The 286,720-nt window shown below is 50.8% G+C and overlaps 1 protein-coding gene, 3 long non-coding RNA genes and 1 other non-coding gene across 5 annotated transcripts; 3 read left to right on the top strand and 2 right to left on the bottom strand.

Annotated features, from left to right (window-relative positions):
• The first annotated feature begins 59,242 nt into the window (after nt 1-59,242).
• Nucleotides 59,243-60,996, top strand: LOC143664354 (uncharacterized). Its single transcript, XR_013166404.1, has 3 exons — nt 59,243-59,798; nt 60,036-60,101; nt 60,685-60,996. It is a non-coding gene; the product is annotated as an uncharacterized LOC143664354 (long non-coding RNA).
• Nucleotides 60,997-80,396: 19,400 nt separating this feature from the next.
• On the top strand, nt 80,397-223,254 carry IGSF21 (immunoglobin superfamily member 21). The gene is made up of 10 exons (XM_077130696.1): nt 80,397-80,484; nt 80,564-80,676; nt 141,128-141,249; nt 182,762-182,880; nt 207,394-207,509; nt 210,105-210,579; nt 220,590-220,675; nt 221,043-221,235; nt 221,645-221,683; nt 223,027-223,254. The coding sequence occupies exons 1-10, from the start codon at nt 80,397-80,399 to the stop codon at nt 223,098-223,100; spliced, it is 1,425 nt and encodes a 474-aa protein (XP_076986811.1). The 3' UTR covers nt 223,101-223,254.
• On the bottom strand, nt 116,071-119,278 carry LOC143664346 (uncharacterized). Its single transcript, XR_013166403.1, has 3 exons — nt 118,856-119,278; nt 118,671-118,754; nt 116,071-116,881 (listed from the first exon to the last, which is right to left on the bottom strand). It is a non-coding gene; the product is annotated as an uncharacterized LOC143664346 (long non-coding RNA).
• On the top strand, nt 147,868-148,002 carry LOC143675124 (U4 spliceosomal RNA). The gene has a single exon (XR_013171368.1). It is a non-coding gene; the product is annotated as a U4 spliceosomal RNA (small nuclear RNA).
• LOC143664339 (uncharacterized) lies at nt 196,682-200,404 on the bottom strand. The gene is made up of 3 exons (XR_013166402.1): nt 200,394-200,404; nt 199,798-199,950; nt 196,682-196,758 (listed from the first exon to the last, which is right to left on the bottom strand). It is a non-coding gene; the product is annotated as an uncharacterized LOC143664339 (long non-coding RNA).
• Nucleotides 223,255-286,720: the final 63,466 nt, after the last annotated feature.

Raw genomic sequence — 286,720 nt, 5'->3', positions numbered from 1 at the left:
CTCCTTACATTCCATATGCAACTAGCCAGTGGCTACAGCTGCTGCAGGAAGGGCTGGGGAATGTAGGTCAGGGGTCGGGGGTGGGGAGCGGGGGGTGGCATGCTGTCACTTAGAGACAATTCCTTGGTTTGCGGGGCCAGGGGCGCATGAATTTTTGGTAGCCAGCTGCTGTCTGTGCTTCAATAAATGTCCCATTTACTTGCCTGCCTCACCCATTCTGTGAAATCCATGAGAACAGTATCCCTGTTTGTCTTATTTTTTCTGCCTCATTAATTTCTGTAGCCCTAGAACCTAGAACTATGCTGGGCACAGAGTGTATGCTTGTTAAATATTTGAATGGATGGATGGATGGATGGATGGATGGGTGGATGGATGGACAGGCGGACGCACGGATGGATGGATGGATGGTTGGGTGGGCAGTCGGATGGGCAGGTGGATAGATGGACAGATGGCTGGACATATGGACAGATGGTGAATGGATGAAATAATGGTGAACCAAACCACAATGACCTATGAATAGAAGAAACCATGGATTTCCCTTGGATTTATGGTCAGCGCTATAGGACGGGGACCCTGCCTGCCTCCTCAACTATTCCCGTCACGGAGCACAGTGCCTGGCACGTGGCAGAATTTTCAGTACTGGCTGAATGGAAACCTGAGAGGCCTTTGGGAAATGTCTGTATCTGAACCTGGACTGGACTTGGCAGCCCCATCCCGCAGGCAGAGAGAGGGATGGCCAGGATGGCCCAGGCTGGGCTAGCTCTCAGAACTGTGAAATGACCGCCGGTTTGTGCCCCACGAGTGGATCCTGAGCCCGCGGCTATAGGGAAGGAGAAAAAGGCCCCTTTCCATCCTCCTTTCCCACCCAGCGAGTTTGTGGAGCCAAACCCCAGAGTTGGAACCCTCACCCACAGGTACATACCCCCGACCCAACCCCTGTGCTCAGGGTCCTCTAGATGAGGCTGGGGCCAGGGACAGCTGCTGAGCTCTGCCCTCCCCAGCCGGCCTTAGTGCATCCACCAGTGAGCGTAGAGAATGCCTCGCGTTGCTCTGCTGTCACATTTCAACCTGGGAGCAAGAGGGGAACCCTGGCATCCAGATGTTTCTGGTGTAGAAGCAGCCCTCCCCTCCTTCTGCTGGGAGGGGTTGTGCCACATCAGGTGACAGGTGGGACATGCAGAAGACAGAGTGGGAATGTTTCATCTTGGGCAAGGCACAGTCCTGCCCTGAGCCTCAGCTTCTCATCTGCAAAATGGGGGCAATGGCGCCATCTTGTTTGTTGTTGGGGGATCACAGAGGCATCTGACACTTAAAGCACAAGTAGCAATGGTTTGCATGGGATCCCCCACTAAAGGAGGGAGAGGGTTGATCAGCTCTTCATCCAAGGGAAGAGGGAAGGGATTACTATTATTATGTTGTTATTATTAGCCCATAGAGCAGCTGTGTTCAGGGGATGCTGCAGATTTCACTAGAGCATCCTTCAGTCATACCCTGCCCTCACCCGAGTGGATGGCCAAGGTCCTGGCTTCCCATGCTTTCTTCCTGGCGGCGGCAGGGCCTGTGGGGCAGACAGGGAGAAGGGTGGGGGGTGACCACCAAGACGGAGTTAAATGGGTTCCTGTCTTCTTGCCAGACCAGTGAAAATTTGGCTTTAAATTTTTAACCTAAATAGAATTATATTCATTTTCTCTCTCTCTCTAGATGCAAAGCACTGTTTTGGAGCAATTAAGGAAAAGCATAAATCAGTCCATTTCTAAAAGCTTGGGCTGACTTTGTGGCTGGCTAAAATTAGCATCTCCATAAAGAAGGGGGAGGGAGGGGGAAAAAAGCTGGACTTGGCTTCAAACACCCCATTCACTGAGGCTGGAGGGGAAGCCAGCCCTCTGGCCTGATATGGTGGAGAGAGAGCAGGGTTGCAGAGAGACTGGATTTGAACTCTGCTCTCCCACTCACCTGCTGTGTGGGCTTGGGAGGGTTACTTCGTCTCTCGGAGCCCCCGATTCTGGGGCCGACAGATGGAGAAGGAATCCACCTGTCTCAGGGACTGTCCCATGGCATCGTGCAGGTGAAAGTTGTTTGTAAATCAAGAGGGACTCTGAGTGCTCCTTGTAGGTAAGGTAAGCCCTTCTTCCCTGCAGGGGCTGCACACCAGTGGCCTTTTCCACTTTAGACCTTCCCTCTCCCATCTGGCCACTTACCCAGGCTGGGACCCGCATGCAGCTGTGGGGACAGAGCAGCGGTGCTCCCCTCTGTGATCCTCTAATTCCACGTACTCGCTGTTGGGCCACTCTGACCTCCCCACTGGGCTGAAAGCACCATTCTGTGCCTGGCTCCTTAAGCTCCTGGGACATCGTAGATGCTCAATGAATATTTGTTGAATAAATGAATTCATAATTACCACATGGGCCTATCGCACCACCTCTCGGAGCCTTGGCTGCCTACCTATAAAATGGGACTAGTGAGAATATTTTCTTTATTTATGAGCTAAATCCCATAATTAGAGATTATGGAATTTAGCTCCACCCTCCAAGGAGCAGCAAATCAATAGGAGATAAGGTATGCTTAAGCACCTAAGGAAGTGCCTGGCCAGCCACTGTTAGTTGAAGAAGAATGAATGAATAAGCAAATGAATGAAGGATGAGAAGGAAACCCGTGTCCTGTCTTTGACTCCCCTTAGCCCTCACCTGTAGCATTCTCGCTATCAGAGGGAGTTGACTTTTGTGCTGACAGCTCCCCTCATGTTGTGCCACCCCTGCAGGTCTCTCACCCTCTCTGGGCCTCTTTTTCCCCTCTGTAAGGTGAGGGGATGTGGCTGTCATCTCAGACTCCCTGTGACCTGTGAGATGTTCTGGTCCCTTGTATATACAGCCTCAGAAAATTCCAGATCAGAAATCCTGTAACCATGCCTTCTCCGGGTCCAGCCTGAGGCCAGCTCAGCTCCCGGTGGGAGGGTTAATTACTTGCAGGGAGTATCTGCTCATCTCCTGGCCCGTTATCTGAGACATAAGCATTTAGGCAAACACATTAGAGCAAAGTGGGACAGGCCCGTGGGAACCAGAGCGTTTCCACAAATACCTCTGGGCTTCTCAGCCGTGGAGCTGTGGAAGTTGGCCCTGTCCAGCCCACACCTTCAGGATCCACCCCCAGATCCTGGAAACTCAAGTACCTGAGTCTAAGTCTCTACCCCAGGGACTCAGCTGGTGGCAGCTGCTTTCCTCCCCCACCCCCAGCCTGAGACACACTAGGGCAAGGCCTAAGCCAATCTCTGTGAGGCCGAGAAATCCCCCATCGAGTCCCGCGGCCATGCCTAGGAGATTAGAGGATTCTCTGTGATTTAGATTGATCAACAGATTTTTCCAGAAGGAAAGGGGCTGTCACTGAGCATATGCTCTCTCCCAGGCCAGTTCCATCCTCCCATCAGTGAACTGGTGTGTGGTGCTCCTGTTACGGGGGAGGAAACCGAGTCCCAAAGAAGGGAAGGGAAGGGACTGGTGCCTCCTGGGGGCGGACCCTGGCCAGCACCCCTCACCGGCCTGTTCTTCTCCAGTGCTTACTTCAACCCTGAGAGTAAGGTGCCATTATTATCCTTGATTCATAGACAAGGAAACTGAGGCTCTGAGGTGTGGTGTCAATTGTTCTTATTTCATACTTGGATCTGGAGAACTCCAGAATCTGTTCCTTGTACATAGCACCCCGAAGTCCATGGAGGGAAGCCACTTTGGGGAACTGGAGATAAAAGTGGAATTCATAACTATAATATATTTGCATGGATTTAAACCATGTATGAAGGATTTTCATGTGTTTATCATCCAGTGATCCTACCACAACCCTTCGAGGTTGGTGAGATAGGTATTTATTTAACAAATATTTATGTAGCACTTACCATGCGCCAGGCACAGTCCCAAGTGCTTTATAAATATTAATGTGCTTAATCTGCATTAAAAGCTCTATGAGTTAGGCGCTTTTGTTTTCCCTGTTTTATAAATGAGGAAACTGAGACACAGAGAGGTTAAGTAACTTGAATCAAGGCCACACAGCCAATGAGGGGCAGAGCTGGGATCCATCTTGGGCAGTGGCTCTTGTCATCTGATTAGAGGAGAGAGGTTAGGCTCAGAGCAAGGAAGTGACCCACCCAAGGGTACAGTAAGTCAGAGACAGGAGAGGTGCCTGGCCTGGAGGTGGGACCTGAGTGCCACTTCCTCTCCTCCTGCGCTAGGCCCATCAGGTCTCAGTGTCAGGGATGCTTTTTATCTTGACTCCCAGGCTGATGAGGTTGGATCCATTTCAGGGAAGCGATTATCTGCCCCACACTTGGGGCTGAAGGTAATGGGGCCAGAAATGACTGGGCTGGGATTAGCAGAGCCAGCGGCTGCCTGTGCTTGAGCCCCACTCCCGGCTGTGGACGCCAAGAGCTTTAAGATCCGATCTCACCCTGAACATACAATAATCCCTTCCAGGACGCGGGGCCTCGCTTTCTGCGGGCCCCTCCTGACAGCGGTGGGAGAAGGACGTGGGAACGAGGGGCGCAGCACTGTCCCACGTCCTCGGCTGCTTTGTGCTGGGCCCTTCTCACCGCCGCTGTGACCGCCCTACGCCCCCAAACGCAGAGCCCAAGATGAGGATCTGGGTGCCAGGAGCTGATTTGGGAGTGGCCTCAGGGGTCACCAGCAGGAGGGAGAAGCAGGAGGCTGGGGCAGGTAGCCACTCTCGCCCATCTCTCATTGACCGAGGGACGGGCTGGGTCACTCCCGGCCTGCCCTGGTGGCAGGGACTCCCCGCGGGAAGCCAGCCCAGCCCTTGTGCCGTCACTGCCTGTACTGAGCACCCACGAGGAGTCAGGCACTGTGCCAAGGACCGGCCCTGCCATCAACTCCCTTAAATCCCCTGGGTAGTAGATGTTTCATCCTTTACCTCCAGATGAGAAAAGTGAGGCACAGAGAGGGCCACACATAGCGTCTGTGGGAGAGTTGGGATTCGGACCCAGACACTTAGGCGACAGGTACTTAACTCAGCACCTAGTGCCTGCAGCTGGCGTGTTCCACCCTGAGGACACAGGGTGAGCCGTCACTGACAGTAAAACCCATTAAACTCGCCGCCTCTCCACGCAGGAGCTCTCGGCACCCCTGGGTACAGAGTCCGTATTTTCTAAATTCTCTGGGTTGGTCCCAGTAGCAAGTAATTTTTTATCTTTTTCAATAAAGACAATTTGTGGCATATAGAACCAAATGCATGCTGCTGTTTAAACCTTTGTAAGACTTTTCACATGAATAAATTCCCTCTTTGCTTCCCAGTGGGTAAGCTGTGTCTAACGGGGAATTCTGAGTGTGGGCTTAGAAAATATGGTCATTGTCCGCGAGGAAGGGGCCCAGTTCCGGCTCAGAACCAAGGGTAGGGGAGGCCCTGCTGTGCCTCATGGACCGGGTCAGCGGGGCTGCCGCGGTGGCGCCCACCTACCATCCCCCCGCCGGGCTGTGGGCTCAGTGGTGGAGATGCTGGCGGATTCTGGGTGGGTCGCTGGGTTTGAAGGGTGCTGACCACATGCTCTGGGCCCAGCTCATCTAGCTGCAGGTTCCTGATCTGTGAAATGGGGACAGATAATAACTGGCAGAGGCTGTTAGTGCCCACCATGCCCCCCTGGCACTTCTCTCTACCCACCAAAGACTGTGAACGCAGAGGCTCTTTTCCATGGGTCAGCACTTCCGGCCTGCGCCCAGCACTTCTGGTGCTCTCCACCAAGGGTGGTTGGGGCACTGGAGTGGGTCGTCCTCTCCACGCGGTCTCCCAGGCAGCCCCCGCGGGATGGAGCCCCCGTGGCCCACGTTGCTGGTTGGACCTGAAGCCCCTGCCCCGCCTACCTGCCCATCCCTTCATTGATGTTTTCTGGGATCACCTCCCAAATAGACTACCTGCACTTGAATTCTTGACTCAGAGCCTGCATCTGGGGGACCCCAAACCCAGGCCATCATTGCCCCCCCCCCCCCGCCCCGCTCCCATTTGGGCACATCTGTCCGGAGGAGAAAGGAAGCACTGGTGAAGCTGCAGAGAGGCATGCGCTCCCATCGTCACGAGGCCCAGCACACGTGCTGTCTGTTCCCACTCTTCCCCCCTCCTTGTCTGCCTCTCCCCTTCCTCTTCACCCAGCTCACGAAAAGACAGCATTCCGGATTCAGCTCAAAAAGTCACCTCTTCTTGGAAGCCCTCCCTGCCTACCCCCATGCCCTGGGCTGGGTCAGGTATCCCTCCTCCGGGCCCCCCAGCCTTCTTGCCCTGCCGTAGCCTTTCACCCAGCATTATGAACCTCTGCTGAGCCTCCCCTACTCCCCAGTCATTCTATAAAGGGGAAACTTTGATCCCCTCCAGTTCCCTGGGAGTAGTGAGCACGCATGCGTGTGCCCATGTATCTTGTGGCCCCTTGTCCCTGTGCTCCCCATGGCCCCTGACTGAGGGTCTGCACACACCAGGCACCAGCAGGTATGGGTGATGATGAGTTAGAGCCCGCAGGGGGACAGCAGGACTAGAGTGCAGGCCCCTGAGCCCCCAGCCCTTTTCCTACCCTTTCCTCTTTCCTCACCACTCCTGAGGTCACCGCCGCAGCACAGGACACTGGGAAACTATAGCGTGGAGAAAGGTGGGTGTTCACGGCGATGGGAATTAGCTTAGAGGAGAAGGGGTTAAAGGGTCTTCAAGTCCAGGGCTCGTGTGGTGAGGAGGACTGCAGAACAGTTCAAGGCTGTGAGACGTTGCTTTGTTTTGTTTCTGTTTATGATTATGATTAATTTTTAAGGGGGAGGTTGGTGAGCCATTGTTTTTCCCATCTGCCCGTGATGAAAAACAAGACTACAGGGTGACTTTAAAGCAAGAGAAACTGCAGTCAGACACAAGCAGGAACTTCCCATTCTTCGGTTGAGCAAGGTTGGCTGTCATCAGGCTCTCAGAGGCACTTGGCAGTATGGCAGATTTGTATGTGGGGGGAATGCTGAAACACAGAGTTTTGGGGGAGAGAATGGAGCCCTCATCAATGAGAGATTGGAGGGGAGAGGCTGGTGCATGGTGGCCAGGGAAGGCATTGTAAATATCTGGCAGCTGCTGTGGCTGGAAAGAGCACTTGACTGAGAGTGAGGGGCCAGGGACCTCATTCCTGCTCCACTCCCAACTTGCTGTGTAATGTTAGGTAGGTCGTTTTACCTCTCTGGGCCTCAATATCCTTGTCCATAAAATAGGAGCGATAACCTATCCCAGCCAACTCTACCAGCTGTTTCATGAGTTTTTGAGTGGGAATATGCTTTGCCCAAATTAAAATGCATGATGGAAAACAAACTAAACAAAAACCTTCACAAAGAGGAGAAGAGAGAATCAAGCACTTGCTTCTTGTTCTCACACAAATCGTGGCTGGAGGCAGAGTGAGTAGAATGCCATTTAAAGGGCAACTGTTCCATGCCTGACACTTTAGCTACAGACTCTTTTCGTCCTCACAACAGCCTATATGGGAAGCCTAGTCTCCATTTTATAAATGAGAATTCTGAGGCCCAGAGAAGTCAGTTAACTTGCCTGGAGTCACACAGCACAAGTGGTAGAGTCAGGAGTAGAACCCAGCCCCCTCTGACTCAAAACCCTGGCCTGTTCCCCTTTGTCACTTTATAGGAACTAAGTGATCAGATGTTCCTTTATCATCCAATGGCCAGACACCCCTTTTCTCCCTGACTAAAATAAAACAAAAGAGAAGGAGGTAAGACCTGGAAAATCTTTCTAGTCCCTCAGGCCTCAGATGACTGGCACAGGTTCCCATGCCCTCTGGAAGGGGACGTCTGGCCCAGTTTGGGACTTTATCCTGCACTCTACCTGGGCTCAGCTGAGAAGGAGCCAGGCTGAGCCCAGGTATGGATAAATCCTTGGGGTTGCAGCCAATCCTGGTGGCCCGGCCAGGCATTAAGGGATTCTAATTGCTCTGTAGGCAGTAGGGCCTTGTTTGCATTTATGCAAATAGGCGGGCTTACTAGCTCTTCTCCTTAATGGGTCAGTTCAGGCCTCGGTCTGCCCCCTGCACTACCGTGATGAATGCCCTGGCTAGCCAGTGGGACAAATGCCGACACCCGGAGTTGCTCTGAGCTGGGGGCCCAGAGCCTTCAGCGCCCCACCACCACCACCACAGCCCATGCAGCTGGGTCCTGCCCAGAGGTGGATGGCTCTCCGTGGCCTCTAGGCCCAATTGCCTGTGACTGAGGCAGCTGATTCGACTCCACTCCCAGACCCCAGGGGACTTGGCCCACCTTTCCTTCCACACCCGGGTCCTGCCTTTGCCCAAACTTGACTTGGCTTAGTGTGGGTCTGGAACCGTCTAAAGGCATCGAGGTCCAGCCCCTTAGACCCCTGAAAATATCACCAGGTCATTCCGGGTGACCGGGTCTGACCAGAGAAGTTCCCGGTGAACATGGCCACAAAAAAAGAATGCTCAGGACCCTCTGAAGAGAGAGCCGCTGCCACCCCATCTGAGGGTTGTCACCTACACCCCCCCAACTGTGAGCCGGCAGTGTACCCAGGCAGGAAAGGGTGAAGGAGGCTACAAGGAAGGGCAAAAGCTCTGCTTCTTCTCCGGGCCCTTTCTCTGCATGACCTTGAGAAAGACAGCTCAACTCTCCATGCCTCAGTTTCCCCCCCATTCAAACAGTCCCTGCTCGAGGGTTATGGTGAGGGCGGAAGAAAGAAGGGCGCTTCCCAAGATGGGTTATTATCATGGGTGAATTGTATCTTCCTTGGTAGACAGGCCTTCCTGCTGTTTTGAATTATCTGACTGTAAAAAAATAACTTTTTTCTTTTTCAATTACAAGGGTAATACGTCAGTGCTAGAGATAATCCGGAGCATCTGGAAAGGCACAAGAAAGCAAATACCGTGACTCAGAGATGACCGCCGTTAGCTCGTGATTGTCCCGCCTGCCTTTTCTGGGTGTGGGGATGGAGAATTTGGGGTGGGGTGGCGTGCAGAAACGAAAAGGAATCTGTGAGATATTTTTTAAAAGTATTATTGAAGTAGTTTTTGTGGCGAAATGGCTCCTCCTTGCCTTTGTCCCCTGCATGGGTACCTGAAAGCTGCCCGATACCCTGTTTTTGTCACCAATTTCCTGGATCTGTCCCCTCTATAAACCACCACAGGCAACTTTATAGGCCCACAAAGGCATTCAAAGTTAATGGCAAAACCAACCATGTGAAAACTCTGCCATAAAATCCAGCTTCCCTCTCTCCCCAGTGTCCCCAGCCCCTCCTGGCTCCTGCGAGGCAGCCCAGTCCTGCTGCCCCAGGGTGGCCCAACCCCTGAGACAGGGAGGATGGGATTGCAGGGAGACCCCTCCACCAGGCACGCAGGCACCCTGGGCTTGCCCTCACCACGGCACAGCGCAGGGGCACTAAACACGGAGATGGGGAGGGACTCATAAAATGACATCCTCATGTCCCTTTCTCTGGGCAGGTTCCTCACCTGCTCGCCTGAGGATGGAGGTTAGATAAGACCGATTGATGCCCTGGGCTCAGCTACTGCGGTTGAGGCCTTGTCAGTGGGTGGAACCCAGAGCTGAATTTAAGGGCTTCAGCCACTTCTCCATTCATCCTTCCAGGAGACACTGGCCAGCCCTGTTACATCTTTTGTCCTAATCTCCCAAGCAGAAAGGGACAGAAGCTTAGCTTGGGAGTAGAAATGTGTGACCACTGCCAGGGCAGTGAACAAAGTGTGGACTTGGCACAGGACCCAGCTCTGCTGTGTGATCTTGAACAAATCACTTGCCCTCTCTGACCCTGTTTAGACATCCATTGACTGGAGAAAAAGTGGGTGTCATGAGAATTGAGTGCCATACTGTAAGGATCCTGGCCAAGAAGGAGTATATAATTAATGTCAGATATTCACCAACCTCCATTAGTTTCCTGATTTCTTGCAAACTCTGTAATGGAGCACAGATATTTTGCCATTTTCATCCTGAACCCCTAGTGAGAAGCGCTGAGCTTGGCATGGAGAAGTCCTCAGTCAGGCTTGGGGACTGCTCCATTATTCTTTCTGACCAAGGGGATAGTGGACAGGGTGCGGTTTGGACAGGGGGCAACTCGGGTCTATTTTGGGCCATGCCACTAACTCAGTGGGTGACCTTGGCTGAGTCATTTCACCTCTGAGGAGATGAGGAGAGGCTGGATGGGAGCCAGTGCCATCTGTCCTTTTCTCCTGGGCCCTCCAGGGAACATTGCTTCGAGACAGCGACCAGTTGTGATGTGACAGAATCAGGCTGGTCCCACACTTGCCGAACCCCATCCCTGCCCACACCCCCGACTCCTGTGGGGGAGAAGTACCTCCTTTGGGTCCAGATGCAGGCAGAGGGAGCTAAGCTAGGACCATTCCATTCAGCCTCATTTGATGGATGAGGAAATTGGAACCTGATTTCTGTTTGAGGTTACAGAGCCAGGGAAGGGACCAGGTGGGCCCAGAATCCAGTCCTGACACCTTCTTCCAACCCTCTTTCTTCACTTATCCATTTACAGGTCTTAATGGATCCTCATAGCAAACTCTAATAGGGGCTAGATAACATTAGCCCTGGGTAATAAGTAAGGAAAGCAAAGCTCAGAGAGGTTAGGCGAGGTACTCAAGGTCACACAGCAAGTGAGTGGCAGGATCAGGAATGAAGCTTATGTTTCTAGCAGATGCTAAAAAAACAGGAGTCACCCTTGATTCCTCTTTCCCTCACTCTCCATGACCTGTCAAGGAGCAAGTCCCGGCAGCTCTGGCCCCAAAGACATCTTGAATCTGGCAGCTTCTCTCTGTTCCTAATGGCAACCCCCAGCCCAAGCTGCCATCAGTCCTGCCTGCTACAGCTCCCACTTGGTGGCCGGCTGCGGCCACCCTCTCTCCCTTCCTCCCTCTCCTCAAGGCATCCAGGGAGATGTTATTAAAATGTAAATCAGATAAGATCGTTTTCCAACTTAAAACCCTCCAAGGTTTGCCTTGGTACTTGAAGTCCAGTCCCGCTCCTTACTGGGACCACAGGCTCTGCCCTCTCTGCCCGCGGCACCCCTGGGCTGCACCTCACCCGCATCCTTGCGCCGCTGCTGCAGCCCTCTGGACTCCTGGTTTCCTTCCCAGCCTGCAGGGAGCTGGCCAGTCCGTGACTTTGAACTTGCCATTTCCTCTGCTTGGATCACCTTTTCAGGATCTTTCCAAGACAGGTTACAAGACCCTTCAAGGCTCTATGTAAATAAAATGGACTAGGAGATGCCTTCCCTGACCCTCTCCTCCCCATCATAATATTGTCTCCTGCCCCCATTTACTTTATATTAACACATCTGAGCTATCCTTTCGAGTGCTTGTGACTATCTTTAATAATCTGATTTGGTTATTTGTTCATCATATAATTTCCCACTACTATTATTATTTAACATTTAGCCCCTACTACATACCAGAATATTTATGTGTGCGTCTCATTTAAACTCACAACAGCTCTGTGAAGTGGGTACTGTTATTAACCCCATTTTATAGGTAAAAACACTGAAGCCCAGAGAGGTTGAGCCACTCGTCTGAGGTCACACACCGGCTAATGGTAAAGCTAGGATTTGAACCCACGCAGTCTGGCTCCAGAGTCAAGCTCTCAAACACAACACTAGAATGTAAACTCCACCAAAGGAGGGGCCAGTTTGTTTTGTTCACTGCCGCATCCCCCGTACATGACCCAGGGTCTGGTGCTAAGGAGGTGTCCACTAGATACTTTTCAGTTGAGGGCATGAGCACGCAGTGAGCTAACCACAGCCCATGCCATGCCTTCAGAGATTGCTCATTATAGCTTATTTTGTTGCTTGGAAGTAACAGGGAAATAAAAATAAGAAGTAGAAAAAAGAACAAGCCTGTATAATTTAAAGAATGAACATTTTATCCTTGAATGACTAAGGTTGTTTGTATTCAAGTACAGAGCAGCCCGCCCACCGCTGCACAACCAAGTTAATGTTTCGTACCCATTAAGAAAGCCAGCGCGTAAACCCAGTGCTTGAACTAAGTGTCCATGGGCTCTGCAAGCTTCAGCAAGGCTCACTCAGCAGTGGGTGGCTGGCGGCATCTCCAGGGCTCCTGGCAGGCTACACGCAGGGAGCAGGGCCCTGGGCTCTGCATTCCTTCTGATGCTCCTGCAGCCCCACCCCCTTGCCTGCACATACAGCCGGGCCCGCTGTGTGTGTTATGCCTGAGTGTCCGCAACTGTGCATCGGCCTTTGTCACCGCCCCTGCTGGTCAGCCCAGAGACAGGGCCAGCAGCACGGCGACCCTAGGGAGACCACAGGGGCCTCAGGGCAAGGGACAGACTTGAGTGGGCCTTGCATGACGGCGGGATGTGTTCCAGGGTGGGAGCAGGTTTCCCGGCCCAGTGCGAAGGGTTCAGCCACATTGCCGAGCTAATCACCAGTGTCAATACTGTGAATGCTTGCGAATCACGCAGCCAACGTTGCTAATAATAGGGGGTGATATATGCTGTCTCCACAGTCCTGGCTGGGTGCCCGGTCAGCCAAACCCATGTTGCCAGCCCTGCTCGGCTGATTGACTAGTGCTAGGCCAGCCTGACAGCTCGGCCCAGCAGGCCTCCCCTGACGTGGGTCGTGGAAATCGTCAGTGTCTTTCTGAGGTTTTCTCCAGGGTAGGATCCTGGCTCCATTTATCATCTCTGCATCCTGGCTCCTTCATTTCCCGGCTATGTGATCTTAGGCCAGTCATTTCCCCTCTTGGGTTCCTCATCTGTAAAATGGGGAATGTGATTCTACTGTAAAGTGTAGTCCTGAGACTTTTCTGAGCTAAAGTAAGTAAAGCACAGAACAGAACACCTGGCACATTATTGTTATGGTAATTCATGTTTTCATTTATTCGATAGCAGGAATGTAGGCTTTCGAGCCAGGTCCATCTCAGGTGGAATCCACCTTCTGCCATTCATGCTGAGGCCTGGGCCTCTCTGAGCCTCAGTTTCTTCATCGGGACAATGGGGGTAATGACTTCCCCCGGGGGAAGTTGGCAGGATTGGTGATGGTGTGTGCAACACCATCTGGCGCGAGGCTTGGCCCTAAGTGGAATCTCAGGACACTTAAGGTGGCTTAAAGGTTTTAGCTGACTTCCTACTGTATACCAGTCCCAGGATCTAATTGTGTCCCAGGATTCTGTTTTGGCTACAGGCTTTTGAGGCCAGGTTTCGCTTGTGGGGCCAGGTGAGAAGAGGCAGGCATATGCGCAGGTCAGGGCTGGCAGGCTATGGATGTCCAGGCCTCCCCACCTTCCTGCTTTCCAGAGGGATCTAAATCGCTCACTCTGAACCTCCAGTCATCTGAGATCGCTGAACCATGCCCACCAGGCACCCCCGCGCTCTAACTACCCCACCAGGCCCCCAGTGCGTACACCGTGGCAGCTGCCACCCTCGCCGTGGCTTCACCAAGCAGGATCGCAGAATGCCAATGCATTCTGGACTGTTCCAAGTGGAGAGTGTCTGTGCTGGCTCCAGCAAGAGTGGCCTTTGAGCTGATGGAGCATCCCTGCCCCCCCAGATCCTTTGTGTCTATTACCATATTAGCCTCCCCACTTTGGTGCCAGTGCAGAGAAAAGCAAGGGCAGTGCCTGTCCCAAACTGCACCAGTGGAAGCAAAGGCTTGGGGAGGTTATGTGATCTGAGCAAGTCACCCAGGGGGGTTAGGACAAGACCCAGGCTGGGATGCAGCCGTCATGAGTCAGGCCTCTGGATGTTTGCTGAATACCTGAGCTCCCCAGGTGAGCAGTGAGCTCCCTGACTTGGTTTAGGTCTTTGTTCACATGCTCCCTCTCTGTAGAGGCCTTCATTGGCCACTTGTAATAGTCAGAGTAATTAACATGAGCTGCTGTTACAAACATCTCCAAAAATCTTTGTGACTTGAACACCATAAAACTGAATTCGTCAGCTGTGCAAGGTCAGATGCATTCATTCCTGGCCAGACCATTCCTGGTCTGCTTATGTGACTCACCCCCAAGCAGTGGCTCAGGGATCTTAGCTGCCCACCCCCACCCCCCCATGTGTGACTCTGCCAGCCCTAGGGCTTCCTGGGGGCTCCCCACTGCCTCTCCTCTGTATTAAACCTGCTGAAGAGTGAAGAGAAAGAGCACACGGAGGGCTTCAGCTGGTGTTTCCAAGGCCAGGCCTAAAAGTGGCAGGCATCACTCATGCCCTCATTCCACAGGCCAGAGGGAGCCACTCGACCGAGCAGCCTCAGCAGGGAGAGGACATGCTTGCCTTGCTCTAGGTGGTAAGCAGAGAGGATATCTGCTGAGCATTAATTGACATCATTCCAGAAGGTTTCATGGGGTCTCTGGGGCCAGGCTAGAAGTGGCCCCTGACACGTCTGACCATATCCCATTGACCATAGTTCAACCACACTTCTTAACTGCAAAGGGGACTGGGAAGCATTGGGGAGCTCATGGATATGGGTGATAGTGAGCATTTCTGCCCTACCCTCTAAGGGAGTATATACATCATGGGACAATTTTGAGGTGAAGGCGGGCAGACCCACTGAGAAACAGGTGCACACCAGATGCTCCAGGTGTTCTGGAACAGGTGTCCTGCTCCCCACTCTCCATTCCCTCAGGCCACTTTAGTTTCCTTCTTCACCTTATCTGTCCCTGGCCGTTACTGTATATTTTTGCGTTTGCTAGTCTGTGGTCACTCTTCCCCGGAGGAGGTAGGCTCCATGACGGCATGGAGTTTTCTTTTTTCACGGCTCTATCTCCAGTGCCTAGAATCGATCCTGGCACATCCTAGGTCCTCGTTAACTGCTTGAGGGATGAATGCATTTACTTGAGCATCCTACACGTTAGTTGTGAGAACCCACTCTGCGTTGGCCCCCACATTGCCCCGGCCCTCCCAGAGTCCTCCCACAGGGAGAGCAGGCACCAAACCAGGACGAGTGAAATCCAGGGGCCCTAGAGCCTTATGCCTGAGGCTGGAGCGTGGGTGGGGGCAGGACGGAGTCCCCAAGGAGGTGATGTCTGTGCTGAGGACGTTTAGAAAACAGAGACCGTAGACTTGGATTTAAACAGCGTTGAGCTCAATTTGGCCTTTTAGAGGCTGGATGAGCTCGGGTGAGTTGCTTGAACTCTCTGAACCTTAGTTTCCCCACCTGGAAAGTGAGACCAAGCATCCATACCTCTGTGGAGCGGTGGTGATGCTTGCGTGCACTTGTGCTGGTGAATAGCCTGGCATGTGGGTGGGAACCCAGCAAATGGCATTGGTTGTCATCATCATTATTTCTCTTTATTTGGATTTGGATTTGAAGCTCCATCACTATGTATTTTGGCTTCTGGCCATGTAGGGGATGAGAATGCCTTGCTCATTAATGCATGTCCTTAAAGCCCACCAAGGAAAGTTCCTACATGCCCAGGGCCACTGAGCTCTCAAGTACAGCTGCTGCTTCCTGATGTGGTGGCCCAGGCTCTGCTCTCAGTTCTGACAATTAGTGGCTGTGTGAACCTGTGCAACTTACTTAACTTCTCTGAACCTCAGTCTCCTTGGATGAATGATATCAAAAGGTAGCTTACAAGGCTATGGTGAGGATTAACACAAATAATGCAATTAAAGATCCTGGCCCTTACTTCCCAGGCAATAGCACTGGCTCTGACATGTATTGCTCTTAGTGTGCAGCCAACAATGGGGACACCCCCAGGTTCGGAGGGCTTTGGAGTATGAGCTCCCAAGGGCTCAGAACCTGCCCAGCAGCAGCCACAGGGCCGCCTGGCCCCAAAAAGAGAAGATTGTCTTTAGGTTTTGCCCCTACTTTGCTCTGCTAGCTTAGAACAGTTGGTGGGGAGGCCTGGGGAGTGATGGAGATGTTTTGGGGTATCGCCTCAGCTTCAATGTAAACCGTGGGACAGTTATGGGTGGTTTTGTCCTCTCGGAGCTGTCTGTCCATTACCATCCGCAGATGGCCGTAATGGGCTTTGGAAGGCTGATGCCAATACTCTAGTCTTCACTCAGCACAGAGGCCCCCTGGAGAGTGATGGGGTGGGGCTCCGAGCTGCTCAGGCATCCACCAGGCAGCTCCAGGCAAATCAGCATCTCCAGCACAGGGCTGCACCCACCATCCCCACTCGCCTGAGCCCAGGTGACTTGGCTCAGTAATAGGGATGGAGGAACAGTGTCATGTGCAGTTACTCGGTACTCACCGTGAGCCCGTGCTGAAAGGTCATTTCCTCCTCTAAACCTCTTCATCCTATGGACTAAGTACTCTGATACCCATTTCACAGATGAGACAGCTGACGGTAGAGGAGGTGATCCTCAAGGCCGTGCAGCTAGGGAGCATGGTGCGGGTGGAGGTGGGGCAGACTTGAGTTTCCCCTGGTCTGAGCCCAGCATAGCGTCCTGCTACCCCCCATGGCGTCTGCGTAGCCTGTCACCACTTTCCCAACTGTCGGTGCTCTCTGTCATTTCATTGTTGCTGGCCTGGCAGCCCACACCTTCATCTAACGGATGGTGACACTGAGGCCCAGGGTCACAGAGTGAGTTAATTGTAGGTGCCTGACACCTGGGAGACACCCAGGTCACTGGCTAACATCCAACTAGTTGCCCATGTGTTTGTGTGTGCTTCCATACCTTTAGACGGGCATGTGGATCCCATTTCACCCCAGTCCCCACCGTTCCCTATCGCCTTCACATGGACCGATTCTCTCATTCGCATCACTTGCTTGATTCTATCCATCTTTGCTTCCCTGCCAGGGTTCCTCTCATGGCGACTTTGTTAGAATGTGATCTTGGTACTTTTCTCCCTCTGCCTTTTTTTGCGGGGTGGGGTAGGGTGCATGGGCTAGGAATCGAACCTGGGTCTCCTTCTTGGCAACCTAGCATTCTCCACCTGAACTACCTGTGCACCCTTCTCTCCCTTTTTTTGAGCACATCACTGACCCTTTTGGGGTCAGCCAGATCCAATTCTCCATGCTGTACCCTCTTTCAAACCTTCGCTTCCCCATTCAAAGCCCCACTCCCTTGGTTCCTCAGGCTCTGCTCTCAGTGGTAAAGAAAAATAAAGGGTTCTGAGCCTGCTCTTCTCTGATCTTAATGCCTGGCTTGGGGAGGCTGGGGCCAGCTCTCTCCCCGCCCTGACCCTGCACTGGGTCCTGCCTTGAGGGAAGGCATATGTACTCCTGGACAGGGTGAATCTGGTATTGACTGTGCAAGAAGGCCTAAGCCAGGACTGAGGGAGGAGGCTTTGTCTCTGGAGGGGCAGGTGATGGGCAGGAGCTGGGCAGGTGGGGGCCTCACTCAGGACTTCTGCAGGTGCCAGCTGAGGCTGAGAAGAGGCCAGGACTACTGCAGTCACTCTTCCTCCAGGCAGCCCTCCAGGGCCTTTTCAGATTCTAGTCTGTCTCAAGCTTCTCCGGGGAGCCCCTCCTCTAGGGAAGAGAGGAATAAAAGAAAGAAGAAAGGGAAGGGAGGAGAAGGGAAGATGGGAGAAGGGGAGAGGACAAACTTTGACTACACAAGGCACTTCCACTCTCTTTGTGCCTAAATCGATGAACTAATGTTGTTTCCCACCTGGCATGGGCCCCCAACCCATCCCCCCTTACACCTCCAAGCTTCAGCCCAGAAGTCAGGGTTCCGCCTCCTTACTCCCCTCCTCTCTGCTCCCAGCTAAGGGCTGCCCTGGGCCCTTAGCTCTCTACATGCATTCGGATGTTATCACTGACCTTTGTTTACCTGCAGCCCGGCCCCCACACTGTGATTCCTTGGGGGCAGAAGGACAGGGCTGGCCCCATGTCCCTGCATCCATTATACCCCAGCACCCAGCCCTGGGTGGTGCTCATTTCTGAGCAAAAGCTGGCCAACGAGTGATCTCACTCTGGGACCTGCCACTTTGGGGCTCGGGGACCCAACTCAGGCCCCAAATCCTCTCTGACCCTTTGTCTCTTCATCTTTAAACTGGAGATAATAATACCTTCTTTATACAATTGCTGTGAAATAGAAATTAGGCATCTGTTTACAAGAAGTTTGGCAATTATTAGGGATTCAACCAACAGTTGACCCAGATCAACTCACCCAGCCCCTGAAGGGCAGGTGCACTGAGCTCTGAAGGGGAGTGAGAGCACCAGGCATGCAAGAACTTGAGGATTCAAGGTATCCAAAGAGCTGAGGGTACCTAACAGAAGAACTTAGCACACCCACCCCCAGGCTCATTATAGGAACATAGAGATCATCCTGGAACCCTGAACCCTGAAATAAAAAAGACTGGTCTGGTGTGGGAGGCTGATGAGGGGTCAGCCCTGGGTGTGGAGGGCCAGGCCAGAGGAGGGAGGCAAGCAAGCCAGCGGCCCCCCAGCAGTGCTGCAGGCTCAGCCTCAACAGAGACCTGGGTGAAGCTCGTGCCCAGCCCCCTCCGGGGTGAGCCAAAGGAAGCTAATAACTGCGATCGGGAAAGCTGAGAGCTTAATTGATTAATGTTGGTACGTGTTTTGACGGGCCCAGATGCAGTGCTCGCAAAAGGTGAAGTATTAATACATATAATATATAATTATGATGTACCACCAGCCTGGCAGCCTGTGTAAATAGTTACCCAGCTGGGAACTAATCCGGGTAAGTGGGCCCAGCCCGCTTGCAGGCCCCTCTCAGGCTCAGGGGCCAGCTTCTACCCGCTTCAAACTAGGAACCATTTTGACTGGGTGAGGGGAGCCCAGGGTTCGTTCTTCTGTGCTGTGGGGGGATCAGGGACCCATATGGAACCATCCACCACTAAGGACATGCTGGTTAGGGAAGGAGGAAGCCTGGGGTAGACTGAGCACTCATTACACATCATCCCATTCCATGCTCTGTTTTCCCTCATCCTCCCTCTTTTGCAGATGAGGAAACAAGTTCAGAGAGGGTAAGTAACTTGCTTAAGGATGCACAGCAAGTGAGTGGCATTGCTGGGATTCCAATCCAGGCCCTCTTAGTTCTGAGTCTGAGTGCTATTTGGGAAGGGAAGGCCACTGCCCCTACCCCAACCGAGCTGAGCCCCTGGAGGAGCTGGTATTGATCCCCTCTGATGAGGGTGACTGAGGGAGGGCTCAAGCATCCTGGGTCTCTTTCCTTAATGTAACTAAAAAATTTGGAAACCAGGTTTCATAAAGAAAATTGAGAGGAGACCCCAATCAACTGTGGGTTTCCTTAAAGGCCAGCTACATGGTTTTCATCTCTGGGCTTGCGATGTTTGTGCAAACCAGAAAGCACAGGCTGGCCGGTAGGAAAGGTCAGAGTGGGAAGCAGCCGTGGGAGTGAGACTGAGCGGGGAGGAGGAAGGTGGGAGCCAGACTTTCTGGAGTCTGAAAATCAAAAAGGTTTTCAGATTCAAAGTAATTTTCAACAACCACACTGCCTGCCACGCCTTCCCTGAGCAGAAGCCCAGCCTCCTCAGCCCTCTTCCCATCTCCACCTCTGGTGTATTGCAGGGTGGGGAGAGGCAAAGGCGCTCCCAGCTGGTTCTTTGGTGCTCTAATACGGCCTTGCTGTCTGTCCCCTGGCACTCCCCTGCAGGGTGAGCCAGCCAAGTCCTGGATCTCTTCATCCTTGCAGCGTCCCCTGGACTTCACCCAGGGAACTGCCCTGTATGGAGGCTCCAGGAGTTCAGATTTAGGCTGCTCTACCATAACTGCACCAGGTGCAGGGGGCTGAGGTTCGCTCCCTGGATGGTGAACTGTGTCCCTAACCACCACCCCCCATCCGCCCCACAGCCCCCAACCTAGGGGACTCCGCAAGCAGGAGGTTCATTTCTGTTTTCCCACTGCATCTGCCCTAGCTTCCTATTCCCAGGCCAGGCCCTGTACACGCTTTAAGATTCATCTTTCGACATCCTCAGCCAGTCCCATCTTCCTCCTGAGCTACAAAGCTGCAGCTGCTAATGGGATGCTAAGTGCCTATTTTGCAGATGAGGAAATTGCAATTAAGAGAGGTTAAGTAACTTTCCCAGGGTCAGGTATTTGGTTTGCCTGATCCAGAGATCATGATTTTCCCACTTCATCAGATTGCCTGTTTGACTGATGGGTCTTCTAGGGTAAGGGCTGGTCTCCCCCACCATCCTGAGGCCCTCCCAAAGTAGGGCCTGTGGCTCCCTCATCAGACTGGGAGCACTCCCTGAGGGCAGGGGCTGAGTCTGAAGCCCCTTCGTGGTCTGTAGATGCCCTCCCATGCCCCAGCTCAGACCACCCTGCCTACACTACCCCTGACAGTGCCTGTCCTACAGTGGACTCACCCTCAGCTGCCAACAGGCCACAAACCCAGAGTGTACCCCGGGCATTAATTAGCATTGCCGCTGTTAAGTGTTTCTTCCCATTTATGCAAATCAGCGAGGTAAGAGGCATATAATGAAGTGTTTGTGGTTTAATACTGTGCGGTAGAAAGAAGATGAATTTTAATTACTGGCTCCTAATTGAATGGACGGCTTGCTAATATCCTCCAGACAGGGCATCTGAGCCCTCGCAGCCCACCCGCTCCAGCCTGGGCATCTGCTGACCTTTCCCAGGGCAGTGCTGGGGACAGCAGCTCTGGGAGACTTTCCTACCTGCCCTTGCTGAGGGTCACCCTGGAATCCCTCTGCCTTTGGTTTTGGGATTCCCGTGCCTTGTATTCACACTCACACACTCTCTCAGCCTTTTGCAGAGTCCTGGGGCTGGTGTTCAAATCCCTGTTGTGCCATTTACTTACTGTGTGGCCCTGGGCAAGTCACTTGCCTTCTCTGAGCCTCACGTTCTCCAGCCTAAGACAAAGCGTATGGATGAAGGGCAGTGGGAAATCAGTGAGTGAGGTTAGGTAGTCAGGCTTCTCTTCTTTTCCAGAGAAGGGGAAGCCCTGAAAGATATGTGGCATCAAGAGGGGAAGGAGTGCAGCATAGGAGCAGCCCAGGAGGACTGCCTGGAGGAGGGTCCGAGGCAGTGCAGTGCTGAGGACCACCCCCCCTCCTCCTCCTCCCTCAGGGCTTTGCTTGGGCAGCACTGCCTCCCAGAAGCCCCCATAATACCCCTCAACCCCTGGAGGCCTGGATTCGATGGTCTCTCTGCCCTTCATCCCGGTGTCTGTCCACTGAGCTGTCACTGCACATTTATCACATGCATCCCCCATCGGATCGTGAGCTCTGCCGGGGACAGGGCCCATCTGTTTTGTTCACATTGTCTTCTGGTGTCCAGCACGGCTCCAGGATCTACTATTCATCAGAACAAATTTGTTCAATGAACACATGAAAGAATGACCACCATGTGGGACCAGGTCCAAACTAGACTTGTCTGCTGAAGATGCTCTAAGCCAGGGTGCAGTTGGATTCTGGAGAAGGCAGGAATAGAAAGCCACGGAGGACTCTAAACAAGGGACAGATGAGATAATATAATAAATGGCGTCTTCGTCCGTCCCCTCTACCTCCACTCAGATCCTTCTCTCCTCTGTTCTTGGCGCCGTCCCAGGTCTCCAGATCACCAGTTCAGCAGAATTGATGGGTCCCCTGGGATGGGCAGAGAGTGGACTTTGGGAAGGGCACGGCGGTGGCAGGGTGAGGAGAGCAGGAGGCAGGAAGGCAGTCACTGCCCCCAGGAATTTCCCTGAAATGGGCTTGAGCAGAGCAGCGAGGAAAGCTGGCAGTGTGGCTTCCTTGTAGTGGAAAGAGCAGACTGTTTGGTAAAACACACTTGAGAATCTACCTTTGGGGCTTTACCAGCTTTGTGGTCTTTTGGGGCCTCAATAGGCCCATCTGTAAAAAGGGCTAAGCCTGTCTTACAGGGTGTGGTGGGAGGCTAAATGACGGGTGGATATTATTGTTATTATGTCTCCCACAAGGGGAGAGAGGAAGTCCCAGCAGGCCGGAGCCCAGTGGGGCTGCTCAGTGAAAGACACAGGTGTTTGACGTCAGACACACCTGATGCTGAACTTTCCAGCTGGGTGACTCTGGACAGAGTTTCCCTTTCTAAGTCATAATTTCTTTACCTGTAAGGTGGGTAAATAAATTGCCCAGGTGACGGAACTGGGCTTTGAACCCAGGTTTAACTGACGCCAGAGCACAAGTATTTCCATTCCTTCTTCCTTCCTTCCTTTACTCTCTTTCTTTCTTTCAATTGGATATTGCCAAATTGCCCACCGTAAAAGTTGCACAAATTTCTACTCTCACCAGCAATTCCAGAGTCTCTTTCTATTTTCCCACAGCCATGCCAAACGAGGTGTTAGCAAAGCTTTGGAAATTTTGTCCATGTAAAGTGAAAGAGGTTATCTCACTGTAGTTTTAATTTATCAGGAGTGCAAGTGAGCATCTTTTCATAATGTTTATAAGCCATTTGTATTTCCTTTCTGTGGCTATCTTTCATATTCTTTCCCATTTTTTAATGTTACTTTGCTGGTCTTCTTCATATTGATTTTTATGGATTAGGAATTTTATCTGTGATAAGCGTTCCATAAATTTTTTCTCAGTTTGCTTTTTCTTGACCTTGCTTTTGTGTTTTTCCTTCTTTATCACTATTAGTGCAGCCTCCCCCAGGTCCCCAGATTTGAATATTTGAAATCAGGTCTGCTCCAGAAAACTGCGTGTTTATCTTCGCCCCGCTGCCCTCATTTGTCTTCTGAGACAGTGGTCCAGAGGGCGGAGCCCTGCAGCAGCCAGAGCCGTGCCGACCTGACCTGAAGTCCTGGCGCTTACACGGCAGCAGGGTGACCTTGGACAAGTCACTCCATCTGAGTCTGAGTCCTGCTTCTCTAAATGAGGCTAATATTAGCCAGTTGGCAGGGCGGCCGTGAGGCTGGAATGAGATGAAGTCTATGAAACCAGTCACCCCGTGTCTTGGCCTGTGACAGGCCTCCATGAGCTGCAGCTGCTGTGGTTTTCTCTGGAATGACAGCCTGTGTTTACCAAGCCTCCAGGATATGTTGGGCCTGAGTGGAAGGATGATACCAAAGGGTGTGTGTCCAAGACTCTGCTCTCGGGGTCTCACTGCCTGGAGGGCTCCTCCGAACCCAAACAAGGAAGGGAGATATTTACAGACATTCTATTATTTACAGACGCCTGCAGAGGATTTCTTCAGGTGGAAAGGAGGGGTGAGCAGGGAGGGCATTGCTGGAGGAAGGCGAGCATGCTCAGGAGCTGGGAGGCAGGGTAGCTCTTTCTCCTGGGACACCCTGAGGGTGTCTGGAAATAACAGGGGTTAGAAGTGGGAGGTGCGGTGGAGAGTCTGTTGGGGAACCAGGAACCTGCTTCCCTTGAAGCAAGCAGACCACCCAAGCATTTGATGGAGTTGGTGAGTTGTACGTGCTTGTTGGGTGAGTGGACATACGGATAAGCTGGTGTGGTCCACGTTACCCATCGGTGCCCACTGGATCAAGCAGGGCTTCCCAGATGAGGCTGAGCTTGCAGGAAGGAGGGCCCAGCTTAGTCCAGATCACTGGGGGCCAGCAAAGCATCTCCTAAGCAGGAGCAAAGGACCAGAGACAACAATCTCAGCAAGATAGTCCCAGGGGCCATGTTGGATAGGGATGGCTTCACAAGGCCATGGGAGGGAGGGAACTGCAGGGCCTGGAACTTTGTCTCCTCTAATTCATGCTGCAAACCTGAGATGTGGCTGTTATTGGCCCTTATGGAACAAGGTGGAAACTGAAGCCCAAAAAGGTGAAGCAGTTTGCCCAAGTCAGGTTAGGGAACAGGTGGAGGAACTGGGCTTGGAACCCAAGGGGCCTATGCTCTCCCCATGGCGCCTGCTGATGGGGAAAGTCTCAGCTGGTGGTGATCCCCGTGTAAGGGCCCCACACCCCCTCCTATCTTATCACCTGCTGTGCTGACTGACGCTTCTTCCTCAGGGAGAGAGGGTTTGGCTAAGCAAGGAGGGGTTTGTGGTGTGCCCTCTCTGGCACCCTTAGGAGAAAGGGCACCTTCCTTTCTGACGGTTGCTGGCCTGGGTGCTGACCTGTGGTGCTCGAGACTCACTTTACACCCATACTTTCATGATCTGCTGCGGATGGGGGGGCAGATGCCCAATCTCACCTTTGCACCCCACCCCTGCTAACACAGAGGAGAGAAGGAGGGGCCTCCCAGAGACACTGTCTCCATTCCCCGAATCAAGAGAGGCAGGTGGCCAGGGAGCACCCACGGCCGTCGGGCTCAGGTACCAACCGGCTTTGTTTCGTTTGGCCGCTGCTCTTTGCAGATCCCAGGACCAGGTCTGCCCCGAGAAGGCACTAGTTCCCCGCCCAGCCCCAAGTCAACACTCCACATGGCGGGGGGACATCTGCTCCAGGATCACATTCCTGGGAAGAGACCACCCAGCTTGGCAGCAGGACTAAAACGTCTCCCGGGGGCTTGGGCGAGACTTTGAGAGCCCAGTGGCCACCCTGCTGCCTTGGGACGGGACGGGGGTGAAGATGTGTTAAATCCTCTCGACTCCAACGAGGGTCGTGGCTGTTGCTGCCAGAGCCCCTTCCAACTCTCTCTGCCATGGAAGAGCATCTGGCCGTTAACTTATATATAATAACCCTTAAACACTGCCATCAAGTCACCTCTCATTCTTTTAAACTACCCTGGAAGGGAATTCAGGGTGATATATGGAGGCTTTTACGGCCGGCACCGGGCAGCTTAAGGACTTAGCAGACGCTGAACACACACATTGTTGCGTAAATAAGAATCACTGTAATATCAAAGCATCACTCAGCTCCGTCTCCAAGCTTCTCAGTGGCCCAGAGCCCGTGTCCCTCCACCTGGAGGAGTGGCACTGAGGGTGGGTGAGTGGCCCATAGCTGAGCCACTGAGGACTGCACATCTGGGTCCCCCTGATGTCACCACAGCTGGATGCACCAGGAGACCCTGTTTCTATATCCCCACCCCCACCCCATCCTCCCTTCCTTCTCCCTTAAAGCAGCCTTTTTCTCAACTACCCTTTTATGCTGCATGAAGGACAGGCCATGGAAGGGGAAGGGAATGACATCTGAATTAACTCACTGTGTACCAAGCACTTTACAGGTACCCTCACATCAGCACCTCCATTTTCCACTTGCCACAAAGGGAAGCCTGCGACGTGCCTGAGGCCTCGCAGATTTCAGGTGACAAAGCTGGCGTCTGGACACTGCTGCACGCCTTGCATAGAGGTGGGATGGGGGTGGGTCCCGGTGCCCAGCTTGGGGAGCACCCAAGGAGCCCCTCAATGTCATGAGTACAATGACGGGAGCCCAGGAAAGGGAGAGCTCAGGGTCATTTCTCCAGGTGGCAAATAAGGGCTCAGTGCTTACTGGGCAGGGACCCTCAAATTTGCATGCACACCCAGGAAATGGACAATGTTACTGTTTAATGAGTAATGATAGCTATGGGGAATTGCTGTTTACTCAGTAATTCTCTCCATCCTCCCTCAGCAGAGGGCTCAGGGCCCAGGCAGGACCTCAGTGGACCTAGCAGAGTCTCTACCTGTCTCGCTCGCCCCCTCCCCCTAAGCAGGACTCATGGCTGCAGACCAGTGGTAAGCAGCTTGGGTGAGCCTTGTGGAGCTCGGGGGACAGCAAAGAACAGTAGAGTTACCATCGCCGTGCTTGGGGAAATCCATTTTTGCTTGGGAGTGGCTGAAGACAAAAACCAAACAACGGTTCTTCCTGTTTTTTTTGTGTGTGTGTGTCCTCTAATCCTCCTCTCTCCCCTTTTCTAATGCTGACTGATATGCCAGCCATTGTACCAGGGTCTCTGGCTGTTTCCGATTCACAAAGGCAGCCCAAGGGTTCGAGCTCTAATTCCATGTTATTCCTAAGCCCAAAGGGATTTCATGTGCGCCTCCCCGCCCCCTCTACCCAGCCTGAGGACTGTGGCACCAACGCTTCCCTTGGCAAGTGTCTTTGCTTGTGGCCAGAACCCCACCAGCCCAGTTAGGGAGTTCTCACTGACAGTTAGAGATGCCTGATTCATAAATACGGAAAGATAAGTTAATTGCCACTGAATATTTGCTGCTTGTTTGGAAGGGAGAGTGAGTTTTTCATACCAGAGTCTCGGGGAGGGAGGAAAGGAAAGAGTCTGGGGTTGCGGGGTGCATAGGGGATGAACTGCCTGTCCAGTGGGGGTGGCAGCCAAACCAGAGAATGTGCAGGATCGTAGAAGAGCAGATGGAGGTCTGTGCGAGCGGGTGAGGGATCTAACTCTGCTGGAGATGGGACCTGGGAGTCCAACAGGAGAAGTGCTGGCAGGGCATCTCAAGTCGCAGTTAAGGGCACAGGCCTTGGGATCAAATAGCGGAGCTCCAGCCCAGGTTCCGTCCCATCCACCGAGCACACAGCACACACCCGAGAAGTGGTGGCTGCTGCTGCTGTCAGGGTGAAGAATGCAGGGAAGGGCATTCTGGTGGGAGGGATCAGCGCAGGCAGAGGCATAACTGAGGGTTATGCTGCATGTTAAAGGATGCAACGGCATGGGACAGAGGTGAGGTGAGAAAAGGGAGGTTGGGGCCAAACATCTAGCTGAGGAAGAGAGCCCTAGGTCATTGGCAAAGGGAACCTGTGACCACTTCTAAGTAGGGATTCTAGAATCCTGTGAGGTGGAAGACAGATCAGTGCCTCCTGGATGGCCAGCCTTGAAAACCTTGCTGACCAGTTACAAAAGTCTCTGTCTGGGTGACTGAGAAATAGATTCCTTGGTCCCGCTTCCCGGAAGTCTGATTCAATAAGGAAAAAAAAAGCTAATATTTATTGAATGCCTTCTATTTGTTTTTATTCTATGTGCTTTACCTTTTAAACTTATATGTCCTCACAGTAATCCTATGGGGATAGTTATTGTTATTATCCCCATTTTACAGATGGGGAAACTGAAGCAGCGGGAGGTTAAGTAGTTTGCCCAAGGTTGCACAGCTGGCAGTTATCAGAACCAGAATTTAAACCCAGGCTGTCTGACTTTAAGCACACTGATAAACTGGCTTTTCTGAGGGCCGGGGCAATTTGTTACTCTACTGGGAACCCCCCACCCATCCTTCCCTTTCTCTGACAACCTAGAGATTTGGGGTACACTGCCACCATCCTCAAGTGCATTCAGAGAGGGGATATGGTGGAGGTTGGAGCCACCAAAAAGGGCTTCATGGAGGAGGTGGAAGTAAGGGGGTCAGGTTGGGGCAAATGCAAAGAATTGAGGAGCAGGGCATTCCAGGCCGGAGTATACAGCCTGAACAAAAGCCAGAAAAGAACAAACATGCAGGGGAGGTAAGGCTGGGTGCACAGAGCAGAACTTGGGAGACCCAGAAGAGATGTCTGTCTTCGTGTTGCTTGTCAAGGGGTCAGTGAGTCATAGGCTCTTGGGACCCCTTCTTTTCCAGAACCAGCTCAGGCTCAGTGAGAATCTACCCATGATAGAAAGACCAGCCCGGAAAGAGAGAGCCTCCAGCTTCCCTAAGAAATAATCCTCTCCACTAAAGACTCATCCATCGAGCTGTCTGGCATCCCTGCAATCAGGGGGCTGTGGGACAGGACACGCCAGGCAATGGGGCATGGCTCTCCTCTCTGCTCTGGGCATGGAAGTGCCCCGATGGCCCATGCAATCTGGCATTGTGCAGCGGGGGTGACAGGAAGGGGTGCCCCATAACGGTTAGAGCACAGGCCTCAGGGTCAGAAGGTTCTGGTTCTGGCTCTGGCACTGACAAGCTCTGAGACATGTTCAAGTGGCTTGTCCTCTCTAAGCCTCAGTTTCCTCAGCTGTGAAATGGAATTGCATCAGCAGCTCTGGTTGTCAGGCAGAATCTCTGAGAGGCTGCACTGCATTCATCATAGCACTCAGTAAGCACAAGCTGTCGTTGTGTCTTGTCCCAGACAATAAAACCATTCTCTTTTCTCCTTTCTCCTAAGACTCTAATTTTGTTCGAGGTCCACCTTCTTCCATGTGCACATGGCTTTGAGGACAGGCTGGCATCAGCACCAGCCCCTGGGACCGAGTCGTGGTTGGCCTAAGGCTCATTCCCTCTGAAATGATTGATTGAGGCATGAGTCAGTGGGAAGTCTGTGATGAGAAGGCTTCTGGGAAAGGGTTATCTCATTAACAAAGAGGCACTTGGGAAGAAATGGCCTCTCTTCTTCCCTGGACATGGTTCTGTCTTCATTTGATGCATGGAATTGCCGCAACCACTTTGCAGACATGAGGGTGACAGGTGGACAAGCTGAGGCGGGCAGGGAAGGGCAGAAAGAGAGGAGACCTGGGGCCTTAATGAAGGCCTGAGTTACTGAATTAACCCTAGAAACCCCCTTGCTCAAGACTTCTTATGTGTGATAATACATTTTAAACACTGTTTAGGAAGATGAATTAGGGCTGCTACCTGAGCCAGAAGCATTCTACCAATTCCCTGTATTGAATAATTACAGTGTATCATGCACCTGCTAATCTCACAACAGTACAGTGTTTTAGTACCCCTTTGTACATGCAAGAACATTTGGGCTCAGAGAGGTGAAGTGACTTGCCCAAAGTCACACAGCTTGTAGGGGACAGAGCTGGGATTTAAACATAAGTCTGTCTTAGCCCCAAGGTGTTTGTACTCAGTAACTGCCCTCTCTGGTGTGTGTGTGTGTGTGTGTGTGTGTGTGTGCTTGTGCACACATGCTACTAGTAAGTCTGCTGAACACAGAGCTGTTGGTCACACGTCCCAGCTTGCACTGGTGTGCCTGAAGGTGGGTGTCTGTTGGCTGATATGTGTTCTGTCTCATGCCACTTTTTCTCCAGGAAGGGGACAGTGGAAGCATCCCAGGATTGGCTTTAGGGTTCATGCTCCCCACCCCAGAGTATATATACCTGTTTTCTAACTTTGCATCCACAACCTATATCTTATACCCTGGGAGGGATTGGGGGGGGTGGCCTGAGTGGCCTTGAGAGGAACCAGCATTATAATGGAAGCCAGACACTGTCCTGAGAGCCTGGATCCCTGGCCAGCCACTCCCGGTCAGAGCCTTGGTTTCCCTGTTTGTAACCCAGGCAGCTCAATTGGATCTGGGCTTCCCTGACATGTCCACCCAAGGGCTCCTGGACAGGTGAGGGCACTACAGGGCCCCAGTTTCCTTGAAGTCCGATGATTTCACTTAAAAATTCACGTGGACCATGACATTCTAGTCTGAGATAAACTGGGTTTATTTATTTTATTATTTTAAAAATTCTGTTGAGGCAAAATTCACATATAATACAATTAACCATTTTAGGTGAATGATTCAGCAACATTTGGCACATTTGCAAGGTTCTGAACCCGCCACCTCTCTCTAGTCTCAAAATGTTCTCAGCATCCCCCAAAAAACACCCCCAGCTCACTGAGTAGCCTCTCCCCATGCTCTCTCTGCCAGCCCCTGATAATCACTGGCCTACTTTATGTCTCTCTAGGTTTACCTGCTCTGGACATTTCCTATAAAAGGAACCACACAATATATGATCTTTTGTCTGGCTTCCTTCATTTGGGCATAACATTTTCAAGGTTTGTCCAAGTATTTGCTTATTTTTAAAATCAGCTTTAGTTTGAGGTATAGTTTATACTGAAATAAAATTCACTGATTTTAACTATCCAATTAGATGAGTTTGCCAAATGCATGTAGTTGGGTAAGAACCACCATAACCAGGAGATCAAACACATCATCTCAGAAAGTCCCCTTAGGCCCTTTGTAATCAACCCTTGCCCCCACCTCTTGGCCCAGGCAGCCACTGATCTGCTTTCTGTCACTGTCATTTTACCTCTGCTAGAATTTCATACGGATGGCACTGCACAGTTGTGTTACTCAGGTCTGCCTTCTTTCACTTAGCACAGTGCCTTTATCCACCCCGGGTGGATACATGCAGCGATAGTTCGCTCCTTTTTATGGCCGCGTAGTGTTCCACTATAATGAACATAATGGAATATAAGGTATATTTGAAGATACGCTTTACATTCTTCAAATATGACTTCCACCCAGTGGATGTTTTGGGAAGCTCAGCCCTCTTTGTCCCCCTCACCACCATGTCTCTCTGGGGAAGGCATGCTGCAGTCAGAAATGCCTGGGTCCTGCTAGGTCTGTACTGCTCTCCAGCTGGGATGCTGGGATCCTAAATCCAAACACTTCTCATCCTCTATCATCAGAGAGCTTTCCCCTATGCCACCAAGACCCTCCAGGGAAGGAATTGCACATGTTCCCTGAGTCCCCATAGCCAGTGTTTAAGCATCTCCACAGATGGACAGTTCTTCTTTTATACGGTCCCAAACCTTCATGCTTCGTTATCATCTTTCCTACTGCTGCCAAAATGGAAGCTTTGAAGTGAGAGAAATGTACAGGTCTGAAGGCACAAGGCGAAGTGCTGACAAGAAGACCCAGGAGTCCCTCCCATGTCCGCAGTTATACAGAAAACTGTTTAATGGTGTAGCAGATGCTGTCGGTTCTTACTCACATCCCCTCACCTTCTGCACTTCAGAGCGCACCACGGACTTCCAGCTGCCAGCCTCTGCATTTCTTTGCCTAAGGGCTTTTCTTTGCCTGGCAGAGCCCATGTTTGCTACCCAACACCTTACTGGCTTTTCCCCTCTGGCAGGAGAACTCTGAGGTTCATGTTTGATACTGGCTCCTGGAGTTTCCCCAGGGGAACTGAGTCTCAGTTGCCTCTTGATAATGAGTCATGTCTTGGTTCTCCATTGCCCTACCAAGGTTTATGGAATTGCACAACACCCCCACCCACCCCACCCCCCACACACCAAATTAACTGCTTGCACTTGAATTCTTGTCTCAGAGTCGGCTCTGTGAGAACCACCCCTAAGCCAAATAGCACCATTTACTGAGCCCTTTCAGCCTGAGACACTTTGCTCGATGCTTTATGCATTATTCTCCTTACCGTCAAAATCTCTCGAGGTAGGACCCATCACTGCCATTTTGCAGATGAGATAACTGAGACCCAGAGAGGACAAGAAACTGTCCAAAGACACACACTCAGTATGTGGCCAAGCCAAGTTCCAAACTCCCAACCCCCTCCCCAAACACACAGGCTCAAAATATCCATGAGACCCTCGTCTAGAGTTAGAGTAAAGATCTCTGGCTTGGGAGTCTGAAATTTGGAATTCTGGCCCAGATTCGGCCACAGACCTGCTGTGTGGTCTCAGGTAAGTCACTTCCCCTCTCTGGACCTCTACTTCCTCATCACAAACCTGGAGGATTGGATTCATGATGTAAACAGTCCCTTCTAGTGCTGACATTTATAATATCTAAGGCTAAAGAAGGTGAGTTTAGGACCCAGTGGGAGTAAGTCTGTAGAGTCAGCTGCAGTAGCTGGTGGAGAGGGAGAAGAGAGAGAGCCATGGAAGGATTAGCAGGCGTTGGCCATGGAGTAGCAAGAGCAGCCCCTTGACGGGCCTTGGGGTATAGATTGTGACTGCTCGGCAGGAAGGCTCAGTCAGGAACGTCACCCCATGTTCCTCCCTCTTGGCTGAAAGTGCCCTGGGGAAAGCCTCTTTCCCCAGGCTTTGCCTACTGGCTCCCTTATCTGAAGGACTCCTGACCTCCTTCCCAAGACAGCCAACTAATGGGGATGTTGCCTCTCCCAAGCCCAAAGAATTGTGCGGGAACAAGATGGAGGGATGGCCTGATGAGCCAGTGCCATGCTCCTGCCACCTTGGAAAGCAAAGAGCAGTGCAGAGGGAAGCACCAGTGAATTATGCATGTGCCCGTTAATCACACCCTGATTAGAATGATTGTGCTGATATTAATTCTCCAAGCTCTCTCAGAGGGGGAGGCACTGGAGCCACTGGCCAAGACCAGCACCCACTCCCACTCATAGCTCATTCCCAGCTGACCTGCGCATTTGCAGGATGCTCGCCCTCTGCCAGCTCCGTGGGGGTGGGCTCATTGCACCCTCCACCTTGTGGACGAGGGACCTGGATGACTGCACCTGGTTTCTGAACCTACAGAACAAGGGTTCAGCCTGTCATGGGCCCTGACTGTGGACCCACAGCAGTGAACCTGGTTAGGAACCAGGCCTGCTGCTCCCCAGGCCAGGGTTTGTGCCTAGAGGTGGGGAGGGGGCAAGGAGGATTTCCAAGGCAGCGTCATAGGGGTGAGCTCCTTTAGAAGCAACAGAACCGCTCATTTGTTTGGATAACTGCATAACTACAGAGAGGAGGGGATGGACATCTCCAGCTTACAAAAACCAACACCTGGGGGGTGGGGTCCTCACTTCCTTCATTTTTTTAAACACCTAAAGGTGTCCTGGCAGAGTTAAAGAAAGAGAGCATGGGCTCTAGAGTCCATGGACCTGAATTCCAGTCCAGCTTCCACCAGGCTTTGGAAGGGGTGAGCATGAGAGAAACTGACTTTCTAAGCTTTAGTGTTCTGGTCTGTACGATGGGGCAGTGATGGCCACCTCCCAGAAGTGTTGTCAGGGTGCAGTGTAGCTGAGACTTAGTGGCACAAAGCAGATGCTCAGGAAGGATCCATTTTCTCAATGAGAAATCGTGTCTTATTGACTTCAAGAGTTGACATGCAACTGGTGTTTAAGAGTATCTACTCCCTCCGCTTCCTCTCTCCATCATCCCTGACATGCCAGGCTCTGGATGGCTTGTCCCCCTCTTCCTTGGCAAAGTGGGAGGAGTTCCTGGGACCCAACAGAGAATTTAGAATACAGGGCAATTCCCCAAGGAAACAATGTTACAAGCCATCAGTGACAGAGATACAAATAAACTGTGTCAGCTAACTTGGGGACTGAATGGGTGCTGGGGGCTAGCCAAGGGTCCTAATTACACATTAGTAATTAAGTCAATTATATCAATGAAATCAGTCACATCCACTGATCATTGAACAGTTTTTGCATATGAGGCACTTGACAAGCGTTATCTCATTCATGTTTTCTAGACTCATTAGAGGTTGGTAGGTATTTTCACTCCCCCCTTTTAAAGATGAGAAAGCAGAATGACTCAATTACTTGCTGAAGTTCAGCATCCTCAAGAGTTTAGCCAATGACCTTCTTTATTACCTACCTTAACCATTTCTCTGGGCAGATGTATTGCTTGATCTGAGAAGTTGACTTCTAAGGGAACTTTGGGGACAGACTTCCATAACTCTAGATTGCATGAATCCTGGAGCCTGCAGAATCTGGACCCAGTTATCATCCACCAGTGGGCACTTCCTGAAGGGCCCAGGCCGTGGGCCATGAGGTCCAAGGCTCGACGTTTTGCCTCTGCTCAGAAATATCCATATGGATCACTGAGCATGCACCCAGGGGTGGTTGCCAAGGACTGTGGGGCAAGTGTGTATGTGTGTGTGTGTGTATGCACGCGTGTGGTGGTACTACCCATGAATCTGTGTGGACTCATGTGCATAAAACATAAGCACAGTTCACTACCCAATCACGAGCTTTCTCTGACATATTTTTTTTCAACTGGTTAATTCATCACCTTGTATCATCATCTCTCATTCACGAGCACACTTATTAGCATGATCTGCACTGGGTTAAATTCCATGGGCTTGCATAGTGCCCCAGGAATGATTGAATGTCTTACTTCTCTCCCTCATCAAGCTGGAAATTCCCTGTTCAGAAAAATGACCCTGTGCAAGGGAAGATTTGTGTGTTTGGGGAGATTGGAGAAGGCTGGGAAATAGCACATGTACTTTGAAAAGCAATATTCAATAAGCCAATTGTCTTGAAAATATGTCCTATAGCAATTCAAGCTTCTTGATGGGTGGGAAAGACAATGGAAACCTGAGTTTGAACCTCCTGAGATTGGTGAGCTCATCTAAAATGGACAGGAGGTTAAAAAGGCTGAGATGCCTCCTGACACTCAATTGCAAGAATTGTGGGTTGGTGGGATGCAAAGGGAGCCATGGTGGGCCAAGTGTCCTTTGTTTTTCAAGTCCTCTTTGGCCAGTGCTTAAGTCATCACTTAGGTTCCAATCGGCTGCAACAGACACAACCTTGAAGTGGGAAAGAGAAGACAGGAAGTGGAGGGGAAGCAGGGGCTGAGTAGGAAGAAAGGAAAGAGAGAGAAGGATGGCAAACAAGCTAGAAAGAGATAGGAAAGGAGGTTGTTTCCAGAATTGCTTCTGTGTGTCAGACACTCTGGCAAGGGGCTTTCACCTCATTCATTCCCTTGTCCATCTTCCATCCACCCATCCATCCATCCATCCATCCATCCATCCATCCATCCACCCATCCATCCATCCATCCACCCATCTATCCATCCATCCATCCATCCATCCATCCATCCATCCATCCATCCACCCATCCATCCATCCATCCATCCATCCATCCATCCATCCATCCACCCATCCATCCACCCATCCATCCACCCATCCATCCACCCATCCATCCATCCATCCATCCACCCATCCATCCATCCATCCATCCATCCATCCATCCATCCACCCATCCATCTATCCATCTATCCGTCATTGGATGACCTGTCTCTGGGCCAGCCTGTGGATATGTCTAGTTAGGGTTTGCTAGGGTCATATTATCCTCTTAATAACCTTTGCAATTAAACTGGATTTTTTTTTTCTATTTTTGGGGGGTGGGGTGCATGGTCTGAGAATTGAACGTGGGTCTCCTGCATGGAAGGCGAGCATTTTACCACTGAACCACCCATGCACCCTTATTTTCTCCATTTTATAGGTGAAAAGCTAGAAGCTTAGAGAGGTTTCAAGGCCACCAAGCACAAGACTTGGGTTTCAGCCTCATGTGTGTTTTCCTGGTTCACATCCCAGCTCTGCTTCTTATGGGCATGTGATGTTGGACAAGTTACCTGACCTCATGTTGCCTCAATTTCCTCATCTGTGAAATGGGGATAATGTTTTGGAATTCCTTGGGTTTGTGTACGCACTAAATGGTTAATATATGTAAAATAAATAGAACAGTCATGGGTGCATATTAAATTCTATAGAAGTACTAACTATTTTTCTAATATTATTATTGTTCTATAAGTGTAGAATTTTCACCACCACCTCAAAGTCCTTTTCCTCCCTCTTTTTCCCCAATCCCCCTTCCTACCAGCTTCCCCTCCCTTTTAGAGTCCAGCCCTGGTATCAGCTTCTCCAGCCAGCCAGCATGTCAGCACCTCCTCCCCCATCCCTCACCCTGCCCCAGAGTTTGGCCTGGCCGGGGACAGACCATCCACGGAACCCAGATCCCCGCAGCAGACAGAACCACGTGTGGCAGTGGGGGCAGGATGTGCTTTCTGCCCCCACCCCTCCTGCAGAATCAGAGGGCATAAGTTAGATAACCGTGACACCTGTTTTAAATTAGCCTTCAGAAGCCTCCGACAGCTGAGAAATTATTTAACAGGGAAAGAATTGAGTACATGAATAAATATTAATATTAAATCACCACTTGCCTAGATTTAAGGGGAAGAGTGGGGGACTCACTGAGAATCGGAGGCAGCAGGTTCTCCTGCAGCAGCGTGGCTCCAAGAAGTGAAACACGGGCAGGAAGAGGAGGCAGCCGGCCTCGGGTCTCCCAGGCCTGCCCCAGTGAAGGGAGGGGGGCTCCGTCAGCCGGGGAGGCCAGGTAGGTGACAGAGGTGTCCATCCTTCTGGGCTCTTCTGGCCCACGGGCCTTGCAGGGGGCAGAGGGGGCAGCCCGAGGGCAGGGAGGCGAGCAAATCCCCCCACCGCCACCTGTCCCTGGAAGAGAGGAGCCTCTGGCCCTGATTTCCATAGGCACAAGCCCTTTTGCCTCTGTGCAAAAATATTTCAATTTATATTTATGACTGCATTGGTAGGAAAACAAATATAAACCAGATAGGAAAACATTATAATTTTCACCTCCTTGGGTCTCTCCTGCAATGCCACTAGCTCTGACCTTCCCTGATATTTCTATCTAAACAGCCCCTGCCACCCCGCTCACTCTGCCCCCAGGCTCTGCTTCGTTTCCCTACGATATCATAGGTGCCACCCATAGTATAGGTTACTTGCCCGGGGTGCACCAGGCAGTGAGCTGCCTGAGGGGTGAGCCTGTGTCTCATCCATGTGGCCACTTAGCACGGCCTGGGTACAGAAGGCGCTCAGTGACTACTTGTTGAAAGAATGAATGAGATGTGGCTGGCACACGGCAGATACCATTGTCCCCACGATGGGCTGTTCCGACCTCACCACTCCCTGTGAAGAGGTTGTTACCCATACCCCATCTTTGGGGATACAGAGACCTGCAAAGACGAACAAGTGTGCCCCTAAGCAATACAACCAATGATCAATAGCATCCCTCAATAAAACAAGCTGTAAGAAGGTCCAAGGTGGGAGTGAAGAAGGGGTCTGGGAGGTGCCAATAGAGAGGGCTGAGGGTACGAGGGGGCTGACATGTTCCCCACGTAACTCCAGGTCCAGCAGTTCAGGCATTGTCTGCCCCAGAGCCTTCTAGTTGTTTCTCAGAAGCTGGGGAGGCCACCATGCCTGGGAGTCAGGGGCTCTGCTTTATGTGCCTGCATCATAGGGCCTATGCTTAGCACACTTCCCCACCCGCCTTGGGCCTCAGTTTCCCCCTCTGTCATGGAGGGAATTGGACAGTGACCTGTGACCCCGTCTTGCTGCTGGATCTCAGGTTCCTCATGGAAGGGAACACGGCTTAGCACTTCTCCCTCCCCCACCTCCAAGTGCCCAGCTCGGAGCCTGGCACCTGCAGGGGCTGGTAGATCGTCTGAGCCAATGGATGCGTCCTGGCATCATTTAGCATCTGCCTGGTGTTTCAGAAGCTCCGTCCTACAGAAGGCAGTGAACACAATGCTCCACTGAGCGCAGAGAGACGTGAGCCCTTGCCCCGCTCAGCACCGTGTCTACCCGCGGCTGTGGCATCGATGTGACAGGGTGCATTTAATTAGAGGGCTGCATGTACTGACCCTGCTTGGGCCCAGGATTTTCCCGGCTTGAGCAGCCTGTACCCTGCATGAGATGGTCATAATAACGACCTTTAGATTGTGGTGAGAATCAAATGAGCTAGTCCACACGTCGAGCGTAGAGCAGGGCTTTGGCCAGCGACCTGACGTAGAAGCCCGCTCTGTCCCACTTTTCCCCGGAAAGATTCCCCTCCTATCTTAGCTGGGCAACTTTGACCCCCAACGGTTCTCGGGTGTGGAGGTGTGGGAGACCTTCTGAAGATACTGACCTTTCTCCAATCTCCCAGGGGTGTGTCTGTCCTGACAGCATTTTTGGGCCACTCAGAGCTGAGGTCCCAGGGGTCAGCCAGCATTTGGCTTAGTGTGAAGCCTTCATAAAGCACATGTTCCCATCTTGATGTCACTGCTGTCATTAGACAAGTAGCTGAGTGGGCAGTGGCTTATGTTCATTTTGTGTCTCATGAGCTCTTTTACAAATGAAGAAAACAGAGTCAGAGAGATTGAGGAACTTGCTCAAAGTTACCCATCTAGAAAGTTCCAGAGCTGGACTCAGATTCACATCTCTGCTGTTTGCTCCAAGCCAGGCATGCCCATTTATTATACTTAAAGCCAGATATGATCCCTTCCTTTATGGGGACTCTGTGGTGACTTCCTTTCTGGGGACTGGTTTTCCTGCAAAGTTAGTGGCTCATCTTTAGATTTACTCCTTCTGACAGACCAAGCTTCGTTTTCCATCAGTAAGTGGAAAGTTGGACTACAATTTCCAGAGAGTATCTTTGGAGGGTAACTTGCTCTTACTTTTCCTGAACCCTTGCCCTGGGGTCAAGTCCATCTGTCCCAGGTTCTCATGTCCCTGGTTGAAGCTACCAGAACTGTAATTAAGTAATTCGTTGTGAGTCTCATGCCATCACCGAGTCTCATGTCCTCATTGCTGAATGAATGAATGAATGAATGAAACATGAGCCTCGTTCCTAAGTTCCATTCTCACCCCCCCCACCAAGCTGCCCTCGCAGGCCAGGCCCCCTTGGTCACCGCCTGGGAAAGGGTCCTGAGAGCAGAGAAGTGGGAGGAGGGTCGTGGAGCTGAAAGGGGTCAGAGTCCTCTCCGCCTGCCGGAATTGCCTTTGGATTCCTGGCCTGTGTTTGTCCACTTGACCCGCGCCCTCGGGCCCCTGCTGCCCTCGTCTCCTGCTTCCTCCGATGAATCACACGAGTCCCAGTGACATAGCCGCCAGCGCTCTCCTTATCCAGCAGACACGGCATCATTGTCCTTCACCGGCTGCAAACCGGCAGCTCCAGCATTACGGGAAGCCCCAGCCCCACCCAGCCGGGCTGCCCCGGCCTCTGTAATATCTTCCTTCTAATACAGTGGCCTGGAGCCTGTGCCCTGCTCTGAAAACAGCCTCGAAGCTTCCCCAAGAGAGGCGGCCAGGTAACTCCCCTGGCCCAGGCGTGACCTTGCCTCAGCACCGACTGCTGATGACAGCGTCCCCCCTGGCTGTGTGAAGGACAGAGCACTGAGCTCCGAGTCAAGCCGCCTCCCTCTGCCACACATTTGCAGTGTGACCTTGGGCAAGGGTCACCCCCTCTCTGAGATTCAGTTTTCCCATTTATGATAGAAATAAAGGGGCTTCGTTTCATGCATGCTGAAGGATCATCCAGCTTTGAGATGTAGGTGGGAGGGGGTCTCCCTTCCCCCCCTCGGCCATACGTGCCATGAAGCAGCCCATGGGTGCTGTGTTCATTGAGGCTACATGTGCAGCAGCTAAGACAGCACCTGGCCCCAAGCCGACACCTGCCAAAGATCGTGAATGAATAAATAAATGAACGAGAGTGAGGGAGCTCTTTGGGGTGATGGAAATGTACTATATCATGTTTGTGGGGGCGGTGACGCAACGACATACATTCGTCAAAACTCATCAACCTGTAAGCTTAAAATTGGTGAATTTTATTTTATGTAAATTATACCTCAATAAAGCTGACAAAAAAATGAATGAGCGTGAACAAGATATATGACAGTCAAAAGAATGCTCTAGAAACAAAGAAGAGCTCATGCATCTTGTATCAAAGGGAATGAGGTCAGAGATGAACAGGAAAGCTGACCTGAGCCCGGGTCATGGACGGCCCGGAGGGCATTTGGATATCATGAAATACATGTCGCAGCTCTCACTGCATAGCATCCCACCTTAAACTCGGTGACTTAAAACACAACCACTTATTCTCATAACCGAGTCTACAGGCAGGGTCGGCTGCGCAGGGTTGAGCTCAGTCGGGCAGTTCCGTTTAAGCTGTGGGGCTGCGTAAAGAGATTAGGGGGAGTGGGCTCAAGTCAGACTCCATTCTGGGGTGCTGCCTGAGGGAGCAGCAGCTCCCTGGGGGAGCTCTTCTTACAGAAGGGAAAAATGCAAGAGAGCGAGTCCCCTGTGCAGGCCGAATTCAAGCTTTTGCCTGCTTCATGTCCACCAACGTCCCACTGGCCAAGCCAGTCCTACGGCCAAGCCCCCCACCTACCCCCAGAGGAAGGGAGAGGGGCTGGATATTTGCTCAGCCTCAGTCCCCCCAAACAATCACAAGGGTGGTTCAGTGAAGAGACGAGGTTACGAGCCTGGGTGCTGGAGCCAGGCAGATTTAGGTGTACATTCTGACTCGCATTAGTCATGTGACTTTGGGCAAGAAACTTTCCCTCTCTGTGCCTCATTTTCTCCATCTGCATATCAGATATCATCACACATAGCCCATTAAATTACATCATGTCCATCAAGCTTCTTAGCCTAGGGTTTCACACGGAATTAACATCTATATCAGCCATCATTTCGGAGATGATGAGATATTCGCGTTTCATCTCTATCATCATTTCTGGTCCCCCTCTTCCTTCTGCTGGGCAATCCACCCTCCCTCTGCCCCTCCCCGGGGTCCCCACGCTCTTCAAATATTTGGAAACGTCCCTGAGGTCCCCAAACTCGGTCATGGTTAAGCTAAGCTACACAGATTTAGTTCCTTTAATCTTTCCCTGTAAATTAATCCCTCTGAACCTTTAATCATTTTTCTCGAACAAGATTCAAATGAGACTCATTTCTGGGCTCCCACCGCACCCAGGCTGCAGTGGGGGGGGTAAAGGGGGAGGGGGCGTGGCTTCGTGCCGACAGGTTTCTTCTTGTCCTGTGGGATAAGAAGACTCTGGGCTTTGGAACCTCCAGCCGAAGGGCAACCCAAGCTTTAGTCGACATCTTGCACTCAGAGGCCGTGCCTGCCTGCAGACGGAGGACTGACTGTGCCTTGTTTGTGTGTCCTGCAGTGGGAATGGCGGGTGGGAACCTGGCCACTCCCTCCCCCAGCTCCCCGTCACCCCTTGCCATCATGGATCCCTTAGGTTGCACGTTTATCTTGTCTGTGCACACAATGTATCTAATCCCCAAAACCTCCCTGTGCGGTGGGAGGCAGCAGTAGCGTGGGTTCGAATCCAGTCCGGACATTTCCGAACGCTGACCTTCAACCAGTTTTCACACCTGTCAAACAGGTTAAGAAGACAGCCTACATCATAGGGTGGTCGGCAGGATTCAGTGACCTCATGCCATGAGGACGTCGAATAGGTTTTGGCACCTGGTGAGGCCACGATAAATGCTGGTTGTTCGCACCCTTCTTATCTACAGGTGGCAGATGAGGGCAGGGCCCTCGCAGAGGCCAGGCGAGCTGCCCAGGCTGTAGAGTGGGATTCAGACCCATCTTTTTGTGAGGCTCCCAAGCCAGGGATGGTCCCACCCCCTGGCTTATTCTTGCAAAAAGGGTGCAAGGAGCATCCCCCCCCCACCCCCACCCCCACCCCCCGGGCTGGGACAATGAGTGGGATTGACAGGCCCATGTAGGGGCTACGACTATGACCTGGGGCTGGCAGAAAACCAGGTCCACACCCAGTCCGTGCTGTCAGTCTCTGGGTTGTGGGTTTGGAAGCCAATGGCTTGTTTCTGACCTCTTCTAGGAAATACTCCAAGCTTGGAAGTGGTTTCCAAATATAAAAGACAATGGTCGAGAAGAAGTATTAAAATGACGCTTATTCCCTGCCAGAGTTCCTCCAGGCAGCATTGTGGGTGTGGATTTGTACCCCAACAGCATTGCTCCAGCATTGGGTCCACGGGCAGTGCAGCCGGCAGGCGGTTGTGGTGGCCGGCAGGGCAGACCAAAGCCAGACTCCTTCTTCCTAACTGTGAGGACATATAACCTGGTGGTTACAAATAGATCCCAGGGCATAGCTCCTTAGTCAGAATTCCAGCTCTGCCACTCCCTAGCTGTGTGTGGTAAGCAGCTTCACCTCTCTCTGCCTCGGTTTCCCCCTCTGAAAAATGGGGATAGTAACAGGAGCTAATTCATAGGGCTGTTGTACGCCTGATTAAATCAAGATGTTTAAGGCTCTTGAGGAGAGCCCAACAAAGAACGAGGGCTCGGCGTGCATCTGCTCCTGTTACAGCCTCCACGATTGGGCACGTCCTTTCCCCTCTCTGAGCCTCTCCCAGGGGCGGCTGTGAGAATTGAGTGAAATAAAGTGGGCGAAAGTGCTTTGCAAAATGGCAAAGCATTAAGCATTTCGAAGGATTATTAGAGAGTCGGCAGTGGAAATGTACTGGCAGTGAGGTGAGTGACGAGCTGTGATGTTTAAATGAGAATTTCTAAGCTACCAGGAAGGCTTTATTCCCTGTCCCCAAACACTTACTGTGTTGGAACATCTTGTAGCTTTCCTTGCTCCACCTGGGAGACTGATTTGTGCAAAATTGGCTTGGGAGAGGCAAAGCTATGAGGGACAGGTCATGAAAGAGAGGGGGTTTATAAATAGTTACCCCAATGGTGAGTTTCTAGATGACTGGGGAAAAGATTGCAGACCCTCTCTTGCCCCCTCGCCATCTCTCCTTCCCTTCCCTAGAGCTACTGAGGAATAAGGTGGGTCATCTTCCTCCAAGTGGCACCTACAGTCACTTTCCAAACCTCCCTCCCTTCCCCCTCCAAGGCCTGCCATTCACCCAGGCTTATAAAGACCCCTCCAAAATACCCCTGGGACCTCCCCTTCTGGCTTCCTCCACTGCCAGAGTCCAGCACCTCTCCCCTGAATGTCTACAGTAGCATCCTGGCTGGCCCCTTGCTTCCCTCGTGTCCCCTAGAAATCATTCTCGGAACAGCAAATAGCGGGATTTTTTTTTTTTTAATGCTAATCGGATCCTTCTCAGAATTCTTTGGTGGCCTCCATTTGTTCATGGAAAATAGTTCATGATCCTATAAAGTAGGTCCTATTTTGCAGGTGAGGAAATGTAAGCCCAATCCAGTAACGGTGGCCCAAGATCACAGCTTAGAAGTGTCAGGACTGAGACTGTGACCCCAGCAGCCCGAGTCCCGGCCACCTCTGCAGCCTTGTCTCAATTCACTCTGGTCTCCAATCTGTCCCTCTGACTGTGCGGATTCCATCCAACTTCAGAGCCTTTGCATTGCCCTTCCATGCATGGGGAACGCTCTTTTCTCCTCTCATTGTCTCCTCATCCCACCTCGCTTCGTCTGGGGAGCTCCCGCATCCCTAGATTGCCATCCTCCAGGCAGCTGTCTGGGTCTGGGACCTGCACTCTCGTAGCTCCTCTGCTTTTTGCCGGTGGACTTGCGCCGCTTACAACCCACATTCCTCGTGTGATTATTTGTTTAATGTCTGCCTCTCTTGGTAGAGTAAAACCAGGGTGGCAAGGGCAGTATGCATCCTGCTCAACACTGGATCACTGATTCCAAGCCCAGTTCTTGACCCTAAACAGGCACTCAGAACGTTTGTTGAATGGATGGATGAATGAATGAATGAATGAATGAATGAAAAGGAATTAGGTATAGTCTGGAGGTCCCTCCTGGACTGAGAGGAGCCCTGCAAACCCGTTTCCATCCTAAGAGGTCTCTGTGACATCAGAGAGGCAGGGCTGCTCACCATCCAGCAAAGACACTACTTTTTATTAGAAGCAACCTAACTAGGAGCAAAGTTAAGGCTAGCAAGGATCCTTTTACTTTTTCTGAAACCTGGAAAACAACAAATAGAAAAAAGGAAAAGAAGTCACGTAGAATTGCTCTGATCTCTGAGTCATGAAATATGCCCCTGGGATTAGATCCCAGCTATGAAATATTGCCCTGTGATTAGATCTTGAGCCATGAAATATAACCATGAATTTAGATCCCCACCTTGGAAATACAGTTTGCTGATTAGATCGCCCCTGTGAAATATGGCCTTTGGGTTAGTGCATGCCAGTAAAATATGGCCTTTGATTAGATCACCGCAGGGAAGGCTGAGTTGTTAGCTGGAAGTGGGGACTTTTACTACCCGCTCACAAAGTGAAATATAAATATAGAGAGAGGAAGAGAAAGCAGAGGAGGTAAATTAATAACGGTGACATTTTGGAACTTGGACTTCCTTGGAGGTTTTCAGCACGAGGGAAGAGAACTGGGACTCTACAGAGCTACGCTGGGTTGCGAGGGCGATGGTGACAGGCATGTCCTGTGTGCCGGCCACTGCTGAGTGCTTTGGGGTTGTCATCTGCTTTCCTTCCTGTGCGGAAGGTGGCATCATGGCCATCCTCATTGACGGGGGGTGGGGGACCGAAGCAGAGGCATGAGGTCACTTGCTCAAGGCCTGTCAGTTAGAGAGCGTCAGAGCTGACATTTGAACCTGGGTCGTCTGCCGCTTGAGCCTGTGCCCTTAACCACTGCTTTTGGGCTTGCTGAGTGGATGACACCCCCGGCCGGTGTGAGGACCGGAACAGAGAATTCCAGAGTCGGGGCCTAGAGAGGCCTGGGGTCAGCCGTGCAGTCCCCACATCCAACAGGAAATGGAGAGCCAGGCTGCCTGGGGCAGGCCCAAGGTCACAGCGGGTTAGTGGCAGAACAGGCCTACAAGCCTCAGTTACCTACCTTTTAGGCAAATGTCTCCTACTTGCAACGTGAAATCAATCTCTGTCTCTCAAAGGAGCAGGAATCTAAATCTGCATCCTGAGTTTCTTCCAAAAGGGCTTAAAATAATAGTCCAGAGTCTGGGCTGGGGTTGGTCACTCCTGGGTTCATTGCCCAGCTGGCCCTTAGCCATCGGTGAGCTTGGGACTGTGTGGACACTGTGGTGTGCCCACACACCTTCAGGTGGGAGGCGTGTGCTTCCCAGGGTGCTGGGGGTGTTGGCTGCTCCCAGCTATGGCCTAATGTCCCCCCAATCCCAGTTATGCCCCTGCCCCAGAGCCAGCCCCTTCCAGGGGCTGCCTGCTGGGAGGCAAACTCTGCCTGTGCTGAGCTGCTCTCTCAGCTCCAGGGCTCCCCGTGGGGCCGGCGAGCTCTCCGCTGCAGCTCTCTCCCTGCCCCTCCTGCCTCCCTGGCTCCTCCATGGGGTTGTCCTAAGAGCCGCCCCCAGGAAAATTGCTCGCTGCTTTCTGGCCCGCGGTCCACTTCCTGGAGCCCGACCTAAGGCGCACACTTCCTCTCCTCTCCAGACCTTGGTTTTTCATCTGTAGAATGGACACTTAACACACCGGCATCAGGGGCGGTTTGAAAGCCCGGGATCCCTGGGCGGTGCTGACTGGGGAGTCTGGCACACGTGAGGAGTTCAGGGAACATTGGATGGGAGCACTGTGGGTGATCTAGAGCTGAGGAAGTCACCCAGCGGCCATCCCTTAGCCTCTCTTCACCTGCAGAGTGGAACCAAGAAGCACGTTTTGCAGGTTTAGTAAATGTCCATCTGGGGCAGGGATGGGGCCGTGGGGGCCAGAGTAGGTTCTCGCCGAGTGCTAGCCCTGGTTCCCATTGTTCTGCCTTGGCATGGGGGCTCAGCAAGAGCCTGGGCATTCCCTTATCTCTCCGGAGCCAGCTGCCTGGCCAGCACTTATCAGGGATTTGTGAGCTTGTAAAACATGGCCAGCAATCAAGTCATCTCCCTGGGTGGGCCTTATCATCCGGTGATCGTGGCCTGTGATTGAGGGGAGAGCTGTGTGATCCTGGGCTGGCAGGAGCTGCGTCCGCTGGGGAAGGTGGGGGGCCGTCTGGAGCCAGGAGTGTGGAGGCTGAAGCCTCTTCAGAGCGGACAATGGTAGAGTGCAGACAGTGGGTTAACCCTGGGGTGAGTTTCCAGGAGCCCAGAAGGAGAAAATTCTGGCCAAAAATATAAGATTGCACCAACCCCAGTGACTCCCTTCATTCAATCGTTTCTTCAGGTGTTTGGTGCTTATTAAGCACCTACTGTGTGCCAGGCACTCTGCTAAATGGGCCAGAACACTGGGCTTAGAGTGTGAGGTCCCAAGCTCTAGTTGTACCTTTTGTGGTTTCTCACTGTGTGACCTTGGGTCAGTCACTTAACCTCTCTGAGCCTCCATTTCCTCATGTATTGAATGAGAATAACAGCACCATCTCACCACATTGTTGTGAGGCCACCTTGAGACAGTGGATGTAAAGAGCTGCCTTATATACTGTGAAGGCCTGTGCCCATAGAAACATGCGGCCTTTGCTCCCTGGAGTTGCCATAACAAAGCACCATCAGCCAGGTGGCTCCAAACAACAGAAACATGTCCTCTCACAGTTCTGGAGTCTAATGGGCTGAGGTGTCAGCAGGACCACACTTCCTCCGAAAGCTCTGGGGGAGAATCCTTCCTTGACTCTTCTAGCTTCTGGTGGTGCTGGCAAGTCTTGGCTTTCCTTGGCTTGTGGCCACCTCCCTCCACCTCGGCCTCCCCTTCAGCATAGACTTCTCCCTTGCTTCTGTCTGTCTGTGTCTAAATGTCCTCTTCTTACGAAGACACCAGTCATCGGACTAGGGCCCACCCTAATCCAGTGTGGCCTCAACTTGACTTATCACATCTTCGAGGAGCATGTTGGCAAAGGAGGCCGTGTTCAGGTTCAGGGGTTAGGACTAGAGCATGGGACACAATTCCATCCATAACAGCTGTGATCAAAGAACAAACTTGCCTATGGGGTACACACCAAGAGGCATGACACAGGAACCAGAGCAGAATTTGCTAAAGACTCGGGGAGAAAGGGGCATAAACAAAGAGAGAGGGGGCCTTCCAGGCAATGCAAGTGGGGCCCACAAAGGCCAAGCAGGGCAGTGGGCAACGGGGCAGACCCTGCTGGCCAGGGAGGCTGGGCCATCTGGCTCTGTTTATCTGCTGTCATGTTGGATGCCTCTGTGCCAAATTCCTGTTTGTCATTGCTTCCCAGTGATCCCCTTTTGAACTTGGCATCTGCTCCATCTGGTCCCCACCCTCTGTGATCCTGATGTTCAGATTTGTTTGCAACCTGGGTGTGCTGGTTTGAAAGGAAGTATGTCCCCTAAGAAAAGCCATGTTTTAATATAAATCCCAGTTCATAAAGGTAGAATAATCTCTATTCAATACTGTATGTTTGAAACTGTAATGAGATCATCTCCCTGGTTGATGTGATTTAGTTAAGAATGGTTGTTAAACTGGATTAGGGGATGACATGTCTCCACCCATTTGAGTGGGTCTTGATTAGTTTCTGAAGTCCTATAAAAGAGGAAACATTTTGGAGAATGAGAGATTCAGAGAGATAGAGAGAGAGTGACACTATGAAGCAGAGAGTCCATCAGCCAGCGATCTTTGGAGATAAAGAAGGAAGATGCCTCCCGGGGAGCTTCATGAAATAGGAAGCCAGGAGAGAAAGCTAGCAGATGACACCGTATTTGCCATGTGCCCTTCCAACTGAGAGAGAAGCCCTGACTGTGTTTGCCATGTGCCTTCTCACTTGAGAGAGAAACCCTGAATTTCTTCGGCCTTCTTGAACCAAGGTATCTTTCCCTGGATGCCTTTGATTGGACATTTCTATAGACTTGTTTTAATTGGGACATTTTCTCGCCCTTAGAACTATAAACTTGCAACTTATTAAATTCCCCTTGTTAAAAGCCATTCCGTTTTTGGTATATTGCATTCCGGCAGCTAGCAAACTAGAACACTGGGCATCTGGTTCTAGAGTGGTGGGTGACCCCGGCTCCCTCAGCACATCTTGTAGTGGGACAGAGATGGGTGAGGTGAGGGTAGAGGCCTGCCTGGCCCAGACATGTGGCACTTGCCTCTCCTGAAAGCCCAGTGCACAGCTGCCCATCCTCCCCAGCATCCCCCAGGCTGGCTGTGGGTCCCCATTCTCCATCCTGCACATCTGCCCTTCCCCACCAGGCTTCAGGCAGGGAAAGAGCTCAGCAACTACAAACACTCGCTTTGGAGCCGGGCAGGACTGGGTTTAGCCTTTGGCTCTGACACTTACTAGCTGAGAGTTTTTGGCTAAGTCTCTATAAGGCTCCACTTTCTACCTCTATGAAATGGGGTTAATCCCAACTATGCCATGCTACTGAGGGGTGCAACAGGACCAGGCTGGCCCGTGCTTACCTGCCTGGGGTAAGCATACAGCGTCCTGGGGCCGGGAGCTGGAGTCTGCACCCTGGGGCTGCCACTTACTAGCTGGGTGGTTCTGGGCATGTTTTCATGCCTCGGTTTCCTCATCTGCCATATGGGAACCAGGACCATGCTAGAGTTGATGGGAGTAATAAGTGGGTTTAATTATCTATAAAAGTGCCTAGAACTGTGCCATCAGCACCATCAGCAGGATAGAACTGCCAGCACCGTCAGTGTCACCACCCACTCAGGAGCCTTGTCCTGAGGCCAGCCTGGTGCCACGGAGAAGACAGAGGTCCTTGTCCCCAGTCAGGGCAGTGTACACCAAGGACCAGCAAAGTTCAGCCTCAGGGCTAAGATTGTACAGCTGCGATGGGTTTCAAAGTGTTGGATTGCTGGGAAGGCTCTGAAGACCTGTGTTCAAATCTGCCCCCTGCCATCAGTTGTCTGGACCGTCTCCAGCTGGTCACTTCCCCACTGAGTTCAAGCTCTGTTTTCTCCTGCTGGAAAATTGGAATCATCTCCTGCCTGAAGTGTTTATGAAAATTAAACAAGCAAATAAACGGGAGCATCTTTTGAGACATACAAGCTGCAGTGGACTGACTCGGTTCATCCATCAACACGTGCTCATCGAGCATCTGCTGAGGGGGCAGCAATGTCCCTGGGTGGCTGGTGGCAAGTGACGCAGAGCAAATCCCTGTCCTCACGGAGCCTTTATCCTAGAGGAGATGGCAGGCAGTAACCCCCTTACAGACAAACAAACCCTGCAGGCACGTATGGCTGGAGCCAGCAGAGAGAACACCCCTGCAGGGCAGAGGACAGGAGCTGTCAGGGGATGCTGTGGGAGAAGGTGGCCTTTGATAGGATGCTGGCTGAAGGGGGGCAAGCCTGCAAGCACGTGGGGCAAGGGGACAGAGGGGCGTGCAAACCTAAAGCTTCGCAGGGGGAGAGTTCAGCCTATGAAAGGAACAAGGGGAAGGTGGGGGTGGGGGAGGGAGCTGTGGTCGAGGGTTGGGCCCTAGGCCAAAGGAGATGGGACCGTGGGAGGTTTTGAATACAGGAGAGGAATGGCCTGGTGGGAGGTTTGTTTATTATGTGATGTGCTATACAAATATTATTTAGCCTACAATGGAACAAGTCGGTGGGACGCTAATTTTTCTGTGAATGTGTGTTCATGAGTTACAAGTGCCAGCGCTTAGAAGACATTTTGGAATCAGCAAAGGGTTGGACAAGTTGGCCTCTAGGATTCCTTGAGAATAGAAGGTGTAGAAGGCTCAGAGATTTCGGGCGGGCGCGAGGGTTCAGAGCCTTCAGGCACTGCAAGTGGTGGTGAGGCTGGGCAGTGAGTCCAGCGGGAGGCGGGAAGGGGAGCTGTTGATGGAGAAGTCCAGGTGAAGAGGCCCCAGGGCTCTATCCTGGGATCACCCTTCCCTTGCGACAGCGATTAGCTGGGAAATGGTGTTGAAGAGTTGTCAGCAGCGAACTGAACTGAACGTGGCCAGGTGTCTGGGTGAGGCCCCTCTTCCTGGTAGCAGGGTACTGTGAGGCAGGAAGTAGGAGGAAGTTGGGGGCAGGAGGGACTGAAGCAGTGGTAAGGGGAGGAGAAGGGAAAGGCTCAGGCATAACTAAATATTCGTTGACTCGAATTCTGTATTGACTTGCAAGGCTTGGTTTGCCTGCATGGCAGGGAAAAATGGGCCGTGCGTTGGAAACCAACTTGGTCCTTGCAGCATGTAGGAGGGAACTTGCTGGTAGGGGCAAGGGGGCAGGTGTCTGCCACACCTTAGGAACAGAGCTGGACCATCCCTGTGGGCTTAGGTTCTCTCCCCTGCCTGCAGAGGACAGGGGCTGGGTATGTGTGCAGAAGCTGTAGCTCAGAGTTTCACAGCCCAGTGCATTTAGATGCCAGCAGAAGAGCCCAGTGTCTGTCTTCACAGCCGAAGTTGAGCTGGGGGCTCCCCGCTGCAACCTGAAGGGGCATCAGGGCTGAGTCCATGGGCCACTTGCTCTTTGGCGGACTGTGATGCACACAGTCTCTGCACCATCTCCCCTGAGCTGCCCAGCAGTCTCAGGAAGTGGGCACCCTGATTATGCCCATTTCACAGAGGAAGACATTGAGGCTCCGAGAGGTGGAAAGACTTTTGCCCAAGGTCACACAGCTTGAAAGTGCCGGAGTTGGCGTTTGAACACATGTGCTCGTGACTCCCAAGCCCAGGCTAGGAAGAGAGCTGAGTAGGAGAGCCGCCCCATGCCCCATCCAAAAGAATGAGGGAAGACTGACGGGCTGCCTGCCTCTCTTTTCCCCGCTTCCCGGTACCAGGTATATATTTTTTCTAACCGGCCCGGCTGCTGATGGTTATCTGGCTTCGCAAGAGAGCGAAAGAGACTTTGTGTCAAATGCTGAAAAATGACTTCTCAGGCAGCCTCTCTGTCTCCTGAAAGGAGGTGACGTGCTCAGAGCATACAAATCACTCAGCGCTCGGGCGGCTCGATGCGAAGAAGGAGTACGTGTAGATTGCTAAAACTACTCCTGTCCCTTCCCAAGGTCACGGGCGGGCTACCTGGCCTTGTCAGTGCCTGGAGGGCAGAGAGGCCCGAAGCAGAGAGGAGGTTATAGCCCCTGGAAGGCAATCCTGGGGGACTCCATGCCCAAGAGGGGCTCCTCTGATGCAGAAGATGCTGGAGCTCAGGGGAAAGATTGGCCTCAGATTCTAGGTCTCAGCAGGCCTGCAGTCAGCTATGTGACCTTGGACAAGTTATTTAACCTTTCTGGAATTAGAGAGTTCCTCTCCACGATGATAGACACACGACTGTTTTCAGCCATGCCGACCATTCAGCCAGATGTTCTAATAGCTGACTTTCCTTGGTGCCAACTGATGCTCAGAAATTTGGAAGCTGCAGAAGTTTGCCCAGTCCCAAAGGTAGGGGAAGAGGGTAGGTTCTGGAACATGCCAAAAAATGTCCTGACTCTAGACCCTGGAGGCAGCCTGTTGGGGTTCAAATCCTGGCTCTGCCACTCAATGGCTGTGTGACCTTGGGTGTGTGCACTAACCACTCTGAGCCTCAGTATCCTCATCTATCAAGCGGAGAAATAGTCAAGCCTTCCTCAGGGGGGGCTGAGATAAAGACAAAGAGCTTAGAGCAATACCTGGCACTCAGGTATACCCTCAGTAAGTTCCGGCCATTATTCCTAAGACTGTCTCTTGCTTGTAAGACATCGGCAGGTGATCTCAGCTCTCCAAACCTTGGCTTCTTCATCTGTAAAAAGGTACAAAGGGAATGGAGATTTAAAAATTCAAAATACTTAAAATGCCAGGCACATAGTAGGCTCTTAATCACTCATAGACATTATTCTGGCTCTTTGCAGAAAGATATTTTTAAATAAAATGTCAGTTTTTAAGTGCATTTGATGGTTTGCAATCCTTGGTAATGGAATAATGAAGATGTGTCTACATGAACTCTATCTGAATATGAACATCGGATTAACTAGATTATTCCATTTTCTGAGCAGCCATGACGGGGATACTCTAGGGTGTCTCTTTACCAGAGTAGGACCCCCTTGTAGAGTAAGACCAGGGAAAATGCCCAAAGCTTGGTCTCCCGGAATAAGGTCTCAGAGGCCTGCTCTCTTGCCTGCCTGCCCTCTTTCTTCCTGGGCTGCCCGAGACTGCAGGTGGGCCCTGGTGGGTCCCTGGGGCCTAGGGCCTGGGAGGGTGGCCCCTGCCTGTGCAGAGAGGGCAGCGGCTGCGGGAGAAAGCACTGGCGCCAGGTGCCCAGGCTGCTGGGGAAGAGGCATCATTTGCCTCCCTTATTTTTATTTCCCTGGCCTTAAAACCCAGAGAAACCACAGAGCCAGACCTTTTAAAATGAGATAGTTCCGAATCACTTTGTGGTGTTAGGCAAGGCTTACCAGGAACTTGCTTCAGGCTGTAACAAAATAAAACAGCCCTTCCTGAAGGGGGAAGATTCTCAAATGAAGGAGGAGGCCGACTGGACAAAATGCCCAGGGCAGAGAGCAAGCGAGCAGAGTCCTGCAGGACGAGCCCTGGACTCGGTATCAGCTGCTGCGCAGGCCTGGGCCACGTGGCTTGATAGCTGGTGGCCCTGGGCCAGGCACCTCCCTCCTATCCCCCCTTAGCTCCCAGGGTCCAGAGGGTCCAGTGGAAATCTTGGAGATAAAGGTTCCTCTACTTACAAAGAATTAGCTTAAAAAGACTATGTGAAGCCCCCTGCCCACCCCCCAGGCCTAACTAACCCACTGAGAGCAGAAGCCTGTGCTGGTGGCAGAGGGAACTGGCCTGAGGCTGGGGTGCCATCTCCCAGGCCTGCTGCTGGTGGCCTGGGTGTGGGGATGCAAGAAGGGCACCAAGAGAGAAGCATCCCAGAAAAGTAGAAGTTACCACCCAGCTGGACATCCCAAGGGGCTGAGCAGACAGGGCGGAAGATAGAACAGACAGTGGGCAGCCAAAGACGGCAGTGCCGGCACCCAGGAGAGGGGCTCAAGGGCAGCGTCCTTGGGGTGCCTGTCACCTCCATGGGGGAGGAGGGGGCCTGGGTCCTGGGTGACCACTCTGTGCCTCACGGCCCCTCCCTCTAAATGAGGGCTAGTGACCTCAACGGATGTTCTTCAAAGGCAAACTTATTAATACACAGTCTTTTGAGGCACCCCAAATGAATGAAACACATAAAAGAGGAGCTTCTCAGGTTAAAAAAGTGGGTTGAGTATCTTGCACCCAGTGCCTGCCCAGCCACCCAGCAGCTTTACACTATTAAAGCATGTTTAAGCTATTAACCTCCCCAAGCCTCTGTTTCATCGTCTATAAAAGGGGGATAATGCTAGAACACGTGGTGAAGACTAAATCAGACTCAGAGTATGGCCCGACACATGTTGCCATGACAACAATATTAGTTTTAAATAGACTCCCTCATGCCCAAGCCCACCACCCCCTTGGGTCCCTGGGAGCTGCTGAGCAGAGCTTGGAGACCACACCTTGGGACCATCTCCAGGAGGTCCTTTCCCTTGGAGAACCCTTTGACTCCATAGTTCTCAGCATTGCAGATCTGGTGATTCCAGGGGTCTCTTATTTGGCAATTCTGCATTTCCTTGATGGGAAAATTGTGCCTTGTGCCAACCCCCCTGTGGTTGTGGAAATAGAGCCCAGGGGGAGAAGGCGGCAGCTCCCTATCCCCCCACCTCTTCCCCCTCCCTCCCAGGTCTCCCTCCTTCACTCTCTCACCTCCTGCAGTCGCAGCTGCAAGGCTCCAGACTTTATTTAATCGCCTCCATTGTCTGCTCCACGCCGGATAATCTCAGCTTGGAACACATGTTAACAAATGAGCAAAGTTTTATCGGGAGCCGGGTTCCCCTCCCTGCTTTGTCAGATAAGGCGTTCACGCTTCCCGGGCTCAAGCCTACGAAGCTGCTCCCCAGCCCCGCAGGAATCGATTCGTGGACGATTGCATTGTCCAAAGCCAGATAAGGGGCAGGATGGGTACAAGGTAGGACAAGGGGCTCCAAGCACCCCATGAAGTTCCCAAGCCCCCTGCTCCTTGCCCACCCTTGGGTTCTGCCCCTGCCAGCTCGGGAACCCCTGAGACTGTCAATTGCGGAGCAGTAGAAAGGCTTGCAGTGAGCTGGGGGTTCGAATCCTGCTTCTGCTGCTTCCTAACCATGTGATTGTTTAAGTCCCTCCTCTTCACCTAATTTAAGAAGAATAAAACCATCTGCCTCTCAGATGAAGTGAGGCCAAATGAGGTTACATATGTGGCATTACCTAGGAGGAGGCCTGGCACTCACGATGTGGGCTGCCATCCCCCTTTCCTTCCTACCCTTCCTGCACATGACTTGAAAAACAGCAGGAGTCCCCATGGCCCTTGGAAGTGGCGTCTGTCACGAAGCTGACCCTGCTCGGAACTTCACATGCATGCATGGCCTCATCCACTTTACCGTGGCCCAGCGAGGGCTGCGCTGTGGCAGGGCCCCTGCCCGCTGCTTCCTGTCCCAGCCTCAGGAAGGGTCTGTAAACAGATAGTGTTTACCTGAGACAGGAGCCCCGCAAGAGAGAGGAACCCTTATGGAAGCAAAGATACAGGTTTTTTTTGAACAGTAAGGGGAAGAGACTTTAGGAAATTTCTAGAAGGACTGATTGAACCGAGCCTTGAAGGACAGAGAAGATTAGGAAGGTCATTCTGAGCAGGCGTGGCGGCGTGAGCAAAGGGCTGGAGAAGGAATGCTCTTGAGCCATCTCAGGGACCGAGCTGAGCTAACTCTGGAAGGGTCTCTTAGGACCACAGGCCCTCTTTAATCCTGCAGGCACTGGGGAGCCAGTGAAGGTGGTGGAGCAATAAAACTGGTGGCGTCAGAACTGTGGCTCAGATGCCTAATCCAGTAGCAAGCACATTTGAAGGTTTTTGTGGAAGGAAAGAGTTTGCTACCTAGGGACATGATTATTGCTGGAAATTCAGAGAGCCTGAGAAGTCTGTCAACCAGAAATTTCCCAAAGGGGTCTTCAGCCTAGCTGGGCGGACAGGAGCCACATTTACTCAGCCTGCTGGAACCGATTCCTTTTCAAGTTGGTGACAGACACCAGGCTTGGCCCCAAGAGTACCCGCTGGAACCTCAGCTCTTCTCCCTCCTCGGAAAAACAGAGGATGAGTCAGGTTTCCCTGGAGTTTTACCTCCTTTGCCCCTGTTTGGGGGATGGGGGGATCTGCCCTTCTCAAACGGCGCTCCTACCCCATCCCACCCCCAAGATGTGAACTTTGCTACTCAAGTCTAAGCTTTCCTGATAAAACCTACTAAAAATCAGCTGGTGAGGGGACTCCAAAAGGCCAGGCATCCATTTCTCTGCTCTGTAAGTGGAATCATTTATTTCTGTCCTCCAATCTTGATCAATCCCACCTGCAAATGAGCCAGATATTAAATCTGTGACCTCGGTCCTCCCTCTCCCTTACCCTCCTCGCCCTCCCTCCACCCCTCGGAGTGGCCGACTCAGTCTAAGAGAACACCACGCAATCAGAAAATTCCATTCCGGGCCTTTCCAGCTCATTTCCCACCTCTGTGCACCCTGTCACCTCCTGACAGTTTCACTTTTAACTCTATTTACATTCTGGAAAGTACATGAGATTTTTATCATGTACTTTCCTAATGTCAATTTTCCCGTGATGAAAATAAGGCTGTAAACACCCATATTTTCATAAACCTATTACAGTCCTCCATGTATTCAAAACAGATGAGCGATGCACTCTCATACCCGGCAGGGCTGCCTGGGAATAGGCCTGGGAAGTTGGCTCCAGGGTGAATGCTGGGAGTTGACACTCCTGGTGCCTTATTTCTCTTTCATTGGGTGACCACTTTCACCACTTTTTGGTGGCTCTTTTTCTGCACCTGAATTATTGTATCTATGTCCTGCTGGAATGTTCTAGCAAGGTTTCGAGTAGCGAGTTCATGAGCTGCATAGGAAATGATTTCCTAAGTGCCAGTATTTTCCTTGGAGATGACATGACCATCGCTTTGTTTGAAAGCCCTTCACATTTTGTTTAAAACAAACTGAGGTTGGAGATTCAGGCTCTGAGAGGGCTTCCAATTTGGTATTTAAGCCAAGAGAACGGATAAATACCAAAATGGTAGGCAAGGAGGGTATAGGGCAGGCTACCCCTCCCCACCACTTCCACACCCCACACGCTCAGCTCTCACCACCCCAAGGAGAGGTGAGCTGGGCCTCGCCTGCTGGACCCCTGGTTTGAACTCTGGGACAGGGATTCCACTTCTGACCTCTGAGGCATTTTAAGGAAGTTGGGAGGGAACCGCGGGCATTGGACTAACAGTGTAACGGTGGGATTTGGAAACCCCTGCGCTTCTGGGTGGGTGACTGGGTCTAGAGGGCACCAGAGGTCCATTTTCCTATCCACCCAGTTTTACAGGAGACCTTGTGGCCCCTCTGAGCAAATCCATGGCTGTGAAGCTAACTCGGCCAGGGTACGGCAGGGGGTGGGGGGAGGAGGAGGCATGGGGAGCATTGTGACCCCAAGACATCCAACAACCAGCAGACCTGTAACTCTGGGAGATCAGAGACATGCTGGTCCCACCTTCGGTCGTCAGTATGGGTTGAATGAATGAATGAATGAATGAATGTTTGCATACCCTTGAATCTGGGATGAAGGAAATGCACTCACCAGAACTAGAGCAGCGGAGTCTGTATGCAAGAGAACAGACTATAGCGTCAGCATCCCACCTCCAGGACTGAGCCCTCAAGCCTGAGTCCAGGCACTTTTTTTTTTAAAAGGCCAGTTGGTAAATATTGGGCGCTCTGCAAATGAAGAAGCAAAATTGAATCTAGGATGCAGATACTTATACAACCATTTAAAATGTAACCCGTTAAAAATATATAAGAGTCAGAATTGACCCTGGGGCCAGAGTTGGTTGACTGGTTCCCCCGGGCTGTGTTTCCTTCATTCATCAAGTGTGACTGTCATGGCATCGGGCTGCCATAACCAAGAACCACCAGCTAGAGGGCTGAAAACAACTGGCATTTATTGTCTCACAGTTCTGGAGGCCAGAAATCTGAAATCAAGATGAAAACATCCAGTTACCAGCAGGCTATATGCTTCCTCTGAGGTCTGTAGAGAGGAACGCTTCCTTGCCTCTTCCCAGTTTCCGGAAGTAGCCAGCAACCCTTGGCATTCCTTGGCATTCCTTGGCATTCCTTGGTTGTAGCTGCGTCACTCCAACCTCTGCCTCCGTCTTCACCACTACGTCACCCCTCTGTGCTTGTGTCTCTGTGTCTCTTCTCATCTTATAAGGATGCCAGCCATGTTGGAATAAGAGCTCACTCTACTCCAGCATGTCCTTATCTTAACTCCTCTTATCGACAACAGCCCCATCGACACAAGGCCACTTTCTGAGGTGCTGGGAGTTAGGACTCCAACATATCTCTTTGGGGAGGCACAACACAATCCATAACAGTGGCCATCTCTGACTTGGGTAGTTGTGGCAACTCCATACACCAGTTATAAGATGTATATAGCTGTTCCCAGTGCTATCATCTGCTGCTCTTAATTCTCATTCTCAATTATCTAGATGCATCTAAAGTGAGCCAGAGCACAGGTCATCTCCAAACCAAGGGTGATACCAACAGCATCCCTAGCTGCACATGGCATGCATTCATTGGTTTTACCTGGCCATAGATTTACCTCCTGGGTTAACAGTGTTGTGGGTTTAATACTCAGTACATGATGGAAGATGGATTAGAGAAGGCCCAGGGATGGTTGAGTAGGAGGCCGTCCAGTTTACAAGCACACAGACAAAATAGTCCATGTCTGATCATGCACTTGGAAATGTCAGCTGGCTTCTTTGGTCCCCAGAAGAGCGATCAGGCTGGGCAGCAGTAGGAACTAGAGGGAAATTGTAAAAGAATGCAATTCACACTCAACTCATGGCCTGGTTTCCAGGGGACGGGGCGGGACATGATCAAGTTGACCTCTCAGGGCTGCGTCCGCCTCCCACTTGAGCCAGGGAGTTCATGAGCTGCATGGGAAATGATTTCCTAAGTGCCAGTGTTTTCCTTGGAGATGACATGACCATCTCTTTGTTTGAAAGCCCTTTGCATTTTGTTTAAAATAAACTGAGGTTGGAGACTCAGGCTCGGAGAGGGCTTCCAAAGCTCTTTCCCTGCGAATCTAGAAAAGTTTTAGATTGCTACTGTGTTGGGCAATGATGGGTTGCATTTGCATGTTAAGTGAAACTCGGATCATAGGGTCCTGCTAAAAAGTTGAGACAGAGTGTTCCAAAATATTGATCCTAATTTTCTCTGCATGGTGGTTCACAAGAGGGGATTTTGTTTTCTTTACAATTACTAGTATTTTTTTTAAATTTCTGCAATAAATGCATATTACTCTTAAAAATCATTAAAGGGAAAGTCATTCAACATAAAAACATTGATAAGGATAGGGCTGTGTGTCTTCTCCAGAGCCAAGTGGGAAGACTCATCCTGCTGTTACAGGCAAGGTTTGCCAACCAAGTCTTTCCTTTCCTCCTTATCTTGTTGTCAAGGAGAGAGATGGAAAATGGGGCTCCGAGACAGTGAAGCTGAGGCGAGTATGACTCAAACAGCCAATTGTGAAGGAAGGTAATTGCAAGAATTGGCTTTGGAAATAAAATACCGTGTCTTATAACCAGGGGACACTCCCCAAGCATTTGAATTCCAAGCTCGGCGGAAAGCCTGAGTCCCATTTGAACCTGGGAAAGAGCTGATTCAAGGAAGGCCTCTTGTGGACAGGTCGTGGTAGTGAGCAGAGATCAAAATGAAGAGAGTGGGCAAGCCAGGGGCACAGCTGGGGCAGGAGTGTTCCAGGAGGAGCAAACAGTAAATGCAAAGGTCCTGAGGTGGGAAAGAATTTAGGATGCTCAGGGAACAGTCACTGTGGCTGGAACGGAGTGAGCCAGGGGGAGTAGAAAGAAGCAAGGGTGGAGTGAGACCGTGCCAGCCCTGGACCACCGCAAAGACTTTGTTTCTCACTGTTGGATGTGATGGGAGCTACTGGGGGATTTGGAGCCAGCAGCACATGATCTGACAGATGCTTCAAAAGGACCCCCCAGCTGCTGCAATCTCAGATAAACACATTATATTCATTCTCTAAAGCCCCGTTACAAATTACCACACATTTAGCAGTTTAAGACAACACCCTTGCATTATCTCACAGTTCCTAGGTCAGAAGTCTAAGTGAACTCTGGTTTCTCTGCTCTGGGTGCCACAAGGTCAAAATCAAGGTGTTGTTTGATTGGTCTCTTGGCTGGAGAGGAATCCACTCCCAAGCTCATTCAGGTTGTTGGCAGAATTCAGTTCCTCTCAGAGGGCTGAGGTCCCTGCTCCCTTGTTGGTTGTAGGGGCTGCAGTCTGAGCCTGGGGGCTTCCCACATGGCCCCTCCCATCTTCGAAATCCTCAGCCATGTAGAATCCTTCCTGTGGGTCGGCTCTCTCTGATTTCCTCTTGTGCCCCCAGAGGGAGGACTCGCCCCTCTTTTAAGGGTTCATATAATTGGGTTAGGCACACCGGGACACTCTCCCTCTCCTAAGGCCAACTCTGTCCTATTGCATAGCATAATCGCGGAGTGACAGTTCACCATATTCATAAAGTGTGGGATCTCGGGCGTGTGCATTTTTAGACCTCTGTCAACCACACGCAAACAGATGGTTTAGGTCTACTTGCAGGAACGGTGTTTGCATTTATGGAGGCAGGGAGACTCTCCTATGTGGAACTTGAAAGGTCAGAGTGACAAAGTTAAGGCAATGCTCCAGTCTTCCAAAGAGCATTTATTTAGCACTTCTGCATTCCTCAGAGTCGGCTGTACATCATGGAAGTATTAAAAACAATAACAACAACAGAAGAGCTCAGCTCAGTGGGGAGCTGAGCTAACGATGCATAAAGCAAGCATTGGATTTGGTAAAAGACAAGGGAGTTTGATGCTAAAGGATGCAGAGGTGGGAAAATCTGGCAGTGGGGGAGTGGGGTGATTATCTGTTTGCACCTCTCCCAGTAGACAAATCCATGGCTCTTCTCCAGTGTTCAGCAACTAGCGGCTGTTTCATAGTTATTTGTCAAATAAGTTATAATTGAATGGACTAACGATCCTCAGGTTTCCTACCTGTAAGATAGGGCCATTGGCCTCCCCCACAGGTTTGTGGGAAGATCAGCTGCAGCGGTACAAAAAAGCAAAACAGGGTCAGATGTCAGTATCACTGTTTTGGGAAGGGCAAGGAGTGACTTTGATATGCCCTTGGGAGAGAGGTGGGACAAATAACTGCCCAACAGTGGAGGTTTCCCTAAAGGAAGACTGAGTGGAGAAAGGAGGTGTGTAAACAGAACAGAGGCACTGCATGCCCCTGGGAGGCAAGGCGTGTCCAGGGGCACAGGTGGGCATGCTGAAGGCAACCTTTGCCTTCACAACCAAGCTATACCTGTTTAGTTTCCCAGCTGCTAAAACAATCCCATGCAATAGGTTGACTTAACAATAGGAACGTATTGGCTCACAGAGGCTGGGCTCACTTCCTCCCCTGGTCAGTATCTTCTGGCTGGCCAACAATCTTGAGGTTTCTGGGCTTTTGGTGGCATCTTCTTTCTCCTCTAGGTTCCACTGACTTCCCGGATCTGGCTGCTCCCCTTGGATTCTTTCTTTTTGGGTCCAATTTCCTTTGCTTATAAGGACTTCAGCCTTTGTTCAGTTGGGTACACCTTAACTAATAACATCTTCAAAGGTCCTATTTGCAAATGGGCTCACACCCACAGAAGTAGGGGTTGGGACCTGAATGTGCCATTTGTGGAGGACAGGAGTCGATCCCCAAGAGGCCCCCTACCTGGAGGAGAGGTCAAGAGCAGAAGTCAGCTCCCCTGGGAATGAAGGAGCTGACTAAAGGGATGAGCTCTGGCCGGTTGTCCCTTGGTTTAGGGATAATATTTCAATGACAACAATAGGTTTTATTCATAATAGCCCCGAATTGAAAACGACCTAAATGTCTGTCAACAGTACAAGGGATCAACGAATTGTGGTATTCATGCAACTGGATATACTGCCCAGCAATGTCGAATTCAAAACACAAGCTACTGATGAATGCAACCCATAGACAGAGGCCAAAAACATCATTTTGAGAAAAAGTAAGCCAGACACAAAGGGGTACATATTGTTTGCTTTAATTTATGAGGGTCAAGAGCAGGTATGGCCCATCTGTGATAGCAAAAGCCAAAGCAGAGGTTGTCTTGGGGTTGGGGTAGTGACTGGTGAGGGGGGGCATGGGGAGACTTTCTGGGGTGCTGACAAGGTGCTCTATTTGGATCTGGATGGTGGCTTTATGTATTGAGTTGTTCACTTAAAATTTGTGCATTTTACTACAGATTCTACCTCAATAAAGAAGAACAAATGATCACAACAGTGTAACATCAAAACACATTGACCAAGGGGTTAGTACTATATATTTATCATCTCCAACCCTGGAAGGTGGGTGCCTTGGTTCTTATCGAATTGATAAAAAGACTGAAGCTTCACATGCCCAAGAGCATAGGTGTAGGAAGTGGCAGAGTGAGATTCCCATCTGTTTCCTGGACCTGCCTCAAGCTCTTTCCCATCAGAAAAGCCCGATGCTCTAGGGCTGGCCCTGCCCAGTTTTGCACACAATAGGCTCACATTTGAACTGGGCAATTTTTGGAGCATGCCCTGTCCTCTTCCTCAACTTCTTGTCCTGGTGACAAACTGGTCCCAAACATGGGCCATGAAACCCCCTGCTTTAAGGCATCAGGCTTCTCTGTCTCACTGGCAAGCAGGCAGCTTTGAACCCCGAGGGATGGAAATTAAATGTCTGCTGCTCACCCTGCCCCAGCCCACTTGCTCCTACCCAACCCCTGCATTCAATAAGATGTCTACAGTCTGTACCTTGGCCTCAGCAGGAGAGTAAGATGGGGAGCAAATTGGGCCCGAATAGCCTTTGGGTGACAAGCAGGCACTCTATATCTGAACAGCTGTAATAGGCTGATGTTTATCTTGCAGGATGTGTGCGTTTAATAAAGTATTAATATGAAGACCAGATTGCTTCTCCTGTCAAGCAGGCAGCACGAGATTAGCAAGGAGGGAGAAGCTGTGTGCTCCCCTGGGAGGAGGGAGCCCTGTGACTCTCTTTTCTGAGCCAGGTCTCCTTTGCTTTGCAGAATAAATGCATTCTGCTAAAGGTGACGGTAAAGGCATTTTCTTTAGAGTCAATTCTTTGTCCACACAGGATTCTTGCATTGCAAAATCAAACTGTGTGCTGGAGGACAAGAAAGATCCTCTGATGGAATGAGTTGATGCATTCTGTCGGTAAGGAGGGTTGGGTAAAAGTCAGGTGTTAGGCTCAGCTGGTGCCAAGATAATGTTTTGGGAGATTTATGTCTCCAGCTTCAGATGGCTGGTCCTGGTGTTTGAAGACTCTCTCTGCCATGCCAGGGAACTCCTGACTCCACATTCATACCTTCCAGAAGTTTACTTTCTTCTTTTAATTTCAGGGTTTCTGGACCTTGTCATTACCGATGTTTTGGGGCCGGGTAATTCTTTGTCGTGGTGGGGGGCTGTCCTGTGCATTGCAGGATGTTTAGCAGAATTCCTGGCCTCCACCCTCTGGATGCCAGTAGCAACCGCCACCCCCACCCCCATTGCCCTGAGTTGCACCAACCAAAAATGTTTCCAGACATTGCCGAATATCTCCTGGAGGGCACAATCGAGCCCAGCCGAAAACTGCCACTTCATTGGACTGTTTCTAACGGCGGCTGGAGTATCGATGCAAAATCTCTCTGGACCAGTAAGGCAGCTACCCCGATAACTGAGCTGCCTGTTTCCCAGTCCATCAGTGCTTTCTGTCACAAGATTTTATTTAAGATTAATGCAGATTGGGGCGGGCCACGGTGGCTCAGCAGGTAGAGTTCTCACCTGCCGTGCCAGAGACCCGGGTTCGATTTCCGGTGCCTGCCCAGGAGAAAAAGAAAAAAAATTAATGCAGATCCAAGAGCAAAGCCGCCATTCATTCCAACCCATGTCTTAAAATAATAGTTTGGAAGACACGAAACTGTTACCGAGCAAATTCCCATTGCAAATTTCTGGTTCCTTTGGTACCAAAGTGAAGCAATCTAGTCTAACGCTGGTTCTCTTTTTGGGAGAGGAAGATGAAAGACGAAAGAAAAAAATTAAGAATTCCTTTATTGTGCCTTTAGCTTCTGAGCCCGGCAATTAATTCTTACATGTTAAAAGACTTCTGTGTTTATGAGACATTACTATTTAATGTAGGCCTATTTTAAATTGTAATTTTTTTTCATTGTTTCCTCATTTTACTTATTAAGACCAGTTTATAACCTAGCTTAGACTGCGTTCCTTGAGTAATAACTGTTTTTCTTTTTAAATATTCCTTAATCACCTATCATCCATATTTTAAATTTTGTTCTAAATCAGAGAAGCCTCCCTCTTGCTCAGGAGTCTGTCCTAGACTTCTGAGCGGTGTCTGAGGATGCTGGGTTGCCAGAATCTCTCCATGCTCTGTTCCAAATAGCTCAGAAGAGGAAGCAAAACAGCCTCAACCAGAGACTGTTTAGCATCTGTGCCCCTGAGGCTCACCTGAAACAGCCAAAATGGGCCACCGGCTCCAATGCTTTCTAGCAATATTCCCTAAAGCCGTCTTTCTGACAGCAAAGAACAGGGGCTCATAGAGGAGGGGACCAGCTGTAGCAGGTGGGTCATGGGCAGGGATGTGCCAGCAAGGCTCCTGGCCAGCACTGACCTACCGTGCCAGGCATCTGGCCTGGGCTGACTTCCTGCCCTCGCCCTCCAGCCCTAAGAAATAAACATTCAGAATCCGAGAGGGGCTGGCTGGTGGAAGACTCAAGCTGCCCCCAGGTCTATTCGATTCCCAGGCCCGAGTGCATAGCCTCCTGACTGTGAAATTGGTCCTGCCGACCAGTTTTTCCAGTGGTGCTTAACAGGAAATGTTCCTCTCTGTTTTCTCATCTCAGCATCATAACGTCCCCTGAGAATTGAGCCCTGTAAGCTGCTTTTTCAGATGAGGTGACTGAAGCCTAGAGAGAGGTGGGGTCTTGCCCTCTCTGTCCAGGGGTCTTGAAGCACGGCTACTGCTTCGCAGTCTTGGGCTGTTCCCTTTCCTTCCTGATACTGATTGTGGTTTCCCCCTTGCTGACTGCACCGCCAGCCCTGACCTGTGGGCCTGGTCCCCCGTGCCCACCGTCACCCTGGCCTGGGGAGGGCACTGCAGACACAGCAGGGGGTTATCAGGGCCTCTCTCGAGCATCCTGTGACACCTCAGTCTCTCGTGCTTCTTCCCCTCCAGCTGCTCCAGTCATTCCTTGGAAGCTGGTGTTTCTGTCACGGGGGTGGCTATTCTCTGCACTGCAGGACATGGTGGCCTCCCTCCCATGAATGCCAGCAGCGAAACACCGCCCATCCCCTGGGTTGTGACAACCAGTAATGTGAATAAGGAAATGGTGACTCCTCCCACCCACCTCAAGGGCACAGAGAAAGTTCTGGAAGGTGATTCAGGCCATCAAATGAGAGTTCGAGGGAAGGCAAAGGGGTGTGGCAGAAGGAGCGCAGGACTGGGCTTCGGGTTACCTGGGTCTGAGTCTTGAATTGCCTATTAATTAGCTCTGTGACCTCGGCAAAGGCACTTTTCTCTGGGCCTCAGTTTCCCCCATCTGTGTAACGAAAGCGTTTCAATTCCTGATTGTGAAGACACCGTCTCCCGCTGATGTTCCATGACTGAGGAACCTGGTTGGGACTCCAACGCAGTGACAGGGTAGCTAGACCCACTGATCTATTTTGCTGCTTATTCATTCATTCTTTTCCACCAAGAACCTATGGAGGGGTGGTGTGTAGGAGCTCTGTGTTTTGTGCATGATGTTTTTGTAAACCTACAACTTCTCTAATAAAGAAAAGCACGTGAAGACACATATATCCCTCACCAACCACCCCCCCTCCCACCTACGCTGTGCAATGCATTAGTAGAATAGATGAGCGGACTAGCTGCTACAGCAAATCACCCCAAGATCTCATGGCTTATTTCCCGCTCACGTCATTGTCCAGGCTTTTCTCCATGCAGTCACATATGCACCCAAGTTCCTTCACTATACGGCCTCTCCCTGCTGCAGATGCCCAGAGCCCTCTCCATTCAGTCAGCGCGGGAAGGGCAGGAGGCAGAGCACCTGGGAGGTTTCTGGGGGCCAGGCCTAGCAGCCATATTCTGCTGACCAGGACTTAGTCTCATGGCCCCTCCGAGCTACAGGCAAGGCTGGGATATATAGTGTCCGGGAGAAAGTTGTCAGGCTTTGGGAGCAAATCTCAGGCTTTCATGGAGCAGGCACCGTGTACAAGGAAACAGCTTCAGAGCCCAGCTTCCAGCAAAGGCGCCCAGGAAGAGCATGAGGTTCCGGGGGGAGATGGGGTGGACACGCTCAGCATAAGCTTCCATCAGGGATCCACGCCCTTGGCCCTGGGTGTCGAGCTAGGACATGCTGCCTAATGAGGCCTTTTCTTGGTCCCGTCACCTTCTCTGATGGACATCCCAGAGGCGATAAGACTGACTGAATCAGTCTTGACCTTCTCTGGCCTCAGTGTCTCCTATCCATAAAATGGGAAGACAAATGACCAACTCGGCTCTCCAAGGAATTGGAGGAGCATCAAATGTCTGCAAAAGTTGCAAAGGGCAACTTTCCCATGCTTTCTCATTAACAGTATAACCACATCATTATCAATAATGAAACACAAATTAATAATAAATAAACAAACTAATGATAAATAATACATACATCATGAATAATACATTAACACTACAAGGTTTTTGAGCATCTATTGCCTCTGACAGAGGGGAATTTGATTAGCTGGCTGGAGATCACAGAGGGAGAAAATTTCAGAAGAGCCTGGGAGGTCGGGGCAGGGGATGCATTCCAGGAAAGCAGCAGGCATGTTCCCCTGCAAGGGCTGCAACATGTTTGAGGTCCCTGGCGGTCCAGAACTAAGCTGACCTCCTAGGAGAGGTGAGAAACAGGAGTCTGAGAATGGAGTTTCCCTCTCTAGGTGTTCTTTCATGACCCAAATTCAGGGTGGGAAGTTCACACACCAATAAGACAAAGAGTGCCGGGTCCCAGTACCACTGGATTTTATGGTCAAGGCTAGACCAGTTGAAGATGTTCATAGAATTTATTTAATGATCCTTGTATTTATTCATTCATCTGCCATTCATTCATTTGGTTAATATGCCTTGAGTGCCAGCTGCATGCTCCTCAGCCTTTTAAGCACAAAGAATCCAATAACTAAAACATGTTTGTGACTCTTCCAGAGCTCAAAATCCACAAAAAGGCTGTTGCCATGCAATGCATTAAGGCTATCACAGATGCTTGGAGAAGAGTATTCGACTCAGATTTGGGGGTTCCTGGGTGTGAGGCAGTTTTGAGGTGGGTCAGAAGAGGTTTCTAAGGTAAATGATTTCTATGCTGAGACCTGAAGGACAGGTGGAAGTGATTGGGAAAAATCAATGGTAGGTGGTCTGGGCAGGTGTCCCAGCAGGTGTATAGATCCAGGAGCCAGACGAAGCCTGGCATATTTGGGGAGCTCTGGAAAATTCAGGAAGGCTGAGGTCTGTATGCAAGGGGAGGAAGCAAAAGACGCACTGAGGAGGACGTAGCCCACTGAGCGGCCTTGCATGGGAGAAGAGTTTGGACTCCATCTCCAAGGCCATGGAGGACTAAGAAGAATTTGGATCCTGTGCAGCAGTATCTGGCACCGTGGCACTGGGCCACGGCATGATCGTCCCTGGCTTAGAGACCCACGACTCACTGAGCTCCAGCACGGGCAGTTGTTCATGTGTTGGTTCATACATCACTTCATTCGTGCTACCTGCCAGCAGTATGTTGCTATGAAAGACAGACTTTCATATGTTCCCCCAGGAGCTGGAGATACCCAGCAGGGCTCTGACCTCGAGGAGCTCTCTGTCTGGTGGCAGAGACAGACGGACACAGGACTATGTGCTATAGGTACAATGGAGTGTGAATGGGCTACAACTGAGATGTCTACAAGGAGTTGTTAGCTCAGGAGAGAGCATCTGATTAATACACATCACAGAGGGGCTGACTTTTGCATCAAAACCAGAAGGGCATGTACAAATTTCCCTAGATGAACTCAGAGAAGAGCGTTCCTGGAAGAGGCAAGATGATATGCAAAAGGAAGAGCCTGAGGGGATTTGGAAGGACTGGTGATTGAGTTTTAAGGAGGCAAAAACACGACACAGGGCAAGATGGATTAAGTGGAGAGGCTGAGAGTGGCAAGGTCATAAGGGGCATGATTGGCCATGAAAGAGGCTGAACTCATCCTCAATTGGAAGCCGATGGGGCAGGAAAATTGAATGGCATTCACTTTATTTGCATTTTAGAAATATCATTGAGACTCCAGTGTGGTGAATGCATTTGAGGGGCAAGGTTGGAAGCTGCAGACCAGTGAGGCAGCTTTTACAGGGTCCTGGGGAGAGATTTTGAGGACCCAATCCAAGGCCAGTGTGGTGTGGGGCAGAGCAGAAAAGACAATTTTCCGAGCTATTTGAGAGCTAGAATTGATCCATTTTAGAGAGAGATGAGCTGTTAGCTTTCCCCTCTTTGCTCATTAGCTTTCTTTTCTTATGAACCACACCACCACTCCACCTCTCACCCCAGATTCTACTAATAAGGAGACTGATCATTGGGTGCACCTGTTAGCCCAGCATGGGCAGGTGTATTTCACAGAACCCTCTAAATCTGTCCAAAAGATATGGCCACAGTAATTGGTTAGCTGTAATAATATTTATTAGGATAGTAATTACATAGCATGGGGAGCCCAGGAAAGCTGTCATCAGTGCCACGATATGGTATTTATCTTCATGAGATGGGGTGACCTCTTTTCTTCATGAGTGGTAGTGCATGGAGCTCCTGTTATCACGTGCAGATAAATCCCAGACTCACAGTGAGGGGAAGGTGGCATGTGGAATGTATGTGGCTCTGATTCCCTTGGTCCATCCCAAGGCCTTAAATCCAGCAGACAGGTATCTGCCACCCCTTGACTGTCTGTCCCAGGTCAAGTCTTTGTGCTGTCCAAGCTGCTTCTCCCAAAAAGGGTCCTTTTTTCCTTGTGCCATTTCTGCACTCTCAGAAACAGAACATGGTTAAGACACTGTCTCTGCCCTCATGGAACTTCTAGTCTGATGACAAACATGGTCTCTGCCCTCCGATAGAAAGATAGATGGTCCATATTGCTTTTTATGTCTTCTCTAACTACTCTGCATCAATACATGATGGCTCACATGATGACACATATACTGCTGGGCCAAGTTAACTGCCCAGAGTTGGGTTCAGAGGACTGTAGATTAGGGATATGATGGAACAAACTGGCCACCCAGCCTCAAGTCCTTCACCATCTCAGCAAGGTCCTCAGACATACTTTTCTGGTCCTCATAACATCCTGCACCAGCCTTGAAGTTAGGATTGGCCTTGGCCACTGGTCATCCTCTTGCCCCCATGTGGGTCTGTTGTGTCCTACTGGTCTAACCTGGTATCCAAACCCAATCGTCCTAAATCTGCTTGTCCAAGCAAGTGTGTTTCTCATGTATTTCCTGACACTGAGCCCCCTACCAACCCCCTTTTCCAGTGTCTCCCCTTGGAACCATGGGCAGAAAGAGGAGTGTAGGAGTCAAAGGGCCTGCCCAGCCTGACTGTGTATGACTGTGAGAAGGCGTCCTGTGTCTCTGAGTCTCAGTGTCCTCACCTATAAAACGGGGCACTATCCCTCAGAGTTGCAATGAGATGATAATTATAGATGTCCTCCAAAAACTGCCAAGACTAATTACAAATTCCCACATTCATTTAAAAAAAATATATTGCATTCCTACAAAATGCCAGGCACTGTTCTAATTTTTGAGGATAAAATAGTGATTAAAACTTACAAAATCAAGGATTTCTGGTTCCAATTTGATAAAGAAAAAACCAGCGTTCTTTTATCCTCCACTAATTCAACTATAAAACCTGGGAGAAATGTATGGACACTTATTGGAAACTTAGAAAATAAATACTAGCAGACAGATTAAGTAAGAACATGAGAATTTGAAATGCCACCAAAAGAGTTCATATAAATCAGACCTAAAGTGTCATTAAGTAATACTCAAAATGTCCAGAATATAAACTAAAATCACTTGATGTTCGAAGAAACATAAAAATCTTAGCTCACAACTTCCAGGAAGATGGCAGAACAGGGCAGACTGAGCTCACCTCTACTCCATGGAACGACTATAAAAGTGACAGAAAAATGACCAGGACAGTGGTCCAGGGTACGAGTGACCAAAGAGGGTCTCCTACACTATGTAAAGATGAGGAAGCAGAGAAATTGGGATGGAGAGAAAGGGGTGATTTCCTTGGTTGTGACTCTGTCCAGGGCACGTGGTGGCACTAAGGACAGAACTGGGGGCTTCTGCACCCCTGCTTGTCCCCACAGCTGGCTTGGGAGTTCTTCCCTCTCAGCTGCATAGTGGGAGTTTCCATGGGGAACCCTGAAGCCAGCAGACTTGGTTTTCCTGTGCAGATCTCCCAGCGAGTGCGCAGTGCCTGCATCTGACCCCTGAGACAGGCCACTGTAGGCACTTGGTTTGTAACAGAGACTGGGAAAGACTCCTTTTGGGAGGAGGGGGAGACCCAGCATGGAGCCAGTCTGACAGTTGGCTTGCAAAGGGGTCTCTTTGGGTCCTGCTACTGCTTCCCTTTCCCCTTAGAGGTCCGGAGCCCTCAGCCATGCACGGGTGGACTGCTGGGCTTTTCCGGTTTGGCTGAGGGCAGGAGTAGCTGGAATGCTCAGTCCCGCAGTCCAAGGTCATCCCAAGCAGGTGCCTGGCGACCACCAGAACTAAGACTTCTTAATTTTAAAGCCTATTATAAAGCCACAGCGGTCAAAACAGCATGGCAGTAGCACAAAGATGGAAGTATCGATCAATGGAATCAAATTGAGATTGTGGAAATAGACCACCAAATCTGTGGTCACCTGATCTTTGGCAAGGCGCTGAAATCCACTGAAATGGGACAGAATAGTCTGTTCAACAAATGGGCCTGGGAAAACTGGGTATCAACAGCCAAGAGAATGAAAGAGGACCCCCACCTTCACCCTATACAAAAATTAACTCAAGGTGGATCAAACACCTATGGGGGTGCAAGGTTAGTTCAGTGGTAGACTTCTCACCTGCCAGGCAGGGGACCCAGGTTCGATTCCCAGTCCATGCCCTTCCCAAAACAAACAAACAAACAAAAATTGAACAAATATAGCTGCAATAACAGGATACTCACATGGAAAAAGAATGAAAAGTGACCCCCGCCATACAGCATACAAAAGAAATGGATCAGAGCAGGCCATGGTGGCTCAGCAGGCAGAGTTCTTGCCTGCCATGCCAGAGACCCAGGTTCGATTCCCAGTGCCTGCCCATGCAAAAAATAAAAAGAAATGGATCAAACAAACACCTAAATATAAGGGCCGGTACCATAAAACTCCCAGAAGAAAATGTAGGGAAACATCTTCAAAACCTATTAATAGGAGGTAGTTTCATAAACTTTACACCCAAAGCACAAGCAGCAAAAGGAAAAATAGATAAATGGGAACTCCTCAAAATCAAATGCTTCTGTGTCTCAAAAGACTTAAGGTGAAGAGGCAGCCAACTCACTGGAAGAAAATATTTGGAAACTACACACTGGATCAGGGTTTGATATCCAGTATATATAAAGAAAACATACAACTCAACAACGAAAGAACAAACAACCCAATTATATGATGTGCAAAAGATATGAATAAACATTTTTCCAAAGAGCAAATACAAATAGCTAAACAACACATGAAGAGATGCTCATCTTCATTAGCCATAAGGGAAATGCAATTCAAAACTACAACGAGATATCATCTCATACGTATAAGAATGGCTGCTACTAAACAAACAGAAAACTACAAATGTTGGAGAGGATGTGGAGAAATTGGGACACTTATTCACTGCTGGAGGGAATGTATAATGGTACAGCCACTGTGGAAGACAGTTTGGCGGTTCCTCAGCAAACCAAATATCAAGTTGTCCTATGACCTGGCAATACCACTCCTCTGTATATACCCAGAAGAGCTGAAAGCAGTGACATAGACATTTGCACACTAATATTCATAGCAGCATTATTCACAGTTGACAAAAGGTGGAAGCAATCCAGGTGCCCAGCACTAGACGAGTAGATAAACAAAATATGGTGTAAACATACGATAGACTATTATACAGCATAAGACAAGGCCCCCAAATCCACTGAACTGGGGCAGGACCTGAAATGAGGTCCTGAAGCATATGATAACATGAATGAACCTTGAGTACATAATGCTGAGTAAAACAAGCCAGATACCAAAGGGTAGATACTGTATGATTTTGCTTACATGACTCTGGTAAAGGTAAACTCAGAGTCTTTTAATGTAGAATATAGGGGATCTAAAGATAAACGGAAGCTAGAAATGGGTGAACGGTTACCTAACAAGGTTTAACTTAAATGTACAGAATGGATAGAAGCGATGGTAGTTCATTAGCAGGTTTATAAGTAATATTGCTATATTGAAGGTGAATGTGATTGAAAGGGGTTGTATAGAGCCATGTATCTCACTGATTAACACTGCAAATATAAATAAATCCTTGCATGAACTATCTCAAAGGTATGAATTTTGTACAGAGTCAATAGTAGAGGGATATAGGGGGAAAACTACTATTGCATGCTATGGTCTATATATAACAGGAAGATATCACCAGTACCACAGCAATACTAGGGGTAAATAACTGGGAGAGGGAGGAACAAGAGTTAAGGGGATTGGGGGAGTTTTTCTTTAGTGAGGACATGTGTCTCTGTTATTTTTCTCTTTGGAGCAATGAACGGTGTCTAAAATTGAGAGTGATGTTGATTGTACAACTAAGTGAGGCTACTGTGAGAAATGGACTGTTTATTTTGGACATTATCCATGCTGCCCAGTGGATGGAGGTGGCCACCGGGTGCAATGACTGAGAAGCAAGAAGGGAAACTGTGGTGTATACGTATGATGGAATATTGTGTAGTTACAGAAAGAAATGACGTTGTGAGGCATGCAATAAGGTGAACGAACCTTGAAGACATTATGGTGTGCAAAATAAGGCAGAAACAAAAGGACAAATGTGGTATGGTCTCTTTTAGAAAATACTTATAAGAAAATTGGGGCTGTGATTGTAAGCTTTCATAGCAGTCGCATTTATTCCTAAGTGTTAAATGTTACTTTTAGATTCTAAGATGCTGTGCTGTATGTGTATAACCTGGTGTTCTCCTGGAACACTGGATACCTGTGTGACACCTAAGACTCAGAGGTGGAGTTCTGCATCGCTACATACAACTGTTAAAAAAGAGAGAGATCAGGCATCATTTAGAGATAAGAATGAAGCCAATATTCTTGGAACTAAGGTAAATCAGAATACAGGGTAAAGGAGAACAGTGTATTTTAGAACTTCACCTACTGTATGAGACCAAAGGAAAAGAGCTTTATTCTGTCCAAAGCCTAAATTTCCTATAGCGTGCAATCTAACTCTACTTGTCTGCATGGTTCATTTAAACAACCCAAACACATTGAGGCCAGAATGGGAATGAGGGCTTGTCATTCTGTGTACCTTAATATAATATCCAGATACATCCCAGAATATGTTGAGCAGATCATTTAAAAGTACTGGCAAAGTCCCTTGAGGGACTGAAGAAAAAATATGGAGCTATTAAACTTTCCCACTTGGGAAATCCCTGATAGTCTCTCAAACACTAGGGACTCCCAAGTCAGTAGGCCAACCAATCTTGAGGTTTGCGCTTCTGAAACTTATTTCTGTAGTGGAGAAGCTGAGCCTACCTATAGTTATGCCTGAGAGTTACTTCCAGAGAACCTCTTTTGTTGCTCAGATGTGGCCTCTCTCTCTCACTAAGCCCAACTCTGCAAGAAAAATCATTACCCTGCCCCCTCCATCAGTGCCTAAAAGAGTTCAAATAGAGTTGAGAAGCTATTCTAGAGGGTACTCTTATGCAAGCTTCAGCTAGATATTGGTAATTGCCACAGTTTGTCAAACCCCAACCAACATCATTCGTGTTAACCCTAAAGAATACCCAGGACTCTATCAGAGATCCTACAAAAGTTGCATGTACCAAGTTTACTTTTAAGAAACCCAAAACCTTCGGGTGGTTCCTAGGCCAGATAAATCCTGAAACCCAGAGGTGCCAGTCTCTCCAAGAACATGAACCAGTTCCATCCCCCTATCCCATATGTTGACTCCCCTTTTCAACATGGAAAAAGTTAGAATGGTCTTAACCCAAATATCCCTAAAGAATGGGAGAAGGCTCAAAGGAGTAGGAGGAGTTATAACAGAGAAGTTAGGGTTTAGAGATGAGTATGACCACTGAATCATATCGATATTTCTTTTTTAGTCTTCAGTGTCTTGGAGCAGCTACAAGGAAAAACCTGAAATTGTGGAACTGTAACCCATATCAAACTTTGAAAGGTCTTCTGTAACTACTTGTTAAAATGTACTTTGAACTTTGTGGCATTTTTGTATCTATGCTATATTTCGCAATACAAAATGATGTCAGCTCAACATGGGGAAATACAGTCAATAGACTACAATGAAGAGATGGCACAGATGTTGGAATTATATGACAAGGACTTTTTAGAAAATTATAAAAATGCTTCAACCAACAATAATGAATTAATATTATTAAAATAAATATTGAAATAAATATTAAGATAGAAAGACTTGGCAAAGAAACAAAAGATATAAAGAAGAACCCAATGGGAATTTTCAGAACTGAAAAAAATGCAATAACTGAAATAAAAAACTCACTGAGTGGATTCACCAGGCTAAAGATGACAGAGGAAGGAGTCAGTGAACCTGAAGATAGATCAATAGAAAGTATCCAATCTGAACCACAGAGAGTAAAAAAGAAATATGCACACAAATGCAGGCTCTGCTCTCATGGAGCTTACACTCTAGATGGGAAGATGTCAGCAGACAGTAAACTAATAAATACATATCAGGCAGTAATAAATGTTTTAAAAAATAAATTCAGGGTTGAAAATTGGAGAATGATGGGGTGCAGTTATATGTAGGGGAGTTAGACAAGGCCTCTCCAAGGGCTTGGCATTAGAGCAGGAAAAGAGGTGAGCAACTGAGTCCTGTGGATATCTGGGGAAAGGTTGTTTTGGGAGGTGGGAGAAGCAAGTGCAAAGGCCCTGGAGCTGAGATATGCTTGGGGTGCTCAGAGATCAGCAGGGTTCATTGTGAGTAGGCAGAGTAGTGGGCAAGAGTGAGGGGGCTGTAATCGGGGAGGTGCGCAGCAGCAAAGGAGGCACAGGGAGCTCAGTTAGAAGGCGCTGCAATAGAACAGGCAATAAGTGATGGGGGCTGGGCCCAGAGCGGCGGCCGTGGAAGGGGAGGTGGTCATGTTCAGCAGAGGTTCCCCACCCAGGACACGGGAGGGAGTGTGAGATCTGCATTTCTCTTTGGGAAGGTTCTTGGATAATTGAGTCAATTCATCTGAGCTTGTGAGAGAGCATGAGGCACCAGACTCTCGCCTGTTGGTGGAGTGGGCATAGTGAAAAACGAGGGAGCTGGTTTCCAGCTCTGCAGCAACATTACCAGGAGAACCAGGGCCTTGAACTCTGACAATGAGTCTGCCGAAGCTGGCAACCTGTCTCAGGTGGACACCCACTCTGCCCTTCTACAGGACCCTGCCATTATGGTGCTTGGCAAGGGGTGCAACGCATGGCATCTTAGCTGCCTCACAGCTTCTCTTATTCGGTGGTTCCTCTGCCTCTAACCACCGCACTGTCTGCAGACTCACTCGTTGTGTCTTACGTGCTAACATCTTGATGGGGTACCGCGCAGTGCCGGTTTCCTCCATTAGCGTGCTCACGCCTGGCCTCCAGGAGAGGCTTCTGGGTACCTAGAACTGGCACCAACACCAGCCCAAGATGTCATCAGAGGCAGGCTCAGATGCGCCTGTGGGCATGGAGCCTTCGGCTTGGGCTGCAGAGCTCCAAGCCCACAGGGAAGATGTACCTCTGGGAGGACCCTCCTGGGCACACCACCCACTCTAATAATGGACAGTCAAGGGGGTGGGCAGAATTAAGGTGTCCTTTCATACAACACCTACTGTGACCCAGGGACTGTGGCCTGTAGAAACAGCTCTGGGTCTGGCCTCGTGGTGGATATAAGTCTTGAACAAGTCATTACAATTCACTGTCAGTGTCCTGAGTGGTAGGAAAGGGGGGACTATGGTAGCCTGGGGAGTCAGAGTTTTCTGGAAGAAGTGGAATTTTCACTAATCCTTGATGGATGAGCAGGAGCCATCTGAACAAGAGTAAAGAAGAGGGTCCAGGACCAGAGACAGCCTGTACCAGTGCCCAGAGGTGAGAGAGAAGGCTGCACACAGGGAGAGCAGAACGCAGGAGGGCTGCCATGAAGAAGGAGGAGTGAGAGGGTCGGAGGAGCCAGAGGGCTAGGCGGGGGTGGGCTTACCGGGCAAGTATGTGCAACTTTTCCTTAAGAGTAATGGGAAATCCCTGAGTGCCCTCAAGGAGGCCAGGGGTGTGCATTTTAGATCACTTTGACTACTGGTGGAGGAAGCTTGAGAGGGCCTGGAAGGTGCAGGAAGTTCAAGACGAAAGCATAACCATACACGTTATTTACTTCACCACCACCACCATCGACCAGGCATTCACAGGGACTCAAGCATTGGGTAGAAATGTAATGCTTACTCTCAGAATTCTTACAACTGTCAAGGGAAGCATTTTTATCTCATTACAGAAATAGGTTGAGAGGCTGAAGTGGTTTGCCCAAGGGCACCCATGAGTCACGATGGGATCACAGACAGGAGGACCAGCTCTTCCTGGGTGGCCTGGGACTTCCCCAGTTTTAGCACTGAAAGTTCCACATCCTAGGAAGCCCCCCAGTCCTGGGAAAACTGGGACCACTGGCCGCTCTAACATAATTGGTGTTTCCTTTCGCTACATCCCAAGGCCCCTTGCTATCCCTCACTGACCCCGTCCACCCAAAGGGCCCATCCTGGGCCATCCATCTAGGAACATCCCCCTCTGATCTGGAAAAGGGGAGAGGAGCAATGCAGGGCTGTTGCAAGGTGAGCTTCCAGATGCAGGAGCTGTCTTTCATCGCCTTGTTGGGAGGGTGCCTGGTTCCTAAATTTTGTGAAATGTGTCTGAACCGGGTGGTGTAAACGCTTCAGAGATGGAGGGGAGAGTGATGGTGCCATTTAAGATAATGAACTGCTTAGTTAAGATGGATCCGTCGCTGCACCCAATCTGCTCCTCGATTCCACATAAAGGGGGCTCATGCATCGAGGCTGATGGGTGGAAAATTTGATGCTGAGAAAGGCAGCTCTGTCTTCAGCTGGTGGCTAATTAATTGGCGCGTCCACTCTCTGAGAGATGGCATTTGGTTATACCAGGAATGAAGGTTTCCTCTGGTTCCAATTTCCTTGTCAAGACCCAGTTTCTGGCTCAGGTAACACCCAGTAAGGGCCTGATTGGAGCTGGAAGCCCTAAAAATCCAGTTATACTCCTCGTTTTACAAGTGAGGAAACCGAGGCCCAGAGAGAAGGTCCCAGAGTTAGTTAGCGACATTGCTGAGACCATAGGGGATATGGAAAAGCCTGTCCCCCAGGCAGGCCTACCAGCCACCCCTTCCCAGTGACCCGGAGTCTTGAGGAAAGCCGGCCCAGCCCCAAGGGGGCTTCCATTCAGGAACACGCTCTGGGATTTTGGGCAGCGGGCGCCATCTGGAACGTCCTCTCTGGCTCTCCATCCTCTCCCTGGGGGCAGGATTCCACATGGAGCTCCTGGTTTTGACCCCTGCGGGGATGTCTGGCTGAACTGGTCATCTTGGAATCTTTTCCTTCTCCCGGACCAGCTTCCAGATGTCAGTCCCTGCCCTTCCCCCTCTCTCTCCAACAATCTTTCCTACAGTGGACAGTGGGCAGTGAGAGGGAGTAGAGGTCCCGGAAGCGTGGAGTGGCTCCCCCCCTCCCCCCATACAGCAGTGCCCACCTGCAGGGGCAGGGCTTGTGGCAGACAAAGACCTGACCGTGCATCTGCTTTATTGTTCCTTGTGCATATGACCCAAGGACACTGAGCCCTGAGGAGGCTGAGTAACTCACCCGTTTCACCACTGAGTGCTAGAGCGAGAGCTCTGAACCGAATAACTGACTTCAAACTTCCTGGAGGCCTGTGGGGTGGGGAGAAGTGGGGGAGGGGGAGGGGGTAAGATTTTCAGGGAAGAAGCAGTGGGAGATGGTGGAATTTAGTGAGATGAAAGCTGGAGGAATGTCGGTCAAACCTAGAGGAGAAAGTTTCCTATATTTTTCCTTTCGGAGAAATTTCTCGTCTGTGAACACTTTCTAGCTCCTCTCCTGGGTGTGCCTGCATCTGGGAAGGTGATTTCTCACCTGTAACCCAGGTGTTGGTCCTTGCCCCGCACATCTGTCAGATAAACACCACATCTCTGCCTTCCCACGTGTAAAGCTGCCCTGGGCTTGGAGCCCAGCATCCACCGTGCCTGCCCTGCCCTTGGAGGAACCCACAGCCCATCATCAAGGGAATGGGGACCCCTTCCACTCACTCTCCAGGCTTCTTTGCCTGCAGTCTCCATTAGCTCGGAGCTGCAGCAACTTGTCTGCCCTTCCTGTCCTCACCTGGCCCCGCCCCTGCCACATGCCTGCCGCCCTGCCCTGCTCTGGGAGCCAGACCTCTCATGAAGATACGGTAGCAGCCAGGGAAGCAGTGCATCAGGGGCTGCCCACCCAGGATTCCCCAATGACCTCAGCAGGTCACCTGGCCCTACCCTGGACTATAGCAGGAGCTGGTGGAAGGAGACTGGCTTCAGGGTCACACAGATCTGAGTTCACATCCCATCTCTGTAGTTGCATCGAGGTACTGAACACGTCTTACCCACTCTCAATGACAACTCCTCCTTTGTGAAAAAGGCATATCCACGTGCTAACTTCTCAGGATGGTGTGAGCATCAGAAATGCCTGGCATGTAGCAGAGCTCAAAAAGCAACCCTTGCCTTATTCTTATTTTAATACTCCACTGATACTAACGGAGCTCACATTCCAGAAGGAGAAGCAGGTGTGTGCACAGACAGTTACACTCCAGTGTGACATACGCAGCAACTGCAGGATGGGACAAGGCGGGTGTTGCACGATCTGATGAAAAAAGGGGAGTGAAAGTGCCATGAAAATCCGAAACTGCCATGCACCCAGGGAAGGGCTTTTAGTCCTCAGAGTTAAGGCCTCCTACCTTCTCAGCAGCGTGGAGGCCTGCTTCATCAGTTCTCAATAGGGCTGGGACAAAGAGAGGGCCTGCGAGCATTTCTCCTCTGCCCTCCTCCCCCCCTACACCCCAGCATGGAAAGGGAGGCAAAGCCACTCTTGACTCAGCCTGGAGCGGTGTTTGCTGATGTTTGCTGCAGAGGCCCCTAGCCGGGCAGCCCTGGGGTGAGGTGCTTAGGGTCTTGCAGTAAGAGTACATGCCTCCTGCAATTTTGTGCTCCAGGCACCTTTATCCTAGTCCTAGCCCTGGCCCTACTCCCAAAAGTTAACTTGGCCAAAGAAGGTCCCCAGAGTGTAAAAATTTAAGGAAAAATGTCTTGATCTGGCCTACGTTTGGAGAGTCACAAAGCCCTCCAAGCATACTCCAGCCCCAGGCCTCTGCACTTATGGTACCCACTGCCTGGAATGCTCTCCCCTAGATATCCACATGGCTCCCACCTTCCTTTATTCCAGCCTCTGCAGAAAAGCCTCCCCACATCACCTGTCTCCGTTACTCTCCGTCGCTTTACCCCGCCGTGGCTTTCTTCATCACACTTATTAAGGCTAACATATTTGCATTATTTATTTCATCATTGTCTGCTCATCTAGAAGGTCGGTTCCATGGGGTCAGGGACTTATCTGTTTTCCACTGCTGTAGCCCCCGTGCCAAGAACAGTGTCTGGCACAGAATAGATTTTCAACGACTATGTTCTCCTAAAAAGAAGAAAGACAGGAAGAAGGGAGGAAAGAAAGACCCTGAGAAGTCTTGGAAAGAAAGAACATGTTTAGTTGTGTTTAATTCTATGTTTCTCAAACTTAGTTCATGATCCAAATCTTGTTGCCTGAAAGAGCTGGAAGAAGCCCCCGGGCATCTGCACCCACTGGAAAATGCCTTCCAAGGCATCAGAACCATCTCAGTCACGTGCCCACCTTCTAATTCACCTCTTCCAGGACCCCGGCACCTGCCCCTCTGGGCTATGCAGTGGGCTGTTCCCAACTCTCACTCTGGCACATGCCTGTGAACCCACAAGGAACTGCTGCACCTGTGGGTTCTCCTGGCATGACCACCTGATGACCAGGACTGCAAACCCCAACCCCTTCACCCTCCAGCAGGCTCACACCTGTAATTCCCTCAGCTTGCCAACAGTGACCCTGCAAGCTGGCACCTCCACCCCACCCTGGCCTGCCTCACGTGCACGTGCCATCTGCACCCACCTTGGGCTGGCGGGTGCATTTACACATCTGAGAATGCATCCTGCCCTCCTCCACCCAGTGGGAGAGGACGCTTCTCTGGTCTTGGGCTTTGCCACCTGGACCTATGATGCTCAACTCTTACCTATTCAATACCTATATTATTCCTTGAAAGGTGAGACCTCAGGGCAGGGCAGCCCCACTGGCAAGGTGAGCCAGGGAGACTGGCCAATTCATGGCCCGGGATTGGAGCAGGTCGTGTCAGGTCCCAGACTCCAGCCTTTGTCCTACAGCTACCGCCCTTCCCTTCTCTCCAGAGCTGCTTGAAACATCAGGCATACAGAGCTGCAGGTGAGAGTTTGCCCCACTTTCTCCATCTCTGACATTTTCCATGAGCCGAAAGGCTGTGTGTAGTATGGTGGTTATCAGAGCCAGAGGCTCTGGGTTTGAATTCCTTCTCTTTCACTTATGGCTGGCAATCTCGGCAGATTCCTTCACCTCTGCTTCTTCGTGGAAAGTGGGAATTAGAATAGCTTCTCTCTCATCGGTTTGTCAGGATGATTAAATGCATGAATGTCGATAAAGCACTCAACTCTGTGCCCGGCAAGGCAGAGTAAGTGCTGCGGAAATGCGAGCGGTTATTCATATTTCACACTCGGGCTTGGCCCAGAGTCCTTCCTGCTATTGGGTCCTTGTCCCTGAGAGTGGCCTCCTTGATTGTCCCTGGCTCAGGACCTGGCTGAGCCAGGGACTTCCCTGACACCCAGGGTGGGTGAGGCTGCCCTCTCTGCTCCCACAGCCTCCCCTTCCTCCCTCCACTGAGTGGTGACTGGTTTATGGCCTCTCCATCTCCCCCTGCACGCTCCTGGAGGCCGGGCAGTGCTCGGCCAGCTCTGCATCCCCGATCCCACTCAGGACCTGCACAGAGCCGGCAGCAGCCGACTTTGGAGTTGTGCAGATGAGGAAAGAAAGAGGCAGAAGAACTGCCCTTCCATCTGCCCAGGTCACTGCTTCCTCGGATTGCTCAGGCTCCAGGACTCCCGGGGAGCCCTGACCTCTAGCCTAAGTTAGAGGCTGCCCCACACCTTCACGGCCACCCCCACCCCAACTTGGAGCCCGGGACCCGCAACCTTGGGCCACGCAGGCTGTGTCTGACTCCAGGTTCCAGATTGATCCTTTCCAGATCGAATCTTGTTTTTTCCCTGGATTGTTGTAACCATTAAGTTCCAGGCAGGGGTCAGGCCCGGGGCTCAGTCTGCTCCAGTTGCCTGCACAATTGAAATCCCTGATTCCATCCTGGCTAGTTTTCTCATTAAGATGATCGGACTGGATTGATCCATTAGATCAATGGCCGGACATGGGCCAGCAAGAAGCCGGTCGGATGAGCCTCGACGAGCAGCCCTAGAATGAAGTCCCTGCCGAGCTGGAGTGGGCATCCAGCCCCCTGGGATGGGGTTGGGAAGGCAGAGAGTGGGTCACAGGCCTCTCCAGGCTGGAGTGTCCCCAGGGGGCGGCCACCATGCCTGTGCTCCTGGGGGCTGGGCAGAGAATCCGAGGGCAGCTCGTGAACGAAAAGCATTACCTGGTGTTTACAGGACTGCAGATGCCTGCCCAGGCAGTTGCCCCTTAATCAGCTCCTCCACCATCAATGCCACCTCTACGCCCTTTGGGCAGCAGAGGGGAGTATGACGGGAAATTTGGGTGTTGAGGGGAGCAAGCAGGCGTCTCCCAGGGTTGTCTTCTTCTTTCACCAGGAGTGATTGGGTGGGAGGCTGGGAATGGGTGGAGTTGGGCATCCAGGACACCAAATCCCAGCGTGGGTTTCGTGGGGCCCTGGCTGTGCAGGATAGCCATGGGGCTAAGGGATGGGAAGGGTGCTGTATTCCTTTAGAAATGTTGAGTTAACTGCATTTCGGCAGGTTAATTTCCCACAGGATTTAACACGCTAACGCACATGGTGATTCTCTAAAAAGGGGTGGGGGTGGAATGGAGATGCAGTGTCTGACCCCAGGTCATTTCTCTGGGCTGTTTTGTAGAAATACAATGGGGTACTTCCTCAAGGGGCCAGCAGGTCCTTCATTTGTAGAAAAATTCATCCTGAGAAGTGTTTTGGAGGTTGGAGGGAACCATTGGAGCCTGGAGATGGCCCTGAGAAAGAAGTCAGAAACAGCAGCTCCCCCCACCACATCCGCCATCCACATCCGCTGCGATGCGAACAGCGCCCCCTCTGGTTGCGTGACGCAGCGTCTTCCCCTCTGTCCTCCAGCTCCGCTCACACCCTCACCGCCCCCTTCTCCTTTCTCCCACAGCCTACCTGACCGTCAGCATCGAGCCTCTCCCCCCCGTGGTAGCTGGGGATGCCGTGACCTTGAAGTGTAACTTCAAGACGGACGGCCGAATGCGCGAGATCGTGTGGTACCGGGTAAGTCACCACCGCCGTCCCCTCCACGCCCAGTGCCAGGGCTGGTGGCCTCAGCCCCAGCCCAGCCCTGAGATTTCCGGGGCCCTCTGCCAGGTCCCTTCCTCTGCCGAAACCTCTTCTGCCCTCAGGACCCGTCTTTTTCTGGCCTCCTTTGTTCCCCCTGCCCTTGGGCAAACCTCACCATACCAAAGGATGTGTCACCGAGAACACAGTGGGTGCTGCCTTCCATTAAGAGCCACAGACTGTCTGAGGGTGGAATCTAAGGCCTGAGTCTTTGGGGAATGTTTTTGGCAGAAGAGAAAGTACAAGAAGGCTCCCCGACTTCTCTGTAATCCAATTACAGGGACGGTTTACCACCGACTCCATCTACCTATAGGACTAGGCCTGCATCTGAGCATGAGGTTAGATGGAGAGCGGATGTTGCTAGAGCCCAGCAGGAGTCCACCTGTCCAGAGCCCAGGTGTGGGCTGCAAGAGGATAAACGTTGGGCCTTGGGCGCTGTGGTGACCTCGTTATCCCCGAGAGAAACCTTCACGCGCCTGGACGGTGCCCCCCCGGCTGCTCTCCCTTTGCCACAGAGGAGGTGGGACTGGCTCCAGACAAAACCCAGGCGTTATTGGCTTTTTCCCACAGTGCCATGCTCAGGCCGGCCCCGAGTGAGACGCTGCCACTTGGGCACAGATTAGATAGAGAACTTCCCTTCCGTGACCTAAACCCAGGGTTGGCAAACTTTTTCTGTAAAGGGCTGGATGACAAATATCTTCATCTCCGTGGGCCAGGTGGTCTCTGTCGCAGCTCCCAACTACGCCACTGTCGTGCGAGAGCAACCACAGACAATGCATAAAGGAAAGGGTGCGGCTGCCGTCCCATAAAACTTTATTTATAGCACTGAAATTGGAATTTCATATATGTTCATGTGTTGCAAAATCTTCCCTTTACCTTTTTGCAACCATTAAAACGTGTAAAAAACGTTTTCAGCTTTCAGGCTCTGCCAAAACAGGCGGTAGGCCAATTTGGTCTGCAGGCCACAGTTCACCATCTCCTTTTCTAACTTTTATAAACTTGGTCCGGCTTTCTCCAAATGAAACCATTTGAAAAAAAAAACTGCTCCAACCAACCTGCTCTGGCTGAAGCACGGGGAGGGGTGGAGGTGGGCCGTGCAGTTTGGGGGCTGCCACCAAGCCCACTGCTGAATGCACTGAAACCAGGCATCCGAAGCTGTCCACAGCCTTGGCTTAGGACTCCCTCAACTTCCGTCTCACTCTTGGTCCTGCCCTGCTTTGAGCCATTCCTTCCTTGCTGCTGCTTCTTGCATTTTTGGTCTTCAGGGCATCGTTTGCCGGTAAGGTTACATTGTTGGCTGCCATCTGGGCTCCTTTGAACCGAGTTTGTGGTTCTCCATCTGAACCATGGAGCCCTTCTGCTGGGATCAGCTCGAGGGTGCTCCACCCAAGCTCTCCCAGCAGTCTGGCCTCTCAGCTGTGAAGCTGATATCCGGGATCAGGCTGGGTCCCAGTGCAGAGGTTTCCAACCTAGACAGATCAGTGGACCTAGAGAAAGTCAAAGCCGATGTGAAATAGTGCCCTGAACTGAACCAGTAAGAGGCGTGTTGACAAGATGTGGGAACTGCTCGGCTGGCACATGCAACCAGCATCTCATTAGCACCTGGCAGAAGAGCTGGGGTAAATCTCCTCCCGCTTGCTGCTGATGGTGGGGCCTCGTCTTTCCCTCAACCGTCCTGTAGGGGGGGTCAGAGTTCAGAGCCGTGGATGACCAGAGAGAGACATATTGCATCCCAAGGGGAACAGTTAGGTAATGGAGGTGGAGGTGGGAAAAGCTTGGAGACGGGAAAATACCACTGGGCCCCTCATTGCTTTCCCACCCCTTAAAGGAACTGCCCTCGCTCTGGTTTGACATCAAGCGCTGCTGCACTCACTGCAGAGAACCTCCCTGCAGAGGCGGCTGCCGGGGTAAGGGGACATCCAAGGCCAGCCCAGGCCCGGCCCTGGAGGAGGCCAGAAGCAGGAGTCCATGTAGCTCAACCCTGTCCTCTGAGGATGGGGAGTGGGGACTGGGGTGGGAGGAAGGAGGTTCTAGTTTGGACAGAGATTCTCCCTCCCCTTGTCTGCCCCCAATGTTGGGACCCCCTCCACTCTCCCCCACTCCATCTCTCTCTGCTCTGCAGCCTGCAATCATTTGACAGCTTTCAGAACCAGCTACATCTCGTATGGGTGGCAGGCTCTGCATATTGGTCTATGGTAGGCTGCACTAATTAATTTATTTATTTCATTTCACGTCTTTCGATTGAAGGACCCTTGAGGGGGGTGGGGATGCAGATGTATGTAAATCACATGCAAATCACCCTCTGAAGCCAGATGCTTGGGCCCTTTAATTCCATAGCCAGACTGAGGCTCAGCTGACCTATTGCTCTCCTTGGAGCTGTGTTGCCCCCCCCACCCCCAACCCCTACCCGGTGCCCTGGGATGGGAAAGGATGGAGGCAGAGGATGGGAGGAAATTCCAGGGAGGTGATTCCATCCCGCTGGTTTTCTCCGTGCCTCCTGCCCCTCTGGCCCTGTTACCAATGGCCTCGTTTCCCAAGGAGCCAGCTGAATGGAGTGAAAGAAAACCGCTGGCCTGGTGGCACTGAGAGCCAAGGCTGGCACAGGGCTTCTGAAGGGGACGGGAGAAGCAGCCACAGGCGTCCCAATCTCCCTCCTAACCTTATCCTCCTCTGAACCCCTCCTTCCCCACCAGACAGCCCCCTACAGCTTCACTCCCCAGCTCCCTCTCCCTCACCTACCCCTACCCAAACAGGGAGCCGCTGAGCACTGTTTGTTTTCTGTATGTGTGTTTGCCTCCCTCCCCAGCTTCCTTTCCCCGTGCCCCGTGAATGAGCTCACAGAGCCCAGCTTGGAAGGAAATGAATAGATTACACAGGCCCAGCCAAGACTGTGTCTCCAGTTCCTTTAGAAGGGAGAAGCAGGGCATTGTGACTCAGCCGCCACTGCCCGCTCAGCCCAGTGTGTGCAAAATGGCCAAATACATGTGTCAAGCCCAGCAGCCTCCCCTCTGGTCCTAAAGACAATGTCTAAGATATAGGATCAGACTGAGCTTTCAGAAAACATCGTGAATGGATGTGACTCTTTGGGTAATTTAGGGGAGCTGAAGAAATTGTCTAAAGTAAAACAGGTCATCTCCCAAGGGTAACAAGACCTCTGGTGAACACTTAAGAAGCTCCTGCCTTGTGGACTCCTTAGAGGTGGGAGTAGGAGATGGGGACGAAGCCAGCAAGGGCTTGAGCTTTGGGCACTTTGTCCCTTGGACTGGCCAACTAAGGAGGCGCCCTCCCAATTTGTAGAAAAGGAGGCCAAAATTATATGCAAGGTAAAAAGAAAGATGTGGTTGGAAAGTAGATGTGAACGGAACGCTGGATCTGTGCTGACCAACACAGGGGTTGTGAGCCACATGTACTGTTTAAGTTTAAGTGGAACTAAAATAAAAATTAATTTCTCAATCAGACCAGTCACATAGTTCAAGTGCTCACTAGCCATAGGTAGCTGGTGGCTACCCCCCTGGCCAGCACGGGTCTAGAACAGTTCTATTGTCAGGGAAAGTTCTCTGGATACCTGAAAGCTGCTCTAGATATTTAAGAATTGTTTCTGTGGCCTGTGGAGTATTCTGTGCTTTCCTGACAAGGACATAACAGTAAGTGTTCATTGTTTTTTCCATCCAAACCAGCTCCAAAATTAATTTCTGTAAAATGAATAGCATTTGTTTGTAATCTGCCATCATTAGACTCGAGAGGGGGAAGGGAGACCGTGGTAACCATTCTCAAAAATGATGTACTTTCTATGAAAACACGTAGTCAAGAGCGCTTTGAGGCTCCTGAGGTGCTAGGTTTTGCAGTTGTCTACGAAGCCCTGTTCAACGTAAGGATGTGTCATAGCCCTTTCCACCACTTCCCCATCTTTTCTCCACTGTTGCAAACATTCATCCTCCCTCTTGGGGTTTTCCAGGCTCCATCTTCACAGCTCATGAACAGAGCTCTCTTTTTATTTCTAGAACGGTACAAGGGCTATTAGAGCAGGCATGCAGTTCCACACTTTGGCCAGAAGGAGGCTGTCACCTAATAACAAATCATCCCTGGCATTAAAAACAAACTCTAGAAAAGAAGTGGTAAACAATCTTCTTTGCCTAATTGGTGATTTACATACTCATGCTAATAATACTCAATTTAGCAACTAACACAATTGAGCTTTTACTGTGAGCCAGGCACCAGATCAGGTATCTATCTGGCATACTTACCACATTTAATTTTCACACTGGCCCTTTGAGGTGGGTACTATTATTTACCCAGTTTTTCAGATGGAGAAACTGAAGCCATCCAACGAGGCTGTGTTTCAGTTCATGTTGCCTTCCCTGATTTCTCCAAAAAGCCAGATGTTTCCTCATCTGTGACTTGCTAGCCTCCTTGTGGCTATTCCAGGGCTTACCTCATCATGTCACAAACCCCAGCTGCCCAAAACACTGGGCTCTGACCATCTCAAGGGCCAACAAAGGCCATGTCTTTTCACCTCTGTATCCTCAGCATCTAGCACAAAGTAGCCTCAGTAAAAATTTGTTAAATGAACAAACAGTAGAGCTATCAATACAATTGCATGTACACATTTCAGCAGCCCAGCCATACTGCCCACTGCTGGTTAAGACGTGTTGGATGGACTCTGTCTGTTTGTGGGGTAGTATGGGTCTCTGTACACTCAAGGGGCTTTGTGGACTGTGGAAAAAAGGAACATTTCTTATTAGGAAACACTGTCTAAAGCCATTTAGCTAGAGGTCGCCTGCCCAGCAGGCAAAGCCAAAGGTCTGTTTACATCATAGAAATCCATTAAACAGCCACAGAGAAGCCTGGGAATTTTAACCTTTCACAGCAATTTTTATCATTTCTCCTTTGCTTTGTCTCCTTCCTTTGCCATTTCTTCCCAAGAGCTACTCTGGGCCCAGGTTACAAGGCCACAGAAAAGAGAGCCACGGAGCAAGACAGAAAGAGAAGGAGATCTACACACAGTGATAAAGCCTAGCTTTCAGTATCCCTTATCTCACCTCTGTCACCTTGTGAGGAGAAGTGCATCTGGGAGGTTTTTGTGTGTGTGGAACAGATGCCTTCCCCGTGACGCTACCTGGTGAGAGCCAGTTCCCCTTTGAGGGTGTGTTGAATGCCTCTGCCAGCTTGTGGCAGCTTTGGGCCATCAGAGAAGGTAATGAGGCAGGAGGCTGGGAAGGGTGAGGTGGAAAGAGGCAGGACTCTGGTATCAGAATACCTGTGCATGAGTTCTAGGCATGGGAATTTGGGGAGTAGCCTCACCTTTCCTCATTTGAGAAACCTCATCTGAAATTGGATATGAAAACGACTACTGTGTAGGCTTATATGAGATAATGTCTGTAACCCAACAAGACCAGTGTTGGGCTCATGATGGTGCTTACTCAGTAAATGGTGTCCATTATCCCATCACATTTCTTAGACTAATCGGATCTACAGAAGGATGTTACAGAATAAAAATACAGTGGAAGGTGATGAGAGGATCATCAGGATCAAATCCTTTGAATTCCATCCTATCACTTATATTCCCAAGAGATATGAGCAGAGACAACAATTTAAGCCTGCAGGCTCTTTTGTCCCTGTGTGGTGACCTCAGAGGATTTCCACTCTTTTGAAATATCATCAGAGTTAAGCCATTTCAATGGATCTGAGCTCTCCCTGAGGCAGGGAGCTATTTCAAAATGGTTCTCCTGACATTGTTCTCTCTTAGTTTCAATCCTTGGCCATGTTTTGTTGCCTGAAACAAAATAGAAAATGATGATCATAAAGGAACTTCACAATCAAACAATATCATAAAGGCAAGAAGGCAGGTACACTCTTGGTGACCGGTAGAAACCAGGGCCTAAATTCCTACTGGCTTAGAGCCCAGCCTGGAAACCACCCAGGCTGGCTGCTCCCTGCTATTCCTCTGGCTCCACACCCTCATCTTGAACTCACATATCTCACAGCTCCGAGATCTGGAGGATGAAGAAAGTGAGGAAGACAAGAGGTCTTCTTCACAGAACCAGGACCAAGTCAGCCCAAGCTGCCTTCTCCAGGCTCCTTCCCCCACCCCTGGCCTTCCAAGGTATGCCCCGTACCTTGGACAAGGTATGCCCCATGTCCAATCTCATCACACCTGTCATATGTGAAGGAAGAGAGAGCAATCAAAGAGAGGATTCACCAAAGCACAGCTGATTTAGAGTGAATGTAGTAACACGTTTCCAAGTCCAGTCCCATTCCATTGCAATCCTTTTATTCCACTCAACCAAAGCTTCATGTTCAACCATTGTGGTCAGAACCATCCTAGACCCACACCCCATATCTTCCTCCTTGCTGGTGGGATGATGGGGGACCCTTAAGCTCCCCCTGGAGGTCAAAGTGTAGATTGCAACCCCATTCCTTCCTGCAATGGAAGTTTGGTTGTAAAGGGTTCCCCATTCTGACTGCTTATTAGAACTTTTGGAGGGGCCTGTTAAAAAATATTGGTGCTGGAGCCTTCATTCTACAGTCATTGAATCAGAACCTTCAGGGTTGGAGCCTCAGGGAATTTGTTGGTGTAACCAACTCCCTAGATGATTGTAATTCAATTCAATGGGTCCAGCCAGGGACCATGCTCTGGTGTTTGGGAAACTCTGAATACAGGGAGCTGCTCTGCTCATTCATTCAATATTAATTAAGCACATATTTACTGAGCCAGGATGGCTCTAGGGTCTGGGGGTGCATTGAGGAAAACAAGACAACAATATCTTGTGCTCATATAGTTTACCTTTGGGGTGGAAGAAGAGGAGTGAGAGAATGAAAAGATGAATAAAAAGAAAAATACTGGATAGTGATAATTGTGGTATATATAATTAAAATAGACTAATAGATGATGACGTGGTGTGTCAGTCTGCCAGGCAGCTATGACAAATGCCACCCAAGGTGTTGGCTTAAACAATGAGAATTTATTGGCTTACGGTTTGGAGGTTAACAGACATCCAAAATTGAGGCATCAAGGCCATGCTTTCTCCCCAAGGTCTGTGATGTTCTCATGCTGGCTGCCAGTGATCCTTGGGGTCAAAATGCCTTGGCTTCTGTCCCTGCCTCACATCACATGGCCATGTCCTCTCCTTTGTCTTCTGGGTTCTATTGACTTCCAGCTGCCAGCTCCTCCATGTGGCCATCTCTGACTCTGTCTGAATTTCTTCCGTTAAGAAAGGACTCCTGTAATCCAGATGAAGGCCTGCCCCCCATTCAGTTGCATCACACTTGAACTAAAAATAACATCTCCAAAAGGTCCTAGTCACACTGGGTTCACTCCCATAGGAATGCAGATTAGGATTAAGAACATGCGTTTTCATGGGGTACGTGCTCAATCTACCACCCATAGAAAGGGATTGAGGGGTCAGATAGAGGCTCTCTCAGGAGGTACCATTTAAACTGAGATCTCAAGGACAACGAACCCACCATGCCAAAGGAAGGAGAAGGAACTTTGGGGCAGAAATAAAAACAAATGCAAAGGAACCACGATGGAAACATGATGCATATGTTCAAAGAACAAAACCAAATCCTGTGTGGCTGGAGCAAAGTGAACCAGGAGAGAAGTTAAAAAATGAGACCATTTTTTATGGGCAGGGACTGGTAGCCAGGGAACTGAATCTGGCAGTATTCTAAATGCAACAGGAAGCTTTGGAAGGTTTTAAAAGGTCCCTTCTGGGTGGAGAATGAATTGTACTGGGACACAAGCCTGGAAACAGAGGGACCATGTTAGAGATTATAACAACTCAGGGAAGAGGAGAAGACTACAATGGCCTTAGGTGGAGACTACAATGGTGGTGGTGGAGATGATGGGAGGGAAATTCATTCTGGTTTTTAATTTGCAGTAGAGTCTAAAGACCTTGTTCATGTGTGGAAGGGATGAGGAAAAGAGAGAATTCAGAATAACTCTTGGCTTTTGAGTTCGAGCAACTGGGCATGGATGGTGGTGTGTGCTGAGATGGGAGGATAGGAGGAGAGGAGTAGGTTGGAAGGAAGGGGCCCTATAAGCCACATTAAGTTAGAGGTGCCTCTAAAACATGGGGATAGAAGCATCACAGCAATGGATCAGACTAAAAATCTGGAATTCTGGAGAGAGGTCAGGACTGGAGATTTATACTTGAGGGGCATCAATGGACAGAGGATATTTAAAGCTAGAAGCCTGAATGAGATGACCTGGGAGGCAAGAGAAGAGGACTAAGGACTGCACAATTAGAACTGCACAATTTAGAGATAGAAAAGTAGACCAGCAAAGAGACTGAGAAGGAATATCCAGCAAGATATGAACAAATCTTGGAGAGTGGGTGTCCCAGATTCCAAGAGAAGAAAATGCTTCGAAAAAGAGAGTATAGTCGACTGTTTCCAGTGCCACTGAGAGATGAATTCAGACAAGAACAGGGGCATGACCATGAACTTAGAGCCCCTGGTCAAGAGCAGTCTCTTTGGAACAGAAGCCTGAAGAGAGTGGGCTTAGGGGAGCACAAAGGCAAGCACTGGCCTGGCCTTGAGGTTTTGATTATTAAGTAGATTTGGCTTTGAACTTCTTGACAAACATTTATCAAGTACCATAAAGACAGGATTGCTTCTATATGGTCTATCTCCATTTGCAAACTGATCATAAGCTACCAAGCATGTTGATTTTTCCAAATTTCCCCAGCCTTTTAATCTGGAGCTGGTGACAGCTTTGCTCTCCTCCTTGAGAATGGGCGAGTGACTGCTCAGACAGTTTAGGGTAGTCTAGAGTAATTGCACAATGCATTTAGTACTTGGAGGAAAGACCCCAGGTCTAGCACCCAATTTGCTCAGTGGCCCTTGTGACAGCAGCTGTTACACACCTTTCTAAACCCCCTCCCAGAGCTAGCTACTATAGAGGGCTGAAGATACACAAGAGAAGGAGGTGGACTCACTCTGTTCACAGGGTAAGCTTCTAAGCCTGCCATGGCTCATTATGTTATTCAGACCTGTCTCCTTATCTGGCCAATGGGCTAAGCATCTCATGAGGACTTGTGTGAAACAAATGAGACACCCCATGGACAAGCCATTCCATCACCCCCAGTGCAGAAGAAATAGGCTGTACTTATATCAGTTCATCCTCTCTTTCCCACCTGGCCAAATCTTACTCATGCTCTGCTCTGTGAAGCCTTCAGAGCCTTCTCACCAAGATAGAATTAAGACAGCCCTCTGCTGGGTCCCCTCAGCATGTGGGACCTCCTTTGCTGAGAGAGCTAGCACCTGCACTTTATTACCCCTCTCTGTGTCTGTGGCTAGGTCTTATGCATCTTTTTCTCCAACGTCTGTTATGACCACTGGCAGGCCCTGAGCCAGAGTCCTTATGAGAGCTCTAGATCCCTAGGGAGTATGTGTGGGGGCTTCTGGAGATGCTTTAACGTCAGAAATTATGCCCACTGTGTTGTGGGCATTTTGGGAAAAACAGGGGCTGAATCTTCTCAAAGGCATCTGTGACATCTCCCCCACCCCCTGGTGGAAAGTTCCAGAACCACAGCAGCAGATATGCAGGTGGTTGTCAATGTGAGAGGCACAGGACATCATTGTTGCACCCTTGGGTCTCAGAGTCTACCCTCAGGATGGATCTAGGAAAATGAGAACAAGGGGACTTTCTGCATCAGAAAGGTCCATGCACTTTCCGAAGACCTGGGTGGGGTTGGCGGCAGGGGAGGGTGCAGTCAGCACAGCTCGGGCAGCCTAGGCATGTGCACAGATGCCCTTGGAAGGAATAAGGAGATAAGAAGCCAAGAAAGGGAGAACTTGTTTGGCAACACATTGCAGTTCTCCATAAGGAGAGGTGCTTTCCTCTCCTTATGAGGACAGAAATCTGTCCTCTCTTGGGGATTAAGATCAGGTTTCTGATATGTTTTCATAGAATGCTGATAAGCTCTTGGCTTCCAAACTGTTGAGAAGGCATGCCAATATTTGGACCAGACATCTAAATGACAAGGCGTTTTACTGAGCCACACACCAGTAATAGGGTCTCCCTTTGCATGGTCTTGAAAGACATGGTAGACTAACCCATGCAAGCAGAACATGTGGATGGTTTAGCTCACTCTGGGGAGTGTGTCCTGCATAGCAGAGGAAAAAGCAAGGGCCTGGGGGAGAAACATGCTGTGTGACCCTCTACAAGCCACTTCCCCTCTCTGAGCCTCAGGATCTTCATCGGTAAAATATAATGGTGGATGATATCGTCTCTATAGAATTGCTGACTTTTTCCCAACTCGCAGCCAACCTCACCTCAATCCTTTCCCACAGGGGAGTCCATTTTGGGGAAAGAGGCAGCAGCTTCCCAGGCCAAACCACTGCCTGGAGGGAGACTGACCGCTGCTCATCCGAGGGTGGAGACCTGGCCTGAGCTGCGGTGGGGCCTCTGAGCCAGGGAGCGTGCGAGCTCTATTAAGCCCAAGTGTGCTTTGGCAGACTTTTCCTGCTTAAGTCCACCAAGTTTCAGTGACAAAGGGGCTGATTCAAATGTTGGGGAAAGATTAAAAGTGAACTTCTAAACACTCAAATGAAATAAAATAACAGATCTGAAGACAGGAATGCTTCCCAGAAAACTTCCTTCTCTCTAAAACCCTCCTCCTCTCCCACCTTTCCTTGCCTGGTGGGCGTGTCAATCTCATCTGAGGACAGCTGTATCCTCTTAGGAGGAGGCTCAGAGAGCTGTCAGAGGTGTCAGTGCTGCTCCCTCTCCTCCCCCCCCCTCCCCGTACCCCACAATTAACCAGAGCTCCCCATGGCAAGGATCAAGCTCGAGGTCCTTGGCCCAGTTTAGACAGCCTTTCTTGACCGAACCTCCGTTGATCGATTCCTCCAGCCTTGTCTCCTGCCACGTTCCCAAATGGGCCCGCCACTCGAGTCATATGGCCTATTTGAAGTTCTCAGGAACGCGCCAATGTGCCTTCCCACCTCCGTGCGGGCGCATATGCCGCCTCCTCTGCCTGTGGTGCCCTCCCCCCCTCCATCTGGCAATCTCTGACATGCCCTCCAAGGCTCAGCTTCAGTGTCACCCCCTGGAGACATTCCCCCATCCTTTTATCCCCTTCCATCTCTCCCCTTCAGCGTTAGATTCTCATAACACCCCTGTAACACTCAGAGCTCCACCATATGACTTACCACGATGAACTCCGGTGTTCATGTCAGCAGCAGATATTTCTTTAGCACCTGCCACGTGCCAGGCACTCAACTACACACTGGGAATAGAGCAGGGAATGAGAAAAATGTGATCTCATTTTTATGGTGCTTAGAGTTAAGCAGTGAAAGCAAATATTACCCCAAAAGATGGTCACATAAATGTTAAAATTTGAAAATGTGGTCACTGCCCTGAAAGAGAAGTACAGGTATCTGCTAGTTGAGGGATTTTGAGAGGACTTTGTTATAATAGCTGGATGACTTTCTCCCTAAATACAAGCTCCTTGTTTTGTCTTTGTTGTTTTTTCTCCTGAGATGCCGAGCACATGACTTAGAGAATGAATGAATGAAATGGCTCTGAGGGACCATCAACTTTTAGTTGATGAAGGCAAGAACTTTCTCACAATTCAGGCTTTTCAACAAAGGATGGGTGTCCCGGGAACTGGTGGGTTCCTGGGGAGCTGGGGACTGGAAGTGGCCACCTGTCAAGAGCACACAGGCCAAGCGAGTCCTGGCCGCCTGGGCGCAGCCCAGGGAGACCCTGAAAAGTTCTTTTCAGCTCCAGGATTCCATATGGCATCACATTCAGCCTCCCAGCAATGTCGTCACAGGTCTCAGGCGTGGGAACGCGAGGGCCAGGGGTCAGTCCACCAGCCAGCTTGGCCAGCCCACCCGTCAAGTGGGGGGCTTCTGCACGTACCGGGTGCCAGGAAATCTGAGCGGAGCTTCTGGAAAGCGGGCGCACGCAGTGTGAGGGTCCACAGAGGGTGCCTCCCCCTCCGAGCGAGCCTTCCCAGAGGCAAGGCTGGCAGACGCCTTGGGAGCTGAGCTGGGGACAGAAGGGGGAGGCATTGAGCAAAATCCACAAGGCCGCTCTGCAGCCAGATGGCCTTGTAAAACACATCTCTGTCCACCTCACTCTGCCCTGGACACAGCAGTGACACCCCCTTTGTTCTTAGGGTCAAGACTGAAATCCCCAAATTACCTGGCCCTGGGTGCACCCATGAATGAAGAAGCTGACCATCTTCAGAGACCTCTGAGAGCCTTAACAGAAGGAAGAGGAAAGGCAGGGCAGAAAGAACCCTGGACACTAAACACTGTGATTCCCTTTGTAGAGCTGGGGAAACCGAGGTTTCAAGGTTGCAAGTGAAACAAACAACTTGCTCAAAGTCACATTGTGGGAGAGTAAAACTAAGCTTCAGCCTTCTATGGTCAACCCCAAAGCTGTGCTCTTTCTCTCAGGCTCCATCCTCGGGGGGGGGGGGCTTCTCTCTGAGCAACAGCCAACCTGAGGGTGCTTCCCTTGGAAGGGCTGGGCCCTGTGGCTTGGGGATCCTGCCGATGGGCAAGACGGCACTTAGCACCCTTCTCTCCATTGTAAACATTGCTTGACCTGCCAAGCATGGGTCCGATGCTATGCTGGGTGGGTCATAAAAATCACCTCATCATCTCTGCACAGAATCAGGCCTGTACTCATTTTACAGATGGGGACTTCAAGGCTCGGGGGGGTTAATTCAGGGGCTCCAAGCCTCTCAGACAGTGGGTGATGGAGCAAAATTTGTAGGCGGATCTGTCTGGCTCCCTTTCCTGCAGCCCCACCTGCTCTCATCCAGGCCAGGAGACAGGGAAGATGTGCAACCCTGTTTGGGAAGCTCAGCTGCCCACGCCATGGGAGAGGGGCGAGGGGAGAGGAACGGTGTACGGAAGAGACCTGGGCTTGGCTACGTTGAGCTCCCTGCATCGCTGCACAGCAGGAGCCCCCTGTCTCTGCAGAGACGCCCAGCCACAGACCCACGTGGGGGGCTGTCAACATCAAACAAGGACAAGAGGGAAAACACAGCTTCCACCGTGAGGAGCTGACACAGGCAGCACAGTTCACCTGCCTGGGACACAGATACTTTCCAGAGTCAGGGCTTCATTGAATCTTAGCACACAAACCTCGAGTATCCCATGAGTGAGGGAGATGGAAGCCTGGAGGAGTGAAAAGTCTGAATTGGAGGCTATTTGTCAAGCAATGGAGTTGTATTTATTATTATTATTATTATCATTTCACAAGACAGCAAAGTAACTCAAGTGGGTCTAAGCAAGTGTTGTCAAGTAGTGGTTCTTGAGGGACTGCTTTAATGGCTATACTAGTCATTTCAATTAGCACATTAATTATACATGAGCAGGTGCTTCCAAAAATAATTGAGGATGTTGGAAAGCTGTTTATTTCCTTAAGTGTTTAAACATTCCCCTTTAACCCTGTTTACTCTTTGAATATCAAATCATGCAAGGTCCGTTCTCTGGACACAGACAAAAATGAACCCGTCTGGATCCGTGGGCTCTGAATTAGGGACGTCTCCAGTTTGTTTGATCATTCATTCATTTGTAGAACTCATACTTCCAGAAAACGGAGAGGTTGTCCCTGGGTCATGCTCCGGGGGAGAGACAGGGTGTCGCAGAGGCACGGAGGAGGGACCTTCACCTGTCTGGAGGCCCTCAGGAGTGAGGGCTGAGCCTGGAAAGCAGAGAAAAGAGCAGGTGCAAAAGGCCTGGGGCGGCTCATATAAATCCCGTCAGTGATCAGTGAACGGTGGCAGGAAGGAGAGAGGAGAGGGAAGCTGGGGGCCCATCGAGGGCCTGTGCAGAACTCCACACCGGGTGGGCGCTCCATCCACACCGGGTGGGCGCTCCAGGCAGTGGAGTTGGACCTTACCCACGGGGAGTATTCCCAGAGTTTTAAGCCAAAGAGCCCCTCCAGATTTGACATGGTCAAAACAAAACTCCATATTTCTCCCCCAAACCTGCTGCCCCCCCCATGCCTCCCCATGTGATTTATGGCATCATTGTCCACTTGGCTAGTTAAGCCAAAATCCAGGGGTTTTTCCTGCCTTGTCCCTTCTCTTACCCCCACTCCCTCCCCTGCCTGTCTTCATTTGGTCAGCCCAAAAAAATATCCCCAAGTCCACTTGCTTTTTCCCATCTCAAGGGCTACCATAGTCCAAGAACCCAGCACCACCAGTATAGTGAGTGGCCTCCTAACTGCACTCCCTGCTTCCACTCATGTCCCCTTGCCCCCAAATCCGGTGTCCCTGCCATAGCCAAGTGACCTTTCAAAAACAGAAGCCAGGCCAGGTCACTCCCTGGTTCACCTTATTATAATGCTACAGTAACACCCATGAGACACCCAGACTGACCCTGCCCCACCCTGTCATGACTCCCTCTGTCATTGTCCACCACTCCAGCCTTCTTTGTGTCCCACAAACACCGCAATGTCTGCTATTCCTAAAAGTCCAAATTGATGCAGCGTGACTCCAAGCACCCGACGTGCAGAACCCTGTATTGGGGCTCTCAAAGACGAGCAGTGTGTGGGCCAGCCGTGATGGCCACTTAGCACAAGGGACTCTGGGGGCAGAACCATTTGAATTCTTCCTCTCTCTGACCTTGGGCACCTCTCTCGGCATCCGAATTGTGTCTGTAAAATGGGATGGTGGCAACAACCCGCCCTCGTCAGAGGGCAGTGAGCATGGCAGGCATCCAGGTTGCCTGGGACAGTCCAGGTTTTGCTCATTATTTGAAGGTAATTGCCAACAACATCCTTCCAGCTTCTGGGGGTCCTGGTTTGGACGATAAGTGACACTGTCACCACGTAAGCATGCAAGAAGGGATACATCTGGTTCCCTTGAACACAGGCTATTGGAAGAATTCAAGGATGGCACTCTGTCCGTCGCCAGCAGTCTGCCATATTAAGCTAAAACTCTGAGCAATGGTAGAGAAGAGGGAGGGTGGCCTGGTCTGCTGACTTCATCTACCTTTCCAGCATGGATAATGTGCCATGATCCCACCCAGTTGGTAGGATGAGATGGGACAGGACGAGAGTCTGGTTTAAAAGGCATGCTGAGAACCTGTGCTGGGGGAGGGCCAGCTGGAGGCTGGAGGGAAGGCAGCCCAGACATCAAGGGATGTGCTGACTGCTGAGGGCGGACCTCTCAAGGAAGTCCAGAAAGGCTGCTACAGAGGCTTCTGCCCCACTCAAGTGGAGGAAACTGGTGACGTTTGCATGTTTACCTTTTATGTGGGCATCTCACTGACACCTATCAGCTCTGATGGTCTTTTTTTTTCAGTCTTTTGGATTTTTTTTAAGTTATGCACTTATATTATCTGCAAATGATAATATTCCTATTCTCTTCCAGCACCTCTAATAAGTATCTCTTAAGAGCGAATACCCTGGAACCAAATCACGTAGTCCAAGTCGTAACTTTGGCACTTAAAAGCTATGTAAATAAGTTACTTAATCTCTCTATGCCTCAATTTCCTCATTTGTAAAAAAGTAATGAATTTAGGACAGTAACTGGCACAATATAAATGTTGGCATTTTTATTATTTACTGAACTCATAATTTCTTGCCTTATTCCATTGTCTAAAACCTGCAGAATGCTTGTAAAAATGTTTGCCGTCTCATTCTTAGTTTTCATAGGTATACATTTATTATTTTAACATTGCATGCCATATTTGCTGCTGGTTTCTGATAATACTCTTTTTATTATGTATAGGAAGTCTACTTCTATTCCAATTTCACCTAGAGTTTTTATAAAGAAAAATTAATTAAAGGCTTTTAAAGAATCTATTGAAATAATTGTACATTTTTTTCTCTTTTAATTTACTAATGTAATGAATTATGTTGATGGTCTTCCCAATATTGAACCTCCATTGGGTTTTTATAATTTCTTTAAACAAATACCTTGAATCCCAGATCAAAAGAACTCTGAAGTATTTATTTATTATTATTATAAATTGAATCTTTTTCATTGAATTTTCTGTGGGTCTCTGTGGACATAAGAATGAGATGCAATTGATTTTTTGAGGCTTTATCTTGCATCCTGCAAATGAGATGAATTTTTTTTCTCTCTCCAGTAAGCATGTGGTGGCTTTCCTTGTACAGTCTAGGCATCCAGTCTTTCCAGCTGATATTTTTATTTCTTCCCAATACTTTTTGGGTACCCTACATTTTTCTGGCGACTGTGTGTTTTGTGCCCTCTGTCTGCCCAGCACCGAGCCAGGCTCTGTCCCTTTAAAGACTCTCATGGGTCTTTGGTGGAGCGAGGTGGCTGGGGCACTCTCCAGGGGCAGGGATATTGAGAACAGAGACCTGAGGAAGGGAGAGAATCCCATATGGTCCAAAGCCATTCAATGACTGATTAGGAATTCAAACACCTGACAGATGGCACTCCCCTGTAAGGAGCAGGAGTGATTAACCCTGACCCCAAAGGGGATGTCAGAACTTGGAGACACAACGGGTGGTCATCTCTGGCTGGGAAAGTGAAGATGCATGTCCGTGCACTAAACCTGGCCTTGAGCCATCCAGCTCTCTGTCCCTCTTTTCGTCCTTGAATCTGAGACTTGCTTGTACTAAAAAGGAGCAGTTGTCCCAGTTGTAGTTTTTTCTTTCCAGCAGCTCTGGGGGCTTGAGATGGGGTCACTGCATGCCACCGTCCCAGGCCCAGCAGAACCATGGGTTGTCCCCACGGGTCTGCGCATCGTGCTCCCCTGCTTCCTGTGTCAACGTCTCCTGGGGCTGGTGGCACCTTGGTCCCCTACGGGTCCCCCATCCCTTTTGGTGCTGTCCTGCTGGTAGACTTGCTCTGCTTTTCTGAGCCAGTTACGTGATCTCGTCGCTGTGTTGAGGACCCCCTTCCCTCCCCGCCCAGCATCTGACAACCCTATGGCACACGTGTCTTTGACGTCTCTTCACCTAATACAAGGCAACTTAACTACGCTTGCAGAGCTTAGGTAGGACTCCAACGTCCAAACTTGTTCTCTGCAATTACCCTGAGGTTCCGTCCCCTCGGACCTCCTCTGGCCTCCTGCAAAGCAGCCAGAGTCTTGCTGTGGAGTCTCTGGCATCATGTGCTGTACAGGGTGCTGGCTGAAAAAGCAGAGGGGGACTGAATCAGAATACGCCCTAAGCACCAAGCCACACAACCTGTCATGGGGCTACATCTTCTGGAGTGAGGGACAACTTTTATTAAACAATTTTATTAAGTGGATAAATAATGATAAATTAAAATTAATTTATTATTAATTAATTAAATCATTCTTTGGGTTGGTGGCGGCCCTGTCTCACATGCCATTGTGTCACCAAAGGGCTGCCCAGACCACACAAGTGGCAGTCTTGGGAGTCTCTCAGGACCCCTGGGCAGCCCTCGTGCTGGGCACTCTGTCCCTGGCTCTCTGCAGACTGTGGCAAAGTCGTTGGCTGCTGAGACTTGAATTTGAAAGCAAAGAGGACGGAATGAATCCTTTGTGGCCACTCCTGCCATGCTAGGCACCTCGCCAAGTGCTTTCCATACATCACCTAAAGCAGGCGCTATTTGCAACTTTACTGCATAGATGGGGAAACTGAGGACAAGATATGTGAAGTGATTCCACTGGGCTGGAAGCTGATCCCCAGGCATTCTGCCTCCTGAGACCATTGTAGCCATTTCCTTGTCCTTGTGCTACGGTGAATGGATGTGAAAGCCACACAGCAGTTGTCCGCCTTGCTGACCCTGGCATGGGTCTCGCTTTGTCCGGAGACACACCTGGCTGCTTCGGCCGGTGCTGCAGGCTGGGACAGCAGGTGCCTCCCCTTCCTCCTCCAGGCCATCTAAGCCCCACCTGGGCCCTGCTACCACAGCCCTGCCCGCTGCATGTCTTTGCCCTCCTGGGTGGTGGCAGAGGGATGAGGGCATTGAAGTGTGGGCTTCCAGACGGTTTGCTGGTGAAGGGCGCTGGGGAGGTGAGGGCAAAGTCTCTGCAGCTGTCTCTAGTCAACCCTCCATCAGTCAGGAAGTGGCCCGCCTGGGGCTGTGGACAGGTCACCTGCCCCTTGAAACAACCAAAGAATAAGCGTGTCTACACCGGCAAGGAGGATTGCTTCCAGCCCTGGAGAGAAACATAATACCTGACACATAATACCACCAAAAGAGAGGCAACCAGCTTGTTGAGAGTATAACTTTTCCCCAAGCTAAGCCTGCGCCTCCTCCTACTTTTCCATCCTTCCAAAGTTTCCCTCACAGAGCTGTGCACGCAGCGGGGGCCGGGCAGTGCTGGCTGACTCGACTTGGAAGGGAGACTCTGCAATTCATTTTGAGCTGCTGGAATTAATCCCTCCGCACAGCTCAAAACTTTACACAACAGAGGCAGTTTTGGGCAGACGGTGGGGGGCTGGTTTCTGTGGTGCTGGTGAAGCTCCATGGCGTGAGTTATATAGATTGCCTGTGCAGAAGAGCAGCGCTGGAATTTTCCATTAGAACAGGACAGCTTGCTGTTGTGATTTTCTAGAAGGTCAGAGGGTAGGGGGCTGGGATAGGCTCCTGAAGCAAATAGGCAGCTTCATTCCTGGAAATTGAGAAATTCGTTCACTATACTCACTCTGTGTCAGCCACTGTGCTAAGAACCCAGATATTGGTAAGACAAGGCTCCCCACCCCGCGTGATAAGCTGTCCAGTGCAAGGTGCCCTGGGGAAAAACCATTCATCCGACACTCTCAAGTTATTCATTGGCTTAGCAAATACTTACTGAGCATGGTTGGGGTGCCAGGGCCCAGGCTCGGTGCTGGGAGTCCAGTGGTGGACAAGATGGGCACGCTTGCTTTGCTCCCCAGGAGTTTCTCTTCTCGTGGGGGACGCGCAGGGCATAGATCAGAAGTGCCTGCCAAGTGATGCAGGAGGGTTGGCTTCCCAGGGGAAGGAAAGGGTAAGCTCAAGTTTGGAGAATGAGGGAACCTTAGCCAAGAGAATGTGCAAGCCTCCTAAGATGAGAGAAAGTGCTGCCCCCTGGAAAATTAAACTGCTTCATCTAGCTGGAACCTGGACAAGGAAAGGCTAAGAGGCAGAGAGCAGCTGGAGAGTAGGCAGGGCCAGACCAGGGCGTCTCTCAATAAGATATGAGAACCTAACCCTGAGAGTAAAGTAGGAGACACCCCCACCCCCGATTTATTGCAGGACGTTAAATGATCATTTTTAATGTATTGGGTTAAATAATATTTTTTCCAAACACTCTCCCTTCCCCCAGTTCTTACCCCCTAGCATCTTCTAATCTACTATCTCCGCAAATTTTCTATTTCTAGTCATCTCTTATAAGTGATATCGAACAATATTCGTCCTTATGTGCCTTGTTTATTTCACCGAGCATATTTTCAAGGTTCTTCATTGTTGTGACGTGTCTCACTACTTCACTCTTCCTTATGGCCTAATGTTCTATTGTGTTTATGTGTTATATTTTGTTTATCCATTCATTTGTTTATGGACACTGGGGTTATTTCCACCTATTGGCTATTGTGGATAATGCTGCTATAAACATTAGCGCACAAATATCTGTTTGAAACCCTGTTTTCATTTTTGGATATATACCTAGAAGTGAAATTGCCAGGTCATATGGTAATACTATATTTAATTTTTTGAGGAACGGCTGATTTCTTCCTATGGTGGCTGAACCATGTTACATTCCCACCAACAATACACTAGAGTTAGTTTCTCCTCATCCTCTCCAAACACTTGCTATTAATTAAATAATAACCACCCTTGGTGTGAAGTGATATCTCAATATGGTTTTGATTTGCATTTCCCTAAAGGCTAATAATATCAAGCATCTATTTATATGCTTATTGACCATTTCTATAGACATGTCTATTCAAGTCTCCTTTACCCGTTTTTTAATTGTGTGAGGTAAGGATCTGACCTCATTTTTTTTGTATGTGGATATCTAGTTTTACCAGTGCCAGTTGTTGAATACACTATTTTTTCCCCATTGCATGTACGAAGTACCCTTGTCAAAAACCAATTGGCCATAAATATATGAATCTATGTCTGGACTTTCAATTCATTTTTCATTGGTCTATTTATCTATCTTTATGCCAACACCATGCTGTTTTGATTCCTATAATTTTATAATACAATTTAAATTTGAGAAGCGTTAGTTCTCCAACTTTGTTCTTCTTCAAAATTGCTTTGACTGTTTAGAGTCCCTTGCAGCTCCATATGAATTTGAGAATCACCTTTTTCCATTTCTGCCAAAATAAAGGCTCCTGGAATTTTGATAAGAATTGCATAGAGTCTGTAGATCACTTTGGGTGATACTGACATCTTAACAATATTAACTCTTCCAGTCCATGAGCCTGGAATGTCTTGCCATTTATTTATGTCTTTAATTTCTTTCAGCTGTATTTTATAGTTTTAGCATACAAGGGCTTTATATCCTTGGTTGAATTTGTTCCTAGATTTTTTTTATTCTTTTAGAATGGGCAGTGGCGGTGAGGGTGGAGAGTTCAGGATGTATTAAAGGACAGAGCCATGTAGATCCATGGTGGAAGGCGTTAACTCCTGAGCAAAGGGTATCTAAAGATACTTCAGCAAAGAGATGACATTCAAGTGGGGCTGGAAGCATGAGCACCATTTCACCAGATGGAGACGGCGAGGAGAGATGGAAAGGTGGTACAGGCAGGGGCAACCGTTTGTGCAAAGGCAGTTCCCGTTCCTGGGGGACAGTCTCTCTGAGCTCAGAGCACTTGGCCAGCACGGCCAGGTTGCCACTCCAAAACCCGAGCCCAGAAAAGCAAAACTGTATTAGCAGCATTTCTTCTCACTCTTCACTCTAAATCTCTCTGGATGAGGCCAGAGAAATGCCCAAGAGTCACATGGCAAGGGAAGAGTGTCCAGCTTTAAAATATAAAACTGTTAAAGTTTGCCCTGATTCAATTTCGCCTCCCCTTTCTTCCCTGGCTGGGTGGGGAGGTGGGGTTGGGGCAGTTGGCTCTGAGGTGAAAATCCGCTGGCCTTGGAATTGGGGATGGTCAGAACCTGCACCCCAGGCCCTGGCTCCCAACCGCCCTCCCTTTGGACATCCTCAGCCTTATTTCCTGTTGCCAGTAGAAAGCTTGGAAGCTCGGCCAGGCTCTGAGTCCTCTGCTCTCCTCACTGGGGAGCGGGTGTGCATGCCCTGGGGGGTTCTGGTGCTCCCAGAACGCTGACTCTCCTTCTCTTCCTCTCCTGCCCCTCTCCCGCTCCTTCTACCCTGCCACCTCCTTTGTGCTCTTCTTCTTAATCTTTCTCTCTTCTCTCTCTTCCTCTCTCTTTGTCTCCCTCCTTCCCTCCCTCTCTTGCTCTCTGACTCTCAGTTTCCTGTGCACAGATCAGGCGTTCCGAGGCCCTGGTGGATTCACAGGTGTTCTGTCCATTGACAGTCACCTACATGTTGCTTTGGAAATGTTCTGGCTCTCTTGGGTGCTGGGGCTCCATCTTCCCTAACAGACTGGGCATTCCTTCAGGAGGAAAAGACCATGTCTCCCCATCAGACAGGAAATGCCTTCAGGGCAAGGACTGAAATAAGATAAATTACTAAAGACAGAGTAGCTTCCCTTCTTTATGTAGTATCATAAACCCATGTAATTAGAATACCTTCAAAAGAGGCAAAAATTTTAAAACAAAAGAGGATAGCTGTGAAGTTACAGAGCCAGGCTGAAATCTGAGCTCACCATTTACTAGTTTTCTTCTCTTTGGGCCTCAGTTTCCTCACATGTTACCTATGGATAATAACTCCAACCTCGCAGAGCTCTGAAAGTTCATGTCCGTTTGGTCACCCAATCTACAAGCATTTAAAAAGTGTCTATTACATTCCTGAAACTATTCTAGGCACCAGAATTCAATGTGAATAAAACATCTCTGCTTTGCGTGCAGGGAGGGAGATGAATCATTAATTACTTAATTAGCAAGAAAATACCAGACAGAGATAAATGCGATGTAGATAATTTAAGGCAGTGTGACAGAGAATCGCTGGGGTTTCTCAGCTGGGCTGGCTAGGAAAGACGCCTCCTAGGAAGTGGCGTTGAGGCCAAGCTCTGTATGACAAGGAGGAGCAGGCTGCGTGGATTTCTGGGGAGAGGTCCAGGCAGAGGATCCCTACAGAAGGGATGAGGTGGCCCGATTGTGCGGGGATCAGGCTGAGAGCCTGGAACAAACAAGGAGAAGGGAAGGGAAAGGATAAGTCAAGGGGGAGGTACGGCCATCTCTTATTGGGCTTTATAGATTTTATTCTGAATGTTATAGGAAGTTAGTGGAGAGTTTTAAGTTGGTAATGACGTGATCTAATTTATGCATTGAAGAGGATTCTCTGGCTGCTCTACAAAGACTGGATGATAGGGGATGGAGGAGTCAGGATAGAATACGTTTGTGCTGCATTAACAAAATAACCCCTGAATCTCAGTGGCCTGATGCCACAAGGGCTTTATTTCTTATTTACAAATAGTTGGATGTAGGTGGGGCAGCTCTCCAGGGCAGCTCCCCTCCATGAAACAACTCTGAGGTCCAGGCTCATTTCATCTGGTGGCTCTCCCCACCCGACGTGCAGCTCTAATGTGAGCAATGAAAGGGGACCCAAAAGCAAGAGAGTGGATTGCTGTTGTGGGACAGCCTGGGAGCAGCTTAGGTCATTTCTGTTCATCTTCCATTGGCCGGAACCCAACCACAGGGCAGCAACTGCAAGGGAGATTGGAAAATGTTTTTCTGGGTGCCCAGGAAGAGGAGAAAGAACTAGGATTTGGTGAGCACACAGCACTGTGTCTGCTGAGGGCAGGAGTGGGTGTAGGAGGAAGGTTTAGGAATCCTTTCAGTCTTCTGGACGAGGAGTGATGGTGGCCTGGACTCTGCTGATGGCAGTGAAGAAGGTGCAGGGAAATGGACAGATGTTGTAATAGTCTTATAACCCCTGGAACTAGGCCCAGCCAGTAGGATCCTTCTGACCAATAGCTCTTATTGTAATTACTTGCAATGAAAACATTTTAATTTTCCTTCTCAGGATAAGGTCCAATGCCCAACTGTTTTTCCTCTGATTCCATAATGTCAGTAAAATGAGATAGTCTCTCACCAAGGCTTTTAAAGGAGCTGGTCATGAAACCCTGGAACTTTAGCCTTGGGATAGTAGAGAGTTCAAGTCCATCCCCTGCATTTTGACAGATGGAAAGAGTGGCCCAGAGGGGACCACAGACTTGCCCAAGCCTGAAGAGGTGGCTGGCATCTGAGCAGAGGCAGGGCCCAGGTCTGCGTGCCCTGTGTGCTGCTCTATGTATCCAAATGACCGCTAGGCATCCCTCCCTCAGCCAGTCCCAGAGCACAAACAGCTCAGAGGCTCTTGGGCAGAGTTTCTCTCCTGGTCACATCCGATGATCTCTGAGTACAGAGGGAAGAAAGGATTAGGTCTGAACTTGTTCCTCATCAGCCAGCCATGATGACTGCTCTCTCTCCTTTCTCCCTGCTCTTGAAGGACAATATATAGGGGGTGATAAAGGCTCTGGATTCTAATCTCACCTTTGCCATTTCCTTGTGGTTCATCTTTTTTTTTTGGCTTTTAACAATGGCAGTTTATTGGGCTACAAACTTACAGTTCTGAAGCCATGAAAATGTCCAAATCAAGGCATTATCAAGATGGTACCTTTTCACAAAAACATGCTGCTGGAGATAACAGGATACCTCTGACACGTGGCAAGGCATATGGCAGTGTCTGCTGGTCTCTCCCTTTTCTTACGGGTTTTGTTGTTTTCAGCTTCTGGCTTCCATGGCTTTCTTTCTGTTTCTGTGTCTTTCTCTCTCAGCTTCTGTGTCCTTGCTATTGCATTTGATTTGGTTACTTAACCTCTCTGACCTTTATATTTCCCCTTTAGAAAATGGGGTAGATGATGCCAGCCTCGTAGTGTTGTTATGATAACTGAATGAGACAATGTAGGTAGAAAGCCCTTGGCTCAGAGCCTGGAATTCAGGAGCTGATCAACAAATGGAAGAAGTGAACTGGAAGAGCTGCTGGGCTTCTTGTTTATCTCCCCCCAGGACACGGGGTGCTGACTTTGTATCATCTTGGCAAGCCCCTCCAGGGTTAGGAAGTCACTCTGCCATAATGAATGCTATCTTTCCCCCTGCACCCCAACAAGCAGGCTGCCTCTCAGGCATCTTCATCCATTGACTTTGCCTTTCTCTGCTGTAAGATACATCTGAGCATCCTTGGAGTCATGCCCAGGGGTCAAGGAGGCTGCAGCAAACCTTGACCATCTCTGCATTTTGTCCAAGTTGACTGAGAGACTGTACTGTTTCCAGGCACCCAAGTGTTCTCAAATGGGCTTCCATTGTTTGGCTTGGACCAAATTTGGTGGGGATGGGAGAGAGAATGCTCACTCCTTTGAGGGTTGGGTCCAGTCTTGGGCTACTGCTTATGACCTACCAGCCTCTTAGAAGCCACATGCTCTATGGTCCTGCCCAGGGAACCTCCAGGCTGGATGCTGCCAGTCCCTAGGATCCAGCATAGACTCAGAGGTAGCCCAATAAGAAGAATTTTAAGGCCTTTTAATGCTTGGCAGGGAATCTGTCCTTTGCCAAAGCATCAATTAAAGGGACACACCAGTTCAAATGACTTTATTATTAGCATTTTATCTGGAAGAAGAGGCAAGGAGGGCTGGGGATTTGGGGTATGAAGACTCGGGAGCAGCCATCTCAGCTTCCTCTGACAGGGACACTGGGAAAATATTGGATACCTGTCATCCAAAAGGCCCTGGGAAGAAGCTAAAAAATTCTCAGACCTTGTCCCTGCTCTCAGGGGTTCATAAGCAAGGGAGACTTAATAGAAGAAGTTGGTCAAAAAAGTCTTCCTGAGAGTGGCAGGCTTCAAGCTGGGCATTCAAAGGTGGGTAAAATGAAGAGGCAGTGGAGAGAAAAGGAGGGTGCCTCGTTGACCTCTGAATAGGCTGTTGCGGGCACTATCCTTGGATATGGGCTACCCCAGGCCAGTTGTTGGCAGCTCTGCCTTGCTTGTGGAGTCTTCCAAAGAGGCTTTGTCCATGTCTGGAGCCCATAAGAGCGTGACGTTTGTTCATCCATCCATTCACTCACCCCTCCATCAATCCAGCCCTTTGGAAAACAATTATTGGCTACTTATTTTAAAGCCTTGTATCGGGTCCCCAACACTGAAAGCTGGGACGTGCTGGAGAATATTGAGATTAGAATTCCTAATCCATCTGCCTTTAAGTTTTGTCAAGTGATAGGTGCTCTGAATCTACAAGATGAAATACACTGGCCCCAGAGAAAGTGACAGACATGGTGCTGCTCAGAACTGGCCATCCAGCTTGCAGTTTCTTCCACTGTAGAGAAGTGGATGGAGAAATGTCCCAGAACCCATATTACAGAGTGAGAAACAGACTTGGAGAAAAGGGGCAAAATGGCTCAAGTGTATGGCAAGTCAGAGCCAAAGTCCCCTCCCCACTCCCCTGGCTGCCTGCTCCGTGTTCACCCAACTGAGTGCCCTGATGGCTTTGTGGGGTGCACCTCATCCATTCAAGGAGAGTGGCTAGTGTCAAGCCCAATATTGCTCAGTCTTGTGCAAAGAGATGTGGCTGGTGCCCACTGCAAGGCTGTGATTGTGGACAGTCTGACACACAGACACAACCTGACCAGACGCATGGACAACAGATAAAGACGCAAATTACTAGCCCTGATGAGGGTACCATGCCTTTCTCCTTCCTAGGACTCTGTCCCTCTCTATTCCAAGCCACATCCTTTCTTGATTCTCCCCCTCCTTGCCCTTTATACACATTCATATACATTAAGAACCACCCTTAATCCCTCCCTGCTCCCCATACCAAGAAATCCCCAAGTTCTGTCCATTCATTTCTTAAATCACCCTTAAGTGTGTCCCCCTCCATTCTGATGTGCCTGCACCTACATCCAATCCACCATCACCCTAGTCTGCGTGAATGTCCCTCCTGACTCGTGGCACTCCTGCCTGGCTCCAATCCATTCTCCACACTGTAGCTAGAGGGAACTTTGAAGATGCAAATCTGATCATGTCATTTCACTGCATAAAACCCTGCAGCAGCTTGCTCTGAGTCTCAGGAGAGAGTCCAGGTCTTTCTATCCTCATAAAGCCCTGCAGGGTTTGGCCCCTGCCCACCTCTCCACTTCACCTTTCACCAGCCCCCAACCAGACTCTCCCACCCCATTCTCCAGCCATATGGAGCTTCTTTCATTTTTTCAAATAAGTCATGCTTTCCCTTACCCCCGGGTCTTTGCCTGTGCTATAGCCTCTTTCTAGAACTATTCACCCTCCTCTTTGACTAGGGCAATTCCTACTCATTCTTTAATTTAGAAATCTTTCTTCAACCCCCAAGTCTAGGTTAGGTACTTCCGTTCCTCTGTGTCCCCTGCCATAGCGTTTATTAAAGTGAGTCTTAATTGCCCTTTAAATTCTGTCTCCTTTGTTGAAACCCTTGGGCTTAACTCCACACCCCACCTCCAAGGAAAAAACAAAACCTAAAACTGGATCTCTTAAAGTCATGGTCCCAAAACCCCCATGGCTGTCCTTGAGAGCTGTCCATGGTGCTGCTGGCCCCCGTGGAGGAGAGGCTTCACTCAGCACCATCCAGGAGGTGCCCTGTGGTCCCGAATGTTTCCCAAGGAGAAGGGAAAAGCCTTGGTCCTGCCCTGTGAGTCCTCACACCGCCCCCGCTGGTGGAGCTGCTTCTGCCTCTAGATGTGGAATCTCACTGGGAGATCTTCAAATTGGCTGCTGCAGCAGCTTCTTGATACCACATCTGCCTCTGAGTTTGGCCAGATTTCTGAAAAGGGTGAGGGTACATCACTGCAACAAATAACTTAATAAACAATTTCTCTGTACACCAGTCCAATCCATTCTCCTTCCCTCTCTGATACCTACAACTTCGAAGAAACGGAGACCAGTTCTCTTTCCTTAAAACTTTGGTGCTGGCAAAGGCACCCCTTCTGGTCAGCTTCCTCACGCTGTATCATGCCGGGATCCAAATCCCTGTCTCCATGGCTCTCCTGTCTCAGTTGCTTCCCTTTTTCCTCTCAAACCCAGTCTTCTTGGTAATATTGGATTAGCCCACTTTCTTGAAAGCTGATTTTCTATTTGCATAATCCTCCCCTCTTAGAGTTGCTAGGCCCTCTGTGATAAGCTGATGGGCTGGAGCAGTCAAGCAATTTATACTCTTTATTCTGAACAGCCATTGAAAGAAGAGGAAGTTATTTTTTAAAGAATACACACACTTTTATTTTTATCTCATACTTCTTTTTACCAATAGTACTGTCCCAGCTTTGGGGTATGCTGTGTTTCCTGGAATACATCAATCCTTATCAAACCACAGCAGACAGGATGGAAGTTAGACCTAAGGAAGAACTTTCTAATAATAATAGTGGAGATAGTGCATATGAAAGCCCCTTTTAACGACAATGCTTTATATAAAGCACATCTCCATTTAGCATCTATTTTTCCCCATGAAAAACTACAGAGAGCGGAAACAGGTATTTTACTCATGTGACTACTGAGAATCCTGAGGCTCAGAGAGATCATGTGTCAAGTCACTGAAAGTAGTGCCACTAGGTTTATTTTAGTTTCTATGATGCTCAACTCACTGAACTCAACTCCGATCAACAAAAACATTCTAAGTACCCACTACATGCCACAGGTGCCAAGCCTAGAGGTTAAAGAATCCATTTCAGTACAGTGAGCCTTTTATCGAGTGCCTATTATATGTCAGGTATGCAAATTGCAATCCCAGGGAATTTCGCACATGCCACCAATATCTTTTTAAAATGATGGACGAATAGTCAAGAAGAAGCGTCTTCCTCTTTGAACAAGGGAAAGGTGCAGGGAAAGAGGGGACCAAGCCTTGGGAGCCATCTATCCCCTCCCCATGAATCTTTCACCTGAATGTCTTCTGAGACGCTCACGGATGCGGGGGCCCCACTGCCATGTCCTACTCACTTAAAAGTGAATGATGCTCTTCAGTGAGGTGAGGCAGAGCCGCTGAGTTATGTTTATACAATTTGTAAATCATTCTGTCAGATCATCTTGCAAACCCCAGGAACCAGTGGTGCAAGGAGGCAGCAACCTTGGTTGGTCTTTTTCATTTCCCCCAGGACAGTCACATTCTCAATGCCCACCTCCCTCCACCAAAACTGACAGCTTCCTAAGGTGACCCACACGCGAAAGATACATAAACAAGATGGAAGGGTTGGAGTTCTTTCCTCTCATTCGGCTTTGCTGTCTCCAAGATCCCCCCTTTAGGAGGTGTCTGGGAATTGAAAGACCTTCCCCCCACCAGCCTCGCCAATCCCTCTCCCCTCTGCTCAGGCTGATTGAAGCGCAGAATGTCCCAGAGGCAGGAGAAGGGTCTCGATGGCCTCTAAGGAAGAGGTGAAGTCTGTGGCCCTTGGGGTTTCTGTAACCTTGACCTTGACAGTTGGTGTTTTCAGCAAAGCCAGGCAGAATGTTGGAAAGAACACTGGGTTGAGAGCCAGAAAATCTAGGTCCTAGTCTTGATTTTGTTGGACGTACACTGTTGAGGTTGGGCATGTCTGAATCTCAATTTCCCCATGTGTAAAATGATGGTACGGGTATAAGAATGTTTAAGGAAAGGACCCTTCCTGTGGGAAGAATGCGACCATGGGCAGTTTGCTTCACCTCACTAAGACCCAGGTCCTTTATCTGAGAATAAGAGGACACTTTGCTCCACGTGATCTTGTGAGGATTAAATGCACATTAATGTCAAGCGCTTGGCACAATGTCTGGCACCTCATAGATGCTCAGTGGCTCTCATCTCTCCCCTTGCTCCGAATCCAGTTTCCTCAGGGGCTTTCTGCAGTGGAAGCCCAAGAGGTGCTCAGACCTGAGTCCACATCTGATTTCCAGAGTGGTCAGAACCAGGCAAGGAGCCAGGCTCAGGCCCTTTCTCCCTCCCTCTCCCCTCGGTCTCTGGTAGGCCCCTTTTGAAAGTAGGTAAAATACCAACAAATACTAAAAGAAAGGAAATGGATCTGGATGCTGAGACTTCGGATGAATAAATAAAACAGCAAAAGTATTTAAAAAAAAAACCCTGGCTGGGAGTTTGCCAAGTCCCTTTGGCACTGAGACATACTGCTGAAGCCAGTTCATGAAGAAAAGTTTAGTTTAGTGCAAGCCCAAGAGAAAGTGTCTGTGGATTTAATGGCATAGAGGAAGTGCTCAGTGCTAGCTAGCATTCCAATCTCCCTTGGACCATGGCAAAAAAAAGATTGAGATTTTCCTAAATCTGGTGGTGGTAACTGCAGAAAACAAAGAGGAGGTCTGAAACATGCCAATGGGCTTGGTGTCTGTGAGGTTTCTGGTGGAACTCCATCCATCCATGAACTGCCTTCGGTCCATCTTCACCTCCCTAGAACCCCTTGCATTCTGGCCTTCACCCATGCCACTTGACACAAACTGTTCTCTTGACATTTCATGTTGAAGAAGATAAGGGATGAGTGTGTGAGGGCTTAGGCTCAAGAATAAGGGTGTGGGGGCGGGCCGCGGTGGCTCGGCGGGCAAAGTGCTTGCCTGCTATGCCGGAGGACCTCGGTTCGATTCCCGGCCCCAGCCCATGTAACGAAAACGGAGAAACAAAATACAATAAAACAAGAAAATGTTTAAAAGATGTTTCCCTTTCTTCTTCTATCCTTCCTTCCTTCTCTCTGTCTTTCCTTTAAAAAAAAAAAAAAAAAAAAAAAAAAAAAAAGAATAAGGGTGTGTGTAAGTGTTTAGGATGGGGCAGCTGTATGCATGTTTAGAGGCTGGAGAGAAGAGCCAGCAGATAGGGGGAGCGTGGCGGAGAAGTTGTGGGAAAGTGTGGGCTTAAGGACTCAGAGGAGGGTTTACCATGCATAGGAATTAGGTTTCTTGTATGGAAGGTGCAGGATGGAATTCTGGACAAAATAGAAACTTTGATGACAGTCAAATCTGACTTCAAACTCCAGCTCTGTCATTTGCTAGACATGTAGCCTTGGTAAGTCCCTTCATCTTTGAGCCTGTTTCCTCCCTTCTCAAATAAAAGCTCACACATTATCGATTTGGGAAGATGGTTAAGAGAAGCCTCTAGCATGGTGCTTGGCATTTAGAAATTCTTAACAAATCTCATTTCTTTTTCCTCCTCTGATCTGGAAGATTGCAAAGAAAATGAGTGAAAATACAGAAAGGAGGGATATTGAGGGTAGTACAGGGAGAATTACAGTCTGATGTTCTTGCCGACAAGACTCCTGGTCTGTGTTAAGGGAAGTGGCAGGTGGCTGGTTCAAGGTCAACTGTATTAGCTAGGGTTCTCTAGAGAAACAGAATCAGCAGGAACTGTCTGTAGATATAAAATTTATAAGTGTCTCACATAACCATGGGAATGTAGAGTCCAAAATCTGTAGGGTAGGCTGTGAAGCTGACAACTCCAACGAAGGGTCTGGACGAACTCCACAGGAGAGGCTCACTGGCCAAAGCCGGAAGAGAGCCTGTCTCTTCTTGAATCCTCCTTGAAAGGTTTCCAGTGATTAGAGTAAGCATCACTCATTGCAGAAGACACTGCCCTTGGCTGATTACAAATGGAATCAGCTGTGGATGGAGCCGACCTAATCATGATTTAATTCTATGAAATGTCCTCATAGCAACAGACAGGCCAGCACTTGCCCAACCAGACAAACAGGTACCACCACCTGGCCAAGTTGACACATGAGCCTGACCATGATACCAGTCAAGAACCAAGAAGCTGGGGGTATGAGGGTAGTTCAGTGGTAGAATTCTCGCCTGCCATGCGGGGGACCCAGGTTTGATTCCTGGCCCATGCACTTCCTCAAGACAAAACAAAACAAGCAAAGAGAGGGAAAAAAATTCAACAAATGGTGCTGCAATAACAGGATATTCACATGGAAAAAGATGTGACCCCCACCATACACACATACAAAAAGAACCAAGAGGCCGAGAAGCTGGCAGGGGGCTCTGCCTTATCCTGGGCAATTTGTGCCATTCTGGTCCTGGCTGGGCCTTGTCTATGTGATGATGTCTGGGACCACTCGTGCAAGGGGAGGTGCTTAGGGTGAGGGGACAGCTCTGACGGCTCTCAGCACTCGGCCTCCACACCTCCTCCCCTAGCACCAAAGTCTGTAGAAAGAGCTGGGCCTTGGATCTGTCTTAGGCTGGGTACCCCAGAAGCTGACACCAAGACAAGCAGTTGAGTCAAGTAATTTACGTGGGAGGAGCTCCCAGGAAGTGTGGTCAGGGGAGTGGGGAAGTGAGACAGGGAAGAGAAGAAAGCCAATAAAGAGTGTGCTGATGAGAAAATGGGACACGATGCTCAATCCTGCAGAGAGCTTTGGAGGATGGTATGGAATACAGCCTATAAAACTTTAGTGTGCAGAAGAATCTCCTGAAGAGGTTTTTAAAACAAGATTCCAGAGCCCCACCTGTAGAGACTTTGGCTCAGTAGAGCTGGGATGGGGCCTAAGAAATTGCATTTCACTCCCGGGGATGTAAATCGCCCCGGCAACATGGGACAGGGCTCCCAGGATAAACCAGGACCTGACACCTTGGGATTGAGAAAGTCTTCTTGACCAAAAGGGGGAAGAGAGAAATGAGACAAAATAAAGTTTCAGTGGCTGAGAGATTTCAAACAGAACTAAAAGGTTATCCTGGAGATTAGTCTTATACATTATATAGAATCCCTTTTTAGTTTATGGTGTATTACAGTTGCTGGAGGGAAGTACCTGAAACTGTTGAACTGTGTTCTAGTTACCTTGATTCTTGAAGACGATTGTGTGACTATATAGCTTTTATAATGTGACCATATGATTGTGAAAACCTTGTGTCTGATGTTCCTTTAATCTAGGGTATGGACAGATGAATAAAAAATATGGGTAAAAAATTAACAAATAATAGGGGGGACAAAGATCAAAATAAATTGGGTAGATGGAAATACTAGTGGTCAATGAGAAGGAAGGGTAAAGGGTATGGTACATATGAGTTTTTTTTTTTTTTTTCTTTTTAATTATTTTTCTGGAGCGCTGCATATTTCCACAAAATGATCACGGTGATGAATATGCAACTATGTGATGATATTGTGAGCCACTGATTGTACACCACATATAGAATGCTTGTATGTCAAAAATGTTTGTATGTTTGTATGTTAAGATTCATCAATAAAAATATTTTATAAGGAAATTGCATTTCTGACAAGCTCCCAGGTGGTGCTTGTGCTGACGATCCAGAATATCACTGGAATCTGGATCTGACGATCCAGAATATTGCTTGGAATATCACTGGAGATCACATCTAGGAATTACCATCACCCCCCAAATGGGGCAAGGAAGCTGGGGTACTTACTCACCAACACCATGGCCATCATTGGTTGAAGGCTGCCTCTAGGGGTATGAACTTTCTGGCAACTCCAGTAGCCAAAAAAACCCAGCCTCAGGCATAGGTTGGCAGAGGGTGGCAGTCAGTAGGCCTGTGGGTGTGAGCGTGGAAGGGGTAGGGTGGTGCAGTGCTGCACGGTGAGATGGTCTGGGTTTGAATCCTGACTTTATTGCTTATAGCCTGGGAGACTTAGGCCAAATTTGCAATCTCTGCAAGTCCCACCATAAAATGGGGATAATTCCACTGCCAGTATCATTATGAGGATTCCAGGAGATTAATCCAATGAGAGTGTTTGGCACATAGTAGGTGCACAATAAATGTCCATTGAATCTGAAGCAGCACTGTTCTGGAATTGGAAAGGGACAGATTTGGATCTTAGAGAGCGTTGGGAGCTGGAGACCAGCACAGGTTTTTGCCTTGCCCAATCCTGTCTGGAGCTTCACTTGCCTTGTGGAGTAAATAATTTATTGAGAGAGGTTCTTTCTATTTGCTAAGACGATTCCATCGCACCATTGTCAGAAAGCTTTCTGGAGACTTGGCCTCAAGAGGCTGTTTGTGACCTGATGTGCTTTCTAAAGGGGCTATTTAGGACAGGTGTGTGGTGGCTACAGCTACACGATGAATGATGTGAGAATGGAACAAATCAGCCACCTCCCACTCCCCATTCCATTCAGACTGTGGACACCCCGCCCCCTTCAACCTCCCTGCCCTCCAGGAACTGTTGTGATGGCACAAAAGAGGGAGCTCAGGAGAGGGCATGATAGGGGGTATCAGCACCTGTGAGACAAAAATCAAGACCTTTGGAAGGGCGTGGGGCAGCAGCAGAGAGCAGGGGAGGGCAACAGAGGCAAGTGATGAGAAATGGGGGGGGCAATTAGGGGGGAGGGACGGTGCAATTAGGAGGGGTCAATTATATCATACTAGAATCGTTCTACTTTATAATGGGACTGGGGGTTTGGTATCTTTGTAGGATACTGAGAGTCAAATTTTGAAGATGATTCAATGCTCAAGAAAGGTTGCTACTTCTCAATTTTTTTTTTCTTGTATCATCACTTTTGAACATTTTGGTGAAAGGAGATTGGAGAATGTGGAGGAAGAGGTTTTTAAATTGGGAGGGTTCTTCCAACCACCCCCTCCCACTTCTACTAGGTAGTTGCTCAGTAATATCGTCGTGTAATAAAGTCAGTTTTGGACTCAACACCTGAGCTCCAGGCCCGATTCTGCAATCTCTTACTTGCTGTGGGAACTTGGGGCTCCGGTTTCTATCTGCGAAGTGAAGGAATCAGATTATCTCTGAGATCCTTTCCTGCTCTGACAGCCTCTGAATCTTAATGTGGTAGGGGTCCCTTAGAACCATAACAATCCCCTAGCCAAGAGGTTTAGGGAGAACCTCCAGCAGCCTTCTCAAAAGGTGCAGCACCAGAGCCTGGAGCACTTATTAAAAGTGCGGATGCCTGGGTCCCACCCGGGCGGGCTGGATCAGACTTTCCCTGGTGGAGCTCGGGAATTGGCCTCTTCCACAGCCTGCCCATCCTCCACCACTCTCACATACACTGCATTTTGAGAGCACCTGTCTGAAAGGCGAGAGAATCTTCTCCTCTTCTCTCTCTTCTGTTACCAGTTAAACAAAGGCCTCCAGCCTGGCCAGGTCACCTGATACTGGTACCCGTAATATCTAAGTGGAAACAACAACTCATCAGATGGAACGGTTTACAATTGCCTGGGATATGACTATTTTCTTTTCAATCTTCGCTGGAAAGTGACAGATAATAACCAGCCTGCAGATTGTAATATTATTAGGGCCAAAAATAAAAGAAAACCCTTTTACTGCCTCCTCTTAAATAGAAGGAAGCCAAAGAGTTTTCCAACTCATTTAAATAAAGTGATTGTTTCCCTGCTCATTATCTTATATTCCCAGGAAACTGCATTGCCCTCCCTCCCTCTGCATAAGGGGCCGGTCCTGTTTTCCTGTCTCCTATCAGGCCTCTGCCAGAGGGGTCTTTAATCCCTGGTTTGTCTCCCACTCCGCAAGCATCCTGTTGAGACCCACCAGCAAGAAGCCAAACATTTCTGAACTGGTTTTGGTGTGCTTACTGCCTACACAACCCCAGCACTTAAATTAAATGAGATAATGCACATCAGGCACATGGAGCCAGGGCTCAACTCACTATTATTAATAACAATCATTAATAATACTATTGTTATGTGGAGCATTTGAGTGCTGTGGCTTTTGTGTCACTATGATAACACATGATCTCAAGCTAGTCACTGGGCGCCAAGCCTCAGTTTCTCCACCTGTGATATGGGCAGAGCAGAGATTGGCATGCTGGCATCTCTTTACAGAAGGACGGTATGACAGGGACTCTCTGGGCAAATGGACAGAAGCCTTACAGCCTTCAATCAGGCTTCCTTGATTGTATGCATACAGTATACGGAAGCTGTATCTTCTTACACATCAGTGGGGGCAAATTCAACCAACAAAACCACAATAAAACAAAATAAAAAAAATTATTTATATTCAATCTCCCTCTTCCTAGGCACTTCATTCTAATGATTCTCTAAGAGCAATTTACCTCCCTTACGTTCCTGCCTCCTCTTATCCATTGCGATAACTTAGGTAGGTCCTACAACCTTGACAGCCGATCTTTCCCCTTCTCCCCCAAATGGGAAGGATGGTGCCCAATTTTTAGGGTTGTGGTGAATATTCCAGCTGACCTATGAGCAGAGACAATCTGCTCATAAAGGATATCTCATAAATAGCAGCTTTTAGAGTATCTGCGAGCACATCATAATTTTTAGTATATTTTTACAAGTCTACAATCCCTTACCTGCCAACCCGAAATCCAAAAAGATATGGAAATAGAAAGGGTTGGGTATTTTTGGAATCCATTTGGTAGCAAAGCTGGACCTGACCTGAACTCATTTCGTGGCAAAATTCAGACTGAGCCGATGGGCGGTTATTTATAGTCTTTATTTATCTCACTTAGTGCTACTACCCAGGCATTTTACTGCGGAAATATTAATGTGGACGATTAAGGAGCAATTCTTCAGCCACCCTGGCGGGTTATGTAATATACTGAATAAGCACCATATCACCTTCCAGAAGTCGGATAGGGCCTGAGTTCTGAAACACATTTGGCCCTGAGGGTCCCGGATAAGGATAGTGAAATTGGCGTTACTGTCAGGCACATAATATCACCCTGTGCATCCTCTGCCTGTGCCTCGCAGAGAACTCTCCTCTTATTTATGCAGCTGTCCTCTCACTCACATGTGCACATAAATCCAGTTCAAACCCATCCACCTGGGTGCGTACACACACACACACTCAGCAGCCCTGCGCCCTTGGCCAGCCCCTCCTTGGAATGCTGAGTCTCCATTTTAACACGCAGCCGCCTTCCCCCCTCACTGCCCCAGTTTCCAGGCCCATGTCTGTGCCCACCAGGCGGCTGGAAGGGAAGGCCTCCGCCCGGTCTGCCGTCCAGATGCTCGCCTTCCCCCGCGCTGCGCGGCTGGCTGAATCCTCCGCTCTTCACGCGGATTGTTGGCACCGTGTCTACAGAGCCAGGGATTTCGAGAGAGAAATGTGCATTTCCCGGCAAGCCTGCTCCTTCCTCAAGCTTGCGCAGCCAGAAGCAAAGTGGAGAGCTGGCCAGCGGGCGCTGTCCAAGGTCCTGCATCTTCCGCGGGCACTTCCTCCAGCAGGCTTTTCTTCCGAGCCATGGAGATTAAGAGCTTGAATGAGGCCACTGAGAAAAGGCTTTTCGGTGATCTAATGCAGCCGTGATGGATTCGGGAAGAAGGGAGAGGTTATTTTCCATCAGACCATGCAGAGGAGAGAGTGACCCAGAAACACGTCCTCATGGGGCCAGGCTCAGTCCTTGAAACTGCAACATTCTTGTGAGCTAATATTTATCGATCGCTTGCTATGTGACAAGCTCTGTTCTAAGCACTTTACATGACTATCTTATTCAGTCCTCACAATACCCTATGGAGTGACTTTTATTATTACCTTCACTTTATAGATCAGGAGGTGGAGGCTCAGAGAGACCAGGTAACTTGTCTCAGGTCACACAGGTAATAAATAGTGAAGCCTGGAATGATCCCAGGATATTGGACTCTAGAGCCAAGATTCTTAACCATGTATATATCCGTCCTCTATTGCCACGGTAATGTTGTATAACAAATATCTATAAAACCTTCCCGGCATACAGCAATAAGCACTTGTTGCTCACACCTCTGGGCTGGCCAGCCAGGCAGCTCTGCTTCCTTAGCTGCTCTCACTCATATGTCTGGGGGTTGGCTGACTGTCAACTGATCTGGGCTGAGCTCAGCCGGGACAACAGGTGTGACTCAGCTCTGTGCCACATCCTTATAACCTCCAGCAGTCCAGCCCGGCATGCTCCCAAGCAAAGGCAGAAGGACTGAGGCCTGGTCCCACACATGAGAAAATGCACCATCATTTTCCCCTCACCATTGGTCAGAGCAAGTCATACAACCAGCCTAGATACAGGAGAAGTGGGTGTCGCCTCTTCGGTGAGACATGGATACGGAGAGGGGTGAATAATTGGGACCATCTTTGAAATCTGCTACCACTAAATTACACAGGTCCCCTTTACAGACACAGGTTTGCACTTGCCTGTGTCCCCCCAAGGAAGGAGGTGGGGTGAGGGGTACTCTTAATGCTATGGACCCCACCTCCAAGGAGCTTCCAGTCTGATATGGACACACAGCTTCTGCCCTGGGGGGATCCTCAGGCCAGCAGGGCAAACACAGACTTTTCCCTCAGACACTTCCAAGGCTGATAGGGGACTCAGCTGCTGCCCTTCAGAGAGGCCAGCGCTGTGCCATGGAGGAGTCTCAGCCTCTGTCCTTGGGGAGCCTGTGGAGGAGTCTCAGCCTCTGTCCTTGGGGAGCCTATGGTTGTGGGGAGGGGCAGACACTGACCTCACCATCACAAAACCTGATGGGGACGGGTCACCCACTGTATGGATCATGGATCCGACGTGTGCTGAAAGCTGCTGATCGAGGAAATACAGGAAAGACCTGAGCCATGAGAGTCAACCTGGGTGGACTTCTTGGAGGAGGTGATGCTTGGCCAGGTTAGAGGAACAGAGGAAGCTCACAGCTGAACAAAGATTAAAAGTTGGGGGCCAGAGACCTCAGGGAAGGGGATGTGGGGAGCTGATTTTACCTTCCCTTGGCCCTTTGTGGAGCCTTCTATGCAGTCTGCCTTAGCGTCCTGCTGAGGGATCCCTTCTCTGAGAGTCCTCTGGGCCCCCTCTACCCCCTCTCTCCATAGCATCCATCGCAGGGTAAAACCTTCTGGGGCCCTTCTCTATGTCTAGGCTCAGAGGAAGCGTGAGAAGAGGTTTGGAGGAGGCCTCAGGCTGCTTTGTGAGGCTTGGAGAAAGGAGGAGATGAAAGAGGGAGGGAGAGGGGGGGTGGGCAATTCCCACATTAGGAGCCCAGTGCCTTCCCGAGGATGGAGGTAGCAGGAACCCCAGGGTCCCTGGGGAGAGAAGCTAAAGCAGACATGAGCCCAGAGGGCTGTGACATACCCAGGAGAACACCCAGACAGCCCAAGGCTGTGGCCGCAGTTTGCATGACTCCTCCAGCTCTGCTTAAGGTGGTCAATGACATGCCTTGGGAGTGAAGAAGATAATTTTTTACCAGGTTGTGAAACAAAAGCTTGTTGGTTCCTCCCAAGATCTATAAATAGATGGAAGTGCAGGTGGCACCAAACCTGGAGGTGGCATCTAGGAGGTGAGGGAGGCAGCAGGCTGGCGGCGGTCCCACAGGCTCTTCCGGAGAGAATGCCGTCATTTCTCCCACGTGTGCCACCAAAGGCAGGATGCCTCCCGGGGCCCCGTCCATGAGCGAATTCTGTAAGTTGAAGTGCATACAAGTTGGTCTCACTTTTTGTCAAACAGCTCCCCTGGCATTTTGTATAATAAATTCTATGCCTGCATCAATTCAGGGCAATGTCTCTTCTGATCTGCTCAATTGTTCTTGATGTCCCCAGCTCCTCCACCAAACCTCTGCGTCCTGTAGCAAATGATCTGTAAACAAACACATCAGAGCATGAGGGGAGCTGCTATTTAAGGAACAAGCAAGGCAGGAGCAGCTAGATTGGGGGGATTGGTATCTGTGGTGACTGTAGACTCTGATGGGCTCTGACATCATCTGAGGGTAACAGAGGCTGGTGATGCTGACAGAACTCAGGGCAATGGAACTGGGGCATTCTGAGGGCATCCTGAGGGACCCTTAGGGCATTTGTCTGAGGCTTGGGGGTGATGGTTTATCCCTTCCCAGTGGATAAGGGAGGATGCATGCAGCCTTGATCCTGTGCATCGCAAGCCAGGTAGACTTCCTGGAGGAGGAGAAAGAGTACCAACATCCCTGATGAATGATAAGTGCATTAGCAAGAGCCCATTGTGGGCTCCCTCCGTCAAGGAGCAGACCTGAGCAGAAGGTCCCCTTTCAGCCTAGAAGCTAACCAGAGTCTTGTGTCTGCACCTCTTAGTGCCAATTTCAGGCTGCCACATCAGTCTGTTAGTTCCGTAAGAGTCAGAGCTGGGTTTTCTTCATCAGTTTGATGATTCCCAAAACTATGGATCATGTTTGTTGCATCAGACCAAGGAGGTCCTAGAGGGCGAGTGTAGTTTCCCCAGCCTGAGGACTATATCTCCTCCATCCCTCTAGCAGCAAGAAGATTCCTTCCTTGCTCTCCCCTGACAACCCCAGACAGTCTCTCCACAGGAACCACTGAGAAGGGGCAGAGGCTTCCAAAGAGGCAGACAGCCACTGAGAAGCTAATTGGCTATGTGACCTTAGGCAAGACCCTTCCCCTCTCTGAGACTCAGTTTCCCCCATACATGAACCATGAGGCTTTCCAGCATTTAGAAGCATACTTCTGGCTCTCTGAATTCCCATAAACCCCTTTTGCAGGGACCTACTTGTGGCCCTCTCCAGCCACCTCCCTCCCCAAGGGCTCAGTCTCCCAGGCTGAACCAACCAGCATCCTTTTGCTTGTGCTAGCTGATGGCTGCTTCATTTTCCGCCTCCTTGGGCCTGCAGCATTCCTGGGGGCTGAATTACCAGCCCTGCAGGGGATCAAAATTAAGAGACTCCAACCCCCTGTCCCTCACCCCCCGAAGCTCAGGGAAGTGGCTCCTTCGAAGACCTCAATTTAAACAAGAGAGAAAACAATTCTGAAATATTCATCCCACTCACTTGGCTCAGTCCCTCCTACCCTCTTAATTGTTTCCTTGGCAAGCCCCAGATATTCTAGGAAGAATAATCGAGTGGAGGATTGGAGGGGTCACCCTGGATGACTCACATCCCCCAAGACTCAGCCAGCGTTTGATGTCTTGTCTTCCTGTTCCATCCCTCTTCAGGGCAGCTGGGTGGAAGAAAGCGCCTTGGATGGGGATGCTGATTTCCTAAAGCACCCCCCCCCCCAGTTCCTGGACCACCCACCTTTGCTCCAACACATTCCCTCACACTATGACCTCCACCTGGCCTTTCCTTTCGCACTTACAATCCTCAGTATCAATCTTTCCTTTAACCAATATTTTTGAGCACCTACTGTGTGCCAGGTCCTCAGACATTGTACTTGCATCATTGTCATTGCACACTCAACATGTGACACACACTTTGTGCACTCTGGGGAACAGGAAGGAGTCGGGTGGCTGGAGCAGAGCAGGATGAGGGGGCAGGTGTGGAGGTCAGAGGGGTGGCTGGGGCAGACGCATCAGGGCCTTTTGCCACTACAGCCTTGCAAAGTCGGACTCATTCTCCATGTTTAACAGAATGTGAAAGAGCCTGCCTTGTAAATAGCAGAAATAGGATCTGAAACCGGAAGTCCTGCCCATAACCAAAGCACATTCTCTCAGCCACAGGACACTCAGCTTCCTGCTTCCACCCACTGAATGCTTTCTTATCCAGGAGTCACTTTAACATCCCCTCTCCCCAGGGATTCTGCATGAACCAACAGTTCTCGAGGGTGCCCCAGATGGAGGCACCAGTAGGTTCAAAGAGGGACTAATTAGATGGACAAGTCCAGAGAGGGTGTGCTTGCCAGCCACTCCCACTCCTACCCTGAGAACTTCTCCCCAGCTGCCAATGCATTCTGGAGCTACAGTTCTCTCTGCCTTCCTTGGTCACTTGGGGCAGATGTTCTTTCTGTCATCTGTGATCTTTCTAGCTCTCGTACCCTTCATTTTCTTACTCATTAATTCATTTTTCAAAGCGTTGTTAAGCACCTACTCTTGCCATGCCCTTCTGTTCCGAGAGCTGCATTAGTGGAAAAGGACAGTATCTGCCCTCGGGGAGCTGCCATTCCAGCGGGCAGTTGGACAGTAGCCAACTAAGTAGATGAAAAGTGAATCCAGGTAAGGCGGGGGTGTAGGAGGATGGAGGCTATTTCAGACAGGGAGCTCAGGGAGGGCCTCACTGAGGAGGTGGCATTTGTGCAGGGCCGGCAGGAAGGGAGGGCCGCATCCTGTGATATCAGAGGGACGTGCACTCCCGGCAGAGGAAACAGCCAGTGGGGAAGCGCCGAGGCAAGATGTGTGGGGCACATTCAAGGAACATCAAGGCATCCAGTGCGGCTGCCACAGGGAGGGGCATCAGGAGAAGGTGGAGAGATTTCAAAGCTATGTAAAAGGCTTATTAGACAAAGGTGGGAGTGGCTTGCAGGCACACCCTCTCTGGACTTGTCCATCTAATTAGTCCCTCTTTGAACCTACTGGTGCCTCCATCTGGGGCACCCTCGAGAACTGTTGGTTCATGCAGAATCCCGTGGTGCCAACTGTCACCAGGGGCCCCCTACAGCCTGGGGCCGGGTCTCTGGGGTTGCAGGGGAGGGGCCGGGGCTCAGAGCTTTGGGGCGATGACAGGGAAGGGCGGGATGGGGAGTCTCAGCAGACCTGGCTCCCAGTGCCTCCACCCCCAGAGGCCTTGGACAAGTCGCTGTGTGTTGCAAGCCTTCGTTTTGTTGCCCAGAAGGTGCGACACCCATCTGTCCCTGCTAGGCCTGCGGTCAGGATCAAACGCCCTAACTCCTACAGAGGGACCGTAGCAAAAAAGGGACTGTAGCAAAGGACTCGGCACACAGCAGGTGTTTGACAAATGCAGCTCCTTCCCCGTGGGAAGGCCCCAAAGCAGAACTCCCGGGAGCTGCTCAGTTGCCGCCACTAACTAGAGTACTGGTTTCACACCACAACTCACGGAGGCTGCCATGTCGCTGTGCCGGAAACAGCCGGGGCGCGGTGACCGCGGGCTTCCTGCCCTCTGGGCAGATCCCATCACCGAGGGGCTGTTCTTCAGGCTCCGTCATGGCAGTGTCTATCCGACACTTCAAAAGGAAAAACCACACGTACACGAGCGCCATGGAAGCCGTCAACCTCTCTGCTCCCAAGGAGCCGTGTGTGTGCAATTTGATGCACCGGTGGCATTTCTGCAAATTACACATCATTCTTCCCACCAAAGCCGCACCTTTAACTGCTGTAATATTTACCTGACCGTGCAAGTAATTTTCAGGCCTCACTTAGTGGGCTGGCGAGGCGTGGAGGAACGCAGGGATGGAGTTGATTTGGGACAGCAGGCCCAAGAGAAGGTAAAATGTAGGGGGAAGGCGTCTTAGCAACCCAGCTGAGCACGGAGAGACCTCTTCCTCTGTCCCACCAGTTATAGGACAGAGGACATTCATGGGGTCTCCACCAGGCATCGTCTACCTACTGCTGCTTACATGCCGCTGATGATGGGGAGCTCATTACCATAGAACCAGCATCCCCACTCTAAGGGCCTCTGATCGTTAGAAAGTTCTGTCTTAGATGGACGGAACCTCATAACTTCAATCCATTAAACCTCTACCTGCTCCATGGGTGACATAGAATTAGGGTGACCAATTAATCTTAGCTTGCCTGGGACTCTCCCAGTTTTAGTGCACAAAGTCCCACATCCAGACCCCCAGTTAGAGTGACCAATTCATCCTGGCTTGCCCGGAAATATCTAGGTTTTAAAACTGAAAGTCCTGCATCCAGAGAACTCTCTCAGTCACAAGCAAACCAGCAGGAGAGTTGGTCCATCACAAGACACAGAAAAAAAATTGTGCCCACTTTCCTCCTCTATCTGACCGCCTTGCTGAGGCTCCACGCAGTTCTGATGACTCCTCCTCCCACGCCTCGGGGAGACAGGGAATGGGGAACCCCCAGTGGCATGGCTGGCACGGTCTCTGGAAGGAGGGGCGTGAGGGAGGAGACACGCCTCAGTCTTGGATTCAAACCCACCTGTGTCATTTCTCAGCTGAGCAGCCTCAGCCAAAGCCCTTAACCTCTCTGAGTTAAATGGAGATCACTCCCCACCCCGGGCTGTGGCGAGGGCTCAAGGAGTTCTTGTGTGGGAAACCCCAAGCCCCTGCTTGGTGAGGGGCTGCTGTATCATTCTCTGCAATGGAGAAGGGTGCCTTGGGAGGCTGGGGGGGGGGTGAGGCTGTGAGGGGCAATGGCTACTGATATCCTAAAGAGCTGTTGGTGAGAGCTCAGGAGACCTGGTCTCCAAGCCCGGCTCTGCCCTCTGCCCCGTTGGGGGATCTTGGTCAAGTCAGTTCACCCCTCGAGGCCTTGGTGGCAACATCTGTGAGGTGGGGGTGCTAAAGGTCCTATTTTGCAAGGTCGTGGAAGGACATTCGCTTGGGGAGCGAAGGCACCCACAGATCTTAGCCCAAGGCTGCACCAGATAGGCACTCAGGCAAGAGTCACACCCTACTGCCACCGCTACTGCTCTTGGGTCACTATGTCCCTGCTTCTGACCATCCCCCCACCTAACCGGAACAGCCTCTCCTTGCATTTTCTGGCTTTGGAATGCAAGAAAATGCATTTGGAGGAAGCCCCACTTTTCTTTCTAGGACAAGGGTAGGGGGCTTCTTGAGCATCTCTCAGTTTTGCCCACTAGAAGAAAGAAGCATTTTAAACATTTTAATACAAAGCTGCACTGAACATTCCTCTAGAATCTTCTCCACTGACCATTAGACATATATTAAAACTCCTCAGATGACAGGGACCTCTCAGGGAGGGGGCAACAAAACCAAAGGCATGGACCAGGGTCTGCCATCCACCTCATGCCCCAATGGGAGCAGCTATCTTGTCTCATGCCTGGACAAGTCTTTGGCCAGTTCTCCCATTCCCCTGTTGAAGGAACCATTCGACACGTAAATGAGGTCAGGTCACTTCCCTGCTTAAGACCTTCCAATGTCCTTTCCTTGCAGTGAGAATAAAATCCAACCTCCTTGCACCAGCCATTAAGATCCTTGGTGATCTGACCCTGGGCAGTTCTCTGAGTTCAGCACATACTGTTCACCACCAGTGGCCTTTCTTCTTCCTGAAGACAACAAGCTTGATCCCATCTCAGGGGGTTATCATAACTGGGACCTCTGCTTGATGTCCTTTTCCTTCCAACCCCCCACAAGTCTATTCCTTCTCATCATCCAGGTTTCAGAGATGCCTCCTCTGGTCTTTGACATAATCCCCAGGTCACTTCTTGCCCCTCCCTCCATGGTTTGTTTTCTTCATAGCAATGATCACCACTCAAAATCCTCTTGCTCTTTTGATTTTCTAATTTAATTTTGTGTTTTCAGCAGTCTTATTATAATATACACTCTCCATGAGCAGGACCACGCCTCTTAGAAATGTGCTTGAAATAGAGCAGGTGCTCAGTTCACACGTTGAGTAAACATCAACCACATCATCATTTAACCTTGCAACAACCCTGGGAAGGAGGCAGCAGTATCCCCATTTCCCAGATGAGGGAAAAGGGGTTCACAGAAATTAAATGTCTCTTGCTAGTCACTGATCAAACTGGGATTTGAACCCAGGATTGTCTGAATCCAAACCCCACATTTTTTTCTTTTTTCTTTTTTTTAAAATCACTCTCACAGCAGAACCCTTGCTTTCTGAAGACTACAACTAGATCTATAATGAAAAAGAAATGGGAATGAGGGGAGGGTAGTGTCATAATAATTCCGAGTGTTTTTTCAAAGCCAGATAAAGTTTTTGTTTTTTTAATATCCTGGGTGATTTTTATTGGACAGTTTCCTCGTAATAGGAACCAACAGTAGTCTCTTCCATTGTCTCTCCAGAAGAAATAAGCCAACCCTCCTGCTGGGTGGTGGGATTTGGGGGCTCAGGGAACACTGACACACTCTTTGTTGGTACCTGCAATACCAGCTGCCCATGTCACCCTCCTGTCTCTGTTAAGAAACCAGTACCTACTTCTGACTTCTGGGCACAGCTGAAGGGATTTGAATCCCAGCTTCATCATTGGACTGATGCTGTTTGTCTTGGGGCAAGTTGTTTACCCTCTCTGATAGAGACACCTACTGGTTCCATCTCAAAGATAATTGGTAGTAGTGGGTTCAGATGGCATAACTCAAAGGAAAGAATTTTAGGCATATAGCCATGGATTTGAGTATTGGTTCCTTTATTTCTTCACCACATGCTTATTATGTTTTGAACAAAATGATCCCAGTCCCTGTCTTTCTGAAGGTTATAGCCTGATACTATATGATATTTACCCCAAAGCCCCATGAATGCCAGAACTGTGACCCACCCCATGCCTAGCACAAACATTGACCTTTATCTTAGGCTCAATAAACGTTAATATTTGCAGGTGCTGGTGTGGGAGTGGGGACAGAAGAGTAGCAGCTGAACTCAGGCTGGAGATGTGTCATAAAGCATGAGCCAGGGCTTGGCAGGCAGACAAGGGAAGAAAGGGGATTATAAACTAGACCAGGGGTTGGCAGCCTACAACCACAGGCCAAAGTTAGCCAGCACCCTGCTTTGATAAAGTTTTATCGGACCATAGCCACACCCATTTTCTTCTGGATTGTCCATGGCTGCTTTCACGCTAAAACCAGAATGTCAGAGAATCTCTGTGGCCTGCAAAGCCGAAAATACCTATGGGCTGGCCTCTCAGAAAAAAATCGCCAGCCCCAGATGTAGACAAAAGAATCCCGTCAAATGAAGCCCCAAAGACTTCTTCCCTGGTTGGAGTTGGGCGTGGCTACAGAATTCATGGGACCCTCACATGTGCAAAATGAAGTTGCAGGGTCCCTCGCTCAAAACTATTACGGCTCGCAAGGCAGCAGCAGCAGAGCATTAAACCAAATGAGGATGTGACTGCACAGATGGCATGCCTGGGTGAAGCTGGAGGTCACTCTTTATCACGCTCTTACTTAGAAAACAGCCCTGGGAGTAGAGTGATGGGTTCAGATCTTGACCCGCTTCTCTAAGTTGGGACTCCAAGTCTACAAACCCCCAGCCAAGATGTCCCCAGAAAGAGCCTGCAGACCCCGAACCAAGGAGCGAGAGGATTGGCCTTTCTTTCTCAGCTTGCCCTCCACGTACCCCCACTCCACACGCACCCCCTCCCCGCCATGAGCCCAGCTCTCTTCCCCTCCAGGAGGACCTTGGTGATCAGCAGGAGCAGAGGAAAGGCAGCTGTGGGCAAGAACACGACAGTTTAATGGGCATCTCTCTCGGATGGTGTTGCTTTCCATGTGCTCATCTGGAGCTGTCCAATGGCTGGTTGGCGGGGGGAAGGGACTTCACTTTATCCAACTATGGGACAAGCAGACAAGGAATGAGATCTAATGGAAACCTCCCAAAGCGGGTAGCCACTCAACGCCAGCCCCCTGGATTACCAGGCTTTAGTGGTAAAGTCTGTGTCATCTGTCCTTGAGCTGGATGCCTTCCCTTGACCCCCAGACCCACTCTGACTTCTCTGTGCCCAGAGTCTCACACTGAATGGCTGGCATCAGTGAGTCCTGCTCTCCGCCTTCAGTTGGGTTTGGCCATGACCATGAGGTCATGATGAGATGAAAGTCTTTATTGCCTGGCTCCCCCATGCTAGGTTCCTGGGTCCTTCTACCCATGTCCCTATTAGATGGCATTCTCCTTCAGCTACTGCTCTTACAGTGCAGGCAAAATTCCCACTCCTGTGTTCTTTTTCCCTTTGCTTCCACTGGTTCCCACCCCAGATACAGCCTCCAGCCTTTGTGGGTCTCCAAAGCCTTGCCCACACCACCTCATTTGTCCTCTTTGCCTGGGCCATCTGTTTCCTGCCAGGACCCTGCTTGACACAACCATCTTCCCCCAACCCAGTTTGGCTCCAATCAAATAGAGGCTTGAACAATCAGATGGAAATTGCACCAGCACTTCCTGCGTTTGCAGGTGGGTGCTGAAATGGAGCGTCTCCTCTGGAAGAGTTGAACACACTGTTCCGTTTATCTATCGCTGCATACAAACTACCCCAAAACACACTGGTGTAAAACAACAGCCACTTTTTAATATATCACACGATGGTACACATCAGAAATTCAAGCAAGGCTGGGAGTGGTGCTTGCATTTCCCATGGCATTACCTGGAGTGACTGGATGGCATTCAGTGGGCATCTGGTTTGGTCTTTGGTGGTCAAGGCAGCTTCACCCATGTGCAAGCACAGCTAAAGGCAGCCCGGCAAGACCTCCTCCCTGTGCAGGTTAGCTCAGGGCCTCTGCTTGTGGTCTTTCCAGCATCATGGTCAGACTTTCTAGTTGGCAGCGCAGGACTCCCAGAGGGAGTGTTGCAGAGCCAGGAAGTGGGAGCTGCCAGCCCCCTGAGCGTGCACCTGGAGACTGGGGCATTTCTGCCTTTTTTCTGCTGTATTCCATCAATCAAAGTGGTCAGAGAGTGTGCCCTGTTTCAAGGTGAGAGAAAGGAGACTCGATATCTCAGTGGGGGAGTATCAAAGAATGTGGGGCCATCTTTAATCCAGCACACTTGCCCTCCTCCAATTACCGTCTCCTTCTTCATCTGCTTAGAGCTCGACTCACAAATAGGCTCTCTGGGGCTAAATCCACCCTGCAGGTTACATTCATTTGATAGACACTGGGATTTTTTTTTTTAATGAAATGATTCTGGGCCTCCGTACATTTCCCAACTAAACGCTGGTCCCACCACCTCCCATTTGCCAGAGACTCACATTTAGACTCCCGTCTAGCTCCTCATCTGTGCCTTTGTGATCCTGAATTAGTGGGTACCAGGGGCAAGTTTAGCCTGATGGGCTCGTGCATTGGGGCACAGATCCACCCAAATAATCAAGGCTTTTAGATAACTCAGCTCTCTTAGCATGATCTCTGGGAGGAAATATTGGTCCAACAAATGTGTAGACCTTTCCTAGAAGTCCCAAGAGAATTCTGCCTCGCAGAGTTTGTCTACTGCTGGCAAGGCCCCATAGAACAGCAGGTAAAGGACTTAGAGATCTGCCGTCCCCCACCCCATTTTATAGAGGAGGAAACTGAGAACTAGAGAGAGGCCACAAGTTTCTCAGCAGCCACTACCAGTTCTCTGAGAAGAGATGGGCCCAGGTCTCCCGGCTCCCAGCTTTGACCTCTTGCCACTCCGGCAGGCTGTTGGGGCTCACGGTCAAGTGCTCGTCTCTGGGAGCAGCCAGCAGATGGACAGACAGACAGGCTCCACTGGACTGGGCCGCCTGTGATGCTGTGTGCCGATGACAGCAGGCAGGATGTGCCAGCCTAGCCGTGTCTGACGGTACCCCCCGCCCCCATCAAGCAGGTGGGCAGGCTGGCCAGGCTGCTGACGGGCCACGTCCACGGTTCTGCCGGCGGCTGGTCATGCTGACACAGGCCAGACTGCTGCCGCGCCTGCCGAGAGCGATGGGCCCAGCAGATTGGCACAGTGAGGGCTCTCCTCACAGACGGGCAGCCCCTCCTGACCGCATCGGCCACCCAGGCTGTGCAAACTGGGCATCTGTCCCCATAATGGGGCCTTGCTGGACACAAGCTGTCTGCATAGGTGTGCTCGCTCATGGGCAGCCCAGGGGGCAGCCCTGAGACTGAGCACAGCACTGAGGCTGGCCACTGTGGGACGCTGGGAGGCGGGGCGGGGGGGGTGGTCACAGGCAGGGGAGCCAGACCCAAGCCTCATACACAGATACACAGATTCTGGGATGGGACAAGACTCAGCCATGCACCGTCACCCCTGCCGCTCACCAGGCTTGTGGGAGAGAAAAGTCAGATTTGCAGCCCTGAAAGAGATTGGAAGATGCTTTCTTCTCTCTGTCCCAGTTGCTTCAACCTCTTCCCGACACTCTTGCCCCTTCAGTCTGCTCTCCACACCGCAGCCAGGGGGATCTGGCCCAGTCGGACCTGTGCTCCTCTGCCTTCAATGGCTCCCCAGCTCCCTCCAATGAAATGATAGCAACTCCCAGGTAATACATACCATGTTAAGAACTTGACAGTAATAATAATTGCACACAATTATAGGGCATTTGTTGTATGCCAGGTACTTTTCTAAGCACTAAAAAGACATGAAAGAACCCATTTCATTCTATGGTGACCCTATGAGGCAGCACTCCTGCTATCCCCATTGTACAGATAAAGAAACAGACCTGGAGCTATGAAGAGACTTGCCCAAGATCACATAGTTAGTAAGTGGTACGGCCTGAATTTGAACCCGGGATGCCTGGCTCCAGAGCCTGACTCCTACCAAATCCAGACTACTAGGTGCGCCCCTTTACTCCAGGCTCTCCTCCTCCACTGTCCACATGGCACCCCATAGAATCATCCAGAATTGCTGCTCTCTCTTGGCCTTTGGCTCGCCCCCTCTTGTGCCTTTGCACGCCCATCGTCTGTGCCTGGATTACCCTCCTGCCCTTCTCTTGTCTGCCTGCCAGTGTCTTCTCCATCCTCCAAGAAACAGCTCTTTGCCCCGTGGTGTGGGGCCTGTCCTGAGCCCTCCTTGGGAGAACTCACTGCACTCTCCTGCCCGGTGTTCCCTCCATTCCACATTGCAGGGACCACGTGCTGCTGATTTCCCTCTGTGACCCCCCACCCCACCCTCACTGTGAGGTCCTTGAAGATCAGGATGGTGTCTGAAGTCTCCCAACCTCCAGGAGAGGCTGAATGAATGAGTGAATGAATGAATAGATAAGATCATTTGGGATAGAATAGTGAAGACTGAGGGCAGGTAATGAAAAGTGAACTCCATGGAGGTGTGAAATAGGTGATAAGTCCCTCCCTCCTTTTCCATCCCAGCCCCACCCCTTCTGGAGCAGGATAAGAGAAGGTTTTAGTGATCCTGGGAAACTTCTCTCTCTGGGGTGACGAGAATATGACCCCAGCTCCCATCTCTCCTGGAGGTAGGGGGAAGAGGCTGCAAGGAGCTGGGCTCATCTCTCCGAGCTGGAGGCAGAGGGTGGACGTAGCTACCCCAGGGCCCACGTGCCACTGCCCGATGGCAGGCCTGGGTCTCCAGAGTCTGAGTTCCCAGCAGTGAGGCGGTGGGTAGAAAGAGGATGAGCCTCAGAGCCCAGCACGTGGATTCCCTCTCTGCCACCTCCCTCCTGTGGGACCCCACCCATGTCCCCACGCCTCCTTGGGCCTCATTTTTGCCTTCTGTGAAGTGAGGGGTCCAGATGGAACTGTTAGGATCCCTCCTGCTCTGAATGGCTGGACCTCTCAGGATCCTTTGGGCACCAAGGGTCTGGCAGTGGACAGCCACCTAAGAGAGCTGCCAAACAGCCCTGGGGAGTTACGGCTCTGGGGGGTTAGGGCCCTGGGGGTTAGGGTTCTAGGGGGTTAGGGCTCTGGGGGTTAGGGTCTTGGGGGTTAGGGCTCTGGGGAGCTAGGGCCCTGGAGGGTTAGGGTTCTAGGGGGTTAGGGCTCTGGGGTTTAGGGCCCTGGGGGTTAGGGCTCTGGGGGTTAGGGTTCTAGGGGGTTAGGGTCTTGGGGGTTTGGGCCCTGGGGGTTAGGGTTCTAGGGGGTTAGGGCCCTGGGGGGTTAGGGTCTTGGGGGTTAGGGCCCTGGGGGTTAGGGCTCTGGGGGGTTAGGGCCCTGGAGGGTTAGGGTTCTAGGGGGTTAGGGCCCTGGGGGTTAGGGCTCTGGGGGGTTAGGGCCCTGGAGGGTTAGGGTTCTAGGGGGTTAGGGTTCTAGGGTGTTAGGGTCTTGGGGGTTAGGGCCCTGGGGGTTAGGGTTCTAGGGGGTTAGGGTCTTGGGGGTTAGGGCCCTGGGGGTTAGAGCCCTGGGGGTTAGGGCTCTGGGGGGTTAGGGCCCTGGGGGTTAGGGTTCTAGGGGATTAGGGCTCTGGGGGTTAGGGCCCTGGGGGTTAGGGCTCTGGGGGGTTAGGGCCCTGGGGGTTAGGGTTCTAGGGGGTTAGGGCCCTGGGGGGTTAGGGTCTTGGGGGTTAGGGCCCTGGGGGTTAGGGCTCTGGGGGGTTAGGGCCCTGGAGGGTTAGGGTTCTAGGGGATTAGGGCTCTGGGGTTTAGGGCCCTGGGGGGTTAGGGCCCTGGGGGTTAGGGCCCTGGGGGTTAGGGCTCTGGGGGGCTAGGGCCCTGGAGGGTTAGGGTTCTAGGGGGCTAGGACCCTGGGGGTTAGGTCCATGGTGGGTTAGGTCTCTGGAGGGTTAGGGCTCTGGGGTTAGGGCCCTGGAAGGCTTGGAGGGCTTGCACTCTGGGGGTTAGGGAAGTGTCTCCCAAGCTGTGGTCCCTGATCCCTGCATCCTTCCGACATATTGGATGAATCCAGCTCATCTAGCCTGTGGGCTGGACTTTGGGAAATTAACATTTTCCTTCCCCCACTCACGTTCTGTTCCGGGTGATTCTGTGTACACAGAAGTTGAGCTGCTAGCATGGCTCCAGGTCCTTCCTGGCTCTGTCTTGCCTAATGCCCTCTGCACCGTGGGCTGGGGGAGGATGCAAAGGAGATGAGGAGAGAGGTTTCTGAGCATTCTGCATGTGTAGAGTTTGGTGAGCTCAGGCAGTTGGGTCATGACTCTAGCTTTATATTTGACTGAGAGGGGCCTGTCTGGGGTGGGAGAAGTGAGTGGGAAAGGTTTTCATGATGTTATCTCCCATCCTGGCTGGTACAGCCTGGCATTTCTCATAAAAAATACCTGCCCACACATCCCTAGCAGGCATCCTCCATGCCTTGGCCAGAGACAGGGAGTAGGGTGTGTAAACTGGGCTTACAGCTGTGGTGCAGGCATCACACGTGCTCACGCACACACACACAGGGAATCCACAAATTCTGAACATTCCCCTACCATTTTCTTAGACACCCTGTTAGCCATCACATTCTTCCCATACGGCCATGTAGATCTAAATATGGATGCTTTCACCTTTACTCTGCCTTGTACACACATGCAACCTCATACACAGCCCATAAGCACACTTATTTGTGTACTCACCCCTGCTGACACACGTACACACACACTGCCCCTTTCACACGCATCCTCTCCCGCCATGCCCCGGCTGCTGGCAGCTCCGCACCCCCACCTGCCCCTGCTCACACCGGTTGCACACACCTTCTTGCCCTTGCGTGAGCACTTCCCCCCGTGTGCACGGCCCACGAAGCCGGCCTCTCTTCTCCGGGCTGCCACTCTCCCAGGCCCCCCAGGGCCCTCAGCCTGCCCCGGGCCCCATCCCTCAGCTGCTGTCTGCCATCACACGGTAACCAGATGAGACAAGGCAATTTATGACACCAGCTGTCTCTGTCAAAACTGCATCTCCCACACTTACGCAGGGAAGCCAATTACCCCGTGCCCCGCCCGGCCAGGAGTCACAAAGGAGATGGAACAGGGGCGGCATCTGGCCACCTACGGAGGCGGGGTCCCTGGACTCAAGGACTCCCCCCCCCTGCCCACACACTTCTTGTCCATCCTGGGGATCTGGCACCCTCCTCCCTGAGTCCTGCTATGGGTGGGGGGTCATGCAGACCCCATCCTCCCCTTGCTGTGCTTGCTCCTTTGGCCGAGCTCCCAGACCTAGGAGCTGCAAGAGCAGTTCAGGATGGAGGACAGGTGGGTGGGGGCTCAGAGAAAGAGTGGTCCAGGGTCACCATGGCAACGGGAGAGAATCCTGTACTGCTCCCTCTTTGTACCAGGCCATGATGTGGCCACATCACTGTCCTCTGCTTCTCTCCATCCTCCGCCCTGGGCAAGCAGCCCCATGGCCTGTGCTCCTGCCCAGGGTCCCCTACCCTCCTGTCTTCCCCGCTACCCCAAACTTAATCAAACTCTAATGCCTCAATCGCTTCTCATCTGGACTTTGGCATCAGACCAGGGTTTGAATCTCTGCTCTACTACTTAGCAGCTGGTCAATCTGGACGGTTGGCCTCCCTTCTCTGGCCAAAGTCCTTGCATCTGTTAAAAAAAAAGATGTTCATTTCTACAAAAAATAATATATGGGGTGAAAGCCCACATATACCAGACGCTTTTCTAGGAAGTGGGGGTACAGCAGTGAACAAAACAAAGTCCCAGCTCTTGTGGGCTTCAGATTTTCCTGGAGGAGTCAGACAACACATACTTCAGAAATTTAAGCAGGATGATTACATTTCTTCACTGTCCTCATCTGCTTCTCTCACAGCTGAATTCCCAGCATCCACACAGCTGGTGAAAGGTGCTCAATCAGTAAAGGAACACATGAATGAATGCATGAATGAATGAATGTCTTCAGCTGTAGCACAGTTGAATTGATCTAAGAAAGCCCGTCATGAACATAAGTTGACCTGGGGTTGTCTTCATGTCAGGCCCCAGAGCTTAGCTTCTGGGTGTTTGAAATGGAAATGGGGGGCACTTAAATGGATCGGGAATTCATTCCTTCATTCTACAAACGCACATTAAGGACTTACTATGTGACATCCCCACGCTAGGCATATGGTGATGTGTGAGATGGGGAAGGGACTTTGAGATGACAGCTTCAGGGCAGAAGTTCCAAATGCACTCTTTATTGCCAGCCACAGTGCTAGGGACAGAACAGCAAATTTGAACAATTTATATATATCATAACAATAATGCAAACTTTAACAGCCTTGCCCACTTCCCTTCACGTGTTACAAAACGCTTCCACATCCATTAGTTCCTTTTAATATTTCCAACAACCTGTCTGAGACAGGTGGGGAAACTGAGGCCCAGAGCCAATCAGTGATATCCCTGTGAACCCAGAGCCAGCAAGTGACGGCACCCACATAGGCAGGAACTCCTAGCAGGAAGGCATTGCCGTGGCCCATTTTACAGCCAGGGCGTGGGACTTACCTGTGCCGACATTTGAACCCAGGCCAGCCTGACCTGAGACCCCAAGCTCCCACGCACTTCCGTGTCTAATCAGTTCATTAAAACCCTCCTAGCAATAGCAAACACTCCCTCTCGCTGCCCAGTCACAGAGACCTCAGCTGCTCCATTTCCAGGAGAGCAAATTCCTTCCTGGGATAATGTAGGCAGGCAATTTAAACAGCTCCAGCAAAATACAGCAGCAGTTTTCACTCTCTGCCACTATTACACTTTCCAGCCACGGCAGGATTGGCCCATAAGTGGGATATCAAGTTTATTACGGTTATTTCCAACCTGTAATTGGTTTTGTGGAACACAAAGAGAAAGAGGTTGGGGGTGGGAAAGGGAAGGTGATTTTTTTCCCCTTTCTTTTTTCATTTTTTTTTTCTTCTGGATTATGGCACCCCAGGATGTTGGGGAGGCAGCTGGAGTTGGAGACTTATTTGTTTTTCAGATGAATACGGCCTGCCGGCCGCGGGCTTTTGCATTGCTGACAGGACTATGTCCGTTTGCCACGCTTTGGTGGTTCCACTTGAAAGGCAACCCAACTTGGTCGCAGCCAGGCTCGCTGGCAGGGGACTGCTGGGATCCCTGAGATGGGACCCAGCAGCTGCTGAGCCTGCGGGCAGCTGACGAAGCCCTGTGAGCCAGGCTAGGGCATGAGACACTGAAAGCTCTAGGGCTGGGCATTCTAGAAGCAGCTCGGGTGGAAAAGGTCCTCTCAGGTTACCCTGCTCCCATCTTCTCATTGAACATTTAGAGAAACAGGTCTAAAGGGGGGGAGCAGAGCAAAGGCAGGTGGTGGGACTCAGGTCCCCGGGGCTTCCATGCAGAGCTTTTCCCTTTCCAGTGTAGCTGGTGATTTGGAAAAATCATAGCTGAGATGCCATCAAGATGGAAAGGAAAAAGCCACCCATTCTTGAGCACCTACTGTGAGCCAGCTGTCTTCCTCAGTCTGACCAACTGCCCCACTTTAGACTTAAGTCATAATGAATAACAGCTAATGTTCATTGAGCACTTCCTCTTAAAACTTCATGAGTTGATACTTGGGAAACAATGCCTGGCCCATAGTAAGCACTCAATAAATGGAAGATATTATTATTTTCACAACTGTTATTATTACCACATCCCGAGCAATCTACAACCCTCACCATGCATGCAGCCTTGTGTACTGAGTTATCACACAAGCTCCACTAGGTATTATCGGTCCCATTTTGCAGATGAGGTAACTGAGGCACGAAAATCCAAGGTCACACAATGACAAGCTGAAATTGGCAGAGCTGGGACTTGAGTCTAAGCCTGTGTGACCCCCAAAGACACTATACCTTCCACGGCGCCAGTCTTTCCCACACCCCCAGCCTCTTCCCACCTAATCCCTGCTGAGGGGTCAGCTCTAGCCCTTACTCCTTGTGCGGGCTCTGGCAACTCACTTGCCTCCTTCTTGGCTTCAGTTCCTTTATCTGGAAAATGGGAGTGATGGTGCATGTCTCCCAAGACAGCCCATTTATTCAAAAACCTTCTTTCAGCGCGCACTGTGGGCCAGCCCTGTGCTGGATGGCGGGAGGCGCAGCTCCTGGAGGGCCTTGTCCTGAGGACAATCCCAAGGGCATGACAGAAAGGAGGGCTCATGTGCACTGCTGAGCCCCTTGTAGATGCTGAGCAGGACTCAGATTCTTCTGTGTAACCATGGGCACAGCCTCACCTCTGGCCCAGGTTTGCTCTTTGCACAGCTGGGATGTTTTCCTGTACAGGAGAGCATTATTGCCAGGACCTCTGAGAAAGAGCAACTCCAGTTCACACCGGGTCCTTCTGGAACATCACCCTGGGGGTGGTCAGAGGCCCCTGTCCTGGCTGGGCAGGCTGGGCAGCTGCTCCTCCCAGGGAGCCCCAGCAACATGTGGGACTAGGCACAGCAGACTGTCCCGGGGCAAATCTGGCTTGTGGAACAGCAGCAGGTCTTGGTACTCCCAGTGCCTGACATGTGGCAAGGACTCAACTCGTTGATTAATTCATTCAGTCAACAAATGCGTTTGAGTGAGAGCCATGTGCTGGACTCTGGGGCAGCAGTGAACAGAGCAGATGAAGTCTCTGCCCTCATGGCACTTACCTTCTAGGAGGGCTTATTTATTTATTATAATAAAAATCTATTAAGTAAATGTATGAATACAGAGGCTCATAGCCTCTGGGGGAAGGAGGGAAAGCTCCCACATCTTTAGGGCCTGGCTTTCCCAGACAGCATCTTACCTGTCCCCATCAGCTTGCGACCCTCTGTTGGCCTTGGGTTAAGTTAAGGGTCCCTCCCCATCTTGGCACTATGGGGAGCACTGCAGAGCCCCTAAGACCCACTGACCTTCGGGTATGTGCTCAGAGCATCCTCATGCTCCCTCCTTGGGCTCTTACAATGACCTCTGCAGTCCTTTTCTCCCCACCCTATTCCTTACACACACATCCTCAGCCCCCACTCCTCTGTTGCCCACATTGGCTTCTGGCTCCTTGCACCTGTCTCCCACCCTGGGTGCGGACCCTCTTCTTTCATTTACTGATTTGGGTGCATCCTCTGGCTTTTCTGCTCTCCAACTCCAGTCCTGGAGGTGGAGTAGAGAGAGGCACAGGAAAAAAGATGGCCCAGAAAGTATCAGTATTCAGGAGAGTAGCTGCCACTACTCAGCACTTGACACACTCTAGGAGTCCTTTCCAAGTCTCATCTCTTTGCTCCCACCAGGAGGCAGGTCACTTTACGAATGAGGAAACTGAGGCTTGGGGAGGTGAAATGACTTACTTAAGAGCACAAAGTTTGTAGCAGAAATCAAGAATTCAACCAGCAGTGAAGGGAATTAGTCTGGCTTCATGCTCAAAAGCCTTCCATTGGCCCAGGGACCAGTCACTCCCTGAAGAGGATCTACCTCCTCCAGGAAGCGTTCCATGATCACTCTTCCCTCCAGTGGAATTCTTGCCTCCTCCATGGGTGTCTGGGAACACTTGGCAAATACCTGTTGCTGCAAGCAGCATTGCCCTAACTCTGGTCTCTCAGCTCAGTGTGGACCTTCTGTCTCTCCTCTCCAGACTGCATTTCTGTCTCTGCCATGGGGCCTAAAACAGTGAGTGACATGTCTTAGGCCCAACGAAATGTTGGAAATGTTTCTAGAATTAAAGTGGAGATGTCTTCCTGTACCCCCACAACCCAGTACCCACATGCCTTCTGCCCATAGCTTATGACACCATCCCCAACCTCTGTTTGGGAGCTCTAACTGCCAGGAGCTGCAAAACAATCTCCTTGCATATAGCTGCTCCCCCACCGACCTGGGTTCTGAGAGTGAATTCTGAGTTTCTCTCTTTTCCCTTACTTCTCCCGAAGCTGCAGGGAGGTCAGAGGGAAAGTGGGTTGGAGAGTCTGTCCTCCAGATCCCCTTAGCTGAAATCAGGCAACCAAACCTGTCCCTGGCTGCCCGAGGGCCAGGACTTAGTTATTTATTCCCCAGCGACCCGGCGGGTGAGGCCCCAGAAAAAAAGATGTAAATAAAACCAAAGGAAAACTAGGTGCGTCCTTGAAACTCCCCTGTCCCTCAGTCTGAAACAGCGATTTACGACGCGGATAATTCTTGTGTGCTTTATCTGGGGTGTGTGTGTGGTGGGGGGTGCGTACGTGTGGGATGTGGGTGTATTTTCCTAGTAATAAACCCCTCAGTCCCGGCGAATAAATTTGAGGAGACAGTTTTACTGACAGATTTTTTTTTTCCTCCTTTGTGTAATAAAAAAAATGGAGTGAAATTTGAGATTGGGACGATAAGGGCTGCCGCATTTTAGGAGGAGATAAAAAAAAAAAAAAGCACTACCTGCAGGGAGGACAGCCTGGGAAAGCGGCTGCAAGTCAAACGGGCAGAATGTCTTCCACTTTTTTGACTCTGAGAGAGAGTGCAATTCTCCTCCTTGCACTCGGCCTCGGGCCTCTTCCCTCTGAGAAGCCGATCCCTGGGGGCGGGCTGAGGGGCATTTGGTGGATATTCAGCCTTTCTCAGCCTGGTGGGTGGGACCCAAGCCCTGACCTCGGAGCCAGAGGCCTGGATCTGAACCCCCCTTTTACCAAGGACCCGGTGTGAGAGCTCGGCCAGATCACTTTGTCTCTCTAAGCCTCAGTTTTGCCATCTATGAAATGGGAAGATTATTATCTATTCGACTCATTTCCCAGAGACCTTGTGGGCGTCTATAAAATGACAGGGTTTCTCAGCCTTGGCACTAGTGACATTTTGGCCCCGATGATTCCTCGTTAGGGGCTCTCCTGTGCATGGCAGGACGTCTCCATGCGCTAGATGCTGGTAGCACCCCCACCTCCACCCCACCCCCATCCCTGCCCATTGTGACCACCCAAAATGGCTCCACTCATTGCACAGGGTGGGGAGACGCAAAAGGCCTTGAACGTAGTAGGGGGAGGCAGGGGGTGCACAGAGGGAGCCCCTCCAGGGCCATGGCCTCCCCCCCAGGATGGAATACTGGAAGGTGACTGATGCGAGGGAGGACAAACCTCTGAGAGCCTCTTCTTCACCCTCGTCATTCCCAGGCCAAGCAGGGCACTGTCAGCTGCAGGGACACGCTGCTGGGTTAGACTCGCGGACGCACAGTTCCGCCGTGGAGGCTCAGGGACGGGTTTCTTTTTGGGGCAAGTGCCACGGCAGATCCCAGTCAGAGAGAGGAGCCAGCCACCCCCCCTCCATCTTATTTTTTCTACTTCTCGTCTCTGGTCTCAGAAGCTGGAAAGCAGGGCCCCATGCTGTAGAGGAGGGGGTGTATGAAAAACGTGTTTCCATGCCCTCCAGGCTACACCGAGGCTCCCAGTCAAAAAGATGCAGAGCTCAGGGAGGGAAACCAGGGAAGTGTATGAGCTGGCCTGGAGGAGACCCAGGAAGGGGGAGGAGAAACTGTGCAGGGGGAAGTCCCACTGCTGATCGCCCCCACCATCCCAGAGGCGGCGTTGTCAGCATTCTAACAATCACCGGCCCCAGCTTCCTGGGGGCCGTGGTACATCTGGGTACCACTGGACACGGGGACATGGATTCCACAGGGACCTCCCTACTCTTACGAGCTTGCAGTCGGGAGAGTGACCAACACAGATGTGGCATCTGCCTGGCATACAGCAAGCACTCAATAATTGCTGGCTGGGTTGAATGGGACCTGTGTTTCCTAAGCCAGTGGCAATAGCACCTACACCAGACAGAAGGGGTCCAAATCAGCGTGGGTGCAGATGTATCTGGAGCTGCCCCCCCTGCACCCCAGGCTGGTCCTCCTGGGAAGGCAACAGATCCAAGCTCCAATCCCCACATCTTCAGGGAGCCGCTTTCAGCATCCCCCACCCCCACCCCAGCCCCTTGGAGAAGCCCCATCCCTGGCCACAGTCCCCCCCACCCTGCCCCCACCATGCAGAGCCGCAGGGAGTTAATTCCACTTCTCCAAGCCCAGGCGTGAGGTCTCCCCGTCGCAGGCTGTTAGCGCAGAGCCCAGCTGAGCGGCAGCGAGAGCCTGCAAGCTCCCGCTCTATAATAGAGTTGCTGAGACAAGCGGAAAACTGCAGCCGAGTAAACAGATAAATAATTGAAACAGTGACAACACACACCTTGCTGCTTTGTGGAGTAACACTTTCATTAGCGGGAGGGAGCGCAGGCGTGGGGACCAGGCAGCTGCTGGGGCAACAGGACGCTTGGGTCCGGCTTTTAGTTAGCTGTGAACAGCGGGACACCTGAGCAGCCTTTGTCTTCGAGCTCCACCTTTATCACCTCCTCAGGCCCCCTGCCTTCTCCGGTCTTCTAGGTGAAGGCCTCCCTCCTGGCCTCATCCCAAGGGAGCCAGAGGAGAGCGAGATGTCCCTCTCCACACACCCCCCGTCCCCCTTCACTCCCACCCCCCCATGTCAGGGGTTGGGTTCTCCCCAGCCTCCTCCCAGGTCATCCCCTGCCTCCAGCCCGTACCTTGAGCCATCTTCACCCTAAGGCCAGAGTGAGTCTGTAGACAGTCTGAACGTGGCCCTCCAGGCTGCCACTGATTCCCCGCCTCATCAGAAGGAAGCTGAGCTCCTTGGCCCATGAGACTTTGCGGCAGGTTTTGCTCTCCAGTGTCTTCTCGTGCCTTGTCTTCTCGGCTCTAGGCATTTCAGGTGCGCAGTGCTTTCACTGAGCAGGCACTGCTCCTTTCTGCCTCAGGGCCTTTGCTCCTGCTGATGCCTCTGCCTGAAAAGCCCTTCCACATTTTGCCTGGCTACTCCTACTCTTTCTTCGGAAGACAATTTAGATATCACTTCCTCCAGGAAGCCCTCTGTGACTACTTATCCCAAGATGTGGGCTGCCCCTCCTCTTGGCTCCCCTGAACCTAATCCTTGGAGGATGTATCCTAAATTACTGCAATTTAGCCTGTTTGTCTCTCCTCCTGCGATCTCTGCATGGGTGACTGCCCCCAGCCCCCAATTCCCCATCCATCCCTCTCTTCCTCCATTCCTTCTCTTCTCGGGGCAAAGAAGGCTTCAGGATCAGGCTGTGACTCTGGTTGGCTCTGCTAAACACTCTGATCCTGCCTGCAGCTCCCCGGGCTTTGCTGCCCATTTCCACAAGGTAGATCCACGCACCTTCCCAGCCAGGTGCACAGGGAAGCAGCAGAGCCCACCAACAGGATTCGAGCCCCAGCTCCCCTCCTTGCTAGCTGCAGGACCTCAGGAAGTCTCTGACATCAGAGCCTCAGTTTACACATCAATACAGTGGGGATGGCCTCCCCTTCCTTTCCAGGTGAAGGGGACTGACTGTGACATTGCCAACAAGCGGCTTCTCCAGGGGCACTGGGGGCCTCGGGCTTCCCGGCCTCAGCATCACCCAGCGTCACGGGACCAGGCTGGTCGAGGGCTCACCTGTGGCCACCTCTGTGCTCTGTTGCAGGTGACAGATGGCGGCACCATCAAACAGAAGATCTTTACCTTTGACGCCATGTTCTCCACCAACTACTCCCACATGGAGAACTACCGCAAGCGCGAGGACCTGGCGTACCAGTCCACCGTGAGGTGAGGCCCGTGTCCCGGGCGGGGAGGGGCAGGGGCGGAGGGGGGAGTGCGGGGCAGGAGGCCAAGCTGGGCAGCTTCTCCAGCCCTTCCACATCAGCTTCCTCAGCGCTCTTAGGGGCATCTTGGAATTGCCCTCCACGGGCTTGGCAGCCCCGGAGTTGGGGCACCACCACTGACTTGGGACCCGTTTCCTCAACCAAAGCCCAGAGAAGGTCCCACAGCCGGGAATGGCAGAGTCGGGATACGAACCAGGTCTTCCCAGCCTGGAATCCTATGCAATGCCTTCTCCTTACCCTACAGACTCCACGCCCAAGAAGTCACCAAGCCTGGCAAGGAAAAATAGACTCTAAACAACCAGAGCAGTCCTTGAGGCTGGAGACATTTCATATTTCTAACCAGACCTTTCTTTCCAGAAAGCTTTAAGGCAACAGAATCCACTAATTAGACCCCATTCCAGGCCCTGCCATTTTCTAGGTGTGCGGGCACCCATGGCCTCAGCCCTCCCCCATGCACCCCAAAAGGGCTCAAGTCTATTCCATTCCTCTGGTCCTTTACCCATACTTGTCCCTCTTCCCAGAGTGCCTGCCCCTCTTTGGTCAGCTGGTAAACTCCTCATCAGCCTTCAGAACCCAATCAAGCATGTCCACCTGCGGGATGCCTTCTTTAGGCTGCTCCCCCCAAGCAGGACTGACTTCCCCAAAGCTGGATGTCGCAGTTCCACTAGTTCCTGCCCCTCCACCAGAGAGTAGCTTCACACAGGCGCTGAACACACACATGTGCACACACACACACTTGGACACACCACACAGCCACATGCTTGGCCTGGCACCCAACCAGACAACAGCAAGCTGCTCCCACCCTGGAGTAGAATCCGGCTGTGGGAGTCCTTGGGAGATGCAGGAGTCCGTGTGCCCTGCGCTTCGGGGCGGCGGCACAACTCCCAGGCAGCACTTTGCGCTGCGCCATCTTTGGAACCGGCCTCCGAGGAAGCCGAGCTCTACTCTCCAAACAGGCGTCAGCCCGGCTCTGTGTCCATGAGCTTCAGGAAGGCAAGGCACTTGCTTCCCTTTGCCTTGTATCCCCAGCTCTTGGCACAGTGCCTCATATGCAGTAGGTGCGCATAATAAGCACTCACAAAACCAGTGAGGACTTGGATATGCCCTGGACCTTTTGGGCCTCAGTTTCCTCTTGAGTAACATTAGAAGACGGGACAAAAAAGAGGTCAAAGACTGCACCCAGCCCAGGCCTGGCGGCCTCTGGGCCACGGGGACCTCAGCTGCCCCCTTTGTAAGAGCAGGAAGGGGTGTGTGCCCTGATGACTAGTATGGGCAGCGTGGAGTCTTTGTCTCCTGTCCCGCTCCTCTTCATCTGCCTCGGTGCCAGCAGCTCAGCCCCAGCAGCTCTGACGATCACATGGGCGCAAAGGGGCTCTGACAAGGTGTGCAAATCCCCGCACAGACACCTTCATTTGCCTATCTGTGATTTCTCCAGCACCTGCTCCCAAGCAGGGATCTGAGGCGCCTGAATATGTTAAAGCACACCTAAGATAAGCCAGTTACAATCGAGATGAAAGAGGAGATAAAACTCATTTCTGAGGAAAAAATAACTATTCTGGGAACCACGGACAACTCTGCCACCAGTGAACAGTCAGATTGACCCCCGGCTTCTCAGAAACCAAAGGCCGCCCCCCCGCCCCCGGCCCTGACTGGTGATCGTGGGCACTAAGAAGGGCCACCCCCCCCTCCAAAAAAAACCAACAAAACCTATTGCATCATCGCCAGTCAGTGCCAACCGCCCCCAACCTCCCGGCAAGTGCAGCCTCCAGGATGGCACCTTGGCTCTAAACCAGAAGGAGACCTAGAAACCATCCAGAACGTTCTTGGCCCCACCATCCGGTCTCTAGCGTCTAGAATGCAGCCCTGTACTGGAGGACCAGGGTTCGAATCCCAGCTCTGCCGCTTCCCACCGTGTGACCTCCAGGTTCCTCACCTGACAAAGGCTGAACATTATCGGCTTCTACAGTTGTGGAGTTGACCTGAAATGTTGGTCTGGCCTCCTGAGTTCAAGTCAGCTTTAGTGAAATAGTGGGCTGGAAACTGCGCGCGTTTCCTGATCTCTAAAAGGGAACCACAGCACTTCACAGCTCGCCGCCGTCTTGCGAGGTCAGCATGAGTTAATTTAGTAAAATGCCGGCAAGCAATCTCTGAGCTATGCATGTTTGCTGTTACTGCCTCGTTCAACCCTCCTTCCCCACCATTAAAAAAAAAAAATTCGTCACTTTTTATGTTCTCCTAAAGCCGCCTTAGCAGCGCTTTTTCTTTTTTGATTCTTATAAACAACCCCGTGGATGCAGGAAGGTATCATTTTCTCCAGCTCCGTTTTAGAGAAGGGACAAAGTTCAGAGAGGCCAAGGGACTTCCCCAGCTGGGGCTACTTGAACTTGGCCGGACCCCGAAACATCTCCTCCTACCCCCTACCAGGCTGCCCTCCTTTGAGGACACTGAGGCCCAGAGAGGGTACGAAGCTTGCCTGAGGTTGCACAGCGGCACTGACTACAGCCCTGCTCTCTGGGCCCTTTCCTTCATGCCCCACGTGGGGGGCGGGTCTCCCCACCTTCTCCCTCACACTCACGCACAGTGGTGGTCTCCTGGCAGAGACCCCCAGGCAGCTAAGACGTCCAGTTCGGCGAACACCTGGGGGTGGGGGTGGGGGCGCAGAAGGAGCAGGCCCTCGAGTCTAATCCAGTCTGGGGAGCGGCGCGGCCCCCCAGGCAGCAATGCCTGAGGCTGTGCGGAGGCTGCAGGACCCCATTAGGGCTGACAGCGGGGGCGCGGGACTCCGCATTTACATATAAATGAAGATATTTACAAATTAATGCATCTCAACCAGAGAGAGTCCCAGCTCCTCTGCTGTCTAAGCCGCTTCCTCTTCATCTGGGGATGGTGGGAAGAAAAGGACGCTGAGGAGATCACCAAGGACTGGCAGGGAGCAATTTCCCGGGGCACCAGAGAGGAGCCCCGGGGACTCAGAGAGCTTCTTCTCCCACTGGCGGGACCCCAGGATGGAGGGAAGATGGATGGGGTGGGGGGGGCTCTGCCTGGGGCAGAGGCAGACGTGGCACCCAAGCTATCAAATGCTTTTCTAATCCTGAGCCTCCGTGCCCCCCAGTGTCCTGCGAGCTTGAGGCTCGGTGGCGCACCCTTTTCGCCCCTGTCCCATTCCTCCGGACCCCCCTTGCAGGTGAACCACTTGCCTCCGACTGTCTCAGGGTCTCCTGCTCAGCCGACCTGAGATGGGGTGGGGTGGAGGCCGTGGGACAGAGCATGCCAGTCCCGCTGTCGGCCTCCTGTCCATCCGTCCCCCATGCCAGCCCTCCCACCCCTGCGCGGGGCCCACTCACCTGTGGCCAGGTGCAGGTCCAGCCCAGGCAGGTACAAATGAATCCGCCCCACTCGGGGGGAGACCGGGTAGCTGGGCAGACATATTCTTCCCTCCAGAACGTGGCGGTCCCCAGGCAGGAGCGGTGGCCTTTTTGGCTGTCAGGGTGGATCCGGCTGTGCTTCTGTTTCCCAGAGTGTTGCCGGATTTGGGTTCCTAGGTTCTCGGCCATGCCGCGAGAAGGAATTCAAGGGCATGGCGCGGATCGAGAAAGCGGATAGAAGGCTTACTGAGCAGCATGCGAGAAGGACATGCGGGAGCTCTCGCAGGAAAAGAGGGGCGACAGGCCCCGGGCGCGGTGTGGCCATCTGCTTCCATTGCTTAGCTCTACTCACGTCCCCTCTGCCTCCCTGTCAGGACACTTCCTCCTACCTGCCTCCTCTCCAGGGTGGTAGCTGGTGCCTTTGGGCAGAGCGGCTACTGCTGGGCGGTTTGCTTGGGTGGGGAGCACAGGCAGGACAGGCCCTCCTCACTGTGCTCCAGGGCTCCTTCACAGGGGGGGGGATTTTTCATCCCCTCTCAGGCCACTGCTCTAGCCTGCCTCAAAAGCCCTCTGCTGTCCCTCACCCCGTTCACTCTGCTGGGTGTGTTGTGAGGTGCCCTGGGCAGGTTTCACGGGCCTTAGTTTGGTGGTGAGGGAGAGTGTACCTACCCTTCTTTCCCTTGGACCCTTGCACACTGCCCACCTTCTCTGTCTACTTATCCTTTCCAGTTCAGCTTAGACACCACCTCCTCCAGGAAGCCAGCCATGACTGCCCAGACCAGGCCAGGTACCCAGTGAATTTCCTTTGCATATATTCAGTGGCCTCTTATGACGTGTTCAAAGTCTGCATCCCCCACTAGGCCAGAAGCTCCGTGAGGACAGCGACTGGGTCTGATTTCTTCACCACTGTCTCACCAGCCCCCAGCACAGCAATTCGTAACTATGTGTGGGTGAGTGAGCTAGTGGTGGAAGCTGTGGTAGTGTCCTTTCTGGACTGTATTCCTGGCTACTGGATGAGCAAATCACCTTAGGAAATTCAGGCCTCCATGCCTTCCCCACCTCTTCATCCATTACTCCTTTGTACCAAGAGAATTGAGCAGTCTCTCTCTGGCAATGCTGGGGGTAAAGTGAACAGTATATAGTAGGCCTGCCTTCAGGAGGGTTACAATGTAGGGGGTGAGGGGAGACAGAAACCTAACATATATTTTAAATAATAATGAAAAATATGTGCAATTTGTGGTGAGTGTGATGAAAGAAATAAGGCCATGTGATAGAATGATAAAAATAATGGGGTGGGGGTTTACTTTAGCAGAGCAATCTAGGAAGACTTCCCGTAGGAGACAATGTCTATGCAGAGACCTGTAGGATAGAAAGAAGCCAGCCAGGCAGGGTTGGGGGTTGGGGGGAGGGGTGGAAGAGCATTTCAGAAGGAACAGCAAGTGCAAAGGTCCTGAGGTGAAAAAGAACTTGGTGTGATCTAGGAGTTGCTAGAGACCAGTGCAGCCAGGGAGCAGGGAGTAAGGGAGAAAGCTAGCATCCGTTCTAAGAGCTCTGGGAAAGCACTGACAGTGGTGCCCTGTAGTGATGTGTGTTTTGTAAGGTCCACCATGGTTGTCGCGTGGCAGGCAGACTGCAGGTGCCAGGGAAGGAAGACAAAGCCTTCCGCAGTGGGAGGGCGGAGACTCCTCACACGCCTTAGGAGCCAATTTCCAAATGTGAGCAAGGCTGGGAGAGGGAGCTGGACCACCCCCTAGGGCTGGTGGGGTGTTTGGGGCAGGGGTGGGCAGGAGGCAGGCATGGGGGCAGGAGAGGCAGCTCCCTCCCCTGGGTCTGGCTCCACCAGCCAAAGACGCACGTGTTGGAGAACAGCTGGGCGGGTGGGGTGGGGCCTGGGGGCTGCGCGCAGAATTCGAGTGCACAGTTACACCTTCCTAATTCATATTTATCCGGGGAGGGAGATGTGGGAGAAATCATGTAAATGAACACAGAGCCTGGAGGATCGAAGATGCTGAAAGAAGTGCCACTTCCTTTATTACTTTTGAGATGCATCCGTTCGTGTGTCACTCCACAGTGCATTCTGAGCTTTTGCTGCATCCGAGGCGCAGAGCCGGGCCACAGTCCCCAGAGGTGGTCAAGACTCAGCCCCTGCTCTAGGAGCCAAGCCCGGCCCTCTCGCCGGCTCCCATCAGCCTGTAAGCTCCTCCCAGGCTCAGCCGCATCTTTTTCATCTCAGTAACCCCAGAATATACTCGGCCTTTAGAGAGAAACAATAAATATTTGTGGAATGGAAGGAGAGAGAGGGGAGATAAAACATGGAGATAAATAGCTAACAATTCAGAATAATAAACTGATGGCTGTCATAGGGAAGATTCAGATATAAGCAGTGATGAATCAGAGACGGAGAGGCTGAGGAAGTCATGGAGAAGATGGCATCCAAAGTAGCCCTAGGAGTGTAAGTAGGTCTCCACTTCTAGGAAGTGGAGGCAGATACTCCAGGTGGAGGGCGCTGAATGAAAGGTTTGGAGGCATGAAAGCACCTAAATACTGACAAGGTCACTTTGAGGAGGCGAATGAGGGCTTCAAAGCAGAAGACCGTCTGGGACCTGTTTAAATGAAAAGAAAGAAAATCATGGTTGATCTTTAAATAGACACATTAACTGTTTGTTAAAGCGCAGAGGGGCTTGTTCCCCTTTGCAAAGCTAAAGGTTCCTTCTGCAAGTTCATCTATGAATTTGCAGGGCAAACCCTTTCTTCACTGTTGGTGCAGAGAAAAGTGCCATCGACCCTTGTGGGTTTGAAAGTTGAATCCTATAGCTCCGTTCTCCCTCTTCGTATTCCCATGAGCCACAAGTCCTTTCTTCTCCAAACATACATAAAGATTTCTGTTCTGTGCGTGAAATGGTCATTTATTTATTCTTTCATCCAACCGTGCAGCAAATGCATGTGGCACACCTACTATGTGGCGGGCTTTGATAACAGGACGCAGCCCAGCCTGTATGGAAATCACTCTCCGAGGTCATGTCCAATTTCTGAGCTGCTGTAATCCTGTTGCTCTCTCTCTCTTCTACCCACAAAATCACCCTGGCATGCAGAGGGGCAAGAGTGGCATTATAAGCATAACCTTGAACCCTTTTCAGAACTTCACTCATAACCGATTACGTGACATGCCTTTCAGTCACATCAAAATTGAAAACCCCATCTTTGCACAGTGGCAGTATCGTAGCCAATGAGGTTTATCGGAGGCGCGATTATTACTAATTGAAAACTTTTCCCAGTACCCCGAGAGAGAGCTAATTTGGCTCAACATGATGTCTTCAAGTTTCATCCATGGTGCAGCATGCTTCAGAACTTCATTTATCTTTACAGCTGAGTAATATTCCATTGTGTGTATAGGCTACATTTGTTTATCTGTTCATCTGCTGATGGATACTTGGGTTTATTCTCTCTTTTGGCTATTGTGAATAATACTGCTATAAACGTTGGTATTAAAAAAATAATAATTGAAAACCCCTAGACTTCAACCTCGAGCAGAGGAAGAAACCAGGGATTCTTTTAGAAGAAAGGGCTGCAGTTTTCCTGCCCACCGCCAGAGGAACTTCAGTCATTTACTCCCCTTTGAGCATCCATAGTGGGCTGAAGTGGGGCAGGGGGTGCTGCCGCACCTAAGCAACACGTGACCCCTGGTGTGGTCTACACCAAAGGCCAATCCACGCACCACAATGCATAAGGACCACCTTGTGGTTTTCTCTAAAACACCGATTCCTGGGCCCCACCAAGAGAGAATTTGATTCAGGGGGTCTGGAGCAGGCCCTGGGGGAGTCGTCTTTTAGCAAAAGTATCCCAGGTGAGGCTGCTGGCGGTGAGGTTTGGAAGGTCCCACCCCCTACCCCTTCTCATCTGGTCCCAGGCTCAGGCACAGAATTCAGCAGGAGGCTCAGAGGTGCGGGTCAGTCTCGTGGCTGCTGCAGCCAGCAGACAATTATTTCAGGCCCCCCAAGCCCAGATCTGTTTGGTTTGAAGATGACGAAATGGTTGGACCAGCCAGTGACCTCCTTGTCCATTCCCGAGGCCAGTGTGACCTGACAGGCACCGGTGCTGCTTCGTGAGGCTGGGCCGCCCCCCACGCCCGGCCAACCACTGCGGCAGTAGAGCAGTGACCCCTGGAGCACAGTGTGTCCACCTGTCCAGCCAGATGCTAAATGTCTCAGGAAGTGAGGCCTTGACTGGGGCCAAGGCGAGAGGCCAGGCTCCCTGACTGGGCAACTTCAGGCTCCCGGACGCTCTGGCCAAGCGATGCCCAGTCCTGGCAACAGAAGAGGGAATCGCTGAGCCACCCAGTGTCCCACGTCTCCCCTGCCACCTCCGCCAGCGGCATCAATTCCATGTGACTCGCTGAGAAATCCATGCTTCAGCTGCTCCGCCCAAGTTCCCATTGAGCCGACTCCGGAACCCCCGCCCCAGCCCCTTCACCCAAGCCCAGCCCCCTACCCCCGCCCCGGTGCTGACCTCTCTGTTTTTACCCCTTCTCTCCTTCTCTAGGGGTCGCCTGCCCTTCTCTGTCTGTTTGAAGCCCAGTAGCGCTTTCAGGGCCAGCTCCAGTGTCCGCTCAGCACAGCCTTCCTTCCCTGGCCCTTCCCAGCAGCAGCATCGAGCCCTGCCCCCCCTCACCCCCAGGCGGGGGACCAGTCTGAGCTCCGTCCAGCCCCTCTCCTGCCTGCTGCAATCGTCCCCACACACGGCTGCTCCCAACGGGGCCCGGCGCAGCCCCAGCCCCAGCCCCAGCACGGACCAGGGCAGTTGGTCCTGGCCGGCGCTGCTTCCTTCCTTCTGAGGGCTCTTCAACTCATGAAGAATGACCCTCCTCTCCTTTTGTTCATTCTTCCCTGCTATTCTATGGTTTCCTTCCTTGTGTTTCTGCCTCGCCCTCCCCACCGGCGGCTTTGTCCCCCATTCTGTGTGCACACAGACACAGACAGGCGGCACCCCCACCTGCGCACTCCTGCATCTGCCATCTGGGACACTCTCCAGTAGCACAGACCCTGATCTCAAGGCCCCAGAGGCCCCGAGCCTTTCAAGGAGGTCCCCGTTTGCAGGTTTGGGGGGGGGGTCAGGAATATTTTGATTGGCTCTTGGGTCAGTGGACACATTGGAGGCAGGAGGTTGAGAGATGCTCTGTTGACTTCCTGGCTGCCACTGAGACAGCCTACTCCACCCACCATCTCCCTCCCCCATTCTATTTGTCACCAGACCACAAGGAAGCCACCTGGACGCCCAGAACCCCTCTCTCCCCAGGCTACCCCCCCTCCCCCGGGACCGAAGCCCTTGCAAAGCTGTCTGCTGCCCTCTGGTGACGCACTAGGGTATTGCAACCTGGGGGGGGCGTCCCTTGCTTGGGGCCTCCAATCACCCGCCATGGATGGCTTGAATCCACTCCCTTCTCTGCTCCATGGCTCTTGTTCTCCCGAAGCAGGGACCTTCGCTTCTTCATCTCTAGGTCCTCCGTAACCAGAACAGGGTGTCAGAAAAGGCTTGTTGAATTAATGAGCCAATAGGTTATCCAAATGTGGAATTACATTTCAAACAGTCAGCAAAAGTCTTTTCCATCCATTGTCTGATTAACCCTTACAAAAATCCCATGAAGTACAGATCTCAGACTCTATCTGCTGGAGATCAAGCTTAGCCCAGAGAGGGTAAGCCACTTGCACAAGGTCACAAAGCAAGAGCTGGGAGACCTAACCCAGGTGCAACTTCTCACCCTGGGCCTCCCCCACCACCAGGGCAGAGCCCCATGCTGATGCAGCGGGGTGGCTCTGGGGTAGCCCTTTCCTCCTGGGATAGCCAGTTTGCCCTTCTCCAGGGCCGTTCTGGGTTTACAGAGTTCACCACCAGGAATCGCAAACTGAGAATGGCAGCGCCCAGGGCAGCATGGTGGGAAGACAGTTTGATCACGTATCACAACATGTTTTCCACCACCTCGGGTAGGGGCTTGCCCAGGCCATTCATTTGTTATTTAACACGCTTCTTTGTTAACTGCAGATGCCGGGAGCCAATGGTGAACACGGGAAGGGGGGTGCCTGTCTCCATGGAAGGGACGCTCTTGGGGCTGTCGGCAACAAGGGGATGGGGAGTTGGCGGGGGATGGGGGTCTGCCAGGAAGAGGCCAGGGAGGTTGAGGTTCTTTCTGTGGCCTGAATGGCGAGACGAAGCAGCCACGCCAAGGCCAGGGCCTGAGAGGGGAGTCAGGTTGATGCATCAACAAAGAACTGAAAGAAGTCCGGAGGGGCTAGGGGAGCCCGTGAGCCCTGGGAAGACAGTGGGAGATAAGGTTGAGGAGTCTGCAGAGGCCAGACCTGATGGAGCAGGCTTCTCCAACTTGATAAAATGCAGATTCACATTCAGGGGTTCTGGGGCAGAGCCTGAGAGACTGCATTTCCTACTAGCTCCCAGGTGCACTGCTTCTGCTGCCTACAGTCCACATTTTGAATAGCAAAGTTGCAGTATGGTAGATCTCAACCCTCGGGGACACTTTGGAAATACCCAGGGGAGCTTTAAATCCTCCTGATGCCCAAGCCAAGCCCCCGCCCACTGTATCAGAACTTCAGGGGTGGGGCAAAGGCATCAGTGCTTTCAAAGCCCCCCAGGCTATTTGCATATGCAAGCAAGTTTGAGAGTCACTGTGGTAGAACATTGGGGATCATTAGAAGGGGTATGAATTTTATTATAAGAATGATGAGGAATCTTTGCAGAAGTAACGTGACATCTTTTATATTTTGATTAAAAGGTTGCCTTAGTGCTTGGAGAAGGTGCAGAAGTAGAATGCCCAGGGAGGAGAGGTGATGGGCTGGCCAGGGTGGAGAGAAGGGTGGGAAATGGATTCTGATGGTTGAGAAATGGGGGCATCCGAAAGAGAGGAGTTAAAGGTAACCCCAGGGCCATGACTAGCATTTAGGTGAAAGGGGACTTTTTACAGAGAAGGGGAGGCCGAGGAGTACCAGCTGGAGTTGGGGGTACACTTTGAAACTCATGGGATCTGTTTTAGGCCAGGTTAGACAACTAAGCAAAGACGGCAAGTAGCCGATGGAGCCTCAGAGAGATGGAGAGGTTGATGCTAGAGATAGAAGTGTGGGTGCCACCAACACCAGGTGGCACCTAAAGTCGCTGACCCCTCCAGGATTTGGGACAGATCTGAGGACAGCCTTCAGGCATCACCCAGACCCCTTGTACTTCAGATGAGAAAACCAAGGCTCAGAGACTGCGGGTGACTTTTCTAAGGTCACACAGCAAGTCAGCAACAGAATCAAAATTCAAACTCTGGCTACTAGACAAAGACCATTTCCACTCTAGAGAGCTCAGCACAGCTTCCCCCCAGCCTGCAGCCAGGGGGATGGAATCGCTGAGATGGCAAATAATTTATATATCTGCAGTCAGAAAACCAGAGCTGTTAAAAATTATCTACACATACTCTCTCTCATACGCACACACATACACATTATCCTTTTACTCTGAGCAAAAAATCAGTAACCCGGGCTGTCAGCTTTATTACTAATTACACAACTATTTTATTACTGGTATTTAAAAAAATGTAGGCTTAAAATATCCAGGAAAGACTTAATTTAGCAGACAGTTCAGGACAAAGTATTTGTCTTCGTGTTATTTCTTCATGTGAGAATTTGCTCTGGGTGATTCAAACTCTTCTTTAATACATTGCTGCTAAGAGAGTCCTGGGTTCTGGGAAAATCTGCTTCGCCTCAGAAGGTAACAGTGTCTCAGAGGACTGGGCTTAGGTAGGACTGATGGGGACTGAGGGACCCTGGACAAGTAGGGCTGGCTGAGGGCAGGACATGTAACTGGGTGGGCACAATGTACTGCTGAGCACACAGCTGGCACTCAGTAAATGGTGCGTGAGAGGACGGATGGATGGATGGATGGATGGATGGATGGATGGATGGGGAGGAGCTCCTGGCTGGATCACCAGATTTTTGCAAAACTAAAGCCTCCTCAAGAAGGAAGGCAGCTTTGATAAAGATACAGGAGATGCTAGAGATAACGTTTGGTGAGGCATTGGGCCTTTGTATGAAATAGAGACCCATCACCTCTATTTACAAATAACTGACCATGAAGCAACATCACACAGGGCTGAAGAGAGGAGGGGTGGGCAGCATCTTCATCTTATAACAAAGAAAGAGACAGTCAGAGAAGTTCTGTTGACTTGAGTTTAAGTCACCCATTTCCAACAGCTCAAGTCCTTTTCCTGGGCTTCTCTGTCCCTTGCCTCTGGGGTTCCTAACAGCCAGAGTGAGCTTTCTAAAGTGAAATCGGATCCTGTGGTCTTCTGCTTCAAGCCTCTGGAGCCTTCCCAGCTCACTTAGGATAGAGCCCCAGTTCCCAATCAGGCCTGCAAGGTTGTGTGATTGGCCCTGGCCGCCTGCCCAGTCTCACTTCCCACTTGCTCCCTTCCCTCGCCATCCTCCAGCCCCCCTGGCCTTCTCACCAAGCTTCTGCCAACCCCAGGACCTTTGCCCTTGCTTTCCCTCCACCTGGTGCACTTTTCTCCCCACTCTTGGGTGTCAGATCAAAGACGCCTCCCCTATCCTCCTTGTCTGAAGTAGTTCCCACTACCACCACGCTACTGGTTCTCAATCTAATTGCTTCCATAATTTTTTTGTCTGTTTTTCATGGCATTTGTTACTGTGCAGTATGACCCTCGTTTATGTCTCCAGATCCATGGTGTCCTTGCCTCTCAAATATAAGGACCCCAAGGATGAAGACAGATCCCCTCTGTTCCCCCAGCTTCCCAAACAATATCAGACGCCTCCGTAGTCAACCACAGATAATATGTCCAATATGGATGAGTGAACTCACAGTCAGAGGGTGGGTACCGGCATTGAGCCTAGACACGTGGGTTGAGTCCTGATTCTGTGATGTAGCCACAGTGTTACCTTGGCTGGTCTCTCAACCTCTCTGAGCCTCAGTTTCCTTTTTCCCAGTGCCCAAATGGGAGGAGCGCACTTGATGATAGCAGCCTCCCAGCTCTGACTCTCGCCTGCGCCTTCCCTGGCACATGGTAAAGGAAGCAGGCTACCCACCTGGCCCCGGGTAACCGGGCTGTCCCACAGTGAGAGCCAGCACCCGAGAGAGGCGTGGGGGGTTCTGGGACCCGGCCCCCACCCCCGATCGGTTCTGTGTTCCCATTTGGAGTCTCAGGGGAGTGGCTAGCGCCTTGCTCCGGCAATTTCTTTAGGAGCTGGGCTGACACTCCTAATTATTATTTGGAGAGTTTGGGGAGGCTGTTAATTGATTACATATTTCTTTCCTTGACAGGGTATTTATTTGGTTGTGTCGTTTTTTTCTTTTTTTTTTCCTCCTGCTCAGTTAATGTTCCCGGGCGTGTTGAGTATTTTGTGGGGACCAGGGGACAAAGTCCAGGCATAACTCTCCCCCTTCCCCAACACTGCCAGGAACTTTCAACCACTTTAATTTACCTTCCCTGGACCTTTGCTTCCCCAGGGAATAATGATATAGTAAGACTCTTAAGACCTGAGGATAATTTTAACGATAATAACTGATGTTCGTCGGGCTCTTACTTTGCACCATGCCCTGCTCAAAGCACTTTACATGCTTTGACTCAGATCCTTATAACACCACAATGAAGGAGGTCCTAGTACTATCCCCATTCATGGGTGAAAAAAAAAAAGAACAGAGAGGTTTCGTGACTTGCCTTAGGTCACACAGCTGGCGAGGAGCTGAGCCAGGGTAGAGACCCACCAGATGGGGAGCACTGCTCTGAGAGCACTACAGCTGGCTTAGGGGGTGCAGGACTCCCGACCACCCCTAGGGCGTGCATGTGCCAGGCACAATTGGGGTGACAACTCGGCAAGATTCGGGTCCTCGGCTACCTCGTCAATAAAAGTGGAGTAATAACTGCAACCCACAAGCTGTGGGGAGGATTGCAGGAGTTATTAGCTTCAAAATGCTTAACCCAGCACCCAGCTAAAGAGAGCTGACTCACAGGTACTTGTTCCTAATATGCTTCATAACTCACTTACCCGTTTTATATATATTCTTCTGTATGGGATAAATTTTACATCATAAGACTATACCTTTTAAAAAAAAATAAGAGGAGACCAAAAGGCTATTGAGTCCCAGACAGCCCTCCTGGATTGCTCCAGCAGGGACACGCCTCCCTGTGCCCGTGGTCTCATGCATCCCTCTCACTGCCCGTCATCTGCAGCGTCTCCAGCTCCTACCAGACAGTGGCCCCTGGGTGCAGGCCCAGGTCTGCATCGTCCCCACCCCCACCCCCACCCCCAGGCCCTGCAGGACTAAGCCCGGAGGGGGTGTGGAGGGAGCATTGCATTTGGCCTTCGTCCTGCCTTTCCCAGGACACATTCCTGGCTCCTCCTTCAGGGCGACCCCTCCAAAGGACAGCGCCTACCCTCAGGCTGGCCTGGAGATGTCCCAGGAATGAGTGGAAAAGGAACTGCTGGATATTTCGTTAGTTTATTCATTCAACAAACATTCTGTGAGTTCCTCAGATGAAAAGAGGAAGAGGGTAACACGATGATGGACAAAAAAAAGACACTCCATGCCTCACCCCCAAGGGAAGGAAGTCCTTTTGCTGAGCACATACCTGGTTTTAAACATTCTGCCTGGGTTTGAGCCATGCTCCACCTCCCCTTCTACAGATGAGGAGACTGTGGCCAGGCAGTCGTGTAAAGAGATCATTACAGTACAGGGTCGGTGCCCTGGGCCGGGCAGCAGAGCCCGCAGCACCCCTGGCCTCAGGTACGCTCCACCCGCCCATGAGGCCGTGGCTGCAGTGGGGCCTGGGCAGGCGCTGCTGGGCGGGGGAGGGTGACGTGCTTCCTGGGCACCTCCCTGAGGTGTCAGTGGCCTAATACCTGTCCCCTCCATCCACAGCCCTGGCTCCCCCCACTTCCCACTGCCCCCCACCCCCACCGCCCCCCACCCCCACGGCCAGGGAAGCTGAGCCCTCTGGACATTCAGACAAGGTGCAGAAGCCCCCTTTTCTGGCTTGGTGTGAATGCAGGGGGATGACCCAGATGACCCTGAGAGGTCTGGGGGCCCCGCAGACCCTGCGTCTACTTCCAGGGTTCAGGCAGCCTACAGGGCTGACGCAGAATTTTAAGCAGACGCTAGGGCAGCCAGGATGCCCAGAGCCTAGACCGAGGCACCCACGCACATCCCAGGAGCAGCGGCACAGGGGAGCCACTTCTGCAGGGTTCCACTCGGTGCCTCCTTGCAGCACTATCTCCCTGCATTGATGATATTTCCAGCCTGGGTCTGGACTAGGCCTCAGAGCCTCCCTGGCCAGGTAAAAGGCATCTCCCCTCTGCCATGGGCCCTGAGCTGCCCAGATCCCATCCTCACCCCCCCAACCCCCCCCATCACACACATACACAGCTTCTCCCGGCACAGTCACTGAGAAAGAGAAGCAGGCAGAGGAAAGGGTCTCTGCGTCGGTCTGATGCCCTAAAAGTCCTTTCAGATAGAAATGCGAAGTGTTCCTTCTTTCATCGCTGCAGCCCCTGGCCACCCCCGGGCTGGGCACAGTGGAGCCAATGAAACCAATATAGCGTAGCAGCAGAAACACCGGTCCGGGACTTGCTGTTACTTCCAATGGGGGAGATTCCACTGTGAACTCCATTTTACAGACGGGGAAACTGAGGCACAAGGCTGTTAAATGCCTTGTCCCAGACAAGGGACAGAGTCAGAATTTGCACCCAGGTGCTCTGAGACCATGGCACCTGCCCTTTCTAGTCCACACGGTCTCCTTCTGACACTGCCTGGCAGTCAGTCTCACTTGTATACTGGATGAGTGACAGGGCATGTGTGAGAAGGGGCCAGGCTCTGGGCCAGTCACACCTGAAGGGGATCCCAGATCTGCCCCCTTCAAGCTGTGGAATCTTGGGCTGATTACTTGGCCTCTCTGAGCCCAGGCACTCCACCTTCAGCAGCAGGGAGCTCAGTTCTTGCCACCACAGCCACAACCCCACTGTCAGGGGCCTGCCTTCTCTTTGCCTCTGCCTGCAGAGACCATGGGTGAGGAGGGCCGGGCCCTAGAGCAGGCAATGTGGAGATGCTGAGGTCTGACCGGGTGGGTACCAGGATGCTTAGGAAGGGATGGAGCCTGCAAGAATACCAAGTGGGGTCCAGCAGGGTGAGACTGATAGGGAGGGGCTGGCAGGGAGGCAGAGGCAGTCCAAGCCATGTCTCTACATCATTAGCTCTCCCTGTTCCACTTGTCCCCACCTTACCCAGGACATGATGCAGCCCATGAGGCCAGGGGAGGGGTGCACTTTCAGGCCCTGCCATTTGCTGTAGCTGCTAATGGTCCAGTAGGGCCCCAGACTCCTCTTCAGATGACATTAAATGCACTCCCCACCCCCTACCCCAGTTCTGCCCACGGCTGCTTTTACCTCTCCCTTCTCAAACCATCCCCACCCTCAGCCTCTCGGAGACCAACAGAACCAACTCCAAAAGGCTTTGTTGATGGCTTAGAGGCTCCAAACCTGGTGGTCCCAATCTACTGCTTCCTTGCATATCAGGGTGTGACAGGCCCACAGCAGAGTGCTTAAAAGGCTCTCATCAAAAGGGTCCAGCTCAGGGACTTTTTACTCACATGTGCATCAAGATGTGTATTTACTGCCCCTGTCAAGTTACAAAACATTTCCAGCTCTCACGAGGCTGCTCTCCACCGAGAGGCAAATGCTATTCGGACTTTTGCATCAATTTAGACTAGTTTTTCCTGCACATGAACAGAAACACACACTTTATGTCTGCCCCCTTTCATTCAGTATACAGGCTGGGAGCTATATGTCTGCTGGTGCATGTGGCAGTAGCATGTCCTTTTTCACAGCTGTGTAGTATTCCACTGTGGGAATTACTCTGCTCTCCTGTGGTTGTTGCTTCTAGTTTGGGCTGTCATGGGTATAGACACTCTCACCCTAAGCACTCCTCCCTTTTGGGCATGTCGTAGAAGAGAAATTGCTGGAGCATATGGATAGCAAACTTCAGCTTTTTTAAAGGCAGACAAAGAGTTTTCCAGAGCAGGAATTGACACCCCTCGTAGGAGGGTGTGAGAGTTCCAGGGCCTCGAAATCTTGGTGTGGCCCCATTCTTTTTTTTTTTTTTTAACTTTTTTTATTAATTGAAAAAATTAACAAACAAAACATTTAGATATCATTCCATTCTACATATACAATCGGTAATTCTTAATATCATCACATAGTTGCATATTCATCATTTCTTAGTACATTTGCATCGATTTAGAAAAAGAAATAAAAAGACAACAGAAAAAGAAAATGATAATAGAGAAAAAAAAGACTATACATACCATACCCCTTACCCCTCGCTTTCATTTACCACTAGCATTTCAAACTGAATTTATTTTAACATTTGTTCCCCCATTATTTATTTTTATTCCATATGTTCTACTCTTCTGTTGATATAGTAGCTAAAAGGAGCATCAGACATAAGGTTTTCACATTCACAGAGTCTCATTGTGAAAGCTATATCATTGTTCAATCATCATCAAGAAACATGGCTACTGAAACACAGCTCTACATTTTCAGGCAGTTCCCTCCAGCCTCTCCACTACATCTTGAACAACAAGGTGATATCTACTCAATGCGTAAGAATAACCTCCAGGATAACCTCTCAACTCTGTTTGGAATCTCTCAGCCATTGACACTTAGTCTCATTTCACTCTTCCCCCTTTGGTCGAGAAGGTTCTCTCAATCCCTTGATGTTAATTCTCAGCTCATTCTAGGGTTTTTCCCAGTTCCTTGATGCTGAGTCTTGGCTCATTCCATGGTCTCTGTCCCACGTTGCCAGGAAGGTCCACACCCCTGGGAGTCATGTCCCACGCAGATAGGGGGAGGGTGGTGAGACTGCTCGTCGTGTTGGCTGGAGAGAGGAGAGGGGCCCCATTCTTGATCCAGCCACACAAGTGACCTCTCACTGCTTCCAGTGGCTACCATGTCTTCCTGCCCCCTGACTTTGCAGGGGCAGTGCCCACCACCTCTGCTGACCTCCTCCCCCTCCATCAAGAACTAGCTCATGCATCTTGGCCTCCAGAGCTGCCCTGATGCCTCTTACCAGGCAGAATTCCTTGGTAACTTTAGTCCAGTGTTCCCCAATTTGTTGTGTGATGTGGAGGTTAAGGCTGCAGGTTCAGGGGCACAGGGCTGGCCTGCGAGCTCCGGTGAGCACATGCTGCCTCCTCTCTGAGATCGGTTTCCTTACCTGAAACATTCTTCCCCAAAATGCCTACGTGATACCCCACCCTCGGTCCTTTAGGTCTCTGCTCCGGCGGCCCCTCCTGTCTGAACCAGCCCCCTTCCCTGTCTAGCTTTACCTGCCTCTTTGCCTCTTCACAGAACCTGTCACAACCTGGCATTGCATGGGTCAGACTTCCTCGTCTGCGTCTTCATGTCTCTCCCAGGCTGGAAATCGAGCTTCCGATGGGGAGAGTCTTTATCTCCCACTCACTGCTCCATCTCATCTCCGGCACCCTGCGGGGCTCCCTGGGGCACTCAATGAACTTCTGAATGAAAGAGTTAAAGAATCCTCAAAGTGGGGAGAGTAGCGGCCTCTCCTTGCCAGGGGCAGGGAAGCTGTTGGAGATGGAGACCTCGCTGGGGACGGGTTCCCAGGGTCCTGCCCGGGGGGACTCACCCACTGTTCCCTTCAATGGGTGTCACACTCACCTCCCATGGCTGCCGGGATAAATGAACACAAACTTCAGGGCTTAAGACAGTGAGAATCTATTATCTTGTAGCTGCGATGGTCCAAAGCCCAAAATCGGTCTCTCTCGGCTAAAATCAAGTTGTCAGCAGGACCGCGCTTTTGGGGGACCCCGGGGTGGATCCACCCTTTGCTTTTCCAGCCTCTGGAGGCCACCCGCCTACCCCGGGCCGTGGCTGCTTCCCCGTCACGTCGCCTTCTCGGCCCCAGACCCTGCTGCCTGCGTCATGTATGGACGCTGGTGATGAGCTTGTGCCCACCTGGATACCCCCAGCTTCTCCACATCCCTACCTGGACTCACGTCCGCAAAGTTCCTTTTGTGAGCTCCGGAGGTTAGGGCGTGGTCATCCTTGGGGACACAGGATGCTGCCCACCAGGGCTGTGGTTATTGTCACGGTGATTTGCCGCCTCTGCTGGACAGGACCTCGCTGGGATGGGGACGTCCCCTCCCTCTTCATTTCTGTATCTCTCGTTCCCAGGAGGGGCCTGGCACGCAGCGGGCTCAGAGGTGTTTGCTGAGCTGCGGAGGGGGGCGGGGGGGGGGGGGGGGAGTCCCGGGAGGCTGCAGATTAGGAGCAGGCAGGCCCCGCCTGGTTAGAGAAGTGAGGGCAGGTGTGGGAAGTCGCCAGATGAGGGGGAGGAAGGGGCGGGAGGAGTTGCAGGAGGAAAGGGGAGACGGAGCGCTGGGTCCCAGAGGAAGCGCCAGGGAGCCTGGTATTGTGACGACAGGGGACAATATAAAAAAGCTAGAGTACAAGGAGCACTTCAGACAAGAGGCAACGTGGTGCTGCCACCCTAGAGCTGGGCTTTCTGAGCTGTGGGACCCCAGGCAGGTCATTAGTTCTCTGTGCCTCTGTTTCCCCTCTCTAAAATGGGGAAGATGACAATACCACCTACTCTGTAGAGTGCCCGGGAGGCTTATGTGAGTTAGCAAACCTCTTAGAATGGGCACAGTGCAAGCCAGACAGGAGCTAGCAATGGTTAGGGCATTTGTCCTTCACCTCCTCCACTCAGTACGCATTTGCTGAATGCCCTCTCTGACCAAGCCTGGAGCTGGGCTCTAGGGACCTGAGGGGCAATGATTCAGCTCCTGGTTGCACAGGGCTGGCGATGACCTGTCTTCTGCAGAGGAGTTACAATTGTCCCCATTTTACAGGTGAGAAAACCCAGATCTGGAGATGCTAAGCGCTTGCCTGAGGCCATTTATCCAGAAAGCAATGCGTTCAGTAGTTACAGCTCAACGGCCTGCGCTCGGAACTGCTGTGCTCTCTTCTACAGTCTGCTTCCCAGGGTACTGGAACTCTGCCCTGAATCTTTCTGGAAAACTTGGCCACAGTTTCGAAGCAAGGGTCCCTTCCCTCATTAGGGCCATCTCGGGAAGACGTGAAAATTTGGCTCTGATCAAATTAGGCCCATGTTGTGGTATAACTTTCTATATTCACCGTAAAGCTAATAAACTAATAAATTAGACAGAATGAAAATATCATTGAGCAAGACTGCACGCTAAAGCATTGCTGTAATTACTCTCACGGCCGGTGCCGAGCGCTCAGATTTTGCCTTGGCCAAGTTTCCTCAGCTCACCATGTCCCTAATAAGGCGTAACTCACTCTATAAACATTAAATTGACTTATTTATTTTAAATTACAGTGGAACTGAAAACCACCTTGATAAACCTATTCTCATGCATCTGCCTTCCTCGTGAACGCAACCCAACCATTTTATTTTTTAAACAAAGAAAAGACCAAACGTGTGTGAGCTCTCATCCCCCAGCCCAGCCTGCCTGCCCCTCTCCTGCCATGATTCCAACATGAGAGATCCAAACCGCTCCCTGGGGGCCGGCGGAGGTCATCCTTTTTGTACGAAGATGATTCAGGCTTAATTAATAATAATAACGGCAGCTAACGTTTATCGAGGGTATATGCCTGGGACCTCTGCTGCAGCCTCTGCACGCATGAATTTGTTGAATGCTCCTTGTAACAGCCTTGCAAGGGGCGCCCTCTCATGAGCCCTGCTTAGCAGATGAAGAAACAGGGGATCAGAGAAGGGAAGTGACTTGACCGAAACCACACAGAGAGGGAGATGTGGCAGAGCTGGGATCCCACCAGAAGGTATGAGGCTGGAGCCTCACTCCTCGCCCTGCACACCTCACCACTCATCCTTTCATGGGCACCTGCATTAAAGCCACGTGAGCAGCTAGGAATTTGGGTTTCATGAGACATCCTCCCTGAGCTGCGGGAGGCATGCTCGGCCTGGTATGGGGAAGCACTGGTGGTCAGGGATAGAGGAGGTCACTGGGGGACCCGGGTGTCCACGGGCATCTTCCTGTTCTGGCTGACGGAGGTAGGGAAGGGAAAGGGGCTTGGAAGATTCATTAAAGATGATGATTGGTGGGCAAGTGGGAGACGTCTAGATGTCTTCTAGACAAAGAAGCAGGGGGAAGGCATTCCAGGTAGAAGGTGCAACAGGGGCCAAGGCCAGGAGAGCTGTTCAGACAACTGTGGCTGGGGCAAAGCAAGGAGAGTTTGCAGGACACAAAGTGAGAGGAGTCGGCATTGGGGAGGGTTTTCCCTGGTCCATCCACATTCTCCTAATTTGGTCCTACTCAGCCTCATGGAGATAACGATTCCCTTAATATCTGAGAGCTATAAGCAGACATCTGTGTTATGCTCACTGGCTTACACAGAGCCAGTAAAGAGGGACACTGGTTCTGACCAGGAAGCCTTGCTATACTTGAATCCAGAGTTTGGTGGATGATAGGTGGGTGGATGGGTGGGTGGGTGGATGGATGGATGGATGGATGGATGGATGGATGGATGGGTGGATGGATGGATGGATGGATGGATGGGTGGATGGATGGATGGGTGGGTGGATGGATGGATGGATGGGTGGATGGATGGATGGATGGATGGATGGATAGATGGATGAGTGGATGGATGGGTGGATGGATGGATGGACAGATAGATGATTGGGTGGATGGATGACTGGTTGATGGATGGGTGGGTGGGCAGGTGGATGGGTAGATAGTGGATACATGCATACATGCACTAAAGAATTCATGAGACCCTGTGTGAAAGCCCCAGTGCAATACCTGGCACAGGGAAGTCACTCTGTAAGTGTTTGTTAGGACAGAAACTCAAGGCACCATCCATGCTCCAGTGCAGGAATTCCTGCTCGCCTCTCAGGCTCATTTTCTGGAAGGCAGAGCCCCTGATGGGAAACCAAGACCCAGAGCCAGCCCCGAGGCAGAAGCGTGACAGAGGCCAATTGGGGTCCACAGCCTGTGCCATTCACTAGGCCTGGGCCCTGCCAGGTGATAATGAGAGCGGTGGGAGGGGGGCCCGGGAAATCTCAGACCCTGTCCAGACAGCCGTCATCCTGTCCCCTTCTTCCCGGTACAGGCAGGGCCACCACCAGGCCCGCGGAGAGCAAGATCTAGGGCTGAGCACTAGGAAGTGGGGAGCCCTCCTGCTTTTTTCTCTTAGTGAAGGACGAAGGCTTTTGTTTTCTAAAGTGATGAAAAATGGTATGTTTACATTTTCACAGAATGAATGAGAGGGTGGCTTCTCTCTCACAAGATACACAGCTGACAGCGTGTATCTTTGGCCGTCTTAGTCTATTTCGTTTCTTTTTTTTTAATTAGAGAAGTTGCAAGTTCACAGAACAATCGTGCATAAAAGACAAGGTTCCCACACACCACCCTGTTATTAACCCCTTCGGTTGGTGTGATACGTGCTGCAATTGATAAAAGCACATTGTTGTAATTTGACTGTTAACTATAGTCCCTGGTTTAACTTAGAGTTCACTTTTTGCATTGTGCAGTTCATGGGTATTTTTTAAATTTTATTCTAGTACCATCTATACAACCTAACATTTCTCCTTTTAACCACATTCACATGGATATCTTAGGGCTGTTAATTACATTCGGGATACTGTGCTACCACCACCACCATCTATTACTACAACATTAGCACCGTTTCAGATAGAAACTCTACATTTTAAGCCTCAACTGCTTATTCTCTATCCCCACCCCAAGCCCTGGTTACCTATATTCTTGATTCTTATTTTATGAATTTGCTTATTCTAACTATTTCACATCCGTGAGATTATACAATATTTGTCCTTTGTGTCTGGCTTATTTCACTCAACGTGATGCCTTTAGGTTTCGTTCGTATTGTCAGGAATGAAGATATATCAAAACTTTTATGACTGAATAATATTCCACTGTATGTGTATGCCACATTTTGTCTTTCCATTCATCAGTTGATGGATGGATATGTGGGTTGTTTCTATCTTTTGGCAATTGTGAATAATGCTGTTATGAACATAGGTGTGCAAATATCCGTTTGAGCCCCTGCCTTCACTTCTTTCGGGCATATATCTAGAAGTGGGATTGTTGGGCTATATGGTAATTCTATATTTAACTTCCCAAGGAATTGCTAAACTGTATTCCACAGTGGCTGCAGCATTTTACAATTCCCAACAGCAATGAATGAATGTTCCTTTTTTCTATAGCCTTTCCAACACTTGCATTTTCCATTTTTTAAATAGTCTTCATTCTAGTGGGTATGGATTGGTATTTCATTGTGATTTTGATTTTTGTTTTCCTCATGGATTGGTATTTCATTGTGATTTTGATTTTTGTTTTCCTCGTGGTTAATGGTGTTGAACATCTTTTCATGTACTTTTTGGCCATTTGTATATCTTCTTTGGATAAATGTCTATTCAATTCTTTTGCCCAGTTTTTAATTGGGTTGATTGTCTTTTTGTTGTTACATTGAAGAATTTCTTTATATATTCTGGATATTAAACATTTCTTGGATATGTGGTTTCCAAATATTTTCTCTAATTGTATAGGTTGTTGTTTTACCTTCATGACAAAATCCTTAGAAGCATCAAAAAATTTTAATTTTGTAAGTTCCCATTTATCTATTTTTTTCTTTTATTGCTTGTGCTTTGGGTGTAAAGTCTAAGAAACCATTGCCTAACACAGGGTCCTGAAAATGCTTTCCTATATGTTCTTCTAGGAATTTGATAGTTCTGGCCCTTTTATTTAGTTGATTTTGTACATGGTTAGGAATCCATCCTCATTCTTTTGCAAATGGTGCTTTTCCTAGCACCATTTGTTGAAGAGACTGTTCTTTCCAAGTTCGGCGGTCTTTGCCCCTTTGTTAAAAATCAGTTGGCCGTTAACTTGAGGTGAGGGTCCCTCCTGCTTTTGATGGAGATGGACCCCCAGTGTCTTCTGCAAAGCACAGCTGTCCAACCTCTTCTGGGGCTGCGCAAGGTTTCTCCTTGTCAGGGGCTCTCCTTGAGGAATTCATGGGCTGCCCTGTGTACCAGCCCCTGCCCCTCCATTCTATAAGTGGGTCTCTAACTTGACCCTTACCCCTAAGCCCAGCCATAGTCCCTCATCAGGATGCCAGTTCCTCCCAGAGAACACCCTGGTGTGAGCTTGCCTCTTGGGTTAATGATGGAATAATCATTCTTTCCGTGTGGCCTTGGGAACATTATTTCGTCTCTATGCCTCAGTTTCTTAAACTGTAAATTGGGGCTGATAATAACAGTACCTTCTTCTTAAGGTTATTAGGGAATTATCATGCTTAGAACAACACCTGATACACACCAAGTGCCTTGTGTCATCTATTGTTACTCAACGAATCAGTGAATACCTACTAAGCCTGGCAAAGTTCTAGATGCTGGGGATACAGGGGGACAGAACAGCTCATGGAGCTAACCTTAGGGAAAAGAGCCCCTCCTTTGTTTTATTCTGCTGACCTGGATTGACATCTCCCATTTCTGTGTGACCTTGGGTAGATTCCGGGACCTCCTGAGCCTCAGGCTTCCCCTTACAGCACCTGCCCTTCTGGGTCTTAGTGGGGATTAGAGGGAGCATGGGAAACGTTAGCGCTGGAATTCTCAGCACCAGTACTTGCCCATCTATTCCAGGAGCTATGACCAGGTATTCATAAAGAACCTGGCTGGCCTTTGTTCCTGGTTCCTGGGAAGTCTCCTCTAAACCTTTGGAATTTCTCTTGCTAAGAGTGTCTTTGTCATTTCTGGGGGGCCCAGGACCACATCCAATAGTTCATGCTGATGAGGTGACTCAGGGTGGGGCTGGCCGGGAGGGAAAAACCGACCATGTGGTTAGAGGGCTGGGCGGAGGGGGGCTGGGCGGAGGGGTGCTGCAGGCTGAGCTCCACCACCAGTCACGCCTACACAATGAGTGAAAACTCTGGGCATGGGAGCTCTGGGGAGCATCCGTGTGCCTGGAGGGTGATGCGTCCTGGCTCCGAGGGGAGAGGACGGCAGAAGCTTTGCATGGGAGATCCTCCCAGACCACGTCTGTGCACTTCCTCCTTTGCCTCCTTCTTCTTTGTATCTTTTTTGCTATAATAAAGTCGTAATTGCAAGCATAGAGTTTTCTTGAGTTATGTAAGTCATTCTGGCAAATTATCAAACCTGAGGAGATGGTTGGAACTCTTGAATTTGTGGCCGGTTAGTCAAAAGTGGGGGTGGCCCCGGGAGCCCCCGAGCTTGTGGCTGATGCCGGAAGCGAAGGGAGCCTGATGGGACTGCGCCCTTAGCCTGGGAACGTGGCTTAACTCTGGACAGTTAGAATCAATTGTAGTTGATGTGGGAAAAGAACATTCCATCCTCTCCTACACAACTAGCTCACTTCTCCCCACAAGTGAGGCAGGTACTAGAGAGGTTAAGCCTCAAAGTCACAGTGCTCCCAGTGGCAGAGCTGGGGTCTGACCCCAAGGCTGCCTGATGCCGGCACCAGGCTACCCAGCCCCGCAGATTCTTCACTCTGAGAATCAGGGATGGGATCTTGTGGCTTGAGAACCAGGACCAAACCTTGAATGATTTAAGGAGGTGGGTTCTTGGCGCTTGGTCTTGACTATTTACCAGCATGGCACCTACCCAGGCTCTCTCGGTGTGCGCTCGGTGGTCTCGTGTTCCTGGCATTTCTTGGTCCTGATGAGAGCTGTGCGATTGGAAGAGAACGTAAACATGCCGCCGCTGACAATGACAATGCTAATACACGCTGGATAGCAGGCGGACACTGTCCTGGGTACCATCACTATCTCAGATTTTAAGGTGGGGGAATGGAGGCACAGAATGGCAGAGTAACTGGCTCAATGTCACACAGCTGGTAAAAGGAGGAGCCAGGGTACAAAGCAGGGCTCCAGCGTCCCAGCTCTGGGCCACATCTTGTCATCTGCAGAGCTATACTGCAGGCACCGGTAGTAGGGTGGGAGGATGCACGGGGGAGGGGTCACCTGTGAAGCACACAGCATCCTCAGAACCAGGGCACACGCATGCACCCTTGGAATGGCCCTTTCCAAACCTGATTCAGATGTTGGCATCTCCCTGGACCAGTGACCACCCCACCCCAGCCCTGAATGCATAGGTGGATGGACAACTGCTCCCTTCCTCCTTCTCAGCTTCCCAGCACTACCACCCAGAACACACCTCCTCCTTGCATTAGCAATTAGCAGAAGGAACAGATGGTGGAGGGTTGGTTGAAAGTGACATGTCCATTAAAATGCTCCAGCCTGCCAAGCCACTGCTCCCTTCAGTGGGTCTTGTCTCCACTGATAGGTGTGTTTGGTTAATAGAACTGTTTCTGCTGTGGCATGGTGAAAATCTCATCCTGCTGCTCCACGAGTTCTAACCCCCTGAAGGTGGCTGCCTCCCCTACTCTGCCATGGAAAGATCGACTTTGAGCTCCTGACGGTCCCAGCTCCACCAGCCCCTTCTCATTCAGTCTCTTCTCCAAGTCCTTGACTGCCCTGGACCATACCTGCAAACCAGAGACTTGCAGCCCAAAATCCAGCCAGTAAACAAAGACTTACATTGCTTTAATGAAAAATATTTTCTAATGCAATCAGCAACAGACTTTGGAATATCAGGAGATTTCATGTACAAATCCACGTTTTTGGCTTTTCTTTAAAAAGCTGAAGTGTCAGCCTGCATTCCTGAATTACAGCAATCAACCACCATAAGCAGTGGCTGGATTTAAACCAGGCTATGACCTCTCTTTTGCTCACAGTCCTGCACCACTTTCATTTGCCTGAAATTGTATCAATTAGAATTAGTTTTGACAGCCTGCAACAACAACAGCAAAAAGACAGACATATTTGGCTCAAACTAGATAAAAGTCTATTTTTCTCTCTCAAGAGTCTCATGCATCTTGTCTAAAGTTGTTAGATGCTGAACAGTATCAGGGATTCATACTCCTTCTCTTGATGCCCCACTGTGCATGGCGTCCTCAAGTTCACCTCAAAATCTAAGAAGGCTGCTCCAGCTCCAGTCATTCTGCCCACATTCCAGTCGGCAGGAAGGATGAAGGGGAAGGAGAAGGACACATCCCTTCCTTTAAGGATGCCTTAAGGAACTTGTGCATAACAATTCTACTTAGATTTCATTGGCCAGAGCTCAGTTCATGACGTTTTACTTTTATGGATGGCTGGAAAACATGGTCTTTATTTCCTGTAGCCAGGTGTTCGATGAAAAATTAGGGATTTGATTACTATGACAAAAGGATGGCTTTTGTTTAACTTCCTTACCCACTCTGTAAGCCCCATGAGAATGAAACCTTGTCTTGACTTTGTCTCCGAACCCTGTTACTTTGTCAGTAATTTGACGTATTTTTGCTTATCTAGTAAAGTTTTTGTAAGGAACTCACAAGAAGACGATGGATGTAAAAACTCCTAGCAAAGTTTGTGGCGTTGAATACAAGTTCACTAATTGTCATTTCCATCCCTTCTCCCAGATGCCCAGAGGCTCCCTCCCTCCCCTCCTAGGGGATGCCATCCCTGAACACTCTGCAATTTAAAATGTTTTAATTTTAACTCCTGCCTCTACTCCCAGCACTCTATTCCTGTCCCCATCCTTATTTTTCTAAATACACACATAACCACAGACGTGTTATTATTATTATTTTTTTGAAACTTGCTTTATTTAGGGTCTGTTTCCCTCCCCTAAAAGGGTAGCTCCAAGAGGGCAGGGATATTTGTATATAATATTCACAGCTGTCTGCCCAGCATCTAGAATGGGCCTGGCCCGTAGTTGGTGCTCAATTAAATTGTGTTGACTGAATGAATGAACAGATACGTGGTGTCTTCCATGGGCCAGGCAATGTGCCAGGAACCAAAGCAGGGAACAAGACACCATCCAGTTTCCATACCCCCGTGGCATCAAGCCCAGAGCCAAACACACCAAGATAAATACCAATTACCTTGAATGGAGTCTCAGTGCCAGCAAGAGTCTGGGCATTTTAATTTTGTTTTGACAAAGAGGCCGTTAGGAGAGGTTGACTGGCTCCTCCATCTCACATCTGCGGGGGACCCTGGGCACCCTGGCCCCACCTTCCCTGCTCTCAGCCCCATGGAGCTCAGGACATTTCACATAATTGGTCTGCCCTACTTTTTTAAGAGAACCCAGATTGAAGGATTGGGTTTTTGGTGGGCTGACCTGTTTAAGGGTCTTAAGAGGGAGCTGGGAGTTTCAATTTTCCCCTGCCAAAGCAAGGCTGTTTTTAGCACGGCTTTGATGAAGCAGCAGGAATTGGGTTCGGCTGAGGGTCACCCATCAGCTGACCTGGTTGGAAAAGGCCTCCTGCAGGGCCCCAGGCCCAGCTGTGGGTTTCCAGGGAAAGTTAAAATTTCTTTTACCCAAGTGAGGTAATTGCCCTGCACTGAAGCTGCGCCTGGGCCACCCCAAAGGAGAGGGTGGCCCTCCAGGTCACTCTTACATATCTGGCCCTATTGATGGACACTTGGCACAAGACACACCTGATCTCCTACCCCAGCCCTCCCACTTATTAGCTGTGTGACCTTGGACAAATTGCTTGGCCTCTCTGGGCCTCAGTTTCCTAATCTTTCAAACAAGTTCTGTCATTCTGATCTCACTGGGAGATTGCAGGTGCCAAGTGATATAATGCAGGTTGGCTGCTGTGCCTGTCTCGGGCTTTGGGGACCTTTCAGCCGGATGCTCTCTCTTTCTCTTTCTGCAGGAAGCTGGGCTGATTGATAGCGGGACGGGTGGGCCGGGCCAGCCCAACCCCCCAGCAGATGAGATGAGACCGCTCTAAATCGCAGTGCTTTGGCATACATAGCCTGCTTTTCTAAGGGTCAAGAATCATCTCTTTGAGCCTCTTTTCTGATCCTTTTGTCAAACTGTGGTTGAAGAGATTGGCCTCTGGGCTGCTCTGGTCTCATATTAGAGGCACCCACATGATGAATTCTTGCTGGAGTTTGCTTCCAGGAAAAACGCTGCCGCCACTGATGAAGGGGTCTGCTCTGGGTCTCCGAAAGACACAGTCAGACCGTGTGCTATGTTCTCCATGACGCCTTGGCTGGTGGGAAGCCCAGAGTTGAAATCTAGAGTTCTGATCTGCTCCCTCCTGACTGCGTAGTGCCTGTTTGCATTCTGCTTCCCCTTTATGACCGTTTCCCATCTGGAGGAGTTCGTCTCCCTTCTGCCACTGACCACCTGCAGGTGACCTTGCAGCAGCCCAGGCCATTCCACTGGCCACGCCCACCTTGGAAGGCAGTGAGCTCAGAGCTTAGGAGAGCAGATTCTGGAGGCTGGCTGCCGGATTCAAATCCCAACTCTGACATTCTCTGGCCGAGTGACCTTGAACAAGTTATAAATAACACCTCTGGACCTCAGGTCTCCTCATCTGTAAAACTGAAAGGAGAATAATACTTCTTATCTCGTGGGATGGTTGTGAAGATGACCTAAGCTTCACAGACGGGGAAAGCAAGGCCCAGAGATGTTCAAGAATTTGTCCACAATCACTCCATATCGCACGTTAAAGCTGGGGGCATCTGGCACACAGTGAGCTCTTTACAACCACCAGTTGTTGATATTCTTTCTTCAGAGGGCTTTTGTGAGGGTGGAATGAGATCAGACTTCAAAGATTTGGTAGGGTCTTGCATACAGTAGGCACTCAGTGACTCTTTTGACTGGTGGAGAGATTAAACGCACACATCAGCCCCTAGAATTGAAGTTCAGACTCCTGGTCGAGTGACTTACCTCTCCTGCACACATTAGAGGTGTGTGTTCGTTGAAGGAAACCAGAGTGACAACAGCTGCAAGGAAGTGTGGGGAACCCAGGGGTGACCCCCTCCCACACCTTCCTTTACCCGCTGAATGGGGGGCTTGCTTGTAATGGATTGGGAGTTCCAGAAAAAGCTCAGTTTTTGCAATGCCTGCTCTCCCCCAAGTGCCAAGCAGAGAGGCTAAGATGGAGGAACAGAGATTACCGTTAAATCTAAAGCAGATGCAAGGGAAAGAAAGGAAGCCCAAAGCACAGCTGCCCCCTCAGCCTCGGCTTCTGCCTCATTCACTACCTGGCCCCCTTGGTCTGGTTTCCTCTGACCAACTGCCCCGTTTCTAATTCCCCGCTGCCCAGTGTCTTTTCCCAGGTAGACACGGATGAGGCTCTGGGCCCACTGGGCCTAGGATGGTGTGGGGTGAAGCTGGGGGGAGCTAGAAGGAAAGTCCCGTAACCCTTAGTCCCTTCTGCCTTGGTCCAATTCCCAACCCAGACCCTGAGTTGGAAGGGCTGACCAGCGAGGGGCTAAATGGGTCAATCAGGGCATGGAGGAGGAAGTGGTTTCCATGGCAGCAGCAAGAGGATGGAGAAGTGAGGCCTGGAGAGGAAGGGGAGGGAGGGAAAGAGAGGAGGGGAAATGGGAGAGGGAAGGAGGGGGACGCAGTGGGCCTTGTGCTCAGGGGCATGGGCCCAGCAGGTGGGAGAGAGACGGAGGGTGAGAGGTGGGTGGGGGCCTGAGGCTGAGGGCCACCGCCCCCGGGGGTGGGAAGGAGCAAGGATGGATGGTGCGAAGACCCCCACCAACCAGGCATCCAGAGGACAGAGGGGTCCCAGTCCTGTCTTCACCCAGGGTCCCAGTTACCAACTTCTGGACTTGGGTGATCTGGGGACTCCAGGGAGGCTCTTTTTGGTGATCCTATGGGGGTTCATCATCATTTGAAAATAAAACTCTGATGTCCGAGAGGCTTTTCCCCATGTTGAAAACTTCCACTGGTAAATCCAGGCTTCATTTCTGGAGCCCCTCCCTGGGTGAGGAGTGACAGGGTCACACGCACTGACTTGTCGGAGCTTCAGATCCCTGCAGAAGCTGAGAGGCAGAGAGGCGAAGTGACGTGCCTGAGGTCACACAGATCTGGGAGGCAGAGCCGGGTTTGAAACCCTGCTCTGGGTGCTCCCCTGCCCACACTCCTTCCAGCCAAGTTCACGGGGCCCCCTCTCTTCTTAGAGCTTAGCACGGGGCTCAGGGGTGTGCTTGGGGAGACTAGCCCTGCCCTCGGAGAGGGACAACACTCTTCCCCTCAGCATAACATGGGGCTGGAGAAATGGAGCTGCAGCAGCTGCTCAGCTAATTATAAGGTTTTAAATGCTTGGGGGCCGGAATTGCCAATCCACCAAATCTACGGCAGGGCAGGGCCAGGCCAGAGGTGGGCAGGGAGAGGCTGGGGGAGGGAAGCCCCATCTGCCTCCCCTGCTACCCATCCCTGCCTGCTCTGCACTTGATTGGATGTTGTGGATGTTTTGCCCCCACTGAGTGGTTTTATGATGGAAACTATTTTCAGGTTGAAAGTGGGATGAAAACCACACTAATGGCTTTCTAAAGACCCCAGAAAAGAGAGTTCAGGCCGCCTCTAGAAAGAAAGGGGAAAACACAGAAAGAAGAAGGTAATAAAACTCTCTGAGTGCTGAGATGCCCAGCTCTCAAGTAATGGGGCTTTTCTAGCTGCTCCAAGTCCCCTGCGGATTTGCCCCTAACCAGTGCTGCTCAAGCTTTCTCCAGTAAGCCTGCCACATTTACACCTGCAAGGCCATAGCCTGGTTCTCCAGCAAGAGGGGAATGGCCAAGGCCAGGAGATGGAGGGGGACCCCCAGGCTGGGCTCCCAGCCCCAGCGAGCCATTCCAACCCCTCCTTCTCCTGTGGGGTTGTTGGAGACATGGGACCCAAACTCCAGCTTTGAGTGTGTTGCAAAAAAAGATCTCCAGCTATTTCTGACTTGTTGAGACCCCCAATTCAAGCTCATCGAGCCTTCCATTTCCTAACAACCACAGCTGCAATGAGCACCTACTACATGTTGACCTTGTCTAAGGACTTGGTCACACTATTGCCAAGCCGCAAACCTCCTGCAGGTGGGCTGCCATTAGCTCAATTTCCCAGCCAGGAAGCTTTGCTGGATTACCTGGTGCAAGTGGCCCGGACTCTTCTGCCTTCACCTCCCACTGACTGCTGTCAGGTCTCAGGTGACTCATGCCTTTCTCTTTAGTTTTCTCATCTATTAAGTGCAAAGAATTCCTGGGATGGGGGGGAGGTATTCATTGTTAAAATCAGGAAAGGTGCAGACAAACCAGGATGAGCAGCTGGACTGGAAAACCTGGGAAGGCTGTTCCAACTCTGATATTAAAGAAGATAGACTTCTGGCCTCATCTACATGCAGCCTGTGCCCACAGGAGAGGCCTCTTTGCTTAAGGGGCAGCCAAATACGTCCAACAGCCACTCTGCTACTCTGTCCCTATGGCTCCACACCTCCCTGGGAGAAATGGTTCCCCAGTATTCTCTTGTAAAGGAAACCCAGGGATGGGCCCAAAGTGGGTGAGGGGATCACTTCTGGAGTTCAGATGGTTCCTGCTCTGTCCCCTTAAGGTCGACATTTCCCTCTTGGCAGGAAGTTGCCCAGGAATGTGTTGAAACCACTGCAGGCAGTGCTCAGGTCTCACCGCCCAGATGACTCTAGGCAATCTGGCCAAGCAGGATGCCCTTGCCCCGGTCTGGGGCCTGGGGCCCACTTTTGGGGTGAATTTGAGCAGAGAACCACCTCCAGCAGGCCAAGGAGGCTGAAAGCACATCAGCTCTTTCGGAAGTAGGTGAGAAGGAGCAGGGGCGGAGCTGGGTTCAGGAGGGCATAGCATGAGGCACAGAATCAAGCTGGTGCCGTGGGGGAGTGACGGGGTCATGGTTTGGGGGGGGCCAGCTTGACAGCATCCCCTGACGGCTCGAAGGTCCCTGGCAGAGCTGAAAACTCTGTCTTCAAATAATTTCCACTCAACAAATATTTATCTGCCCTCTGCCATGACCCAGGAACTTCTGAGCTTTAGGTTCTGGGATTGGAAGGCTGGTGAAACCCATGGAAGGCGACCACACCGCCCATCTGGCTGGGGAGGACAAGGTCAAACGGGGCGGCTGGAGGAGGACTGAGCACCTCTGCTGGCCAGCCATCGGCATCACGCGCCTGGGGCCTCCTTAGACACGTTGGCCTCTCGGGCCTCACCCCAAACCTTGGAATCAAAACGTGCACTTGAACCAGACGCCCAGGTCGTTCCAGTGAAAACTCAAACTTGAGATGTGTGTCCCGGCACACTCCCAGGTTCTCACCTACAGGATCTCTTCCCAAGGTGAGGCCCAGAGAGGCCCCTTCTCGCCTGCACCCCACAACACCACTGCTTCCCTAGGTCTACCAGTTGCCACAAGGGTTCCCACCAGTCCTGGGGGTGTCATGCAGCCACCCGGGGCCTGTCAGGGGAAAGCTGGGGAGAGCGAGCAGCAGGGCAGACCTGAGCCACCCACCCACTCCCAGCCATGCTTGGCTAATTGCACAGGTATATCTGAGGGTGGGGGGAGACCTCACCCCTCCTTTTTTTGAGGGAGCAGCAAACCTCTTCCAAGTGTCTTATTAGCAAACATCCCAATAGTACCAGAGCTGCCAGCGACTTTATGACTGTTTTTACTAGCCCTGTCGCGGAGGAACAGACGTTCTGCAAACGGTGCCCTGACATCGCAGAGGCACGACCCTGAACTTGGAAAGTGAGCAGGTGTTTGAGGGACGGTGAAATAATGTCCCAGCCTCCGGGACTGCACAGTCAATCGGGGAAGCATGGCCCACGCACGGACAGTAAAACGTCTTAACTTCACACTTGGGATCGTTCCAGCAGGGATGATAGAGAGCCGAACTGAGGCAGGCACTGGGCTAATAAGATTGCAGGGGGTGTGTTTAACCTACTTGCAGAAACGAACTATTTCCCAGCCCCTTAGAAGCTCCGTTTCCATGCAAACAATGGTTATACAAATGAAAAGGCTCTCTCATCTCTTCATTAAAGCAGAACCCCAAAGGAGCCATCCCCTACCTGAATCTCCTCCGTTAGCCCAGAATGAGGTACTGTGTATATAAATGAAGACGTTTGAATTACAAAATGCTTTTTAAATAGGGTCGATTATAAAAGTATGGTCCTGACAAGTCTTCTCATTTGATGCTGAATTTTTGGCAAGAAATATGAGTTGGTGCTCTCTTTCCTGCTCCCCAGCCCTCCACCCCCGCCCCTCCTTTCTGAGCTGGATCATGGAGAGTCTTTCAGCCAAACTGGGTCTGGGCTTGATCCTATAATGGGTGAAGGCCAGGGGAAGGTTTTGAGTCGGGAAGGGACAGGCCAGCTCTTTCTTGTATGAGGTTGCTCTGGTAGCAGCGGGGGAGAGGGATGGACAGCAGGGAAATGGGGCAGGAATGAAGGCAAAGCGGAAGGGTCAGGATTGATGCACAGAAACATCACCTGTCCCACATTCTAACCCAAGGGAAAATCAGAAGAAAAGAGTCTCAGATGTCCCGACACGAACATGTGCACATTTCCCATTGAGAAATCAGTAGACCCCTCCCTGCCCCACAGCCTTTTGACCCACATCTCAGGCACAGTCCCACAGGACTGCTGATTTGGTTTTGAAGCTCAAAGCAAATTGAGAACAGCATGGTAAAAAAGTAGGAATTGAGCGAGGGTGGAGGGGCTTGGGGTAGGCTGCATCTAGAGGGAGACATGCCTAAGCAGTGCAACATAAAAAGACAAAGCGTTATAAAAAGCCAAGCATCCCTCATACGATGGCTTTGGAAACAGTTTGGCAGTATCTTAAAAAGTTAAACATAGTCATGCCACTCTTCAGCATTTACCCAAGAGAAATGAAAGCATATGTCCACACAGAGACTGTACACGAATGTTCATGGCAGCTTTATTTGCAATAGCTAAAGGCGGAGAGCAACCCACGTGCTCATTGACATAAACAACGGCTCTGTGGATAAACAAAGCATGGTACGCTACTTGGCGATAAACTGGGACAAACTACTGATAAAGGCAGCAGCGTGGATGAATCTCGAGGTGTTGATGACAAGTGAGAACAAACAAACAAAAAGTGGTACATTTTGTGGTTCCATGTATAGAAAATGTGAGCGGATCTAGAGTGACAGTAAGCAGATCAGTGGTTGCCTGATAATGGGGCTGCGGCAGAAGAGAGAGATTACAGAAGGGCACAAGGAAACTTTGGGGGGTGATGGATCGGTCCACTATCTTGATTGTGGCGATGGACTCAACAGTGTATAAATATATCAAAACTCAGTAAATGCCTACATTGTAAATATGTACAGTTTATTGCACATCAGCTATACCTAAAAAAGCTAAAAAACATTTTCTTTTTAGAAAGTCAAGGATCCCATGAGACATTTAGTATAGGGGCAAACCAACCCAACACATTGGCAGAGATTGATGTTTTTTTTATGGTGACCTTGGCACCAGGCCACGTTAATCAATATCCAGTCTACAGGTCTAAGAAAGAGAGAGCATATAATGCAGTTTCCATAGAAAAGACTCCTTTTTACAATGTTGCCATTTAAATGCTTTGCTTAGTCTGTCTTGTCCTCTTCATACCAGGCAAACAATGCCTGGAACATGTAAGCACTTAACCATTTGTTTTTGAAATTGAATCAATTAATGGTGTAGGGACAAGAATATGGCAAGCCCCTGTAGCACACCAGGCTCGGTTCTAAGCGCGGTTGCAAACGTCCATTAATTTAGGTTTCAGTTCCCAGGAAAAGGCACCTCTGGTTCACCTCATTCCCAAAAGGCCCATTCCCCCGTTCCTCCCAGCACCCGCCCTATCTCCCCCTCCCCCCACCCCCGCTCTCTCCCAAGTCCCGAGTCCACTCTCTTGATTATATGAGAATCTAGGACTCTTCCCAGAGGAAAGACGAAGCCACAAAGGGAAAAATGATCAGAGGCTCTAAAATCGCCTCGGGTGTGGGGAATGTGAACACGACTTGCTCAGCAAACCTCAGTCATCAGAATTAAGGGGCCCGCCCTGAAGCCTGGAGAAGGGAATTTAGTAAAATAAAAGACCATCCTGCTTCTCCCAGCAGGGAGAAAGCATATGGCACTCATTACCTGGAGAGGTGGGGAGGCCCAGAATAGAAATACCCTCGAGAGTGGTAGAGGCAAATTCAGCACCGGAGAATGCAAATTGATTTGCTGATAAAGGGAAATCTGAGGGGGCAGAAGGGGACTGAGGGGGAGCCCAAAGGGTGTTCACAGGCTCTGGCTTCCATTGGTCTTGGGTTCGAACTGTGGGGTCCACCTACTTGCCCTGTGACCTTGAGCATGCCACCTCTTCTCTCTGCCTCAGTGTCCTCATCTACACAATATTATTGCTGTTATATACTACTACTTTGCAGTCTATTTTATAATTTTATTATGCAATGCTGTAATGCAGCATTATTATAGGATAGTAGCAAATAGTCAGTGAACTAGGGTAAAATGCTCAGCTTAATGCCTCCCATTGTAAATCTCTACGATTAGCCATACCACATTTATCAGGTTCAGAAATTGAAGCTCAGAGAAGCCAAGGGGCCTTGTTCAGCATTACCCAGCATGTCGGGTGCAGAGCCAAGACTAGAGCTCTCAGTTTTTAATGCTCTCATGGGTATGGTGGGTTTTCCCCAAGCACCTGGGAGGGAGACAAAAAAATAAGTTACATTGTAGCATGATATGAACAGATAGGCTCTCCCAGGCGGGACGCTGTCCACACAGAAGCAGTCAGGGCAGTCTGCCTGGGGGCAGCATTTGAGTGTGGAGCGTATCTAGCTTCCATCCATTGGTACTCAAGCTGCACCAGCTCTGAGCTAAGCTCTTGAATTATCTTATGTAATCTAGCAAAACAGTCTGATGAAGCCATATCACAGATGGGGAAACTGAGGCTGAGAGAGGGGCATGATTTTTCCAGGTCACACAGGTAGTGAGTGGCAGGCCTTCAAAGCCTATTTTCAACCGCTATGCTTAACTCCGGGCTTTGAAAGATGGCTAGAGTTTCTTTGGGTGGACGAGAAAGAGAAGGGCTTTCCAAGCAGAGATAACACCATGGGCCAAGGCCTGGAAGCAGAGTCCAAACCTATAGTGTGAGTCTCCACCTGCTCCCTGCACTCTGAGGCTTGGCATAAGGCGTGGCACATAGTAGGCCTAAATACCTGTGCTGAAGGTGGATGCCCCATAATCCTGGCCCCAGGCCCAACAGAGACCCCTACCCCTACCCCCCCCACCCTGCCATGGCCAGCTCTTCACTGGTCACATTGGGCAGTGGCACAGGGACAGCCAACGGAGTCGTCACTCTCCTGTGTCCAGCTTTTCAAAAACACAATTACTCACCCTTCAGAGACACTGTCAGTGTTGGTAAACTCCAGCCGCTAAACTGCATTACACTGATCTCTCCAGAAACCTTTGCAGTTATTAATAGTTTATTGATCGCAGCCCATCAGTGATGAGCACGGGCCTCCTCCCCCCACCCCCACCCCCTCGGGTCTCTGCCGTCTGCAGAAGGCCGATCCAGCATGCAGATCAGTGCCACTTACTTCTGGGGAAGAGGAGTCTCTGGGCCATTTAATCCACTTTAGGAGAATGACAGTGCAGGCAAAAGCTCACACTAGATGCCGAGAAGAGGCAGGTTGATCCAAGCCAAAGCTGTGACCTGGCAGCCAGTGGGTCTGCAGAGGAAAACTAGAAGGAGCTATGGTTTCCAGCCAAAAACGAGAGTGTCCACACCACACACACACACACACACACACATACCCTGGAAGGTGTCACCATCCACCCATTTAATAAGTATCGATTGAGCACCTACTATGGTGGCACACATGTTCTAGACACTGGGATACACTGATAAACCAGCCATGTACAGACCCTGCCTTCATGGAGCTCACTGTGAATGGTGGAAGGACATTCAGGAGTCACACACATACGTAATTAAATAACGATGTTGATAAGCTGGAAAAAATTTTTAATAACTAACAAGACGGCATGAGGAGACCTACTGGATCAGTTAGCTGTTGCTACATAACAAACCACTCCAAACCCTAAGGGCTTAAAGCAACAACCGTTCGTAATTACTCATGAGTCTAGGAGTTGGCTGGGCTCACTCCTGTGTCTGCGGGGGGCTGGCTGGTCTAGGATGGTTTGACTGGGATGGCTGGGCAGCTGGGCTCTCTATCCCCATATGCTTATCCTCCATCAGACTCTTCAAAGGTTTGGACTCAGGGCAGAGGCAGGGCTTCAGAAGGACAGAGAGCACTCTCACGTCTTAGGCTTGGAGCGTGCATGTCATCACTTCCACCACATGCTACTGGCCAAAGCAAGTCACAAGACCAGTCCAGAAGTAGGAAAAGAAGCTCCATCTCTTGATGGGAGGGGCTATAAAGGCATGTTGAGAAAAGTGTGGCTAGACGGAAACTGTTAAATCCCAGCTATTCATGCATCCATCCACCATCCCCGCCTAGTCCGGGGGCAGGGGAAGATGTCCCTAAGAAAGTCACCTCTCGTTTGTAGCTTGAAGGTTATACCAAGAGGGAGAAGGAGCAGCATACAGCAGCAAAGAGGATGGGGCAAAGTCCTGAATCAAAAGGGAACCTGGCTAAATGCAGTGTGGGACCAGGTTAGAGCCTGGAACATACAGTAGTGGAAAAACTGGTAAAATCCAGATAAAGTCTGGAGTTCAGTTAATAATGATGTAGCAATGTTGGTTTCTTAGTTTTGGCAAATGTCCCATGGTCATGTAAGAGGTTAACAGGAGAAACTGCATGGGGGGGATATAAGGAATTCCCTTTATTGTCGTTGCAAGTTTTCTCTAAAATTATTCCACAATGAAAGCTTCATATTTTTTAGGAAAAAAGCTTGGCCCCTGGGAGGGATGGGAAGAACTTTACCTCCATGGGGGCTGGAGCCGGGAAGGGCGAGGCAAGAAACCAGGCTTTGGGATGCACTGGTCAACCAGAAGTGGCTGAAGGTGGGGAAGGAATGGCCGAGCCGGGATAAGATTCTGGTCTTTGTCTTAAGAGCAGAGAAGCTTTTGAAGGACTTGAGCAGAAGAGTAATAGTCATTTGATTTGCATTTGAAAAAGATCTAGATTCTACCTAGAGAATGGGGAAGCAGGTTAGGGGTGAGAGGGACTGGTTACCCGGGTGAGGGTGGTGGCAGTGGGCGCTGAGAGAAGCAGATGATTTAGGATATTTTTAGGAGGTGGAATACCCAGGACTTGGTCACTGCATTCGGGGAATATAGAAATGGGAGATCTCAAGGATGGTGCCCGGTGCCATGTGTGGCTTGGGACAGTATTGGAGAACAGGGCAGTTTGCAGAGTCAGGGGACTCAGAGAAGGGACATCTGAGGTCGAAACAGTCATAAGTGGGAAGCTTCTTTATAAGGTACCAATCCAGGTGTCCTGTGAGCTGATTACTCCACCACCATGATATCAGCAAACACACCTGAGCATGTCAGCAGTGTCGTGATTGCCTAAACATGTCACCTGTACACTTATCACATAAACACAACTCCTGCGTGGGTCACCTGTGTGGTGTTAACCTGTACATATCACCTGTGTGTCACCCATGCCATTATTATCTTATGAAGTCACTGGCTAGCTGCCAGGTACGCATGGACCCTAACCCTGTACTTTAAGAAATGTCCCCTTAGTATGTCTCTTGCACACCTGTCACCTGCACACCTACACCTACTAAGCAAATGTCACCTAAATATGTCACACCGGGTGACTGTCCCTCAGTAACAACACTGATAGAGAGCCTGACTTTTTCAGTCTAGCTGAGTTACAAAGAAAACATTTCTCGAGGGGAGACCGATCCCCTGCTGTTTCTACTGTCACTGTGCTCTCTCTTCTGAGAGTAGTGAGTACAGGGAGGCAGCATCTCCTCAACAACGTTTTCCTGATGAAAAGCTCCCCACTCTCTAAGTCCTTCCATGACAGTCGGTAGAACAGATGTCAACCTCTGCATACTCGCTGTAAGCAAAGGCATTTGTTTATGCTGTGTGCTGGGTGGTGGCAAGGAAGGGAGAGTATGGGATGGGCTGGCTGAGCTCAAGGAGACAGCACGCAATCAGGGACTGGGGGGGCCAGGTGTGTAGGGAGAATAAGAAGGGAGGTGGGGACAGTCAGTCATAAGAAAGAAGGAGCCGGGAGACAAAGATGAGAGGCAGGGAAACAGCTGAAATGAGAGAATTGCAACTCTAAGGTTAAATTGCTCAGCAAAACCAGATGGAAGAGAGAGGCAAGGCTTAGCCGAGGAGGGTGGGAAATGTATCCACAAGAGGGTGGCAAGGAAGAACAGATGGAAGGACCCTCCTTTCTCAGGGGATGGCTGGCCTGCGACGCATATCCTGAGCCTTAGCTCTTAGCCATCGCCCTCTCTTCCCCCAGCAGCATTTCTGATCGGACTGACAGGCCAGCTGGGCGCATTTGGAAGCTTACTGGGCATCGTGTTTGGAGTCTTTTAGAGGCTCGTGAATATGAGTTTCTTCCACCGATTTTCCGCTGTGACTTGAAAACTTGTAGGAACAAACAGACACCCCAGTCCCTCTAAATTGGAATCAGAATGGGCTCCCCTGGGCCCCACGATGAGGCCCAGAGAAAGCTGGAGCTTGCTGGAGGACACAGAGTTTTCCTGGATGCAGCCTCCGAAACTCCAAGTCAGGATTCTTTCCCGTTCGAACCACCCAGATCCCACAGGCCAGGAATTTCTTCTCTGCAGAGGACATCGGAGGAAGAAGGAACAACAGCCCATGGTCCCTCCCTCCATTTGGGTGTGACTTTCCTGCTTACAGAGGTCTTGTGGTGACCCTCACTGAAGTCCTGTGAAGAATCCCCCCCATCTTTCTAGAAAAATCGGAGGCTCAGAGAGATGACCTGACTTGCCTAAGGTCCCATAACTTATGAACAGCAGAATTTGACACCATGTCAAGCCTCTTTCTCTATACCAGGGAGGACACAGCTGCCCTTTGGCATTTTCCATCTTAAGTGACAACAACATACCAACTCATTTTAGTGTTGTCTGACCCTGCAGACAACGTAGAAGGGTCCAGATTAGAAGTCTGCAAACTGCAGCCTGCGGGCCAAGTCCAGCCCAGGCCTGGATTGTCTGGTCTTGAACTGAGAATGCATTTTTACATTCTTAACTGGTTAAGAAAAGTGAGAAGAATAACATCTCATGACATATGGAAATCACATGAACTTTACGTTTCAGTATCCATGCATAGAGTTTTATGAGAGCACAGCCACACTGATTTCGTTCACGCATTTTCTGTGGCTGCTTCTGTGGTGCTGCGGCAGGGGGCGCGTAGCGGCGCTGGGGACTGTGTGGCCCACAAAGTCTGAAATATTTACTCTCTGGCCTTCGACGGGAAAGTCTGGAAGGCCTGAGGGGGTCTCTCCCATCCTCCCAGGTGCTCCCCCGACAAGCCACGGCCCCAAGCAGGACCCCCCGCTGCCCACCTTGTGCTCTAACAAGCCCCCTGTCTTCCCACATGATTTGGGAACACGGTTCAGCTTCTCTGTCTCCCTGTCCACTGGCATGGGGACTCCTCAGGGACAGGAATTTTATTTCGCCTCTTCTCGATGTCCCGATGGCCAGTTTAAGGAGGTAGCATGGCAGCCTGGGGAGAATTCGCATTCCCTTCCTGGCTCTCACCAGCTGCACTGGGGGTGGGCGGCTCTCCGAGTCCCGGGTTCTGTGTTCGTGAACTCGAGACAGAGGTCCCTGCTCCGAGATGGTGGTGAGGGGCAGTGAGGAGGCAGCTGGGAGCCGGCACCACCTGGCAGGTACCTGCAAGGCGCTGTGCACCTCCCCTCCATCCTCCTCATCGTATCCCTAGGGGGGTGCTGGCACCATCCCCAGCTCACAGAGGCTGGAAGGTGAAACAACCGGGCCAGGGCTCCCCACTCAGGCTGAGCACAGAGCCCCCACCTTTACCTTCGGAAGCACGGACAACAATGCATGGCACACAGCCGGTGCTCAATAAATGCTGGCCCCTCCCCCTGCGCAGCACGCAGGCATGTGGTCGGCTCCAAACAAGGGCTTGTTGAATGACGGGTGAGGCCCAGGGCTGGCCTCTTTGAAAACGGCCTCCTTCCAGCCCCTGAGTGACGCGCCTTCACCCTCCTCCTCTCCCTCCCCTCAGACTGCCCGAAGTCCGGATCTCAGACAACGGTCCCTACGAGTGCCACGTGGGCATCTACGACCGAGCCACACGAGAGAAGGTGGTCCTGGCGTCAGGCAACATCTTCCTCAACGTCATGGGTGAGTGCAGGGTCCCCAGGGTGTGGCAAGGTGCTCGCTGTGTGTGCACGTGTGTACAAATGTGTGTGACGTGTGTGCGAATGCATGTGCACGTGTGTGCACTCACACAGGGGCTGCCCTGGGGACCATCTATAAAAGGCACGTTGTGCTGGTGGCAGACCTGCTTCTCCTTCCCCACCCCTGCCCGCGAGGGCCAGGCCGGGGCATGACCAGTGTAGCTTTGCCATCCAAGCATCTCACCTCCAAACCCCTCCTCCTACCAACACAGATATTCTGACCTTTTGAAAGCAGGGGCTGTGCTCTCCTCCCTGCACCTTCGAGGCCCCATACTTGAGTCGGCACCTTGGAGGGGCTTGTACATGTTAACTAGAATGAATGAGAACTGAGAGTGATGAGAGCCTCCAAGGGGCACAGCCTCTGGGCCTCAGTTTCCACTTCTGTAGGAAGAGGGTGGGGTAGAGGCCTCATGGATCATTCGACGCAACCCAGTGGCACTTGACCCGGTGGGCACCTTTCCCAGGCTGAAGCCAAGAGCCATGTTTGTGAAGCAATGGGGTGAGAAAGTGTGGGGAGGGGCACTACCCCTAGGAGGCCAGGCCAGAGGCCACAGACCCCCTGGGGAATCTGAGCTGGCACTTGAAAGTGATACCAACCACTGCCGTTGGAACCACGGCCCTCAGCCCATGCTCCCTCCAGGCACCTCCCCAGCCTTTCCAGGGAAGCTGGAGTATGTGGTGGTGAGTAGGAAAATGCACCAGGCCAGGTGGCAGGACTCCTGGGTCTAGCGGGCTGTGTGTGTCCTTGAGCAAGCCAACACCCCAGAGCCTCAGGGTCCCCATTTGTAACACAGGTGCTCCGCTAAGTGGTCTCAGAGCCCCTGCCAGCCCTGAGGATCCTGTTGGTGCCACTCTGCAGCCTGGAGTTCTAGGGACTTGGCCTCACTCGGGGCTCTAGGTCCTCTGATTTATTTTAGCAAATGGTATTTACCAGGGAAATGAAGCTTGCCCTTCTTGGACAATCGATGAAGTCCTAAAGGCCCCCACTGAAAGCACTGCTTCTGGAGAAATGGAAAACCTCTAAAGGCCAGGCCTCTGGGGGGACCTGCGTTCCTGCAGCAGCGCTGTGGGGCAGGGGGACCGCACCGAGGAATGGGTTGGAGGTGGGGCGGTGGGGGCCATGGAGGGGAGGGGACATTGCCAGGGAACCCTCCCGTCTTGCAGTCCCGTACTCCCTGGCGGCCCCTCTAACACACAAATAAGGCACATTGTTGTTTGCAAGCCTGGGCTGGGCAGACCAGAAAATAGTTTGCTCCATCAAGGAGCTCCCAGTGTGATGAAAGAGACATACATTCAATGCTGTAATATTGGGGGAGACCCTCGCATGTGCCAGCTCCACAGCACATGCCTTTGAGCAGGACCAAGTCCGTGTCCCTAGGGAGTTTGCACTCCAGTGTTGGAGGTAGACATAAACCACGTGCCTAGATAAATAAATGAGATGTGTGTGGACAGTGATAAATAACTGGGAAGAAGATAAAGCAAGATGATGGGTTAGAGCGACTGCAGATGGGTGTCGACAGACGTAGGAAGGGGGATCAGAGAAGTCCCCCTGAGGACACTGAGCTAAGGATGGGTATACATAGTCATCTAGTCCTCCCATCCAACCCAAGGTAGAACTAGTATTATTACACACATTCTGCAGATGCAGAAACAAAGGCACAGAGAAAGCAAGCAACTTGCCCACAGCCACACAGCCAGGAAGTGGTAGACCTGGGATTCTATGAGGCCTGCAAGCAAGGCTAGAGTCCTCAAAAGCCACCTCTTCCATGACGAACGCACTCCCCACTGACTCATGAATGGCCCACAAGCAAGTTACTGTCCCTCTCTGGGCCTCAGTTTCCCCATCTGAACAATGTGGTGGTTGGACCAGATAATCCTGACGCTCCCTCCCAGCTCTGACACTTGCTACCCCACATGCTAGATGAGGACACAGGCATATAGTGGGCTTCGGATGGGCCCGGGTGGCCTGGCTGGCCTGGTGGTCCCTGCTGAGCAAGACCCAGTGGCTCCGGGCAGCACAGCCCCTGCCTCTGCCCTGTGTACAACCACCTGAGGCTTCCTGCCTCTTTCTGTCTCCCTGTCTGGGGATCAGGGCTGTGTGTGTCTCAGTACCTCCAGATGGGAGGCAGCAGCTCTGGAGACGCAGGGCGCTGGGAAAGGGGAGAGCAGCTGCTGTGATCCCGCTTACCGAGCTGCCTGATGGGGCTTGGCAGGCTGAGGCTGCTGGGAGGGCGCGGTGGGGAGTGGGGGGGAGGCAGCGGGCCCCGGACACTCTCCCCCCACCACACACATTTCCCCCACCCTGTGTCCCCAGCTATGGGCAGTGGGTTAAGAAAGGCTCCAAGTCCTGGAAATTCAGGATGCCCCTGGGCAGGGATTCTCCAAGGACAGGGCCTACCCAGCACAGTCAGTGCTCTGATGGCACCCATTTCTCAGAGGACTCTGGCCATCCCAGTGCCCCCTAGTGAGGCAGACACCCCCTGCTTGCCTGTGCTTAAGGAACCCAGTCCCGCAGCTCACATGCATCCTCTGCCGGCACTAGGTGACAGCATAACCATTATTCAGATGAGGGCCCAAGGCTCCGTCAGGGCCAGTGCCTTGACTAAGCCACAGCAGCTGCCTGAGGCGCAAGTCCAGGGTTGAAACCAGTGGCTCTCAAACTTGACCAGGTATCAGATCTCGACTGCTTGGAGGGCTTGTTAAAGGACAGACTGCGCAGCGCCCTCCCCTGAATTTCTGATTCAGCAGATCTGGGGTGGGACCCAAGAATTTGCATTTCTTACAAGTTCCCAGATGACTCTGATACTAGGAGTCCAGGGCCCTCACTTTGAGAACTACTGGCTTAAACCTTTAATTATTTCCAAAAATACTAATTCTGTATCTGTATCAATGCTGGTTTACATCTACCTCTCTTATCCATGTACAAATGTATTTCTCCTTCTCTCTGCCTGTCTGCAGCCCACAGTCAGACACAGGAGGATGCCCTCATCCCTTTAGCATAGAAATTCAGGACAAACAGACTTTATTTACGTTTCAATTCCAGGTCTACCATTATGACCTTGGTTTCATTATCCTCTCTGGGCCTCAGTTTCCCCATCTGTAAAATAGAGATGAGGACGCCTACATACTGTGGTTGTAAGGATTAAATGTAAGCTTTGCAAAGCACGTACTCCAGAACTTGGCCAGCCAAAGTTCATGGGACTTTACTGTTCCAATATCACTGTCTCTGGCCTGCCTGTCTGTGGGCTCCGCGGTGCTGCCCCTCCCTTGTCCTTGCTTTCGGCCCCACCATGGAGAAGTCTAGAACATTTACTTATCCACGGCCCCAAGGAGACTCCAGCCATTCTGAGGGGTGGCCCAGGAGCCCAGCTTCAGGGCTGCTGGCCCCCTGGCAGGGGTCCAGTTCTGCCCTGTTCCTGAGCACACCAGAGGCAGCCAACCTTTCCCCACCTCCTCCCTGGGCCTCCTCCCCAAGAGTCTGCACCCAGGGCTCTGGCCTCGATCACCAACTATGATGAAGAGTCTGCACCCCACACTCGTCCACTGTGTGCCAATTCCGTAGTGTTTTCCCAGTGAGCATCTCACCAGTCTTCATGACAGCCATGGGTGAACATTAGGTATCCCCGACTCCCAGATGAGATGACCGAGGCTCAACAAGGGCACAGGTCTTGCTCCAGGCCCCTGAGGGCTGTGGCTGCCCCATTCCAAGCAGCGTGACTTCTGTGGCTCACCAAGGTCCAGCATGGCGAGGGGAGGGCCAAGAGAGGGGGGTGAACCCCCACTTAGGGAGAGCACCCCCGGCTCTGCGCTGTAGGGTGTTCCCACGTATTTCCTCCACCCACGTCAGCCTGGGAGGCAAGAGCTGTATCATGCCCGTTGCATAAATGAGGGACCCGAGGCTCAGAGAGAAAACTACCGGGCCAAGCTCAGCAAGATCAAATGAGATAACCCACAGACCAGAATGTTCTGGCACATTCTGAGTGCTCAACAAATAGTATCTCTTATGCCAAACAGATATCATATCCGTCAAAATCAGGCACAATTAGAAAGATTTAAAATGTGGCCACTCCATCCCCCCATCTCCATGAGACTCTCCTTCAAATATACTTCAAGGCAGGTTTCAAACATTCAATCTGCTCTGTGGTTTTGCCTCGCCAGTGATATCACGTGGACCCTTTCTTGCTCACACACGTACAAAAACACTCGACCTGAGTGAGCCCAGGCCGTGGGAAGCTGTGGTCTCCTTTGTACCAGAAGGGACCGCTCAGGACTGGGGCAGCTACAAGTGGGGCAAGACCCCTCCCCCCGATTTGGGTGGTCATAGAGACTCTTTGGGGGACAGCGGGGAAGCAAGAGCAGCGGAGCTGGGCCCAGGGCCCCTCTGGCATCAACAGCGCAGAGGGGCTTCTGCTGGGGCGCCGGTGCCCGCCCCGCGCCTCCGCATCCCGCGCCTCCTAATGCGGCTTTCCACAGAGGCCTCCGGTGCAGATCAAAATGCGAGAGCGGCTGTAATTTCACGCCTATAACATCCCCGCTATGTGGTAGGGAAAGACATTTGGGAGCCCCATGGGTGAGACTGAGGGTGTATGCTGCACAGTCATTAAAGTGTTTTTATCCAAGCTGCAGATAAATTGTAAACCAATTTGGAAGTCGTGTGCCGGGCCCCCGGAATGCATCGTCCCGTCACGGGAGGAAGGCGAGGGCACTTCTCGGGGGTGCGAGTTGTCCCGGGGCGGGGAGCGTGTTAAGAGTGCGATGTTACAATCAATTAAATATTGTGTGGGTCGGAGCCCCCACCCCACCCCCGAAGGCACCACTCTTCTGCTTCTCCCCAAGGCCGAGAGGAAGGTTTCCAGCTCGCCTCGCCCCACAGCCCCTGCCTCTGCGCGGGACCCTTTCAACCCCACAGCTCATTCTCAAGGTCGCCTTTCCAGGGGCACACCCTGTGCACCTGACACAGAGCCATGTACCCGCCCGCGGCTAATCAGGGGACCCACAGGAGCGCATGAGGCAGGCATTGCCACCCACTTTACAGATGGGGCAGGAGAGGCTCTGCGAGGCCGTGTGAGTGACAGACGTTCCCCCAGGTCTGCCGGGGCCAGCGCCCGTGCTCCTAACCCCAGCCCTCACCTCCCAGGGGATACAGCCCACCTGCGGCACAGAGGCTGTTGGTAAGGCACGCGCCCAGCGAGCCCGGGGCTGACAGAGTGGAGAGAGCGGGGACTTCATGAACACTGAGCCTGGCCCGTTGCATCTGGCACTCAGAAACTCCGATGGCGGAGTGCAGCTGCTTTCCCTCGGGAGCCTGTAGGGGTCTGGGAGGAATGAGGGCACATCTGTGCCTCCCGCTTCAACGTCCTGTGCCCCAGCCCCCATTTTTGGTTCTCCCATTCACTACTACTACCCAGGGTCCCTGACCACTCACCCCTCTGTAAGGAGCACTGGACTCGGAGTCCAGCAAACCTGGGTCCAAATTCCAGTTAGTGTCTGCTTTTGACACAGATGTTCCAGGACTGAATTTCCATTCCACTAAAAAGAATATCAGGGCAGGCAACGGTGGCTCAGTGGCAGAGTTCTCGCCTGCCATGCCAGAGACCAGGTTCAGTTCCCTAACAATAATTTTTTGTGAAAAAAAAAAAAGATCAGATACTGTATAGTCAGGGGTCTCCAAAGAAACAGAACCAATAGGAGATATATAATGAGATTTCTTTTAAGGAATTGGCTCACACTATTATGGTTGCCGGCAAGTCTAAAATCTGAAGGGCAGGCTGGGAGGCTGGAAACTCGATCAAGAGTGGATGTTGAAGTCTCGAGTCCAAAATCTGTAGCATGGGCTGGCAGACTGGAAACTCAGATGGAGTGGATGCTATAGACTTGAGCAGGAATTTCTTCTTCTCCAGGAAACTTCAGCGTTTGCTCTTCAGGCCTTCAACTGATCAGATGAGGCCCACGCCCTTCTTTGAGGGTCATCTTCTTTACTTAAAGTCAGCTAATTGTAGATGTAAACACATCTGCTAAATACCTTCATAGCATTTACCTAGATTCACATGGGTGCCACAGCCTGGGCAAGTTGGCACGAGACTAATCATCACAGATGCATAAATGGTTGTATTTGTTAAGATCTATTATATACCGACTTGGAGATGCACACACACAGGCATTCTAACTTGCATTCATTCGTTCTTCTATCATTCATTTAATTCAACAAATATTTATTGAGCCCCTGGTACAGGCCTACATTGTTGTATGCATTGGCAATCAGCAACGAACAAGACAGAAGAAAAACCCCATCCGTATAGAACTCACAATCCAATTAAGGTAGGCAGATGATGAACAAGCAGACATATGGACTATTTGGGATGTCAAAGGGTAGGGAGCAGTGTCCAGGATGACCAGAGGGGAAGTGAGGCCATTTAAAATAGGGTCAGCAAAGGTGACATTCCGAGAAGGTGAGGCTTGAGCCACATAGGGTTCATTCACTCATCCAAGAGATCTGACCACCTCCCACGAGCCAAGCATCATTCTGGGTGACAGAGATCTAGTGGAGAACGAGACAAAGTACTTGCCTCGGGGACTTATGTTCTATCAAGGGAGATGTGGAAACCAAGGCTCAAGAACTGAGCCGGGGTGGAAGACCAGGACTCAACATCTGACTCAGAAGCCAGTATTTTCTGTTCCTGACCCCACAGGTCAGTCTGCATTGAGCACTTACTATATGCCAGGCTGTAGTGAGCTCTCTGTATGCTAACTTATTGAACCAAAGCTCTGCAAGGTGGGTACTACTATGCTTACCTTTGACAGATAAAGACAGATAAAGATAAGAGGTTAGGTCACTCACCGATGTCACCAAGCTTGCAAGTGACAGAGCAGGGGAACAGACCTGTTCTATATATTCAACCACTCTGCTCAACTAGAAGCTTACCACATATCACTGAGCATCCATAAAAGCTCAGCCCCCCTCTCTGTCCTGGAGGCTTCCAGGTGAGGTTGGCAGATGAAGGTAGAATTTTGGAAACTGAGGCCAGAGTGACACCAAACCATACCATCTGCTGGGGTGGGGAAATCACCTTAGAAAGCCAGGGCACATAACCCCTCCCCAAAGGACAGCTGCTCATGAACCTTGCAAAGTGTGTCTTCCCACCCCCCACCCCAGATTGTTCTACTGAATTTTTATAAAGCGAGTCAAGCACTTTCCCACCCCGCCCCCATTTTTGTCAAATTAACAAGTTTTATTGAGATATAAGAAAATTCACATACCATATAGTTCATCCATTTACATGATACAGTGCTTTTTAGTATATTCACTGTGTCGTGCGACCACCACCACAATCAATTTTACCGCATTTTTGTCATCATACCCAACCATACTGCCGTCATCCCAAGGCAACTATACTTTTATCTCTGTGGATTTGCCTAGTGTGGATATTTCATATAAATGAGATCATTTAATATGCAGACTTCTGTGTCTGGCTTCCTTCTAAACACTTAGAAGAGTGCTTTCAAAGTTCATCTATATTGTAGCGCATATCGGTATTTCATTCCTTTTTATGGCTGAATAGTGTGCCATTATATAAAAATACCACATTTTACTTATTCCTTCATCAGTTCATAGACATTTGGGTGGTTTCTACTTTGGGGCTATTGCATTTGGGTGGTTCCTACTTTGGGGCTATTATAAATGATGGTGTGATAAACACTCAGGTACAGGTTTTTGTGTGGACATTATGTTTTCTTTATTTCCCTTGTGTTTATACTTAGGAGTGGAATTGCTCGGTCATATGCAACTTGATGTTTAAGATTTCAGGGAACTCCCAGCCTGTTTTCCAAAGTGGCTGCACTGTTTTACATTTCCAACAGCAGTGGATGAGAGTTCCAATTTCTCCACATCCTTGTCAACACTTCTTATTACCTTACCTTTTGGCTCTAGCCATCACATTCAATGGTCTCTCATTATGGTTTTGATTTGCATTTCCCTAATTACTAATGATGTCCAGCATCTTTTCATGTATTTTTTTTTTTTTTTTTTTTTTGCCATTTGAATATCTTCTTTAGAGAAGTATCTATTCAGGTCCTTTGCCCATTTTTAAATTGAGTTAAAACCTTTACAAAAACCTTTAAAGGTTTTTTTTTTTTTTATCTATTCTGGATACAGTTCTCTTATCAGATACTTGATTTCCAAGTATTTTCTGCCATTCTGTGGGTTGTCTTTGTAATTTCTTGATGGGTGTCCTTTGAAGCATAAAAGATTTTTATTTCGATGAGGTTCAATTTATTTATTTTTTTCTTTTGATATTTGTACTTCTGTTGTCACATCTAAAAAGGCTTTGCTTAATCCAAGGTCATAAAGATTTATTCCCCTATTTTTCTTCTAAGAGTTTTATAGTTTTAGCTCTTATGTTTGGGTCCCTGATCCGTTTTGAGTTAATTTTTGCATGTGGGGTGAGGGATCTAACTGTATTCTTTGACATGCGGACAGCCAGGGGTCCCAGAACCATTTGTTGAACAGGTTCTTCTTTCCTCACTGCATTGTCTTAGCACCCTTGTCAAAAAGTCAATTGACTGTTAAATCTAAGAGTTTACTTTTGGACTTTCAATTCTCATCCATTGATCTCGACATCTATCCTTATGAACGTTGGGTGCTTTATTAAGCCATCTGGCCACCTCCATTCTGGCTCTGTCACTCCCCAGTTTTGTGGCTTTAGGTAACAAGTTCATGTGGAGGTCTCTTTGGATCTTCCCATCAAGGAAGCTCATGCTGGGGCTGGTGAGGTTGCCCAGAAGAAACAAGGGTGAAGGAGATCCTAGGTTATGGAGGCTGAGCTTAACTTCGTGAGGCCAGGACAGAGCCTAGGATTTCCAGGAGCCCAGATCCCCATTTTCTAAGATCAGATTATTGAACCAAATTTAATAGACTGCTAGTCTAGCCCACCTCTCGAGAAAAATGAGAAGATTCCTAGGACTGACCATTGGGCCTCTCTTGACTAGGGAGGGAGACATACCTATGGCTGGACGTGGGATGGGGAGAACTGCAGACTGAGGACAGACCCTGCCCCCCTCAAAAGCCTGCTGATGCTCTAGGAGGCCTGAGAAAAACTGAAGAAACGCAGCTCGGCTTCTCTGAAGGATGCCAGTGGAAAAGTAGGGTTCCGTCTGCAGAATTCCCTTTCCAGAAGCCTGCCCATGCCCAAGACAGCTGTGGGGGCGATGGGATGCCTCCCCGGAAGAACCAGTACACAGCTGATGTTTAAAGTGGTCAGTGGGTGGAGGCCGCAGGTCTGAGCATCCTTGGGAGTCCTGAGGCAGGGTCGCTGGGAGGAAAAGCCAGAGCTGCAGCCCCCTCCACACCCCAGGACGCCTGCTGGATGGGAAATGATTAGCTCATTCCTCTCTTCTGGAGCGTGAGTGGATGAGCCACCTGCTGGGCTTGGACTAATTATATTAACTGGCCCCAGGCAGTTGCAGTGGCCAGGGACTCAAGCGGTTGCAAGCTGTTCCGGCAGGCTGGGATCCTGGCCGGAGCTGCAGAGAATATCTGGGGTGCTGAGAGGGAAAAGGTGCAAACTCAAATCTCCACTCCCACCCCAGAACCCCCCAGTATCCTGTGCACTAGGTCTGGGCTACTGTTGGGCAGGTTACTCTCCAAGCCCTCTCCCTCCCCCCGGACACCCTCCTACCTACTCTGAGCAACCAAGGTCCTCCAAACCGGAAACAGGAGATGTCTGGACAATCCCCAGTTGGAGAACTACCCCTCTCTTAAATCAGATTAACTAGAAATAGAAATTGTCTCCTCAGACAGTTGAGGAGGTTGAATGTGGCCTTCGGATTCAGATATGAAATTTAAACCCAGTTCTGCAAGTAATAATAATAAAAGCGGCTGATGTTTATTGAGCATTTACTATAGGCCAGGCACTGCTCTGTTCACTCATTTAATTATCATAACAGCTCTCTAAGGTTGGTCCCGGTTTACAGGTATGAAAACTGAGAGGTTAAAAGAATTTGCTCAAGGACAGGAGTCCAGTAGGGCTAGAACTAGGTTTCAAACTCAGGCTGTCTGTCTCCAGAGTCCCTAGGGCCTAATCTGTGCACCACTCCACCTCTAACTGGAGCACAGCCTGCAGCTCAGTTTTCCTGTCTGTTCAATGGGGCTACAGCAGCACCTCCCCGTCCCACTGTTGGCAGAAGTAGTGCAGCAGCTGGGTGAGAGGCTGTGTCCCTAATTCACCATTAGCACTCTCAAAAACGACAGCTCTTCCTATTCTCTGCTCCCGCCGGATCTGCTGGCAGCTTTACCAGGGCAGGGCAGACCGTTGCAAGGTGAGGGAAGTCAGGAGCCAGCCCAGGGCTCAGGCAATAAGTGGACAAATTGGAAAGATGGCAACAGATGTAGGAGGTATTGCAGGACCGGGCACTGGACGGAGATGGTCCTCTGAGATGGTACCAGGAAGCCATGTGATCCCACTCAACAGCCGGTGACGGCAGAAAATGGGCCGCTGGGGTGGTGAAGTCAGGGCTGCAAGCCTAAGGGCCGCCGTGGGCCTCCTCCCACCAGCCCAAGCTTCCAGGATGGGGAGCTAGCAGGGCAGCCCAGAGGGAGTGGCCAGGGTCCTCCAAGCCGGACACAGAGGCACCTGGAGTCTTGAAGGGCCCGGCAGAATGACACCCACTTTGCCCACCTGCCCACCCATAGGCCTCCCGGCTAGCTGAAGTCTCTGGCTGAGAGCCGAATCAAAGAGGGGCGAGACAGATGGGTTTGGGGCTCAGAGGAGCATTTTGGAACTGACTGGATCATCAGGCAAGGACAGGCCCTTCCCAGCTTTAGTCCCAAAGGCCCAAGCCTGCCAACCGCCTCCTGGACAGGCTTCTAGAATCCCCCCTCCCTCCCTCTCTGAACAGCCCTGCAAAGGAGCGCTCTTGACCGTGGCTCACGCTGCCCTCTGCAATCGGCCGGTGTGGCCCGTATCTCCCTTCTAGTCCTTTCTGCAAGCTCTGAGGCAGATCCTAGGGTGCTTGATTTGCAAGGGAGAAAACTACAAACTGCCCAGAGAGGTTAGGGCATGGGCTCATGGTTTCACAGCAAGTGAGTGGGATGGGATTTGAGCTCAGGTTCACTGGAAGCCAGAGCCCACGACTGTCCCATCACATGAGCTGCGAGGAAGACAAAGGGACGTGCCTCCTCTCCAATCCTGGGGCCATATGGCAGATGGCTGGATGGCTGGATCAAGGGCCTTGGCCTGGAAGACAGGTGCCAGCCTTCTTTCAATTAGGACTAAGTGGAATGCTTGGGCTGCACCGTCAGCAGGCCGTCCCAGCAGCCCCATGAAGTCAGGCCGAGGGTGGAGGTGGGGTCAGCATACCCATTTTACAGAGGCAGAAACTGGGATGGGCCAGAGTTTGTCCCTGCAAGCTCTTCGATTGTCACCCTCCCACTATGGGGACCTGATGACCCGATGCAGGGGTGGAGACGAGACAGTCGAAGCCCACATGAACCTCCCTGACCCATGAGTGGGCCTGGAAGAAGCAGAGAACTTAGTCAGGCAGCACACACATTTTGTGTGCAACTTGTCCCCGGACCCACAGAGCTGTTACCAGCCCTTCTCCAGCAGAGTTCAGAGCCTAGTGGGGAAACAGACAGACCATTCATTCCTGCACGCCTCACATTTACATGTTTCTTGACTTAACCAATATTTACAAGCCCTACTATGTGCCTGCCATGGGAGAAGAGCCAAGAGAGTCCCCATGTCCCTCAAGATAGTCACGGATTTATTTTAATGCAGGACAGCCCAGACATAAAAACATAGGGGTGGATTTTGTAGTTATAGGGTGCCAGGAATTGTCCCAAGCACTTTATATATAGCAGCTCATTTAATCCTCACAACCCAGTGAGGTAGGTACTTTTATTGTTACCGTTTTAATAATCGAGGGACTTGAGGTTCAGAGAGGTTAGGTAACTTGCCCAAGGTCACACAGCCAGTAAGAGGCAGAGCTTGTTTCCAAACCCAGGCCACCCGGCTCTGGGGCCTCTCTACAGCCTCTCACAGAATGGCCCCTTGTGCCCACCCAGGCCAAGCTGTGGAGACTCATCTGCTTTCTCAAACGGCCCAGGCAGGTAGGTGCAGACCCAACTCCCTACACCTTCCACATCTCACCAAACAAGACTACCCTCTTGTTCCAGGGTTGTCATCTGACCTCTTGCTCTCCCCACCTTCGCCCCTCTCAGCTGCAGCTCCCCGGCCCTCCGAGCAAGCCAGCGGGCGCGTCGTTAAGCGTCGCCGAGTGTTAGGTCAGCGCGATGCTTTATCCTCTCTACAACTGGGAAATGGATTTAGTGGCTCCGGCAGAAAGTAAACTTCCCCTCCCTGGGACGGACTCCTTAATTACGAGTGATATGTAGCTGTTGAAACTGCAGCGCCTTGGGCCCAGTGATTTAAGGAGCAGGCACGGAGGCTGAGGTTACAGGTGTTAGCAGAGCTGCTTCGGGGGCTGCGTGAGGGCCGCTGAGGAAGGCCACGAGCCGGCCCGGGAAGGATGCACTTTGTAAGCACCCTTGGAAAGAAGAAAATAATCCCACTACCTCCAGTGCAGAAGGGGAAACTGAGACAAAGATCACACCACAAGTCGGCCTGGCCTGGGAGTCAGCAGTCCCATCCCCACTGCCATCTGTCAGTACAGCCTTGAACTCAGTTTCCCCATCTGTGCCTAAGGAGGCAGCATCCCTTCATTACCTTCAAGGAGCAAACAGCACAATAATCTTAATAGTAAAAGCTACCACCAACTGAGTGCTGATTCTGTGCCAGGCATTATACTAAGTTCTTTACGAGCCTCCTCTTGTTTAATTTACATAGCAGCTGGTGAGGTAGTTATTATTATTAGTATTCCCATTTTACAGAACAGTTTCCTTCTGTGTCCTAGTGAACGGCCAGCTGGAGAGTCCTGACCCCTCTCTAGAACCCGCCTCTGAATATAACACCCTGTTTCCACCTGCAGGAGTTGCCAGATGGTGGGAGAACAGAGAAAGGCATGGATTTCCAGAATTCCGGAAGAAGGAAAATAAGGACTGTCGGGGAGGACAAGGGCCCAGGCTGAGGGTTGAGGGAATCCCCAGGAGGGAAGACTAGGAACATTGCATGGGGGCAGGATAGAGATGGTTCCAGGGGGCTGGCGGGAGACAGGACAGAGGGCCTTCCAGGGAGAAGAAATCATGGCGCACAGGCGTGGGGGCAGGAAGGCAGGGCGAGTAGGGGACAACCCCGCATGGCGGGAGCCCAAGGCCCAGATGAGGGAGCAGGTAGTCAGTTATAGTAATAACAATAATTAACAATGGTGGTGATTGACATTTATTGAGTGTTCACCAGCTGTCAGGCCAGGTTCTAAATTCTTGATATAACACTCACCAGAACCCCATCAATAGCTATTACGATGGTCCTGTTTACAGATGGGGGAACTGAGGCACAGAGAGGACAGTGACTTACCAAGATCACGCATAGCCAGAACGTGAACTCGAGCAGCGTGGGTACTGAGCAGGCGCAAGGCCAATGGCTGGTGCTGTGTCCAGCCCCCAGGGGAGCAGGGGATGGTGGAGAGAGGGTCCTGCCAGGCAGGCTCTCCTATCCGGCCAGGATACCTGGGGGCCTGCCTGCCCTCCACCCTCCAGGCTTGGCTGCAGGCAGAGAGGGAAGGAGAGGCCAGAGCAAGTACTGAGTCCCACGGTGTCTGGTCCTCAGGGATGGGAGCTGGGTCATGGAGCCAGAAGCTGGAAGCTGACACAGAGGGTACCACGAGGGCCAGGATGGGTAGGGAAAGCTTGCTGCAGCAGCCTGGGGAACTGGGGAGCAGAGGGAAGAGTAGGAAGGGTATTTCTTGGGGAAAATGGTAACAGCAACACCCACCCAGTTGATTCTCCCTGTGAACCCCAAAGATAAGAAAGGAGAACACCCAGGCTTAGAAAAGTTCCAGGCTGCCAGTAAGACCAGACAACAAATCCTGCCTGGACCCCAGAACCATCAGAGGAGAGACCCCAACTCCTGAGACTACCCGTGAAGGGCAGCTTGGGTCCTTCTCTGCTGACCAGTCTCATTGTCTGATATCTGGGTCAGGATGTGTCTCCTGTCTAACCTTAAACCCTCCTGCTGAAGCCTCCCTGGGGACCTCCTTACAGAGAGCCATAGACTTTTAGAACCGGAGGGGATTTTAGAAATCACCTCTTCCAACCCCATCCCTGGATCAAAGAGGAAACTGCAGCCCTGAGAGAGACCCCACAGCAGGTGGGCAGCAGGCCAGGACATTGCACCCAGGGGTGTGGTGCAGCGGTTACGCGTGTGCGCTGCGGGGGTTAAGCCACGCCTGGGCTCAAGTCCTAGCTTTGGTCCCTACAGGCTGAGTGACTCGCACCAGTGCCTTTGAAAATCTCCGTCCCTGCCTCTGGAAAGTGGAGATAATGTATTCCTACTTCCTGGGACATCGTGAGAGTCTCAGGCTTGAAAAGCACTTAGCATGGAGGCTGCCCCAGAGTGAGCAGAGAGATGGCCGAGCACCCCCTCCCGTGTGCCTGGGGCGCACAGGGTAGATGTTAACTGCCCGAGCCCAGCCTCTCCAATTCACCCCAGTAAACGCTGACTTGGCTCACATTCGCAGAGATTTGCAGAGATCCGCAGAGAGCCGGCCCTGCACTGGGTCCCGGGACAGTAAAATGAACCAGGGTCCCTGTCCCAAGGAGCTCCCAGGTCAGCGATGGGAGCAAATGGTGTGAGCTAAAGCCAATCGTGATGGCAGCTCCCGTTCACAGATGCGATCCGAAGGTGCTGTGCAAAGCTTCTCACCAGTATCTGCTTGTTTAATCCTCACAATGGTCCCATGGGGTGGTTGCTGTATGATCCCATTGCACAGATAAGAGAACTGAGGCCAGAATAGGAGCGACAAGGGATGAGGTTAGACAGGTCAGGATTCCTGGGACATTTCTAGACAGAGACGAAATAGGTGGGCAAGCCCCCAGTACAGGGGACCACAAGATGGCAGGGGGCGGGGGGAGCCCCATGTGCCGGACCTCTGAGACCCCCCTACCCCAACCCCATAAAATCAAGCCCCTCTTCCTTGAACATTTGGGACTGTTTGGGAATGAAGTCTTACAATGTCTCACCCAACTCTTTTAAAAGAGGTAATCCAATGGATGGGTGACAGAGCCAGCGCAGTCAGATGTTAAGGCAGTGGGTACGGGAACATTTATTGCACAATTATTTGAACTTATAAGTACATTTGAAGCTTTTCATAATAAAATGTGGGGGAGAAGAAATGCATAATTCCCTTCCCACAAAATGGCCCTTCTCCATGGCTCCTCCCCACCTCTCCCCTCTCATCTCCCACCCTGGCTCTGGAAATTGCTTTTTGAGAATCAAGCAGCAAGAATGATTTACTTGCCCTCTGACTCAAGAAATCAATCTTAAACTGCTGATAGGACAGGAAAAACTGCCAGCCGCCTTGCCCCCAAGGGGAAATCTCTGCTGGAAGGGAGGGCTCTGAGCTGGCAGGACTTGGGGGGTTTGGGGTGGGAGAGGAATTTAAAGCTCTACTGGAGGTTGGTGGGAGTGGCTGCAGCCCTGGTGTGGTTCGGGAGATTGCAGTGGCCCAGGGGACAGAGCCTTAGGAAACACATGGGGCCTTTGTGCCCTTATCCAATGAGGGGGAATGAGTGGGCAGTCAGAAACGTGTTGCTAGAACCCCTAACTGTGTAAATGAGGAAACTGAGGCCCAGAGAGGAAATGACTGCCATGTCACATAGAAACTCACAATAATAAACTAAAAGATGGAAAAAACTGGAAGTTATTGCGTATTCACTAAGTGCCAGAGCTCAAAACCTCACAAGCACGGCCTGTGACATAGGCCTTGCTCAACCTTGTTTTGAGGGCGAGGGCCAGGAGGCTAAGCAAGCCGCCTAAAGGACATGACGCGCCTGGGCCAGCAAAGAAAGGGGCCAGCCCTATTCTAAAGCCCCATAACGCCAAGGCTTGGTGCTGGTGGGGACAGCGTCCTGCCGGAAGGGAGACGTTTCCAGGCTGGGGGTAGGCGGGAGGGGTGGCGCCCCCAGAGGCTCCGTGTTCCAGCCCCCTGCTCTCTGGGGCAGAGGGCGTGTAGGGAAGAACCTGAGCTGCCAGCAAGAAGCCGCTTGCCAGGAACTCGGCAAGCTTCCGTGGGCTTCTGGAGGCTTCTCTGCTAGATGGTTAAATCTGGTACCTGGTGAAATTGCCCATGTGTGTAATATACACCCCCGGGATATACTGAGCACATCCCCAAACTGACGAGCTTTGCTGCTATTTGAAATGGATTCAAGTCACACCCCATAGACTTTATCTCTGCAGAAATGGCACCTATCGTGGGGCTTCCACACTTTCGCTCTACTGCCACATAACTCCGGGGGGCCAGGAGGAGCTGAGGTGGGCACAGGGGGTGGCGTCCAGCCAATAACCCCAGGGGGGAGGGGGGAGGGAGGCTGGGGGAGGGGGGCGGGGAGGAACGACCCATGGCACTGACAGCCCAGGAAATCAATCAGAAAACTGGAAACGTTGAGCAGCAGCCAATCAGGGCACAAGCAGAGAGTACCCCCTGTTGTGTAGGCGGGGCTTCGGAACATCCGGGCCTTTTGGTCTGCCCTGCGCTTGGGGCCTGGGAGGCTCGCGTGAGGTCCCTGGGTGCAGAGGCCTGGAGAAAGCCGGCCCACGTTCTCCAAATGCCGTCTCCTTCCCCTGGCTTTCACTCCTGTTTACTGAGCACCTAGAACGACTCTGCCGGGTGCTTCCTGTTATTCCTAGCTCACGGGTGAGCCGACTGGAGCTTCCCTGGTCAGAGCAGTGGTTCGCACACCCGAGCTTACCTTAGAATCACCTGGAGGGCTTGTTAAAATCCAGATGGCTGCTCAGCCGGACTTTCTGGTTCGCTGGAGTCTGGGCTAGGGCTCAAGAATTTGCATCTCTAACAAGTTCCCAGGTGATCCTGGAGAGGGGACCCACTTCGAGAACGAGAACCGCTGGGCGAAAGGATGCGCCTAGTAAATAATCCTAGAATGCAATCCGCAGCCAACCCCAAACTTTGGGACCTGGCGGCCCCACTACCCTTTAAGCCTGTGCGGGGGGGTTGACTTCTCCATCAGCGCTCACCTCGGCTGGATCCTGGCTCCCCAGCCCCGCCGGTCGCTGGGCCGCAGCCTGCACACCACTCCAGCCCTCCGGCGCCCCCCCCCCCGCACCCCCCCTGCACCCCACCCCCCACTGTCAGCCGGAGCCCCGGGTTGGGTTGTTGATTTTATCCTCCTCCACTGCGAAAGCACAACAGCGGGCAGGGGAGGGGCGAGGCAAGGCAGGGAGGCGGGTGCCGGTGGCCAGTTCCTCAGCAAGCGGTCCCCGTGACCCCGCTCTGCCCAGAAAGGCCCCCATTCGGGGAAGGGCGGGGCCGCGGGGCATTGTCGCTTACGCTGGCAATGGCTGGCACCCCAGATCCCGCGTCCTTCACGGTCGCATCAGCCTGCGGGCTTCCACAGCTGCTTTCAAGTTGAAGCGGGTGGGGGGTGGGGTCAGTTGAACAGCTGCCACATAAAAGGGCCGGTGCAGCCTCTGTAAGGCACAGACGCAGTGTTTCTCTCCCCTGTCACTGCTGGTGGCTCCGTTTCGGGACTTTCTGTCGTTCTCCCCCACTCCCCTTGGCTGCTGTTATGATTCAGTTCAATATTTAAGTTTCCCAGAAACTCAAGAATTGTGCTTTGTCCCCCTCTTTGTTCGTGCTGGATAACCCCTCCCATAGGTGGGATACACCGCCTCAGCCCTTTAATGGGAAAGAGGGGCTGGGTGAGACTGGGATTGCAGCCCTTCCAAACTTGGCAGAGACTGGGGGAGCAGCACATCTGAATCATTTCCCACTGCCCTAACTGATTCGTTCATTCATTGAACAAATATTTACTCAGCAAATCCTTGTGGGCTGTGCCCTGGGGATACAACAGTAGGTGAGCTCCTGCCTTCGTGGCATTTGCACTCTAATGGGAGGTGATGGGGGAAAAAATGAGTATGCACATCAATAGATGAAATCATAAATTGTGATGAGCTCTATGAAGAAAATAAAGTGCTGTGACAGAATAAAAGGAGGACCTAGCTTAGATTGGGAGGTGACATTTGAGTTGAGACCTGAGAGAAGAGCAGAACCCAGTCATGCAAAAAGCTGAGTGAAGAACTTCAGGCAGAGGAAGCAGCAGAAGCAAAGGCCCTGGGGTTGGGACAAGCTTAGAGTATTCTGGAACCAAAAAACATCTCGGTGTGTTTGGAGCATGGCTGCAGGGAAGGAAGATACTGGTCATGGTAAGTCTAAGGATAGGGGCGGAGCCCTGAGCATTGCAGAGTCTTGTGGGATTTCACACAGTCATGCTGCATGCTTGCCTGGGGTAGGGGAAATAAAGGATGGAAAAGAACATATATTGAATCCCTACTGTGTGGCAGGCCTGCACTAAGTTCTGTGGTTAAGCTGCTGAAAGACAGAGCTCCAGCACTCAAGGAGCACACAGCCAAGTAGAGAGACAGACGTGGGCCCAGGACAGCATCACCAACCCTGAGGAGGCAAGCACAGAATCCCTCAGGCACCCAGAGCACAGGCCCTAACCCTGTCAGGTAGAGTCTGGGAAGGCTGCCTGGAGGAAGCAACACCTAACATCAACGCTAAAGGATAAGGTGGCGTTAACCAGGTCTGTTCAGAGCCCAGAGGAGATGGGCAGATGAGAAAGGAATCTTGTGCAGCTCAGCATGGCTGGAGCTAAAAACACTTCCTGGAGATGCTCCTTTGAGCAGCATCTTGAAGAAGCAGAGAGAAACTGGCCAAGAGAATAGAAAAGAAATGGAGATGTGGAACCAAAAAATTAAAATAGGGAACATGGAAGGACATTTATATTCATGGACACTTTTATATTAACAGGGTGGTTTTCTTTTCTTTTGAAATATGATATAGTGACTAGAAGCTGATTGAAAAGGAAGGCAGTCAATAAAGCAGGCATGCTGAGAGGAAAGAATGGATTTTTTGCAAATAATATAATTTTGAACTTGTCTTTCCCTTCCCCACCCCTCCCCCAAATCTAATTGCTTACCACCTCATGATAAATGACACTAGGGGCACGGGTGTGCTAAGCGCCTTCATAGAGTGGTACCCAAGGAATATCAGGGATTATCCCTTTCTCCAGATAATAGCAATGACCACTGATGGGGAGTGGGAGGAGAGGAATTCCCCCTACATCTCAGCTGAAGGCAGGGTGGGAGCAGTCAAAGAGGAAACATACATGATCCCTTCTGTTTAACACTTCGCCGTTCTTCAGATGCTTTCTATTTTCTCATTTGCTTCTCCTCTCAAAAACACGAGAAAGCTGAAAGGTTGGCAGGGTATATTTTATTGAACCCATTTTATAGATGGGAAGACTGATGCTTTGAAGGGTCGATTAACTTGCCCATGGGATGTTGGTAGTAGAGGCTGGGCTGGGACCCCAGGTGGAGAGGAAGCTGGGCTTCATGATGGGAACAAGGATTAAACATGAGTGGGTCCACTGAGACCCAGGCATGGGGCCCAGATAACCTCAAAGCACAGATAGCTCTAAAGACCCTATTCCTCTCTCTTGGCACTCATCATAGGGTATTCTGTGGCAGAGTTCCCGTCCCAGACTGGGGTCTGTGACATAATAAGTTTGTGTTCCCAAATTGCAAAGGCCACGGAATGATTTACAGAGTTAAGAGCCGCCACATTATCTCCAAAGTGAGTTACAGTAACTGAAACAAAGTTCTGCTTTCAAAAGAGACAGGAAATATTTCAGAGTTAATTTCATAAAACCAATCGCCTGACCATTACCTCACTGCATCAGTGATAACTGTAGAATCCAAAACCCACTTCAAGTCCAGCCTCCCTTGGTGGCCACTGAACGAGGGTGGTAGAGGTTAGCTTGATGTCACTTTACCTTTCCTGATGCTAGACAAAATTAAATCAAAGAAACTTCTAGAAGCAATTCTCTGCACTTAAGGCAAAGTAAAAAATAAAGCAGAAAGTACCCTGGCTTAGGAGTCAGTTGATTTGGGGGAGTTTTATGGTAATGACCTTTGACCATAACGAGGTCCCTTCCCTCCATCCAGGGCTGGTGTTACACAAATGGAATGGTGTGTCCAGAGGTGGATTTGGTGAATTCCAAAGCTCTGCCCCTAAATTCCTCCTCCCCCTCCTCTTAATTTATCCCTTCCTCAAACAAAACATGCCTGCATAGTGTCTTCACCTGCAGAGGGTCCTATCAGGTGAATGCTGCAAATGGGCACGACGCCCCCCCACCCAGAAAAGCACTGCCCCTACATCAGTGTCTCTGAAGACACACAGGAGACCGCAGGAGTGAGGCACTAATGACAGGAGAATTGAACCGTGTAGGTGAAGAGTTGGGGAGAAATTGGTGAGTCGGGGGTCTTTGTTCATTTTTTTTTCTTAATGGATGCCACCTGGATCTCCTCTGAATATAGTCAGATAGTGTCACTTTGCACAGTTCTCTCTGGACCTGTCTTCATGCTGGGAATATGCTTGTCCAGGCAGTCACGTGGACGGTATATCTGTGCACACACAGCGCTGTCTGCCTTTGACAGGACACTGCTCCAGGAGCCGTGGGATCCATTCAGGGCACATAAGGAGCTGCTCATCGTTGGCCTTTGTCAGAGACTCTAGGGAACTATTATGATTGCAATAGGGATGGATATGGAGCTGGAGTTGAGAATGGGGTGAGGATGGAAATGTGCACAGAGTTGGCAATGGAGAGGCAGAGAGGGAAATGCAAAGGAAATGGGGATGGAGTTAGAGCTGGGGATGGCGATGGGAATGGAGGTGGGGATGGAAATGGGAGTGAGGATGGAGTTGGGAATAGAAATGAGGACAGAGTTGGTGATGGAGATGAGAATGAGGCTGGGGTGGACTTGGGAATGGAGGTGGGGATGGAGTTGGAGGTGGAGGTGGGGAAGGCGTTGGGAAAGACTGAGAGCAAAGGAAGAGTATAGATGATGAGCCTAAGAAGAAGTAGGGTGTGGGCAAAAGAGAACTCTACTTGATCAAGGGAAGGGAAAGATGAGAGGAAGTGGGGGAAGGTTTTGGTGAGGTGTGGGGTGAAGCATCCACAGCAGCCAGGGTCTCCAGTCATTCTCTCAGGGCTGGACAGCTCCCTGACTGCTGTCTCCAAACCCTCCACCCAAAGATGAGGTGCGGAGTGACATTTTCCTGTGACACGATCACTAGGTAATATGTTGATGGGGAGAGAGTAGGGTGCCTGGGTGGTCTGTGCTGATATTAGCAGCTCCACTGTGTCATCGTCCATATAACAGAAACCCATTAATGTCTTATGAGCTTGATTAACTGTACGTATTGCTAACACCTGCTTGGAAATATAACGAGGGATGGGAATACACCTCCTAATCAGGGTCTGTGTGGATGGCGTGCATGCCTGGAATGCAGATCTCCAGGTTGGGGCTGTGTGCATGCGTGGATGTGCAGGGGGGCAGGAAAGGGACCGGTGCTGTGCAGAGCCCTGGCTGGGATTTGGGAGGCCTGAATACCAGCCCAGGCTCTGCCCTTGACTTATGGTGTGACATTATATAAATCTCTGCTTCTCTCTGACCTCAGTTTGCTGACCTATAAAATGGATAAGTGCTGTCCAATAGAAATAAAGCCACCTTTTAAAAAGCTTTTAAAAAGTGGAATTAATTTTAATAATATATGTTATTAAACACAATATATCTGAAGTATTATCATTTCAACATGTGATCAATATAAAACATTTTAATGAGGTGTTTGATATTCTTTTTAAAAATTAAGTCTTTGAAGTCTGGTGTGTACTTTACATCTGGAGTACAGTTGAATTCAGACTAGTCATGTTTCATGTGCTCAACAGCCACATGTGACAGGTGGCTACTGTGTTAGATGGGTCTAGGGTATTTTCCGGTCTCCTCACTAAACTGTGAATGCCCTAAAACCCAAAACCATACGTTGTTCTCTGAGGCCTTAGCAAGGATCCCTAAATAATAACACTAATGAAAGCATCTCACATGCATTTAGTGCACTTTCTAGGCACACTACAGCTACTACTTTTTCAAATCCTCACAAATGCCCTATAATTTCTATTTGGCAGATAAGAAAATTAAGTCTCAGAGAGTTCAAGCAAGTTGCCCAAGGCCACACAGCTGGTAAATGGTAAAGCTGGTCTTTGAATCTTGGGTAGTCTAAATCTAGAGGCCACTCTTAACCATTGCCCTATACTTCCCTTATTGAGAGTAATATACATAATACAAATTAAAATAAACTTGATTTCAGCCTTACTATGTACCAAGCATTTTCAAAGCATCATCTCCTTTACTCCTCAAAGCAATCCCAGGTGTCTGTCCCCTATTTGCCTATGGAGATAAGAGAGAATGAATGAGTTATTTTAAAAGCCCTCCCTGCCCAGTTCTAAGACTCTAAGATTCTTGGAGGCCATACTTGCATTTGCTCCTGTGCTAGCACAAGCAACACCTGGAAGCTGAGGTGCACCGGGTAAATGAACGTCCCTGGTGGCTAAAATGTGTACTTCGGTCTAAGGGCACAATACGTGTGAGCTCTCCTCATCTCTCTGAAGGTCGAAGCAGCACAGCTTTGTGTCAGAATCTGGACTGCCTGGGTTCAGATCCTGACGCTGCCTCCTCCTGACTCTGTGAACTTGGGCAAGTTGTTTCCCCACTTTTAAATGGGGGTAAATAAACCCGCCTCTTAGGCTAACGTGAGGATTAAATGAGTAACACACGTTAAGGTCTCGGAACAGCTGTTGCTTGCTCTAAGTGTTACTGTTGTTGGCTCATGCTGCCGCAGCCAGGTTTTCAGTTAAGTATTCCAGAACTTTAGATTGCAGGATCTGCAACTTCTGGGTAATTGAGGTGTTCGGGTATGTTTTCCCATCTCCGCATTCCTACCCCACTTACCATCTGTTTCATAGGATCTCACACTTAATTACCATTCTCTGTCTATTGTTCTCCTATTGTTTCCTGTTTTTTCTGTTTCTCCTGCAATGGCAGGTGGCGGCTGCCTGCCTGGGTGAATGAATGAATGGCGCTTGCCTTGCTTTATTTCACTGGGCCTTAAAATAGAGTTCCCCCCACTTTCGTCGCGGCCACCAGACTGCGAGCTTCTGACTCTGCATCTGATTCCTTACTAGGCATCTGCAGGGAGCGTCTAGTAGGTATCAGGAAATGTTTGCCTAATTTAATGAACCTAATTTAACTAACTGGAGGGAAACCCCTGTAGGAAGGAAAGACCTATGCTTCTTTCTTCTCTCTACTTCCCCTACTGCACATGGCCCACGGCTGGAAAAGCCACCAATAACAGCCTTTCCCAAATGGGGTTCTAAGATTCTGGCTTGTGTCCTGCTGATAACGAGGGGGTTGGGGAACTAACCATAGGAATCCTAATACTGAATTCCTACCATGCACTCATTCTTTTCATGTTTCATCCTTTGAATATGAATGCAGGTATTATTCCAAAAAAAGCTGGGGAACTGAGGCCCGGAAAGTTTTGGTAACTTGTCCAAGGACATGAAGTTGGTAGCTGGGATGTGGGCCCAGATGTGTCTGATCTCTCAGAGCTGTCTTTTCCAATGCCCCATGTGGGAGCTCTGACTCTCAAATAGCCAGCTGTCCGGGAAAGCAGACAGGTGAGCTGGTGGGAGGGGTCGGCCAACCAAAACAAGCCCACTTCAGGTGAGAAGGGAAGGAGGGAAGCCTCCCAGCTCTAAATCTCTCTCAAGGCCACTCATACCTTTTTCTACTGCCCTCCCATAAGTCGCAGCTACCATCCTTCCAGCCTAAACGTACACTCTCTCTTTATAGTCTGTTCAAAATGCAAGTCAGATCATGTCATCGCTCTTGCTTAAAACCTTCAATGGCTCCCCACTGCTCTCGGGGTAAAGAGCAGCTCGTCATCAGTGATGTCCTGGTAAACCGGCCTTCAGCGGGAGGGGAGGGAGCCTCATATGTCGTGTTTGCTGATTTATTTACATCATGGAACTGTTGCCTGTTCAATAACCTGGAAGTCTGGCTCCCACAGGTCTGCCCCACTGGGCCCCCATCCCCCCTCGCTCCCTGGGCTCCCATCAGTGGCCTGCTTTAACCACCCCCACTTCCCCCATCACCTTTGTCCCTCCTGCCACCAGACCTTTGCACTGATCGCCCTGATTCTTGTGTGTCTCCCCCATTAGGCGTAAGCCCCTGGAGGACAGGGCCTTTGACAGTGTATCCAGAAGGAAACAGCATTCTCACTGCATTCGCTGCCCATGGCACCCCTTGGAGTTGTGCAGTATTTGCCCTCTCCCTCTCCCAGCACGGGACCTGGCCCCTCTTAAGTATTCAGTGAACACTGTGATTCTTGGTTAAGCCTCTGTCTTCCTGTGCTTCCTTTTGGGCAGCTCCTCCCACCTCCATCGAAGTGGTAGCTGCGGACGCACCAGCCCCCTTCAGCCACTACCACGCCCAGAACTTCACGCTGGTCTGCATCGTGTCAGGAGGGAAACCAGCACCCGTGGTGAGTGCCCTGCAGTGCCCAGTCCCTCCCCATCTGCCGTGTCCACCCTGCTTTGTGGCTTGAAGCTGCAGGCACCACCACTGTACCCACCTCTGCAGAATGGGGACAGAGAGGGCAGGGCCCCCCTCTGTCTTGGTTCACTCATCTGACCCCCCAGGGCTCTTGCCCCCAGGCCACCATTGCTGAGAATCCCTATTTCTCCTGGACCCTGGAATCTTCGAACTTCGTAGCAGGTGGACTCCTCGGTGGGGGTGGAGGTGGGGGCAGCATCAAGAGTGCCCCTCCCCACTTACTGGGCAGGATGCAGGCAGCTGAGGCCCAGAGAGGGGTAGCGACTTGCCCAGAATCTCCCCCACCCCCTAGAGCTCTTGACAGAGGTGGACTTATGTCCCCAGCTCCATGTTCGCTGCTCTCCCCAGGAAATTCCATCAGAAAGTCAGAGGGGGAGAGTGAGGGGCAGGAGGCGGGGAGGCAGGGCGGAAGAGAGAGAACCCCTTCTCTGGCCGATTTCTCTTTGTGACCCCACCTAATTTCTTTGAGGCCTGTCAGTCCAGGTCATGGTTGACTTTGCAGCTGCTTGCAGGGGCTGGGGAGGATGAGCTAGCACCACCCTGAGCGTCTGGAGAGCTGGGTTCTAACCCATATTCCCTGAACGGTCTGAACAGGGCGCTCTCCCTCTGCTTCCCAGTTTCTGTAAAATGAAGGGGGTGGACAAAAGTAAAGATTTTCAGCTTTTTAAAAAGTAGCCCGACCCTTTTGGTCCAAAGTCCCAGGTATAAAACCTTTACAGGTGCAGGGAGGTGAACTTGCCACGCTGATCCCTGAAACACCTCTGTGGAAGCCTCGGGGTTCCGTGGAACCCATATTGAGAACCTGGGGGCTGTATGCACCGAGGACCATTCCAATTTTGACATGTCAAATACTTTGTGTCTAGGCTTAGGAGTGTTATATGTTAGCAGCATTTAGTGAGGGGTGGAGCAGAGGCAGTGAGCAGGAGGAGCTAGAGTTGAAGAGGGGCAGGCAAGAAGGGGCTTTGCCCTCACCGAAGAGAGCTCTCCTCATTGTAGACCCCGAGGTGGTGTGACCTGTGGGACCCGGTGCAACCCTCCCCAGGGCCTGGGGCCAGACACGCCCAGCTGCCCAGGGCAGAGCAGTCAGGACGGGTGCAGGGGCCCACGGCCGGGCAATCAAGAGGGGAGTAGGGGCCCAGGACGGGGCAGTAAAGAGGGTTGCAGAAGCCTGGGTGGGGTAGTAAGCTGGGGTGCAGAGGAGGCCCTTGGCGAGGTCCACGTCCCTTTACCCACAGTACGTCGTCCCAGGGAGACAGTTACCAAGTCCACAACCAAGCCACTGATGCTGACAGCAGAACTCGGCCCCCAATTTCCCCATTAGGCGCCTAGAAGGGGATTTGGCTTCCCTAAAATCAGGGAAGCTCCCTGTCCCCTGAAAAAAAACCTCCTCCTCCAGAGGGCACCAAGAGAGGCTCCTCAGGACTCCAGGATTGCTGAAAGAACGCTCTCTGGAACCCCCCACCCCCAGGCCTGCCCATCCCTTCCATTTAAGACATGGCAATAAAATAATCAGCTCGTACATAAAAGAACCTCATCCCCCACCACTTTCCAGGCATCTTACGTTTGCCTGGGACGTCAGAACTTGAAAGGAATTCTTTGATATAAATTACAAACCTGCTTTTGAAGCACTTTTTAAAAAAGAAAAGATAAGAAAGGAAAAAGCCCAAAGCAGGCCATGATGTACATAAGAGAGTCTTCCCTGGTGCTATAAACTCTGACAGATTCGCTGCATCCCACATCTCACTTCCCTCCCCCCAATCCCCCACCTTCCCTCGCCCTGCAGCCCCCCTCACCCTGCCTCTCTCCCCCAGCCTCCCCGCCAGCACCTCCTGCCCTCTCCCTGTCCCCTATCGATTTATTTTATCTGATTTATTAGAAAAATAACACCCAAACCCCAAAGGCTTCTGGGCACATGTACCGAAATAAGAAGACAGCAAATTAAATTAAACGCCAGGGCTCAAAACCTGAATTCCCCATTAGCAGAGAAAGGGAGAGGACGTGGCCACCTCCCCCACCTCCCTCCCTCCCACACACACCTGTGTTCTGCCTTCAGCCTCCCGAACAAGTACGCAGAGAGCCTTTCTTCCTTCTTCTTCTCCCAACATCTCATTTAAGCCGGGTGCCCATCTGCTTTCTCTCTCTCGGCCACGCACCCTCCCCCAGTGGGCAGCTCCTGGTCGCTGCAAGGGCCCTGTCCAGGGTCCTTTTCCCCCTCCCACTCTCCCTTGTTTCATCCAAACACCCAACAGCCCCACAAAGTAGATGCCCACACACCCTTTCCAGGAGAGGAGGGGATGAGGCCCAAAGAGGCCGCCAGCTGGTCTGTGATGGCACTGGGGCTTAGAGCCACTGCTGCCAGAGCCCGGCTGCGTCCGCATTGCACCACGCCTCGCAGTGCTTCGGGGGCTAGCGGGGCTGGCATCCAGGAGGGCGGCTGGGAGGCGGAGGCGTCCTGTGGCCAGGTCATCTGGGAGTCCATCGGCAGGTCGAGGTCGTCCCCACAAAACCCTCCTTGCGGTTCCAGGTTTATTTCAAACGCGACGGGGAGCCCATCGACGCAGTGCCCGTGTCGGAGCCGCTGGCTGCGAACTCCGGCCCCCTCCAGGACAGCAGGCCCTTCCGCAGCCTCCTGCACCGCGACGTGGATGACACCAAGGTGCAGAAGTCGCTGTCCCTGCTGGACGCCGAGAACCGGGGCGGGCGTCCCTCCACGGAGCGCCCCTCCCGAGGCCTGACCCCGGATCCTAGCGTCTCCCTCCAGCCCACCACGGAGAACATCCCAGAGACTGTCGTGAGCCGCGAGTTCCCCCGCTGGACCCACAGCACCGAGCCCATCTACTTCCTGCGCCACAGCCACACCCCGGGCAGCGACGGCACCGTGGAGGTGCGCGCCCTGCTCAGCTGGACCCTCAACCCGCAGATGGACAGCGAGGCCCTCTTCAGCTGTGAGGTCAAGCACCCGGCGCTTTCAATGCCCATGCAGGCAGAGGTCACGCTGGGTAAGGCTGGCAGGGGCTGGGTGGCGGCCCCCTGCAAAGCTGGGCGTGGGGAGCCGTGGGACAGGGGCCCCGGGCTGCTGGCATCCATGGAACCGGGGAGCGGATGGAATAAACTGGGGTCGGGTCAGGCGCAGAGGTCAGCGTCGGGATGCTTAAGGGGACATGTTGCATTGATCGGGGAACGTGGGAGGGTCCCGGGAAGCCTGGGAAGTCGCTGGACGGGATCAGGAACACGGGAGGTCAGCAAATTTGCTGAGTCCGGATCAAGAATGTGGAGAGTCAGGGAAGTTTGCTGGATCACGTTTAGAAACAGAAGAACAGGGCAGGTTTTCCTGGAATGTGGGAGTCATGGGGAGGTTTGCTGGGTAAAGGCAAAACACCCGAGTGTCAGGATTCTTGAGAGAAGGTGGCAGGGTCAGGTCAGGTGCGTGTGGCCAGGGTGGGGGCCGGTAGGCCGAGAAGATTTTCCAAGTCAGGGCCAGGAACGTGAGCGACCGGGGCAAGTGTGTTTGGCTAAGGAGGGCGGTGTGGGAGGTCATGGCAAGGTCAGGGAAGTTTCTCTAGATCCCAGGCGGGAGCATAGACCATTTCAAGGAGGGTTTTGGCTAGAACGGGGGACCTCTGTGGTCAGAAGACACTTGAAGGGCCCTGAGTGAGGGAGGGCGGGGTCAGGAATAGACGGTTATGGAAAGTTGTCACACTGGGCCTCGGGAACCTATCGGACAAGGGAGGAAATCGCTCCCACAGAGACGTTTAAGTTCAATGAAAACCCTGTCCTCTGTCCTTGTGTGGGAAATGGTTGCGAACAAGAAGGCCAGCTCAACCCTTCTGTGACCTGCTTCTCTTCCCACAGAGCACCAACTTTGCACATCCCCAGAGAAGTTCCCTAAGAACTGTCCCCCCTCCCCTTATCATCTGCACCCCTCCCCAAGCTGAGTCAGTGCAGAGAGACTGGAGGTGTGGAGTCTTTCTACCAGAAATAGAAGAAACTCATAGAGCTGGTGTTCTGTGTTGCCTAGGATGAACTTGGGCAGGGGGCTGGACACAATGACCCCATATTGGTCCTTTCTGCCTAAGACACTTTAATCTTGATCTAGCATTCAGCAGCTCCTCCCTGAACCCAGGATGCCTGGGCTTATCCACTGGGTCTGCCGAAGGGGTGAGGAGCTGCATGGAGCCATCCACGGCTTCTAATCCAGAAGCCCCTCAGTGGCCAAGGACAGGGAACAATGACAGACAAGGATTGGGGCTGCAGAGCTGGGTCACCAGAAAACCCAACACCTTTTCAACACCAAATGTCAGGGGAAGGACCCTCATGTGCATATATGCCTATGTGCCAGGAACCTTTGCAAGGATCCTCTCATTCAGTCTTCACAAGGAGAATGTAGTTTCCCATGTAGCTCCATTTTACAGATGAGGTGGAATGGAGCCCTTCAGTCACCAACTTATAGGTAGCAGAGCTGGGATTTCAAGCCAGTTCTATTACTGCCTTCTCTACAGCCCACAGTATACCATCTGCTGAACCCATCAGCTCTGGGTACCAGACACTTTCAGCTGGCTATAAGACTGGTCCCCTAAAGACCCATGAAAATGGCCACCCTTTGATGGTCACAAGCCACCTGCCCACACAGAAAATAATGAGAGCTAACATTTATTGACTCCCTACTGTATACCACGGACTGCAGCAAGCACTTTTCCCATATTAACTTATTGCATTTATTGACTCCCTACTGTATACCATGGACTGCAGCAAGCACTTTTCTCATATTAGCTTATTAAATCCTCAGGAAAACCCAGTGAGGTAGGCATGATTGTTATCGCTTGTCACAGATTGAGGAAACTGAGTTTCCAGGAGGTTAAGTCACCAGGGTAAGTGCAGCAGGATTCAAAGATAGGCAGTGTGGCTCCGAGTCTGTGCTCTTAATCTCTCGCTCTGCCTTCTCACAGCATCCATTTGTCATGGGCACCAGCCCCCCGGGTACTATGCTCCATCGCTCCATACATTCATCACAAACACCCTCTTAGGCCAGGCTCTGTGCTGGGCACCGCATCCTTCTCAACCCCGAGCTTGCATGGACACCTCAGCAGCCCCTCCTGCCTCTCTCTCGGGCCCTTCCATCCATCCTGCTGTGCCTTCTCGCCTGTGAGCACCAACCCCCATGCAACCTCCGTGACGCCATCTGCTCCCAGCCTTGACCCCTCGTCCAGCTCCTTTGCCCACGGAGACCACCCTGCCTCTTTTATCAAAGTGTTGGCATCCCAGAGATGACTCCCTACCCCACCTCATGGGAAATGAGGAAGAGGAGGGGCCAGACAAGGACTTCAGAGCAGCTGCAGCTCACATCTCCTGTTGTCCGCCTTCCTCATGCTGCCCCCAACCCCAGGCCAGATTAAAGTGCCTGCCTGCCCTGTCACTGATCCTGGTCGGCTCAGTTAACTGGAATTCTCTGACACCCCCACCCCCCATCACAGCAAAGTGGAAAAAGGTCAACTCACAGGCAGTGGGCATGGACAGACACATGTGCACACGGGGGCCCTGGCTAGGGCACCGGTTGGAGGGACCGAGCTGGGTGGCTTCCTGTCCTACCTTGGATGCTGTCATTTGGTGAGATCTCGGGCATCTACATCTCTGAGCTTCAGTTTTCTGGCCCATTAAATGGGGAGAATAATGGGCATGGTGCAGATATCTTGAGCACATGGGGGATCCAGGCTCTGTGCCAGACAAGAGCTTCACGAATCCTCACGGTGTCTCTCTGGCATGGCGGACAGATGTTGGCATTATTCCCATTTTATAGATGAGGGCCCCAGACTGACAGTGACTTCCCCACGGTCACCCAACCAGGTCTGTCTGACTTAACTCCACGTTTCTGCCCCCTGTGCTGAACCGCCCACCTGGCAGGGGCGGGGTGAAGACGCACTGAGCACGCAGGTGTGGATGGTGGAGAGTGCTGGGAGCCAGAGGGGTTGCGAGTGTGCCTGTTTCACACGGCCGGGCCACCCGCCCTCTCTGCACTCTGGCTGGGGGCGGAGAAAGGCGGGATGGATGAAATGACCTTGGGGGAACAGAATCTAGTCTTTGGAACAGGACTTTGAAGGTCGCCATGAGGGTTGGGCGTGTCTCCCTGCCGTGGACCCTTGCTCCTACCCTTCCCTTTCCTTGGGACACCCTCACCAGCTCCAACGCCACCTCCTCCAGGAAGCCTTCCTCTGACCCACCCCTAGTCCTTCCAAGAGCTAATCTTTCCAACCTCTTCTCATTTCCCACCTGGATTTGCATCTTCCTTGCGATCCGGACCCCAGCCCCCTGGTAATCCTGGAACCCGTGCTTCTTCTCTTGTGAGTACTAGTCCCCCAGGCTCTGCTGCTTGTGAGTTGGCTCAACCTTGGACAACCCACCAGACCAATATAAGCCTCGGTTTCCACATCCATAAACTGAAGATGATGATAGAAAAAAATCAGAACATGGTTTTCTACCCACATTTGCATTCTCTCCTTTCCAAAGGATGGACTGTCCCTGCTCCCACCTGAGACCACCCCTCTTCACCTATGTCCTGCATCCCAAGCTCTCAACTCAAGGACTCTGCTCCTGAAATTCTCTCCTCTCTCCCCTGCATTGTCAGTTTTCCCTCTCTGCTGAGTCGTTCCCGTCATCATTCACACCACTTGCCATGGTAACTCCCATCTCATTAAATTCAGCCTTAACTCCACAGCCCCATGGGATGTGGCCTATTTTTCTGTGCCCCAAAGTCCCTAAAAAATCTCTTCCTGCCTGCTATCACTGCTTGAACTCATGCCAATTAGACTTTCCCTCCCACCCACTCCAGGTCACCAGATCCAGTGTCAAGTTCTTGGCCCCCATCTTACCTGAGCTGCACTTAATATGGCTGATCAGTCCCTTCTCGAAACATCCCTTCTCTTGGCTCCGAAGACGCCACCCTCTCTTGGCTTTCCTCTGCCTCCTTCTCCATCCCCTTTGCTGCCCCTTCCTCTCCCCTGACTTCCAAACAGGGCTCATCCCTGAGCCTCTCTTCTGTCTGTCCACACTCACCCTTTGGGCACTCAACCAGACCCATGGTTTTAAAATCTCTGTGCCAATGGCACCTATGCTTATATCTTCAGCCAAGACCCCTTCCCTGTGCCCAGACTCCTAAGTTGCTATGACATCCCCACTTGGATAACGAACAAGCCTCTAAACCTGAACATGTCCAGAACCAAACTCACGGCCTGACCCCCACCCTAATCCCTGCCCCTCACCCATTTCCCCATCCCGTGGACAGCGGCTGCTTTCTTCTAGTTGATCAAGCCAAAAACCTTGCGGTGATCCATGTCATCTGATCTTTCTCATATAGCCTCAAGCCCCAGCAGCTGACCCTGAGAATATACTCCAACTCTGCCTCTTTTGATGGTCTCCTCTCTGACTCCCCAACCCCAGTGCCATCAGCTCACAACGGGATTATTACAATAGCCTTTAATCTGTTTTTTCCTCCACGCTGACTGATCTTTTAAAAATATAATCATATCATCACACACACACCTGCATATACCTGCCTAAAACTCTGCAATGTTAGACAGTAGGTTTATAGAACAGAAGAGTCCATAAATAGACCCATGCATATACAGTCAACTGATTTTTAACAAAGACACCAAGGCTGTTTGATGGTTTAGGGATTCTTTTTAACAAATGGTACTGGAGCAACTGGATAAACATAAGGGGGAAAATGAACTTTGACCCCTGCTTTGCACCACACACAAAAATTAATTTGAGATCAATCATTGACCTAAATGTAAAACCCAACGATTTAAGGCTTCTAGATAAAAATACAGGAAAGTATCCCTGTGACAAAAATTTCAGAGAGGTTATAAAAAGCTCTAAATGAAATGTTTTTTTTAAATTGGTAAGTTGGACTTAATCAAAAGCCAAGACTTCTGCTCATCAGTAGACATGTTTAAGAAAATGAAAAGGCAAACTACAGACTGAGAGGAAATATTCTCAATACGTATATTCAACAGAGGGCTTGTATCCAAACTATTAAAAATTATTACAGATCAACAATGAAAAGACAACCTTTTTTTATTTTAAAAAAAAGGTATACAAAGGGCCAATAAACATGTGAAAAGCTGTGCAACATCATTAGTCATCAGGGAAATGAAAATTAAATCTCAGCGAGGTACCATTTCACAGTCTTGGGTTGGCTGAAGTTGAAAAGGCATTGTTGGCAAGGATGTAGTGTAACCCTCATACACTGCTGATGGGAGCATAAAATAGCACTACCACTTTGGAAAACTGGCAGTTCCTTATCAAGGCAGAAACACCTCTACCCTATAACCCAGCAATTCCCTTCCTAAGTATTTAGAGAAATGAAAACATATATCCACAAAAAGTCTTGGACATGACTTTTTGGAGCAACTTCAGTCATAAAAACCAGAAACATGCAAATAACCCAAATGTCTATCAGTAGGAAAATGAATACACAAATCTGTGGCATATTCATACAATGAAATACTTCTCATCAATAAAAATGAATGGACTCTTGATACACGCAACAGCATGGCTGGGTCTCAAAAACATTATATTGAGCAAAAGAAGCCACCTCATCAAAACAGCCCCTTCCTCCTGGCCCCCTGACCCCCTTATCTTGCTTTGTTTTGGGACATAGCACATATCTCCACCTGCAAATATGTTATATATTTCTTTATTTCCTGGATCCCTCACTAGAATTCAAACTGTGAGTGGGCAGGATCTTTATCACCTTGTTCACAAGGTGCAGGGTCAGGATAACCCCTAGCAAATTAATTCATAAGCATTAGTTTAACAATAACTTTCTGGGTTGTTGTGAAGATTAAATAAGATACTACATTCCAAGTGTTTAGCATAATGGCAGAGTAAGTACCCTGTGAATATGCTGTTATTGTTCATCATTGTTTCTCCAACTTACTCTGCCTCGTGACCTACATGGAATTGGTGTGCAATAAAGAACTAGATGGATGGAACAGATGAATGAATAGTTGTGTGAGCGTATTGGTGGGTGGGTGTGTGAATGGATGAATGGGTGTGTAGGTGGGTGGATGGATGGATGAATGGATGGATAGATAGATGGATGGATGGATGGATGGATGGATGGATGGATGGATGGATGGATGGATGGATGGATGGATAGATGGGTGGATAGATAGATGGATGGATGGATGGATGGATGGATGGATGGATGGATGGATGGATGGATGGATGGATGGATGGATGGATAGATGGGTGGATAGGTGGGTGGATGGATGGATGGATAGATGGATGGATGGATGGATGGATGGATGGATGGATGGATGGATGGATGGATGGATGGGTGGATAGATGGGTGGATAGGTGGGTGGATGGATGGATGGATGGATAGATGGGTGGATAGGTGGGTGGATGGATGGATGGATGGATAGATGGATGGATGGATGGATGGATGGATGGATGGATGGATAGATGGGTGGATAGGTGGGTGGATGGATGGATGGATGGATATATGGATGGATGGATGGATGGATGGATAGATGGATGGATGGATGGATGGATGGATGGATGGATGGGTGGATAGATGGATGAATGGATGGATGGATGGATGGGTGGATAGATGGATGGATGGGTGGAGGGCTGGGAGGATGAATGATGGATTATGTATAGAAGGAAGGTGGGAAGAAAGGGAGGGAGGAAAGGAAGAATAGTGAATGGATGTCTCAGTGAACACCCAGGATTCCATGGGGAGACCTCCAGGAGCTTTGCCATAAGAGTTCACAAGGTCATCCGTGTAGCAAGATACCCAGAGGAGGACAGGAGGGCAGCTTATATAATCAGGATCTTTTGCATTCCCCTGAGCAGGTGCAGTCCACTTTACAGTTCACATAGCCAGCTCATATCTCTGCTCTATTAACCTTTGCATTGCATTCCTCAAGTAGGGCTGTAGCTTATTCTCCCCATTTACAGGTGAGGAAACTGAGGCCCATCACATTGAATTGCCTCATCCAAGTCATGCATCCAGAGCTAGAAGGCTAGGCCTCATCCTGGGTCTCCGGATCCTTGCTCATTCTGCAAGTCGAGGGGTTGAGATGAGTGAAAGCTCAGGGCTTAACACGGTCCTCTCTGGGACTCTCAGTGGTGCATTCGAGGAACGGGGGAGGGAGGCCAGGAGTCACTAATGAGCTTCGTTATGGTGGTGGGGTGGGAAGGGTGAGCAGCTGGCCAGCTTTGGGAAGCGACACTTTGATGCAGCAGCGAGAGAGGAAGCAGAAAGGGACCATCTGCTGCAAAGGCACCGATCTGCCGGCCGCTGCCAGGACAAGCTCGGAGAAGTGAGGGTGGGCAGACCCCTCCCTTGCCCACCCTCTGGGCATCAGCTCTGCCCAGGAGTCACCTGGAACCAGTGGCAGAAGCCATTCAGCCCCACCCCACCCCCACCCTCTGTCCCTAAGCACCAAGCTTCCCTCTGAACAACTACATGCTATCAAGCCCTGCTCCTGCCCCTTCCTTGCTGTGTGACCATCTCAGAGCACCCGTTTTATGACTGCAAAGCGGGTTTCATGACAGCCAGCCTCCTAAGCACCAGTGCAGATATGCATTCCTAGCACGAGATCTAGCGATGTTAGGAGCCCATGACATGCTGTTTCCCTTGCCCCTGAGGGCCCACATGGCCAGGCCCACGTCTGAAGGAATAAGGTAGGATTTTTAGAAATTGGGCAGTAAGGAATCTGACCCAGAGGGGAAAGAAGTCTGCCCTGGGCCCCCTGGGACCTTGCATCTTCTCCTGGGCAGGGATGGCCCTCACTGCCCCCTGCTGGCTAAAGCAGGACAGTGCCACCCCAGATGGGCTTGAAGGTCATATAGAGCAGACAAAACAAGCCAGGCCAGCCGGCCTGATGCCAGTGCTTCCTGTCTGCTCATCGGCCTGCTCAGCACAGGAGAGTTAATGAAGAAGTCGAGAAGGTTACTCGACCTCCCTAAGCCTTGATTTCCTCACGGGGACGATCTCAGAAGATCAGAAGGTTCAATGAGATAATGCATAAAGCACTTAACCTGGTGCCCGGCAGTTAGTAAGTGTGCAACAAAACCTTCAAGCCCACCATCTTATGATGCTCCCTAATAGCCTGGTGGGGTGAGTAGGCCAGGGTCCTTGTAATCATCCCTGTGTGCATTTGGGGAAGCGAGGTGAAGTGACTCAGTCGAGGACGCCTGGCTCAAGCAGGAACTTGGCTCTCGGGCCTCCCAGTCCAGGGCTTCTGCCACGCCGGCCGGCAGATGCAGCAGCAGAAGCTGCCCTGGCCTTCCCCCACCATCCCCGCCCCTCCACGCAGGCCTGCTCTTCCCACGGATGCTTCCCCCGGCCCCAGGTGGCCCTGCAGACATCTTCCTTGTGATTTAATTAATAGTCGTTTGGTCTCGTTCTCAGAGAACGAAATTGGCAGTGCCCAGGAGACCACCCACATCTGCAGCTGCTCTGATTTCTGCTCGAGAGCTCTCAGTGGGGAGCTCAGGCAAAGGCAGGTGGAGAGGTCCCAGGCCCACGGGGGGCCGTGGTGAGGGATGACGTCATAGCTTTCCCCCTACTGCCACCCCTGGAAGACATCCACAGAGAGTGGCCTGGAGTGTGGCACTCGGAACAAAGCCCTCAGCCTTCCTCTGGCCCAGAGAACTGTGTGGCGTCTGTCCCTGTCACCTCCGACACCCCCTTGCCAGCATTGGTGCCTCCTGTCGTGCTGGCCCCTCGCCATTTGCCCACACCCCTAGTTCACTCCATGCCCAGGCCGTTCCCTCTGCCTGGAACAGCCTTAGGAGCTCACATGCCAGCATAAATGTCACCTCCTTGAAGGAGACATGCCCACCACTTCTAACGGCACCACCCACCAATTCTCTGCCACCTCACCCTCCGTCTAATGCTCCTGGTGGAATGTCTCTGATATTTTCTTTATCTATTTGCTTAGTGAGTATCTCCACTACGAAATGTAAGTTCCTTGTTGACAGGCGCATGTCCTTGATCACTTCCGTATCCCCAGCCCTAACCCAAAGCCTGACACGTGGCTGGATCAGTAATTATTTTTTGATTGAGTGAATGAATGGATGGATGAATGAATGAATGATTGAATCCTAGCTCGGTGGGGGACCTTCAGGAAGCCTCTTTGTCTCCCGTGGGCCTCTGTTCCTTGACCTGAACCGTGAGGGGCGAGCCCAGTGACCCCCAGGGGCCCTTCATCCCTGGAATTCTCACATTCATATTCACGGGTCTTGTTCAGTGTCCTTGGGTATCTTATCTTCTGAGCTCAGATGGGGCCTTGAATAAGAAGAGATATAAGACGGTAAAGAAGAAAGGCAGAGAAGCAAACCTGAGAGAAGGAGCCTTGGACCAGGAGTCAGGACACCTGAATTTTGGTCCCGGCTCTTCCTTGCTGTGTGACCTTTGGCAAATCACTTTACCTCTCTGGGTCTCAATTAACTCAGTCATAAATGGGGATGACAATGGCAGGACCCCTGCCTCGCTGGAATTTAGTGCAAGCTGGAGTTTGGGATGCTTCAAGCAGTTACAGCCACTAGAACAGGCTTCTCCCCATTAGTGGCCAAATCACAACTCAGATATCACCTCCCTCAGTTTCCTTCCCTGACTCCACCATCCACTGGATTCTCTTGTCCTGTCACTTGTCACACTGGGATGTGTGACTTTTGCTTGTCTATCTCCCCCACTGATGTGTGAACCCCACAAGGACATGGATCACGTCCGGGACAGCACTGGGTCCCCAGGCCCTGACAGGATCTGGCCCATTGCAGGGACTTGGTGAGTGCATGTGAATGGATGCAAGCGTGGATGGATAAATGGACGAATGAGCTTCCTTGAGGTCCCAGCTCAGAAGCAGCTGCTCCCAAGGAGGCTGACAGTCTGGCTGGAACGTTCGCCTCCATTTCCCCTCCCCCTCCTCTCCTCGGCTACCCCTTCATCCCCAACCCCCATACACACCCCTCTGACCTGGCCTTCTTCTCTCTACAGTTGCCCCCAAAGGACCCAAAATCCTGATGACACCCAGCAGAGCCCGGGTTGGGGACACAGTGAGGATTCTGGTCCATGGATTTCAGGTCAGCCTCTCTCCGAGCATCTGGGAGTGTAATGAGCTCCAGACACGGCAGCCCCCACCCCCACCCTTCCAAGGCCCTTTTCCCACCTCCGGCTGCAGCCCGCAGGCCTCAGTCTCCTAATCTGTGCAATGGCAAAACTGGCTTCATTGGGGAATGGCAAAGAGGCGCATTCACGCTTTGACTCCCCATCCAGAGCAGACACAGCTCAGCAATTTTGACATTCTTCCTCGCCCTAGCCTTTTCCTGAGCCTCCGGGCATCAGTCGAGAATGCTTTGCCCACCCTGGCCAGGCCAGGCCTCTGACCTCTCCCTGCCCTGGCAGCATAGTTCCTCCTGTGACCCGACTCTCCCCCGCCCTGGCTGGCAGAACGAAGTCTTCCCGGAGCCCATGTTCACGTGGACACGGGTCGGGAGCCGCCTGCTGGATGGCAGTGCCGAGTTCGACGGGAAGGAGCTGGTGCTGGAGCGGGTCCCCGCCGAGCTCAACGGCTCCCTGTACCGCTGCACGGCCCAGAACCCGCTGGGCTCCACGGACACACACACCCGGCTCATCGTGTTTGGTACAGGCGCGCCCCAAGGGGACATGGGTGGGGAGGGTCCTGGCTGGGAGCTGTCCCCAGAAGGAGGGTGTGGCAAAGGCCCCACCCCCACATTGTGCTCTGTGAGGGCCCCCACGGGGAGGCATCACAGCTCGGCAAAACAATAACAGCTTTGGAGCCTGAGAGCCATGGGTTCAGATCCCAGCTCTGCCACGTACCTAGCAGCTGCGCAACCTTGGACAAATTGCTTAACCTCCCTCAGTTTCTCCATCTGTAAAATGGGACTGATACCACCCAGCCCCCAAAGAGCTTGTGGGCTGCACCGAGATAGTTCATGTGTATCACATAGCAGGCGCTGGATGGAGGCTAGGCTCCTTTCTGAGTTCTGAATGCCATTCTCTCTCCCTCTCTCTCTGTTTTCTTCCAACAGAAAACCCAAATATCCCACGAGGAACAGAGGACTCCAATGGTAAGTCTCCACCCTCAGGGCTTCTGGCCTGAAAGTGACAATTTTCAAGACTCTAGAGAGCTCTGGTCCACCAAACTGTCCCATTGCACACACCCCGCCCCTCCCGCTAGCCTCAGGCAGGCACTTGCCCTCTAGTCTGGGCAAAGGCTGGCCCTTTCAAAAGGCACAAAGGCCCAGAGGGGGCCTGAGAGGTACTAAAGGGGAACTCAGCACCCACGCCCCGAAGCAGCCAGCAGGCATCTCCAGAGAGTAAGTGTGGCCCCATCATCCATATGGCATCTCCAGCCCAGGGACTTTGCCTGCCCGATCTCCAGAGGATGTGTCCAGCCAACATGGACTGTGGGAGCACAGACAGGTGCTTCAGCTGGGCCCTCTTATACTGCCCCTCCTACCCCCCTCAGCTGAGCACACTCCACAGGACCCAGAAGCTGCTCCCAGGTCTACCACCATGCACTGCCATCTCCCAGGTCATGGTCGAGGCTCCTGCCCCCAGCCCCAGTGGGGAGCCCTGACGACCACCTGCAGCCTGCTCTCTGTCCAGCAGGTCCAGGGCAGGGAAGGGTCACAGACCATCAGTTGGGACTGGTCAGGTCAGAGACGTGGCCTACCAGGGGACCCTGCCCAGAGTATGTGAACAGAGGCCAGGGCCTGGGGTCTGGGGGAGCTCCCAACATAAGCGGGCCTTGCCCAAAATTGTGGAAGAATATTCTGCCAGGGGTGGATCATTATACGGCAAAAAAGGATCAACTAATCTGCAGCTGTGCCAAATCCAGAACAAAATAAAACAAACCCCCTGAAGTCAGGAGAATTTGACAAAAATTATTTCTAGTTCTCACAATTCCCTGCAGAAGGAATCAGTACTGTCCCCATTTCACAGATGGGCAAAGTAAGGCTCACAGAAGTTTAGCAAGGTGTTGACGGTATGGGCCCTGGAAACAGACCCCCTGCACCCAGTCCTGTCTGTGCAGGTCACTTGACTAAGTCATTTAACCTGTCTGTGCCTTGGTTTCCTCATCTGTATAGTGGGGGTAATCATAGCCCCCCAGAGGGCTGTTGTGAGAAGTCAGTGACCTCAGGGGTATAAAAAACATAGAACAAGTCGTAGCAAGCATTGCTAACACACAATAAGTCCTAGCAAGCATCGCTGTCAGTGCAATTAAGACACTTGCTAGTAAGTGACGGAGCCGGAATTTGAATCCTATTCAACCTGATGCTGAAGTCCAGAGCTTTGCCATGAACCCTGGGAGCTCGGCCATTCCCAGACTCCGCAGCCCGGCCCACCTCACAAGGCAAGCGGGACAGGGCCACAGGCTCTGACGCTGCTTCCCTGCCGCCCGGCACAGGCTCTGCTTCTGGCCCCGCCGGCGTCCGGCTCGCCCTGGTGCTCACCCTGACAGTGGCCCTGGAGCTGACGTGAAGGCCCGGCCTCTCCTTCGCCTCTCCATCTGGCACTGGCATCTCTGCGATCGGTTTTCATTTCTTTTCTAAACTATTTCCAGTCTTGTTCTTAGTCTCTTCCTGTCTGTGTCTTGGCTTCTTCAGTCAGTTTAATTAAAACAAACAGAACAATTTTCCCCACCTTTGTTCGTGACTCTGTGTTCTTTGTTTCTTCGGTTGCAGCAACCTGGCACCTTCTGGCTCCCGGCACTGGGACAGGCATGGAGGGCAGGGATGATAGAGCAGCCAGAAGATCTGGCCCCTTCCTGGATGGGGGGTGAGGTGGAGGTGGGCTCATGACCTCTCAAATCCAGAGAGAGGAAGTGGACAGAGACCCTCAGGAAATTCAAGTTTCCTCAGGCCAAGTGTAATAGTCAGCTACTGCCATGATAATGTTGTGTAACAAACCAATCCAAGTCTCAGGGCCATACGACAAATATTATGATTTGGTTCATGTTCAGGTGGAGTGTGATTCAGCCTACTTACACAGGACCTGGTGAGTCAGCCCTGCTGCAGGCTGCAGGGTGACTGGGATGGATTCCAGGGGGTTGGGGTCAGGTCTTCTCCTCTTGTGTTTGTTATGGAGCAGTGGCTACCTGACCCTTGATCCTCAGAGTCTGAGAAGAAAAGCTGAAACCTGCCAGCACATTTAAGCCCTCTGCTTATGGCATGACCCCAAACACCCCTTAAGACAAAACAAGTCACATGACCCAGACCAAAATCAGTCCTGGTCATAGGTCAGTGGTGGAAGTTTCCCAGAACTTTCTACTCAACCGCCACGCCATCTCCATGCCATTTGGCTATTTCAGAGGGAAGGACTGAGAGTCCCTGGAGAGGGGTGGGCTATGGCCAAGACTTGAGGGTCACCAAGAATAACCCAGGGAAAGTTGGATTAATCTGGATGGGATAGGCTAGGCTGCAGTAACGGGAATCCCTGTTACTTAACGATTTACAGAACAGAAGTTTATTCAGGCTCATGAAGAGCCCAAGGCTAGTTGGAAAGCCCTCTTCCATCTCTTCGCTACACCAACTAGGACATGTGGCCTCCAGCATCTGCAGGTTGGGGAAAGAGAGGGTCTGAGGACCACTTGGTAGATGGAACAATGGTCTAGCAAAATGTCTACCCCCAAATCCCATGACTATGTCACCTTCCATGGCAGAAGGACTTTGCTGATGTGATTAATGAGGAACCTGAGGTGGAGATGATCTGGGTTATCCAGGTGGACCTGGTGTAATACAAGGACAAGGTCCTTATAAGAGGAACGCAAGGCCACAGTGGTAGGAGGAGATACGATGATAGAAACAAGAGGGTGGAGTGACATAGGAAGGGGCTACAGGTGACCTCTAGAAGCCAAAAGACAAGAAAACAGATTCTCCCCTGAGAGCCTCCAGAAGGAAGCAGCCCCACTGATATGGTTTTAGTTCCATAAGACCCATTTTGGACTTTAGCAGCTTTATTTTAAGCCACTACATTTGTGACTGTTTGTTACAGCAGCGATAAGATCCTCATACAATCATGCAGGATGTTTCTAGCAGCCAGGCCTGGAACTGCATCCCATTGGCCAGAGATGGTCACATGACCCCCAACCTCACTGCAAGGGAGAATGGGAAATACAGTCTTCCCTCTGATGATTAATTTCAGTGTAACTCTGCTCAGGCCAGAGTAGCCAGAGAAGGGCAGGCTGGGAGGCTCCATCACCAGAAGCTGGCTTCACCCACCTCTGCTGCTGCAGAGCCCATGGGCATCTCCTCCCTTCCCAGCCAGGAGAAACGTGGTAACCTTGTGTCTTTCCAAGCCCATGCAGATATCCCGAGGTATCAGCGTCCATACTTATAAAAACTCAGACCCCTGCACCAGGTAGGAAATTAAGAAGTGGCTCTGTTCCCTCTGCTGACATTACAGCCTCGTTGGTTCCAGCCAAGTCAGTACCTAGATAACCAATTCAACTCATTTCCACATTGACTCCCAAATCTCTAGCTCCCTAACTTCTCCCTGGAATTCTAGACTTAGATGTCCAACTTCCTACTAGTGTTCCCTTCCCTGTCAAATGTCTAATATGCACTGCCAACTTCTTGTGGCCAAATGAAACTGGTGATTTTTTTTTCCTTCCAAAATATTTCCTGCCCAAACCTTCCCCTGCTCAGGAAACAGACCATCATCAGCCCAGTTGCTCGGCTCAAATATTTGGCTGCTATCTTTCATTCATCATATCCTGTTGGCCCTACTCCCAAAACTCATCTTGAATTCACTCCTTTCTCTCCCCTGCCACCAACCCAGACAAAGCTACCTCTTGCCAGGGAAACTGCCCCAGCCTCCTCTCTGGTATTCAGGCTCCGCCCTTGTCCCCCCACCTCCCTTGTAGTCCATTCTCCCCACAGCAGCCAGAGTGGTCCTTTTCAACATCAATCATATCACACTGCACCCCCCACTCTGAACTCTCTAGGGTTTGCCACCAGCCAAGAAATTAACCCAAACTCTTTACAAGCTGTAAGGACTCAGCCCTGCCTGCCCCTCTGATTTTGCCCCAAACTTCTCTTCCTCCCCATTCCCTGTACTTCATTGTCTTTCCATTCTTCAAACTCTCCAAGCCCATTTCTTCTTCAGAGTTTTTGCTCTACCTGTTCCCTCTACCTGGAAATCTCTTATCTTCCACATTTGCATGGCCAGCTCCTCTTTGCCATTTAGATGAGACCCATAGGGCCACCATGCTCCCCTCTGTTGATTTCCTTCTTTGAATAGCACATGTCACTGTCTGATATTTTTTCTATTTTCTCATTTATTTGTTGGCCATCTTGTCCTTACCTCAACCAGGAGGTCAGCCCCCGGGCATGGGGGTCACCACTGCTTCTATATCATCCACTCTACTACTGCATCCTTAGTGCTTCTGCTGAAGCCTGGCACTGTGCAGATGCCGCACGATTATTTGTTGAATGAGTGAATGGATGAATTAGAGCCTACAAAGACCTACTATCCTGGCTCCCTGCTGGTCATCTGTGTGGTAGAGATGGCTAAGACATGCTCTCTGCCCTCAATCAGTTCACAGTCCAGAGAGGGAACTTTACCCAGTTAACCAGCATCAAGCCAACCAGTGTAGGGACCTCCCCTGTGCTTGGGAGCAGAGGCTGAGAGGAGAGGAAAGAGAACAGGCGACGTATGAGCAGAACTTGGAAGGAAAGGTAGAGGCTGACCAGGCAGAAAATGGGGAAGAACATTCCTCACAGGAAGAGCAGCATGGGCAAGGAGGTAGGATGTAAGATGGTCATCATGGGATGTAGGATGATTTGGTAAGTATTTGGGGAAAGGGCACATGGTTATGTCAGGACTTCCACTGGCAGATTGATTCACTCAACAAATATTTTTTTAGCCACCCACTGTGGAGTAAATAGCATGATGAATGCTGCAGATTAAATTGCAACCTGGTCAGCTGACTCTTGTATCAGTTACCTATGGTGACAATGGTGCTGTATAACAAACATCCCCCAAGCCACAGTGGCTTAAAACAACTGCCATTTGTTATTTCTTGTTGGGCTGTGGGTCATCTGGGTGGCTCTGCTAATCAGGGCCAGGTTTGGCTTTAAGCTGGACTCAATCTTGGGTTTGCGGTCAGCTGGTGGGCCAGTGGGGGATGGCTTCAGTCAGGGCAGCTCAGTTCCTGCCCCTACATGGTCTCTCACCCTCCAGCAGGTTAGCCCAGTGGAAGCAGAGGACAAGAGAGAGAATCGAAGCACCCCAGGCCTCATGTAGCCTAAGAGAGCTCACGCACTGTCATTTTATTTGTGTATGTATTTATATAATAAAGAAGCTATAAGTTTACAGAATAATCATACATAAAATACAGGGTCCCCATACAGCACTCTACTGTTAGCACCTTGCATTGGTGTGCTACCTTTGCTACAATTGGTGAAGGAATATTTCTATAATTGTACTATTAACTATAGTCCACGAGTTACATCATGGTTCACTATCTTGTACCGTCCTATAGTTGTGTTTTTTTTTTTTATTTTTACCCTAGTAACATATATACTACCTCAAATTTCCCCCTGTAATCACATTCAATATATGATTCAGTGCTGTTAATTACATTCGCAATATTTTGTTACCAATACATTACAAAAATTTTTCCATCATCCCAAATAGAAACTGTACAATTTAAGCCTTAACTCCCCATTCCCTTCCCCGACTCCACCCCTAGAACCCTGCCATTTCTGCTGAATTCTATTGACCTGACCAACACAAGTCACGCAGCCAGCCCAGATTTAAGGAGTGGAGGTATCGATTCCTCTTTTTGATGGGAGAGCTACTAACTCACATTGCATGGTGTGTGGATGGGATGTAGAATCAGGGTCACTTGCAATCCACAGCAGCCCTGCAGTGTGGACTTAATATTCTGAGATCTTGATTTTCCATCCACCATGTGACATACTCTCATTTGAGCTGGGAAGCCCAAATGCCTTCTCCCAGCAATTTTTCATTTTAAAAAAACAACAAATGAGTCACTCATTCAAGAAATACTTGTGTGTCCACATTTTGCAAGGCACTGCACTGTTGCTAGCAGTAGTGAAGCAGATGATTTTTAAGTGTTGGCCAGGTCAGCAGGCAACAACCACATACAGCCACCTGTCTCCTCAACCTACTTCCTTCTTCCTTAAAACCTTGCTCTGCCTCACATGAGCCACCTACCCCCTCTACTAATTGCTGGCAATTCGACATAAGCCTCTTGTCACACAATGTCTCTGCCTGCTTTCTGGAAAAAAATTTTAAAAGCTTGGTTCCCCCTCCTTACCGTAATACAGGAAGCCCATGTAGGCATGAAATTGGGATGACTTTGCCTTACTAATAGCATGGTTGTTGGACTCTGCTGACCCCTGAAGTGCATTAATATCTCAGCCCAAGAGGGTGAACCATGGAAAGCAGCAGGGGACACGCTCAGAGAGACCCAGCTGGGAGGCTTGAGGGAGACAGGGGATGGGATGGCAATTGGCTTTTGGCTCTGAACTTGAGGACCTTGAGCTCTGAAAGGTAGGTCGGGCAGAGGTTTATTCAGCCTGTGTTTGAGGGGTGGGGGCAAGGGTGCTGCATAAGACTGTGGCCAGGTAGAGAGGGTGATGGAGCCTCCATTTACTTGTCCACTAGCTCATTCCTTGTTCGACAAAGCCTGAGCATCCCCCCTGGACTAGTTGGGCAGGTCCCACCATTGAGAAGTCCCCAGCCCACTCAAATGTTAGAGTTGGGAAAAGAAGACTGCAGTTCCATATACTGGGCACTGGAATAAAAGTTTGAAGAAAGCACAATCTGGGTGCAGTGGGGTAAAAGACTGTCCTGCCCAGAGAGTTCAGGGGAGGCTTCCTGGAGGGAGTAACATCGCAAACGGGCCTTGAAGGATAAGAAGAGGCATCAAAGTCAACTCTACCACCTTCTCTGTTTGGCCCAGACAGGTCCTGGTGCCTCAGCCATCTCTCAGGCACCTGAGAGACATCACATCTTAGAAAGGTTAGACCACCGTAACCAAAAGGTGGAAACAGCCCAAACGGCCAGCAACAGGTGAATGGTTAAAATAAAATGTGGTAAATACATACTTTGGGATATTATAAAAAGGAACGGAGTGTCAACGCATGCTACAACGTGGATAAACCTCAAAAATATTGTGCTAGGTGAAAGAAGCCAGGTACTCAATGCCTCTTGTTCTGTGATTCCTTTTATATGAAATACACAGATCACCAAATGCACAGCCAGGGAGCAGCTCAGGAGTCTGCCAAGGCCCGCAAGGTCTGAGCTGCCGCCTTCTCACCCGGGGGTACGGGCCCCTGGGGACCTGACAGCTCCCCACGTGGTCCTCTGCCTTCTAGACTAAAGGCAGAGGTTCCCCCTCTTTGCCGTAATACAGGAAGCCCGTGTAGGCATGAAATTGGGATGACTTTGCCTTACTAATAGCATGGTTGTTGGACTCTGCTGACCCCTGAAGTGCATTAATATCTCAGCCCTCTGAGGGGAGGTCCCTCAGAGGGCTCATCCCTCTGCAGCCACCCTGGCCAAACGGCAGGGTCGGGAGGAGCCATCTGCCCCGCAGGTAACTGTGCTCCCAGCAGCGACGTGGGCTGGCTGCCAGCTCTGCCCCGGGGCACGGCCACCCTGCCTGTGGGGAGCACAGAGCCATGGACATGCCACCTACATAAGAGGCCCTGGGTGCCCCACCCAGAGTGGTGATGAACAGTTTTCGGAGTTGCCATCCTGACCCCAGAAAGGCTGCGGGTTTTATTAAACGCACAAGTGTACACAGAGCTGAAAAAGCATAGCAAGGACACGCTGGGCTCTGCCCTGCCTGGGGTGGCTGATGGCCTCAGGTTGACACCAAAGGTGCACACGCGCCTGTGCACTTCTGACCTTGAGAGGGTGGGGCCCCCATCAGCAGCTGACTCCTCCAGGACCCCCACTACTTGCTGATAAAAATGAAAGGGAGGGAGGAAAGAGAGGGAACTGAATGACTGAATGACTGAATGAGGAGCAAGTGAGGCAGACGGAGAGGTGGGAGGAGGGAGGGGTTTGGAAATAGTGAGAAGGGCATTGAGAAAGGGGTTGGGTGGGCGAAGGCAGGGGAAGGGGTGCAGAGAGAGGCAAAGAGAGGGTGGGTCAGCCCAGGAAGGCTGGGGGTAGGGCTCACTCCGGGGTTGAGGTTCCTGGGGAGACAGGGAATTTGGGGAGGATGGTGGAAGGGGACAGAGAAGGCAGGTCACTTGAGGGAAGGCCTCTGGAAGAGAACTTGCTGAGTTTGGGTCCTAGGAGAGAGAAAGAGGTAAAACTCAGGATGGAATGAGATGAAGAGAAAGTGAGAGAAGCAGGCAATAGAGGCAAATGAGACGCACAGGGACTCGGAGATGGAGACAGACAGACAGAGAGGAAAGAGAAGGGAGGAAGAGAAAGAGAGAGAAAAATAAAGATATAGAGAGAGAGGAAGAGAGGGAGGGCGGGGAAGAGAGAGAGAGTATGAGAGAAAGAGAGGCAGAGGCAGATTTAAACAGATAAGAATAGAGAGTGAGATTCCTGTGGACCGGAGGGGGCATTTCCCACAAAGCATTTAGGGCCGTGCTGCCAGTGACTGCGCCCCTGGCTTCCTCCAGGGAACGACAGTCCTGAGTGATGGGTGGAAGGAAATAAATGTGCAAAATACATGCATTTTTTTCCCAATGGACCCAATTGTCCAGTGACAGACCTAAATGTCAGTACATGTGGGGGGAGCCCCGGGCAGCCAACCACCGCCTCTGCCCTCCTGCCCCCTCCCCCTTATGTCCCGGGCAGCTGTGGCCTTCTCTGGGGCTGAAGCCCAGAGGTCTCGCCCTCCCACCCCAGCCTTCCGTTCCCTCCCGCTCCTGATTCCCGTAGGGCTGCAGTTCCCAGAGGCAAAGACAAAGGTATTGGGGAAAAATCCTTTTCGAAACTGGTCCTTCTCCAACTTCTCAAACTGAACGTCCTCCAGGCGATCTAACCACAAGGAAAGTCCTTCCCTAAATCCCTTAAATCCCAGCCTCACAAGCACCGAGCCTCGGCTGCGAGGGCCTCAAGCCTGGCTTGGTCACTCACTGCTCTGTGACTAAAGTAGCTTACTTAATCTCTCTGTGCCTCCAGTTCCTCTTCTGAAAAAGGGCAGATGCTGATATTCATGGCACCCATCTCAGAGATTAAATGAATAAGGTAAGGGAGGCTCTTAGAATGCCCAAGAAGAATGAGCCATCGCTATCGTTATGAAATAGGGAGCCATCGCCAGCTTTGGTTGGGGGTGAGAGCATCAGAATCACAGAAGATGCTTAGAGCAGGGGAAGTGGGAAGTACTGGAGGGGAGAGTTCTAGATTCTCACTACCCAAAGTGTGGTCCCTGGACCACCAGAACCGACTTCCCCGGCAAGCTCACTGGAAATGCAGAATCTCAGCTCACCCCACCCCCCATCCCCACCTCACCCCAGACCCCCTGACCCAGAATCTGTGTTTTAACAAGACCCCAGGTGATTGTGTGTCCAGTCAAGTCTGAGAAGCCCGCTCTTGCTGCAGGGAGACCAGCGAGGGGCCACCCGGCCGTGCAGGCAAGGGCTTCCATGCAGGCCAGTGGGGCTGGCTGTAGAGGGAGGGCCAAGTTCTGGCCGTGGGCCTCAAAAGGACCCTGCTCCCAGCCTTCCAAATGAGGGCGAGAAGCTCAGAGAGGCCGAGTGACTGGCCAGGTACACACTGAACGGCAGCATCAGCTCGGGGCCAGGCGCCATGCCAGCTGGCAGGAGCACAGTCCACTGGATGGAGGGGAGGGGGTTCCAGGGGTGGAGCCGGGAAAGGCTGGCTGGAGGGGAGGGGGCAAGCGGGAATACGAAGCCACAGGCCCTAGGAGGAAGGGGCTGAGTTTGAGGCTGGACCAACTGAGACTGAGAAGGCGGAAGGCGTCCCTGGCAGCTTCAAGCAGCTCTGCAGCTCGAGAGAGGTGGTGGTTTGGAACCAGCTGTCTTGAAAACAACACATTTTTATCAAGCACCGACCATTAGCCAGACGCTTCCTCTCAATCTGTGAATAGATGGTTCCTATTTTATGGATGAGCAAGTGGAGGCCAGAGGTGTGACGGTTTGCTTACGGTCACAGGGCTCACAAGGGGCGGCTCTGAGAGCTGAGCCTAGGGCGAGCAGATGGCATCTCATTAAAGAGCCGTGCTCTTCCCGCCACGCCATCCCCCAGATAATCCAGTGCTTACAGTGGCTGAGGGTCTTAGTTTAAATTCCCCCCAAAGCAGACCCTGAGACAAGAATCTGGGTTCAAACAGTTTATTTGGGAGGGGATCCCAGGAAGAACAGGGAGAGATAGGGTGGTGGGGCGGGGGCGTGGGGGGAGACAGCCCCTAAGGGTGTGTGCCAATGAGACCCCAGGGCTGCAGCCCATTGGGAACCTCCAGATTCTGCAGTGAACACACCTCAGAATGACCCTACCGAGGGGCAAGGAGGCTGGAAGAGCCATCACAATTGCTGGGGTGTTAACTCCCAGGCCTTCAGGCAGGACCCATTGGGGGCCACCCCCTCTGCAGGAAAGCGCTCTGCGGAGAGATGCACGTGCTCCAGCAAGGAAGCCAGAGACCTGTAAACTACCGGCGCTCCTGGGTGGGCTTACGGTCTAGGGTCAGCTGCATCTGCCTGATTGAGGCTTTTGGCTTCCCCGGGTCCCCCGCCGCATATTCTAAGATCCTGTGGTTTAGGGGGAGAGGACACTCGGGGGAGAGGGGAGGGGCTGCCTTAGCCCCAGATGAGGGTACAGCAAGAGAGGCAAAAAGGAAGAACATCCAGTTAGCCCCAGGCTCAGGGACTAAAGTACCAGCTCCCGAGCCCCGGAGGCGATTTCCAGCCCTTAGGAGGCTCTTAGGACCTCTGGACCTGGCTTAGGCAGGAAAATGTTATTTCACATCCCAGGAATGGGCTTCGTTATGCTGAAGATGTGGTCAGGGCTGAAAGGATAAAGGCTTGAGCTGCAGGAAGGGCTTGCAACCCGCCCCACTATCAGTGAAAACCAGGACTATGAAGGACTTTGGTGTTGAAAGGCTTTGGGGCTCAGAGTACAGGCTTCCCACATTTCCACTGTGCAATCTTGGACAAGCTGATTAACCTCTCTGAACTTCAGGTTTTCCATCAACAAAATGAGAATTATAATACTTAACTTACAGGGTGTTTGTGACAAACCAAGCATCAATGTTTCCATATATACGAATTTGCAAAAATATCAACATTTCTGTATTTAAGAATTTATCATTTATGAGTATTCTCTATAGGCTGGGCACTCTGTTAAGCACTTTGCATGCGTCATCCCATTCGATCTTCACAACAAATTTTCAATATGGAAATCATTATCCCCATTTTGCAAATAAGGAAACAGAAGCTCAGAGAGGTTGTGTAAAGTGCTTAAGATCACCCAGCAAGTAAGTCCTAAACCTGGGATCTGTGTCTACATTTGATGCCCCAGGTAATTTTGCCTCCGTAGGTGAGAAGCCCACACATTTTAGGTGTAGACCAGGCACTCAGTTAAATGTTCTCTTTCCTCCTTTCCCCCTGGAAGTTCTGACAAAGCAGACAGTTCTCCTACACATTCTGGTAATCTCAAGCTGCTCGCTTCAAGAGATAATCCAAAATAGTGGTTAAGGAGGTGAGCTCTAGAGCCAAATGCTTTTGGGTTCCCATCCTAGCTTAGCCATTTACTAGCTGTGTGGCCTCAAGCCATTTATACAACCTCTCTGTGCTTGAGTGTCCCATTTGTCTGTATGATGAGGATAATACACATACCTACCTCTTAGGAGAGCTAATGAAATAATACATATAAAAAAGTACTTAGGAAAGTGTCTGGCATATGTCCTCAATAAATGTTCCCTGTTATTGTCATTCTTACTCACTTGGCACCAGATGCTGACGTGAAAGTCCATCTTTTCATACTAGATAAAAGCAATCACATGGGACTCCTCACCTTCTCCCCAAGGTCATTCTATGCCTCCAAATCCTCCTATTATTAGGGGGAGGGAAGCGGAAAAGGAGAAGAACAAAGAGGAGAGATGGATTTACTAACTCAGCTTCTTTACAAAGGTTATTCCAATCTGTCACATCATCTTACATGATGGTTATTACTGTACCCACTTAGGAAAGGAAATGAGATGGGAGGCTCGAGGAGCACGCGGGGCTTGCCTAGGACTGCCCAGCCGCTGGGCCGGGAGCCCAGGTGGAAGCCCCATGCTTTTTCCCTCCAGCCTGCCACTTTCCTACCTCCAAGGAATGTTGCTCTTCCGGCAGGGGAAATAACACACCATCGAGCAGCGGGCCCTCTGGGGCACAGCATTAAGCGACTCTGAGCAGGGGACAGGAAGGGGGCAGGCAGAGGGTCGCACTCCATGGCCAAGCTATGTATGTGTAAGATGGCTACTGAGGCCAGACAATGACCAACAGGAAAAGGAGTGAACATTCTCCGTGGGGCCCAGGCCACCGCTCCAGGTACTCTGGTACATAAATTCACCCCTCACTCCAGCCCCGGAGCAGAGGCCTCTTCTTTCCAGCTAAAGCAGAAAGGCATGTTGAGTGACAACCCATTTTACAGCTGGGAACACAGAGGCTCAGTGGGAGAAGCAGCAGGATGTACAGCAGATTAGCGACAAAATGATGCCCGGAAGCCAGGCCAGCTGACTCCCATCCTCTCGTCAGAGGTTCACTGGTTGCCTGCCTGGTAAAGAAAATATTAATTCAGCCAGCAAGGCCCCCTCCCACCCCGTGTGGGGCCCTGAACCAGGGAAGAAGGTGCTATGGAGGCCAGAAGAGGCCCCACCCCAGGGGCAGGGGCCAGGGGCTGAGGCTGGAGCCTGGCAGTGCCGCTGCCCTACATCCTGGTATGTGTGTGGGAGGGTACACTTCTTCCAGAGGTAGTACCCCAATCTCAAAGAGAATGCCTTGACTTTGTTTCCACGCACCTCCAGGCACATGCCTGTGCTGGGTTCTAACCACTGTAAGGGCTTTGGTTTGAGTCTGTGATCGAGGCCCCACGACTCCAAGATTTAAATAACAACTTTGCCTTTCTCTGAGTCTGCTTCCACCGTGTTCTTTTATCTCAATTTCCCTTAAAAATGTATATGTGGGTGAGCGCATATATGTGAGTGTGTGTGTGTGTGTTGAGGTTTTCCTGGGGGACTATTAACTAAGAATAATTTATCCAAGAAATTTGTTATGTTAGAATTACCAATTAGATATGATTATAACTTACCATGGCTAACACTGCACTACTGTTGGAAATCTGAATCGCATTAAAATCTAATTAGCATATATTAAGTCGAAAACGGTTTTACTGCAGTGCGCCAGCAGGTCTGAGCCGCGCTGGGCTGGGCACTTGGATTCGCTGCCTGGGTGGGCATATGGGCCACGTCACCCAAGGCTCCCGGTGCGTGCCGGGCGGGCTCGGGCAGATGGCCCATGCTCTTGGAGAGGGGCAGTTCGGAAGTGGCCGTGACCTCGGAGGCCCTGACCCTGGACGGATGGCCAAACCCAGTGGAAAGGCTCCCTTGAGCTGCATCGATTGCAGACAGGGGGCGAGGGCAGGGTGGGGAGGGCTTGGAGGGTGGGAGTGAGCTTTTTACAGCCTCTGGGAGCCGCTTAGCTTGGCAGAGCCAGAATTGATGTTCCCCTGGCCTCTGTGCATGGTGGGTGCCTAATGTGAGGGTGTAACCGCTGTGTCCCCACCTCTAGCTAAGTCCCTAGGATAATACAGCAAATACTCAACTCTTACAGTGGGCTAAGGGCTTCATTTCCTGTTCTCACTAATCCTTAAAAGGACTTCGAGAAATCAGCACCAGTAGCATTGTACCCATTTTATGCATAGTGTATTTGAGACTTAATGAGTTCAAGGAACTTGCCCAAGGTCAGGTAGCCCCTAATTGGCAGAGTCAGCATTTGAACCCCTGGCTGCTTTTTTTAAAAGCTCCGTCTCTTTTAACAGCTGCTTGCTGGAATGATGAGGCTCCCTGTGCAGGTCCAGGTCAGGTGTCGCAGTTCCTGCTTCTGCCAGCAGGGGGAGCTACTAAAAGAGTAGACCACCCAGGGCAGGGGAGGAAGGCTCACGGGTGTCAGATTCGAGGTGGCATGTCCTGGCTGGGGACCTTCGATGTGCAGCACAACCCCCCAGGATGATGTTCCAGAGAGACTCGTGGAATGTGATCATCCCAACAGTGGTTTTGGATTTTTTTTTTTCGATTTATAAAAATTTTATTTTATTAAAGAAATTGTAGGCTTACAGAAAAATCATGCATAAAATACAGAGTTCCAGAATGCAGTAGATTAGGTTAGAGCTCAGTGAATATTCACTCCCTCTCCACCACCTCCAAGATGTCATGTACTTACCCTCCCACCTTTCACTGATACTGGGTGCAGCCACATGACTTGCTTTGGCCAAAGGTGTGTGGGCGTACCTGATATGAGCAGGAGCTCCTAAGGTGATTGCACTCCTTCTGTCACCATGAGAACAGCCCTGGGTAGCCAGGGCCCAAAGAGGATGACTGACCTGAAGCAGACATGGGTCCAAACCACAGCTTGCAGCCAGGGCCAGCCTAGATCAGCCACACCCCAGTGGACCCAAAGACATATGAAGGAGAAATAAATGCTGTTGTTGAATGTCACTGAATTTTAGGGTGGTTTGTTACACAGCAATAGCTGACAGATACACCAGGGATCATCCATATTTGAATAGAGAAGAAAAGCAAGCTATCCCAATGAAGTATTGAAAAGATCCTGCTCTCCACCACATGACCACCTCTCTGTCCAGCATTACCAGCCTTATTCCTAATTCATATCTTCAGTAAAGACTCTGCTTCTGCTAAATTAGCTCCCATGCTGTGCCTTTCTCCCAGCTTCCTCCCAGCCTCTGTTCATGTTTCCTTTACCACCCACACTCTCAAACTCTATTTTTCTCCCCAGCCTGGGACCCATCCTGTTCATAAACCACCTCTTCCAAGAAGCCTTTGGCTTTCTGCCCCACCCAGTTTTGCTGCTCCCTCACCCTCGCCTGTGTCTGGCCTGCTGGGCAGGGTCCTCCTAGTGGGCTGTTCTTTGTACCATCCTGTGAAGGTCCAGTTTCCCCCACCACACCCCACGATTATACGCTATTCCATACCGGGGCCTTCCCAGAGAACTTCCACATCTTTCCCAAGTGTTCCCCAGGTTCCCCAGCACTAACCCCGATTCTGCAGGAGAAGCTGGGAGCCCAGAGGGGCCTGGAGGCCTGATTGGGTCACACCGAGCATCCTTCCTGGTGTCCTGGGGAGTTCCAGAGCTTGGACTGATTTACACCGAGAGAAGGGCACTGGGACCTGAGGGTCGGCCCCCTTCCCGGAGAGGGGCAGGTGTCACGAGAAGACAGAATAAGGAACATAGTAGGGAGCGGAGCGGCCGAAAGAGTGATAAAGTGAGGGAGCCACCCAGGGGGGCACCCCCTCCCCCCAGGAACCTAAACAGGGAGGGAGGCGCCCCTTCTGGGGTCCAGAAACAACTGAGCTGATAAAGCCTCAGCTCTTCATCGTTCTGCTTCCATGCTGACCTGGAACTCCAAGGAAAGGCTGCTTCAATCTCCACTGGGCTCCACTTGTGTGAGGTCTGGGCAGACGGGAAGGCAATGCCCAGGGAGGAGGCAGCCCCCAGCTCTGCTCATCAGAGAAGCTGCCCGGGGAGTAGAGCCTCAGACTGAGCAGCTGTAAGACCCATTCCCCTGGGCCCCACACACCAGGGCAGCTAAGGGCCTCCCTGCAGACAGACAGTGGGGAGTCTGCCCCATGGCCACATAGGATGATATTGTCTATAAACCCTCTGCCTATTTGCAGTGGGAAAGGATCAGCCACAACTACCCTGCATGACACGGACCAATCTCACAGACGTGACAGTGAGCAGAGAAGCCAGACACAAAGGAACAGGGACCATTGATTCCATGCAGCCCAAGTTCAAAACCAGGTGAAGCAAATCTATGGTACTTGAAGTCAGGATTATGGTTATTCGGAGGAGAGGGGAAGGTATGAGCCGGGCTGCTGGGGTGCTGGTGAAATGCTCTTTCTCGATCTCGGAGCTGGTTGAAAGTCTGTGTTCAGCCAGGGAAAATCCGTTGAGCCATGCACTTAAGATTCTAGCTCTTTTTAATTAATTTAATACCTCTGTACCAGTGTCAGTTTCTTGGTTTTGGTAAGGTCTGTGGCTAGGTAAGATGTTGTCACTGGAAAAAGCTAAGTAAAGGGTAAGTGGGGACTTTCTGTACTATATTTGCAACTTCTTGTGAGTCTTCATTTACTTCAAAAGAAAAGTTTTTAAATGCTATTTTAAAAAAACAATAAAAACAAGAAATCTGGGATTTATCGTCAGGTTTTACCAGCCACTGAAGAATTGAAATAAATTTTAAATTAAAAGACAAACAAGAAAAGATGTATGTGTGTTATACATACAATTGAAAGTTTAAAAACAAATGAAACTCTGCCGGCCTCTGAGATTATCCACATGACAGGGGAAGAAGTGGCATTCATGGAGCACTTAATGTGTGCCAAATATTTCTAGACATTTAGCCCAAGTTGTCCCATTCATTACAGTAGTGGGGGTGGGGGCATTGTCTCCAGTTACAGAAGAGGAAACTGAGGCTCAGAGAGGCAAGGAACCTGCCCAATGACACATAGCTTGTTCAAGGTTCAAACTCAACATTGAGGTTCAAACCCAACATTGCCTGTATCAGAAGCCGTACTGTTGTCCCTGCCCACATTTGGATCACTCAGAAAGACGTCTCCTCTCTTCCCCACCCTCCACCACCTTGGACTGTCTTCGGTCCAGCCTCAGGATGAGGCACCGAGGTCCCGCTCATCTGTCGCTCCTGCCAGCAAAGCTGCTGACATGGAGTTTTCCAAGAAGTGTCCCCCCCGGCCCACCTCCCTCACTGCAACTGACCCCCTCATGGCAGTTAGTAGCAGAGTCAAGGACATAGCAGGTCTACTCGGGTCCCTAAGACCCCAGAGCTTATTTGTTCCATGCAGAAACCACACATCCCCCCACCCCATCACCCTCAGCGCCAAAGTCCCCTAGACAAGTGGAGCTTGGGCAAAATTAACTCATTTATCCAACCAACCCGCTGGGGAGGGCGCCCACTTATTGCCACGGGCCTTGGAATTAACCTGGTTTATCATGTCCTCTGAAGTTTGACTCAAGCAGCACTTTCAGCGAACTTTGGGGCATCTGGGAACAAAAGAAGAGGCTGGAGGAACTGGAGCGAATGACTGCAATTCCCACCACAAAGGCCATCTCCTAAGTGGGCCGAGGCCAGAAGCAGAGACAGGAGCTGCTGGCCTGTGGGTGAGCGAGCCGTGCTTGGCAGATGGAGCTGGGACTCGGCGGGCCTGGGTCACCCTAGCCTGATAACCACCAAGATGGTGCCGTAGGCTCGTAAGGATGCTGGCAGGTGCTCTACACAAAGAGGGTCAGCAAGCAAACGGCTCAGCAAACAGTGCGTTTACTGCAGGACTTCTCAGAGGCTTGACAATGTCATTGTGCCTCGTGAGTCTCCGAGAAGGACCATCCAGGGATTGTTTCTCACTTTCTTTTTGAATGTTCCTTTAGCTCGCTGTGTCTTGGGGCAGTTCTGGGGCAAGGTGAAGGCGGAAGGACTCTGCAGTAACGTGGGGTTGACAGGCAAGAGTATTACTGTTTCCCTTTGGCAGATGAGTTCAACCAAGAGAGCGAGAGGGACTTGCCAGGTCAGCAAGCGAATTAGTGACAGGGCCAACCCTAATTCTCACCGTGCTTTTCTCTGGCCATGGGAGAGGCCAGGCAGGTGGAAAGATGCTCTTAGAAGATTCCCAGGGGTTCCATGGGGGGGTGGGGGGGGAGATACAGTGGCTACACTGTCCGCCACTCCAGAGGAGAGAACAGGAGAAACACATATTTTATAACTCGCCTGTAACTGTTACAAAGCTCTCCCGTATCCTTTAAATCCTTACAATCTGTCTCTCAATCTTAAGTAGTTGAGCCCCATTTTAAAGAGGAGTCAATGGGGCCTCAACAAGGACACGTCCCGTGTATGACAGGGCAGGGATTCCCGCCCAGTGTCCCCAGTTCTGGACCCCCAGTGGGCCTCCACCAGGACTCATCCCCTGCCCTCCAGAGCAGGTCTGAGTCTCCACTCTCAATTCTAGTACTTGAGTGGGGCAGAGGGTGGGCTCTGGGTCAGAGTCCCCAGGGAGGGCACCGAGGGGTCTCGAGAAGACCAAACGGGCACCCGGGTTCCAGAGAGCCAGCCCTGATGTGTGCACAGAGCGGCAACCCCACCCCCCTCCGGCTGCTTTTCTTTTTCCCTCGCTGAATCCTTGCCAAGGTCAAACCTGCCCCAGCAGCAGCCTGTGCTCCTTAAAGGACAGGCCTTCCCCTTTCCCATTAATAAAGGAGAGAATTACTCAGATTTAGATTTAACTTCCTTGAGAGGGAATATATTGGAAAGTCAGGTCCACAGTGATCTAATAACTTATCATAAGTCACACTATAAGGTAGAGTTGATTTACTCTGCTTTATCCTCCAGGCTCATGATTCTCAAACTTCACAGTGCAAAAGAATCACCCTGGTGGGGAGGGCGTGTGCAAAAGAGTTAACGTAGCAGGTCTGAGCATCATCTATGCTCAGAAAACCCTGCCGGCAAGGCCAGCCCTGGACTGGGGTCTGGGAACGTGAATGTTGGACGGGCTCCCGACAGCCCCTGGTAAGGGGGGCTCATGGCGATGAACCATTTGTGCAAACAATGGGGTTTGTGCTGAATACCTGCTTTCCCACCGGGTAGGGCAGGAGGTGTGCATGTGACCAGCCTCCAATAAAAACCCTAGCCGTGGAGTCTCTAATGAGCTTCCCCTAGACAACATCTCACATGTGTTCTCACAACCCATGCTTGGGGAGTTAAGGGCGCCCCGTGTGACTCCACCGGGATAGGACACAGACAGCCTGAGCCTGGCTTCCCCCAGACTTTGCCCTGCAGGCCTTTTCCCTTTGCTGCTGCTTGTGCCTGTGTCTTTTCACGATAATACATCATGGCCGTGGTACAACTCTATGCCACGTCCTCTGAGGCCTCCCGACAACTCACCAACTCTTGGGGACCCCCGACACAGGGTTCCAGGACACCTACTCCACGAACCCTGGTGCAGCGGGTCTGGGAGGGGCCCAGGGCTGTGTGCATTTGCACATGTTCTGGATGGTTCTGAGATCAGTGGTCTCTGGTCCTCACTTCGAGAAGCATCTGTAGCTGGTTTTGTGGCGGCCGTTTTCATTGCTCCTACCTAGAGGAACGTCCCCTGCAGCTGTCTGGGAAGGACCCTGGAGCAGGAGATGCTACTTTGACACTTTGGAGGGGATCTCTGAGACGCGGCACCTCCGACTTTCCACTTTGCTCCTCTTCCTAATGAGAGCCCAGAGCCGGGCCTGAAGCCATGGTAGTGGGCGGCCTCTGCGCCCTCGCTCGCTTCATCACGTCTGGAGCAGTGCCTCCCGGTCACACCCGGACAGACGCTGTCAGATGAAGAGCCTGGGCGGAGAGTGGGGGAGGGAGGAGAGAGGGGTTGAATTGGTTGCCAAGGAAACAGGGGTTGATGAGAGGGAAATCGGGGTCTGAGATGGTGCGTCCTCTTCAGCCTCCCGGACTCAGCGCTCAGAGGCAGGCAGGCCAGTGCTTGGGGGCAGGAGGCACAGCCCTCCCCACGCAGGCTGGAGAGGCAGGGGGAGGGGTGCTTCCCGCTGGGCTTTGAGATGACAGCCTGACCCCCTGTGGATGCCAGGATTCCTCCCAGTTCTCTAACCTAGTGAGTTTGAGTATTTTTCTCCACGCATTTTAGGCTAGAGGGCCACAGCACCAGTACCTTCACTTTGCAGAGCCACATTGATCCATTCATTAATTCAACATATGTTCATTGAGCACCTACTATGTACCAGGCACTGTCTTAGACTGGAGATAGAGCAGTGAGCAAAACAGACCAAAACATGCCCTCCCCCCTTCATGAACCTGTGGGAGGCAGACAATAAACCAAGCAATAAATAAAATAAGTGCTGTAGAACAAATTCTAAGGAGAAAGATAAAACCAAAGAGGGGGATGTGGAGTCGGTTGCAGTTGTAGACAACGATGGGGGAGGACTGCCTCCGGTGGTGAGGTGGAGAATGGAGCATCTCACATCTCAGGCCTGGCCTGAGACACAAGCCAGGAAAGGCAAAGAATGTGCAACCCAGAGGATCCCTGAGAGAACCAGAGAATACAAGACAGAGGTAATCATGCCAAGAGCTGTACCGAGTCAATGCCCACAAAGGGGCTCAGCAAAAAGAGAAGGTGGCAATGGCGACAAGTCAGTGATACCCTGCCCAGACCTTAGCAAAGAGAGTGTGGGGCGAGAAGGATAACCAGTCTGCCAGCCCACCCTAAGGGAACTGATATAACAAAGATGAATTATTCCACCCTCTTCCCCCCATAGGCCTGGCCCCTTGTGTTTCAGATGGTTCCTGCTGTGTTATATTGATGGAATCAAACATTGATTGGATGTCTATGTGTCCCAGAGAGGTGGGCTGGAGACCATGCACCCAAAGCCCTTGACAGATTTGCTGGGCCAGAACCCAAGGCACAAGAAGGTGAGCAGGCCGTGTCCCAGCTGATTTTCTTCCCACAAGCTAAGCTGGTCATCAGTCCATGAGCAAATCAGTGCCAGGCTGGGGGATGCTCACGGGGAGTCATGAGAGGCCTGAGACTGGGGAGAAGGTGCAAGCACAGGGCTCATGCATGGAAGACAGGAAAGCTTCTAGTCCCAGCAGAGGTTTACAGCTTTTAGGGAGCCCCAGTGTCACCTGAGGAGGGTAGTGCAGTGTCTGCACTAAGCAGTCCTGACTCGGTGGCCCTGGAGAGGGCCTGGGAACCTGCCCTTTTAACAAACTCCAAGGTGACTTGGAGGCATGAGCCCTGCCCGTTCCCATCTGGGATTTATCCCTGCCTGGGACCCTAGTCCCAAGCCTGGAGCACTTTATCTCCCACCTTCAAGTCTTCGCATTTGCAGAGTCCCCTTACTGAAAGGCCCTCCCTGGCAATCTCCTGTCCACCTTCCAGGACGCAGCCAAGACAGAGCTGGTCACTCCCACCTGCCATGACCACCACGCCTGGGCATACCTACGCTGTATTCATAGTATTCGTAGGGGCAAAAGCACAGACTCGGGAGTCAGGCAGACTCAGGCTTGAATCCCTGAACCTCTGCTTACTTTCCGTCGGCCTTGGGCGTCAGTTCACTTCACTGAGCTGAACTATACTCATCTATAAAATAAGTATAAAATATTCACCCCTAGAGTTATCCTGAGGACTATGGCAAGTCATGTATATAAAGTGTTCCGTTCAATAAACATTCAACAAATGGTAGCTAGTATATTATAAACATTAATAATCATAGTAACAACAATGGCATCTGTTGCAGGCATCTCCCCCTGCCCCTAGACCCGAGCTCCTCCTGGCACTCTATCAGATCTCTTTATCATTCCCAGCCTCTAGGACAGGGCTTGACATAGAGGAGGCATTTAGAGAATGAAGGAAAGAAGGAGCTACTGCAGGAATGTAAGCAGGCTGGGAAGGCTTGCAAGAAGTAAATACTGAACAGGCTGGAAAAGACTTGAAGGATTTGTGTGGTATATTGGTTAACTAGAGCTTCAATTACACTGTGTAACAAACAGCCCCCAAACCTCAGTATCTTACTTTCTGGAGCTACTATGACAAATGCCATGCAGTGGGTTGGCTTAAACAACAAGCATCTATTAGCTCATGGTTTCGGAGCCTAGAAGTCCAAAATCCGTGCTTTCTCCTCGGAGTCTGTAGCATTCTAAGGCTGGCTTGCTGCAGCCCTTGGGTTCCTCGGCTTGCACCTCTGCCTCCTATGGCATGGCCAGCTCTCTCTCCTTTTCTGCCCTTCTGGTTTTCCACTGACTTCTGGCTTCTTCCTGTGGCTTGCTCTCTTTTTATAAGGCCTCCAGCAATAAAGACCCACCCTGGTTCTATTTGGCCACACCTTAATTTATAACATCTTCAAAGGGTCCTATTTACAAATGCGGGCTCTCCAAAGAAGTAAAACTAAGAAGATACCTGTTGCTGGGGTGCATTTTTCAATCTACCATACTCAGTGATGCACAGCAAACACTCATCAAGCCTTGGCTGTAGTGCATTGTAAAGCCTAAAGCTTCATGAGCTGCCTTGCCATCCTTGAGCCTCACCAACCGCCAAAGGCCTGACTATGAGTTCCCCTGCTCTCGCCCGAGGTGCCCCTGCACCCAGTCGGAAAGGCTCTCCACCTGGCTCGTTTGCCCATCAGCTGGACCAACTGCATTCCACTCACTCCTCAACCTGACAGATTTCACTCCCTTGCCAACCACAAAATTATTCAAAGATGCTGATTGCACTCTCCTGTGGGAACCAGGGGGTACCTCACCCTCTTGTCACTGCAAAGCCCACCTCCCACAGCCATTGCTGGGACATGCTAGTCCCAAGTGCAACCCCCACGTGGCCCGGTATGGCCTGCAGGGCCCTCCTCGCCCCAGCTGAGTCCCTGTGAGTAGCATCCTGCTGCCAAGGCATCTGTCCAGCTCCAGGTGTCCCGTGTCCAGCCACCTCGTACTACTAAGGGCGAGGAGCCCTTCTTCACTGATGGGGTGAATAGGATGTGAGCTCGATGGGGGTGTCTCTGCCTCCCCCGGACTGGCAGCTGGCCCAGGCATGTCCTCCTCAAGATAACAGTGGAGGCAGCAGAGAATGAGCAGGGCGTACACCGCCTCGTAAGGCCTAAGCTCAGAGCCAGGCTCCCTCTCACTGCTGCCCCATCCTGCTGGCCAAAGCCAGTGCATGGCCAAGTCAGGGCCTACGGAGGGAGAAATCGCCTTGACCTTTGGGTGGGAGATGATACAAAGACACACGGTCAGGGATGTGATTCCATGAGCAAGGAAAAAGGTTTCAAATTGCAATCCACATGCTGGCAAGGAGAGGAGGGGCGGAAGTTCTGCAAGGCGGATGAACAGAGGAAGAGATAAACAGGGGCCCATGCCGGTACAGGTTTGGTGGGAGACAGAAAGTCTATTCTGGGATGAGAAGTTCCTGCAGGGATGGGGCATGGTGGGCTTTCATGCTCCCAGCACTTTGAAACAAAATTCATTCATTCGTTCATTCATTCATTCATTCATCTGTTCACTGAGCAATATTGGTGAGGTGCTTGCTGCATGCTGGGCCTTTTTCTCGATGCCACGGACACAACATCAGTAAAAAGAGACAAGATCCCAACCCTCGGGATTGAGAGGAAGCCCTGCTTCTTTTTTTGGCTCCTGTACCACCTTGCTCTGCAACCCTGGGAAAATCGCCTCTCCTCTCTGAGACATCCATGGCCTCCCCTAATAACACCTTACGTGGGTGGCACACATTTAACTTTATCAAATGTCCCCACATAACATTCTCCATGACGCATCGGAGACTGGTTTTATTACATCCCTGATTTCATATGTGAAACTCTGATGGCTAGTAAATGCACCGACTTCCTTGGAAGTGCTCTCCAGAGCGTCCTCTGGCCACGGGAGTCTGTGTCAGGGCACTGATACCCCCAGAAGCCACCCAAAATATGAAGGACAGGAGTCAGTTATCTACGGCTTTGTAATAAGCAGCCCCAGATTTAGTGGCCTCCCAGAACAATCATGTATTCACCTGCGACCCTGCAGCTGGGCTGGACTCACCTGGAAGGTTCTTCTGCTGGTCTCTCCGGGGACTGCTCATGCAGCTGCGTCATCTGGATCTCACCTGGGACTGGGTGGTCCTAGATGCCTGACAGTCAGGTGCAGCCAGGGACTGGGGTGCCTCAGTTCTCCGGGTGACCTCTCTGGCAGGCGACTCCTATGGTGGCAGCCGCGTCACCAGAGGGCCAGCCCCAATGTGTGAGCGTTCTTCAAGATTCTGTTGCATCGCCCTTGCTGGGCCACAGCGTGTCACATGGCCCAGTCCAGAGTCAACATGGGAAGGGCCCCCACCAGGGCCCGGACAGAGGCAGGAGGGGTTCACTGGGGGGCTTTCTACCCTGGTCGATCCATGCCAGCTTCCTCCATCCTTAGGGCGACCGTGCTGAGCTGGGCTCTACTCTGTCCCTGAGAGTCCCCAGAGCCCATGGCTATAACACACTCAGTGCCCCCTTTGTTGACTTTTCTCTCTTCCCTAGCTCACTTTCCCACTTCCTCACTATGCTTCCTGAAATCCCCTGCCAAATAAACTACCTGCCCCCAAGTCCTTGCCTTACAGTCAGCTTTCAAAAATGTAAAATAGGAACAGAAGCGTGACAAGGAGGTGTTTGATTCTGCCTTATGGGATGAGATGAGATGAGAATGGGGCAGGTGGGTGCTGGGGCGTCGCTGATGGCTGTGTGCAGGGAAAGACCTGACCAGCCGTCCACTCTGGCTGCTCTGAACCTTGGTGTGGCTTCTGAGGCTGGACCCAGCTTGGTTGGGGCAGGGGGCTTGACCAGCTCGCCGGGGACAGGGAGAACAGACCCTGCAGGGGCCCCACCAAATGAGCCCTCCCGGGTTCATCCAGGTCCCCAGAGTGGTGCTCACAGTTTGCTAGTTTGAAACTGACCCCCTCCCCTTTCTGAGTTCCATTTTTAGTGATTATGCAAATCTCCCATCCCAGCCTAAGCAAAGCAGGTGGGAAGTGGGACAACTCGACAGGGTAAGATGGACAAACGACAGATTACAGCTGCCTACTCTGGTAAACACAAGTTTAATTGCTTTTTTGGGGGGGAAGGAAGAGAAGGGGACAGGCACAGCAATAAAACAAGTTCCCGATCGGTGTGTCAGGGCCACCAAGCTGAGTGGCTGGTGAGGGGCATCGAGCTGGGAGCAGTGGACTCTGACCTGGGGAAATGGTGAGGAAAGTACTGGGGACGCGGAGATATTGTCACGGGAAGATACTGGCCCATTCGGGTCAAGGGCAGGGCACTCTGCACCACTGGGGGTGCAGGGCAGCTGGGTGCCAGGTTCTCACCCTGGGTTCTTTTTTTTTTTTTTATTTTTTTTTATTTTTTATTTTTTACATGGGCAGGCACCAGGAATCGAACCCGGGTCCTCTGGCATGGCAGGCAACCCACACCCTGGGTTCTTAACAACAATGATAGTAATAGTGGTAGCTGGGTTTATTGAGAGCTTGTGTGATACTTATGTGCCAGGTACTGGATTAAATGCTTCTACACGTAGTTATCATTGAATCCTCACACCCTCCCTCTACTATTATTATCTGCATTTTACAGTTGAGGGAAGACAAGCACGTATTAAATTTGCTGAAGACACAGGGGAGAGTGTTCATTCATTCACCAGAGCCCAAGGGTCCACTTATTCAACGACCCCCTTATTTATCGAGCTTTTGCTCCTTGTCAGCGGCCTCATGTGCAGCCCCATGTAGGATCATAGCAATACTGTGTCGGAGACAAGGTTCTTTCCTTCATGTCATAGATGATGGAACTGGTTTAGAGAAGTTAAATGGTTGTCACAAATCATGCAGCTAATATGAGGCAAGGCTGGGAGTCAAACTCAGGTATATCTGAGGCCAGAGACTGTGCCTCTAACGGCTCGGCTCCACAGCACCCTGAAAACCAGGCACATGCCCAAGTACAGCTCCTGCTTATTGGCACTTCGTCTATGCCCCCAGGCCCACCTGCCAGACGAGCCATGTGGTCCCTGCCCTGGAGAAACCCACAATCTAATGAGGAAGATGCGCACGTGCACAAAATACTGCAACAATAAAGGCTCGTGTAGGTAAACGGGTGGGGTGGAGGGGCAGGTGGGGTGGAAGTACAGGTAGTGCCTAACTCTGCCTGCAGAGGTTAAGACAGGCTTTCCAGTGGAGGCCATGTTTAAGCAAAGACATGGAAGAGTAGGATTTCAGTGGACAGGAAGGGAACGGGATGAGCGAGCAGCGTGGAGAAAGGACCACCGGGCAGGCAGTGTGTGACGTGCTTCGGAGCAGCGCGGTGGCCCGCTGTGGCTGAGCCATAGAGGGTGTGTCATGGAGGGCGCAGCGGCTACTATGAGAAGGGGAGGGTCACTCCATGATGGGCCTTCACTGCCGGTCTAACCCCCAGCTCCAACCTTCCCCAAAGTGTGGTCTGCCAGCCCAACAGCACACTACGGGGGTTCCTTGACCAAGACAGTTTGGGAAGCACCATGCCCTCAGACCACTTGTGGACGCTGCACCAGGTTTCTGAGAAACCTCCCTAGCTCTGCTGGCCGCAGCGTTGCCCAAACCCAACTGAGCCGGAAGCTTCCTCTGACAGATGAACTCTCCCTGGGATCAGCGTGCCAAGGTCAGACCCTCTAGGAAACATCACTGTGAGTGCTGGGGAGAGGGCAAGGACAGGGAAAGGTCGCTGTGCCCATCCCTTGGTGCTGCCCTTCCCGGGTCTTCAGTCACGGAGGCCGCCAACCAGAGACGACAACGGCAGCAAAAACACCCACGACAGTAATATTTGCCGATGTCTCCCGAGTCCTCACCACGGCCCGGGCTCTGTGCTAAGGGCTCCTTTAGGTCATCTCACTGATACTTCTTCATGCTGTTATTATTATTCCCATTTTAAAGGGGGGAAACTGAGGCATGGTGAAGGAGTGACGTTCCTACAACCTCCCCACCAGGGAGTGGCAAGGACAGGATTCCACCCCAGGCCGTCAGGGCACGGGAAAAGCTTTGCTTCCTGTGCTCAGGGAAACTCTTCCAGGCGCGCCTGCTTCTCCAGGGCATCTCAGGGGCCCCAGCAGCAAGGACCACCAAAGATAGAAATGAACAGGAGATGAAAATCTGTTGCCTCCCCAAAATTGGGAGAAAGAGGGTATAGGGTGGAGGTGGCGGGTGGACCATCCAGAGAGCACCTGCCCCTGGGAGCCCTTACATGAGGCAGCGCTGGCTACAGGAATCGGCCCTGGGGGCGAGGGAGGCCATCAGGGTTTGAGCACCCACCCCAGCTGTGTGACCTCAAGAAAGCCACTCCCCCTCTGTTATGGGTCAAACTGTGCCCCCCCCCCCAAAAAAAAGATGCGGTCAAGTTCTAACTGCCAGGGCCTCAAAATGTGACCTTATTTGGAAATAGGGTCATCGCAGTTCATGATAACAGCCCTGGGAAATAAACACCCCCTGTTTCCTCATCCACAAAGAGGGATAATAATACATGTGCCACAGGGTTCTCGGGAGGCTCCCCCCACGTAAGGTATGTGAAAGAGCTGCAGTGACAGCAAAGGGCTTGCTTGAGAAGGGCACACACCGCCAGGTTGTTTTGCGGACCTCAGACCACAGCCCCCCACTGGGCTCCACATCTCCCACCTTTGGGTACACGCCTGGGGCAAGGCAGGGTGCCCAGAGCTGGCCCAAGACACGCTCGGAGGCAAAGACAGGCAGGGAGAGGATGTCGACAGGGCCAGTGTGTGGTTAATTCCTACCCAGTCACAAAGCTCCGTTTCTCAAGACTCCTCCGGTTTGAGTCAAAATTGGGGTGGGGGGATCTGCGGCTTAAACAAGCTTCCCCAGTGCTCACCTGAGAGTGTGAGAACCAAAAGCACAGAGAAGGTTCCCACAGGCCACTCACTCTCAGGCTAAAGGGCAATTTAGGATGAGCAGCCAGGTTAGAACGACTATTGTTTAAAAAGCCCCTACCTGTGAGCACCATGTACTTTACATGCATACATATTTAACACATACGTGCACAGGTACAAATTTGGGATTTTCCTCTCTGCAGGTTCTTGAGGATGCCCAGAGAAGTTAGGTGACCTGCCCAAGGCCACACAGTTCATCAGCATCAGGTCAGGATTCAAATCCAGGTATCTCGGAAGACACATCCCGGCCACTGGCCACCACTGGTCACAGTGTCTTATTACAGAGAAAAGGCAAGGCAGGCAGACTCCTACTGAGCCCCCACCCCACGTTTTTCTGGAAGGGGGTGGGGGCCAGGCCCCCCTCGGGTCTGTGGACAGCAGCCACGCGTTCGCCCACCTCCCCTGGCAGCGCCAACCCGGGCGCCAGGCTGGGGAGAGGAGAGCCCTCTGCCTGAACGCCTACATTTGATCTTTGTCTCCTCTGAGTGGATTTAAGATGCACCAACCCTCAGTGCTCCGGGGGTTCATCTAAACATGATTAAACAACCATTAGGCCTCTGCAGTTGGGAAATGGAGATTTACAGACTTCCAAACCTCCATTTAAATGCAAATGCCGCGTTGTCGCCCCGGAACCAGGGATCTGAGCAGCGGTAAGCTCTGACGTCCTGTCTCGGCCAGCGCTCTCCCTCGGCTGGGACTCATGTAGTCCGAGGGTACTGTGGGCACCTGCCCAGGCCAGGTCGGGTGAGGGCAGCACCAAAGGCATGCGGTGATGGTGGTGAGCGGGTGCCAGGCCCAACCCATCTGGCCGTGTTGCGTGCAGATGTCAACCCTGGACTGAGCCAGGATGACCTTGCCAAGGTCACAGACACAGCTGGGAAATCCTGGAGCCAAAACTCAAACGTTTAGAGGCCTCAAGAATGCCAGGCTGTTTCAAGGGGTACCACCTGGGGCCTCCAAACTGGGCAGGGAGGGCTTAGGGGCCCAAGAAATAGTCACTGAGTTGAAAGTAAGTAAGAAACTTCCACCCGAGGTGAACTAATAACAACAGAAGCCATTTTACTGATCCCTGGCCATGCGCCAGGAAGTGAAAGTACAATTTCATCCTCCCAAGATTCGGTGAGGTAGGTTTTCTGACCCCTATTTTTTAATGGTAAATTGAGACTCAGAGAGACAAAGAGCTCACTGAGGTCACTCATGGGGCAAGTACCAGAGCCAGGATTTGAAGCCAAGTCTGCCTGACCCTATAATCCATACTCCTAACTACTTCTCGGGGCTCTGTCACTTATTTCCTGTGTGACCCTCAATAAGTGACTTGACCTCTCTGGGCTTCTGCTTCTGCATCTAAAGCAGGCATAAACACCATGTCCACCTCATCGGACCTCCTGGAGATTAGTGGAGTTAATATAAGTAAAGCAGGTGGGACAGCGTCCGGTGCTTCTGTAGAAAACACTCAATAAATATTAGTGGTTGTTATTGATTATTCTATACACAGAAAGTACTGGATGCCCTGAGAGAGGTAGAAAGTACACACTGTGGGGTTCCAGGGGACTCAGATTTCAGGCCCCCAGGAGTGAAATCAGGGGCAACTTCTTGGAAGAGGTGGGCCTTGAGGGGTGGGCAGGGAAGGGAGTCAGGAGTGGGGAAGAGATGGAGAGTGTGAGGCAGATTCAGGGAAGGGGCAGTTGTCCTGCTGGTCAGACCCAAAGGGCACATTGGGTCTTGTGGGGGGTCAAAGACCTTGAATTCCTAGCTGGGGAGTCAATATTGTATTTTGCACTTCCTGCAGGACTTGGCAATGGATTGGATGTGGTAGGTGAGGAAAAGGAGGGCATCGGGGACCATTGTCCCCAGAGTGACCATGTCCTAAGCAGTTGGTATGTGCCAGGCACTGTGCTGAGCCTGTTTACATGATCTCACACCCTCCTAAAAGCAATCCTGCAGAGCTGGTTTTCTTAGTATAACTCATGTTTCAGGTGAGTCAACTGCAGCTCCGAGGGCTCCGAGCTCACACCCAAGGTAACCCAGCCGGAGGGAGGGGAGCCGGGCTGCAGACTGGGGAGGAGACTTCCGACAGCTCTGCTTCCCTCCAAGCCGGTTTCCAGTCTCGGGGCCTGAGAGAAAGGGGGCTCTCGGGTGACCAGCTCAGCCTGGTCAAAATGGGCCTAAGGGACAAAGGAGTGGGAGCTGTAAAGTGATGGATAAAGTTTTCTGACACGTTGAGTTGGAGCAGGGAGTCAACCACAGCTTTGGCACATAAGTCAAGTCCAAAACCCAGAGATGAGGACCCACCCACAAGAACTGAGGGACCCCTGGGACCTACCCAGTCTTCTGAGCCACGCCAAGAGAGAAGGGCCCATCCTCAGAAAGGGGTCTTCCCTCCCAAGGCAGAGACAGCACAGAAAGAGCACTGGACTCGGAGTCCTCCTTCCAGCCGCCTACTAATTTAGAGTCTGTGGGAAGACTCGGCTCTTCTCTGGGTCCCGTCTTAGCTCCTGACCCTCACCAGGACATTTGCTTAAGGCTTAGATACAAGAGATCAGGCTCCCATGTGGGATTTCAGGCATGAGTTCTTCCCCTTTCTCTGGAATCTGGTCAGTCCACTAGTGGGCGAGGTCCTGTCCAATAGCACTAAAGAGGAGAAAGGGCAAGAAACTGGGTTTCTTTCTGCTTCTAATTCTGCCATTTCTGCCTTCCCCTGCTCACTCCATCTCTGGCCACTCTTTGCTTCTGACCTTTGGCCTCACAGTCAGAACCATGAGTGATAAAAGAAATAGGGCCAACTCTGCACACAGGTTGGTGCGTGCTCTCAGAAGAGTCCCGAACTGGGGCTGCTGTGGAAGAGAAGGCCGGGCTCCTCTTTTGCATCTGAGTGGATCAGTGTTGAGGGGACCCATCTGCTTATCTGGCCTGAGTTTTGGGGGGAAAGAGCACGGGTCTGGGAGTCAACAAGCTGCAGAGCTAACTTGACTGCTGGGGACTTACTCTGTGACTTTTCCCCTCTTCAAGCCTCAGTTTACTCATCTGTCAAATGGGTACCGTAGCCCCTGCTCTGCCTCATGGGGCACTGTGGGGCCAAAGGGCAGAGCCTGGTCAAAGGATGATGGGAAACAGTGTCCTAAGCATGGAAAGAACAAAGGGACAGCAAAGGACAGGGAACAGATCGAGAGGGCTGCAAATAAGGTAGCTGGCAGAGAGAGGCAGGGTGGGCAGACATCACAGATGGTGGAAGCAGGTGAAAAAAAGGGAGCCAGATGTGGGCTTATCAGTCCATTTTTCTGTGCCCTGCCCTTCCCACTCACCCCCTCCTCAACCCTCCCAGCCTCTCCCCTTCCCTCCCAGCCCCTGTGGATAATTACGAAGGGCACCGATTAAGAGGACCCAACTCTCTCCCAGCTTCTGGGTTTGAAGCCCTCTTGGTGAATTATGCAGGAGTCTGCGGGAAGAAGCGGGAGCTCGGTTCACTCCATTATTGATGAGAGATGACAGGTCATCTGCTGACAGCCTGCCTAAGAGATATGATTAGCTTGTAAAAAATTAATCACCATTCTCCGTTCTCCAGGAGGACACGGATTAAAACCCTGAGGAGTGGTGTTATCGATGTTGCCTAATTTCAGGGGACTTTGAAAAGGTTTTAGTGCAACTTGGAGGAGACAATTAAATTCAATTAGGATCACAAGTGCTGAAATGTCACTGCCTCCTGTGAGGCAGGCGCTGGGGAGTGGTTGTCTGCAAGCGGACCCGGGATAAGGGGTGGTTTGGGGAGGGGGGCCTGGCTCACGGCTCTTAATAGAGTCCTCCCTCCTTGGAGGCTCCTCCCACTCTGCTCTCGCCGCCCCCCTCCCCTGGGGGTGATCTCATCCCACCCTCACCTGCCACTGCAGTTGCCACTTGGCACCCATTACTCACGCATTTACGGCTCCAGCCTGGACCTCTGCTTTCCCAGCTCAACTCTCCCTAGTTCTTCACGCTTACCTCCAGGGACCACTCCCAAACTCCTTGCATCCGAGTCCTTTTCTCTAGCTCTGCTCTTTGAGGAATCCTAAGCTAAGACATCCTGCTTCTCCTCTGGCCGCCCCATCCACTCTATTCTCTCCACTATGTTATTGACCTTCAGAATGCACATCTGATCACATCATTCTCAGGCTTAAATCCTTCCCAGATTTCCCCTTGCTCTCAGGATCAATAACCCAAATCATCCGACCCCAGCTGACCCCTCCCATCTCCTCTGCCAGCACATACCCTGTCTGCCACCTCTGCTCCTGTCACCATGCCTCTTGCCAGCCAAGACCCTTGTGTTCACGGTGCTCCTTCCTGCCACAGGGCCTTTCCCCATGCTATGCCCTCTGCTGGGAATCCTTTTCCAGGCCACCTTTGCTCTGCAACTTATGCTCATCCTTCAATCTCTCCCAGTTGTGGTTTCAGCTGAGAGTTTTCCTTTTTCCCCTTGACAAGCTCAGATCCCCCCTTGCTTATGAATTTTCACAGCACCAGACCTTTATTGCTAATTGCAGTCTCAATTTCACATTTCTGTCCATGCTTATTTGATTTGCGCCTGACTTCCCCTTTAGGAGTGGACAACGTGAAGACAGGGACTCTCTCTAGTGACCAGCATAGCAATGTGTTATGAATGAATGAATGAATGAATGAATCTGCCTTAAGCTGGTTACAAATGTTCCTCTACTACGAACTCGCCACTTGTTCCTCATTGCATGAGAGAAATCAAAACCGCTCAGCAAAGCTTTTGAGGCCCTCTACCATCAAACATCAGCTTCTCCCCAACGTTATTTCCCGTCACTCCCCCCATGCACCCCTGGACTCAGCTAATCAGAGTTGCCTGCCCTTGGGTATGCCCACAACCCCCACCAGTGAGTGCCCATTAGGATGTAGCCCCCTAAGCCCAGAGGGGTCCCTGCATAAGGCAGGGGTTCCATGGGCTTTCATGGACTGAGTGAAGGCCCTTCAGCATGGGCCTCCCTGACTCCACTTACCCTGCTCCTGACAACCACCGCCCGCATGGCAGCTGCTCTCTGCAGCTGTTCTAGGCACTTCCCATAGACTTTATGGGGTCGATTTCAACCCCATTTAACAGATGAGGGAAATTGGGGCTCAGAACTGTAAAGCCATTTGCCCAAGGCCGTACAGCCTGAGAATGGTGGATGCTCCGGTCCCCCTGCATCCCATCATCCCAATATTCAAAATTCTATTCATTCCTTGAGGGCCACCTCAAATGACACCTCTTCCTGAGAGCCTTCCATGATCACTGCCTCCCTGGCCATAATAAGTGCTTCCTATTCCAAAAAAGCCATCAGAACCTTTGTCTTTCAGTTTTGATTTTAAGAGCTTTATTGATGTATAACTTAAATGCCACAAAATTCCACCTATTCTCAGTGTATGGGATTCAATGGCCAAGGCTTTGGTCTTGATCCCAACAGTATTGATTTCTAGCTGTAGTCATTATCAACACACGATTCTCAGCTTCCTACTGAGAAGGGGACCAGGGCATTCTCATCTCTGAGTCCCCTGCTAGCAGGGCTTGGCACCCAGTGGGCACTGGGCAAGGTGAGCAAGTCCACCCACACCTCGTCTATCCCCAGGGGAAAGGGGATTTGGAAAAATAGCAGTAACTAACAGAGCCCCAGCGGCTCCTGGAGCTCCATGGCCAGACCCTGTGCTGAGCACTGGCCAGGCATGATCTCAGCAAACACACAAGTTCTCCAAGAGGTGGGGGTGGCCACTGAAGCCCAGAAAGGGTGCATAACTTGCCCAAAAGTCACACCACAAGTAGGCAGAGCTGGGATTCAACTTAGCTACTTACATCTGCAAAGACGCTATTTCCACCGCAAGTAGCAGAGCCAGGGAGCCCAGCACCAGAGTCTTCCTGTTAGGCGAAGTGCTCTGATGTTAGGGTAACCAGTTGTCCCAGTTCGCCTGGGATTAAGAGGGTTCTTGGGATGCAGGACATTCTAGTTAAAACCAGGAGAGTCCTGGGCAAGCTAGGCCAAGTTGGTCACCCTCAGTAATGTTCATATCGTATAGGAGACTTCTCAGAGTAGGGGTTCTGCAGGGCATGGCGAGGACTACCCTGAGTACGTAAGGGGGCTCGTTCGAAGGCACTGGGTCCCCCTGGCTTGCTGGCCTCTGAGGTCATGGTCAAAGCTTCTCTCCTTCCGCCTTTCCTCTGCTTCAGGCTCTGGGCAGGGCACTTTATGCCTCACCTGGGCCCACCCTGCCAGGTTAATGATTCCCAGGGGTGTTGGGTATGAGGAGGCTGGGAGCCGGCCAGGAGAGCCAACCAGAGCTCAAGTCAAAGGTGACATCTGGGGCTTTGGCGAGATGGGAGTTTAGCAGGACAAATGAAGCAGGAAGAGAAGCTGTGGGAGAGGAGGAGACTTCTGCTGGCTGCCAGCTTGCAGAGTGGCTTTTGCCCATCTGCTCAGGGGTTCCCTGGTATTACACGGGACACCCCTCCTAAGGGGCTCCACAGTTTGCAAAGCCTGTATTCTTTGTCCGGCTCACAACAGTCCCAGGTTGCTGGATGCCTGGATGATGATACTTGTTTTATCACCAAGGAGGCTGAGGCTCAGAGAAGCAGGGTCACCCAGCTAAGAAGTGGCTGAGCTACGGCTCACCCTGTGGCCATCCCACTCTGCACTCTTCACTCTACGTGAAGGGAGGGCAGAGGGCCAAGGCTTTAACAGAAGCTAGTGGCCAGGTTGGTGGTGGATTCCTGTAGAGGAAAAAGTCCTGCCGGAGATTTACGACGGTCACAAATACTCTGAGGTCAGCCACGTGGTTGCAGAGAAGAAGCACTTTCCCCAGGTCACACAGCCAGGTCATACATCATTCAATTTCCCAGATTGCATGAACCTGGATTTATAGGAAAAGAGGATTCCTCCTCTCCACACGGGCTCCAGTTCTCTGGGTTTCCAGCCCTTCCTCAGTTTCATCGAATCTTGGATCTAGACCACAGATCCTTTTGGCCTCAGCTTCCCAGGACCCCACCCACGAGAAAGTTCCCTTCCTAGAAATCGCCCCTGGAAATTCTTGCCTCTGTCTTCACATGGCCTTCTTGCGAGGACACCAGTCATTGGATTTAGGGTCTACCTTCCTCCAGTATGATGTCTTCTTAACTTAGCTGCTTACATCTGCAAAGACCCAATTTCCAAATAAAGTCACGTTCTGAGATTTCTGATGGACACGAACTTGGGTGGGGGAGTTCATATGGGCAGGCAGTGTGCACCCCACTTCCGCACAGATGATGATGGGGACACTTAGGGAGTTGGTCATTTGCCCACCCTGTCATTGACCAGCTTCCTCAGCCCACCTGGGTCTGGTCCCAGGTGGCTGATTCAGTCGGTACATGACAGGAAGCAGGAAGCTCCCTGAGCAGTCATTGAACTCTCCCTATCACAGGTGGGGAAACTGAGGCTGAGATGGAGTGGAGAACCTGTTCAGGGCCGCCTGGCTTGTAAACCTCAGAGCTGAGACTCAGAGGCCAAAGTCCAGGCCGGGGCCACCCACCCACCCAGCTCCCGTGTAACTGAGTAACCGCGACCCACTGCTGTCAGGAGCTGCACGATCTCGGGCTGGGGGGCCGAGGCGGACATTAGCCTTGGCCAACTGGGTCAGAGTGCTCTGTCCTCCCAGAGGCCAAGGAGGCCTGAGGACAAGAGGAAGTTTCCTTTGTGGAGCTGGAGCATCTCTACCTACCTACTTGAGGAGTTGCTGATAATGGCTCCTTTCTGATGAGGCTCAATGAGCGGGGACTCTGCGGCAGAGCTGGGGGTGCTCCCGGAATTGAGTGCATTAGCCAGGAGTGGTTTTCAGAGCATCTTAGCCTGGTGGCTGGGGAGGTGGGGGTTAAGGCAGGAGGGGGAAGACACTGAGTGTGGGTGATCTGAAGGAGAGTCACTGGGCGCTGAGATCTTCAGGCTAAGGGAGCAGGGAGGGGAGAGGGTCGCACACTCTGATTCCCCCCCACCCCGAACTTGAACCTCAGTTTCCCCTGTATACAACAGAGGAATCGACCATCACCCCCACGGGAATAGTGACGATCACCTCCCAGGCCCGACTTTACCGAGTACAATGAATACTTGCCTGGTGCAAGGCCCTCTCCTAAGTGCTTTTGAGTATTAACTAATTAATTTAATCCCATAACGACCCTGCGAGGTAAGTACATGAGGCTGTTATTAAACACGCCTGCCAAGTTTTTGGCATTCCTTCCCTCAAAAGGTCTGCTCTGGGTCTCGTGCCGCTTGAGTCTGGGCTGCCTTGTAATTCCTTCCAGCAAGACAACCCAGGGGACAGGGGTGGCCCGTGGGCCCTTCTGCCTTACTGGGGGGAGCAGGTGCTCCCAGAACCCCAGCTTCCATGTCAGCGGTCTGGGTACCCTGTGATCCCAGGCTGGGAGGAGGCTCGAGCTACGCGGGAGGAAAATCAAGGGATAGGGGACGGGGGGCCTGGAGCCGGCGGTCCCGCATGAGCACAGTCCCCGGCTGAAAGCTCAGACGATGACTGAGCAGAGATCAGGTGTCCCCGCTGTGCCCCATCCAAATCCCTGACCTAAAGAATCCAGGAGCATAATAAAATGGTGGGGGTTTTATGCCGTGAAGTTTTGAGTGGTGTGTGACACGGCAACAGGTCATCAGAACCGCGTCATCGCAGTTCCCATTTCCACGGTTAAGTGACAGAGAAGGGACTAAGCCCAGGCAGGCTGGCCCCAGAGTCCATGCGCTTTACAACCTTTGATATGCAGTAGCCTGATAATTCCTAAGGCCTTATCATCATCATGAGTTTTTACTTCTGTGGCCTTATCTCAGACTCATGTTGACTCCAAAAGCCACTCAAACAGCCAGAGATAATTAAAGGTAATTGGGTTCTTTCCTGGAGTCCCTTAAGTGTCTTCAAGGTGACCCAAAGAGTTCATTGCAAGCCTTATATATACACCCCTTTTCTTCTCCTCCCTCCCTCCTAACCCACCCTTGCCAAGGCACACTTTTCCTCCAAGCTACCCACCTACCCCACCCCTCCACTGTGCACCCCCCCCCCCATACACCTTATTCTCAGGAAGAGAGGATTCTTTGGCTTTAGGAGGAAGGTCCGGGGGCTCCAGGCTGACCGTTTCAGGGCGCTGTGCTACAGGCAGGGGAGAGGTGCAGGCAGTCGGGGAATGCTCCCACCTTCCACGTGACTCATTCTGTCCTGCCCCCCCACCCCCATGCTGAAAGCCCCTGACTCTTTCTGGTCACTTTAGGGGCTGTGATGAATATCGAGAATTTCCTAGAACCACCCGGCGGGTTAAAGAAGCCTCAATATTCCAAGAAGACAACAGCTCCCAAGAGCCAACATCTCCACCTGGATATCCTCATGGGCACCTGTGCTGGAGTCAATGGAGCCCCCCAAATCCACCTCCACGTGGGACCTCAGATGTAAGCTAATGGGAAAAGGGCCTTTGCAGATATGATTAGCAAAGCTAAGCTGAGGTCACACTGGAGCAGGGTGGGCCCTAAACCCAGTACGCTGGTGTCCTTATAAGAAGAAACCAAAATGAGGCCATGTGAAGATGGACACGATGCTGTCACAAGCCAAGGGACTCCTGGGGCCGCAGAAGCCATAGAGGCAAGGAAGGGTCGTCCCCGAGACGAGCTGAGCCTGGCCCCGCTGACACCTGACTTCAGACTCTCAGACCCCGACCATGAGGACACACTTCTGATTGTTTCAAACCACCAGCACGTGGTCCTTTATAAGGGCAGCCCTAGGGAACCAGATCTGAACCCCAAAATACAATGTCCCAAACTAAGTCTGCCCACCTCTCATCTTCCCCACCTCTCCCGTGTCCTACCTGGGTCAGTAACCCCAGCGGCTGAGTTACTCCAGGGGTCCCTCCTTCCCTCGTGCCCTACACCCAGCATAGCCCTACTCACCTTTCATTTCCTCCCTAGTGCATTATTCCCTCCTCCTCACGGTCACCTCCTCACCTCTCCCCCCATTCCCCTGCCCCCTCCCTACCCATCCCCACCTACCCGCACTGTGCCCAGGCCTGGAACCTGGTTTGGGGACTCTTCCCTTGTCTCCTGCCCCATCACAACTCCCCTCGGTCCCATACCCTTAACAGCCTCACATCCCAGCCTCTTCTCTCCATCTCCATTGTTCCTCCTGGCTTCTCTCCAGCTCACCCTCCTAGGAAAGTACGCCCTGAGGCCTACCTGTCTGCTCCCGGCCTTGCCTGGACCTTGCACAACCTGTAGGGGATGGAGCTGTGACTGCCCCCAGCTCTGGCCCAGACCCCTGGCCCACTGGCTCAGCAGCTCCCAGCCCCATCCCTGGCCACTCTGTGGTTGCAGAATTGCCTCGGCCTCAATGCCGCCTGACCCCTGCCTGGGTCCTGGACCATGGGGTCTTCGCCAGGCATCCATGTCGGCTACAGGGCTAGAGGCCTTGGCTCTCTGTGAGCCTGCCTGGCTCCCTGCTGGCTGGCCCCAGTTCCAGTTCTTCCCAACTCCCTCCTTGCACACTACCTAGTGCTCATGGCTCACTGGTCAGAACCAGAGGCCGCCCGTCCTGGCTGGCGTGACTTCCACGCCTCCTGCTTAGTCATCCTCCTGTTGGCAGCAATGGATGTTTACAAGGGTCTTTAGGTGCATTGTCTGTTTTTGCCTACATCTGTGGATGCTCTTAGGTGCCAGGTGCTGAGCAGGACACCTCCCTCAAATTCCCACCATTCCCCATTGACATGGAAGTGCCAATCCCTATTACCAATGAGAGCATGGAGGCCATGGAAAGTTCTATGTTAGGAAAACAAGGAGCGTGGGCAGGCAATTGACTAAGGAAGCAATAGAAATGGCCACTCAACTTTACAAGGTATAAATCCTGCCCAGTGAATGCAGGGGCTGACAGGTACCCTTTGAAGGGGGCTAGTCTTTCGGCTCTGGAGACAGACAGCCATTGGTTCAAGTCCTCATTTTCCCCAGCATTTTCTGGTAGTGTAACCTTGGTTAATGTGCTTCACCCTTTGTGCCTCAGTTTCCTTATCTGTAAAACGGGCACACATAGATCAGTGCCCTCCACATAGTCAGTAGTCAGGGAACATTAGCTTTACAAATTGCACATAATATAATGTATTCAGACTCTGCCTGGCCTGTATGTAAGTGTTCGATTAGTCTTTAAATAAGTCAGCAATATTTTTGTTTTGTTTTGTTTTAGCTATCAGATTGCCAGGGATTTGGCAAGGGTTCAGGGAAGTGGCATTCTCTTTCACTGTTGGTAGATTGTCACTGACCTCTAGAAGACAAATTTGGCAATTTTTGTGGAAAAAATGCTATGCTATGTATTATTTGCTTTGTTTATTGTCTGTTACCTACTCCCACTTGGCCTGTCTTCTTGGCAGCTGTGACCACAGTGCCTGGGATGGTGCCTGGCATAGAATAGATGCTCTATATGTCTCATTTAATGAATGACTATGTCCCACTAACTCACACTTCCACTCCTAAGAATCAATCTCAAACCCATGGACAAATCTCTATGGGCAAAATATTTAGTGAACGGGTGGTTCAGTGGTGGAATACTCACCTTCCATGCGGGAGACCTGGGTGCAATTCCCGGACCATGCACCTAAAAATATATATATATATATTTATTTAGTGATCATCATTTATAGTAGTAAAAAAAATGAAGGGTTAGCCTAACTCCAACTATCAAAGATGGATAAGGGTACATGATGGCACAGCTAAGAAGTCCCACCCTGCCATTAGAAATGTCCAAGGCATGCCTGCACAAAAAGCTCTCCACGATGTGTTATTGAATGAAAGAAGCACATGACAAAGCAGAGTGTTTAATCTGATCCAGTTGGTGTAAAATCGCGTGCATGCTTTTGTGCATGTGCAAAGGGGAAGGTCTGGAGGGGTCACTTGTTTCTGGATGATGGGACTCCAGGGAATTGTTTGTTTTTATGTGCCTTTCTGAGCTGTGTGGATTTTCTAACTTGAGGATGTAGATGCTTTGCAAACAGATCAACTAAAAACAACTTAAAAGAAGGAAAATAAGGAAGGAGAGGGAAGAAAGAGACAGAGAAGAGAGAGGCTATGTACCTCCCGGCCTTGAGGGCGTGCCCAAAGGCCTGGTTTGTGCCCACTTTTCTGTCTCTGCCCTTTCCAGCCCTCTATCCACCTTTCCCCCTCCCTTCTCAGGGAGGGTGCAGCAGGGGTGAGGGGTGGTGAGATGTGCTCCTGCTGCAAGGCAAGTGGGGAAAGGTGAGCACAGCATCCACGCGCCCCACCCCCACCCCTGCACGCTCTCCTTTCACCTTCCTCTTTCAGAGAGAGATGGCAGTACCTCTGGCCGCCACCACCGTGCCTGGGCTACCTGTCACTATTGCAGCAGCAGCAGCAGCAGCAGCAAACCCTAAGGGTGTTGATAACAAAAGTAGAAACCCTGTGTTAGGTGCTTACTCTGTGCCTGAGTCCCGACTCTACCGCCCAAATGTGTGACCTTGTTTGATGCTCACCAGAACCCACACATCAGGTGGTGCAGCTGTGGGCTCAACTCAGTTAATTACCCCTGCACAGCTAATGAGGACAACCACCAACACCTGGGCCTGCCTCACAGATGGCCATGAAATGCCTCCCACGCATTGTGTGGTTGCTGAACCACCTGGGATGCCAATACACTCATAATTCCTATTTTCCGGATGAGGAAACTGAGGCCCAGAAAGGTCGTTCAAGGTCACCAAGCTGATGCGTGGCAGAGATCAAAATTGAACCCAGGCAGTCGGGCTCCAGACTCTAGAACCGTGACTCCAGAGCTTTATTGAATCTGGGGTCAGGAAGCATTGGTCGTTTGCCCAGGTTTCACTGTATGAGAGCAGGTGGCAAAGCAGCCACCAGCTAGAACTGACTCGGGCCCATCTGTGCCTGTTTACCCGGCTGCCTCTGCTGGTGCTCACATCTTCCCTCCCCTCCCAGCAGCACTCAGCCTCATCGAGGCTTGAGAAGTGCTAGGCATTTGTTTGACTGGCATGCTCAGGGTGTTAGCACTTTTCTCCTTTCCTCCCCAAACTCTCCTGGCAAGGAAGCACTTCCTATCTCAGAAACATCCCAGCCTGCCTTAGGGAAGGTGCACCTACAACTTCGTGAGTCTTCAGCTGGGGCCCCTCCCTCCGCACCTGCAAACCCACTGTGCCCGCTTCAACCTAGCATAGTACATAGGCCGCCTCCCCAGACACCTCAGACTCAGCTCTCCGTATCTCTCCCTTGCCGAAAGTGTGGTTTCAAGGTCCAGTGGTGCCTTTTCCTGGCTGTGCCTCTCTAGGTAAGTTACTTAACCTCCCTGTGTCTCGGTTGCCCCATCTGTAAAGCAGGAAAAATAATTCCAACCTCAAATTTTCTCAATTGCTGCTGAGGAAGGGAAAAGGGAAGGGGAGAGGGGCACAGACATTGGTTGGCACCTGTAACAAGGACCCCACCCGGTAGACATCAAGCACCCCAATTTTGCAGATGTCAAGATGAGTCCTGAGAGATGTATACCTTGCCCCAGGTTAGTGGAGAGGAATATGGAGAGGGACAAGATAAGTCTGTGTTATTGCATCTCTCTTCTCCCAGCCACAGGTTCAGAAGCAGGGTGAAGCAAGTGAGATGTCCAGATGCAAAATTTAAGGAGGCTGTCCCTCTCAGGTCTGGGCATGTGCACACCCCTGAGTGTGGGTGCCTGCTGAGATCTCACATCCGAGGTGCCTCGCTTGCCTCACCCTAGCCCTGGCCCTGCCCATCAAACGCACACACCCAGGTTGCTGCCTTTCGAGCCCCACCCCCAATATTGGCCTGGAGCCCTCACTTTACTTAGCCTAGAGGGAAACAGCAACCTTGTAATATGAACTGGAGGCCAAGGCTGGGCTTGCTGTGGAGATGGTGGGGGGTGGGGGGTGGGGGCAGGGAAGAGAGGATCCCAGCATGTTCAGCCATCACCACCAACGCTGGGGAGGTGCAGTTTCCAAGGGAGGGTATTTGTGATTTTTTTTCCATTTCTAGGGTGGAAGAGTCCTGAACAGGAAGGTACAACATATTGCTGACTTTAGTCGGTAATCCTGCAGAAATCGGGGCCCCATAGTTCAATCTCGAGGTAGCATCATGACCAAAGGAGCTATCCCAACCACCAAAAAGCAATTTCAAAATAACTCCAGTTCCCTGTTTGTGTTTCACCATTGTCAGGGTTCCCAATGACAGCAGCAATTCCCACATCTTCTCCTTTCCCTCCTCACCCCCCGAGGAACCTGTGGTGCCCTCAACTCCCCGTGCCCCCACCTCAGACTGCAGCTGGTCCTTCTCCCCTCTTCCTTTCCTCCCAATGGCACATCACAAAAGCCTGAAGAATGGGCCTGGCCACTGCAGAGCCCCTCTAAGAGGCAGGGGTGGAAAAGACCGACACCACCACAGCCAGCATCCTCGGAGGCTGGAAACACGCAGAGGTGAGCATCTCTGACTTGTCTCACAAACCGGAGCCGTCCATCTTCACAACTGATCAATGCCTTCGGCTGCTTCCTGTCTCCATAACAGGAACACTGTCTGCCTGGCTGCTCGGGCCAAAGCCCCCAGGAGTTGGACTTGTCTCTTTTCCCCACATCCTACATCCCATACATCAGGAGAATGTGCTGCTTGAGCCTTCAAGTATCATCAGACTGTTGTCATTGGTCATCGGTTACTGCAATAGCCTGAGGTACCACCGTAGCCTCCTAACCCTTCTCTCTGCCTCTGCTTTTCCCCACAGACATGCCTGTTCTGCCCTCAGCAGCCACGGTTATGTTTTAAGACGTGCAAATCAGTACACATCGGTCCTCTGTTTTCAAACTTTCAAATGGCTTCCAGCACCTCCAGGATTAAATCCAAATCCCTCACCATAACCTGCAAGATCAATGACCAACCAATTCCTTCTCATTCAGGTTTCAGCTTGAACATTGCTTCTTCCAAGATGCTTCTCTGGCGACTTTTGCTGGCCATGACCCCTTTGCTGCAATGTCCCCAACTCACTCTTTGCTCTTCACCCTATTTTATGTTCATCATAGCCCTCCTCGCTGATCTTTCCTTGTTTCATTGGTTGTTTACCATCCATCTCCCCCGCCAGGATGTGTAAGTTCCACGCAGAAGCCTCTTTCCCCCTTTAGTGATGCCTCTCCAGTGTCTGGCCCAAAATAGATAGTAAGTATTTATTTTTATTTTTTTAAAATTTATTTATTAATTAAAAAATAAAGAAACAGAATAAAACATCAACATATATAATCAGTAATTCACAATATCATCACTTGCATATTCATCATTTCTTAGAACATTTGCATCAACTCAAAAAGATAATAGAAAAAGAAATAAAATGAACACAGGAAAGAAAAAAAAAGATTATACCTTTAGTAAGTACTTATTGACTGAAAACCCAATGATCAATCTGGGAAGAATGCATTTGCATTAGTTTGGATGCAATAATGGAATAATGGAAACTGTAACTCAGCTTGGCTTAAACAATAAGGTCTTTTAATTTCATATAACAGGGATCCAGAGGTTGGGTGGGCATCAGGTATAGTATGATTAGGGCGCTGGCTCAATTTCTTTGTAATTATCTCAGCTCCACTCTTCTCCAAGTATTGGATTTATACTTAGCCTGGTTTTTGTCATGGGCTCACGATGGCTACCAGCAGCAGCTGGAGCAAGAAGCCTCCCTGTTCCTATCCAGTGAGAGAGAGAGACGTACCCTTCCCCTCCCCCCAATATCAAATGGTTCCTATGTCTGCCTGGGCCATCCACATGGAATGCCACGTGCTGACTGGCTTAAGCCTGGACTCCTGACGGGCAGCCATGACCGTGCTTGGAGATTCTCACTCGGGTCACAGATCCATAGAACTGGGATAGGGTCTGCTCCCCTGTGTAAAGGGCTTCACAAGGAATGCTGGATGCTTGAACGAAATAGGAGTGTCCTTAGGAAAGAGAAATGGGGAATGGGGAGGGGGGGCCGCCTACAGGGTCCACGACAGCATTATTGTCATTATTGTCATTATTATAACTCAGCTTGGCTTAAACAATAAGGTCTTTTAATTTCATATAACAGGGATCCAGAGGTTGGGTGGGCATCAGGTATAGTATGATTAGGGCGCTGGCTCAATTTCTTTGTAATTATCTCAGCTCCACCCTTCTCCAAGTATTGGATTTATACTTAGCATCTTACAAGCAAGGGACCCCTGCCTGGAGAACTTGTGTAACATGCCCAAGATCACACGGCTCATGTGTGTGAAATCTGGATCTGAACCCAGACCTCTCTAACTCCGGATTTCTTAGTGACCAGAACTCCCAGCCTGCTTGGCTGCCAAGCCAGGGATGTGTTCATGCTTCCCGTTCTCCCGGACACCAAAAGTGTCAGGACCCTGCGAGTGATACAGCAGCAAGGGGCCCCTGACTCAGCCAGCCCCCTGCCTCTGCCCTGCTTCGTGGGAGTTTCCCCCTCATTCTCGCAGGTGCCCTAAGGCCCCGCCTTCCCTGGGGGCTGGTCTGGGTCCCACAGACTTCAGGATGCCTTCACAGTCAACCCAGGCTTGGAGGGGGTCCCACTTCTGCCTTCTTGGGCTGCAGTCCTCCCTTAAGTGGCAATTCATCTCTGGGACTTAGTCCCCTTCCCTCCTCCTGACACCCCTTCAAGAATCTGCTCCAGCTTCTCCGCTCCCCTCACTCCTCCCCACACTTGTGTTCCAGCCCTGCTCCCTCTTACCTCCACGACTTTGCATGAGCTAATCCTCCTGCTGGAAGCCCACTTTCCCTGCTTCTCCCTCCCTTTGTTCCCAGTGTTTGCTGCTTCTTCAGCCTGATTCACTTCTTACTTTGTGAACCTGGCAAGTTATCAAACCTGGCAAGTTATCTCCCTCTGCTTCCCTTTTCTCAGCTAAGCATCAGAGGCAACTATAGAATTGTTGCAATTCTTTTGGGCACACAGTGTTCATGAAAAGTTTGCTATTATGATGCTCGTTATCAATATCCTTTAGGTCTGAGTTTAAACATCACTTCCTCCAGGAAGCCCTCTCTGAATATCCCTCCCAGGTTAGAGTTCTTGCCCTGCTCTGTGCCCCGATGCACCCTGTGTGGAGAAGAACCCATCACTTATAACACCTAAGTAACTGTTTATTTACTCTACTCATTCCTTGGAGAGCTGAGATAAGTGTCTGGCTGGTTTAGCCTTGTATCCATACCGCCTAACCCGCTGTCTGCAATGTTGTTGCAAATGAACAGACATCTGTAAGAGAATGAATGAGTAAAGGAGCAAGCAACAACCCTTGGTACCCATCCGGATCACTGTGCGACCAATAGGTTCTGAACAGCTATGGGAAGGGTTTCCTTCTGAGAACTTCTCCCTTTCCTTCCCATGTCCTCCGCTTCCCTCCCCTGCCCATCCTGCCCCCTGGTGAACACCAGCCTGGAGTTTAGCATTCATGGTCTGATTAGCATTCTCGCTTTCCTCCAGCTCGCTTTTCAGAACAGATGCCTTCTCCTTTCCAATCAGTCCCCTCCATGCTGCACCTGCAGCTTCATCAAAGGACCCTGATTTCCCTCCTGTGGCCCAAACCTGTCAGACGCATTCCTGCAGCCAAACAGGGACTGACCCCTTCCCGCGTGGGCTGGGCGCTGCCCCAGCAGGAGAGCCAAGCCTGGGTGCCACAGCGCCACCACCCCAGGCCTTCCAGGAGCCTTGTGCACCACTGGCACAGACGCAGCAGGCGAGAGTCCAGACAAGGATGATCCCAAACCAGAGGAGGACCCGGAAATCCTTTCCACTTGGCTTTGAGGTGTAATCTACGGTCGTTTTTCTCCACTAAGCTAAAGCTTATCCTCTTTTACTTCAGCTAAATATTGAGATGAGTTTGCCTACCCTCTGCACACACCGGCGGGATGGCCAGAATGCATTCAACAGTCACAAGGGGTAGCTTGAAACTAATGCAAGGAGCGAGACCCTGTGGGGATCCTGGGATGTGGGGTACAGGTGATCCCAGAGGCAGGCCCTGGAAAGGCCCACTGTGGTTGTCGGGCTGGCTCAGGCCTCTGCCCTCTGTCTGCCATTCCAGTTCTTCTGGCTGAGCAGCACCGTGACTACACATGCACACACATACACACGCACATGCACGCACATGCACACACACACGCACACGCACGTGCACGCACATGCACACATGCACACGCACACACATGCACACACACAGACACGCACACCCTGAGCCTGCTACCCTCCCGCCGCCTCCCCCCCCCAAAAAAAGAATCAGAATCACTTCTAATTTTGTTGGAAGAACTTCTCAGAACTCTGGTCAATGATAGAACTTCTAGTGTTCCCAAAAGGAGCAGAAACTTCCTATCACATCTCCGTCCTCTCTTCTCTCTCCAGCCACTGGCACATTCCCTTCTTTTGGGTAGAAGAATCGGCGGATTTGAAGACATAATCTCCTCCTTATGAACTGGCCCATTTTACCCTAGAAGCATCCTTCTACTAAGCATGCCACTTACCTTGCTGAGTTTCAGTGTTCTCTGAAAACTGGATGGTAGTACCTGGTCTGCTTATCTCCCGGGGTGGTTGTGGGGGATACAGACAAGAGTGGTGAATATGGAGCCAGCTGTGGGTTTTGCCTCAGTTACCCACGGCCATCACAGTAGCTTATGTTAGTTGAGCACTTATTATATGCTGTGTCCTGTCTTATGCTGTTTATATATATAAATTCACTGCATCTTTAAACAACTTAGTGAAGCAAGTATTAGCATTCTCATCCTCTCTTTAAAACTTAGATTGCTTAGAGAGCAGTGAGTTGTGGAGAATTCACACATGCTTTCAGATGCCTCGTCCTGGAAGTGGTTCCCATCGCATCTGCTCACATTCCCCTGGCTAGCTCTAGTCACATGGGCCCACCTAATTCCAAGGAGGCTTGAAAATGAGTTGTCTGTGTGTCCAGGAAGGAGAGAAGAATCAGATCCACTGAGCACTATTCCTCTCTACCACAGGGTCTTTGTACCTGCTTGTCCCTGCCCCAAGGGGCTTTTCCAGCCCAGAGACCAAAGAAAACACCAAGCACGGACAGAGGCATGAACGTTTATTATGGGAATTTCCTTACAGGAGTGAAAGAAGGCAGTCAGTCAGGGAATCAAGCCGCTCTGACGGCAGCCAGTACAGAGCTGGGTGGGAAAGGGTTCCACAGTTAGGGGGAATCAACGGGGCCGGTTACAGGGGCCCAAGACAAAGAGTGCATGGAAGAGATTACAGATTAACAGTAAATATGATTCTGGGAAGGGGGGTAGGCTGTAGATTAACACCTTACTCAGAGAGGGGTCTGATCTCTTGCGTGCATCAATCATCTGTGCATTCCTCCTTTGCAAAGAGGTTAGCTTAAACATTAACTGACCCGGGTCATGCTAGCAGCTGCATACTTTAAAGTTTCACAGAGGCTCAGGGAACAGCTCTGCCCAGGCCCCCAACTGTTGTCATACTTAACCCCCACCCCCACCCCCCAGCAATACTCAATGGGATCTTGTTTGCCTATTTCACAGATGAGGAAACTGAGGACCTCTCCTATAAAGCAAATGCAGGAGCTTTAGTGTAGGGATTTTCAAGCTCAGAGATCTTTCCTGACCTTCTTCCTGGTTCTCATCTTTGTTCAGGACAGAGGTTCTCAAAGTGGGTAGGACCATACACAGGGAAGGCTTCCCAGGCTGGTAACAGAAGGCAGGATACAAAAATTTGCAAAAAACTTGCTTCCCAAAACAGGTGAAATAGAGGGAGTTTAATGTCACCATAGGCTGCCAACAGTCTCTGGAAAGGTGCAAACAGCACAGGACATCAGATTGGAGACATGCCATGGGAGTATTTTTCCCTTGGGAAATTGTGTCTTCCCAGACAAAAGACTGGGAACCACTGCTCTTGGCAGCCGCATTTCCAGCCAAATGCCCTTTCAGAGCAGCGGGGTTTTTATGTGGCTGTTTGAGGGGAGAAGGCTTTGGATCTGACCGTGGCCCCCTGGCCCTAGACAGGGGGGAGCAGCCTGGGGCAGGAGAGGGCCGAGTTTAGTCCCAGCCCTGGCTCCACCCCTTTTGCTAGTTCTATGACCAAGAGCTTGCTCAATCGTTAATGAGCCTGGGTTTCCCCAGTGTAAACTGGCGAGAACAGAGCCTGCCCAGTGAGATTGTTGAGAGGACAAGCAGGAAGGTGCCTGGGGAGCCCTGAGCACGTGACTGGCAGTCACAGCCTCCTTCTCACCTTCTCCCTTCCGTGCGTCACGGGCGTTTGGCATGGGGACCAGGTGTGTGGTGCAGACAGAGCTGCTGCAACCTCCTTCACCTGCCAGGGGGATGTTTGAAATTCTCTTTCAAAAGGAAATTTAGTTAAATGTCCAAGCACAGGAGATGGATTAAATAAACTCATCTTCAGATCTGTGAAAGTAATGTTGCCAAATGTTGCTAGGAACTTGACCTGGGTTAGGAAATGTTTATGATGCAATTTTGAGAGGAAAAACAATAGGATGCAGTATGGTATATACAAAATTTATCAACTCTGCAAAAATGAAAGTTCTATAGCCTCAGAAAAAGTCTAGAAAGATATACCCCAAAATGTGAATGGGTCTACTGAAAGCTACAAATTGTATATGATTTCTTATTTATTTAATGTTGCAACTGCGATTTTCTTGTATTTTTTTAAGCTGCCATTTTATAATGAGAAAAGTATCCTTTTTAAAAAATGTGAACGTGGAAATTCTATAGGTACCAGTTGAGCCTGTATTTCAAAGATCTGGTGGTCAGAAGTCAGATATGAATGGACTAATCAGGGGGGTGGCATGGAACGGGAAGCATTAAGCACTTAGAGGTTGAGTCCTGTCCTACTCCTTTCTAGCTGTGCAACCCTAGGCAAGTCATTTAAATTCTCAGAGCGCCAGAGTTCTGATGGATCAAAGGGAGACGAGGAGTCCCACCTCACCCGGGACCTGCCTAAGGCACCTGGCAAAGTCCTTGGCATAAGGTAGATGCACATAGCAGGAGCTCAACAGATGCTAATTCCTTTTGTTCTCTACATCCCGTGGACATTCCTGGGGTGGGCGACTGCCCACCACCCAGACCAAGACACTGGCAACTGCCGCAGAGGCTCTCACCTGGGATCAGCAGGCACTGCAGCACCACCCTTCTTTACTCCCCACCCACACACACCCAGACCCTGCATCAAGGAGGGGTTCCCCTGAGACTCTTGAGCTCCTGCAACCTGGCTGGAACTCTGTGCGTGTCACAAAGCGTTGCTGCCGAAAGCTTCATTTTCAAAGGGATGTTGCGCTAAGGAGCGGTTGAGCCTGGCTCCCTTTAGAGAAAGCCTTTGAAGTCACTAAGCAGAGTGACTGGGTAAGATGATCTTGAAAAGATCCCTTCCAACCCAACACCTTCTCTGGGAGGGGCTTGTGCCAGCAGTTGCTTCAGCCTGGGATGCCAGTTCCCTGCTCATCCTCTGCAAACCTCATCTCCTTCTACAAGCCTCCCCTAAGCTCTCCATTCTCCTTCTGGACTGCGATGGAGCCCTCGCCCTCTCGTCCATCCTACATCCTTCTCAGGTTGGAACTGTGCTCCTTCCGGAGGACACTGCTCCAGGTCTTGTTTACCTTCATGTTCCTGTACCCAGCACAGGAGTGCCATGGGAGGCACTCAAGACTTGCCCAAGGTCACACAGCTAGGAAAGAGTAGGGCTCACAGCTTTCCATTCCAGCCACTCCTTGCTTGTCCCCTTCACATCCAGCATCTAACAGCCAGGTCTTCGAAACAGTGGTGCAACTGGTACCTGTAGAAATTCCCTGTCCACACTTTTTTTAAAGGGATATTTTTCTCATTATTAAATCTCATCTTCTCAGATACAAAATGTAATACCAAATTGCAATATAAAATAAATATGATATTGAACACAAATTTGTAAAGGAAAGGAAAAATGTCCAATGGAGTCATTAGTCCCATATTCCCCTCCCCCCCCCCCCCAGATATGTCTCTTCACCAATAAGACCAAGTTTTAGTAGTAAGATAATGAGAGCTGATGTCTGGGCTGGGCATCATGTGAAACCTTTTACCTTTATTACCCCTTTTAATCCTCACCAGTGACCCAGGAGGTAGGTATTACTACCCCCATTTTACAGATGAGGAAACTGAGGTTGGAAAAGTATAAATGATTTGCCAAGCAAGTAGCAGACCTTGGGGTTTGGGCCCCAAGGTTGGCAACTTTGCCAGTCTCCTCTGCTCCACCCAAGAATTTCTAAGCCATTTCCCCTTGAACACTATGAACTAAAAATATCTCTCTGTTTGACAGCTTTTTAAAAGTGTAATTTACATACCAGAAAATTCACCTGTTTTAACTGTACAATTCAATGATTTTTAGCACATTCATAGACTTGTTCAACAATCACCATGATCTAATTTTAGAACATTTCCATCATCCTCAAAGAAACCTCACGCCTGTTAGCAATCACTCTCCATTCCCACCCCCAGCCCCTGGCAGCCACTAATCCACTCTCTGTCTCTATTGATTTGCCTCTTTGGGACATTTCATATAAATGGAGCCATGCAATACTCTTCTGGGTCTGTCTCCTTTAACTTAGATGATATCTGTAGGGTTCATCCATACAGCTTACAGCCCATATCAGCCATTTGTTCCTTGGCATTGCCAATATAAAATTCCATTTTATGCCCCCCCCCCCCATATTTTGTTATCCATTCACCAGTTGATGGACATCTGATTGGTTCCTGTTCTTGGCTATTATGAATGTTTGCTTACAAGTCTTTGAATAGACTCAAGTTTTCATCTCTCATAGACTGATTCCTAGGACTGGAATTGCTGGATCATATAGTAAAGTGATGTTTAACTTTTCAAGAAACTGCCAAACTGTTTTCCAAAGCGGCTGCACTATTTTTCATCCCCCCTAGCAATGCATCAGCATTCCCGATTCTCCTTGTCCTGACCACCACTTGATATTTGATAGCCGTCCCAGTGGGTGTGAAGTGATACCTCATTGTTGATTTTAATTTGGTTTTCTCTAATTACTAATGATACTGAGCATCTTTTCATTTGCTTATTGCCCATTTATATATCTTCTTTGGTCAAATATCTATTCAAATCTTTTGCACATGTTTTAATTGGGTTATTTGTCTTCTTTTTCTTTAACTTAATTTTTATTTACAAACACTCTATAAGCAGAGTCTATTTTTTTTCCCTTCAAGCCCCATTCTCATAATTGCTTTAGGAAGAAGAAAAGAGGGGCTTATTTAGTGGAGAGATAGATCTGAATTTAAAACCCTCGCTTTGCTACTTTCTAATCTGGGGTTTCTGCAAGCACCTTGAGTTCTCTCTGTTCCAGTCTCCTGAGCTGTATTAATGTCACTGTGTTGAAGGGGTGCAGTGCATTTCAGTTGCAATAATGAAAATAAAGCATCAGGTATGTAGTAGGGGTTCATCTTTTGTTCACTCAACAAGTATTTCCTGTGCCTGTGCCTGCCCTGCTGAGCACTGCCTGGAGCTAGGGAAAGAGTGGGAGACAAGAAACTCACGTTCTAAGGAAGGAAAAAGACAACCACCAAATGTCAAAACAAATGTATAATAAAATCGCAGGGAGTGGAAATTAAAGCAAGGTAAGGAGACAAAGGTGAGCAGGGGTAGCAGGAAGTTTTCCTGACAAGGTGGTTGCTAGTTAGAATATAATTTTGTCTGAATGTAACCATGGTCCCAAAGAGCAGTGACTTAGAAGCACTAAAATTCTCTCCTCTCGAGCAGAGAGAGAAACTGTGACTGTGTTCGCCATGTGCCTTCTCACTTGAGAGAGAAACCCTGAACTTCATCGGCCTTCTTGAACCAAGTCTCCGGTGACTTGGAGCAGCTAGAAGGAAAAACCCAGAATTGTGGAGAACCATAACAAACTCTGAAAACACTTGACTTTGGCCATCATACCTGATGCTGAATGGATGAATGTGGCTGAAGAATACATTGACAGAGAAGTAGAATGGTGAACTGTGGCATATACACGATGGAATATTGTGTAGCTACAGAAAGGAATGAAGTTGTGAAGCATGCAATGTGGTGACTGAACCTTGGGGACATTATGTGGTGTGAAATAAACCAGAAACAAAAGAACAAATATTGTATGGTTTCTTTTAGAAAATATCTATAAGAAAATTGGGACCTAGATTGTAAGCTCTTATAGCAGTCACATTTATATTGTTAGCTCTTACAGCAGTCACATTTATTCTAGAGCTGTTAACGTTATTCCTAGATTTTGAGTTGCTGTGCTATATATGTATAACCTGGTATCTCCCTGGAACTTTGGCTATCTGTGTGACATCTAAGACTCAGAGCTGGAATTCTGCTTTGAAAGTCAGCGTTCCTACATATAACAACTGTTAAAAAGAAACCAAAAACGAAGTCAAGCTTTAATTATAGCTTGAGGCAACTGGTTAGGGACTAAGGTAAATCAGAATACAGGGGGAAGGTTGACATTGCCTATATTTTAGAACTTCATCTACTGTATGAGACCAAAGGGAGAGATGTGTATTTTGTCCAAAACCCAAATTTTCTGTAGCGCACAATCTAACTTAACCTGCCTGGATAGCTCATTTAAACAACCCAAACACATGCAGCCCAGAATGATAATAAGGGTTTGTAATTCTGTTTAGCTTAAGGGCAGAAAGCCTAAACCTACCTATAGTTAAACCTAGCAGTCACTTCCAGAAAACTTCTTTCATTGCTCAAACGTGGCCTCTCTCTAAGTCCAACTCTGCAAGTAAAATCATTATCTTCCCTGCAACTCCCTGCTACATGGGACGTGACATCAAGGGATCAAAGTTGCCCTGGCAACATGGGAAATGACTCCCAGGGATGAGCGTGGCCCTGACACCATGGGATTGGCAACACCTTCTTGACCAAAAGAGGGAAAAGAAATGTAACAAAATAAGGTATTGTTGGCTGAGTGAGCTCCAAATAGAGTCAAGAGCTTCTTCTGGAGGCTCCTCTTATGCAAGCTTTAGCTAGATATTTTTCATTACTATGGTTTGCCAAACCTCATCTAGAACCATTCCTGTTAACCCTAAAGAATACCTAGGGCTCTATCTGAGATTCTACAAGAGTTTCACATAACGTACATTTCAGAAACTTACAACCTCCAGATGTGTTCCCAGGCCAGATAAGTCCTGAAGCCTGGAGGTGCCAGTCTTTCCAAGAACATCAACTAGTTCCACCCCCATTCCATAATATTGGCACCATTTTCCAACATGAAAAATTAGAAAGGGCTGAGCCAAAATGCTCCTAAAGATTGAGAGATGGATGAAAGGAGAAGGAGGAGTTGTAATAGAGAAGATGGGATTTAACAAATAAGTATGGCTGTTGAATCATTGTATTGATATTTCTTTTAGTCTCCAGTGTCTCAGAGCAGCTAGAAGGAAAAACCTAAAACTGTGGAACTGTAACCCATATCAAGCTCTGAAATCTGTTCTACAACTATTTGTTACAATGTACTTTGAAATTTATCACTTTTTTGTGTATATTTTATATTTCATAATAAAAAATGTTTTTTTAGAAAAACTGCATTCAGCTAAAAAAAAAAAAAAAGTCTCTCCTCTCTCACTCAGCACAAGGGCTGCTTGATGGCTCTGCTCCTCAAGGTCAGCCAGGAACCCAGGTTCCTTGTCTTGGCACTGCTTCTTCCACACCCTCCACCATGCTTACCGCCTCAGGGAGCGACGAAGAGGGGTGTATTCGCTAGGGTTCTCTAGAGAAACAGAATCAGCAGGAGATATCTGTAAATATTAAATTTATAAACGTATCTCACATAACCATGGGGATGTAGAGTCCAAGGTCTGTAGGGCAGGCCACGAGCTGCCAACTCCAATGAAGTTCTTCAACGAACTCTCAGGAGAGGCTGGCTGAAGCAGGAAGCGTGATTGTCTTTTCTGAGTCCCCTTTAAAAGCCTTCTGGTGATTAGATTACATGTCACTCACTACAGAAGACACTCCCCTTAGCTGATTGCAAAATCAGCGGATGCAGCCAATGTGGTAAAGATTTAAGTCCATGAAATGTCCTCATAGCAACAGATAGGCCAGGGCTTGCCCAACCAGACAACCAGGCACCACCACCTGGCCAAGTTGACACATGAACCTGACCATGACAGTCCACCCCTTGTCAACTTGGCAGCTATACATATCACCTTAAACCATACTTAAACTCTAAATAGAAAACTGCAACAGACACATTTTTCCTCAACTAACAATACTCAACTATCCCGCATACAACCAGAAATGCATTAAACCTCTCCAAAACAGGGTGCAAGTCTTTGGGTAATATTCACTCTTAAGTCTGATCTCTTACAACTCAAATACCATAACATAAATAAAAAATGGGAAAAAAATAAAGAAGAAAACAAAGATATTTGATGTATGTAAGTATACACAGATAATAATTACAAAGCAAGGAAGAAATACTGATGCAATTATAGTCCTCATTTCTGTAACTGATCGTGTGGTTGAAGTTCATATTTATCACTACCTTCTTCCACTACTGATCCCATGTTCCCTTTACCCTCAGCAAGCACTTCAGCTGGCCATGGTTCTTTGTCTGGTGGGGTGACCCAAACCTTCATTCCCGAAGTTTCAGAGCCATTGGTAGTCCTGCCTGGATCGGGTTGTTGCAGTTTCCATTGATTTTAATCACAGGGCATGGTAGTCCTAAAAGATGCCCTAGGGGATCTCCTATATTGCATAAAAAGTCTTCTTTACCTCCATTGCGTAGTTGCCATCCTATTTCCCCCTGATAGTCAGGGTCAGTCACCCCAGACAGCAAAACAATCCCCTTCTTGGCTTGTTTTTTTGGGGGGGTGGGGGTGGGGGGGCGGGCAGGCACGGGGAATCAAACCCAGGTCTCTGTCATAACAGGTGAAAACTCTGCCTGCTGAGCCACCATGGCCCACCCTCTTCTTGGCTTGTTGGTCCAGGGACATGAGTAGCCAAGCTGACCAGGCGGCAGTCTTAGATTTCAGTTCAATGGAATCATTGTTATTTCTCCTGGTGGAAGCACTTCCCCTATGGAACTAAAACCTGTAGACCAGCAGAGCTCAAGGTTACAGAGACAGGAAGTAAAAATTTTCCTAGTGGATCACTAGGGGTAATAGTAAGTGGTGCCACTCCCATTTCCACCCCTTGGTTCCTGGACCCATGGATCGAAACAGCACCGTACAGGGGACACTGATTCAGAGCATACAAAGCCTCCTGGAGAACATCAACACAAGCCCGCAAGGAATCACCACCTAGTTGGCACCGTAATTGAGTATTCAAAAGGCCATTCCACTGTTCTGTCAATCCAGCTACCTCTGGATAATGGGGAACATGGTAAGACCAGAGAATTCCATGAGCATGTGCCCATTCCCACACTTCATTTGCTGTGAAGTGGGTTCCTTGATCAGAAGCAATGCTGTGTGGAATACCATGATGATGGTTAAAGCATTCTGTAAGTTCATGGATGGCAGTTTTGGCAGAAGCATTGCGTGCAGGGAAAGCAAACCTATATCCAGAGTATATGTCTATTCCAGTTAGAACAAATCACTGTCCCTTCGATGATGAAAGTGGTCCAATGTAATCAACCTGCCACCATATAGACAGCTGATCATCTCAGGGAATGGTGCCATATTGGGGGCTGAGTGTGGGTCTCTTCTGCTGGCAGATTGGTCACTCAGCAGTGGCTATAGCCAGGTCAGCCTTGGTGAGTGGAAGTCCATGTTGCTGAGCCCATGCATAGCCTCCATCCCTCATACCATGACCACTTTGTTCATGAGCAAAGGCATTGTGCAAAGACAGGAATTTCTGGGGAAAGAGGCTGACTGGTATCCACAGAATGAGTCATCTTATCCACTTAATTATTAAAACCTTACCCTGTTGAAATCACCCTCTGGTGTACATTCACATGGGACAAAAAGATCTTCATGTTTTTAGCCCACTCAGAAAGGTCTATCTACATACCTCTTCCCAAGAGCTCTTTATCACCAATTTCCCAATCATGCTCTTTCCAGTCCCTGATCATCCAGCCAAACTATTAGCAACAGCCTATGAGTCAGTATACAAATATACCTCTGGCCAGAGGTGTTTGCTTCCAAGCAATATGAACAACCAGGTTCACTGCTCAAAGTTCTGCCCACTGGTAGGGTTTCCCCTCAACTTGGTCCTTCAGGGACATCCCGGAAGGGGGTTGTAATGTTGCAGCTGTTCACTTTTGGGTGGTACCTGCAAATCATGCAGAACCATCTATAAACCAGGACTAAGTCTTCTCTTCCTCAGTCAATTCATTGTAAGGAACTCCCCAAGAGGCCATAGCTCTGGTCTGAGAAAGAGAAGGTAATGTGGCAGGTGTGCAAACCACGGGTATTTGGGCCACTTCCTCATGTAACTTACTTGTGCCTTCGGGACCTGCTCTGGCCCTATCTCATATATACCATTTCCATTTTATGATGGAGTGCTGCTGCACACACCCAACTTTATGGCTTGGTGGGTCAGACAACACCCAGCTCATGATAGGCAATTCAGGTCTAATGGTAACTTGGTGGCCTATGGTCAAGCACTCAGTCTCTACTAAGGCCCAGTAGCAGACCAGAAGCTGTTTCTCAAAAGGAGAATAGTTATCTGTAGCAGATGGTAAGGCTTTGCTCCAAAATCCTAAGGGTCTCCGTTGTGATTCTCCTATAAGGGTCCTGCCAAAGGCTCCAAAAAGCATCTCTATTTGCCACTGACACTTCCAGCACCATTGGATCTGCTGGATCATATGGTCCAAGTGGCAGAGCAGTTTGTACAGCAGCCTGGACCTGTCGCAGAGCCTCTTTTTGTTCAGGTCCCCACTCAAAATTAGCTGATTTTCTGATTACTCGGTAAATGGGCCAGAGTAGCACACCCAAATGAGGAATATGTTGTCATTAAAATTCAAAGAGACCAACTAGGCATTGTGCCTTGTTTTTGGTCATAGAAACATCCAGATGCAGCAACTTATCCTTCACCTTACAAGGGACATTTCAACATGCCCTATACCACTGGACACCTAGAAATTTCACTCAGGTAGAAGGCCCCTGTATTTTTGTTGGATTTATCTTCCATCCTCTGATGTGCAAATGCCTTACCAGTAAGTCTAAAGTAGTTGCTACTTCTTGCTCACTAGGTCCAATCAACATGATATCATCAATATAATGGACCTGTGTGATGTCTTATGGGAGGGAGAAACCATCAAGATCCCTGCAGACAAGATTATGACATAGGGCTGGAGAGTTGATATACCCCTGAGGTAGGACAGCGAAAGTATATTCCTGACCTTGCCAGCTGAAAGCAAACTGTTTCTGGTGGTCCTTACTAATAGTTATTGAGAAAAAAGCATTTGCCAGATCAATAGCTGCATACCAGATACCAGGGGATGTACTGATTTGCTCAAGCAATGATACCATAGCTGGAACAGTAGCTGCAATTGAAGTTACCACCTGGTTGAGCTTACAATAATCCCCCGTCATCCTCCAAGACCCATCTGTTTTCCACCCAGGTCAAATAGGAGAAGTTGAAAGGGGATGTGGTGGGAATCACCACCCCTGCATCCCTCAAGTCCTTAAGAGTGGCACTAATCTCTGCAATCCCCTCAGGAATCTGGTATTGCTTCTGATTTACTATTTTGCTAGGTAGGGGCAGTTCTGACGACTTCCACTTGGCCTTTCCCACCATAGCAGCTCTCAGAGAGCCAATGTGGGGATTCTGCCAATTGCTCAGTATGTCTATTCCAATTATGTACTATGGAACTGGGGAAATAGCTACATAATGGGTCCAGGGACGCACTGGACCCATTGTGAGATGGACCTGAGCTAAAACTTCTCTATCACTTAATCTCCATAAGCCCCCACTCTCACTGGTGGACCAGAGTGATGTTTTGGGTCCCTTGGAGTTAATGTCACTTCAGAACCAGTGTCTAATAATCCCCGAAATATCTGATCATCTCCTTTTCCCCAGTGCACAGTTACCCTGGTAAAAAGCCACCGGTCTCTTTGGGGAAGACTTGGAGGAAGATTAACAATATAAATTTGTGGCAGTGTAACAGGGTTCTCCCCCAAAGGGACCTGGCCTCCTCCTCATTCAAGGGGCTCTGGGTCTGTAAACTGTTTCAAGTCTGGAAATTGATTAAGGGGCCATGACTCTTTGTTTTTGTAATTCAAGTTAGACTTCTGTTCACTTGACCTAGAACTCTTTTGCTTAAACAGCTCAAACAAGAATTTAATAGACTTTCCTTCTATTGTACTTCCAGTAACCCCGTGCTTTACTAGCCAATGCCACAAATCTCTGAGTCAGATTATTTTGACTCCTGCTTTGAGTCTGTTGTCCATTATGATAGCCACGTCCGCCTTGTCTTTGGCGATTAAGTGCCGCCACCTTGCTTTTGCCAATTTGGGATCCCATCATCCCCACTGTGTTTAAGGATTCCAGCTCAGTGATAGCAGTTCCTACAGTAATATCTGACCTACAGAGAAGGGCGACTACAGAGCTCTTCAGGGATGATGGTGCTAGTCTCACAAATTTATTTCTCACTGTTCTGGTAAAAGGTGCATCCTCCAGACATTCCTGGGGTATATGAGCAGGCTTCCATGATAAATCCACTCTAACATCCCAATCTCTCTAAGCTACTGGATCCCCTCATCTACATTGTACCAAGACAGTGCTGACATTTAAACCTCCGGTAATGTCAGCCACCTTTAGATCCATGTTTCAGCCAACCATTCAAACAAACTGTTAATGCCTTTTCTAACCCCTTGAGCTATAACATTGAATGCAGAATCTCTGCTTAGTGGGCCCATATCAATAAATTCAGCCTGATTCAGCTTTATTTTCCTCCCACAATTATCCCACATCCTTAAAATCCATTGCCACACATATTCTCCTGACTTCTGTCTAAATAGATTGGAAAACTCACACAGTTCTTTTGGAGTATAACATACCTCCTCATGTGTAATATTTTGTACCTCACTTTTACGGGCCTGTTGGGACTTTAGTCTAGTTATAGGTCTGGATGAAATGAGGGGTGGTGGGGGTGAGTCATAAAAAGAATTAGAAGAATTAGAAGTACCTTCCAAGCCGATGGCTTCAGGGCATTCATTCATGTGGTGAAACATAATTAATCACTCTAGGGTTAATCCCTTCAGGAGGAGGTTGGGTGGCCAACTCCTCAGGGCAGGCTGGAGGTGGGGCAGCTATGTGCTCAGGGCAAACTATTACAGGGCTATCTAGGAAAAATTCAGCACAATCTAGGGTTTCAACCTATCCCCCAATGTCATTATCAATCCGTATGTCACCATCCCAGTTTTCATGGTCCCACTCCTTTCCAATCAATGCCCTCACTTTAAGGCCAGACAGCATGCAAGGTTGAGGTCCCAGTTTATGTTGGAAAGTTGCTACTCTAACAATGAGATTCTAAGTCTGATTTTCAGAGATCTCAAGTCTGCGGCTGCAGGAAATAAGATTTTCCTTCAGGGCACTCAGAAACGTTTGCATCTGTCCTGCGCATAAGCTTCTCATTTGAAGCTTTCAACTCATCCCTTTCCCTCATCAATATATACAGCATAGTCAACAACAACCAGCCAACATCTCTATACCTCCTAATTCCATAAAACTCTGTAAAGGTGTCAAAACCATTATTCCCCAGAGCCTGGCTTCGTATAAGTGAAGTATTAGCAGAATCCAATGGTGTTATTTTGACTATCTTTTTCACCAACTCTCCCCTTGGATTGGCAGTATCATTCTGATTATTGGAAACAGAGTCTTTGGTGCCTTTAAGTCCAGTCAGAGTAGAAAACCAATCGTAAAAAGCCATTTTTAAGGTTCTGTTTCTTAAGAACCACCCCACTCTTGGTACCAAGCTATATTACCTAGGATTCTCTAGAGAACCAGAATCAGCAGGAGATATCTATAAGTATTGAATTTATAAAAGTGTCTCACATAGCCATGGGGATGTAGAGTCCCAGGTCTGTAGGGCAGGCCACAAGCAGGCAGGCATCTCCGATGGAGGTCCTCAACAAACTCTCAATAGAGGCTCGCTGACTGAAGCAGGAAATGTGATTGTCTCTTCTGAGTCCTCCTTAAAAGGCTTCTGGTTAACCATCACTCCCTGCAGAAGTGTCCCTGCAGAAGACACTCCCCTTAGCTGATTGCAAACAATCAGCTGTGGATGTTGCCAGTGTGGTCATGATCTAAGTCCACGAAATGTCCTCATAGCAACTGACAGGCCAGCACATGCCCAACCAGATAACCAGGCACCACCACCTGGCCAAGTTGACACATGAACCTGACCATGACAAGGGGTATACCCCAGTCTTCAAAAAATGCCTGCAAGTTGCTCACGTACCTTGCCTTCACATCCCATCAGCCAGCATTTAGTCACACGGCCACTCCTTGCTGCAGGGGAGACTGGTGTCTGGCTAAATATCAGACATTCTATCATCTCAAGTTAAACAGGGAGACGATATTGGAAGATATCACCAGCCTCTGCCATGGGTGGTCAAGGAAGAGTTCTCTAAGGAGGGAGGGAGCCAAGCAAGGTTCTGGGGAAGGAGCATTCCATAGTCAAAGTAACAGTACTCCCAAAGCTCCTGTGTCAGGAAGATGTTTGGGTAGTTGGAGGGAAACCGAGGCCACAGTGGCTGGAATGGAAAAAGCAAGGAGTAGCTTGGTAGAAAATGAGACAGGGAAAGTAGGAGGCCCAGATTCCAAGAGGCTGAGGTCAGACACATAGATTCTACACCAGGTGAAAGGGAATCTGGAGAGCTGTGAACGGGGAATATTATGCTCTGCCTGTCATCTCAGAAAGATTGCTCAGGATGCTGGAGGAGTCCATGTGAGAGATGACAGCAGCTCAGATGAGGGTGAAAAATGAAACGTGGTCAATGTGGGTGTACTTTGGAGGGAGAGTCTATAGCACCTGCTGGGATGGATGCAGAATATTGCAGAGACAAGAGGAAGCAAGGGTGACTTCTATTTTTCTGACAAAGCAACAGGGTGAACATTTTTTCCCTTACTGATCTGAGCAATATAAGCTCACATAATCCCCAAGTCTGTGCACACCCTCCCAATCATCCCATTTTCACAGAATAAAGGCCATGCTCCATAGGATGCACCAGGCCCTCTCACTGTATCTTCAAAATTGTCCAATGAGGTAGATGCCACTGCAAGTATTTTAGACAAAAAGACCCAGGTAGGAACAGTGGAGCAATACCCAAGGTCACACGTCTTATGCAAGGTGGATTCAGGGTCGGGTCTGACTCTGAGGTCTAAGCTCTTGCTCTTTAAACTGAGCTCAGGGGAGCCCATATCTCCCATGGGACTGGGTAAGTGTTGAGTGAATTGCTGTACTGCTGCCTGTTCTGGCTCAAGTCTTCTGGGGCCCCTTCATCCTCCACCTGCAGGCACACACGCACACACACAAGTACACGCACACACATATGCATGCACCATCCCCTTACTCTATCCCCTGCTGGTTCTTCACCTCACACAAGAAGCCCAGCAGGGATTCAGCGTGTCAGGGTAAAATAGGCACGCTCTACCATCTTCAAAAGCACAGGTGCACTTTCCCATTAGCAATACACGTCTCAGAACCACCTTTGCACAGCTGGAGAGTCTCCCCAAGCCCTCACTTTAGCCTGCAGCTCAGGACCCTGCTGCACTCCCATTCATCAAGGGTTGTACTTTCCCAGGACCCCTCCAACTGGCACCCTTCCCTGAGGTCTTGGCATGGTGCCTCGCACACTGGAGATCACAGTAAAGGTGGCCGGGGCGAATCCCGGGCTGCCGCCTTTGGCCAGAGGTGTCCCCTCTGCCTCTTCCTCTAGGGGATTATATAGCTTCATGATTAAGAGTGACATTATATAGCTTCGTGAGTAAGAGTGGCATGATTTACACCATGTGTGAAATGTATGCGTGTGAAGATTTTTCGATTAAAAAAAAAAAGGAGTGTGGACCCTGGAACCAAACTGCCTGGACTCACCGCCTTGCTTGGCCACTTGCCAGATTTGCACTCCGGACAAGAAGCTTAATTTCCATAAGCCTCGATTTATTCATCTGTAGACTGCTGGCCACGCGAACACCTAACACAAGGGGTTCTTGTGAGAACAAAGTGCTTGGATTAGTGCATGGCATGTATAGTATGTGTGAGATACTACTATTATCATACTGATGAACTAATTCTCTAAGATTGATCCTGATAAAAGCTCCCTTTGTCTTTAGGCAAACCAGATGGAACAATTCTCAGTTTATGTTCATCTCACGCTTTACACATCATTCTCCTTTAGGGCTTATAATGACTGATCCAAGTTTGGCTTGCCTTCCAATCTTAGCTTTGACTACACTCCCTCCTTCTTTTAGATTCCAGTGACTCTGGCTTTCATTTCTGCCTGTTACACTCCTACCCCAGGGCCTTTACACATCCTTCCAAGTGGGAAACTCTGTGCAAGATTAAGACATCTCACTTTCAAGAATGGCTGATACTTCAGGTGCTAAGTTAACTGCATTACATGTATTAGCCTGTGAACTCTTCAAACAACCATATGAGATAGAAACTACTGACAGAAGCAGATGCTGCGGAGCACCTCCCAGCTCACCCGCTTCCTGGCCAAGACCCTCATTCCCCTGGCTGCTGAGCATGCTGCCAGCTCCCAGCTTAGAATGCTGGGTCTCTCCACTGGCCTTGCCCTTAGCAGAAGAGGGTTCCCTCCCCCAGACAGGGCCATTTCTAAAATGCCTGGTATAATCAGGGACACAAGCGCCCAGCCCCCACCTCAGTTTGGGATAACTCCGCAGGGCCCTCCAAGTATCAGGGCCCCACCCACTGCAGGTGGGCTGGGGTATCTCTTAAGGCAGCTTTGCAATCCAGCTCCCCTTCCACCCAGTTCTACTTCCTTCACTCCCCTCCTAAAGGCAGGCTGGATCCTACAGGCAGGCTGCAAAACACTCAGGATCTCTTTCCAGAAGAACCCAATCTGAAAAATGGATGGCCTGGGGAAATGAAGTCGCTTGCCCAGTGGCACACATTTATAAAGCTGCAGACCCAGGGTCTTGATCAGGCAGCCTGCCCACAGAGCCTGAACAATAAGCCACTGTACTGGTGGCCTCCTCTGATGCCTCCCCCCACAGCAGATAACTCACCTCCAGGGTGCCTCCCTCAGGTGTGTGAAGATACGATGACCCTCGGTCTCCCCTGGACCATGAGCTCCAGGAAGGAGAGGCTCCCTGGTGCCTGACACAGAATGCTCAATACATATTTATTTACTGAATAAATGAATGGGTGAATGAATGACTGCCTTTCTCTGCTATATAAGCGATGCCAGGGGCAGAGACTGCATCCATCTCCACACCCCTGGTGCCCAACAGAGGGCCTGGCACTGGAAGGCATCCAGGGTGCACATTGAATGGCAACTGAGCCCATCTGTCACACTCTGCACCCACCACGCCACCTCCTGTGCCCACTCACTGCTCACCGTTCCCCAATACCCGGGTAGCTTCCGGGCTCATGCCTCACCCATGCAGATTCGTGCCCACATTTGTTCACCCTGTTTCCTCTTCCTAGAATACTCTCTCTCCCCAACTGCTGGAAACATCTTCATCCTTTGCGGCCTTGGGTAAATAAATATCTACTTCTCTCTCTGGCCCACCTCGACTCTCCTCTCTGAGCAAGTCTTGGGATCTCTCCTCTGCACACAGATCAGGCCGGCGATGTCCTTTTCTTTTTTTACATGGGCAGGCACCGGAATCGAACCTGGGTCCTCGGGCATTGCAGGCAAGCATTCTTACCTGCTGAGCCACCGTGGCCTGCCCGTCCTTTTATTTTCTGCTCCACTGTAGCTTGCTGTGCGCGCGAGTCCTGTGGACTCATTTTGACGCCCCAAAGCCTGGCATCAGTGGGGAGAGCGGGCAACACGCCCGAGTTGAATGAATGAATCATAGTGTTGGTTCACCCCCACCCCAGCACAGCTGGGTGGCAGGCCCCCTTCAAAGGGTTTACACGTGCAATCCTCAGCAGGTGGGTGCTGTTTCTAGCCCATTTTACAGAGGGGAAAACAGGGGCACAGAAGCTCAATTAACTCATCCAAGAATGAAAGAAAGAAAAAGTCTCTGACCTTGAGGACCTGCTGTTGGGTGCTGCCTCCCTGCGTGGAACAGAGATGGGAGAAGAGACGGAAGGCTCCTGCTTGTCGTTTGTCCACCCTACCCTGCAGGCCACCAGCAGCCCGCCTTTCTATGCTCCAGAGCTGCAGGAAGGGCCGTCCCTGCCGACAAGGAGCTCCCTGAGAGGTAGCCCCGAGGGGGAGCACGATCCCCTGACATAGCGGGGGGGGGGGGGCCTCTGGAGCTGCAGGTGCCAGAGGCGCCTTTCCTTGGTTTGTAGTAGTAACGAATCGGGAGCCTGCAGCCTGTTCTCAGGCAGGGATTTGGAGGAGGCGAAGGGGGAGGAGAAGGACTCTCAGGGCACACGGCCTCACGGCTGCCCTCGTGAAAGTGCTGCGTCTGATCCCCAGAGCATCTGTCTCAGTTTATTTACAGACCCGGGTCGCGAGGGGCCAGGCTGTACAGTGCTGTTTGCCGAGTCTAAGCAGCTTCAGGGGAATCTGCCATTTCTGCTGAATATGGCAGGGCACGCAGGCACCAGGGCTTGGGGAGCGGTTATGGAAACAGGATATGGGACTTGGAATTGCCAAGTTGAGTCTCTGCTTCCCTAGAAAAATGAGCCTGGGACACAGGGCCTAAGGCAGCCAGGAGAAACAAATAAAAGCAGCTTCGCCTGATGCTGAGGCCCTACCCGGCTCCCTCCCAGTTCCCATGCCAGGCCCAGTGGGTCTCCTCCCCAGGGGGTGCCGAGAGCTGGGGAGGAGCTGCTTTTGCAAGGTGGGAGCTGGTCACAGAGGGCCCAGGGTCTCAGCTAGGGCCCAAGACTCTCTACACCAGCTTTTCCCCAATACCCCATGTGAGTTTGCTTTTGCTGCTGTAACATAGTGGCTTAAACAACACAAACTTAATGTTTTAAGGTGCCAGAGATCAGAATCTGACCTGGGTCTCACTGGGCTAAAATCTAGCTGTGGGCAGGACTGGGTACCTCCTGGAGGCTGTAGGGGAGAATTCGTTCTCTTGCCTTTTCCAGCTTTGAGAAGCCCCTGCATTCCTTGGCTTGTGGCTCCTTCCTCCAGCTTCAGAGCCAGCAATGGCCAGTGGAAGTCTTCTCATGTTGTGTCACCTCAACACTGTCTCTCCTGCCTAATTCTTCCACTTTTACAGACCCCTATGATTACACTGGTCCCACCTGGATGATACAGGATAAGCACCCTATGTTAATGTCAGCTGATTAGCAACCTCAAATCCACCTGCAATCTTCCCTTTTGCCACACAGGACAGACATC

Source organism: Tamandua tetradactyla, chromosome 2 (assembly GCF_023851605.1).
Source record: "Tamandua tetradactyla isolate mTamTet1 chromosome 2, mTamTet1.pri, whole genome shotgun sequence".
In the NCBI taxonomy this organism is placed as follows: Eukaryota; Metazoa; Chordata; class Mammalia; order Pilosa; family Myrmecophagidae; genus Tamandua; species Tamandua tetradactyla.
This window is presented reverse-complemented; position numbering and strand designations above follow the sequence as displayed.

Bases quoted from the DNA above. Each gene is read 5' to 3' on its own strand.
- IGSF21 (XM_077130696.1), top strand. From the start codon at position 80,397: ATGGCCCTGAGAAAGAAGTCAGAAACAGCAGCTCCCCCCACCACATCC. The intron at 221,236-221,644 runs GTACAGGCGCGC...TTCTTCCAACAG, and splicing joins CACCCGGCTCATCGTGTTTG to AAAACCCAAATATCCCACGA. The intron at 221,684-223,026 runs GTAAGTCTCCAC...CGCCCGGCACAG, and splicing joins AGGAACAGAGGACTCCAATG to GCTCTGCTTCTGGCCCCGCC.